Source organism: Engystomops pustulosus, chromosome 4, assembly GCF_040894005.1.
Source record: "Engystomops pustulosus chromosome 4, aEngPut4.maternal, whole genome shotgun sequence".
NCBI classification, from domain to species: domain Eukaryota; kingdom Metazoa; phylum Chordata; class Amphibia; order Anura; family Leptodactylidae; genus Engystomops; species Engystomops pustulosus.
The window spans coordinates 84,170,031-84,458,388 of record NC_092414.1 but is presented as its reverse complement, the minus strand read 5'-3'; the positions used below and the strand labels follow the sequence as shown (position 1 = coordinate 84,458,388).

At 42.1% G+C, this 288,358-nt stretch overlaps 1 protein-coding gene across 1 annotated transcript; it reads left to right on the top strand.

The window, feature by feature from the left end:
* Positions 1-93,852: 93,852 nt before the first annotated feature.
* LOC140128461 (solute carrier family 23 member 1-like) lies at positions 93,853-242,447 on the top strand. Its single transcript, XM_072150168.1, has 12 exons — positions 93,853-93,972; positions 108,179-108,322; positions 120,516-120,673; positions 130,896-131,058; positions 133,445-133,626; positions 139,153-139,270; positions 145,457-145,613; positions 199,988-200,241; positions 206,256-206,420; positions 209,861-209,969; positions 237,186-237,281; positions 241,203-242,447. Exons 1-12 carry the CDS (start codon positions 93,853-93,855, stop codon positions 241,376-241,378), a joined length of 1,842 nt encoding a protein of 613 aa, XP_072006269.1. The 3' UTR covers positions 241,379-242,447.
* Positions 242,448-288,358: the final 45,911 nt, after the last annotated feature.

Here is a 288,358-nt window from a genome sequence, read left to right as displayed (position 1 = left end):
GCCCGCGATCCGCGACGGGGATCGCGGGACCACCCGTGACAGTACCCCCCCCCTTCGGCCTCCCCCTTTTTCTGGGCTGGAGGAATCTCTGCAGGAGGTCCTGGTCCAGGATATTGTCCTCGGGCTCCCAGGATCTCTCCTCCGGCCCGAACCCCTTCCAGTCAACCAAGAAAAACCGCTTACCCCTTATAGTCTTGGCATCAAGGATCTCCTTTACCTCATAAATGTCAGAAGAGTCGGCCACCGGAGCAGGAGGAGACAGCTGTCGGGAAAAGCGGTTCAAGATGACAGGCTTGAGCAGAGAGACATGGAAGGAGTTCGGGATGCGCATGGTGGGAGGAAGGCGCAGCTTATATGAGACTGGATTGATGCGATGCATCACCTCGAAGGACCCAGGAAACGAGGACCGAGCTTGTAGCCAGGAATTTTAAGCCGGACGTATTTGGAGGACAGCCAAACCTTGTCACCAGGAGAGAAGAAGGGGGGAGGCCTGCGTCTCTTATCGGCTTGAATTTTTGTTTGAGTTGAAGCCTGTAACAAGGAAAGGCGGGTCTGCTCCCAGATGGTTTTTAAGTCCTGTACCAACTCCTCAACAGCAGGAACATCAGAAGCCACGGGTAGAGGTAGAGGCGGGCGAGGATAGAGTCCATAGTTGATAAAAAATGGAGCGGAGCCCGCTGATGCAGAGTCCAAGGAGTTATAGGAGAACTCCGCCCAAGGCAACAGTTGGGACCAATCGTCCTGACGGGCAGAAACAAAGTGGCGTAGATAGCATCCCACAGTCTGGTTAACTCTCTCCACCTGCCCGTTCGACTGGGGATGATAAGCGGAAGAGAAGTCCAACTTTACCTGTAGTTGGTTACAGAGAGAACGACAAAATTTTGAGACAAACTGTACTCCACGGTCAGAGACTATGTGTCGTGGAAGTCCATGGAGTCGGAAGATGTGGTGAAAGAACTGGTCGGCAAGACATGGAGCAGCTGGCAAACCTGGCAGAGGAATAAAATGGGCCATCTTAGAGAACCGGTCAATCACCACCCAGATGACGGTATTGCCTGAAGAAGGTAGATCCCTGATGAAATCCATAGCAATATGAGTCCAGCTATACCCACTAATAGCTGGGTATCGGCAACGGCAGAAGAAGACCAGCAGGCTTAAGACGTGAAGGCTTATTCCGGGCACAGGAAGTACAGGCACCCACAAAATCCCGGACATCCCTGGCCAGGTCTGGCCACCAGTAGAATCGGGTAATGAGGGCGATAGAACGCTGCACCCCAGGATGCCCAGCCACACGAGAGCAATGTCCCCAAGACAGAATTCTCCTCCGTAGCGCAGGTCGTACGTATGTCTTGCGAGGAGGTAAGAGACGAAGATCCACTGGCGCGGCCAGTACAAGTCGGTCAGGAGAGATAACATGGCGAGGAACCGGTTCTTCCCCAACGACATCCGAAGCACGAGAAAGGGCGCCTGCCTTGATGTTCTTCTCGGCCGGACGAAAATGAATGAGAAAATCGAACCGGGCGAAGAAGAGTGACCAACGAGCTTGGCGTGGGTTGAGTCGCTGAGCAGTCTGGAGATAGAGGAGATTTTTGTGGTCTGTATAGATGCTGACCGGAAACCGAGCTCCCTCCAGGAGATAACGCCACTCTTCTAGGGCAAGCTTGATCGCCAATAATTCTCGATCTCCTATCCCGTAATTCCTCTCTGCGGAGGAAAAAGACTTGGAGAAGAATCCACAGGTGACTGTGCGGCCTTTGGGACCCTTCTGCGTAAGAACTGCTCCGGCCCCTACTGAGGAGGCATCCACTTCCAGATGAAAAGGCTTTTCAGTGTCGGGACGCACCAGGACTGGAGCCGAGGCAAACAAAGATTTTAAGTTCTTAAAGGCCTCCTCAGCTGCTGGAGGCCAGAGTCGGGGATTGGCACCCTTCTTGGTAAGTGCCACAATTGGAGACACCAGCGAGGAAAAACGTGGGATGAACTGGCGGTAATAATTCGCAAAGCCCAGAAATCGATGTATAGCGCGCAGTCCCACTGGGCGAGGCCACTGAAGAACCGCCGACAGCTTGGCAGGATCCATACGAAGGCCTTTGTCCGAGATGACATAGCCGAGAAATGGAATACTCTGCTGATGGAACAGACACTTCTCAAGCTTGGCATAGAGACGATTGGTCCTTAATCGACTGAGTACTTGCCGTACTTGGACTTGGTGGGTCTCAAGGTCCGGAGAAAACACGAGGATATCGTCCAGATAGACCACCACACAGACATAAAGCAAGTCTCTAAAGATGTCATTCACGAACTTCTGAAAGACGGCTGGTGCATTACAGAGTCCGAACGGCATCACCAGATATTCAAAGTGTCCATCACGGGTATTAAAAGCGGTCTTCCATTCATCCCCTTGGCGGATACGAATGAGGTTGTAAGCCCCACGAAGATCCAATTTGGAGAAGATCTTGGCTCCACGAAGGCGGTCAAACAACTCAGTGACCAATGGCAACGGATAACGGTTCTTAACCGTGATTTTGTTAAGACCGCGGTAGTCTATGCATGGTCGGAGTGACCCGTCCTTTTTGGTCACAAAGAAAAAACCTGCACCAGCCGGAGAGGAAGACTTGCGAATAAATCCCCTCTGCAGATTTTCTTGGATATAGTCCGACATGGCTGTGGTTTCTGGTACAGAAAGCGGATACACACGACCCCGTGGGGGAGAAGTGCCCGGCAACAGATCCACAGGACAATCGTAGGGACGGTGAGGTGGCAACGTCTCAGCTTGCTTCTTTGAGAAGACATCACGAAAGTCCTTATAACATGCCGGAAGACCCTCCAGGGCCTTAAGGGACACAGAAGAAGCCAGAACAGGCACAGGACGAGGCAAATCCACACAACGAGATTGGCAGTCGGGTCCCCACCGAAGGATCTCCCCGTCTTCCAGTAAAGAACGGGTGCGTGGAACTGCAACCAAGGTAGACCCAACAGGATGGAGGACGTGGAACGTGGAAGCACATAAAAGGACAGGTTCTCCTTGTGCAGCACACCGACTTGCACGGACAGTGGCTTGGTGCGGTAGTGGACCGGGTCAGAAAGGATTTGTCCACTGACAGAGGAGATGACCAACGGCCTTTCAAGACGGACCACAGGAAGGTGATACCGGGAGACCAAGGTGGCATCCACGAAGTTCCCTGCGGAGCCTGAGTCCAAGAAGGCAGAGACCTGAATCTTGGTGCCAGTGCCCACGCTGAGAAGCACCGGTATCATCAAACGTGGAGAAGCTTTGCTCACACCTAGGGACGCTTCTCCCAAGAACCCTAGGTGCTGGCGTTTCCCGAAGGTTGGGGACGGATAGGGCAAGACCCCAGGAAGTGTCCAGGACTGGCACAGTAGAAGCAGAGGTTTCCCTGACGCCTTCTGATACGCTCCTGGGAAGAGAGTCTGAGCCTGTCCACCTCCATTGGCTCCTCCACGGGTGGTACATCAGGGGGCTGGAGCGGTCTTTGAAAAGCAGGAGCCAGGCGAGGAAATCGTCGTGGGCGAACTTGCGGTTGCTCTAGGCGTAATTCCTCGGCACGCTCTCTAAATCGCACGTCAATCCGGGTGGCTAAGGTGATAAGACCACCCAGGGTAGACGGCAGATCCCGAGCGGCCAGAGCGTCTTTAATATGAGGGGCAAGTCCCTTCTTGAAGGTTGCGGACAGGGCCGCATCGTTCCAGGAGAGTTCCGTGGCCAAGGTATGGAACTGGACCGCATATTCTCCCACGGATGAGCCCCCCTGGCGGAGATTCAACAGCGCAGTCTCAGCAGAAGAGGCCCGTGCAGGTTCCTCAAAAACGGACCGGAACTCCGCCAGAAATGCAGTGAGATTGTCTGTGACCGGGTCGCCTCTGTCCCAGAGAGGAGTAGCCCAGGCCAGGGCCTTACCGGAGAGAAGGCTGACGATGAAGGCCACCTTGGATCGTTCCGTGAAGAATTGAGACGGCATCAACTCGAAATGCAGGGAGCACTGGGTTATGAAGCCCCTGCAAGACTTGGGATCACCATCATACTTCCCGGGCATAGACAGCCGTATCCTCGGTTCAGCAGCGGGAAGAGAAGCCGGGGTAGCGGGAGCCACTGGGTCGTCCTCAGGAAGCTGTTGTTGCTGCTGGGTGGCCAGCAGCTGCTGCAGCATGGCGGAAACCTGTTCCAGCTGTTGGCGTTGAGCGACAATCTCTCGGGATTGCTGACCCACGATGGCAGCCAGAGTCGGCTGAGTAGGAAGCGGCACCTCAGCGGGATCCATGGCCGGATCTTACTGTCAGGCTTAGAGGTTGTGGATCCTCTGAACCACTGCGGACGATGGCACAAGCCACTACCTGGGACCGGAGTCTAAGTGGCACCCGGTTTTCACCAGAGCCCGCCGCAAAGCGGGTTGGACTTGCTGCGGCGTGGTACCACCAGGTCGTTCCACAGGCGTGACTTGTCCGCAGTGGCAGCCAAGGTCGAGGTACAGAATCGGCAGGCAATCTCGTAGTCGGGGTCAGGCAGGAGGTCAGGACGGGCAGCACAGGTTCGTAGTCAGAGTCGTAGCAACAGGTCAGGGCAGGCGGCAAAGGAGCGTAGTCAGAAACGGAACCGGGGTCACAACAGGAAATCTCAAGAACAGCACAAGGCATCAAATACAGCTTTCTCTAGGGCGCAAGGCACAAAGATCCGGCAAGGGTAACAGGAAGAGGCAGAGTTAAATAGTTTAAAGGGAAAGGACCAGTGCCAATTAATGGCGCGCTGGCCCTTTAAATTTGCAGAACTTGCCGCGCACGCGCCCTAGCTGTCGGGGACGCGCGCACAGCCGAAGGGGACGGAGCAGCCTCAGAGGGAGCCGATGCCGGCGGGGCAGGAGCCGGGACACGTAAGTAGTGCTTGCGGCGCGCTGGCGGGGGACCGACAGCACGGGTGAGCCCGCGATCCGCGACGGGGATCGCGGGATCACCCGTGACATATATTTGGGTTTTCTAGATAATATTACTACATTTTTTTTGCAAATTAAGGAATAAAATATAAGGGGCATACAATGGAATGAGGTAGTGCATTTGTCCACCCGTTTGACACATGGTCGGACTATTGCACACCACACCATCTGAGTTTTCTTTAATAATAATAATTACTTTATTTATATAGTGCATACAGATTACTCAGTGCTACACAGAGCTTGCCAAATCAGTCCCTGTCCCCAATGGAGCTCACAATCTAATCAACCTACAAGTATGTTTTGGATTGTGGGAGGAAACCGGAGGTTCTGGAGGAAGCCCAAACAATCAAAGAGAGAACATACAAACTATTTGCAGATGTTGACTCTGGGACTTGAACCCAGGTCCCCAGCACTGCAAGGCTGTAGTGCTAACCACTAAGTCACGTTCTGCCCATTTCTATCAGAGTAGAGATGGGCGAATCGATTCTAACGAATCGGAATTCGTTCGTCAGTTCTTGTGGTTCAGTATACCCCACATTTCAAGTGCTTTTTTGTTGATAAAGTAGATATCAATAAATCTGTGTCAAATCCACGTAGTTGCTGGACTGTTTTTTTCTCAAAGTCCAGGGTGTCAGTTCTTGTGGTTTTGTATACCCCCCATTTCAAGTGCTTTTTTGTTGATAAAGTAGTTATCAAGAAATCTGTGTCAAATCCACATATAGTTGCTGGAGTGATTTTTCTCTCAAAGTCCAGGGTGTCAGTTCTTGTGCTTCTGGATATACTAGATCAATCATGGCGAACCTTTTAGGGACCGAGTGCCCAAACTGCAACCCAAACCCCCTTAATTTATCGTAAGGTGCCAACCAAAAGTTAAAGCAGTATCTTATTGCTCCCTGTTCTTCAACAACTTTCAATTATATTGGCCTCCTGAGGACAGCAACACAGTAAAACGATGAAAAATTTGCTTCATTTTAGCTTCTTTCCAGTGTCCCTCTGTACACAGAGAATCGTGGGTCCAGCAGGAGGTCCTCCAAAAATAATTCGGCCCTGTCTACTCATCTCTCTCTCTTCCTACAGTTCTAAGTAGAGAAGTAAGTATCAAAATATGTCTGAAAGCAGCATCTTTTAACCCCTAGGCGCACCAGGACGTTATAGTACGTCCCCGGGGCTAGATGCTTAGCGCACGGGGACGTTCTATAACGTCCTGCTTCTGGCGCCGGCTCACGAACGGAGCCGGTACCAGAAGCAGCGGCTGTCAGCTGTCTAGTACAGCTGACAGCCTGCGCTAACACCCGCGATCGGAGCCGGCTCCGATCGCGGGTGTTAACCCCTTACACGCCGCGGTCAAACATGACCGCGGCGTGTAAGGGTGTTTGCGCTGTGGATCGGATCCCCGTGCCGCTTACCGGGGGATCCGATCCACTTCTGGGCAGCTCCGAGGACTGGCATGTGCCCCGGAGCTGCCCGGTCTCCATGGCAGCCAGACCCCTTCCGGGTCTGACTGTAAACTGTCTGAGCATGCGCAAGCTTGCTCAGACAGTTTACACTGCTCTACAATAAAATAGTATTGTAGAGCAGTGTATTGAACTTAAACCAGTGATCAGAGCATCACTGGTTCAAGTTCAAGTATGTATAAGTAAAAATATGCAAAAACACTAAACACTACACATTATAATAAATAAAAAATAAATACATAAAAATATAAGCCCCTAAAATGTCACTTTCCCATAAAAACACTTAATAAAGTATAAAAAACACAAAAAACCCTGCATATTTGGTATTGCCGCGTCCGTAACAATCTGTATAATAAAACAGAATCGTTACTGGACCCGCACGGTACACGCCGTAGAAAAAAAACGCAAAAACGTTTCGAAAAAAGATAATTTTTAATTAATACCCTATAAAAAAATGCTCTAAAAAGTCATTTAAAAAATGTTATGCACTCCAAAATAATCCCACTAAAAAGAACAACTCTTCTCGCAAAAAATAAGCCCCTAACCAGATTTGTCAGCCGAAAAATAAAAAAGTTATGCATATGAAAAGATGGTGATGCTAAAATGAACAAGATATTCTCCAAATTGGTTTTTATTCAGTACAATTGAATAAAATACACAAAACCCCCACATATTTGGTATCCCTGCGTCCGTAACAATCTGTATAATAAAACAGAATCGTTATTAGATCCGCAAAGTGAACCCCGTAAAAAACAAAACAAAAAAAAGCTCCAGAAAAAAGATCATTTCAATTAATACCCTATAAAAATGCTTTAAAAAGGGATTTAAAAAATGTTATGCACTCTAAAATAAGACCACTAAAAAGAACAATCCTTCTCGCAAAAAATAAGCCCTTAAACAGATTTGTGAGGCGAAAAATAAAAAAGTTATGCATATGAAAGACGGTGATGCTAAAATTAACAACATTTTTGCCAAATTACTTTTTATTCAGTAAAAATGGGAAAAAATAAAAAATCTATATAAATGAGGTCTTTTTGTAATCGTGGCGACCCATAGAATAAAAATAATATACTATTTTTATGGTATGGTAAACAGCCAAAAAAAAACCCCCATAAAAATCTTCCTGAAAAGTGATGATTTTCATTTCCTCCACCAACAAAGAGTTAATAAAATCTCACCAATTAGCCTATAGATTCCCCCAAATTACGTACCAGAAAAGTGCATCTCATGTGGCAAAAGAAATAAGCCCCTATAGGTCCACAATAAAAAAAAGAAAAAAAGTATAGCCTGTACAATGTGACATAGCAAATCTGATTTGGATGGCGCCTCCTTCCCTTCTATGCCCGGCCGTGCGCCCATACAGCAGGTTACCAGCACATATGGGGTATCCGTGTACTCGGGAGAGATTGGGTAACAAATTTTGTGGAGCCTTTATTCATTTAATCCATTGTAAATGTTTAATTTTCCACCCAAAATGGGTGTATTGTGAAAAAATATTACAATTTGGAGACTGCACCTCCATTTTGTTTTAACCCCTATAAAACACGTAAAGCGTTAACAAACTTCTTAAAAGTGGTTTTTCATACGTTGAGGTGTGTAGTTTCCACAATGGGGTAATTTACGAGTCTCACTATTATTTAGGCCTCTCAGTGTCAATTAGAAGTTGAGCAGGTCCATCTAAATACAGGTTTTGGTGATTTTACAAAAAATGTGAAAAATGATACCTAAATTCTGAGCCTCAGAGCATTCTAGTAAAATATGTGGAATCTTAAAAAACCATGCCAGCATAAAGCAGACACTTGGGAAATGTAAGTTATGAATTTATTTGGGAGCTATGACTATCTGCATCAAAAGTAGAGAATTTAGAACGTTGAAAATAAAGTATTTTTCCAAATTTTTGCCAAATTTTGTTTTTTTTCATAACTAAACACAAAAGATTTCATCCAAATTTTTAAACTAATTTGAAGTACAATGTGTCACGAGAAAACAATCTCAAAATCCCCTGGATATCTCATTGCGTTCCAAAACTATAACCACTTATAGTGACACAGGTCAGATTTGAAGAATGGGGCCGCGTCCTTAAGGCCAAAAGAGGCTGCGTCCCGTAGGGGTTAAGTTGCTTGGAACTACAGGAAGATTCTTTGAGTCCCGTCTGGTGTGCTGGGGCGATGGCCCGGGTGTCCCCAGAAAGGGCTCTGAGTGCCGCATCTGGCACTCGTGCCATAGGTTTGCCACCGCTGTACTAGATCATCCACTTCCTCCCAAACAACATCTGACAACCCCAGCCAAGAGTCCGTGGGTTTGTCAGATACAACCCTTAGTTGGCATGGACCAGGAGCAGGTCAGTGGCCCTCGCCTGTCCTCAACCAGCCTCTTTCCTGTTAATTTCCCTCAGCCAGAGATCTACTAGGTAGTCTGGACTCAGCACCACTATACAGCAAGGACGAAGTGTTTGAGGACAGTCAGCAGCTGCTTGGCAGAGAAGAGGTGGGGCAGACATCCGCTGCTTCGTGCAGTAGGCAGGAAAGAAGAGATGTGGAGAGTAGCAAGGGTGGTTATTTTGCACTTGGAAGTAGTCAGGCTGTGCATACTGAGACTGTTGAGGAGAATAGCAGTGACAGCGTAACACAAATCGATGATGATGTAGCCGATCGCACTTGGGACCTGGGTGAAGCCAGGGCTTTATCATTATCATCGGGGAGAAGAGTGTGTCAGCTTGTGCGTCAGGCAGCGAAGCAGGCATCAAGTGGCTACTGTGGCCATTAGTCAGCAGGGTGGCCCTACTTCAGCACACGCATCATCACCATCCAATGGCCTGGGAGAAATGTGTCTCAGATGTGCTGGTTCATCCTGCCGCTGCAGCAACAGCAGCAGCACCTAGTGGCACACATGCCACCTCTGCCGAAGGGAGCTGTTTGTCTTTGACATCATCTCCCGGTCCAGATGCTCCTGCTCCTCGCTACACGTAGTGGCAGCAGTCGTTTCATGGGGCGATTACAAAGAGACAACTGTATGCGTTCAGCCATCCTAAGGTGCAGAAGTTGACCGTGCTCCTGTCCAAGTTGTTGGTACTGCAGTCCCTTCCTTTCCAAGTCGTGGACTATGAACCTTTCAGAGAACTAATGGCTTGTGTTGAAACAAGGTGGAGAGTTCCAAGCCAAAATTTCTTTTCCAAAAAGGCAGCACCAGCCCTTCACAAATATGTAGAACACAAGGTGGGACAGTCCTTGAGCTTATCGTTTTCTTCCGAAGTGCATGGCAGCGTGGACGTGTGGAGCTGTAACTACAGTCAGGGCCAGTACATGTCCTTTATGGCCCACTGGGTGAATGTGCTTCTCACCCGGCCACACCAACAACTTGAACAGGAGACGCCTCTTTCTCCTCCACATTCTCAAACTGCTGCTCCTGCGACAATGTCCGCCTCCTCCTCCACCACCACAGCCTCCGCAAGTCTAAGTGCTGCTCCATCATACCACAAAGTTCTACACTTGGTTTACCTGGGTGAACAAAGACACACAGGGGAGGAACTGCTCCGCGTCATGCGAGAAAAAATCAATGTGTGGCCATGAATGATTTTTTGATGATGCAAGCGGACAGGAGTACTCCCTTGTGTAACTTTGATGTCAGCCACTGGCAGCTCATGCATGACACCTGCTGTTTGCTCAGGCCCTTTGAAGAGGCCACGTTATAAGTCAGTTGCCAGGACTACGGGATGAATAACGTCATTCTACTGCTTCATGTCCTGGAACTGATGCTGCAAAATCTGGCTGGTCAGGGCACTGGAGAAGTGGCGACTACATCTCATGGCCACATGAATCCAGTGGGGGCTGAACTGGAGGAGGAGGACATTGGAGCACAAGCAGAGTCTGGTGCAATTAGTGGTTTTTCTACTCAGGTGACAGGAGAGGAGGAGCAGGAGCATCCAGAGGAGGTAGATGACAAGACAGATGACCCAGAAGCACCATGGCAGTATGCAGTAGAGATGGAGGCCGGGTGTCCCTCAAAGTCACTTGCACAAATGGCCCACAGCATGCTGCTTTGCCTAACTAGTGACAGCCGAATAGTCAACATCCGGAATAGGGATGAGTTTTGGCTCTCCACCCTCGTGGGCCCTTGCTACCGGTCCAAAATGTTGCCATTTTTCCAGCTACGAGAGGGAGGAACAACTGGCGTACTATAGATAAATACTGTGCAGACAGTTGTGCACTGCCTATGTGCCCCATTGTCCATCCTCTGTCAGTTCTGACCAGGGGATTCCTGGCAGTCATCGCTCACGTACTACTGCCATGACTGCTGTGGGGTAGGAACAGTAGGAGCAGTACCAGCTCCATCAGCAGCAGCTTAAGTCTGGAGTCCTTAATGAGCAATTTCTTTCACCCGCCTAGTGAGGAGTGTAGCCGCCACCAGCAGCAGCATAACATGGAGCAGACCCTGCACCCCTGGTCTACTGGGCAGCCAAACTTGATGTGTGCCGCAACTTGCAGAGTTTTCAGTAGAGAAGCTGTCCTGCCCGGCCAGTAGTGTGGCCTCAGAGCTTTTGTTCAGTGCGGCGGGGGCCCTCATTACCCCAAGGAGAACCCGCTTGTCCCCCCGTAATGTGGTGAGACTGACCCTTGTCAAGATGAAACAGGCGTGGATTGGCAAGGATTTCAACACACCAATGCCTTATGCATCAGATTAGATCAGCCATGACGCCTCCCCCAAATGTTAAGAAATGAGTCTGGATTCTATCTACCTGCCTCAGCCACTATTCTGATGCTGCCACCTGCCTGATGCCACACATCTGCAGCCAGTTCCTCCATCTGCCTCCCACCATCTTTACCAGAGAATGGAATTGTCACCCACCTCCGCACTCTGTCATTATGCCACTTTCTGACCTCCTCCTGCTGCTGCCGACACCTCCACTCTCTGTCATTGCGCCATTTTGTGACCTCCTCCAGCTGCTGTCGCCACCTCCAAACTCTGTCATTGTGCCACTCTGTGGCCTACCACGTTGCTGCCAGCTAAAGAATTTGTCATGTGCCACTCTCTGACCTCCTGCTGCCGCCACCTCCACACTCTGTCATTGTGCCACACCTTGGCCTACCATGTTGCTGCCACCTCAACACTCTGTAATTGTGCCACTCTGTTGCCAACCATGTTGCTGCCTGCTAAAGAATTTGGCATTGTTCCACTCACTGACCTCCTCCTACTGCTGCTGCTACCACCACCTCCACACTCTGTCATTGTGCTACTCTGTGGCTTACCATATTGCTGCCACCTGCACACTCTGTCATTGTACCACTCTGTGGCCTACCATGTTGCTGCCACCTGCACACTCTGTCATTGTGCTACTCTGTGGCTTACCATATTGCTGCCACCTGCACACTCTGTCATTGTACCACTCTGTGGCCTACCATGTTGCTGCCACCTGCACACTCTGTCATTGTGCTACTCTGTGGCTTACCATATTGCTGCCACCTGCACACTCTGTCATAGTTTCATAGTTTATACGGTTGAAAAAAGACACTTGTCCATCAAGTTCAACCAAGGGAGGGAAGGGATTGGATGAGGAAGGGATTTAGGGGAAACAATTCTATATAACATAACCATCAATGTTATTTATGTGTAAAAAGGCATCTAGACCCTTCTTAAAGCTCTCTGCTGTCCCTGCTGTGACCAGCGCCTGAGGCAGGCTATTCCACAGAGTGACAGTTCTCATAGTAAAAAAGCCCTGTCGCCTCCGGTGATTAAACCTTGTTTTCTCCAGACGGAGACAGTGCCCCCTCGTCTTTTGATTTGATCTAATCTGAAACAACTTACCACCATATTTTTTGTATGGACCATTCATATATTTAAATAAATTAATCATGTCCCCTCGTAGTCGTCTCTTTTCCAGACTAAATAAATCTAGTTGTTTTAATCTTTCCTCATAACTAAGACCCTCCATACCCCTTATCATTTTTGTGGCTCTACGTTGAACCCTCTCCAGCTCCAGGGCATCCTTTTTATGGACCGGTGCCCAGAACTGGACAGCATATTCCAGGTGAGGCCGAACCAGTGCCTTGTACAGGGGTAATATTACATCCCTATCACGAGAGTCCATACCACTTTTGATACACGACAAGATCCTACTAGCTTTAGAGGCAGCTGATTGACATTGCATGCTGTTATTCAATTTATGATCTACTAGTACCCCCAGGTCCTTCTCAACAAGGGACTCTCCCAGATTTACTCCCCCAAGGACATATTTTGCCTTTGGATTATTGGCCCCCAGGTGCATAACCTTACATTTATCCACATTAAACCTCATTTGCCAAGTGGATGACCAAACATTCAGTTTGTCCAAGTCACCCTGCAGCCTATGAACATCCTCCATAGACTGTATTACACTACACAGTTTGGTGTCATCTGCAAAAATAGACACAGTGCTATTAATTCCTACCTCTATATCATTAATAAATATATTAAATAGTAGTGGGCCAAGCACAGAACCCTGGGGTACACCACTCATAACTGGTGACCATTCCGAGTAGGAATCATTGACCACAACTCTCTGGATACGATCCTTCAGCCAGTTTTTAATCCAATTGCAAATGATTTCTGCCAAACCAATAGCCCTAATTTTACCCATCAGGCGTCTATGAGGAACAGTGTCAAATGCCTTTGCAAAGTCCAAGAACACAATATCCACAGCTGCTCCTCCATCCAGGCATCTGCTCACCTCTTCATAGAAGCAGATAAGGTTAGTTTGACAACTTCTATTCTTAGTAAACCCATGCTGGCTATCACTTATTATTCTATTTGATGTCACATACTCCAGTATGTAGTCTTTTACTAACCCTTCCAATACTTTCCCCACAATGGAAGTTAAGCTTACAGGTCTGTAATTGCCTGGCGAAGTTCTAGAGCCCTTTTTATATATTGGCACCACATTTGCCTTGCGCCAGTCACTTGGCACCACACCAGACATTACGGAATCCCTGAAGATTTTAGACAGTGGTACAGCAATAACAGAACTGAGTTCTTTAAGAACTCTGGGGTGTAACCCATCTGGTCCAGGAGCTTTGTACACATTGATTTTATTGAGCTTAGATTGGATAATGTCTACATTTAGCCAGTCTAGTATATTACAGGGTGCATGACCCGCACTGGCACCACCCAAGTCACAAGTTCTCTCTTCTATTGTATAAACGGAGCTAAAAAACCTATTAAGTAACTCCGCCTTCTCTTGGTCTCCAGTCACCGATGCCCCATTTTCAGAATAAAGGGGTCCAACCTGTTCTGACCCATTTTTTTTTGCATTGATATACTTAAAAAATTTCTTGGGATTTGTTTTGCTATCTTTAGCCACCTGTCTTTCATTTTGTATTTTGGCTGATTTGATTTCTTTTTTACAGATTTTGGTAAGTTTTTTGTAAGTATTGAAAGCCTCTGATGACCCATCAGATTTATATTTTTTAAATGCCCTCTTTTTCTCATTAATTGCCCTTTTAACTGTAGCTGTAAGCCACGCGGGATGTGATCTAGCCCGTCTATACTTGTTACCTATTGGAATAAATTTAGAAGTATAAAAACCCAGGATAGATTTGAATTTCTCCCATTTAACATTAGTATCACCATGTGACAGTATCTGATCCCAGTCTATATCCTGTATTGCAGCCCTGAATTTTTGGAAATTAGCCCTCTTAAAATTCAAAGTTTTCGATTTTCCCACCTGTTTCTGCTTTTTAAAGTTTAAGAGGAAAATAATTATATTATGATCGCTGTTCCCAAGGGGTTCCCGGACTCTGACATTTTGGACAATCTCCTCATTGTTAGAAATCACAAGGTCCAACAATGCGTCACCTCTTGTGGGATCTTCTACCAGCTGCACCATAAAATTATCCTGAAGAATGTTCATAAAATGTTTCCCCTTCGTAGATGAAGACGAGCCCTGACCCCAATTTATATTTGGAAAGTTAAAGTCTCCCATTATCACTACGGTCCCCTCCTGTGCAGCCCTCTCCATCTGTTTATATAGGTGACCCTCTATTTCCTCAGAGATGTTAGGGGCTCTATAAATTACACCCAAAATAATTTTTTCAAAGCTCTCTTGGCTTTGAATTTCAACCCACAAAGTTTCAGCCTCCTCACACTCTTCTGAGACCACTGACTCATTCACAATCGCTTTTAAGTCTCTTCTGACATACAGACATACACCACCTCCCCTCCTATTTGCCCTGTCTTTCCGAAAGAGTGTAAAACCTTGAATATTAACACCCCAATCATGCGATGCATCAAGCCATGTCTCTACTACACCAACAACATCTAACTGTTCCTCTAATATCAGAGCCTCAAGCTCGCCCATTTTGCCTGTGATACTTCTGGCATTTGTGAACATACAATTTAATTTTCCACAGTTATTTGTCTGATTTAAAGTAAATTTACTGGTACATATATCCTCACCACCGTTCTGTAACTTGTGGATCTCCTTATCCACCGCCTTGGTCCCACATACACCGCCCACCTCACCACCCACCAACATAACCTGCCCCCTCTCTGACCTGTCTACCCCTTCAGTGTCTTCCTTTTCCTCCTCCCCCGATCCTAGTTTAAATACTCCGCCACCCCTGCTAGGATCCTCTCCCCCATTGTCATTGTACCACTCTGTGGCCTACCATGTTGCTGCCACCTCCACACTCTGTCATTGTGCCATACTGTGGCATACCATGTTGCTGCCACCTACACACTCTAATTGTATCACTCTGTGGCCTACAATGTTGCTGCCTGCTAAAGAATTTGTCATTGTGCCACTCTCTGACCTCCTGCTGCCACCTCCACACTCTGTCATTGTGCTACTCTGTGGCCTACCATGTTGCTGCCAGCTAAAGAATTTGTCATGTGCCACTCTCTGACCTCCTGCTGCCGCCACCTCCACACTCTGTCATTGTGCCACACCTTGGCCTACCATGTTGCTGCCACCTCAACACTCTGTAATTGTGCCACTCTGTTGCCAACCATGTTGCTGCCTGCTAAAGAATTTGGCATTGTTCCACTCACTGACCTCCTCCTACTGCTGCTGCTACCACCACCTCCACACTCTGTCATTGTGCTACTCTGTGGCTTACCATATTGCTGCCACCTGCACACTCTGTCATTGTACCACTCTGTGGCCTACCATGTTGCTGCCACCTCCACACTGTCATTGTGCCATACTGTGGCATACCATGTTGCTGCCACCTACACACTCTGTCATTGTACCACTCTGTGGCCTACAATGTTGCTGCCTGCTAAAGAATTTGTCATTGTGCCACTCTCTGACCTCCTGCTGCCACCTCCACACTCTGTCATTGTGCCACTCTGTGGCCTACCATGTTGCTGCCACCTGCACACTCTGTCATTGTGCTACTCTGTGGCCTACCATGTTGCTGCCACCTGCACACTCTGTCCTTGTACCACTCTGTGGCCTACCATGTTGCTGCCACCTGCACACTCTGTCATTGTGCTACTCTGTGGCCTACCATGTTGCTGCCACCTCCACACTCTGTCATTGTGCCACTCTGTGGCCTGTCTTGTTGCTGCCCCCTGCACACTCTGTCATTGTGCCACTATGTGGCCTACCATGTTGCTGCCTGCTGAGGAATTTGTCATTGTGCCACTCTCTGACCTCCTGCTACTGCCACCACCTCCACACTTTGTCATTGTGCCACACTGTGGCCTACCATGTTGCTGCCGTCTGCACACTCTGTCATTGTGCCACTCTGTGGCCTACCATGTTGCTGCCACCTCCACACTCTGTAATTGTGCCACTCTCTGACCTCCTGCTGCTGCTACTGCCACCACCTCCACACTCTGTCATTGTGCCACACTGTCGCCTACCATGTTGCTGCCATCTGCACACCCTGTCATTGTGCCACACTGTGGCTTACCATGTTGCTGCCATCTGCACACCCTGTCATTGTGCCACACTGTGGCCTACCACGTTGCTGCCTGCTACAGAATATGTCATTGTGCCACTCTCTGACCTCCTGCTGCTGCTGCTGCCACTTGCACACTTCTTCTCTACTTTCTGTCTGCAGTGTATGGGAGACATCTTATTAGCTATTCACTACCCACCAAGACTGAGCATACTAAGCCTGTAGAGGGGAAAACTGCTGGGAAATGCAGAATACAAATTAGAATGGCCAGAAATCGTGTTCTGTTTTGTCATACCCCCTCATCTTCATAGACTGTAAACTCTTGCGAGCAGGGCCCTCAATCCTATTGTCTCATATGACTGTTGTTACTCTGTAATGTCTTATTTTATTTGTATATGTTCCCCGCAATCTGTAAAGCACTACGGAACCTGATAGTGCTATATAAATAAAGATTATTGTTATTCTGTACAAATATAAAATTTGTTGTAAGGTAAGGCACACTTTAAATGCATCCAACCCACTCACATTTTAGCTATTCACGTGTTTTTTTGAGCTATTAGCAACTTTCTGAACATTTAGGAAAACTCAGTTTCAGATAATTCACCGGAAAACCGGAACAATGAAGAATTAAACTCAACATGAATTGATTTTCAACAGTCAGGCTGAATGAACACAGCCTTTATATTTAACAGCTTCCGTTTTAAATAACTATTATTTAAAAAGAAGAGATCTAAAATTATGATGGAGAACACCTGGTATGTTGGTCACGCAGCACAACCTCACAGTATAATCAACATATCAAACAGATGACAACACTGTTCTAGTGCCATGGCGAAACAGCATTTCTTCCGGGGAACTAGACAATATGAACCATTTGGCTCCAGCCCACATGTTGCCAAGTATAAATGACACATCAATATTTGATCAACTATACAGTCTGCTTACTTGTACATGTGCTTAACCTGTTCAAGCTCAGCGTATGATATATCGGACACTGAGCACATTGACTTAACGCTCAGAGTCCGATATATCGGACACAAGCAGTACCCGCATTTAGGACGTCACCCTGTCGTGAGACAGGGTGACACATCGGTGGGAGGTGTCGGCATCGCTAGCTGACACCCCAACGATGACATCACAGGACCAATCTGATTGGTCATGTGACGTCGATTGTCACCATTGACCAATTAATTCAGATTGGCCAATGACAGCAGTCTGTGATGCTGGGGGGCTGATCTAGCTAGCCCAACACTGTCTAACATCGCCATGTTGGTGTTGGAGTTGTTAGAGAGAGTTGTGCTAGTGATCTGTGCCTTTACTGTACCCAAAAATACTCGATTACCCTCCCCCCTATTGTACGTTTTCCCTATCTCTCACAACCACACTTTTCAGTGCGATCAGTTAGGAGTTGAAGGAGTAGTGTGTAGGAGTAGAAGTAGTGTGTAGGAGCAGGAGTAGCATGGAGGAGCAAGAGTAGCGTGGATGAGCAGAAGTAGCGTGGATGAGCAGGAGTAGTGTGGAGGAGGAGAAGTAGCTAGCGTGGAGGAGCAGGCATTGTGTGGAGGAGGAGGCGTTGTATGGAGGAGCAGGCGTTGTGTGGAGGAGCAGGCGTTGTGCAGAGGAGGAGGCGTTGTGCAGAGGAGGAGGCGTTGTGCAGAGGAGGAGGCGTTGTGCAGAGGAGGAGGCGTTGTGCAGAGGAGGAGGCGTTGTGTGGTGTAGTGGAGTAGGTGTAGTGTAGTGTAGTGTAGTGTAGGTTGTATACTATACCCCCTTCATGTCACAGAATCATATACTGACTTGGTGGTATATAGTTATATGGCCTCTGATACGGAGTCAGCTAGTGGGGACAAGTGTCCATTTTATTTGTCTACCTCGTCCTCACAAAGTGACTCTGATGAACCCCCGAGAAGGCGCTTATGTAGTAGTGCAGAAGTGCCCGGGACTTCTGCTGGAGTGCCTGGTACTTCTCCTGAAGTGCCTAGGACTTCTGACCACACATGCCCCTCAGGTCCCTGATTTTACGGCCAGTCCTGGGATACGCAGAGACATGGCAGGGCTTGGACCAGTGCACTTTTTTAAAGGGAACCTGTCACCAGGAGACCCATTTGTAGCACTCCCCTGTCCCCACAGAGCATAGTACATACACTGCCAAAGTGTTTTTGCATAAAAAATAGGTTTTACAGAAAAAAAGATATGTTATATTGTACCTTTCATTAGCATCTGCTGTGTGACTAGGCACTCGTTCACTGGGACTGGCTGGAAACGAGCAGTCCCCCCCCCCCCTTGGGAAACAGCTTCTCCATGTGTCCTTTTCAAATATATGAATAACTCCCCACACTCGGATTTGGCTGTAGAGGAGCAGGGGGCATTGCTAAGCCAAGTGATGGGTGTTTTCATATACTTAAAAAGGACACATGGAGAAGCTGTTTCCCAAGGGTGGGGGGGACACTGCTCCTTTCCAGCCACTCCCAGTGGATGAGTGCCTAGACACACAGCAGATGCTAATGAAAGGTACAATATAACATATCTTTTTTTCTGTAAAACCAATTTTTAATACAAAAACACTTTGCCAAAGTATGTACTATGCTCTGTAAGGACTGGGGGAGTGCTAGAAATGGGCCTCCTGGTGACAGGTTCCCTTTAAGTTCTTTTTTAGTGAGGACCTTATTGGTCTGATGGTGTCCCAGACCTCCATGCTGCACAATATATGGTCCAAAACCCCACTTCCTTTTATGCACAACCCCACAGGTGGACCCCTGTTGCAGCAGAGATAGAGAAGTTTTGGGGCATAGCACTTCTTATTGGACTATTAAAAAAGCCCACATTCAGGGATTATTGGAGCACAGACATACTGTACCACACCCCGATGTTCCCGCTTGGCAATGAGTAGGATGCGCTTTGAAACCATCCACAAGTTTATGAATTTTGCAGACAATGCACAGTGCCCACCCAGAGATGACCCCAGCCCATATTAGATTATCTAAATGCTTGATTTATGGAAGTGTATACTCCAGAGAGGCATTTATCGATAGATGAGTCCTGGTACATTTCAAAGGGAGACTTCAGTTCCGCCAGTACCTGCCCAATAAGAGGTCAAGGTATGGCATGAAGATATATAAGCAGTGTGAGAGTGCATCAGGGTATACTTTTAAGTTCAGGATATATGAAGGGAAGGATTCCAAAATAGTACCCCCAAAATGCCCCCTTCCTGGATTGCTGGAAATGTAGGGTGGGATTTAGTGCACCCACTACTGGAGCAGGGCTACCACCTCCACCTGGATATTTTTTATACCAGTGTTACCCTGTTCAAGTGCCTCACTTGCAGACAAACTGCAGCATGCAGCACTGTTACAAGGAATCAGAGAGTTCTCTCCCTAAGTCTTCCTAAGGGAAAAGCTCAGGAGGCACGAGAGCCAAGCACTAAGCTCCTTGTACTAACAACAATACATGGGCACACCACCACCCCTGCCCCTGTACGAGGTACCAATGCAGAAGCCCCCAAGTCGGACTGTATTTTGGATAAATGTGAGGGGTGGATTTGTTGGACCAGGTGCTTCAGCCGTATAACGCCATGCGGAATTCGAGGGTGTGGTACAAGAAGCTGGCCATGCACATCATACAGATGGCACTGTATAATTCTTACGTGTTACATCGATTTTCCAGCCAGAGGGGAACTTTCCTGGAATTTCAAGAGGTGGTAGTCAAAAAGTAGATTTTTAGAGACAGGAAGGGGGGAGTGCTAGTATGTCTGGAAGAGAGGCCACATCACGCATTGTACCAGGGCAGCACTTACCAGGAGAAGTTCCCCAAACTGCTAGCAAGGTAAAGACACAGAAGAGGTACAGGGTGTGCACCAAAAGGGGCATAAAAAACAAATAATCTACCCGTGTGACATATGCCCAGAGAAACCAGGGTTAGGCATGAAGGATTGTTTCCGGATTTACCACGCGTCCCTGCATATGTAATTGTACCCTGATGCACACAGCTCACACAGCTTATACATCATGCCACATGCTGCACCTTCCCTGCTGAGCTCTGCCGTGTGCCCAGCCTGTAGATTATTGCCACGTATGGGGATTTGCCGTACCTGGGAGAACCCGCATCATGATTTTTGGGGTGTTTGTCTCCCGTGGCAGGACCTGGGCACAAGATGACATAATGGATAATTTGTACTATGCACTATCCATTATGCATCATCCTTGGGGTCCACCTATGGGGTTGACATGTTCACTACACCCCTAGCTTTATTCATGGAGGGGTGGATCAGGATCAGTTAACAGGAGTTTCTACTGTTCTGATCCCTAAGGGCGTCTAAAAATGTTTTATGATGCCAAAAAAAAAATGAAATGTCTGTGCTCCTAATACCATTCCCTCCCGAGCCCTGCCATGTCTCCATTTTGTAGCCTATTTCCACACATGGGGTATTACCATACCTCTAATAATCCGCAGAATGATTTTTGGGCTGTTTATCCGCAGTGGCATGAGTTGGCCTACAATGACACATTTGAGAAAACAATGCAAATTTTACACTGACCCATTTACTTTGTATTACATTTGGGCCAGCATCTCAGGGGTTAAAATGCTCATACAACCCTAGATCAATACTTTTAGGGGTGCCCTTTCCTAAAATGGGGTCACTACTCGGGGGCTTCTATTGGACTGGTACCTCAGGGGCGCCCCAACACTAGTCTAGTGAAAAGGGTGCTCCAAAAGCTAAATTTTGCTTGTCCCTTCTCAGCCCTGCCGTGTCCCCAGCCTGTAGACTACTGCCACACATGGGGTATTGCCATACCCGTAATAACCATGAGAATAATTTTTGGGATGTTTGTACAAAGTGGCATGGGTTGGGCACAATATATTATTCACTAAAATGACATTTTTTAGATAAAAACGCATTTTTAACTCTTCAAAACTGAATTGGTCACCAAAAATTTAGCATTTTTAAAATTTCAAGAAAATCTGAGAAGTTGCTACTTAAACTTGAAACTTTGTCACATCCGTAAAAAAATGGAAATGTAAAACAAATTATGGAAATAAAAAAAGAAGACCAATGGCAGAAGGTTTCTACCAAAAAAAAATTTGTGGTGTGATTTTTTGTGTACAAAGTAGAACATTTGAAACTTTGAAAATCGTCATTTTTTTCATATTTTTCCTAAATTTTTGAATTTTTATCCCCCCCCCCCCCCCAAACAAGGAACGGATCACCAAAATGATACTACTAACATAAACTATAATGTCTCACAGGAAAACAATATCAAAATAACAGGGATATCTTAAAATGTTGAAAAGTTATTACCACCGGAAGAGACACTGGTAAAATTCTTTCAAAAAAGGACTAAGCCTTAACGTACAAACAGGCTGCTTCATTAAAGAGTTATTACAAAAATATTTGAAGTTTCACATTATAGAACTAGTACATTCAATTTTACATCTTGACCTGAAGAGGAATAAATGTTGCAGTATTCAGTGGTCCTGCATGTTGTGTTTGGTACACAGTTACATACTATATTCTATGTGTTTAAATGAATTTTTAGCATTTATTTACCACCCCCAGTAGCACCCTTACAGGGGGAATAATGGAGCTACAGTCAAAGGCCCGGCCCTTCCCTGATAACTAGTAATTGTATCCATTTAAGACACAATTCCAGATAACTTCTAGTGTAAAACAGGGTTCAGGAGCCCACAGCTCCCTTCTCTGCCTTCACCATCTCACATGCGGGAGTAAGCCTATTGCAAATCGCTGCCGAGGGGCCTATAGTTACTATAGTGACTATACTGGCTACTGAGAAACTACATTGGATACTGTGGGTACATTGTTACTATATTGTCTATAATGACTACTGTGGAAGCACTGTTGCTTTACTGTCTACTGTGGGGCTCCAGTGACTATATTGACTAGTGTGGGAGCATTGTTATTTTACTGTCTACTAAATTGGCTACTTTGGTGGTATAATATAGGGTCTATAGGGAACAAAAAGAATAGGATCAAGTTTGTGTAACAGATGATGATGAAGTGAGGAACCTAAAATTTTTCTGTTGCTAAGATAATGACTGGAAGAAACATGGCAGCTATGTAGAAGAAGAAAATGCTAGAGATTGGGGGAGATTTATCTGACGCGTCAGAGTAGAACGGCGCTAGTTTCCTGTTGCAACCAATCAGAGCTCAGGTTTCATTTTCCCAGCTTCCACAGCTTTTTATAAAATGAAAGCTGGACTCTGATTTGGTGCAGTAAAAGGCTACCCATCTCACCCTATTATGCTCTGTTCCTGTATCTACTGTATGTAGTAACCTTGGTTCTATTGCCGTTTCTATGTAGGAATCTTGGTGTAAAGATATTAATACGATTGCTCACCTGTATGTGGAATCGCCAAGGTCTGGAAGCAGGTGGGAGTCCAGTGGCCGACAATACGGCAGAATCTCGCAGCTGAAGCAAGCGTGGGCAAGCAGTCCAGGTTTTGGTACACAGATAAGCAGAGCAGATTGAAGGATAAGGCAGAAGCGTAGTCAATAGCAGTCCAGGTTTGGTACACAGATAAGCAGAGCAGATTGAAGGATAAGGCAGAAGCGTAGTCAATAGCAGTCCAGGTTTGGTACACAGATAAACATAGCAGTTTGCAGGAGGTTCAGGAGAGTTGCTGGACTATGGCTGGAAGCACAATAATCTGGCACAGAGGGAGTGTCAAGGCTTCACTAAATAGGCAGTTCAAGGCTGTGGTCAATTAGGTAATCAAGGCATGGATCAAGGAACAAAACTGTGGAACTGATTCAGAACTGGAGCTGTCCAGAAGGCCAGTAGCTCAGTGGGAAGAGCTACTGCCTGGGATACAAGAGGTTCTGGGTTCGGATCCTGACAGTACTCCCCTTCTTCCAGGATGACCTCTGGGCATCCTAGGGTCTGGTTTGTCAGGGTGTCTTTGATGAAATTCTCTGGCAAGTCTAGGAGCATGAACATTTTCCACTGGTTCCCAAGAATTTTCCTCAGGGCCATATCCCTTCCACTTGATTAGGTACTGAAGCTTATTTCGATGAATTCTCGAGTCCAAGATCTTTTCAACAACATATTCTTCTTCACCCTGCACAGTTACTGGTGGTGGAGGAGGCAAAACGCGACCTGGAAAGGTATTTTCATTATAAACTTTAAAGAGTGAACAATGGAAGACAGGATGGACCTTCATAGATTCAGGTAGTTTTAATCGAAAGGTGACGTCATTAATTTGAGCGGATATTTGAAATGGCCCAATATATTTCTGGCCAAGTTTTGGAGAAGGAACTTGCAGCTTTAAATTTTTTGTAGAGAGCCACACTTTATCCCCCACATGAAAAATAGGGGTAGTTTTTCGATGTTTGTCAGCAGCCTGTTTAAATTGTTTTTGTGCATCATGCAAGTTCTCAACAATCTTTTCTCGAACCTCCTGCAATAGAGTTAGACGTTCGGTTACAGCTGGAAGTGTGGTTGAAATTGGTAAATCTGGAATGAAGACTGGATGAAGCCCTGTATTGGCATAAAAAGGACTTTGTAATGTTGAACTGTGCTCAGAATTGTTGTATGCAAATTCAGCTGTGGGTAAATAATCAGTCCAGTCATCCTGAAGATACGTTATGAAGCAACGAAGGTATTGCTCAAGACTTTGATTGGTTCTTTCCGTTTGTCCATTTGATTGAGGATGAAAGGCAGAGGACAAGTTTACTCCTATGCCTAGAGCAGAGCAAAAACTTTTCCAAAATTTAGAGGTAAATTGCACACCTCGATCAGAAACCACATTGTCAGGGATTCCATGCAATCTGAATATTTCCCGAATCATAAGATCAGCAGTTTGTTCCGCAGTAGGTATTCCCTTAGCTGGTATGAAATGGGCCATCTTTGTAAGACGGTCGACAACAACAAGGATGGTGGTCATTCCCTTGGAAGGAGGTAGATCAACTACAAAATCCATAGAGATTGAACCCCAGGGACGAGAGGGTACAGGAAGTGGTTGCAGCAACCCTAACGGAGAAGAACGGGGAGTTTTATTTTGAGAACAAATTAAACATGATGAAACATACTTCCTGACATCTTTCCTAAAGGTTGGCCACCAAAAGGAACGAGATAGAAGTTCCCGAGTTTTCTTGATGCCTAAATGTCCAGCCAGCTTAGAATCATGAACTAATCTTAAAACAGCAAGTCGTGCACTCTCTGGTATGTATAACTGGTGGTCTTTTCTCCAGAATCCATTTGTGAAGCAGAGGTTAATATTCCTTGGAGGGTGACTTAACACTGCGTCATTTGCATATCCATCCTTAAGTAAATTCAGGAACTCCTTAGAATGTGTAACCCCAACAAAGTTCTTCTCAGGTAAGATGGTGCTTTCACATTTATCTCCTTGTGTGGGCTCTGCGAACATCCTGGATAAAGCATCAGCTTTACCATTTTTTGATCCAGGTCTGTAAGAAATAATGAAGTTAAATCTAGAAAAGAATAAACTCCATCTAGCTTGTCTTGAGGACAGTCTTTTGGACCCACGGATAAACTCCAGATTTCTATGATCAGTAAATACAGTTACAGGATTAGGAGATCCCTCCAATAGATGTCTCCACTCAGAAAATGAACATTTGATTGCTAGGAGTTCTTTATTTCCAATGTCATAATTTCTTTCTGCTGAAGACATTTGACGAGAAAAATAAGCACAGGGGTGAAGCAACATCTTATCTCCAGATCTCTGAGACAGGATGGCTCCTACTGCTGAATCAGACGCATCAACTTCAACAGTAAATGGTAAGTCTGGATTTGGATGAATTAATATTGGTGCCGATATAAAGAGAGTCTTTAATTGTGTGAAAGCATCATCGGCCTTTTGAGTCCAAGAAAAGGGGACTGTTTTCTTTGTGAGTTCAGTAATTGGTGCAATGATCTTGGAAAAATTTCTGATGAATTTTCTGTAAAAGTTAGCAAAACCAATAAATCTCTGAACTTCTTTTTCATTCCTTGGAATTGGCCAATCAACAACAGCCTTGACTTTGCCAGGATCCATACTCAGACCTTCTGGTGAGATGATGTACCCCAGAAATTGAATGGTTGTCTGCTCAAATTCACATTTCTCAAGTTTGATATATAAGCAGTGTTCTCGAAGTCGTTGAAGTACAGCGCGGATATGTTTACGATGTTGCTCCAGATTTTCAGAGAATATTAAGATATCATCCAAGTAAGCAATAACAAATTGATCAAGTAGATCTCTAAAAACATCGTTGATAAAGTGTTGGAAGGTGGCTGGGGCATTGCAAAGTCCAAAGGACATTACAAGATATTCGAAGTGTCCATAACGTGTCCTGAAAGCAGTTTTCCATTCATCTCCTGGACGGATTCGAACAAGGTTATATGCCCCTCTTAGATCGAGCTTGGTAAATATTTTAGCTGCACGAAGCCTTTCAAGTAATTCTGGGATTAAAGGCAGAGGATATCGGTTTTTAACTGTGACATTGTTAAGTTCCCTATAATCAATGCAGGGTCTTAAGGTGGAATCTTTCTTCTCCACAAAGAACAATGGTGCCCCAGCTGGAGACGTGGATGGCCGAATAAATCCTTTTTCCAAATTTTCATCCAGGTATTCCTTTAATGCCTTCAGTTCTGGTTCAGAAAGGGAGTAGATACGACCAAAAGGTATTTTAGCACCAGGTAACAGTTCTATTGGGCAGTCGTATGGACGATGTGGAGGTAGCTTATCTGCATTTTTCTTATCACAAACATCTTGAAATTCTTTATATGATGGGGGTAACAAATCTTTAGCGGAAAGTTCAGATATTGAGGAGTTTTCAGGCAATGAATAATTAGGTTTAGGCAAACAATTTAGTTGACAAAATTCTGAGTGGAACTGTATAGTGTGTGTTTTCCAATCTATGATTGGATTATGAATAGAAAGCCAAGGGATACCCAAAATCACTGGAAACTTTGGAGAAGCAATTAGTGAAAATTGAATACTTTCATGATGATCAGGTTTGAAGAAAACTTGAAGTTGCACAGTCTCATGAGTAACAGGTCCAGACGACAGTGGTGATCCATCAACCGTTTCCATGTCTACAGGTGCTGACTTTGTTAACAGTGAAATATTATTACCTTGAGCAAAGGTTACGTCCATAAAGTTTCCACCAGCCCCAGAGTCTATCAAAGCAGAACAAGAAATCTCTTGAGTTTCCGTACAGATATGAATTGGCACAATAAAATGAGACTGTGGTATTAATATTTTGTCCTCATTCAGTGCTAAAGGAGAAATAGAATTTGTTCCTGAGTCTGATTGATTAGAGATTTCTGACTTGATTTGTTCTTGGATGTCAGTGACAGCAATCGTTCTGTTGAATTTGTTTGGACATTTCAATGCATAATGCCCTGATCCTCCACAATAAAGGCAAAGATTTTCTGAAAATCGTCTCTCCTTTTCCGCCATAGAAAGTGGTTTTCGAATAACATCAATTTGCATTGGTTCAGGTATTGATTCTGTATTTCGCTGGGTAGTTTGACTGAAGGAATAGGCAGGTCTATTCTCCAATGCCCACAATTTTTCCCTTCTTCTGTCAGTAAGTCTCTGATCAATATTGATACACAGCTGAATAAATTTCTCCAATTCTACTGGATTTTCCACTCTGGCAAGTTCATCTTTCACTTGTTCAGCAAGCCCTCGCCGAAACTGACTTTTCTGGGCTGCTGGATTCCATGTAGTATCAGCTACCCAGCGACGAAATTCTGCCGTATACTCAGCAACCGAACGTTTTCCCTGCTTCAAATTATGCAGTTTTGCTTCAGCTGTGAAACATCGATTGGGGTCATCAAAAACTTGACTCATAGCAGTAATAAAGTCATCAAAATTGCTTAAAATATCACTTTCCTTTTCTACATATGGAGAGGCCCATGCAAGAGCTTCATCTGTCAGCAGATTGATAATAAACAGCACTTTTTTCTTCTCAGTAGTAAATGGGGTAGGTTGCATTTCAAAATATATGTTGCACTGATTAAGAAAACCTCGGAAATGACGACGATCACCACCAAACTTTGATGGCAATGGCATACGAGGGTCTCCAGCTGAGTTGCACACCTCCAATACTTGTCGTTTTAATTCAATAATCTCTCTTTGTTGGCTATGTACCACAATTTGTAACTGAGAAAATTTTTCTTGATAGGTGGCACCAAAGTCCTGTAGTTCAGAAACCTGTTGCCTCAAAGTATTGACAGCGGACTCCATATTTTTGGGCCAGATTATTCTGTAAAGATATTAATACGATTGCTCACCTGTATGTGGAATCGCCAAGGTCTGGAAGCAGGTGGGAGTCCAGTGGCCGACAATACGGCAGAATCTCGCAGCTGAAGCAAGCGTGGGCAAGCAGTCCAGGTTTTGGTACACAGATAAGCAGAGCAGATTGAAGGATAAGGCAGAAGCGTAGTCAATAGCAGTCCAGGTTTGGTACACAGATAAGCAGAGCAGATTGAAGGATAAGGCAGAAGCGTAGTCAATAGCAGTCCAGGTTTGGTACACAGATAAACATAGCAGTTTGCAGGAGGTTCAGGAGAGTTGCTGGACTATGGCTGGAAGCACAATAATCTGGCACAGAGGGAGTGTCAAGGCTTCACTAAATAGGCAGTTCAAGGCTGTGGTCAATTAGGTAATCAAGGCATGGATCAAGGAACAAAACTGTGGAACTGATTCAGAACTGGAGCTGTCCAGAAGGCCAGTAGCTCAGTGGGAAGAGCTACTGCCTGGGATACAAGAGGTTCTGGGTTCGGATCCTGACACTTGGTTCTGAAAACATTTCTATCTAGTAATCTCAGTTCTGGCGATTTAAACTTGTTTCTGGCACGGTATCTCTGTAGTCAGCTTGGTTTAGGCTCTATTTCTATGTAGTAATCTTTGTTCTGATAATACAAATTGTAGGAGAAGACACAGCTGGCACCACCTACATAAAAACAGCACTTCTGGAGCAGGCACAATGCAGCAGTCAGGCATACCATCCAAAGACACTCTGGTGATGAACAGCAAGAGTTAAAGGAAACCTACCATTTGATTCGATGCATTGTGAACCAATCATACATTGAGAATTCTGTAGCTACACTGATGCAGAATCATATCTTGTTTAAATCGCTGTGCTGAGTGGTTTTGCTGGAAAAACAATTATAAAATTATGATATTGAAGATCTTGCTATTTTGCCCGGGCTCAGAGCTTTTTCTTTTGCATTAGTTATGCACTGCACCAGAGTATTATGCAATCAATTGCTGCACCATCCTCCAGCTGCTGTGTATGAGTGAGCCAGCCCAGGTTGATTAGTCCTGTCTTGGCTGTTCAGAAAGCTCAGCTCAGGGATTAAACAAGATGTGATCCTGCATCAGTGTAGCTACAGCATTCTCAAGGTAGGTTTGGTTCATAATGCATGAAATCTAATGGTAGATTTTCTTTAAGTCATAGTCCATGAAATAGTGTAAAGATAGAATCGCGTCACTCACCAGTAGATGTGTAAAAACATATCTTTTATTGTAAGTGGTACATCTTGGTTTGGTACTGTATAGTAGCCCTTGCTGATAATTATCATATTAATTAGATAAAATGTAGTTTAGCTTAAAGGAGTATTCCCATTTCGGCAAATTAATGTTATTGTTTGTATAATAAAAAGTTGAACAATTTTCCAATATACTTTCTGCATCAATTCTTCACTGTTTTTCAGATCTCTGCTTGCTGTCATTCTATAGGAAGATTCTTTGTTTACTTCTAGTGTACAGAAATCTGACCCTGGTCACACAGGTGCACAGCTCGTTACCCTTTGTGATACTAACGAGCCGTGCACCTGTGTGACCATGGTCAGATTTCTGTCCACTAGAAGTAAACAAAGAAGCTTCCTATAGAATGACAGCAAGCAGAGATCTAGAAACCCTGAAGAATTGATACAGAAAGTATATTGGAAAATTGTACAACTTTTTATTATACAAACAATAACATAGATTTACCAAAATGGAAATACCCATTTAAGACATATTTTAGGAAAAATAGAGAAATTAACAATTTCCATGTAAAGTTTTTTTTGTTCATATATGTGTTAAATTATATATAGAAATAGAAATGTATTATTATTTTATCGCTTGGATATCTCCATTCAACGTCAGGCTCTGTATTATGCCAAACCTAAGCAGCTGATTGGTGCCTTTACCTATAACTGCAAATACAGAGGCAGAATTTATAATTGAGCAGACTTCTTGCACCATGTATAGGATTTCCTACATCAGAAGGAATGAATTTGCTCCTAACTCTTTTAAAAATCAGCAGCTGAAACAATCCTGCAACATTTGTATGCTAGAAAAACTTTTTAAAAGTTCTAATAGCACTGCCTAAAAAACGTATCTCTGAACACATTAGTGGCGCAAAATCAGATAAAATAGTCTCTAGGAACATTTCTTCTTATCTAAACATTTATTGTCAGTGCATGATGGGGATCTGTCAGAATTACAGGTAAAGGCTATAGAGAGGGTTATACCCCCCAAGAAAGGAGGGGTAGAACACATAGAAGCTTATTTACTAAGGGTCCGCGGACTGCACTTTCGTCTAATTTTCTGGATTTGTGCTGCTGTGACAGGTTTTTAACTGGGGATTGTGTCGCATGCAATCAAATTGTGGCGCCAGTTTTCTGTTTGAAAGGTGATAATAAATGCCCCCCCAATATGTTCTTTCATCAATACATTCAGGTATAGGATACCACCTTCATCAGGTCCAGAACAAACACACTGGGAAATTTACAACAAAGTACATGTACTATACGTATATGCATATGAAAAATTGGTGTAAATAAGACATGGGGAGATGAGCACGAACAGTTCACTAGAAAGTTCTTACAGCAGCAGTATTTAAAATAAACAGACAGAAAAACTCTATATAGACTATATAAAAGACTATATAGAAGTCAATATAATGTAAATTAAACATTATATAGGCAAATACACATACAATTATATAATGCGATTGTGGAATGGGAGGTATCTCATAAATTTATGTAAAGCTGTAATCACCAGTAGTGGAAGAAATAAAATTGTAGTGTATATAGACATATTATTGGGAATACAGGCGGTCCCCTACTTAAGGACACCCGACTTACAGACAACCCATAGTTACAGACGGACCCCTCTGCCCACTGTGACCTCTTGTTTAGCTCTCTGGATGCTTTACTATAGTCCCAGACTGCAATGATCAGCTGTAAGATGTCTGTAATGAAGCTTTATTGATAATCCTTGGTCCCATTACAGCAAAAAATTTTGAAACTCCAATTGTCACTGGGGCAAAAAAAAAAAAAATTGTCTAGAACTTCAAAGATAAAATATACAGTTTCGACTTACATACAAATTCAACTTAAGAACAAACCTCCGGGCCCTATCTTGTACGTAACCCGGGGACTGCCTGTACATTGGTATTCATTGGTATGCTTTGACTTGAAAGATCATTTTTTTGAAATGTATTTTTTCCCTATGGAGCCCGGAGTTCCTCAGGCTCATTTGCATAATTTTAAGCCCTGTTTTGTAAGAACCATGGCATAAGAATCTAAAAGAAGAGCAGATCCTGCCAGAGATGTCAGTGTGTCAGTGTGGTTCCATCCTGGTGGTAGCTGTCCTTAAGGACCATTACTGCCTATGGCCAAAAGGCTTCTGCAAAACCTATCAATTTAATGCTATTCCTCGAGCTCAGGAATCATGGAGAGAAAACAGAACATAAAAATCTACAATCAAAATATAAAATTGGAGAGAAAATAGTTAAAATTTCTGGTGTTAAAGACTCAAAACAAAAAATGTAGAAAAATACCCTTTCAATACAGAATAAAACAGCTTTCTGGAAAATTAGAGATGTATGAAGAAGGAAAAGCTTATAAAGTGCACTCAAACTAATTCCCAAAATTTTATGTGTATGTCACTAACAGCTCTAAAATATTCATATATTAACCCCTTCTCACACCATGATGTATTTGAAAAGGGCTCTGCCAGTGACATCTACTCTATCATATGGCAGACATCGGCTGATAACTGCAGCTCTCTGGAATTATGGTTCATCTCCCTTCTCCACCACCATATCCTACATCATATGTCTTTTACCACTTCCTCCTGGCTGTGTCCTCTTCTGCCCCTCCCCACCAATTCATTCCTTTAATAAAGGAACTATAATTCTTGTGGTGGAAACATGCTTATAGAAACAGCCCTGTAAGAATACTGTGCTTTAGCATAGATCACCCCACCCAGAATATAGCTCCTTAAAATATTTGATATTTGATTACACTATAAAGTAATAACATAATATTCTCAGGAGGTCTGTTTATACAAGACTGCATTGTAATTGATTTGGTAAACATTTCAGTCACCATTAAGCCTTGGTATTCTATACTCTGACTTGAAAGCAAATAATTCTTTTGAAATGTTTTTTTCCCTTGAAATGTGTTACTGATCACTGGTAATTAATGCAGGGTGAAGCAGGCAGCCGAGACATTAACCGGACTGTTGTGACACAAAATGGGAAATCAATGTCTAGGTCTTGGTGACACAGGACAGAAAATGCAAAGTCACTAGAAAATGACTGTGAAATAAATAATAAATATTTTAATTATTGTTACCATTTACAAATGTAAATACAAATAAATGTTTAAATAAGCACCTCTAGAAAAATTGTACACAAATGGTTACAAATTTTTATGTTACATTTTTTTTATGTTTCAGGTTTTTATAATTTTTTTATGTTTTTTTTTTTTACATTTTTCTACTGTGTTTGAGACCCTCCAATAGTGCTTGAACCCAAGGTGATCTAACTGATCCTAACATTTACTGCAATACTGCTGTATTACAGTATATGTTTTTTTTCCTCAATGATCTATGAGCACACTGTTATAGACTGTAATGAATGACATACGAGGGAGTTTCACATAGACTCCTGGGTATCCCAGCAGTGGATTGATGCCCCCTGATGACATCAAGGGCATGGGGTGGGAGGTCAACGATCTGACCCAAGATGGCGGCCCCAACACACTGTCAGCTTTTGAATACCTCTGGTAGCTTTGCTGGGGGCATTTAAAGGGTTACCATTTGATCATGGGTGTTAGCGTTGGGTGTTAGCTACATTATGCTCATACAAAAGTGTAAATTTGGTGAAAGGAATTAAATGAAAAAGGGCAAATTGTGCCCAGTTAACGACTTCCATCTTGTTAGTGAAACAAGGAACTTCAACATGCAAAAGAAAATGCTTCACTACATAAAGATGGCTTACATGGCTGCCATCCCTGAAGGAAGCTTTTTCTAAAGACAATACCTAAGAAAACCTGCAAACAGTTTCCTGAAGACAAACAGGCTAAGGAAAAGGATTACTGGAATGATGTCCTAATGAGACAAAGATAAACTAATATGGTGTACATGGTGTCAAATGTGTACAGCAACAACCAGCTGAGAAGTACAGTCAAGCATGGTGGTGGCTTAGTTTGGGGCTGCATGAGTGCTGCCGGCTCTGGGGAGCTAAAGTTTATTGATGGAATGGTATTATGGATGGTATTGCAAGTCTTGTGGATGGCGCTCATCCACAAGCGCAGACGTGCAATACCGTGCAGCGCTACAGACACATAAATGCTGGACTTCTTTCTTTCTTCCTTCTTACAGCGGTAGGCGTATTTGACAAAGGCGTATTTTAACAGAAATGTTATACTTTGGATTACCGCAATAAAATTTTGTTCATTAACTTCAACTTAAACTTTGTGTGCCTGGATATTCTTTATTCATCTCCAAGATGACCACTGCCTTGCCAAAGAAACTGAAGGTAAATGTGTTGGACTGGCCAGACCTACACCCTATTGCACATATGTACGGCATCCTGAAATGGAGGGTGGAGGAATGCAAGGTGTCTAACATCCACCAGCTGTGTGATATCATCATGGAGGAGTTGAAGAGGATTCAAGTGGCAATCTGTGAAGCACTAGTGAATCCAATTGAAGTAGTGCTGAAAAGGAATGGTGGTCACACAAAATATTGACTCATTGGGCACAATTTGGCTATTACGAAGGGAGTTTTGCTATATTCACTGAGGGATGTTGTCTGCAGTTTAAATATTAATGTCTGTGTATTGAGTTATTTTGATGACACAGCAAATTAAAGTCTTTCATACAAGATATACAAGGACTTTACATTGTATCAAGGTGTCCAACATTGTAACTCTAGTGTTGATCCATGAAAAGATATACACTAATGACATTTTACAAAAATGAGAGGGATGCACTATGTTTTTTGATCCTGTAGTTTTATTTTCTGACAGTGCCCTATCCAGAACTCCACATATGAGGCATGTACAAGACATCATACAATTCCCAGACCTTTTTCTGACACAGTACAGTTCTAAGACTTAAGTCTCTCTCTTTACTTGTTTTTTGATTCATTATTTAGCATATTTAGAAGATTTAATCTAATCTACACCGGTAATACAAATCCTGAAATTCTTCCTAAAAAAAGAAATCAATACAAAAATGTCTGTAAAAATAAATCTGCTTTATCAAATAGAAGAAAATGATGTGTGCATTGGATGTGGATATCAAGTTATTCATAGCAAAAATAATAATTAAGTCATTACTTTTCACATTCACACTAACTTCATGGTGGCTTCTTTCAACGGTGCATCAGATTAAAGTTTTTTATTCATGTGTTTCTGCAAATGAAAAAGAATTGTCTTTCCCTCACAGTCCTTACATAGCTTCAACCCACGCATATCTCTTTTTATCTCTGGTTTATTAATAGTCTTCACAATTTTTGTCACTTTCTAAAGAAACAATATGCTTGTTACTTTAATTTATTGCATACAATAATCGCTATTTCATTTTATTTTTGGTTCAGCTAAATATAACTTGCTGTTACAATGCCTTGTTGCCCTAAACTACCTCTCTGAAAGAAGTCTGGTCAGTCCGTGACACAGGACACTGCGTGGTCCATGGACATGGACCGACTATGTCTAGTGTGTGGGAGCCCTAAGACTGTGTTCACTGTTGTCAATGGCTCTATTCAAAACCTTTATCAATTCTTCAAACATTCAAACTAATGGAAACCACAACAGAAGCTAATGAAGCCCCCCAAGTCATTTTGGGGGCAATATTTTTTATGGACTCCAGGGGTTTGGCCAATACGTGTTACTTGAGTAGAAGTACACTATCCTATTTTTCTATTTCTTGTAATCTTTAAACTTACCTCTTTTGTTGTAGTATAGTGTCTTTTGTAATGTACCCTTAATCATTGGCTGCTAATCTCAAAGGGGATGTATACTTTGTATTAGCCTTCAACTTGTTTTTCCTGATCAAACATACTCCCTTAAGAATCCAAAGGCGATATGCAGGTTTCACTGGATGTGCACTCCATGTTCTAATGATGGAAAAAATTGTTGCTTTAATACTTGTTTTTGATATCTGTTTTAGGATGCCGAAGGGATTTGTTCATCAAAAATACCTAAAACTAAATCAGACATTAAAAATAAACTGATAAACGAGGCTAAGCAATAACTAAGGAAAGAGGAACGCTCTCCATCTTCCTCAGTTAGTCATCATAACCAATGTGATATATAACTGATTATTACACTTCCAGTTTACAAACTACTATAGCCTTAATCAGTATAAAAATCTTGATCCGTCACTGCATTGCCAAAAGCACTTCCTCTGGGGTTTTGCTATATGTGTATAGTTTGTAACAGCAGTAAAACAAGTATTTAGGGGACAGCTCTAAACAGTTATGGTAAATAAATCATTATAGAGTAAATGTGGGGGGAGGGGTGGACTGTAGTGGGCTTACCTTACCTTTAAACCTGTGCTAGGGCAGGCAGGGGGAAAAGACAAAATTCTACTCACCTCAGTCTGGCTTCCTGTTCAGTCTGATTATGGTCACGGTCTAGTGGCGAGGAGACTGTAACTGCAGCAGCCAGTCACTGGCCTCACCGGACAATGATTATGTCACTGCTGCCTTTCACCATTCTTACTCCTATCATCCAAGTCAGACAAAATGGGTTTCGCATATAGATCAGAAGAAAGAAGCGGCACTCAACGATGTGTAGATCCTTTTATTTCATAAAGGTGCAGTACAGAGATAGAGCGGTGTCTGGCGACGGGCTGTTTCACGCCAACTGGCGCATTCACAAGCCGTTGACCAATGGGTTTCGCAACTGAAACAGACAGCAGTGTTAGTAAATTTACTTTTTATTTTAATGCAGCTTTTTTTTTTTCAAAAAGAGCAGGTAACTCACTTCAAAGATAACATACAGCTAAATTGCCAAATCCTAGACAGAAGACATGCATATTCTTCAGATTTTACACATTTTGGGTTTGTTACAAATAGAAATGAAACAAGATGACAGTGTTAATTCTGTTTAGCAAACAATGTCACTCTGAATCGAGCATCTGAAAAGCTGGCAGCTGCAGGCATGCAAATTGTGTTCTGATTGATTTGTCATTTTCTGCGTTCTTTATTGACTACCATGGGCAGAACATATTGGATCAAATGTATTTAGGAAAGTTGCATTGAATTTGGCAGGATAAAGTCAAATAAAAACAGCTGTAAATGAATTGCTGTCTGATTCATCATATGATTGGACACAGACAGATGTTTATACCCTATATTAAAATTAAAATGTAAAGACTTGTTTTATTTGATAGCTCTGTTTTTAGTCTTTGCTCTGCTGTGAGTTACTCCCTCCTGCACATTTGGAGACACATCTGGAAACCATGCGAGTCTCATTGTGACCTATGTATATTTATGCACATAAGTAGGTTTTCTTATTTGTTCCCTTATAACCTGAGGATTGAAATACCTTACCATAGAAACAGGTAAGTTTCTATAGTTTTTTTTTTCAACAGCATTTTTTAATAAAGATGTAATGGTGCCAATAACGGCATATGGGGAATGGTCGTGAGCTGAACCTAATCCGGCAGGTGTCTGCTGTATTTTACTGAAGACACCTACGATTTACTGTAGTCAAACCTGACCATAGCACCTAAACAGCACATGGGCCCCACCATACGGATGCTGATCAGAGCCCCCTGTGATGTCAAAGGTGTATTAAATCATATTGTATGAGCCCCGGGTAGTAAACCCTTTACCCATGCTGCAGTTTCTTTTCAATTGATAAAGGAGTCATATTTGACTCCGAAACCAGTTGTATTTGTCATACCAAATGATTTTTACTACAAATCTCCTGATTGTATGAATACCTGTGAACGCCCTCCCTGGCAATCCTTCCTGCAACTATCTTATTGTTTAAGCAATCAGACGAACTAGGGAACAAACAACATTGGGGTCTGGAAAAATTCAAAAATATTTTTTTAAAAGTTAAAATTCCCCCCCCCAAGAGGTATCTTAACAAGAGGAAGATATATAAATTAACATATAACCAAAACCATAAACAATGAAGGTATCCACATGACTGAAAATGCCCATTTAATTAAAATATGAAAGTAATTACCCCATTAGGTGAATGGTGTAATGGAAAAAAACATCCAAAAAAAATATGGAGGCAATTCATCACATCCTTTCTTCTTTTTTCTGTTGTTCTTCCTTTTGTGACTTTTTCTGTTGCATTGGTGGATGTACAACCTCCCTGCAAAGTTTGCACCTGATTTATAACTGGAAACCACATGATGAAGTCTTTGGGGCTCACATATCTTTAGTGAGGACATTTGTGCGTATCTTTTCTTATTTCAGGATTTAAACTTGATATATCAGGCAGCTGACTTTGCATGGTTTTTGTGACTTTATTAAAAAGTTGCACAAAAGTAGTGCAAACTTTTCTGCAACCCTTTCGTTTTTCCTATGCCTGATTGGGGCTGGATTTTATTTGTGACTTTTTACCAAGATTACAATACCAAAATTGGGACTTTTTCATATAACCATCTCTGGATTTTAAAGATATATCATATGCAACACTGAAAAATTCTGGTACGGCTAAATTGCTTTTGGCAAATATCCAAATGAGGTGAAAAAGTAAAACAAAATAGACAAAAAAAGAGAAAGGCTTAAATTAAATTACACCTTTATATTGTTGCACGGGATAGTAAAAGGTTGCTAAAAATTTGCCCCTTTTTTAATGAGAAGCTGCAAAAAAAATAACAGACTCATATGCCAGATTTAACACCATCCAAAATAAAACAATCAAACCCCCCCACATGTTTCCATAAGATAGATAAATGATAAATGCTTTATATCTTCCCATTGACAAAATTTATTACATTCAAATATAATAAAGAATGTATTTTTAGAATTGGTACATGCTCTCATTTATATTCCTTATTCATTTTCTAGACTGTTTCTGGAAACTTAGGCCCCACATCATAATTATCACCAACAACACTGTTGCTTTTACTCTCAAACAACCTTTTAACGATCTGTGACATTTTTCAGACACATAATATATTTTAACACAGTGTTTTATCTATAGTGACCTGTTAATATATACAGTGAATCCCACTATATAAAAGGTTTATCCTATAAAGCTGTGTTTCACACCCTCCTCTTGGCTCCATGCACACCCTAATCACCTGTCAGCATGAGAACTATAAATGCAGCACCCTGAAATAATCATATTCAATGTCAAGAGATGACTCATCGTCACGATGTATCTTGCTGTACTACACTGACAATGCGGAGGATAGAAGTCCTAGATTTCAAACCAAAGCTAGTAAAAACACATTCATTCTGCTTCCATATTCTGCCATAAGGTTGAATGCATCAAGAATGTGATCATTTATCCAGAGATCAAAACGGTTCTATTATATTTAACATTTTATGTGGTTTATGTTACTATTATCACATACAAAACCTATTTTTCTCTGGATGTTCTTAAGTCATCACACATTAGAGTAAAACCTTTCAGATTACCTCCAAAAAAGGAAAATGTGAAACTAATGCTCCACAATTTCTCTGCAGTTGCAAAACTGTTTCTTATAGTTCAGACTGAAACACCCACACATGGTAAGCATCAAAGACACGAGTTAAAAATAGCGGCGGAAGCATTTATGAAAAGGACAGAAAATTCTTCAGTACCTGCAAATATACATGGAGCACAATGTTGCAGCCTTTCTATTTGTATATGCTTTGCTTTTATACGATACAAGATGATCACATGCTACATAACTAATTAATTATTATTCTGATCAGTTTTACATAATAGTTGCATATGCTGCCCCAGTTTATATGTAGCCCAGAAAATGCCCACAGGATAGATTTAGCCCAGCACATGGCCACAGCATATATGTAAGCCAACACATTCCCCCAGTATATATATAGTCCAACAAATGCCCACATTATATATGTAGTCCAGCCATGCTACCAGTATATATGTAGACCAGCACATGCTCACAGTATATATGTAGTCCAGCAAATGCCCACATTATATATGTAGCCCAGCACATGCTCACAATATATATATGTAGCCCAGCATATGCCCACAGTATAGATGTAGTCCAGCATATGCCACCAGAATACATATATCCCAGCACATGCTCCCAGTATTTAAGTAGTCCAGCACAATGTCCCTAGAATATATGTAGCCCAGCACATGCTCCCAGTATATATGTAGTCCAGCACATACCCTCAGTTTATATGTAAGCCAACACATGCCCCAAGTATATATGTATCCCTGTACATGCCCCCAGTATATATCTATCCCAGCACATGATTCCAGTAAATATGTAGCACAGTACATATTTTACACTATCCCGCATAGATGCCTAATGGGTAAACTAAAGTCTATTGGTTTGGCAGGAATAGTTTTTGATTTAATTGAAAACTGGCTGAAGGATTGTATCCAGAGAGCTGTGGTAGACAATTCCCACTCAGAATGGTCACCAGTTATAAGTGGTGTTTCCCAGGGTTCTGTGCTGGGTCCACTATTAGTTAAGTAGTTTATTAATGATATAGAGGTAGGAATTAACAGCACTGTGTCTATTTTTGCAGATGACACCAAGCTGTGTAGTGTAATACAGTCTATGGAGGATGTCCATAGGCTGCAGAGTAACTTGGACAAACTGTTTGAGCATCCACTTGGAAAATGATATTCAATGAGGATAAATATCCACATGCAGCCAATAATCCACATCTGACCTTGAGGGAGTAAATCTGGGAGAGTCCCTTGTTGAGAAGGACCTGGGGGTACTAGTAGATCATAGATTTAATAATAGCATGCAATGTCAATCAGCTACCTCTAAAACCAGTAGGATCTTGTCATGTATCAAAAGAGTTATGGACTCCCGGAATAGGGACAGGTCCATAAAAAGGATGCCCTGGAACTGGAAAGAATACAAAGAAGAGCCACAAAAATGGGGGTATGGAGGGTCTCAGTTATGAAAAAAATTAGATTTATTTAGTCTCAAAAAGAGACAACTAAGGGGGAACATGTAAAGTGTCCAAAGCACCAGTGTTCAGCACACCCTATTGTTGTTGTATATGATATATATTATAAAAATAAAGTATCCTATTGTTGAAAAATCATGTACCCTTTGATGTCAAATAACATATATTATACAGATAAAACAGTATATTAAAATCCCTAAAAATACAAACATATACTGTTTCAATATGTCTCTGACTGAGACCAGCTTGTATGGATTCACACTAATAACTCATGGATCAATCATTCAAAACATTGACAATTCCCAAAGTGCAGGTATTGGTAACAGTTCACACTTAAAAGTTCATAAAGCATGCATTTTTTCATAAGAGACAGGTATTGCACTTTCAGTTATAAGTCCAAACTATTAGTTCATGAACGGCAGCGTTATAAGAGTTGCGATTTCAGTTATGAATCCACACTCTTAATTCATGAACCACAGTGTTATTCCATGTGATATATATATATTATTTTTTTATGAGGAGTGGATATTACACATGGGCTATGAATAAGTCACAGCAATAATGGTAGCGTTAATTAGTATTGTTCCTTATATTGATGTTTTGTCCCTTCTGATGACAGAAATACAGTTATAAAAATAAAATGTAACAGCATTAGGCTACATGCACACTGCCGTGAGCCCGCCACACCGTAGGACGGCGGGCACACGGCAGCGCGGGGAGAGGAGGAGGAGGTGAGCGCCCCTCTCCATAGCGATATATGGCCACTGCGCCGTAATACGGGAAAATATAGGACATGTCCTATCTTTTCTCGGGCTATGGAGCAGTATGGTGCCGCACATGTGCGGCACAGTACCGCTCCCGTAGGGCTCCGCAAGCCCATAGAAGTGTATGGGGGATGTATATCGGCCGCATATACGTCCCCCATACTGTAGTGTGAATGTAGCCTTACTCACGACCTGTACAGTACTTGATACACAGCTCTTACACTCTCGGCATAAGTGTGTCTCCTTTGGCATTGTGTTATTTTACTTTCGCATGCGTGGAACCAAATTTTATAGTAGTAGTTACGGAGCTCCATTTCTTCCAGTTTTCAGTTCCTTAAGGTGAGAGTCTGAGGCAGGCAGCCCTATTGATTTATGCTGGAGACATAATTAAGTTTCTTCTTAAAGAATATTTTTTTAGTGAGCCGTGGTTAGTACACGTTAAAAAAAAGCAGCTGGAACGGCTGATCACATGTTATCTGCATGGAGACATGATCACTTCAGTCGCTTGACGCGTTTCGGAGGTTCTCCCTCCTTTTTCAATAGCTGACTTCCAATGATTATGTTCGTCTCCTTTATACTTGTTTCCGTTAAGGAAAAAGAACTGAATTAGGTGGAATGGAAACCGTGTGTTGGGCCTGTCTGTCACATCATTTTTAACCCCTTAGCGCTCTGCGCCGTAGCTGTACTGCGCTGAGTCCTGCGAATAGCGCTCAGCGCGAGATGTTTTTATTTACTGATGAATTAATCAGCAAAAAATATCACTACTCGGCTTTTCTAATGCTCTTAATTCCTATAAAATGCAGTACTGGTAAAACTAAGTTTTTTTAGTGTGTAGAATAAAAGCTAATAATGTCACCTTGATAAGATAATTAGGTCCTTGCTTGAATGGTACTATGATACCACAGAACAAATAATAAATATTAAATAATGATACAATTTTTATAAAGTATGTAAACAAGCCTATTGTATGTATGACAAAGAACATTGCTAGTACAGCAATGCCCTCTGGTGGTTAGCATGGCTAATTTCAGATATACTCTTTTCTACTAGATTTCTTCTGTCATGTGATTTTGAGCATGTAAGCGGGCTCAGACTGGTCCAAATTTGAACAAGTGACTCCGAAAAAGGAACCCTGAGGTAGTGTAGCCCCCAGGCTTTACATGAGCAGTGCATGGTTGAGAACCCTCACACTATACAGCATCGCCCCTGTTCTTTTGCAGTCGTATGATTATATAGGTTGGTAAGGTAAATTTTTTCCCACTAAGGGGAGAAGCTATCATATTTATGATTAAGGTCATCGTCCCCCTTGTCATGGCGGATGCATCAAGAGGCATATGACGGGTAAAACTATGGCTTGTCCGACCAGCACGTAGCCTCCAGTTGCAAATGAAAGTCGAGACCTGCAAATGTAAGTATGACAGGAAAGCGCCATGCCCGCCCACTTCACCGGTGGCTGCACCCCTCTACGCTCACACGAGGTGGAGTGGTGTAGTTGTAATTATTCTTGCGCATCAAGAATTTGCAATTATTTCTGTGCTGCTACAACAAAAAACTGGGGTAGAAACACTGGTAAATCCCCACTAAGTGTTTCTAAAATGCCATCTAAATGCAGGATCTAGTCAGCCAGCATCATCAATATTACCCTTCACATAAAAAGCTGCACAAAATATACTTTACCTGGTCAGCACTTTCACTACAGCATATTATACTGTTAAATTAACCACTATAGTAAATGTAAATAGGGTTAGGACCTATTTAGAGGAATGTATTGAGACAGGTCCATATGGAAAACATCATTACAGGGTGGAGCTGTAGTACATGTAGCACAAACGCACAAATAGCTCAAACGCCAGTCAGAATTACCCCAATCATTACCATAGTAAGGCTACATTCACACGAACGTATGGGGGTGCATATACAGGCGACGTATATACAGGCGACTTATATACTGCGTATATACGCCCCCATACACTTCAATAGCCTCACGGCACTGTACGGGGGTGGTACATTAACCTTACGTACCTTCAGCATCGGGACTAATGCATTCTTAGCAGAGATGAACATGCAAAAAAAGTATAAAGAACAGGTTTGATCTCACCAGTCTTCAACAGGAGTTTAAGGGTGTACAGGGTCCAGGTCAGGAGATGTCCTAGTTGCCCCTACAATAACATTATCCCTGACCCCAGGTTTTTACTCCCAGCCCTTACAAGGGCAGTCCCAGTTATGTCCCATTTATGTCCCCCGTGAAACAACTTTTGAGTTGTGATATACTTTATCTCTTATTGCTGTTGCTTATAAAAGATCTATGTCTGTGAATTAGCATGATCCTTCCCTTTTATAATTGTGTCTAATCAGATTGTGTTTATATTGAACCCCCTGTCTTTAGTGTAAAAAACTGCAAGCGTATATTTTGAAATACCAGCCATAAAACCGGAAAATTTTGAGTGCAATAGTGACCTCTGTGATCGGATATTATAGACAGGATTAATAAATAATCTGATATCGCACTCCTGGCTGGACTGTAAGTGTCCAGACCTGAAGTGTAAGGGGTCATGGGACCTGAAGCAACAATCAGAGCATCAGTGAGCCCTTGTGAAATCACTTGTTCCACTAATTGGCTTCAGCACAACCTGTGGCCCTGGACCTTTCTGGCCCCGAGTGTCAAGGAATAGACAATTTCTGCAACATATGACCGAAGTTGGAGCAGGAGGCTCGTTTCACATAAAGTTTTTTGTATGCGCTAAGCATATATGTTGAAAAACCACCCAAGTATATGCTTAGCATTAGACAAATAGTGACAGACAGAGGCATAGTTGTTGCCTCCATCTGGCCAATATAACGCCCATATGCCAAAAAAGCTGGATAGAAAGACGTAGCAAGCCTTCTACCAGTCAGATACTCCTGCAGCAGTTGAAATATTGAAGTGTGCCTGGGACATGGGCAGTTGTATTTTGGTTTTGGGGGCATGTTTGAGTAGGCAGGGATAGTGAGGAGCCCCGAGCCCTGAAGAATAATTAGAGCCTTGGGGCTGGTGTTGCTGGTATTCATGTGGTGGCGCCCATAGACCTGGTTCCTTCTAGGTAGGGAACTTAGAGAGGAATTGTATCGACGCGGCATGAGGGGTTAGCACTAGGCTCCTAATAAGTTGTGGTAAGACATCAAGGGGTTGTGATTTCACAGCCGGGGAACCAGGGGAGATTTAACAGGAGGAGAATGTTAAACAATATTAATCCCGGAAAGTGAGTGTAAATTGAGCAGCTGTTATCAATTCTTTGTAGAGGAGAGAAGGAGTTAAAGCATGTCTTGGTTGAAGTCTTTGTTTAAGAAGTCCCACGGGGGCAAAGCTAAGGGAAACGGTTCACGGAGATTTACTGCGAGAGAACTGATCTTAGAAAGAGAGAAAAAGAATCTTAGAGATCATATCTGTGTCTCTGTAAAACTTTGCATATGCATTATATAGTATATATTTATATATTGATATCCAATTTGGAGCAGAAATAAATACAGAAATTCAGAGTAGCACACAGGTTTTAGCGTTCAATCCAAAACAGTTGGCTCAACAACATGCAGATTGTGCAGCGAATGACAGGCTAAGTCTGACCGAATAACGCAGGAGGGAGGGACTGCAGCCCCATAAAAAGGTAAGAAAATTTATGTTATCTTACCTATAAAGCCTCCTGTGTCTCCGGTCAGGATAGCTGTCTAGTCAGCTCCTCACCTGTACAAGTTTGACAATTGATAAGCTCTATTTGTTGAACCTGGTCATATATAAGTATTGATCTTCTGTGGGGAGCTGTTATCATACTAATAACAGTTATCATACTCCCATACAGGCTGATGTATAAGATGTTTCCCCCAAAAAAGCAAAAAATAAAATATTCACACTGGAATAACTAATTGGTAAGAAAGAATGTTACAAAGATAAGGCAGATTGTAAATTACAGGATCTGTTTGGAGGATCCTACAGACTGACCGCTAATCTAAGATACCTCGAGAGAAAGAGATGGGCTATAAGAGACATTTCAAAGTTGCTGGTGTGTAGAGAATTTTAAGAAAAAAAAAGAGATTTTATGTTTTTTCCTCCCCAAAATGAAGGGGAAAAGATGGCGCCTGGCACCAAGAGTAGAACCCTGTTAGACTCCTCCCCCTTATCGCTTATCAGCAGAGGGTTTGATTTAAGGAGTCAGTAGAGATTTGTTATAATTGTGGTGCCGCCAGATTATACTGTCACCAGTCATGCCTGGTGATTATTACAGAAGCCACGCCCTACTATCCTTTGGTCACACCACAAGACAAAGAAAGGATACATGCCAAGTGACCAAGACAAGACATTCTTTATTCATATATCAAAAAAAAAAAACACCACAACACAAGAAGAGAATAAAAACCATTAAAAAATGTGAACAATCACAGAATAATCTACCACAGGAAAACCAAACATGTGATAGTGTTAGTGATCCTGGGACCACCAGCTCCCCCTGGAGACTAAAGCCTTATTTAACACAAAAAGAGATACAACAATATTATCCTATAAGGGATTACACATTGGGCTAGGGAAAATGCAGTACCATACCTCCCAACATTTGTGAAAGGGAAAGAGGGACAAAATGGCGGCCACTCCCTGGCCACGCCCCAAATTTTAGCCATATTATAATAATAAAAATCATCTCAATAAAAAAAAAAAAAAAATTATCCTCATTGGGATTTGAACCCAGAACCTGCAGTGTCCATGTACAATAATGACACAGCGCCTCAACCAACTGAGCTATAATCTCAGCAATTAACAAGGTGGAGAATTTTGGTAACTAAGAACTATGACTATTGTTACACTGTGACACAGATTTAATGCCTTGGTATATAGGGAGGGATCTTCTCAGAGATTATTGTAATTATTGAGACTATTGTTATTATTATGGAGATGATTATTATTATTATGGAGATTATTATTATTATTATTATTATTATTGAGATGATTATTATTATTTTTACTATTATTAATAATCATCTCCATAATAATAAAAATAATAAAATTTATAATAATAATAATAATAATAATAATAGTCTCAATAATTACAATAATAATCTCTGAGAAGATCCCTCTCTATATATCAGTGCATTAGTCTGTGTCACAGTGTAAATGGCAGATAACATGTCTTAGTTACCAGAAATCCTCAGTTTTGTATCACTGGGCTTATAGCTCAGTTAGTTAAGTTGCTGTCTATGGTGCACAAGGTCCCAGGTTCGAATCTCAGCCTGGGCAAAACTTTATGTAATTTAATTAAATAAATAGCTTGTGTCTGGGGAAGCCCTGGAGACCATATATGGAGAGATCTGATCTGACCTGATGTTGTGGTCCCTGCTCTCTCTGCTAAGCCGACACTTCTCTGAAAAGGATTCCCTGCCCGATGTCTGCTCTGGGGAACCCTAGGAGATGCAGTGACCATATATGGACAGATGCTGATCTGACCTGATGACGTGGTCCCTGCTCTCTCCGCTAAGCCCGACACTTCTCTGAAAAGGATTCCCTCTCCGATGTCTGCTCTGGGGAACCCTAGGAGATGCAGTGACCATATATGGACAGATGCTGATCTGAAGCTGATGACGTGGTCCCTGCTCTCCGCTAAGCCCGACACTTCTCTGAAAAGGATTCCCTCCCGATGTCTGCAGGAGTTCAGACTTTCAAAGTATTTACTATGGGGACACAGCAGCGGGACCTGGGGCGAAAATCCGTGACAATCTTATAGCTGCCCGTGACGCGGGGCAGAGGTAAGAAAAACGGGAAAGTCCCGTCAAAATCGGGACGGTTGGGAGTTATGCAGTACCAATATATAATGTAAGCAGATTGCAAAAAAGTCACAAAAAAAAGGGGGGTATTTTTTGTATAGAGCATGAGTGTATGCAAGAAAAAAGTAAATAAATAGATGGTAGCACACTGCTAACCTAAATCAAGAGATCAGCAAGTATTACCTGTGCGGCAAACATACACACAAGAGGGAGCTGGGGATAACCGCCCCACGCGTATCGCCACCTGCTGTGGCTTCCTCAGGGGTATCTGTATGGTGTTGTGCGTCCATTTATAAAGGAAGATCCCATGTGTTGGTAGAGAGCTAAAGTAGCTCACTTCCAGCATCAAGCACTCAATATGGTGCAACAGAGAAATGTGTCCCCGTGTTCTCAATGTGGTGCAACAGAGAAATGTGTCCCCATGTTCTAAAAAGTAAACAAACCAGAAACTGGTACACTAAATGCATGCACGGGATGACATAAAAACCTACATTGCAAATAAATAGATTACAAAAGTGGTATCTATAAAATTGTGCAGATCATATGTATGAAAAAAGGCACAAAATTGTATAGAGTATACATGAGAAAATATACATGCAAACAAGGGGGGAATGTACATAGAAAGGTTGTACAATGAAAATAGTGTAAGATAAAAATATAAAAATCAGTGTATGTGACACACAATATTCTATAAAAAATAAATAAATGAATATTAAATAGTGAACTAACCTATAGCATGTAATATACTTAAAGGACACCTGTCATCAGGTCTGTGTCACTTGTCCTGTCACTACTACCTGTTGGAGCAGCTCACAAGGATCCCATCCCAGCCTTTATCTAGTTATTTCATACATTATTCATTGTAAAATCATCTATTTTTTATCATGTAAATGAGGCTGGTCACATGGTCAGAGGCAGTGATGTCACTCCTGTTACCCCTCCCCTCTCCTCCCCCTGCTCATGTCTGTGTGTAATGTATAGTAAAGCATTGCTAGTGTGTGTGCTGCATCTGCTGACATGCTGCATCCTCCTAATATACAGGTGAGAGACACAGACATCAGCTACACATGAATCTGACATGTTCTGCTGTAACATGGCTGCATGGAGCTGCTGTATCTCTCCTAAACACACACACATACAAACACAGGCTGCAGGGGGCGTGGCCACCAGCACCAGGAAGCACATCATTATACAGCCTCACATCATTATACAGGCTGTCAGTCATGCACTGGGGGTGTGGCTGTGCCTCCCACTCATGAATAGAGTGGACAGCTTGAATATGCTAATGCTTCATTGGACATTTCACAGGTCATTTGCATACAGCTTTAGGATCTCATTGCTTAGGTTTACAGGCATGTAGAGGGACAATAAAGGGATAGAGGCAAAGCTCTCTAATGGCAGTTTATGAAAATATATTTAGTTTAGGAGGGTTATTTTGCATGACGGGTTCTCTTTAAAATACTATAGAACGTATAATCTATCACTCCACCAATCAACACATACGTACTATCATGGGGCCATGCATCATACATTCAACCAAACAACCACCATATGCAGAATGAATCTGCATATTTGGGATAAACAACATTATGTGTGATTAGATGATGTCAATATAAACTAAGTGAGTGGTTGCATGGACTACGTGCCCATAAAGTGCAAGTGCGTGTGCAACAATTTAAATGCTAAATTGTACTACAGTGAAGAAAAATGGATGGATGAGGGCGAAATAGTCAATGCCAGGTAGGATACCCACCCATGGTATGATGCTCATAGGGATCAACGGAATATAAAAAGTGGACGAGACATTCAAGACAATTCAAGAACATTATTCAAATCGAAGATTAAATATAATATATATGGATACTTATAGTATACACAGTATCAATAAAAAGGTATATTTGAGTTTAGAGTGCGCAATGAGATACAATAGGATAAGGAAGGGAGGGGCCAGCCACGGAGGGCCAGCAGGAGAGGGAGAGAGTCCACAAAAGAACAACTATGGTGGTCGTGAGCAAGTAGAGCCTGGTGGATTCCGTGGTAAACGAAGCAAACTGATGGGATGAATCCATTTCTAGGATGGCTGTTCAGGAATGTTGGTGGGTGTCCAGAAGAATTTTGGAGGAATCTAAAGGAATCTAAGAATGAGAAGGGTAAGTACACAAAAACTTGTTTATGTGGCCATGGTGGATACTATCCTTTGGTGGCAGCCATCTTAGTTTTCCCATGCCAGAGCCCTGCCAGTCATTTAAATATCACATTGAGAATGTGTTTTCTCAATTTGGCAGCCAAAAAGGCTGTTGGGGATAATAAACCCAAACATATGGATACAAATATTCTAAAGGTACAGCATTTAAGCCAACAAGTGTGTGTTGTGGACACTTGCTACAACAAATTTCATTACCCTAAAAGTAAAATACTGAATACATTAAATAATGTCAATTGTTCCATACTTAATATCAATAGATACACTTTCTTTTGAAAATAAACCTGGAAATGTTCTTACAACTGTGGATAAGAGAATTTTAACTGGACTGCAGAATATCTGTTCAGGAACATAACTCCACAGGACTAATATGAAAAAAACAATAAAGCACAATATTTTAGTACTTAATTCTTGCCCATACTGGTCACAAGTCAGTTAAAATAGTTTCTAATGTCACTGGTAACCAATTCTAATGACATATAACTTTAGAAAACGTAATTGTCTTTGTAAAGAGTTTTTCTCTAGTCTTTCTGTTCACTGCCGTTGCAGGGGAAAGGACAATCTGTTAATCTCCTCCCATTGACCTTTGGTCTAAAAACACAATGGGGCTCATTTACTGAGGGTCTCGCCTCTCACTCTCATTGGACTGTTCACCTTTTTTGGGGATTACACAGCTTGCACAGGTATTTAAGAAGTGTCTGCGTTGGAATTTTCAAAAAAGGCCAATAGGCCTCACTGGGACTCATTAGTCATAAAACTTCACTTTTATTGAGATTCTATTTAAAAGTGTAATATTTTTCACACACTTCAGTAAGTTTTATTATGAACAATTCCTAACTGGCATTAAAATTACGCAGATCATCGTAGAGACTTTAATGTGTGGCATTCAATGGGAGGAGGAAGACAATCTTAGGAGAATCTTTGGGATCTCACTGTGTACCCAAAAACAACGCTAGGTGTCGCTATCGTGCTGTTAGCTTGATGGTCCTTTATTGTTTTGTTTGTTAATAGTAGAAGCTACAGTGTTGCAAGTTTCCCTGTTCTATAATAGATACAGTATCAATTTGCTCTCATATATAATCACAGGCACACGCCAATTAGCGATTGGATTGGGCCATCTCGTTTTTCCTCACATACATACAGTGGCCCTCAAGTTACTTTGTACAGACGCCACTGCATTCATAAATTCACTGTATCGTTTGGAACCAGTGAGCGTGTCGCTGGCAGTTAGGGTTCACTACCAGTCAGTCTGCTCCACTATAAGAGTATTAGAGATCCCACACTATTCTCATTTGTACACTCTTTGTTAGATTCTTCCTCACTGACATTCATACATTAGGAATCCACACACATACTTTATCTGCTTATTAAAAAACATTCACACTAACGCCCCCCCGACATGTTTCGCCACTTTAGTGGCGTCCTCAGGGGTGCCGGGGCTAGAGTGCGTTGGAATTTTGGCACATGCGATCCTTTTGTGGCACAGCTGCGCTGGCTTCCATGCAACACAGTTTAGGGGGAGTACCGTCAGACTGTCGGACTGATTCAAACTGAGCATGGGATTTAACTTTAAAACATCAAAAAAGATGGTGAACTCTGGCGGACCTGAGCGGGGAAGCAACACATAAAGGATAATGGGGCATATTTACTTACCGTGTCCATTCGCGATCCAGCGGCGCGTTCTTCTGCGCTGGATTCGGGTCTGGCCGGAATTCATTAAGGTAGTTCCTCCGCCGTCCACCAGGTGGCGCTGCTGCGCTGAAAAGCATCTGAACGTGTTGGAGTTCACCGAGCCGGGCTGAGTGAAGGTAAGTGCAAGCTCCGCGACAGATTTTTTTTTAAAAATGCGGCGGTTTTTCCGAATCCGTCGGGTTTTTGTTCGGCCATGCCCGATTTCCGTCGCGTGCATGCCACAATCCGATCGCATGCGCCAAAATCCCGGGGCAATTCGGGGGAAATCGGCGCAAATCGGAAATATTCGGTTAACACTTCGGGAAAACGCGAATCGGGCCCTTAGTAAATGACCCCCATTGTGAATCCGGGCAGGGCATTATCCTCGGACAATGCACTTTCGGTTAACTCCAGCTGTAAGTTAATTTCTACATAACTCTCACCCTCATCAGCGTCACTGACACTTCCTACTCTTGAATTTCAACAATATACTGTTCTTAAGGTTTATTATCCCCAACCAGCCTTTTTGGTTGCCAACAGAGTAAAGTCATAAGCAATTAGCTGCAAGAAATTAAGAAATCACATTCTCAATGTGATATGTAATGGAAGAATGGCACCTTTTTCTTGCTGCATCTCCTGTTTTTTTCCCCACTTGTCTCTGCAGAACCTGTAACATGTCAGCTGGCAACACAGTCATTGGGGGTCATTTACTAAGGGCCTGATTCGCGTTTTCCCGAGGTGTTACCCGAATATTTCTGATTTGCGCCGATTGTACCTGAATTGCCCCGGGATTGTGGCGCACACGATCGGATTGTGGCGCATCGGCGCCGGCATGCGCGCGTTGGAAATCGGGGGGCGTGGCCGAGCGAAAACCCGACGTATTCGGAAAAACCGCCTCATTTAAAAACCGAAAAAGTGTCGCTTGGGAAGCGCTTACCTTCACTTGGTCCGAGCTGGTGTATTCCGGCGCGTTCAGATGATTTTCAGTGCAGCAGCGCCACCTGGTGGACGGCTGAGGAACTACCCGTCCGGACCCGAATCCTGTGTAGAGAACGCGCCGCTGGATCGCGAATGGGCCGGGTAAGTAAATCTGCCCCATTGTGTCGACTAAGGGTACAGACATCCTGACAGCTTCCTTGGCTTCTCTATCTGCTAAGTCATTCCCTTGTGTTTCTGTTCACCTTGGTGTGTGCCTTACTCTTAACAATAACTACTTCTGTTAGCTCGACTAGCCTCTCCATAAGTATCTTAACCAGGTCTGCACTTTTCACTAGGTGTGCCTGATGATTGTGTGATCAATGCTCTGGCTTTCCATACTGGGCTGTTGTCATGAGCTGTTCTTAAGCAAACCTTAAATCTGTGTACATCCTATCTCTTTTACCATAAGCTAAGTGGCATACTTCTTCCAATACAAGTAGTCCCCGGGTTACGTACAAGATAGATTCTGTAGGTTCGATCTTAAGTTGAATTTGTATGTAAGTTGGATTTTATAATAAAATAATTATATTTTATAATTGTAACCCTGGACAAATGTTTTTTGGTCTCTGTGGATTTTAAAAGTGTTGTCATCAGGTATCTGAAGTTAATTAAAGCTTAACTTCAGACACCTTTGATAACTGTTATAGCTGTTTATTGTAGCCTCGGGCTTAAATACAGTAAATTATCAAAATCCAGAGGTCCGTTTGTAACTAGGGGTCGTCTGTAAGTCGGGTGTTCTTAAGTAGGGGCCGCCTGTACTTAAATTTTTTTCTGTATCTTATGCTAACGTGAGGTGTCAGTGCTTCTGTTTCTCATACCTGGTACCTTGTTGTGTTGTGCAATGACAGCATATAACATCTTAAGTACATTTACCATCATAATAATTCCTGAAACCATCCACAAAGAGTACCAGGTCAGGGTCTTTGACATGAGGAACTTGTCTTCTGGGCAAAATGGGTCACATAATCATTGTCCCCTGTGAGAGTAAAAAATGTAATTAAATATAACAAAACACCAGAATCTTCTCCCCCTGCTCCAAAGGCAGTAAGTCAGCTGGATACATAAACAAGTACATAACCTGATCAGTTATGTACCAGGTCAGGTGCTTTTGAAATAACAGGAAAAGAAAAGGTATCCCAGCTCACCTCCAAGATCACATCGGGGTCGGCACGGCACCCGCCTTGTTTGGACAGGCACAATGCAAATTAGAATTTTGATGGTCCAGCCAACATCGATGAGCTTTCAAACTTTTATTGCGTCATATACATTTATCCACAGTGTTAATCCATAGTTCCTACGCGTTTCGAACGGTCTAGCCGTTCTTAATCATGGAATGTCTATCCATGTCTATGTTTGTCCTTTTATACATTTCCTGGTGGAAACACCTGAAAGGTGGGCGGATTCAAATTAAGGTACCGCACGTCTCCGTATATTATGGGCATCAACAGGAAGATGTAAAGGAGGGCAAAAAATACAAGTATTCGACTGTGACAATATACAATACATATAAACAAATGCAACTGAATACAAAGACATTGATTAAAAACATTTATATTAATTTGGGAGAGAAAACCTCTATCGATGCTTCCGGTTTCCAGGGCAACGCTAGCTCCAGACAAATAAGTCATGTGACGGAGTCACGTGATCCGTGTCACGTGAACTGATGATCGGGAATCAAAGTGCGCTAGGTAAGTATAAGAAGAGAATCTGGGCGTTACTAGTTTTGACAATGGCTAGCACATGGATATTCCCAATAAAAGATGAAAGAATATATTTTGATGGGTGACATAATTATTTGAAAAAACTCGAAGCAATCTTTTTCGGAGCAGCTGCGTTGCCGTGACCACCCGGGAGCTTCAATAGTGACAATGTTGGTATTTAAAGGTAATCTAAAGGAAAAGAGAAAGAAAAAACTCTGGTTATTCTCCCAATTAATAGAGATAAAATAGTCAAGGATGAGATAAAAACAGAGACTATGAAGGGCGGCAATGCAATTGTATATGTAAATTGAAACAAACGTATGTGAATTTATAAATACATGACATATGTGGACCATGGAGAAAACAGAAACCGGATATGCTTACACTATGAGGCCATGATAACAAAAATATATTAGGTATGACAATGAAATCAATAAAAAATTGCGATAATAGTTAAATATACCAGTTCCCCTTCTTTGTTAGGATTTCTATGTAAAATTTAATAGTGATATAGAAAATCCTTTTTAAAGTTCATACCCTTAGGATACCGAGTATCTAAACTCAGTATCCAGAAAGCCTCACGACTTTTTCTCCTCTCCTTGGTTTCTCTACTTTCTCAAAAGCAAAGGTACGTAAACAATCGGTGTTTCTTTGGTATTTATCAATAAAATGTTTAGATGCTCCTGAAAGACCTCTAGTTTCAATTTTATTTATCCCATTTATGTGCTCTAGGAACCTTACTTTAAATTTACGTTTTGTTTGTCCGATATACATTAGGTCACACTCAACGCATACGATGACATAAATAACATTGGAGGTGTTACAATTAATGAAATTTTTGATTGGAAATGTTTTGTCACCAGTACTGTTTTTAAATGTGTCTGTTTTTTGAACAAAATTACAAGTAACACAACGATTGGTTCCACATTTAAAGAAACCTTTTTACGAAAGCCAGGTAGACTTGGATCGTGCTGTGAATAAAGAGGGTGAAAGAAGATTACCTAGGGTAGTTCCTCTACGTGGTATAATTCTAGTTTATGAATAACGTTGACTATTTCCTTAAATTGGGGACTATAGGCCACCACTAGTGTTGGTTTCTTTGGAGTCGTAACTTTAGATTTTAAAGGTCTTTTAGTTAGGAGCTCATCTCGTTCTTTTTTATCTACTATATTTTTAGCACGAGTCATCATCCAATTGGGATAGTTTCTAGAGATGAGCGAGCACTAAAATGCTCGGGTACTCGTTATTCGAGACGAACTTTTCCCGATGCTTCTCCTTTTTTCGAGTGCTCGTCTCGAATAACGAGCCCCATTGAAGTCAATGGGAGACTCGAACATTTTTCAAGGGGACCAAGGCTGTGCACAGTGAAGCCTGGCCAAACACCTGGGAACCTCAGAAAAGGATGGAAACACCAAAGAAATGGACAGGAAACAGCAGGGGCAGCATGCATGGATGCCTCTGAGGCTGTTTAATCGCACCATTATGCCAAAATTATGGGCAACAGCATGGCCATGACAGAGTGACCGAATGAGGCTAGATAGCATCTAAAACATCCAATAATTGACCCTGACACTATAAGGGACGGCATGCAGAGGCAGCGGCAGCACTGGCAGGCTAGAGAGTGTCATGGCGACATACCCTAAATGGACTCAGGTTTCACCAAAGAAGGTGAAATGATTTCGTATGTGAACAAAAGGGTGACGGTATATTTAGTCGATAACACAGCATGGTGGCGACATAGTGACCAAGTTCCATAACGTATCTGGTGAAACACCCGAAAAATTAGCCTGACACAGCTCTTTTGATAAGGGGACGACATGTGGAGGCAGCCATGGAGACGACTTCCATGATTAAGAGCGACAGTATGGGGCATTCATATTGCGCTGCTATAATTGCAACTTCAGGTCTCCAGCATGGCGGCGACAGATGGGCCGAGTTCCACTATGTATCTGGTGAAACACCTGAAAATTCTGCCTGACACAGCTCGTTTGATAAGGGGATGATGTGCTGCATATCCTCTCGTGCTCCAGCGTCTGGGGTATAGAGAGTTGAAATGAGACATTGGTGGACGCTGTGGAGGATCGTGGAGGCAAAATGGACAGGAAACAGCAGGGGCAGCATGCATGGATGCCTCTGAGGCTGCCTAATCTTGGGATGGAGCTGGCGGTCCACTGCCAGGCGAGATTTCGCCTGTCCAAGCCCCTGTCTCTCGGCTCCTCCCCACCCAAAATGGGCCTGGGGGCCAGAAGCGTTTACTTTGAAAAAATTATAATTTTCAAAGCAGGCCGGGTCGTTTGAATATTTCACCTAGGAATAATGGAATAGCATAATGGTTCTATTTTTAATTGTTTTTACGGAAATGGTTCCATGATTAAGAGCGACAGTGTGGGGCATCCATATTGCGCTGCTATGATTGCAACTTCAGGTCTCCAGCATGGCGGCGACAGATGGGCCGAGTTCCACTATGTATCTGGTGAAACACCTGAAAATTCTGCCTGACACAGCTCGTTTGATAAGGGGAGGATGTATGGAGGCAGTGAACTAGTAGTAGATTAAAGGTGCTGCAGTTAAAACTATGTTAGTTGGATCTTGAGATGGAGCTGGCGCTCCGCTGCCAGGCGAGCTTTCGCCAATCCAAGCCCCTGTCTCTAGGCTACTCCCCAAACAGCACTTCCAAGAACCTTTTGTATAAGATCAAGTGTAGTAGCGTTCTTATAAGTTTAGGATATGGCGGGTGAGGGGAATGTAAACAGATGCGCAAGAAGCGCTGAAATAATATTGGTAAATGATAAAAGTTTGCCAGTATATTTTGTGGATTACACAGCAGGGTGGCGACAAAGTTAACAAGTTTGATGTGGAATCCATGAAAACAACCCAAAATTCTGCCTGACACAGCTCGTTTGATAAGGGGACCATGTATGGAGGCAGTGAACTAGTAGTAGCTTAAAGGTACTGCAGTTAAAACTATGTTAGTTGGATCTTGAGATGGAGCTGGCGCTCCGCTGCCAGGCGAGCTTTCACCAATCCAAGCCCCTGTCTCTAGGCTACTCCCCAAAATACAGGCCAAAATTCTGCCTGACACAGCTCGTTTGATAAGGGGACCATGTATGGAGGCAGCTATATGGACGACTTTTGGAGGCAGCTATGGCGATGACGTGTGGAGGTAGCAATGGAGTCAGCCCTACTCTGCCGAGACTGGGGACAGGTGACAGTTTCTTGCTGAGGTGACATAAAACTGGCAAAGGCCTTGTAAAGCGTACCCCTGCCAGTGCTGGAAAAGCTGCCTGCTCGCCTACTCTCCCTCGCTACTTGTCCCGCAGAAGTACGCCCTCTGCTGCTAGCGCTGTCAGAAGGGAAATACTGTTTCAGCTTGTGCACCAGGGCCTGCTGGTATTCATGCATTCTCACACTCCTTTCCTCTCCAGAGAGTGGAAAGATTTTGCTTGTACCGTGGGTCCAGGAGAGTGAATACCCAGTAATCGGAGCTGGAATAAATTCTTTGAACGCGAGGGTCACGGGATAGGCAGCCTAGCATGAAATCTGCCATATGTGCCAGAGTCCCAACGCGCAAGAATTCACTAAGCTCACTGGCCTGACTGCCCATTTCCTCCTCCTCCAACTCCTCCAACTCCTCTTCTTCTGCCCATACACGCTGAACAGTGAAGGACTGAACAATGGTCCCCTCTTCTGTCTTGCCAACATTCTCCTCCTCTTCCTCCTCATCCTCCTCCACCTCCTCCGATATGCGATGAGAAACAGACCTAAGGGTGCTTTGGCTATCAACAAGGGAATCTTCTTCCGAGCTTCCGACTTCATGCTGACCAGAGAGTTTTTCAACAGGCCAAGCAGCGGGATGGTGAGGCTGATGATGGCGGCATCACCACTGATCATCTGTGTTGACTCCTCAAAGTTACTCAGCACCTGACAGATATCAGACATCCACCTCGTGGGCACGTCGCACAACAGTCGGTGAGCGGGCAGTTGGAGGCGGCGCTGCGCTGCCCTGAGAGTGGCAGCATCTGTGTTGGACTTCCTGAAATGCGCACAGATGCGGCGTGAGCAAATCAGACAGATTGAGGTATGTCTTAAGGAAACGCTGAACTATGAGATTTAACACATGGGCCAGGCATGGCACATGTGTCAGTCTGCCGAGTTGCAGAGCCGCCACCAGGTTACGGCCGTTGTCACACACAACCATTCCTGGCTTCAGGTTCAGCGGTGCCAGCCACAGATCAGTCTGCGCCGTGATGCCCTGTAATAGCTCTTGGGCGGTGTGCCTTTTATCGCCTAGGCTCAGCAGTTTGAGCACCGCCTGCTGTCGCTTAGCGACGGCACTGCTGCTGTGCCTAGAGCTACCGACTGATGGCGCCATGCCCACGGATGGTAATTCGGAGGAGGAGGGGGAGGAGGGGTGGGAGGAGGAGGAGGCATAGTAGGCCTTTGAGACCTGGACCGAGGTAGGCCCCGCAATCCTCGGCGTCGGCAGTATATGAGCAGCCCCAGGGTCAGACTCGTTCCCAGCCTCCACCAAGTTAACCCAATGTGCCGTCAGCGATATATAGTGGCCCTGCCCGGCAGCACTCGTCCACGTGTCTGGGGTCAGGTGGACCTTGTCAGAAACGGTGTTGGTCAGGGCACGGATGATGTTCTCTGACACGTGCTTGTGCAGGGCTGGGACGGCACATCGGGAAAAGTAGTGGTGGCTGGGGACCGAATACCGAGGGGCGGCCGCCGCCATGAGGTTTCGAAAGGCCTCGGTCTCTACCAGCCTATAGGGCAGCATCTCCAGGCTAAGCAACTTGGAGATGTGGACGTTGAGGGCTTGGGCGTGTGGGTGGGTTGCGCTATACTTCCTTTTGTGCTCCAGCGTCTGGGGTATGGAGAGCTGAATGCTGGTGGATGCTGTGGAGGCGAAGATGGGATTTTCGCACGGGAGGTTTTTGGGCCGTGGTCCTGGGCAGGGGGCTGACTAGCAGATGACACAGGGGAAGGAGCAGTGGTGTGCCCGGCCGGAGGTGAACGGGCTTGGTGCCATTGAGTGGGGTGTTTAGCATTCATATGCCTGCGCATACTGGTGGTAGTTAAGCTAGTAGTGGTGGAACCCCTGCTGATCCTGGTTTGGCAAATGTTGCACACCACAGTCCGTCGGTCATCCGGTGTTTCTTTAAAGAACCTCGAGACTTCTGAAAATCTAGCCCTCGCCACGGGAGCTTGACTACGGGCAACATTTGGCGCTGATGCACCAGCTCTGGCCCTGCCTCTCCGTCTGGCCCCACCACTGCCTCTTCCAACCTGTTCTGCTATAGGACTCGCCTCCGTCTCAGAAGCACTGTGTTCACCCGGCCTATCAACCCAGCTTGGGTCTGTCACCTCATCATCCTCCGATCTCTCAGTCTGCTCCCCCCTCGGACTTCCTGCCCTGACAACAACTTCACCACTGTCTGACAACCGTGTCTCCTCATCGTCCGACACCTCTTTACACACTTCTTCCACTACGTCAATAATGTCATCATCACCCACAGACTGCGACCGGTGGAAAACCTGGGCATCGGAAAATTGCCCAGTCACCAAGTGGTTGGTGACTGTGGGAAGGGTCCAGAAAACAGTTCCTCAGAGTATGCCGGTTCAAATGCAAAATTTTGCTGGGAGGGGGCAGACTGGGGGGAAGGAGGCTGAGGTGGAGGAGCTGGAGGAGTGCTGATTTCGGTGACATGGGTGGACTGCGTGGAAGACTGACTGGTGGACAAATGGCTAGAAGCATTGTCCGCAATCCACGACATCACCTCTTCGCACTGTACTGGCCTCAACAGTGCTCTACCACGAGTCCCAGTAACTTGAGACATGATGAACCTAGGGAGTGTAGCTCTGCGGCGTTCCCCTGCTCCCTCATCAGCAGGTGGTGTCTCACCCCGCCCAGGACCACGGCCCCTGCAGTAGTTGGCGCCCACGTCCACGCCCTCGTCCTCTACCCCTAGCCCTCGGGTTAAACATTTTCAAAATTAAAGTGTAAACTTCAAATTTTTTTTTTTTTGTGTTTTTTGTGTTTTTTTTTTAACAAAAGGATGCTATCCTATTGCTATGGCTAGTTTCTAACCTACACTGACAGCACACAACTGGATTTTGTGCTGTGCCAGATGACTTTGAGTTATAAGATAAATAAACGTAAAAAATAAATAAATCAGCAGACTGTGCCTAATTCAAATCAAACCCCTAATAAATTGTCCCACTTCGGTGTTTGAGGTGGATATGTGTGTCACTAAGAGCTAAACACAACGGTCACAAGTCTCCCAGCAAATTCCAGCAAGCCCAGCCACAAGCAAACAAAAAAAAGGAAAATATAACGCTATTGTAGGCCTAAGTAAGCCGTTGGGGTTCTCCTATGGCTATTTTCTAGCCTACACTCAAAGCACACTGCTTTGCCAGATAACTTTAAGTTATAAAAAGAAATAAACGTAAAAAAAAATAAATCAGCAGACTCGACGTAATTCAAATCAAACCACTAATAAATTGTCCCACTTCGGTGTTTGAGGTGGATATGTGTGTCACTAAGAGCTAAACACAAGTCTCCCTGCAAATTACTCACAATATGGTACTAGCTGCACTAGTAATGCCAGCAAGCCCAGCCACAAGCAAACCAAAAAAAAAGGACAATATAACGCTATTGTAGGCCTAAATAAGCCGTTGGGGTTCTCCTATGGCTATTTTCTAGCCCACACATTTAAAGCACACTGCTTTGGCAGATTACTGTGAGTTCTAAAAAGAAATAAACGTAAAAAAAAATAAATCAGCAGACTCGGCGTAATTCAAATCAAACGCCTAATAAATTGTCCCACTTCGGTTTTTGAGGTGGATATGTGTGTCACTAAGAGCTAAACACAACGGTCGCAAGTCCCCCTGCAAATTCCTCAGAATATGGTACTAGCTGCACTACTAATGCCAGCAAGCCCAGCCACAAGCAAACCAAAAAAAAAAAAGGAAAATATAACGCTATTGTAGGCCTAAATAAGCCATTGCGGTTCTCCTAGAGCTATTTTCTAGCCCACACTGAAAGCACACTGCTTTGGCAGATTACTGTGAGTCCTAAAAAGAAATAAACGTAAAAAAAAAAAAATCAGCAGACTCTGCCTAATTCAAATCAAACCCCTAATAAAAAGGTGCTGGAACAGAAGATGATCAAGTTGGCTTCTAAGGGCTAGTGTGTGCTAGGAGTGATGGGTTTGTTTGCAGGTCAGGAACCTCCCTGGAGGAATAGCCCTTGTTGTTCTGGTGGTTGAGTGGTGGTAACTGCTGTTTTTCACTATACGTGGCACCACCAGGGGTCTCAGCCAAAATGAGAAGACAAACATCCCTTCCCTGCAATCTCTGGATGTGTGGACTGGTGGAAGACTATGCAGACACTGCTGTGGATACTCTGAAGGCCTCTTGACTGTATATGAGTTGCCTCATTTTATAAAAAGCTCCAAAGTGACCATTTTTAAGCAAGGTAGAAGACTATCATCCTATTGTTTTGACCTCACATGTGATGAAGGTGTTGGAGAAACTGGTTTTTATATGATCATAGTCTCAAATTTTCTTATAAGTCTAAGGTACCGTATATACTCGTGTATAAGCCGAGTTTTTCAGCACAAAAAATGTCAATATAAAAATAAAAAATACTTTAAATATAATAAATAGAGATGAGCGAACATGCTCGTCCGAGCTCGAGAAAATGGCAGCTCCCGCCGTTTTGCTTTTTGGCGGCCAGAAACAGAGCCAATCACAAGCCAGGAGACTCTGCACTCCACCCAGCATGACGTGGTACCCTTACACGTCGATAGCAGTGGTTGGCTGGCCAGATCAGGTGACCCTGGGATAGACTAGCCGCTGCCCGCGCTGCTCGGATCATTCTGTGTCTGGATGCCGCTAGGGAGAGAGCTGCTGCTGGTCAGGGAAAGCGTTAGGGTGTTCTATTAGCTTACTGTTAGGCAGGAGTGATTCTCCAAGAACCCAACAGCCCTTCTTAGGGCTACAATAACGTTATACTTTTTTTTTTTTATTTGCAGCTAGTACCATATTGTGAGGAATTTGCAGGGGGACTTGCTACCGTTGTGTTTAGCTCTTAGTGACACACATATCCACCTCAAACACCAAAGTGGGAAAATTTATTAGGGGTTTGATTTCAATTAGGCACAGTCTGCCATTTACTTTTTATTTTACGTTTATTTTTTTAATAACTCAGTGTCATCTCATCTTGCATAGTAGTGTGCTTTCATACTTGGCTAGAAAATAGCCATAGGAGAATCCAAACGGCTTACTTACGCCTACAGTAGCGTTATATATATTTGATTTCTGGTTGATCTGCTGGTGGCTGTACTTGCTGCAGTGCATCTACTAGCAAATTGTGAGCAATTTGTAGTGAGACTTGCGACCGCTGTGTTTTGCGCTTAGTGACGCACATATCCATTGCAAAGACCAAAGTGGGAAAATTTATTAGGGGTTGGATTTCAATTAGGAACAGTCTGCCATTTCCTTTTTTATTTTACGTTTATTTTGTTTAATAACTCAGCGTCATCTCATCTGGCATAGTAGTGTGCTTTCATACTTGGCTAGAAAATAGCCATAGGAGAATCCAAACGGCTTACTTACGCCTACAGTAGCGTTATATATATTTGATTTCTGGTTGATCTGCTGGTGGCTGTACTTGCTGCAGTGCATCTACTAGCAAATTGTGAGCAATTTGTAGTGAGACTTGCGACCGCTGTGTTTTGCGCTTAGTGACGCACATATCCATTGCAAAGACCGAAGTGGGAAAATTTATTAGGGGTTGGATTTCAATTAGGCACAGTCTGCCATTTCCTTTTTTATTTTACGTTTATTTTGTTTAATAACTCAGCGTCATCTCATCTGGCATAGTAGTGTGCTTTCATACTTGGCTAGAAAATAGCCATAGGAGAATCCAAACGGCTTACTTACGCCTACAGTAGCGTTATATATATTTGATTTCTGGTTGATCTGCTGGTGGCTGTACTTGCTGCAGTGCATCTACTAGCAAATTGTGAGCAATTTGTAGTGAGACTTGCGACCGCTGTGTTTTGCGCTTAGTGACGCACATATCCATTGCAAAGACCGAAGTGGGAAAATGTATTAGGGGTTGGATTTCAATTAGGCACAGTCTGCCATTTCCTTTTTTATTTTACGTTTATTTTGTTTAATAACTCAGCGTCATCTCATCTGGCATAGTAGTGTGCTTTCATACTTGGCTAGAAAATAGCCATAGGAGAATCCAAACGGCTTACTTACGCCTACAGTAGCGTTATATATATTTGATTTCTGGTTGATCTGCTGGTGGCTGTACTTGCTGCAGTGCATCTACTAGCAAATTGTGAGCAATTTGTAGTGAGACTTGCGACCGCTGTGTTTTGCGCTTAGTGACGCACATATCCATTGCAAAGACCGAAGTGGGAAAATTTATTAGGGGTTGGATTTCAATTAGGCACAGTCTGCCATTTCCTTTTTTATTTTACGTTTATTTTGTTTAATAACTCAGCGTCATCTCATCTGGCATAGTAGTGTGCTTTCATACTTGGCTAGAAAATAGCCATAGGAGAATCCAAACGGCTTACTTACGCCTACAGTAGCGTTATATATATTTGATTTCTGGTTGATCTGCTGGTGGCTGTACTTGCTGCAGTGCATCTACTAGCAAATTGTGAGCAATTTGTAGTGAGACTTGCGACCGCTGTGTTTTGCGCTTAGTGACGCACATATCCATTGCAAAGACCGAAGTGGGAAAATGTATTAGGGGTTGGATTTCAATTAGGCACAGTCTGCCATTTCCTTTTTTATTTTACGTTTATTTTGTTTAATAACTCAGCGTCATCTCATCTGGCATAGTAGTGTGCTTTCATACTTGGCTAGAAAATAGCCATAGCAATAGGATAGCATCGTTTGGTTTTAAAAACTAAAAAACACAAAAAAAAACAAAAAAACACAAAAAAAAGTAAAAAAAAAATTAAAGTTATAACTCTCATTTTCAAAATGTTTAACCCGAGGGCTAGGGGTAGAGGACGAGGGTGGGGACGTGGGCGTCCAACTACTGCAGGGGTCAGAGGCCGTGGTCCTGGGCGGGGTGAGACACCACCTGCTTATGAGAGAGCAGGGGAACGCCGCAGAGCTACACTCCCTAGGTTCATGTCTGAAGTTACTGGGACTCGTGGTAGAGCACTGTTGAGGCCAGAACAGTGCGAACAGGTGATGTCGTGGATTGCCGACAATGCTTTGAGCAATTTGTCCACCAGTCAGTCTTCCACGCAGTCCACCCATGTCACCGAAATCGGCACTCCTCCAGCTCCTGCACCTCAGCCTCCTCCCCCCCAGTCTGCCCCCTCCCAGGAAAATTTGCCATTTGAACCGGCATACTCTGAGGAACTGTTTTCTGGACCCTTCCCACACTCACAAACCACTTGTCCGGTTGCTGCTGAGCAATTTTCCGATGCCCAGGTTTTCCACCAGTCGCAGTCTGTGGGTGATGATGACCTTCTTGACGTAGTGGAAGAAGTGTCTAAAGAGGTGTCCGACGATGAGGAGACACGGTTGTCAGACAGTGGGGAAGTTGTTGTCAGGGCAGGAAGTCCGAGGGGGGAGCAGACTGAGGGATCGGAGGATGATGAGGTGACAGACCCAAGCTGGGTTGATAGGCCGGGTGAACACAGTGCTTCTGAGACAGAGGAGAGTCCTCGACCAGAACAGGTTGGAAGAGGCAGTGGTGGGGCCAGACGGAGAGGCAGGGCCAGAGCTGGTGCATCAGCGCCAAATGTGTCAACTAGTGAAGCTCCCGTGGCGAGGGCTCTTGCGGCGAGGGCTAGATTTTCAGAAGTCTGGAGGTTCTTTAAGGAAACACCGGATGACCGACGGACTGTGGTGTGCAACATTTGCCAAACCAGGCTCAGCAGGGGTTCCACCACTACTAGCTTAACTACCACCAGTATGCGCAGGCATATGAATGCTAAACACCCCACTCAGTGGCAACAAGCCCGTTCACCTCCGGCCGTGCACACCACTGCTCCTTCCCCTGTGTCAGCTGATAGTCAGCCCCCTGCCCAGGACCCTGCCACAAAAACCCCATCGTCGCCTCCACGATCCTCCACAGCATCCACCAGCGTTCAGCTCTCCATACCCCAGACGCTGGAGCAGAAACGCAAATATAGTGCAACCCACCCGCACCCCCAAGCCCTTAATGTCCACATCTCCAGATTGCTTAGCCTGGAGATGCTGCCCTATAGGCTAGTAGAGACCGAGGCCTTTCGCAACCTCATGGCGGCGGCCGCCCCCCGGTATTCGGTCCCCAGCCGCCACTACTTTTCCCGATGTGCCGTCTCAGCCCTGCACCAGCACGTGTCAGACAACATCATCCGTGCCCTGACCAACGCCGTTTCTGACAAGGTCCACCTGACCACGGACACGTGGACGAGTGCTGCCGGGCAGGGCCACTATATATCGCTGACGGCACATTGGGTTAACTTGGTGGAGGCTGGGACCGAGTCTGACCCTGCGGCTGGTCATATACTGCCGACGCCGAGGATTGCGGGGCCTACCTCGGTCCAGGTGTTTCAGGCCTACTATGCCTCCTCCTCCTCCCACCCCTCCTCCACCTCCATCTCCTCCGTATTACCATCCGTGGGCATGGCGCCATCAGTCGGTAGCTCTAGGCACAGCAGCAGTGCCGTCGCTAAGCGACAGCAGGCGGTGCTCAAACTGCTGAGCCTAGGCGATAAAAGGCACACCGCCCAAGAGCTATTACAGGGCATCACGGCGCAGACTGATCTGTGGCTGGCACCGCTGAACCTGAAGCCAGTCATGGTTGTGTGTGACAACGGCCGTAACCTGGTGGCGGCTCTGCAACTCGGCAGACTGACACATGTGCCATGCCTGGCCCATGTGTTAAATCTGATAGTTCAGCGTTTCCTCAAGACATACCCCAATCTGTCTGATTTGCTCACGAAGGTGCGCCGCATCTGTGCGCATTTCAGGAAGTCCAGCACAGATGCTGCCACTCTCAGGGCAGCGCAGCGCCGCCTCCAACTGCCCGCTCACCGACTGTTGTGCGACGTGCCCACGAGGTGGAATTCAACACTGACCATGTTATCCAGAGTTTACCAGCAGCGCCGAGCCATTGTAGACTGCCAGATGTCAACTTCCACCAGAACTGGTAGTCAGGTCAGTCAGCTTCCTCAAGTCTACAATGAGGAGTGGACGTGGATGTCTGATATCTGTCAGGTGCTGAGTAACTTTGAGGAGTCAACACAGATGGTCAGTGGCGATGCCGCCATCATCAGCCTCACCATCCCGCTGCTTGGCCTGTTGAAAAACTCTCTGATCAGCATGAAGTCGGAAGCTTTGCGCTCGTCACAAGAGACGGGGGAAGAAGATTCCCTTGTTGATAGCCAAAGCACCCTTAGGTCTGTTTCTCAGCGCATATCGGAGGAGGTGGAGGTGGAGGAGGATGAGGAGGAAGAGGAGGAGAATGTTGGCGAGACACAAGAGGGGACCATTGTTGAGTCCTTCACTGTTCAGCGTGTATGGGCAGAAGAAGAGGAGTTGGAGGAGTTGGAGGAGGAGGAAATGGACAGTCAGGCCAGTGAGGGGAGTGAATTCTTACGCGTTGGTACTCTGGCGCATATGGCAGATTTCATGCTAGGCTGCCTATCCCGTGACCCTCGCGTTCAAAGAATTTATTCCAGCACCGATTACTGGGTGTTCACTCTCCTGGACCCACGGTACAAGCAGAATCTTTCCACTCTCATCCCTGGAGAGGAAAGGAGTGTGAGAATGCATGAATACCAGCAGGCCCTGGTTCAAAAGCTGAAACAGTATTTCCCTTCTGACAGCGCTAGCGGCAGAGTGCGTAGTTCTGCGGGACAAGTAGCGAGGGAGAGTAGGTGAGCAGGCAGCTTGTCCAGCACTGGCAAGGGTACGCTTTACAAGGCTTTTGCCAGCTTTATGTCACCCCAGCAAGACACTGTCACCTGTCCCCAGTCTCGGCAGAGTAGGGCTGATCTTTACAGAAAGATGGTGAGGGAGTACGTAGCTGACCATACCATCGTCCTAAATGATCACACAGCTCCCTACAACTACTGGGTTTCAAAGCTGGACATGTGGCACGAACTGGCGCTGTACGCCTTGGAGGTTCTTGCCTGCCCTGCCGCTAGCGTCTTGTCCGAGCGGGTTCTCAGTGCAGCTGGTGGCATCATCACCGATAAGCGTACACGCCTGTCGACTGACAGCGCTGACAGGCTGACGCTTATTAAGATGAATAAAGCATGGATTTCTCATAATTTCCAATCTCCACCAGGTGAAGGAAGCTCTAGCTATAGTACTTTATGCATTTAATTTTTCTGGAGGGCCACCTACCCGCTCCTCTGGTTTGAAAACTTTTTTGGACTGCCACATACAGGCACTCAATCTATTCCATTTTACTGGAGGGCCACCTACCTGCTCCTCTGGTTTGAAAACTTTTTTGGACTGCCACATACAGGCACTCAATCTATTCCATTTTACTGGAGGGCCACCTACCTGCTCCTCTGGTTTGAAAAGTTTTTTGGACTGCCACATACAGGCACTCAATCTATTCAATTTTTCTGGAGGGCCACCTACCCGCTCCTCTGGTTTGAAAACTTTTTTGGACTGCCACATACAGGCACTCAATCTATTTCATTTTACTGGAGGGCCACCTACCTGCTCCTCTGGTTTGAAAACTTTTTTGGACTGCCACATACAGGCACTCAATCTATTCCATTTTACTGGAGGGCCACCTACCTGCTCCTCTGGTTTGAAAAGTTTTTTGGACTGCCACATACAGGCACTCAATCTATTTAATTTTTCTGGAGGGCCACCTACCCGCTCCTCTGGTTTGAAAACTTTTTTGGACTGCCACATACAGGCACTCAATCTATTCCATTTTACTGGAGGGCCACCTACCTGCTCCTCTGGTTTGAAAACTTTTTTGGACTGCCACATACAGGCACTCAATCTATTTCATTTTTCTGGAGGGCCACCTACCTGCTCCTCTGGTTTGAAAACTTTTTTGGACTGCCACATACAGGCACTATCCAAATTAAATTGTCTCCATAGCAGCCTCCACACGTTGTCTCCATTGCTACCTCCAAACGAGGTGTGTCAGGCAGAAATTTGGGTTGTTTTCATGGATTCCACATCAAAGTTGTTAACTTTGTCGCCACCCTGCTGTGTTATCCACAAAATATACTGGCAAACTTTTATCATTTACCAATATTATTTCAGCGCTTCTTGCGCATCTGTTTACATTCCCCTCACCCGGCATATCCTAAACTTATAAGAACGCTACTACACTTGATCTTATACAAAAGGTTCTTAGAAGTGCTGTTTGGGGAGTAGCCTAGAGACAGGGGCTTGGATTGGCGAAAGCTCACCTGGCAGCGGAGCGCCAGCTCCATGCGCATCATCCGCTTCTTGTGCATCTGTTTACATTCCCCTCACCCGCCATATCCCAAACTTATAAGAACGCTACTACACTTGATCTTATACAAAAGGTTCTTAGAAGTGCTGTTTGGGGAGTAGCCTAGAGACAGGGGCTTGGATTGGCGAAAGCTCGCCTGGCAGCGGAGCGCCAGCTCCATGCCAAGATCCAACTAACATAGTTTTAACTGCAGCACCTTTAATCTACTACTAGTTCACTGCCTCCATACATGGTCCCCTTATCAAACGAGCTGTGTCAGGCAGAATTTTGGGTTGTTTTCATGGCTTCCATGTTAACTTTGTCGCCACCCTGCTGTGTAATCCACAAAATATACTGGCAAACTTTTATCATGTACCGATATTATTTGAGCGCTTCTTGCTCACCTCCTTTGGTTCTTCTCTGCCACCCATTGGTTTGAAGCCTGAGTCCATTTAGAGTATGTCGCCATGCCACTCTCTAGCCTGCCGCTGCTGCCGCTGCCTCTGCATGCCGTCCCCTATAGTGTCAGGGTCAATTATTGGATGTTTTACATGCTATCTAGCTTCATTCTGTCACTCTGTCATGGCCATGCTGTTGCCCATAGTTTTGGCATAATGGTGCGATTAAGCAGCCTCAGAGGCATCCATGCATGCTGCCCCTGCTGTTTCCTGTCCATTTCCGTGGTGTTTCCATCCTTTTCTGAGGTTCCCAGGTGTTTGGCCAAGCTTCCCTGTGCAGAGCCTTGGTCCTCTTGAAAAATGCTCGAGTCTCCCATTGACTTCAATGGGGCTCGTTATTCGAGACGAGCACTCGAGCATCGGGAAAAGTTCGTCTCGAATAACGAGTACCCGAGCATTTTAGTGCTCGCTCATCTCTAATAATAAACTTATGTACTCACCCTCCGGTGGCCCCGATGTGCCGCGCTGCTCCCCCGATGTCCGCGCGGCTCCTCTTCTTGCTTCCGTGCCGTTTTCTTTCTTCTGCAGGGTGCCGCCATTGATTTTCTCCCAGGCAGAGACTAGCATGGTGTCAGCAGCGGCGCGTCATACTAGGCGCCTGCTGGGGAAGATCAATGGCGGCGCCCAGCAGAAAAAAGAAGATGGCGTGGAAGCTTGAAGACGAGCCGCGCGGACATCGGGGGAGCAGCGCTGCACATCGGGGCCACCGGAGGGTGAGTATATACGTTTATTTTTTTTTTATGCTGGGCAGTGCTGTATACTACTGGGGGCAAGCTGTATACTACATGGGGCAGGCTGTATACTACTGAGGGCAGGCTGTATACTACTGGGGGCAATCTGTATACTACTGGGGGGAAGCTGTATACTACTGGGGGGAAGCTGTATACTACTGGGGCCAGGCTGTATTCTTCTGGAGGCAGGCTGTATGCTACTGGAGGCAGGCTGTATTCTACTGGAGGCAGGCTGTATTCTACTAGAGGCAGGCTGTATACTACTGGAGGCAGGCTGTATTCTACTGGAGGCAGGCTGTATGCTACTGGAGGCAGGCTGTATTCTACTGGAGGCAGGCTGTATTCTACTAGAGGCAGGCTGTATTCTACTGGAGGCAGGCTGTATTCTACTGGAGGCAGGCTGTATTCTACATGGGGCAGGCTGTATACTACATGGGGCAGGCTGTATACTACATGGGGCAGGCTGTATACTACATGGGGGCAGGCTGTATACTACTGTGGGCAGGCTGTATACTACTGGGGGCAAGCTGTATACTTCTGGGCGCAGGCTGTATACTACTGGGGGCAGACTGTATACTACTGGGGGCAGGCTCTACAGCAATGTAAGCTAAGCGTTGCAATTAAAATATTAACTAAGAATGTCCTTTATTGCCTTTAGTAACCAATTAGAGCTCATTTCTTATATTAATGACCTGTATCAAAATAGAGTCTGAGCTGTGATTGGTTGTCTGATACATGTACCTATGACACATCCACTTTGGGAACACTTTGGCTTTTAGCGGCAGGCACGATCACCTACACGCGACACAACTATTAGGCACACAGTGAACTTCCGGAAGTCATCAGTTTCACTATAGCCGCTTCACGTGGGACACCTCATTTAATGGACGCAATACAGCACTACAGCACCCCTGAGGTAGCCAGTCGGGTGGCGATACGTGTGGGGTTTTTTGCCCCAGCTTCCCCTCACCTCTCCTTTGTCCGGACTTCTACTACCACAGGTAGATACCTTTCTGACCCATCATTGAGTTTGATTTTACATATAGCATCATTGGGGGTCATTTACTAAGGGCCCAATTCGCGTTTTCCCGATGTGTTACCCGAATGTTTCCGATTTGCGCTGATTTCCCCTGAATTGCCCCGAGATTTTGGCGCATGCGATTGGATTGTGGCGCATCGGCGCTGGCATGCATGCAACGGAAATCTGGGGGCGTGGCCGAACGAAAACCCTACGGATTCGGAAAAACGGATGCATTTAAAACAAAAAATGGCACTTAGCTTCACTAGGAATAGGCCGGTGAACTTGAGCGCGTTCCGATGCTTTTCAGCGCAGCAGCGCCACCTGGTGGACGTCGGAGGAACTGCCTTAATAAATCCCGGCCGGACCCAAATCCAGCGCAGAGAACGCGCCGCTGGATCGCGAATGGACCGGGTAAGTAAATCTGCCCCATTGTTTCCTGTTTGGGTCATTTTGCCTTGGTTGTACCTGATTTAATCAGTATTCTAATTTTTACTTTCAGCATTTTTTTATATTCATGTGGGTAGGAGAGTTTGTATATAGTAGGGGGAGCTGGCGTTTGTCAGGTTGCCCAGCATTACTATATGCTAGGTCTTCCTGTTTAGTTATATTTGTGTGTTTTTCACACTTTTAAATGTTTTTATATGTTTGTTTGTGTTGGGGTGTACTATGGTACAAATAAAATTGCTTTAAATCTTACTTTTGGGTCATATAGCATACGTCTTTTTCTTTTTTGGGTTTATATGTGATTGGTTGCTCTAGACAACCTGTTAAAAATCCAAACTAACTGCCAAGGCCTACAGACAATGACTCCTGTAGTTTGGTGGCTAGGTTACTAAGCATATTTTGGAAAGTGCGGGAAAAACATATAAGGCCAGATCAATTAGGCTACATGCACACAAATGTACGTTCGCTGCAATGGAGGAGAGGAGGGTCAACCTCTTCCCTCTCCATAGCGATGCATGGCACAAGGAGCTTTAACACTGTAAAAGATAATACATGTCCTATCTTTTCCCACAATGGAAAATGTCCAGGTGTCAAAATTGACACTTTTTGCGCTATGTGTCATTATTCTTTCCAAACATGAAAATATGACAAAGCTCAGAAATAATAGAAGTAATTAGGCGACATTTAAGGCATAATATTGTGATTTACACGAAATTGGTGGCCATAGGCTTGGAATTTAAACTTAAAGATAAACCCCCAAGTGACCCAAATTTAGAAACTACACCCTGAAAGGACTTTATCAAGGGGCATTTTGACCCCAGAGATGCCCAAAGTAAAAGAAAATGAAATGGTTTTTATGTAAGGAACATCCAAAATGTACAAAAAAAGAACAACTTAATGTGACCCTAATCTTATGTCTATAAATAAGACAGGGCTCACTAGTGAAGGACACATTTTATGCATAGCTTTGTCCTTTATGCTGCATTGGTGGTCATCTCCATAGGCTCTGAGATTAAATACAAAATGTAACCCATCAAATATCACCCCATTTAATAACTAAACTCATTAAGGATACTTCTTAATAGGTACAGCTTATGGTCCAAAGTAAAAATTCAATTTTTTCCAGGAATATGTCATTTCAGTGTTGTGCCCCACAAACTGTTATGTGTGGTGTGTGTGTCTCTGTTGATATAACTAGGGCATAACATTTTGGGCACTAAAATAAAAATAGTGTATATTTCTTTTCTTTGTCAGCTGCACATTTGGGGTCAAAATTCACACAACACCCCTTGATAATTTCCTTTAAGAATGACGTTTCCAAAATGAGGTCAGATCTAAGGTATTCCACTCTTTGGGCACATCCGTGGTTCGGCAAAAGGGGCATGGTGTCCAATAACCAGAAGTCAAATAAAGCTCCTTCTCCTCTGTGCCCTGCTGTGTTACCAAAAACTAGTTTAAGCCCACACATACGATATAAAGTGGGTTATCCCAAGTAACATAATGTTGGTAGACACAGCTGGTCAGACACACAACATGGCACAGAAGGAAAAAACTATTTTCACTCTTGTAAGACAGATTTGTTTTTAGACAATATAACACCTTTGTGGATCCTTTGAGATTCCTGTAAAGTTTGAACGCTTTAAAGTGACCCCATTATAGAAATCCTATACCACTTTGCCACCAAGCCCCAGGGTCAGGTGGTGTTCCAGGGGGGGTCAGTGTTTGTGCCTTTTTTATTTGTTGTGTTTTATCTGGGGTGTACTGTGATGTTGTCTTGGCCAGCGTATATATTCCTTTTTCAAGTGATTATTTATGTTAATGTTGATGATTATGGCTTACGGCCAAGGAAAACCCAAGTCATTGGGCCACATTTATCAAAAACTGTACAAATTGCACTAGGTGCTGTTTGCCTGTGGAGTGTGCAGGGTCCAACAGATTCATGAATCTTATTTATGATACTAAATTTATGACCTATAGTTACCAAGTAGCCATTAAAATTAAACTTTTATTTTATGAACCTAAAATTGTATTTATGATACACTCATGATAATGTTAAAATAATCTAAAAGCTCTCCCTATTGTGTATTTTATAGAGATATTAATGTTATGCCAGAGATAATATATCACCAGACCAATGATTGGGAGAGTTGACTGAGTATTGTTTTTGGTTGTTATTTATAATAAAGTATCAAGGTGTATCATTCACATGTTGTGTTGTGGTATTTGTAATTTGACCGCAATTGATTTTGTTAACAAATAACAATAGGTGGCACTGTAATCCCACCCAAGCAGTGACCACAATTCAATATCTGTTAAGTAATCTCACATTCTGACCTACATAGGTCATATTTGTGTCATAAACTCTTTCAACAACTTATTCTCTATATACACTGAAGTAGTGTTTTCTTATTACAATGATCCCAACTGCAGTTTAGGATTATATAGCAAGGAACTACTGTATTAAAAACTTAATTAGGATAGCTTGTTCCTCGCTATATAATCCTAAACTGCAGTTGGGATCAGTGTCATATGAAAGCATTAATTCAGTGAGTATAATTTACACTCATTTTCACAAATAAGTTTGTGAAAAGAGTGTATGATACAAATAGGTGTATATACAAATAGATTGTTTATGACCTATGTAGGTCAGAATGTGAGATTACTTAATCAAATGTTCTCATTAGCCAGTAGAGATGAGCGAGTATACTCGTCCGAGCTTGATGCTCGTTCGAGTATTAAGGTACTCGAAACGGCTCGTTGCTCGGACGAGTATTTCCCCTGCTCGAGATCGAGCATTTAATTAAAAAAACACAGTGAAGAACAATGAAGAATGGAATAAAAACAGTGAACACAGTGAACACAGGATCATTTAAGTGAAAAAGACAGTGAAGAACACAGTGAAGAATAGATTACAGATGTTCGGCACATCTGCTTACTTGTCGGAAGATACACGCAGAACTGCAGCAGGGAGACATCAAGCAGCAGGGAGACATCAAGCAGCACGGGGAGACATCGGGCAGCACGGGGGAGACATCGGGCAGCGGGGAGACATCAGGCAGCACGGGGGAGACATCGAGCAGCACGGGGAGACATCGGGCAGCACGGGGGAGACATCGGGCAGCACGGGGGAGACATCGGGCAGCACGGGGGAGACATCGGGCAGCGGGGAGACATCAGGCAGCACGGGGGAGACATCGGGCAGCGGGGAGACATCGGGCAGCACGGGGGAGACATCGGCCAGCACGGGGGAGACATCGGGCAGCACGGGGGAGACATCGGGCAGCACGGGGGAGACATCGGGCAGCGGGGAGACATCAGGCAGCACGGGGGAGACATCGGGCAGCGGGGAGACATCGGGCAGCACGGGGGAGACATCGGCCAGCACGGGGGAGACATCGGGCAGCACGGGGGAGACATCGGGCAGCACGGGGGAGACATCGGGCAGCACGGGGGAGACATCGGGCAGCGCGGGGAGACATCGGGCAGCGCGGGGAGACATCGGGCAGCCCGGGGGAGACATCGGGCAGCACGGGGGAGACATCGGGCAGCACGGGGGAGACATCGGGCAGCACGGAGAGACATCGGGCAGCACGGGGAGACATCGGGCAGCACGGGGGAGACATCGGGGGAGACATCGGGCAGCACGGGGAGACATCGGGCAGCACGGGGGAGACATCGGGCAGCACGGGGAGACATTGGGTAGCACGGGGAGACTTCAGTGGAAGAAGAAGAGCTGATCCCGGGACAGCGTATCACCCCGACAAGTAAGCAGATGTGCCGAACATCTGTAATCTTTTCTTCACTGTGTTTTTCACTGCGTTTTTCACTTAAATGATCCTGTGTTCACTGTTTTTATTCTATTCTTCACTGTTCTTCACATCTGATAACTTGTCGGGAGATAATATACGCGCGGAACAGTGAAGAATAGATTGCAGATGTTTGCATACATCTGCTAACTTATCAGAAGACTTCAATGGGGCTCGTTATTCGAGACGAGCACTCGAGCATCTGGAAAAGTTTGTCTCGAATAACGAGCACCCGAGCATTTTAGTGCTCGTTCATCTCTATTAGCCAGATATTGGCTTACGGTCTCTACCTGGGTGGGTTTATGGTGCCACCTAGTGTTCTTTATTGACAAAATCAATTGCGGTGAACTTACAAATACCACAAGTGAATTATACATTTTCATACATTATTATTAGTGTATAAAAAATAAATTTTTAGATTCCTAAAATAAAAGTTACATTTTAATGGTTACTCATACATTTGGTGATATAAATAAGCACCCTTCTTTTTCCCTGTTGTTTGCAGAGACCGTTACCGAGTTCTAGTTCCAAATAGGCATCAATATCCTTCCTTTTACATTCCAATTTCATGAATCTGGCTCTCACTGCACTTCTCCAACAAAGTACACCAACTTTTTTTTTGGGACACCTTTAATATAGGGTGGGCGACAAAATTCTGAAATACACTGCATGAATGTGGTGCATAGTCTGACTGTGCACCGGAATGTCCCTTTATTTGCAGAATTTTGAGTTGCGTCAGGTATAGTGCAGCTGCGCCACGTTTCTAAATAAATGTGTAAGGTGTTTGCACTGAAAAGAACGTGCAAAGTCAGACAAAAGTATGTAGAGTAAGTGCAATCCTTTTTCATGAATGACTGCATCAATGCAGTCATTCACAACTTTGGCCCTGCAAAGTTGTTATGGAAGCCCAGGTTGTGTGATAGCAGCCTTCAGATATTCTGCATTGTTGGGTCTGGTGTCTTTTTTCTTCCTCTTGAAAATACCTCATGGGGTGGGTAAGTTTAGATGAGTTTGCTGACCAATCAATCACCCCCAAATATTTGAATGGCCTTTTCCTAACAAAACTGTGGTTATCCCAGTTGCTTGTGTACCTTTTTCTACCACACTTTTTCCTTCCACTCAATTCTTAATTAATATTAATTCATATTAATTTATATGCTTTGATAAAATGAATGCCTTGTGGACGTTTGTCAAGTCAGCAGTTTTCTCTATGATTGTGTCAACTACTGAACCAGATTGAGAGACCTTTTAAAATACATAGGAAGTAGAGATGAGCGAGCACTAAAATGCTCGGGTACTCGTTATTCGAGACGAACTTTTCCCGATGCTCGAGTGCTCGTCTCGAATAACGAGCCCCATTGAAGTCAATGGGAGACTCGAGCATTTTTCAAGGGGACCAAGGCTCTGCACAGGGAAGCTTGGCCAAACACCTGGGAACCTCAGAAAAGGATGGAAACACCACGGAAATAAACAGGAAACAGCAGGGGCAGCATGCATGGATGCCTCTGAGGCTGCTTAAACGCACCATTATGCCAAAATTATGGGCAACAGCATGGCCATGACAGAGTGACCGAATGAGGCTAGATAGCATCTAAAACATCCAATAATTGACCCTGACACTATAGGGGACTATGCAGAGGCAGCGGCAGCAGCGGCAGGCTAGAGAGTGGCATGGCGACATACCCTAAATGGACTCAGGCTTCAAACCAATGGGTGGCAGAGAGGAACCAAAGGAGGTGAGCAAGAAGCGCTGAAATTATTTCCTCTGTGAACAAAAGGTTGACGGTATATTTAGTCGATAACACAGCATGGTGGCGACATAGTGACCAAGTTCCATAACGTATCTGGTGAAACACCCGAAAAATGAGCCTGACACAGCTCGTTTGATAAGGGGACGACATTTGGAGGCAGCCATGGAGAGGACTTCCATGATTAAGAGCGACAGTATGGGGCATCCATATTGTGCTTCTATGATTGCAACTGCAGGTCTCCAGCATGGCGGCGACAGACGCGCCGAGTTCCACTATGTATCTGGTGAAACACCTGAAAATTCTGCCTGACACAGCTCGTTTGATAAGGGGACCATGTATGGAGGCAGTGAACTAGTAGTAGATTAAAGGTGCTGCAGTTAAAACTATGTTAGTTGGATCTTGGGATGGAGCTGGTGCTCCGCTGCCAGGCGAGCTTTCGCCAATCCAAGCCCCTGTCTCTAGGCTACTCCCCAAACAGCACTTCTAAGAACCTTTTGTATAAGATCAAGTTTAGTAGCGTTCTTATAAGTTTGGGATATGGCGGGTGAGGGGAATGTAAAAAGATGCGCAAGAAGCGCTGAAATAATATCGGTAAATGATAAAAGTTTGCCAGTATATTTTGTGTATTACACAGCAGGGTGGCGACAAAGTTAACAAGTTTGATGTGGAATGCCCTGTAATAGCTCTTGGGCGGTGTGCCTTTTATCGCCTAGGCTCAGCAGTTTGAGCACCGCCTGATGTCGCTTAGCGACGGCACTGCTGCTGTGCCTAGAGCTACCGACTGATGGCGCCATGCCCACGGATGGTAATTCGGAGGAGGTGGAGGAGGGGTGGGAGGAGGAGGAGGTATAGTAGGCCTTTGAGCCCTGGACCGAGGTAGGCCCCGCAATCCTCGGCGTCGGCAGTATATGACCAGCCCCAGGGTCAGACTCGGTCCCAGCCTCCACCAAGTTAAGTGTAGTAGCGTTCTTATAAGTTTGGGATATGGCGGGTGAGGGGAATGTAAACAGATGCGCAAGAAGCGCTGAAATAATATCAGTAAATGGTAAAAGTTTGGCAGTATATTTTGTGGATTACACAGCAGTGTAATCAACAGATGCGCAAGAAGCGCTGAAATAATATCGGTTAATCATAAAAGTTTGCCAGTATATTTTGTGGATAACACAGCAGGGTGGCGACAAAGTTAACAACTTTGATGTGGAATCCATGAAAACAACCCAAATTTCTGCCTGACACACCTCGTTTGATAAGGGGACGATGTATGGAGGCAGCTATATTGACGACTTTTGGAGGTAGCAATGGAGACAACGTGTGGAGGCTGCTATGGAGACAATTTAATTTGGATAGTGCCTGTATGTGGCAGTCCAAAAAAGTTTTCAAGCCAGAGGAGCAGGTAGGTGGCCCTCCAGAAAAATTAAATAGATTGAGTGCCTGTATGTGGCAGTCCAAAAAAGTTTTCAAACCAGAGGAGCAGGTAGGTGGCCCTCCAGAAAAATTGAATAGATTGAGTGCCTGTATGTGGCAGTCCCAAAAATTGTTTAAAACAGAGGACCGGGTAGGTGGCCCTCCAGAAAAATTAAATGCATAGAGTACTATAGCTAGAGCCAGTGGGCCCTGTCAAAAAATAGCCAGTTTCCTCTGCTTTAGTGTACAAAGAGGAGGAGAAGGAGGAAAATGAGGAGGAGGAGTGCATAAATTATTCAGGTTGAGCTTCCTTCACCTGGTGGAGATTGGAAATTATGAGAAATCCAGGCTTTATTCATCTTAATAAGCGTCAGCCTGTCAGCGCTGTCAGTCGACAGGCGTGTACGCTTATCGGTGATGATGCCACCAGCTGCACTGAAAACCCGCTCGGACAAGACGCTAGCGGCAGGGCAGGCAAGAACCTCCAAGGCGTACAGCGCCAGTTCATGCCACATGTCCAGCTTTGAAACCCAGTAGTTGTAGGGAGCTGTGTGATCATTTAGGACGATGGTATGGTCAGCTACGTACTCCCTCACCATCTTTCTGTAAAGATCAGCCCTACTCTGCCGAGACTGGGGACAGGTGACAGTTTCTTGCTGGGGTGACATAAAGCTGGCAAAAGCCTTGTAAAGCGTACCCTTGCCAGTGCTGGACAAGCTGCCTGCTCGCCTACTCTCCCTCGCTACTTGTCCCGCAGAACTACGCACTCTGCCGCTAGCGCTGTCAGAAGGGAAATACTGTTTCAGCTTGTGCACCAGGGCCTGCTGGTATTCATGCATTCTCACACTCCTTTCCTCTCCAGGGATGAGAGTGGAAAGATTTTGCTTGTACCGTGGGTCCAGGAGAGTGAATACCCAGTAATCGGTGCTGGAATAAATTCTTTGAACGCGAGGGTCACGGGATAGGCAGCCTAGCATAAAATCTGCCAAATGCGCCAGAGTACCAACGCGCAAGAATTCACTCCCCTCACTGGCCTGACTGTCCATTTCCTCCTCCTCCAACTCCTCCAACTCCTCTTCTTCTGCCCATACACGCTGAACAGTGAAGGACTGAACAATGGTCCCCTCTTGTGTCTCGCCAACATTCTCCTCCTCTTCCTCCTCATCCTCCTCCACCTCCTCCGATATGCGCTGAGAAACAGACCTGAGGGTGCTTTGGCTATCAACAAGGGAATCTTCTTCCCCCGTCTCTTGTGACAAGCGCAAAGCTTCTGACTTCATGCTGACCAGAGAGTTTTTCAACAGGCCAAGCAGCGGGATGGTGAGGCTGATGATGGCGGCATCGCCACTGACCATCTGTGTTGACTCCTCAAAGTTACTCAGCACCTGACAGATATCAGACATCCACGTCCACTCCTCATTGTAGACTTGAGGAAGCTGACTGACCTGACTACCAGTTCTACCAGTCGGTGAGCGGGCAGTTGGAGGCGGCGCTGCGCTGCCCTGAGAGTGGCAGCATCTGTGCTGGACTTCCTGAAATGCGCACAGATGCGGCGCACCTTCGTGAGCAAATCAGACAGATTGGGGTATGACTTATGGAACAGCTGAACTATGAGATTTAACACATGGGCCAGGCATGGCACATGTGTCAGTCTGCCGAGTTGCAGAGCCGCCACCAGGTTACGGCCTTTGTCACACACAACCATGCCTGGCTTCAGGTTCAGCGGTGCCAGCCACAGATCAGTTTGCGCCTTGATGCCCTGTAATAGTTCTTTGGCGGTGTGCCTTTTATCGCCTAGGCTCAGCAGTTTGAGCACCGCCTGCTGTCGCTTAGCGACGGCACTGCTGCTGTGCCTAGAGCTAGCGACTGATGGCGCCATGCCCACGGATGGTAGTTCGGAGGAGGAGGTGGAGGAGGGGTGGGAGGAGGAGGAGGAATAGTAGGCCTGAAAGACCTGGACCGAGGTAGGCCCCGCAATCCTCGGCGTCGGCAGTATATGACCAGCCGCAGGGTCACACTCGGTCCCAGCCTCCACCAAGTTAACCCAATGTGCCGTCAGCGATATATAGTGGCCCTGCACGGCAGCACTCGTCCACGTGTCCGTGGTCAGGTGGACCTTGTCAGAAACGGCGTTGGTCAGGGCACGGATGATGTTGTCTGACACGTGCTGGTGCAGGGCTGGGACGGCACATCGGGAAAAGTAGTGGCGGCTGGGGACCGAATACCGAGGGGCGGCCGTCGCCATGAGGTTGCGAAAGGCCTCGGTCTCTACCAGCCTATAGGGCAGCATCTCCAGCCTAAGCAATCTGGAGATGTGGACATTGAGGGCTTGGGGGTGCGGGTGGGTTGCACTATTTTTCCTTTTTCGCTCCAGCGTCTGGGGTATGGAGAGCTGAACGCTGGTGGATGCTGTGGAGGATCGTGGAGGCGACGATGGGGTTTTTGGGCCAGGGTCCTGGGCAGGGGGCTGACTATCAGCTGACACAGGGGAAGGAGCAGTGGTGTGCACGGCCGGAGGTGAACGGGCTTGGTGCCACTGAGTGGGGTGTTTAGCATTCATATGCCTGCGCATACTGGTTGGTAGTTAAGCTAGTAGTGGTGGAACCCCTGCTGATCCTGGTTTGGCAAAGGTTGCACACCACAGTTCGTCGGTCATCTGGTGTTTCCTTAAAGAACCTCCAGACTTTTGAAAATCTAGCCCTCGCCGCGGGAGCCCTCGCCACGGGAGCTTCACTACGTGACACATTTGGCGGTGATGCACCAGCTCTGGCCCTGCCTCTCCGTCTGGCCCCACCACTGCCTCTTCCAACCTGCTCTGGTCGAGGACTCTCCTCCGTCTCAGAAGCACTGTGTTCACCCGGCCTCTCAACCCAGCTTGGGTCTGTCACCTCATCATCCTCCGATCCCTCAGTCTGCTCCCCCCTCGGACTTCCTGCCCTGACAACAACTTCACCACTGTCTGACAACCGTGTCTCCTCATCGTCGGACACCTCTTTACACACTTCTTCCACTACATCAAGAAGGTCATCATCACCCACAGACTGCGACTGGTGGAAAACCTGGGCATCGGAAAATTGCTCAGCAGCAACCGGACAAGTGGTTTGTGACTGTGGGAAGGGTCCAGAAAACAGTTCCTCAGAGTATGCCGGTTCAAATGCCAAATTTTGCTGGGAGGGGGCAGACTGGGGGGGAGGAGGCTGAGGTGCAGGAGCTGAAGGGGTGCCGATTTCGGTGACATGGGTGGACTGCGTGGAAGACTGACTGGTGGACAAATTGCTTGAAGCATTGTCGGCAATCCACAACATCACCTGTTCGCACTGTTCTGGCCTCAACAGTGCTCTACCACGAGTCCCAGTAACTTCAGACATGAACCTAGGGAGTGTAGCTGTGCGGCGTTCCCCTGCTCCCGCATCAGCAGGTGGTGTCTCACCCCGCCCAGGACCACGGCCTCTGACCCCTGCAGTAGTTGGACGCCCACGTCCCCACCCTCGTCCTCTACCCCTAGCCCTCGGGTTAAACATTTTGAAAATGAAAGTTATAACTTTAATTTTTGTTTTACTTTTTTTTTGTGTTTTTTTTTTTTTTTTGTGTTTTTCAGTTTTTAAAACCAAACGATGCTATCCTATTGCTATGGCTATTTTCTAGCCAAGTATGAAAGCACACTGTTATGCCAGATGAGATGACGCTGAGTTATCAAAAAATAAACGTAAAATAAAAAGAAACTGGCAGACTGTGCCTAATTGAAATCAAACCCCTAATAAATTGTTCCACTTCGGTCTTTGCGATGGATATGTGCGTCACTAAGCTCTAAACACAACGGTCCCAAGTCTCACTGCAAATTCCTCACAATATGGTAGTAGATGCACAACAGCAAGGCCAGCCACCAGCAGATCAACCAGAAATAAAATATATAACGCTATTGTAGGCCTAAGTAAGCCGTTTGGATTCTCCTATGGCTATTTTCTAGCCAACTATGAAAGCACACTGCTATGCCAGATGAGATGACGCTGAGTTATGAAAAAATAAACCTAAAATAAAAAGTAAATGGCAGACTGTGCCTAATTTCAATCAAACCCCTAATAAATTGTCCCACTTTGGTGTTTGAGATGGATATGTGTGTCACTAAGAGCTAAACATAACGGTCCCAAGTCTCACTGCAAATTCCTCACAATCTGGTAGTAGATGCACTATAGCAAGGCCAGCCACCAGCAAATCAACCAAAAATCAACTATATAACGCTATTGTAGGCCTAAGTAAGCCGTTTGGATTCTCCTATGGCTATTTTCTAGCCAAGTATGAAAGCACACTGCTATGCCAGATGAGATGACGCTGAGTTATCAAAAAATAAACGTAAAATAAAAAGAAACTGGCAGACTGTGCCTAATTGAAATCAAACCCCTAATAAATTGTCCCACTTTGGTGTTTGAGGTGGATATGTGTGTCACTAAGAGCTAAACACAACGGTAGCAAGTCCCCCTGCAAATTCCTCACAATATGGTACTAGCTGCAAATAAAAAAAAAATGTATAACGTTATTGTAGCCCTAAGAAGGGCTGTTGGGTTCTTGTTGAATCACTCCTGCCTAACAGTAAGCTAATAGAACACCCTAACGCTTTCCCTGACCAGCAGCAGCTCTCTCCCTAGCGGCATCCAGACACAGAATGATCCGAGCAGCGCAGGCAGGGGCCAGTCTATTCCAGGGTCACCTGATCTGGCCAGCCAACCACTGCTATCGACGTGTAAGGGTACCACGTCATGCTGGGTGGAGTGCAGAGTCTCCTGGCTTGTGATTGGCTCTGTTTCTGGCCGCCAAAAAGCAAAACGGCGGGAGATGCCATTTTCTCGAGCGGGCGAAGTATTCATCCGAGCAACGAGCAGTTTCGAGTACGCTAATGCTCGAACGAGCATCAAGCTCGGACGAGTATGTTCGCTCATCTTTAATAGGAAGCCTTTGCAGGTGTTTTCGGTTAATTATTCAAATTTTTTGAAATTATAACTTTTGGATTTTCCTTGGCTATAAGCAACAATTATCAACAGTAACATAAATAAACACTTGGAAAAAAACATTCTGTTTGTAATTACTCTATGTTATAAATGAGTTTCACTTTTCGAATTGAAGCATTGAAAAAAAATATATTTTTGTGGATATTCTAATTTATAGAGGAGCACTTGTAATTAAGGTGACAGTGATGTGCATTATGTACACCATATTACTGATGCAGCCAATCACCCCCATAGCATTCATAAGATCAGGAATTGATTGCACAGAGACTTACCTTATATAGACATGTCATCAATGTCCCTTAACTCCTTCCCGACATTTGACGTACTATTACTGCATGGCGGGAGGTGCGTTCCCGCAAAATGCAGTAATAGTACGTCATGCTTCTGGCGCTGGCTCCAGAACGGAGCCCGCGCCAGAAGCTGCGGGTGTCGGCTATATATTATAGCCTACACCCGCCTCTAACACCCGCGATCGGAGATTTCTCCGATCGCGGGTGTTAACCCCTGACACGCCGCGGTCGCGCTGACCGCGGCGTGCTAGGGGCATTTGAGAAGAATCAGACCCCCCCCGCGGCGCTTACCGGGGGGGGGTCCGCTGCTCCGATCGCAGCCCCGGGACTGCCGGTGCCTGGGGCTGCGCGATCCTCTTCTGTGAGCCGTGTCCGTGCCTTCTGGCAGGACCCAGCTGTAACACACTGAGCATGCGCAGCATGCTCAGTGTGTTACATTACACAGTGTAATACATCTGTACATCTGTACAAGCTAACCTGTAAAAGTTAATAAAAAATGTTAAAAACACTACATAAAATCATTTTTTAATAAAAAGAATTAATTAAATAAAGTTAAAGTCCCCTAAACACAAATATTCCCTATACACATGCAATAAAGTGACAAAAAACACAAAATCGCCAAAAAACCCCACATATTTGGTATCTCCACGTACGTAACAATCCGTACAATAACTCAGAAACATTATTGGACCCACTCGGTGAACGCCGTAAAAACAAAACCCGTAAAACACGCCAAAAATGTACATTTTTCATAAAATCTCTACACAAAAATGTTCTAAAAAGTGATCAAAAAAAGTTATGTGCGCCAAAATGGTACCACTGAAAAGAACAACTCAACTCGTAAAAAATAAGCCCAAAACTAGCTATGTCAACCAAAAAAATATTAACCCCTTAACACTGAAGCCACTTTTCACCTTCCTGACACGGCCCATTCTTTCAAATCTGCCCTGTGTCACTATAAATGGTTATAACTTCGGAACGCTTTAACATATACAAGTGATTTTAAAATTGTTTTCTCGTGACGCTTTGTACTTCATGTTAGTTGAAAAATTTTGGTGTTTTGTTTTGCATTTATTTATGAGAAAATCAGATGTTTGGTGAAAATTTGGAAAAATTCTTGATTTTCAAACTTCAAAATGTTCTACTTTTTCCATACATAGTAATATCCGCAAAAAATGTAATAACTAACATTCACTAAATGTCTAATTTATGTGGACATGGTTTTTTAGGCATCCTCTTATTTTTGTAGGATGTTATGGGCCTTTGAACGTTAGGTGCGATTTTTCACATTTTCATAAAAAACGCAAAATCCTGCTATTGAGGGACCTGCTCAGGTTTTAAATCACTTTGAGAGGCCTAAATAAAAGTAAAACCCCATAAATTACCCCATTATAGAAACTACACCCCTCAACGTACGTAAAACAACTTTTATGAAGTTTATTAACCCTTTAATTATTTTACAGGGGTTAAAACAAAATCGGATACAATTTTGAAAGTAAATTTTTTTGGCTAAATTAATGTGTTTTTAAAAAAATTTACAAATTCTCAGTGGATAAAATACCAAAACGCTCCACAAAATTTGATACCCAATCCCTCCCGCGTATAACAATACCCCATATGTGGTGGTAACCTGCTGTATGGGCACACGCCAGGGCATCGAAGGGAAGCTGCGCCATTCAGAGCAGATTATGCATTGTCACATTTTATTGGCTATACAATCTTTATTTTTTTGGCAATTTGGACATATAAGGGCTTATTTTTTGCGACATGAGATGCACTTTACAAATAATTCATTTTCGTGGGTCATTAGCTTATTGATGAGATTTTATTAACTCTTGAATGTATGGGTGAAAAGAAAATTGTCAATTTTGGTTTACTTTTTTTTTGGAATTTTTTGGGGGTCGTACACCGTTCACTAGAAATACTATATTATCTTTATTCTCTAGGTCACTACGATTACGGTGATACCTCATTTATACAGTTTTTCATTTATTTTTACAATTTTACTGGATAAAAACTAATATAGAGGAAATCTCATTTGTTTTTGCATCGCCATCTTTTCGGAGACGTAACTTTAATAGTTTTTGGTTGACAGAGCTAGTTTTGGGCTTATTTTTTACGAGTTGAGTTGTTCTTTTCAGTGGTACCATTTTGGCGCACATAACTTATTTTGATCACATTTTAGAACATTTTTGTGTAGAGATTTTATGAAAAATTTACATTTTTGGCGTGTTTTATGGGTTTTGTTTTTACGGCGTTCACCGAGCGGGTCCAATAATGTTTTTGAGTTATTGTACAGATTGTTATGGACGCGGCGATACCAAATATGTGGGGTTTTTTGGCGATTTTGTGTTTTTTGTCACTTTATTGCATGTGTATAGGGAATATTTGTGTTTAGGGGACTTTAACTTTATTTAATTATTCTTTTTATTAAAAAATGATTTTATGTAGTGTTTTTAACATTTATTTATTAACTTTTACAGGTTAGCTTGAACAAGTGATCCACTGATCACTTGTTCAAGCTCTTCTTCACATTACACAGTGTAATACAGATGTATTACACTGTGTAATGTAACACACTGAGCATGCTGCGCATGCTCAGTGTGTTACAGCCGGGTCCTGCCAGAAGGCACGGACCCGGCTCACAGAAGAGGATCGCGCAGCCCTGGGCACCGGCAGTCCCGGGGCTGCGATCGGAGCAGCGGACCCCCCCCCCCCGTAAGCGCCGCGGGGGGGGGGGTCCGATTCTACTCAAATGCCCCTAGCATGCCGCGGTCAGCGCGACCGCGGCGTGTCAGGGGTTAACACCCGCGATCGGAGAAATCTCCGATCGCGGGTGTTAGAGGCGGGTGTCGGCTATAATATATAGCCGACACCCGCAGCTTCTGGCGCGGGCTCCGTTCTGGAGTTGGCGCCAGAAGCATGACGTACTATTACCGCATTTTGCGGGAACGCACCTCCCGCCATGCAGTAATAGTACGTCAAATGTCGGGAAGGGGTTAAAGTTACATCTCCGAAAAGATGGCGATGCAAAAACAAATGAGATTTCCTCTATATTAGTTTTTATCCAGTAAAATTGTAAAAATAAATGAAAAACTGTATAAATGAGGTATCACCATAATCGTAATCACCTATAGAATAAAGATAATATAGTATGTTTAGTGAACGGTGTACGACCCCCAAAAAATACGAAAAAAATGTAAACCAAAATTGACAATTTTCTTTTCACCCATACATTCAAGAGTTAATAAAACCTCATCAATTAGCTAATGACCCAAGAAAATGAATTATTTGTAAAGTGCATCTCATGTCGCAAAAAATAAGCCCTTATATGTCCAAATTGCCAAAAAAATTAAGATTGTATAGCCAATAAAAAGTGACAATGCATAATCTGTTCTGAATGGCGCAGCTCCCTTCGATGCCCTAGCGTGTGCCCATACAGCAGGTTACAACCACATATGGGGTATTGTTATACACGGGAGGGATTGGGTATCAAATTTTGTGGAGCGTTTTGGTATTTTATCCACTGAGAATTTGTACATTTTTTGAAAAACACATTAATTTAGGCAAAAAAGTTTACTTTCAAAATTGTATCCGATTTTGTTTTAACCCCTGTAAAACAATTAAAGGGTTAACAAACTGCTATATCTACATGACACACTTAACAGAAAATAGATGATGGAACAGATGTTCAGGGTATAAGATTTGCCTTAGTTTACATTATAGCTACAGCTGAGGGCCAACATTTAAAAATATCTCTTAGGCTACATTCACACGGACGTATAAAAACGGCCGTATACGAACCGTTTTTTTACGGGTTACATACGGCCACATTCATTTCAATGGACAATACGTCCAACCATTTATATTGCCGTTTTTGACACTGGAGTGTACGGACCGTATACTGGCCGTATAAAAATATAGAGCATGTCCTATTTTCTCCCGTATTTCAGTTCTGTATGCCCTAAAAGTCTATGGGCATGTATAAAATACGGGTTAAATACGTGCTGCATACGGATGAAAAACGTCACGTATTTATACAGAAATACAGCCTGTAGATACAGGACTGGAGAAATACATGTCCGTGTGAATGCAGCCTTACTCAGGGTACACTCATTAGGGGAGATATATCAAAGTATTAGACCAGTGCAGAGCTGTTAAATTTCTGGTTGTTTAGGAATGACACTTCATACTTTGTGCCATCGGTTGATTGGTCATTTACTGTGCTAAATTGTGGTGCACAGGCTTTTTATTGGGATCCCACAACCCTTTGTTGTACTAGCTGTAGAAGTATCCAAACATGTTGCAAGACATAGTAAATAGAGATGAGCGAGCACTAAAATGCTCGGGTGCTCGTTATTTGAGACAAACTTTTCCCGATGCTCGAGTGCTCATCTCGAATAACGAACCCCATTGAAGTCAATGGGAGACTCGAGCATTTTTCAAGGGGACTAAGGCTCTGCACAGGGAAGCTTGGCCAAACACCTTGAAACCTCAGAAAATGATGGAAACACCACGAAAATGGACAGGAAACATAGGGGCAGCATGCATGGATGCCTCTGAGGCTGCTTAATCGCACCATTATGCCCAAATTATGGGCAACAGCATGGCCATGACAGAGTGACCGAATGAGGCTAGATAGCATCTAAAACATCCAATAATTGACCCTGACACTATAGAAGACAGCATGCATTGGCAGCAGTGGCAGGCTAGAGAGTGGCATGGCGACATACCCCAAATGGACTCAGGCTTCAAACTAATTAAAAAAATTCCTTTTGGCGAGGATAACGTGTAGCACTGTATGTATCAGTATTTTGCCTGGTTAAAGCGGCAGAGAGGAACCAATGGAGGTGAGCAAGAAGCTCAACTGACCAGAGAGTTTTTCAACAGGCCAAGCAGCGGGATGGTGAGGCTGATGATGGCGGCATCGCCACTGACCATCTGTGTTGACTCCTCAAAGTTACTCAGCACCTGACAGATATCAGACATCCACGTCCACTCCTCATTGTAGACTTGAGGAATCTGACTGACCTGACTACCAGTTCTGGTGGAAGTTGACATCTGGCAGTCTACAATCGCTCTGCACTGCTGGTAAACTCTGGATAACATGGTTAATGTTGAATTCCACCTCGTGGGCACGTCGCACAACAGTCGGTGAGCGGGCAGTTGGAGGCGGCGCTGCGCTGCCCTGAGAGTGGCAGCATCTGTGCTGGACTTCCTGAAATACGCACAGATGCGGCGCACCTTCGTGAGCAAATCCGACAGATTGGGGTATGTCTTATGGAACAGCTGAACTATGAGATTTAACATATGGGCCAGGCATGGCACATGTGTCAGTCTGCCGAGTTGCAGAGCCGCCACCAGGTTACGGCCATTGTCACAAACGACCATGCCTGGCTTCAGGTTCAGCGGTGCCAACCACAGATCAGTCTGCGGCATGATGCCCTGTAATAGCTCTTGGGCGGTGTGCCTTTTATCGCCTAGGCTCAGCAGTTTGAGCACCGCCTGCTGTCGCTTAGTGACGGCACTGTTACTGTGCCTAGAGCTACCGACTAATGGCACCATGCCCACGGATGGTAATTCGGAGGAGGAGGTGGAGGAGGGGTGGGAGGAGAAGGAGTCATAGTAGGCTTGAGAGACCTGGACCGAGGTAGGCCCCGCAATCCTCGGCGTCGGCAGCGTGTCCGTGGTCAGGTGGACCTTGTCAGAAACGGCGTTGGTCAGGGCACGGATGATGTTGTCTGACACGTGCTGGTGCAGGGCTGGGACGGCACATCGGGAAAAGTAGTGGCGGCTGGGGACCGAATACCGAGGGGCGGCCGCCGCCATGAGGTTGCGAAAGGCCTCGGTCTCTACCAGCCTATAGGGCAGCATCTCCAGGCTAAGCAGTTTGGAGATGTGGACGTTGAGGGCTTGGGCGTGTGGGTGGGTTGCACTGTACTTCCTCTTGTGCTCCAGCGTCTGGGGTATGGAGAGCTGAACGCTGCGCATGGAGACATTGGTGGATGCTGTGGAGGATCGTGGAGGCGAAGGTGTGGTTTTTGCATGGGAGGTGTTTGGGCCGGGGTCCTGGGCAGGGGGCTGACTAGCAGAGGCAGCAGGTGACACAGGGGAAGGAGCAGTGGTGTGCCCGGCCGGAGGTGAACGGCCTTGGTTCCATTGAGTGGGGTGTTTAGCATTCATATGCCTGCGCATACTGGTGGTGGTTAAGCTGGTAGTGGTGGAAGCCCTACTGATCCTGGTGGGGCACAGGTTGCACACCACAGTCTGTCGGTCATCCAGTGTTTCTTTAAAGAACCTCCAGACTTCCGAAAATCTAGCCCTCGCCACGGGAGCTTCACTACGTGAAACATTTGGCGCTGATGCACCAGCTCTGGCCCTGCCTCTCCGTCTGGCCCCACCACTGCCTCTTCCAACCTGTTCTCGTCGAGGACTCGCCTCCGTCTCAGAAGCACTGTGTTCACCCGGCCTATCAACCCAGCTTGGGTCTGTCACCTCATCATCCTCCGATCCCTCAGTCTGCTCCCCCCTCGGACTTCCTGCCCTAACAACAACTTCACCACTGTCTGACAACCGTGTCTCCTCATCGTCCGGCACCTCTTTACATACTTCTTCCACTACGTCAAGAAGGTCATCATCACCCACAGACTGCGACCGGTGGAAAACCTGGGCATCGGAAAATTGCTCAGCAGCAACCGGACAAGTGGTTTGTGACTGTGGGAAGGTTCCAGAAAGCAGTTCCTCAGAGTATGCCGGTTCAAATGCCAAATTTTGCTGGGAGGGGGCAGACTGTGGGGAAGGAGGCTGAGGTGGAGGAGCTGGAGGAGTGCTGATTTTGGTGAAATGGGTGGACTGCGTGGAAGACTGAATGGTGGACAAATGGCTAGAAGCATTGTCCGCAATCCACGACATCACCTGTTTGCATTGTTCTGGCCTCAACAGTGCTCTACCACGAATCCCAGTAACTTGAGACATGAACCTAGGGAGTGTAGCTCTGCGGCGTCCCCCTACTCCCTCATCAGCAGGTGGTGTCTCACCCTGCCCAGGACCACAGCCTCTGACATCTGCAGTAGTTGGACGCCCACGCCCTCGTCCTCTACCCCTAGTCCTCGGGTTCAACATTTTTAAAATTAAAGTGTAAACTGTAAATGGTTTTTGTTTTTTTGGTGGTTTTTTATGTTTTTTTGTGTTATTGTTTTTTTAACAAAACGATGCTATCCTATTGCTTTGGCTAGTTTCTAGCCTACACTGACAGCACACAACTAGATTTTGTGCTGTGCCTGATGACTTTGAGTTATAAAAAAAAATAAAAGTAAAATAAAAAAGAAAAAGCAGACTGTGCCTAATTCAATCAAACAAATTGTCTAGTTTCTAACCTACACTGACAGCACACAACTGGATTTTAAGTCACTTTAAGTTTTGAAAGAAAAAAAAATCATCAAACTGTGCCTAATTCAATCAAACCCCTAATAAATTGTCCCACTTAGGTATTTGAGATGGATATGTGTGTCACAATATGGTACTAGCTGCACTACTAGTGCCAGCAAGGCCAGCCACAAGCAAATAAAATAAAATAAAATATATAACGCTATTGCAGCCCTAAGATGGCCTGTTGGATTCTTGTATGGCTAGTTTCTAACCTACACTGACAGCACACAACCTGTGATGACTTGTAGTTTTGAAAAAAAATTAAAGTAAAAAAAAAAATCGTCAGACTGTGCCTAATTCAATCAAACTCCTAATAAATTGTCCCACTTAGGTGTTTGAGATGGATATGTGTGTCACTAAGAGCTAAATATAACATTCGCAAGTCTCCCTGCAAATTCGTCACAATATGGTACTAGCTGCACTACTAGTGCCAGCAAGGCCAGCCACAAACAAACAAAACAAAAAATATATAACGCTATTCTAGCCCTAACAAGGGCTGTTGGGTTCTTGTAGACTCACTCCTGCCTAACAGTAAGCTAATTTAACACCCTAACGCTATCCCTGCAGCAGCAGCAGCTCTCTCCCTAACGGCATCCAGACAGAGAATGATGCGAGCAGCGCGGGCAGGGGCTAGTCTATTCCAGGGTCACCTGATCAGGCCAGCCAACCACTGCTATTGACGTGTAAGGGTACCACGTCATGCTGCGTGGAGTGCAGACTCTCCTGGCTTGTAATTGGCTCTGTTTCTGGCTGCCAAAAACCAAAACGGCGGGAGATGCCATTTTCTCGAGCTGGCAAAGTATTCGTCCGAGCAACGAGCAGTTACGAGTACGCATGAAGCTTGGACGAGTGTGTTCGCTCATCTCTAATAGTAAACTGTTTTTGCAGTGAATTGTGTCAGAATTATGACCCAAGTAGATTGATAAATCTTCTCCTTTTATGTCTCCTGTTGTGGTGCTGGAGAGAATTTGAAGACTTGGTTAACAAACAACTCCTAGATGATATGATTCCTTATAATCAATGTATCAAGAAGTACTGCAAACAAAAAGTGATTGTCCAATCCAGACAACCCCTTTACTTCTACAGTTTTGTGTACATAAGCACAACTTACTGGGCGACAAAATGAATTTATTTGAAGAGGAAGAACAACTGTGGTAAACTGTGGCCTAAAACACCAATAAGAGAGGGTATTTCTGACAATGATAAGGACTCTTCCCTTACATGAACTCTGCTTATTACCATTTTGGTTGGCCACTTATTTCCTGGATGCATTTTTTTCTAACTTAATAAATTTCTTATTCCTGAAAGTTAAAAAACCCTCTATGTTTATTGCACAGTCTAAGTGAGCCATTAGTACACATATATTAATTAGTATGTTACTTTACATTAATACATTAGCCAGTAGTGCTGAAGTGTAGAACGGTTTAATGAAGAATCTCAGGTAACCTGAAAATGTTGGAAATACATTGCACTTCATGGTAGGTAGATAGATAGATATCACAGTAGCCCTGTTAAAAAAATAAAAAAAAACCTCATACAATTACACCAACAGGAAAATGTAAAATGTATGGGCCATGATGTGTTAATGATATTGCCTTGGAAAAAGTAATTGCGTATAGGCACTGGTATGGAAGGAAGCAAAAAAATAAATACATAATACTTTCGTCATGAATCACACACCATGCAATGCTGTATTGTGGAGAAGAAGGAACTTTCTGAACCATATATCACTACAATGCTCCTGTCCCCTGTACTGTGATCTCTGTGCTTTAACAACTAGGCCAGCAGCAATGTTCTGCCTGTGGAAATGGATCGGTGTGCTGTCAGATTCCACAGACTGTGTAACAGACAGGACCCTTGCATCATACAGAAATATAATGCAAATACACCCTGTCTGTTGGCTGAACTGCATTCCAGGCACTGTGACAACTGTTACACTGTCAGCGCTGCAGTTTGGACGGCGCCAGGGAGTACTTGTATCATATTTCTCTATGATGCAAGGACTCCTGTCCACTGTGTGCAATCCATAGGATCTGGCCAGCATGCGGCTCCGCTTCCACGGGCAGAACACATAGATACGAAGACCAGTGATAGGCTGCTGCTTTCAGCAGCAGCTGCTGCAGCCTATGTTTGTAGAACAGAAGAGCAGGAAAGAACATACATATCTGGGTAGTGCCAGATGAACTTTTTACATGTTTAGTTTTTCCTATACTGGCAGATGCAACTTCTGGCTTTTTTTGGAGACTTTTTGTTGCAAATTTATCAAATACATATGGACACAAGCTGTGTGTGTGGGGGGGGGAGTATATGGAGGAGTGGACACTGCTATAAATTTTGGATTTGAGGCTGTGACCTGCATTTTTAAGAACTATAGTCACATCCCAGGGAGATGACGAACATCTAACATGGTCAAACATGGTGTTAACACATGTGTTTTCAAAAGCATCACAACAGCTGAGCAGAAGAGATGTGCCTATTTACATTGCTGCCAACATTGCATTTACAAAATGCATGTGTCAAAAAATGTTAACATTAATGTTCGCAGTGTTAACAAACACATGTGTTAACACAGTGTTGATGTATCTGCTAACATTGCGTTAAAGCATCTGTTTTGTAAACACCATGTTGAAAGCAATGTAATTAGGAAAATCTGCTCTTCTCATCTGTTGTGATGCGTTTGAAAATGTATATGTTAACGCCAAGTGTGACCTCACCCTTAGAAGAAACCAATAAATTTCAACAAAATGTGAATGTAAAAATTTATAAATACATTTTTTAAAAAGCGGCCCAACCTTTCAATGCTCAACAGGTTTATATGAAAATTTTAAACATTTAAGCGTGTGAAATAATTCCAATTTACCATGTTAAAACAGGGTCCACGAAAGAAAATCCTTCCTTTGCACCCGCCCTGGACCAGGTGCAGATTTGCACCTACAAAGTTGCAAAAGTAAACAAAACAATTTATACATAAGTGAAAAGTTGCATGGAACATCTGGAAAATAAAGATACATAAAGCACTGCACAAGGTGCAGACCAAGGCGTACTTGGAAAATGACAGCAAATGCCAAAGTGAAAAGTCACAAAAACGACAAAAGAAAGACAAAAACCAGCAGAAAAAATATACATGTCCCCCATTGACTCCTAAATCATTATTGCTTAATTTTTAAAGAAACCTATAGGATACTTGAGTCTTGCATGGGCACTAAAACTCATTCCTGAGTGTAGAACCTCAGGAAAAACTGGTTTGGGTTGTAAAACTAATCCTTTGACATTTTTAGTAGTAATTTCTGAAAATGTCTATTTTTAAATGAAAAAATACTTCTTAAGAGGTGGGGAAGAAATGTCAGGCAGTTATAAGGTACATGCTGAACTTATCATTACAAACCTGTTCAGTTAGTAACTCAGCCAATAACTATTGGCTAAATGTTCTACGAATAGAGGGGCATAAAGAGTGACAGGATAAAGCATAAACATTTTCTACAGCTGTGAAGGAGAAGAAGAACGGTGTATAGATAATATTATTCTCTGTAAGTTTTTGCTGTACCTGTTTATTTATGTCTTGTTTATGTTTTAGGTCAGTGTGTTTAATCCTAGCCTTGTTTTATTTTTATATATTTATTATCTTGGAAGCAAACGATTATTTGAGGTTAATTTGCGAAAGACATAGCATACTAAAATGTTTGCATTGTTACTCAAATAGTGTTTACTCGACCTGTTAAAAATGTAAAAATCTGTTCAGGTCTCAACTATTAAATGTTTGAATTCCGCTGACAAAGTTGCAAGCAAGTGTGCCAGGGTCAGGGAGTGATGATCCTCCCCAAAATGGCTGCATCCTGCATCGCCAGAAGGTAGTATTGGTATACATGGTCACTTGGATTTTAATGGTGCTAATATTAAGGGCAGGGGAAGAGGGGGGGGGGGGCTCCCCTCAACACTAATCGTAAAGTTTTTTACGGAAGCTAATTGAAACTTTTTATGAGTAAATATCTGTATATGTTCTATGTTCTATGAACATACAGCTATTTCAGGTGTAGTCAAATAAAGGGATTTTTTCATAAATCCAAATAACAATGCACCACTTACTAGGGACTCTCTCAAACCAAAGCTTAAGAATACAAAAAGGACACATCAGGCAACTAGATTTTGACTAGGTTCTTCAAAGTACAGTACAACAGAAGCAGTATAATTATTAATTCTAGCTGGACAGGGTCTAGGACATCAACTGAGATAAACATTAGCTTGAACAGTAACCCCATTCAGCAAAAACAATTATGTTAAGTAAAAAAAACACTTTGTAAATAATTAAGAATGTGACGCCACATCCAAGATAACTAAACATTTAAATATGAATGCCAGATTTTACAGATGAATATTGCTTGTGGAATATTGTCCTCAACAGCTCCAAGATGATTTCTGATACTGAGAATGCATTAAATAGTATGGAAATGAAAGAGCACAATCTGAATAAGGTAAGTCATTGTAAGTCAAGGAAAGTTGGACAATATTCGATAGATAGGTAAGCACATACTTTAAATGAATGCTTCGATAAAAACACACTTATGGATGTATCATGTCTTACCATATTAACATGTGCTTTATGTTTAACTATAAAAGTGTAGAAATGTAGAAATCCAGGTGCAAGAGTAAACTTGCATCACTAAAGCTCTTTTTCTTAATCAGTGTTTAAAATCACAACAGCTGTACAGGGAGAGCAATAGATGATAAGTTTTTTCAGTCCTTTACTTCTTGACTTGTTGATTAGATCATGCACTTGAGTGAAGACTATTTCTGTTGTAGTTTGACACGTGATTAAAACCAACTAAACAATAATGTAAAGGAATTCCATAGATAACATATAAATAATTAAATATTGTATAATGTTAAACCCTTTAGGGTGCAACTAAACAAAAGCATCTGCCAACGTGGCTGTGATTCAGCCAGCTGCATCACTTAAGTAATTGTGACCATAATTCATAATAAAATTATTGTTTATTAACAGTTTCATGTATTTTTAACATAAAACTATTACTAAATAATCATTGTGTTATAAATTATGGTCACAATTACTTAACTGATGCTGCCAGCTGCATTGCAGTCACATTTCAGCCGCATCACAACCACATCCTAGCCGCTCCATTTAGTTGCACCCTTAGGGATGTTAGCTTCTAATGTCAAAATCCACTGTGTCTTTTAAGTCTTTGAAAGACTTGCAATGTTTTCTAGAAAAAATTTTTTTACGTCATTCATCATCGTTACAAGAGATGATTTTGTCTGCTTTCTTTACGAGTAATTTAAAACAATTTTTTTAAATAAAAACTGTGGTTGGTATAAGAAGATTGGATTTAATTTTTTATTTTTTACTAAAGGTTTTATTTTTATTGAACATGTTTGTGATTATTTGCTTGCTTGAATTATAAACTGCAATATTTCTAGATTGCAGTGTATTATACACTCATAGGCAGACTATTAGACTCCTTACCTTTTGTGCCTCTTTGGTGCATCTTAAAAAAATCTTACAGATATGACATCATGTGATATGGTGCACCAAGTTAGTTTTAGTACAATTAGATTTTTAGAGGGTAATGAGGTATTATTTATATTGTATTAACTAAAAGGGGTAAGAACTGATTTGGCAAGCTCTACGTAATCTGTGTGCGCTGTATAAATAAAGGAATGTCCATAAACTAGCAACCCGATGGTAAGCCAGGGTGTATTAGTACTGTACCCTATTCATTATAGTAAACTTGAAAGTGATCCCACAGAGGCCTACAAGAATCAATTAATTGATATGACCAAGAAGTTTTCAACTGAGATGCAACACAAGGTCAACCTTATCATCCCAGAGGATGCCAGGCCAGGCTATTTCTATATGCTCCCCAAGATTCACAAAGATGGGGATCCAGGAAGGCCTATTATTTCTGGCATTGGCACCTTGACGGAAAGTATCTCAGGTTGGGTGGAAAATCTCCTTAAACCCCTGGTCAGAGGTACTCCTAGCTACATCCTGGACACTACTGACATTTTAATTACTGGATGTGGAATCTCTATGCACTAACATAAAGATGCAATAGCAGCATGTCAGGCACACATGGAGAAGAACAACTTCCCAACAGAACTGATCATAGAACTCGTACAATTTATGCTCACCCACAACTATTTCACATTTAGAGAAGATCTGTACCTACAGTGTATGGGAACATCAATAGGTTCAAGGTATGCACCACAGTATGCCAATCTTTTTGTGGCTGAACTGGAAGGTGCTTACTTATCCTCATGCACCACATAACCCATGATCTACCTCCGTTATATTGATGATATTCTGATCATCTGAACTGCAGGTGAGGAGGACCTGCTTCAATTCCATGAGGGCTACTACAACTTTCACCCCACCATCAATCTGAAACTAAGCTATTCAGATAAGGAGATACACTTTCTGGATACCACAATATAGATTAAAGACAGCCGCATAAACACAAAGATATTCCATAAACCAACAGACAGAATGGCCTACCTGAGAAATAACAGCTTCCACCCCAAACATACCAGACAGTCTTTCATATATAGCCAGGCCACAAACTACAATTGCATCTGTTCAGACAAGACAGACCTGGAAAAACACCTCCTGGAGCTCAGGTCTGAAGTTCTCCAGTTGGGCTACAGACCAAAATGACTGATAACCAAATAGGAAAAGCAGCAGCCATCAACAGAGACCATTTACTCGCATATAAGGAGACCCAAGAGGAGGCCAGGGTACCCCCAGTAGTCACATACAGCTTACAGTCACTTGCATTCTGCATAAAGATACAACACTAAAAGAAATATTTCCAGTCCCTCCTCTCCTGTCCTTCCGGCAACCACCAAACCTGAAAAAACTGGTTGTCTGCATCGCCCTGAGACCCCCATCAGAAAATGATACCTCACCCTGTCTGTAAAGCAGGTGTAAAACATACCAGCACATTAACACCGGTGACCAGGGACCTGTACCTCAATCACAGCAGGTACATAAGATCAAGGGGACATTTTCCTGCAGGTCTTCTAATGTGGTCTACCTTATTATGTGTCAACAGTGTCCAACCACAGGCCTTTATGTTGGGGAAACAGGCCAGAGACTCCATCAGTGCATGAACTCGCACCGATCTGATATTAAAAATGAAAGGAAAGATCTCCCAGTGGCTGCACATTTCTCCAGAGAGGACCACACTGTGGAAGATTTGCAGATTGCTATTTTAATGGGACATTTTTAGACACAGAGGGAAAGGAAAGAATGGGAGTATAAATTAATGAGGAGATTCAACACCTTGCAAAGTGGTCTTAACATTCATGTCAGCTTCATGACCTCCTACCTCTGACCTGGAGGACACAAGCAGAAAAGAGCCAGGGCTCTTGTGTCTAGCCTCACAGGTTTTTAGCGTTTCTATTGCCATCCTGTCGTAAATAAGATATTCCTGTATTTATCATTCTTTTGTTTTAAAGTTTATTTTATTATTTATACTTTTATGATTACTGCCTAGTGGGTATAAAATACAGTGAATTTTCTATTTCATGCATAACATCATGTCTGATGAAGGGAACAAGTATTCTCAAAAGCTCACCATCAAATATACTCAGTTAGCCTCAAAAGGGTATCACTATTCTTCTGCTCTCCATGGCTAACATGGTACAAATCTACACTACTAGCTACTGTGTATAAACTCAGAGATAGGATACAACTAATATTTCTGTCCTTGTCACACTACAGTTTCATACTAATGTAAAATTATTATAGACATGTTCATAGGTAGATTGCAGCTTCATAGTTTGTGACACTGAAGCAATATTTGTTGGCCACAGTCTTTAGAATAAGTAAAGAATTGAAATTTACCCAAATACTTTGTTCATCTGTAAGAGAGCTGTTTATTTCATTTCAGCAATGAATAAGCTTTTTTGGACAGGTTCAAATTTTATTTCAAAATTTCTCATTTTTATAGCCAAAAATCCAAGCACTCTTTTTATCACTTGTTAAAAAAAATCTAAAACAGAGAGAAAATTAACAAAACAATCTGTGGATCAAATAGCAGCACATCTGCTCATGTCTGTGTTTGCTGCCATTTGTGGTGTCAGGAGACATTATGTTACCTAGTGACATTTAGCAATGCTTACAAAATATGCTTTAATTGCATTATGTATAGTTTGCTTCAGATGTCCTGAAAATACATTACTGCAATATTTGCCTTTTATAAAAAAATAATCTGAATAAGAAACGTTTTATTCCAGAGCTTCTGAATGTCAAGTTGTAAGGTTAATATTAAACCTATAATTGTTTATGGGCAACCCAGATCAGTTTTGAGTGATGCAGGAGACCAACAAACTTCCTCGAGACAAATACATTGTCACGCACTGGGGTCCAGGAAGAGTCTCTGAGGCAAAGGTCTGTGGACTCCCTGGACCACCGCAGGGGATAACGATGCTAGCTGCAACCCAGGAGCGGAGTCTAAGTGGACTCCTGGTCTTTGCCAGAGCCCGCCGCAAAGCGGGATGGTCTTGCTGCAGTGGGGAGCCACCAGGTCGCTCCACGGGTGCAACTAGGGTAGGCAGGACCATGGTTAGGCAGGACCACGGGTAGGCAGGCCAACAGGTAAGCAGGACCACGGGAAAGCAGGACCACAGGATGGCAGAACCTCGGAATGGCAGGACCTCGGAATGGCAGGACCACGGGATGGCAGGACCTCGGGATGGCAGGACCTCGGGATGGCAAGACCTTGGAAGGATGGCTGACAGGACCTCAGAAGGATGGCTGTCAGGACCTCGGAAGGACGGCTGGCAGGATCTCGGAAGGGCGGCTCGCAGGACCTCGGAAGACCACTGGGATACAGGACCGCCATAGGATAACCAGACCGCCACAGGATAACCGGACTGCCACAGGATAACAGGACCACCACAGTATAACAGGACCGCCACAGGATAACAGGACCACCACAGGATAACAGGACTGCCACACGGAAACACGGGAACACCACAGGACCATCACACAGGAACACCACAGGAACGCGGGAACACCACAGGAACACGGGAACACCACAGGAACACAGAGGCGTCTGGAAATGCTCAGGAAATTCAGAGGCGTCTGGAAATGCTCAGGAATCATGGAGGTGTCTGGAAACGCTCAGGAATCACGGAGGCATCTGGAAACTCTCAGGAGGCTTTCTCTTCAGCAGAATGACCTGAAGATCAGGCTGGGGATGCAGGGAGTCGCCAGGCTATATAGCAGAGCCGGGAATGCCAGCGCAATAAGGAGGACGCTGGCCCTTTAAATTCTTGGAGAGTCGGGCGCGCACGCCCTAGTGAGCGGGGATGCACGCAAGCTCATCCGACAGCAGGAGCGCCGCCGGCCTGGAGCCCGGAGCCAGGGACCGGAGCCAGGAACTGGAGCCAGGAACCGGGAGATGTAAGTATCGACCTGGGGGAGCGGGGACAGCAGCAGCACACAGCGGAGCATGGGTGCAGACTGCTCAGTTCTTGGCCCCCACCTTTTTGCTCCTGTACAACCCCTCCCTCTTTCACTGATGTCAGCTCACCAGACTGTGAGCTCTGTGAAGAAGCAGGAGGGAGGAGCTGTACAAGACCACAAAAATGGGGGTTGAGAACTGAGGATTGAGCAGCACAGACGAGTCACATGTTTTTTCAAATGTATCTGTGATCATCAATAAAAAAATGTTCAAACTCTACCCACCTCTTGTCTGAGTCACATCCTCACATTTGATCTGATCCCAAACCACTGCCATATAATATTTTTTTTAACATCTGGTACGTCGATACCTCCAAACTTTGCAGGCCTGCTCATGACATTCAAGTGAAGCCATCATTTTAAAAATTGAAATAATGCTGATCCAGGTAAATTAGGACTTGGGGAATTGTAAAGGTTAGGAAATCCAAGGTAAGAGCAGGATATAGTTATATCAAAACTGGGGTTAGATTTTAATTGCTAAGGTAGGTAATTTATATATTTCTCCAGCAATAAGGAAATTTGGATTCTATATTTGTAGGATGTTGGGATTCTAATTGGGAGTAGCAAAAGGGTCCCTGTAACTTGGATTTTGGTTAATGATCCTAGGGGGTCAGACAGAGACAATATGACATAGTTAGTGAATAGTTCAATTTGATAAACTTTACCTCTTACCTTTATTATTTTGATGTCTTTTTATGTTGGATTTTTATGGGTATTTTTTATAGTAGTTATAAGAAAACCAATCTAGACCTGGGAACGGAAGCGATGCCTTTCAATATTTATTGTTGGGTGTGGGGAGAGTAGAAGTTATTATTGATGGTATGAGGGTTTGGGGAGTTGTACATGTGTTAAAAATGTTGTTAATATCTTCTGGTGAGCTAAATAGTTTTTTGAGTTGGTCAACTTTTGTTCTTGGATCTAATAAAAATGCAATTTTGGACTTTGGCTGCACTTGTTTGATCCTCCTAACTAGGGTGGCTCCTACTTTATTGTTATGACTGTTGGCATTATCCTGAAATCTTTTAAATTGTGACTCCTGATAGGATTTCTCTATGCTTAGTCCTACAGGAGTTTATTTCTGCAGTTGCTGAAAGGGAAGTATTAACCTTATTTTGCATTTGTAAATGTTCTATCTTGTAGGTTACCTCTTTTGGCTCTGGAACAGGCCTGTATCAATCAACCTCTCAGAAATGCTTTTTGTGGGTTCCTTAAAATCAAGTGCTCATTAACTGAGAGGGCTCTTTGCTTAGTTTATTTTTTTATAGTCAGGATAGGCAAGAATAAATTAATTTAGGTGATATGGGGGTGGGATATGGCCAAGTTGTCGATGTTAAACAATCCTATGAATAAATACCTGGATAAATTTAGAGAAATAGTGGATCAGACCAGAAGTGATGGTTTCATTACTGCAGCTGAGCAAAAATTTTACTCCCAGAGTTTCCAAAGATAGCATTCTTCTATAGTGTATGTAGGGTCCACTAAAGACTAACTCAGTTTTAGTAATGGATGGGGTTAATAATATCCACTACATTAGTGCTATCCACTACATAGCTAAGGTATAACAACCTTTTGTGCTAACCCTCCCATCGTTAGAGTTCAATGGCAGTTTTGAACACACCTGGTGGCTTGGAATTAGAGGAATGTCACCTACTATCTGGACACAAGGGCACATACTACCACCAGCATAGAGGTACATCTATGTGGAGCCCCTGTGCGCCCACATACGCTAATCTGCACCTTGTCTAGTGGGAGGATAGGGTTGTCTTAGGAGAGTAGATGATACCCAGCATGTGCAGTTATAGCTGAGTTACATTGATGACACACTAATCACTTTGATTAGGCATTAGATTCACATCAACAATACAGACAAAAACACTTTCCTGGATCTGAGAATAACAAAAACGGAAAAGGACAGACTTCGGTATATAGAAAAGATACTGCAGCAAATAATCTCCTCCACTGGTCAATTTGCCACCAGGACCCATTAAAATGGGGGATATCGGAAGGTGAGTATCTCAGGATGAGAAGAAACTGAAGTAGTCTTAACCCTTTCAGGACCTGGCCCTTTTTTGTTTTTTCATTTTCATTTTTTACTCCCCATGATCAAAAATCCATAACTTTTTTATTTTTCCATGTACAGAGCTGTGTGACGGCTTATTTTCTGCGTAACAAATTGCACTTCATAGAGATGGTATTGAATATTCCATGCCGTGTACTAGGAAGCGGGAAAAAAATTCCAAATGCAGTGAAATTGGTAAAAAAACGCATTTGTGCCGCCTTCTTGTGGGCTTGGATCTTACGGATTTCACTGTGCGCCCCAAATGACATGTCTACTTTATTCTTTGGGTCGGTACGATTACGGGGATACCAAATTTGTATAGGTTTTATAATGTTTTCATACATTTAAAAAAATTAAAACCTCCTGTACAAAAAATTTTTTGGGGATTTTGCCATCTTCTGGCACTAATAACTTTTTTATACTTTGGTGTACTGAGCTGTGGGTGGTGTCGTTTTTTGCGGATTTTGATGACGTTTACAATGTTATCAATTTTAGGACTGTACGACCTTGTGATCACTTTTTATAGAATTTTTTAATTTTTTTAAATGACAAAAAAAGTGCCATTTTCGAATTTGGGCGCGATTTTCCGTTACGGGATTAAACGCGGTGAAAAACTGTTATCATATTTTGATAGATCGGGCATTTTCGGACGCGGCGATACCTAATGTGTTTATGATTTTTACTGTTTATTTATATTTATATCAGTTCTAGGGAAAGGGGGGTGATTTGAGTTTTTAGGGTTTTTTATTATAATTTTTTTTTTTTTAACTTTTTTTTATTTTTATTTTTAGTACTTTTCAGACTCCTTAGGGTACTTTAACCCTAGGGGGTCTGCACGATCCTATCATATACTGCCATACTACAGTATGGCAGTATATGGGGATTTTACTCCTCATACATTACAATGTGCTGATAGCACATTGTAATGCATGGGTTAACCAGAAGTAGCCTCGGGTCTTCGCGAGACCCGAGGTTACCATGGCGATGGATCGCCGCTCCCCGATGACGTCACGGGGAGCGGCGATCCTCGAAAAGATGGCGGCGCCCACGCGCCGCCATGCTTTTGAAGCCGCCGGCAGCATTGCCGGCGGCGATCGAGGTGAAAACACCCGCGATCGGTGCTAGCACCGATCGCGGGTGTTACCGGTAAGCCTTTGCTGCAATATGCAGCAAAGACTTACCGGCTATGGAGAGGGCTCAGCGCGTGAGCCCTCTCCATGCACCCGCGGCCGACCCGTGACGTGCTATTACGTCACGGGTCGTGAAAGGGTTAAAGATTTCCAGAGTAAATCTAAGGAACTCACAGACCGCTTCAATAAAATATGTTTCATGTGTAACATCTTAATCAATGAATACCAGCGGACCATTAAGACAGAAAGAAAACATTTCTTTCTCCAAAAATTTAAGGTCAAGATATTCTGAAAGATTAGCTAATATTTGGAATTGGAGATCAATGTATTCTGACAGATTTGCCCCCTTGAGGTCTTAACTGGCATAGCCTATCACTCTCTCTTTTTGTTCTTGGACCTGGGACAAGATAGCTAAAAAACCCTTATTTACTGGCATCAGTTTTTAGACAAAAAGGCTGGTTATAGTCAGGATAACCCAAGATTGGTGGTTGTATCAGTTGAAATGATATTTCTTGTTCTTCAGCCCAGTCCATGGGAATCTTTCTTTTGATTTCCTATTTGGGATATCTTTTAAGAAAATCTTATAAGTGCCCAGCTTTTTGAGCAAAATCAGGTTTCAACCTCCTACAATATCCAGGAAATCCAAAGAAACTTATGACCTTCATGATTGTAGTTGGAGTGGGCCAATACTTACCACTGAAATCTTTTCAGTGTCTTGTCTGATTCCTTCTGCACTAATGATATGCCCTAAGTAGTTAACTTATGTTTTCAACAGGTTTTTACTTTAAGCAGTGTCCCTTGCAGAACATATGTTACATAGATGTTATTAGTTTCTATATTTATGCACATTAAACAACCAAGTGAATGCCCAAACTTGTATCCAAACAAGCTTGCAGCTTACATCCTACATAGACTGCACTATACTGCAAAGATTGGTGTCATCTGCAAAAATAGACCCAGTATTATTAATCCTGTTTTCTAAATAATTAAAAAATAAGTTAAATAATAGTGGGTATGGCACTGAACCTTGCGGTGCACCACTTGTAACCACGTGAATGGTATAGCAGTTTCTAAGTTAGAATTAGAATGCTCTATGCTATTTGTTAAGTGCAATCACTTGAAGTCTACACATTGGGGCACATTTACTTACTCATCCCGTCGCGATCCCTGCTATGTGTTGTCTGACGAGGATTTGGGTATGCCGCGATTCACTAAGGTACTGCATCCAATTTCCTGCATGTGTCGCTTCCACGCTTGATCTTGCAACACAATTACGTTTTTAAATTCCACGGTTTGTCCGTATCAGTTGGGTTGTCCCACGGCATGCCCCCCGATTTGTGTTGCATGCAAGCTGGTGCCGATGCACCACAATCCGATCACGTGCGGCAAAAACCCGGGCAATTTGGCGCAAAAAGGAAATATTCGGGAAACCTGACAAAATCGCGGTCCGCGGACCCTTAGTAAATGGGCCCCATTCTGTTTATATCAGTAGTGGGTAGAGTAAGGGGAAATCTTTTTGACTGCAGCCCTTTGCTTCTGCAATGTTGAGAGAAAGATTAAAAGAGAAATTGGTTCTAGATAAACAACTGACAATTTACATAACCTTTAATTTATAAATAATATTGTATTAAATACCCATTTAACATAAGGAATTTGAGATGAGCTATTATATTACAGGCAGGTTACCAAACTGTGTACAGAGAAATCTGTTTCCAGCTCCATACCTATGTAAAAATCAATTGATGGATGCAAGGTCCGAGGTTCCTTAAGATAATCTTTTAATTGTGAGTCCACAAAAACCTTCTAAGTTGACTAGAACTGGCATGGACCCATGAAACAGCTTGTTTTCAAGCTGGCTTTTGAAGATCAATGAGGGAATTTATCCAATCCTGTATACTAGAATTCTGAGACCAAAACATTACTTTTTTAAAAAAAAAATTACCCTTATCATAAATCTGATAAAAGAAATTTAGAGAATGTGTAAAGGATTTCTAAAAGTTTTTACCTACTTAAAAGAGATATAATGATGGGTAACAATATACTAATGATGGCTTATGTGTCACACAGACACTTCATATTACAGGTATGAGATCACTAAGTTTAGAAAACACTATGCAAATCTGCTTTACATAAAAATTTAGAAGCACAGTAAAATGTCCTCTCGGAATGCGACTCATGATGTGTTGTTTTTCCTTTGCTTGATGTTCCAGTTTGAAGTGTGTTTTTTGTTGCTGACTGTATTGAGACTAGTTGCTCCGCACCCAGTTCCTCTGCAGCTCTGGTCCAGCAACAGTTAACTTGCTGTGATGAACAGACCTCTGCTCCAGTCATCAGGGGTAGAGGCACTTTGGCCACCCATATAGATTTTAATCACAGAAAGTTACCACTGGTAATATTTCTAGCTTCCTTTCCTGTTTTTTATTGACTTGCTATACTACGGATATTTCTTGTTTACTGATCTTGGCTTTCGTATTTTTGACTATCCCTTTTGCCAAATTCAAGATCATCATTGTGACCCAGACCTGTGATCTTACTTTGATTTGTTTGCTTGTTTGTTAGTCTTGTTTTGTGTCCTCACTTTGGCATAGGGAAGGACTGTCTTCTAGTTGTCCCATATCACCTAGTATACACAGAGGCAAGCAGACAGGTGACAGTTGGTGGCTGAGTTAAGGGGTCACTGTCCAGAGTCCACATTACAAAAAAATATATAATGTATATAGCACCACTTTTTTTTTTTTGAGGAGCACTCATTCCATACAAACCAGTGCTTGTTTGTGTTATTTACAATCTATACACAAATCAGCCCAAGGCACCATTTTTTGTATTTTTTTCTGTTTTTCTTTTCTTTTTAGAATACCTTATATACTCGAGTATAAGCCTAGTTTTTCAGCACAAAATTTGTGCTCAAAAACCCTAACTCGGCTTAAACTCAAGTCAGCTAAAAACATAAAGACAAAACTCACCTTTCTGACATCACCCATAGGTCCTCTTCTGTCTGAGACAGTCTGAAAAGAGTACCTATGGGGGACGTCGGAAAGATGAGTACAGTGTTATTTTTTTTCCTACTACAGGGGCTGGGCAGGCTGTATGCTACAGGGGTTGGGCAGGCTGTATGCTACAGGGGCTGGCAGACTATATACTGGGAGGCTGTAACCAATGCATTTCCCACCCTCGGCTTATACTCGAGTCAATAGGTTTTCCCAGTTTTTTGTGTTGAAATTAGGGGTCTCGGCTTATACTCGGGTCGGCTTATACTCGAGTATATACGGTAAGTTAAAACTATCAAAATCTCATTGGCGCTTCTTCCCTTCCCCGCCCGCCATGTGCCCAGACAGCAGGTTACTTCCACATGTGGGGAAACTGTGCAATATATTCGGAGAGGCATTTTCTGCTTTATACATTCAGTTTATGTGGGTAAATTTTAAGGTTAAATGAAATAATTAATGATAAATATTAGTGATGATAAAATCTTCATTTAGTTTGAAGCTCTATAAAATACTTAAAGGGTTAACAAGCTTCCTATGTGCAGTTTTGAATAGTTTGAAGGGTGATATGTGGGGACTTCTAAACTTCTAAAACCGCTATAGATTTAAAATGCTTCCCTAAAATAATTGATTCAAATTTTTTTAAAAAAATTTGTGAGAATGCTTTTCGATTTGTGATCTTTCTAGCATTGTAATAAAACAAAAGAACACTTATGAAATTATGCCACCACAAAACTAAGATGTGGTTAGTTAGTAACTAATTCGGATAGCAAGACTATCAGTTTGAAAAACAGAACATTTTGAATTTTGAAAATAGCATATTTTTTGTAAATGTTTACCAAATTTCCTTTTTTTCATAAATAAATGCTAAATATTTCAACCAAAATTACCCACTAACTTGCAGTACACAATGTCGTGAAAACACAAACTCAAAAACATTTAGGTAAGTTAAAGTGTTCTAAAGTTATTACCTGATAAAGTGACACATGCTGGTTTTGAAATATAGACCTGAGTCATCAAGGCACAAATGAGCTTTGTCACTAAGGGATTAATGGGACCCTGTCACAACATTTTCACAAATACAGCTAGTGACAGGTTCCCATAGAGTCCTATTCATTAGCTGACAACCTTCTTTTAGGTAAAATGGGTTCCCTCACATCCCCCTAAATCAACTTTATGTTATATTCCCTGGCATAAGACAGAGGGAGCATGTCCTGCTCAATCAGACACTTCCATCTATGCCTCCCCATATCCCATACCTCTTCTAAGTATTCAGCACTTCATGTCATGTGACCAAGGAGATGTCATCTAAAGTCCTGTAACATCTACCTCATGTATGTATCATATCATGTGAAATCACAGCATGCCTCCATGGAGGATAGGGAAGTGCAGAAGTCCATGGAGGCATGGGGAGGTGTAGAAGTCCTTGGAGGCATACTGTGATTTCATGTGATCAGATACATACATGAGATAGGCGTTGCAGATTTAAGAGGCTCTAGATGACATCACCCTGTACCCAATAATGTAACAGAGCTCTCTCTCAATGTTCCATACAGCAGCATGTTCTAGCTGAGACCTGTCAATCAGGAACAAGGAGGCAGGACAATGCAGTAACCAGTGAATATGCAGGGCCTCATTGGACTTGCTTAGTGTCATTAGTCTACAAGTTTACAAACTGATTTCTCAACATTGCAGCCATGAAAATGAACCATTTAGGGATAGGGGCAATGCGTTTTAATCATAGCTTTAAATGAAATATTTATTTTGAGTGGGTTAATTTCAATGGCCGTTCTCTTTAAGCATTTTGATAGCATTCTATGATAGCAGTCATGGGATGCAAGGTCCTTACAAGGTACAACTATAGCAACATGATTAAATGGTCCTAAGAGGAAGGAATTATGATTGCTGCTTTAGTTCTAAGTATATTGTTATTATCCTTGCTAGAATTGTTCTTATCCCATGTTATAAAAAATGTACATAATTTTTTTTTCAGTTCACTAACTATCTATGTAAATTATTATTATTGGTGTTGTTATAATTATATATTGTTGTCTTTGAATTAACACCAGTTTTCTTTCAACTAGGGTATGCCTTATTTAATAGTTCATTATTTATCTTTTATTTTTACAAACTTCAAATTTGTGTATATTTAGAATTGTTATGAAACATTCAAACCTGAATCTTGTAGTTAAAATCCAGTTTATATTGAATATAAAATTGGAATGTGTAATTCAGTAACAAGCAGTAAGTTACAACAGCAATAGATGGCAGCACCTGACCATTATAGTCTCACATTGAACAGATACCTTAAATTCTTCACCATAATTTAGTTACAACAAAAAGAAATTACATTTTACTATCTGACTTTTTTCCCTTTCATCTCAAGGGACACAGTGTAAAATAAGCAAATATTTTATTTTATTTGTAACCTGTAAAAATACAAGTGTTTTTCATTTTTATTTAGCTTACTATGTAGAGTTTTTGGGCTTTCCTTCATAATGCATATATTGGATCATAAAATGCATTAATATAATTTTTTTTAGTTAAATGGTGAATATATTATACTTTTCTGTGCATAGTTTTGATTCAGTTACTTAAGCTCACCATTAATATTCTATTCTTTGCACTTAAAGTACACAAATGTTTTACAGGCAGTTAATAGTTTTCCAAGATTACTTTGCTCTGGTCATAATTGTTGATTTTACCTGCATTCAAATACTCAATTTTAAAGAATTAAATTAAAAGTTATGTGTATGTATATGTAAACCACATGAAGTAAACAAGAGAGAAGGAAAATAGATAGCTGTACTTTCTAAATCATACAATTGTCTTAGGCTAAACTCAGACTCATATTATGCAGAATTTTCTTTTGGAAAACTTTCCTATGCTTTTGAACGTTCTGATATTCAATACAAATGCCAGATCATTTACATAGTGATGTGTACTATATGTCGCAAATGGATTTAATGTCAAAAAGTGGTAAATAGTCAATCAATGTCTCTTATTTGTTCTCTGTAGAACTTATGTGACAATAACATTGAAAGAAGAAATCGGAATATAACGGATCCCATTTATACAGAAAATAAGAGGCCAGCTACAGATTTAATTTATTCAATTGATGATAAACCGCCCTGGTATTTGTGTATTCTATTGGCATTGCAGGTTGGTACATTATCTTCTATCAATTAAACAATAAAAAAGTTGCTAAATGAACAGTATTATTGTATGGTTTCTGTAAGCTTCTTCTTATTGTTTTTGCCTTTAGACATCATGTACCATATATACTCGAGTATAAGCCGACCCAAGTATAAGACAAAAACCTGGTAAAACCTATATTTTTTTTTACTCGAGTACAAGCAGAGTTTGGGTTTTCAGCACATTTTTTTGTGCTGAAAAACTAGGCTTATACTCTAGTATATATGGTAATAGAACCCAAGTATCTAATTAATAAGATAACAGCCCTGTAGGAAAAAATTCCCTGCCTATATTTCTTTACTTTACAATGTCATGCGGTAGGTTCCTGCTTGTTCACCACAAAAAGAGTATTTTAAAGGGTAAGATTGGCACTATTCAACTTAATATTAAATAATGTTAATTAATGCCACTACTTAAAGCATAGCTAACATTTTAACAAACCTTACAGCAGTCAGCAGTCCAGTGTGGGTAACACTGCTTTTGGTCATAATGCAACTTGTAATCTTGATTTTCCAAAAGTGTTTTCCTCTGTGTCTGTTACTTTGCAGTGGTCTCAAAGGTAGAGGTTGGATACCTTGCTGCTGTGGCTTACTGCTACCCCCTTCTTCTCCATGTAATATGACCTTAATTAGCTAAAATTTATCTTGCTTGCAAGATGGAAATCAGAACTAGTGATGAAAGAATCCACATTATTGCATCCAAACCCGAACGTAAAAATCTGTTCAGGTCCGGGGTCAAAGTCGCTGGCATTTAAATTAATGCAATGCTGCGCCTCATCATTTTAGCCGGATCAGTGGTCCCCATAACATCATCACACATACATTGCATCAATCTAAATTCCAGTGGTGACTCTGCCAACGGCCTTTAACCCCTTAACACTGAGTCCCTTTTTGGTTTTGCCGTTTTTATTTTTCACTCCCCACCTTCAAAATGTTATAACTTTTTTATTTTTCCATGTAAAGAGCTGTGTGAGGGCTTGTTTTCTGCATAACAAATTGCACTTCATTATGACAGTATTGAATATTCCATGCCATGTACTGGGAAGCGGGAAAAAAATCCAAATGCAGTGAAAAAATTGGTGAAAAAATACATATACGTTTTCTTGTGGGCTTGGATTTTACAGCTTTCACAGTTCGCCCCTTGTCTACTTTATTCTTTGGTTCGGTAGGATCAAGGGGATACCAAATTTGTATAGATTTTCACACATTTGCAAGAATTAAAAGCTCCTGTAGAATTTTATTTTTATTTTGTCATCTTCTGGCGCTAATAATTTTTCCATACTTCGGTTTACAGAGCTGATGTTTGATGACGTTTTCAATGCTTCTATTTTTAGGACTGTACAGCCTTTTGATCACTTTTTTCTAAATGGCAAAAAAGTGCCATTTTTGACTTTGGGTGCTATTTTATTAAACACAGTAAAAAACTTTATATTTTAATAGATCGGTTATTTTTGGACACGGTGATACCTACTGTAATGTGTTTATGATTTTTACTGTTTATTTATATTTATATGACTTCTAAAGAAAGGGGGGGGTGATTAGAATTTTTAGTTGTTTTTCATATAATGTTTTTTTTTAACATTGTTATTTATTTTTTTACTATTTTTCAAACCCCCTAGGGGATTTTAACCCTAGGTTTTCTGATTGATCCTACCATATACTGCCATACTACTACGAATCACACATTGTAATGAATGGGTTAAAAAAAGACAGCTGGAAGACCCCTGATGACATCACTTAGAACAACGATTTTCAGCAAGATGGTGGCGCCGCCATGTTTTTGGAGACGCTGGCGGTGATGTATGGGTTAACACCCACGATAGGTGCTAGCAATATGCAGCAAAGACTTACTGGCTATGTAGAGGACTTGTGAGCCCTCTCCATTCGCCCGCAGCCGATGCACGAGGTAGTACTGCGTCAAAAGTAACAAGGGTCAGAATACAGAAATAGCACATTTGAGGAGGTGGAACAAAAAGTATCAAGAGACCAGAGAGTGAACTGAGGAGAAGGTATATGTTGAGTTCGTGAATATCGCCCCGACTGCAGATTCGGCCATCCATCATTCAAACCACACCTGGCACTCAGCTTCAAGATGCGTAATATGAGTACTCTGCTTATAGCAGAGCAAAAGACCTGTGAAAAAAACAGTGAATTAAACTTTGTTTTTCCACAAATAACAATTATCCACTATATCAGTATGAGGAATAAGTACACACCAAAAAACAGACAGGAGTCCATGATCTACTTTTACAAATATATAATATTTGTAATCAATAATTTATTAAGCTAATAAAACAACCAATTACAATTACATACTGTAATATGTTACAAATATATTCACCTAAAGATAACAGTGTTTTAGACTTAGTGAATAGTATTATTCACTTGAGTGTTTTTATGGACGTGTGCTGTTTGTGTTCTCTATAGACACACATGTAACACATGCTCCTACTGACTTCTGGATTTGTCTCATCCATTTTTCAGTGATGTGTTAATTTTAAGAAATTTACTGTAAGTAATTTTTTATTTTATGTCTGAAAAAATCTTGGGCAGCACACAGATGCTTGATATCTGTAATTTCCATGCAACTGTTTGAGGGAATTTACTATCTTGGAACTGTATAAAGTCAGTAGACTGCTTTGACCTAAAAAAAGTGTCAAATTTATAACTTGATTATTTGCCCCATCACTTTGCCACACTCAAAAGGAACAAAGTCCCAACATTTCTGCACAAGTGGCTTTAAAATTACAGTATATACTTGAGTATAAGCTGACACAAGTATAAGCCGAGGAACCTAATATTAAAACAAAAAAAACTGGGAAAACCTATTGGCTTGAGTATAAGCCTAGTGGTGAAATGCATTGGTTACAGCCTACACCCAGTATATAGCCAGCAGCCTTTATATAGCCATCAGCCCCCAGTATAGAGACAGTCCCTGCCCACTAATATATAGCCAGCAGCCCATGCCCCTTAGTATATAGCCAGCAGCCCCCTTCCCCCTGGTATAAAGCTCTTGTCTGCCCCCTTGTATATAGCCAGCAGCCCCCAACTGTATAGCCAGTGCCTGCCCCCTTAGTATATAGCCAGTGCCTGTCCCCTTGTATATAGCAGCCCCCTGTGCCCAGCCTATTAAAATAAAAACTATGTACTCACCTTTCCAATGTCCTTCGCAGGTCCTCTTCTGTCTTCTGAAGCACCGGCTCTGGGTACCCGCGCACTGCCGTTGTATATAAATGACATCAGCTGAATGCTAATATCATAGTGTGTGCCGATGGTGGTGCACACACTATGATGTCAGCAAGTGGCTGTCACCATGGTGTGTGTGATGCAGTGTGCGGGTAGCCGAAGATGGAGCCTGAGCCATAGAAGACAGAAGAGGACCTTCGGGGGTTGTTGGGAAGGCGAGTACAGATTTTTTTCCATAGACTTGAGTATGAGCCGATGAGGGGTTTTCAGCAGATTTTTCTGCAGTAAATTCTTTTTTAATGACATCTTGAAGCCATAATTCTGGAGTGAGGGCATGATTAATGTCCCTTATTAACGTTAATTAACTCATTCGTCCAATTAAAAATAGACCAAAATAAAATATGCCTTTGCGGTTATTCACCAACATCTAAACACATTAAATTCTGTGCACTCACGTCCTGTCTGCAGTGAATACAAACTGCATAGTAAAAAACAACAGAGACCTTACTTTGAATGTGGCTGGTGACCAGTCCTGTAGATCCTTCCACCTCCTTTTCATCCTCAAAATATGTAGCAAATAGTTTTAATAGTTTTAATTCTTTCTGCTCCCTACTTGGCTTTAGCATTCTATAAGCACTATTTTTACCAGAGCAGTTTATAGTCCCTGCTCAGCACATCTGTCCTTACCTGGCTGAAAGTGTAAGTACTGTTCTTTAAAGTGTAACAATCACTTGAGATCATTTTTAATATTGTGCAGGGGCAGTTGTATTGAACAATTTTCTTATATACTTTGTTAACAGTAACTAAGTTCTGCTCAGGGATCAATTAGGCAAAAAACAAGAAATGAACAAAATGTTATTATTGTCAAGATTAGGGATAGCAAAAAAGTGGGGCAATACTCAAACCCCTTCCTTTATGGAATGGATTGAATCAAAAAGTTAAAGCTTGGGAAAGGATTAGTCACCTGAGAAGGGGGACTCTCCACAAAGGGAATAAGATCTGGTTGGTAGGAGGGAATAGGTTTCAGGTATTATGAGTAGAGATGAGCGAACATACTCGTTGCTCGGACGAGTATTTCGCCAGCTCGAGAAAATGGCATCTCCCGCCGTTTTGCTTTTTGGCGGCCAGAAACAGAGCCAATCACAAGCCAGGAGACTCTGCACTCCACCCAGCATGACGTGGTACCCTTACACGTCAATAGCAGTGGTTGGCTGGCCAGATCAGGTGACCCTGGAATAGACTAGCCCCTGCCCGCGCTGCTCGGATCATTCTCTGTCTGGATGCCGCTAGGGAGAGAGCTGCTGCTGGTCAGGGAAAGCGTTAGGCTGTTCTATTAGAATAGTGTTAGGCAGGAGTGATTCTACAAGAACCCAACAGTCCTTCTTAGGGCTACAATAACGTTTTATTTTACTTTTTTTTGTTTGCTTGTGGCTGGGCTTGCTGGCATTAGTAGTGCAGCTAGTACCATATTGTGAGGAATTTGCAGGGAGACTTGCTACCGTTGTGTTTAGCTCTTAGTGACACGCATATCCACCTCAAACACCGAAGTGGGACAATTTATTAGGGGTTTGATTAGAATTAGGCAGAGTCTGCTGATTTATTTTTTTTTTACCTTTATTTCTTTTCATAGCTCAAAGTCATATTGCAAAGCAGTGTGCTTTCACTGTAGGCTAGAAAATAGCCATAGGAGAACCCCAACGGCTTCCTTAGGCCTACAATAGCGTTATATTTTCCTTTCTTTTGTTTGCTTGTGGCTGGGCTTGCTGGCATTAGTAGTGCAGCTAGTACCATATTGTGAGGAATTTGGTGGGAGACTTGCGACCGTTGTGTTTAGCTCTTAGTGACACGCATATCCACCTCAAACACCGAAGTGGGACAATTTATTAGGGGTTTGATTAGAATTAGGCAGAGTCTGCTGATTTATTTTTTTTTACCTTTATTTCTTTCTATAGCTCAAATTATCAGGCACAGCACAAAATCCAGTTGTGTGCTGTCAGTGTAGGTTAGAAACTAGCCATAGCAATAGGATAGCATCGTTTTGTTTAAAAAAAAAACACAAAAATTTTTTTTTTGAAGTTTACACTTTAATTTGGAAAATGTTTAACCCGAGGGCTAGGGTTAGAGGACGAGGGCGTGGACGTGGGCGTCCAACTACTGCAGGGGTCAGAGGCCGTGGTCCTGGGCGGGGTGAGACACCACCTGCTGATGAGGGAGCAGGGGAACGCCGCAGAGCTACACTCCCTAGGTTCATCATGTCTCAAGTTACTGGGACTCGTGGTAGAGCACTGTTGAGGCCAGAACAGTGCGAAGAGGTGATGTCGTGGATTGCGGACAATGCTTCTAGTCATTTGTCCACGAGTCAGTCTTCCACGCAGTCCACCCATGTCACCGAAATCAGCACTCCTCCAGCTCCTCCACCTCAGCCTCCTTCCCCCCAGTCTGCCCCCTCCCAGCAAAATTTGGCATTTGAACCGGCATACTCTGAGGAACTGTTTTCTGGACCCTTCCCACAGTCACAAACCACTTGTCCGGTTGCTGCTGAGCAATTTTCCGATGCCCAGGTTTTCCACCGGTCGCAGTCTGTGGGTGATGATGACATTATTGACGTAGTGGAAGAAGTGTGTAAAGAGGTGTCAGACGATGAGGAGACACGGTTGTCAGACAGTGGTGAAGTTGTTGTCAGGGCAGGAAGTCCGAGGGGGGAGCAGACTGAGGGATCGGAGGATGATGAGGTGACAGACCCAAGCTGGGTTGATAGGCCGGGTGAACACAGTGCTTCTGAGACGGAGGCGAGTCCTATAGCAGAACAGGTTGGAAGAGGCAGTGGTGGGGCCAGACGGAGAGGCAGGGCCAGAGCTGGTGCATCAGCGCCAAATGTTGCCCGTATTCAAGCTCCCTTGGCGAGGGCTAGATTTTCAGAAGTCTGGAGGTTCTTTAAAGAAACACCGGATGACCGACGGACAGTGGTGTGCAAACTTTGCCAAACCAGGATCAGCAGGGGTTCCACCACTACTAGCTTAACTACCACCAGTATGCGCAGGCATCTGAATGCTAAACACCCCACTCAATGGCACCAAGCCCGTTCACCTCCGGCTGGGCATACCACTGCTCCTTCCCCTGTGTCATCTGCTAGTCAGCCCCCTGCCCAGGACCATGGCCCAAACACCTCCCGTGCGAAAACCCCATCTTCGCCTCCACGATCCTCCACAGCATCCACCAGCGTTCAGCTCTCCATACCCCAGACGCTGGAGCGCAAAAGGAAGTAAAGCACAACCCACCCACACGCCCAAGCCCTCAACGTCCACAACTCCAAGTTGCTTAGCCTGGAGATGCTGCCCTATAGGCTGGTACAGACCGAGGCCTTTCGAAACCTCATGGCGGCGGCCGCCCCTCGGTATTCGGTCCCCAGCCGCCACTACTTTTCCCGATGTGCCGTCCCAGCCCTGCACAAGCACGTGTCAGAGAACATCATCCGTGCCCTGACCAACGCCGTTTCTGACAAGGTCCACCTGACCACGGACAAGTGGACGAGTGCTGCCGGGCAGGGCCACTATATATCGCTGACGGCACATTGGGTTAACTTGGTGGAGGCTGGGACCGAGTCTGACCCTGGGGCTGCTCATATACTGCCGACGCCGAGGATTGCGGGGCCTACCTCGGTCCAGGTCTCAAAGGCCTACTATGCCTCGTCCTCCTCCCACCCCTCCTCCACCACCTCCTCCGAATTACCATCCGTGGGCATGGCGCCATCAGTCGGTGGCTCTAGGCACAGCAGCAGTACCGTCGCTAAGCGACAGCAGGCGGTGCTCAAACTGCTGAGCCTAGGCGATAAAAGGCACACCGCCCAAGAGCTATTACAGGGCATCACGGCGCAGACTGATCTGTGGCTGGCACCGCTGAACCTGAAGCCAGGCATGGTTGTGTGTGACAACGGCCGTAACCTGGTGGCGGCTCTGCCACTCGGCAGACTGACACATGTGCCATGCCTGGCCCATGTGTTAAATCTCATAGTTCAGTGTTTCCTCAAGACATACCCCAATCTGTCTGATTTGCTCACGAAGGTGCGCCGCATCTGTGCGCATTTCAGGAAGTCCAGCACAAATGCTGCCACTCTCAGGGCAGCGCAGCGCCGCCTCCAACTGCCCGCTCACCGACTGTTGTGCGACGTGCCCACGAGGTGGAATTCAACATTAACCATGTTATCCAGAGTTTACCAGAAGCGCAGAGCGATTGTAGACTGCTAGATGACAACTTCCACCAGAACTGGTAGTCAGGTCAGTCAGCTTCCTCAAGTCTACAATGAGGAGTGGACGTGGATGTCTGATATCTGTCAGGTGCTGAGTAACTTTGAGGAGTCAACACAGATGGTCAGTGGCGATGCCGCCATCATCAGCCTCACCATCCTGCTGCTTGGCCGGTTGAAAAACTCTCTGGTCAGCATGAAGTCGGAAGCTTTGCGCTCGTCACAAGAGACGGGGGAAGAAGATTACCTTGTTGATAGCCAAAGCACCCTTAGGTCTGTTTGTCAGTTCATATCGGAGGAGGTGGAGGAGGATGAGGAGGAAGAGGAGGAGAATGTTGGCGAGACAGAATAGGGGACCATTGTTCAGTCCTTCACTGTTCAGCGTGTATGGGCAGAAGAAGAGGAGTTGGAGGAGTTGGAGGTGGAGGAAATGGGCAGTCAGGCCAGTGACGGGAGTGAATTCTTGCGCGTTGGGACTCTGGCGCATATGGCAGATTTCATGCTAGGCTGCCTATCCCGTGACCCTCGCATTCAAAGAATTTATTCCAGCACCGATTACTGGGTATTCACTCTCCTGGACCCACGGTACAAGCAAAATCTTTCCACTCTCATCCCTGGAGAGGAAAGGAGTGTGAGAATGCATGAATACCAGCAGGCCCTGGTGCACAAGCTGAAACAGTATTTCCATTCTGACAGCGCTAGCGGCAGAGGGCGTACTTCTGCGGGACAAGTAGCGAGGGAGAGTAGGCGAGCAGGCAGCTATTTCAGCACAGGCTGGGGTATGCTTTACAAGGCCTTTGCCAGTTTTATGTCACCCCAGCAAGACACTGTCACCTGTCCCCAGTCTCAACAGAGTAGGGCTGATCTTTACAGAAAGATGGTGAGGGAGCACGTAGCTGACCATACCATCAACCTAAATGATCACACAGCTCCCTACAACTACTGGGTTTCAAAGCTGGACATGTGGCACGAACTGGCGCTGTACGCCTTGGAGGTTCTTGCCTGCCCTGCCGCTAGCGTGTTGTCCGAGCGGGTTTTCAGTGCAGCTGGTGGCATCATCACCGATAAGCGTACACGCCTGTCGACTGACAGCGCTGACAGGCTGACGCTTATCAAGATGAATAAAGCCTGGATTTCTCCGGATTTTCATTCTCCACCAGGTGAAAGAAGCTCAACCTGAATAATGTATGCACTCCTCCTCCTCATTGTCCTCCTTCTCCTCCTCTTTGTACACTAAAGCATAGGAAACTGGCTATTTTTTGGCTCTGGCTCTAGCTATAGTACTCTATGTATTTAATTTTTCTGGAGGGCCACCTACCCGGTCCTCTGTTTTATGCAATTTTTGGGAGTGCCACATACAGGCACTCAATCTATTTAATTTTTCTGGAGGACCACCTACCTGCTCCTCTGGTTTGAAAACTTTTTTGGACTGCCACATACAGGCACTCAATTTATTTAATTTTTCTGGAGGACCACCTACCTGCTCCTCTGGTTTGAAAACTTTTTTGGACTGCCACATACAGGCACTCAATTTATTTAATTTTTCTGGAGGACCACCTACCTGCTCCTCTGGTTTGAAAACTTTTTTGGACTGCCACATACAGGCACTCAATTTATTTAATTTTTCTGGAGGACCACCTACCTGCTCCTCTGGTTTGAAAACTTTTTTGGACTGCCACATACAGGCACTCAATTTATTTAATTTTTCTGGAGGACCACCTACCTTCTCCTCTGGTTTGAAAACGTTTTTGGACTGCCACATACAGTAACTATCCAAATTATATTGTCTCCATAGCAGCCTCCACATGTCGTCTTTTTAGCTGGCTCCACACGTTGTCTCCATTGCTACCTCCACATGTCATCGCCATCGCTGCCTCCAAAAGTCGTCCATATAGCTGCCTCCATACATGGTCTCCTTATCAAACGAACTGTGTCAGGCAGAATTTTGGGTTGTTTTCATGGCTTCCACATCAAACTTGTTAACTTTGTCGCCGCCCTGCTGTGTAATCCACCAAATATACTGGCAAACTTTTATCATTTACCGATATTATTTCAGCGCTTCTTGCGCATCTGTTTACATTCCCCTCCCCCTGCATATCCTAAACTTATAAGAACGCTACTACACTTGATCTTATACAAAAGGTTCTCAGAAGTGCTGTTTGGGGAGTAGCCTAGAGACAGGGGCTTGGATTGGTGAAAGCTTGCCTGGCAGCGGAGCGCCAGCTCCATCTCAAGATCCAACTAACATAGTTTTAACTGCAGCACCTTTAATCTACTACTAGTTCACTGCCTCCATACATGGTCCCCTTATCAAACGAGCTGTGTCAGGCAGAATTTTGGGTTGTTTTCATGGCTTCCACATCAAACTTGTTAACTTTGTCGCCACCCTGCTGTGTAATCCACAAAATATACTGGCAAACTTTTATCATTTACCGATATTATTTCAGCGCTTCTTGCGCATCTGTTTACATTCCCCTCCCCCTGCATATCCTAAACTTATAAGAACGCTACTACACTTGATCTTATACAAAAGGTTCTTAGAAGTGCTGTTTGGGGAGTAGCCTAGAGACAGGGGCTTGGATTGGCGAAAGCTCACCTGGCAGCGGAGCGCCAGCTCCATCTCAAGATCCAACTAATATAGTTTTAACTGCAGCACCTTTAATCTACTACTAGTTCACTGCCTCCATACATCGTCCCCTTATCAAACGAGCTGTGTCAGGCAGAATATCAGGTGTTTCACCAGATACATAGTGGAACTCGGCCCATCTGTCGCCGCCATGCTGGAGACCTGAAGTTGCAATCATAGCAGCGCAATATGGATGCCCCATACTGTCGCTCTTAATCATGGAACCATTTCCGGAAAAACAATTAAAAATAGAACCACTATGCTATTCCATTATTCCAAGGTGAAATAGTCAAACGACCCGGCCTGCTTTGAAATTTATAATTTTTTCAAAGTAAACGCTTCTGGCCCCCAGGCCCATTTTGGGTGGGGAGGAGCCGAGAGACAGGGGCTTGGACAGGCGAAATCTCGCCTGGCAGTGGACCGCCAGCTCCATTCCAAGATTAGGCAGCCTCAGAGGCATCCATGCATGCTGCCCCTGCTCTTTCCTGTCCATTTTGCCTCCACGATCCTCCACAGCGTCCACCAATGTCTCATTTCAACTCTCTATACCCCAGACGCTGGAGCACGAGAGGATATGCAGCACATCATCCCCTTATCAAACGAGCTGTGTCAGGCAGAATTTTCAGGTGTTTCACCAGATACATAGTGGAACTCGGCCCATCTGTCGCCGCCATGCTGGAGACCTGAAGTTGCAATCATAGCAGCGCAATATGAATGCCCAATACTGTCGCTCTTAATCATGGAAGTCGTCTCCATGGCTGCCTCCACATGTCGTCCCCTTATCAAAAGAGCTGTGTCAGGCTCATTTTTCGGGTGTTTCACCAGATATGTTATGGAACTTGGTCACTATGTCGCCACCATGCTGTGTTATCGACTAAATATACCGTCAACCTTTTGTTCACATAGGAAATCATTTCACCTCCTTTGGTGAAACCTGAGTCCATTTAGGGTATGTCGCCATGACACTCTCTAGCCTGCCACTGCTGCCGCTTCCTCTGCATTCCGTCCCTTATAGTGTCAGGGTCAATATTTGGATGTTTTAGATGCTACCTAGCCTCATTCGGTCACTCTGTCATGGCCATGCTGTTGCCCATAATTTTGGCATAATGGTGCGATTAAGCAGCCTCAGAGGCATCCATGCATGCTGCCCCTGCTGTTTCCTGTCCATTTCCGTGGTGTTTCCATCCTTTTCTGAGGTTCCCAGGTGTTTGGCCAAGCTTCCCTGTGCAGACCCTTGGTCCCCTTGAATAATGCTTGAGTCTCCCATTGACTTAAATGGGGCTCGTTATTCGAGACGAGCACTCGAGCATCGGGAAAAGTTTGTCTCGCATAACGAGTACCCGAGCATTTTAGTGCTCGCTCATCTCTAATTATGAGGAGTTGGAAAAATCAGTTTTTTTTTCCTTTCATTTTCCTTTCTCGCGGCTAGAGGGGGGGTGGGGGGGTTGTGTGATGGGATTGTGGCAGAATGGAAATATGTCAGTGTGTATATTTTATTTTAAAAATTGTATTTCCCAATTGTGAGTTATTTGATATTTACTGATGTTTGTTATATTGTCATAAGAAAAATAAAAAAATGTAATTAAAAAAAAAAGTTCTGCTTGGTTTGTAAAAAAAAATCAAGCTACTCCCTCCCATAGAGATGTTTTTTTCCAGACTGTATAGTGTGTGTCTATGGAGACTGCATGAGCTTATTTCCAATTTCACTGTGTGTGTTTTATTAGGTCTGGCAGTGAGGATTACCCCTTTATTTTCAGCTTGATGTTTGAATATAGTGCTCATAGCACACTACAGCCAGGGAGATAACAGGAAGGGTTAACTCATCACTCATCACTGTGTAAGAAATATAGGAGAAAGATCCCGTAGACATATTAGGCATAGCAATTAGACGTAACATGGTAACTAAGAGCCACTTAGTCTCTTTATAATTTCATTCAGAATTTCTGAATGAAGTATATTACGAAAATGTTCATAACACTCCCCCGTAAACAACATCAACAATTATCTGAAATGACGGCTACGCTTTAAGGAAATGGTGCTTTAAGGATCATTTATCGTCTTGTGGTTTCTTTTCAAACTTGTGATTAATTTTCTCAATTTTTACAGCACTACATTTTAGCTTTTGGAGGAATTATCGCCATTCCATTGATACTAGCAGAGCCACTATGCGTGAAGAACGACAATACAGTGAAGAGCCAACTGATGTGCACCATATTCTTTGTTTCAGGAATATGTACTTTGCTACAAACAACAATAGGAACAAGGTAGTCAGAAACAGCACTATTTTTGTTTAAAGAATATATCTTGGAACTGACTAAGCCTGAAGAACATGTGTATTTTCCTGTATTTTGAATTTGAGAATCCCCAAAATGTCTTCCTTCTTGATCAATTACATAACTTCTAAAAAAATATATACCGTATTTTCCGGACTATAAGGCGCACATAAAAGCCTAGGATTTCCTTAGAAATCCAAAGTGCGCCTTATAGTCCGGTGCGCCCTATGTATGGCGCAGGGCAGCGGACCCTACTTACATAGGTCCCCGCTACCGGAGACCGGAGACAGCAGATCTCCAGCGGGAACTGCAGACCACGAGGGACGAACAACTTCTGCCGCGTGGTCTGCAGTTCCCGCAGGAGATCTGCTGTCTCCGGTAGCGGGGACCCATGTAAGTATGGTCCGCTGCCATCCTCCCCCCTGAAAGGACCCCCTTCCCCGCTCACCTCTCCGGTCGCTCCGTCTCCGCTCTGCCACGCTCTGCCACGCCCCCGGAACTCCGACACGCCCCCGGCCACCCTGCGCCTTATAGTCCGATGCGCCTTATATATGGAATAATTCCATATATAAGGCACATCGGACTGATGCGCCTTATATTCCGGTGCGCCTAATGGCCCGGAAAATACGGTATATTGCTTATATATAAATATATAATATATAAATATATATATATATATATATATATATATATATAGATAGATAGATAGATAGATAGATAGATAGATATATTGCTTAAGAATACAATATATATATATATATATATATATATATATATATATTTTTTTTTTTTTTTTTTTTTTGCACTTAAGAACACTAGGGTGAAGGGCTCATTTCCCCCACTAGACAACTAGTGGGGGAAACCTAAGGAAAATGGTGATGGCTATGGAGTGGTTAATGTGGGTGGTGTGACCTGTAGAGAAATACAGTGGGTGGTGGTCTTGTTTTGGGGTGACTAGCTCTTTACTCATGGCAGTTATTTGGAAATCCCTGCGGTCTCTAAAAGAGATGATCTAACAGCCTCCCTTGGTAAAGTAGACGCCTCTAACCCTACTCTCTCTACTTCATCCCTCAGGTACCCATTCATTTAGATAAAAATTGATTCAAAAATATGTTGATCGTGGGTACCCGAGGGATGAAGTAGAGAGAGTAGGGTTAGAGGTGTCTACTTTACAAAGGGAGGCTGTTAGATCATCTAAATTTAAAAAATCGAGAGACCAGGTTTCCTATGTCTCGCAATATGATAGACATGCTTATCTTATTAAAAAAACAATTATGAAATATTGGACCATACTGTCCCATGATCCTAAGTATGGAGCATTGTTTAAAGACCATCCAAAATGTATTTATATAAAAGGTCGCTCAATTGCGAATGAACTGATTAGATCGGATATAGCAGAAAAGAAAAAGTCTCGTCAAACCTTCTTAGCTGCAAAAAGAGAAGGCACTTTTGCATGCCTATCTTGCCAGAGTTGCACTGGAATCATTAAAGGGGATTCCTTTAATCATCCAAGAAAAGGGACTAAAATTCAGATCAAAGGGTTTTTTACTTGTAATGGTCAATCGGTTATTTATATGCCAAAATGCCCTTGCGGGTTGGCATATTTGGGGCAAACAACGAGAGCTATAAAAATTAGACTAAATGAACATAAATCAGTTATTAGGCAATATCTCACTAAAACTGAAGAGGAACTTAAGAACGGAAGCAAGAGGGTTAAACATGAGACAGGCGTTGCTAGACACTTTCGGGAGTATAAACATAATGAAAGTGATCTTCGTTGGTTAATACTGGAGAATGTCACACAAGAGAATGAAGTGAATTAAAAAAGAGGTTACTCCAACGTGAGGTTTATTGGATTACTAGATTAGACACCTTGCATCCTGGAGGGCTCAATGAGCAGTGTATTTTAATGTGTTTTTGTAATTTTTGTATTTTTGTATGTTTCTTATGCTTGTTACATTACTGTATTGATTAGGGTAAGGTATATTAACTTTTTGATAAGTTTTGTATAAAACAAAGACAGGGTATGGTAGTAAAAGTATTTAAAGCCTTACCTGGCTTTGGATAATACGTTTGATCTGAGTATTGCTTAAGAATCGTGATGGCTATAATGGGGTTTGAGAGCCCGTGCAACTAAACCAATGTACACACTAGGCTGGAAAATGAAGCTTGTTTATTGTATTTGTTTGGACTATTCCCCTGTAAGGAAACAGTGGCACGGCAGAGACAGATGGTGCCAAGGGATACGGGGAGTGCTGAAGGATGTAATTTTAGGTTTAATTATTTTTCACAACCCTACCAAGCCCACCAGTAAAGTTTTTATTAATATCAGACAACTAAGACTGGCTAGACTGGCTAAGACTTCTAGACTAACTTACATCTGTTGAATTAGTTTACACCAGCAAAGTGGGTCTAAACTTAGGGTACCTTTCCCACTGATCCATGGCCCCTTTTGATTCATCAAAATGGTCCCAAAGTTTCTGAAAGACTTATTTGCAAGTATAAATTTTGCCAAAAATCTGACATATTTTGGCTACTAAATATGTATAGCTCACTGCAGAGGTCAGATATTTCTTTCTCTCCTGAAACTAAAAGTTCAGCTCTCTTTATCTTTTTTATACTGGTGATTTCCCAACATTATTTTATTTCTCACAGTAAAAAAAAAAATATTTAAATAAATAACATGCAAAGGTTAAGAAGGTCAATATAGAAATAGTTTTGCCAGAATTTCATTGTCAATCACTATTATGATACCAGGAACAGGAAAAATATAAAGCTGTGTAAATGGCAAAATAATTAGAAAACTGTATAAATGGTAAAGTGATTAAAAATGTGTTTTCTATAGTTGTTAAAAGGCCTCTCCTATGGCAAACCATGAAGTGATATTATTGTGTGAGCCCATAAGGAGGCCAGTGTCATGGTGGCTGCACTCATTCCAGTTACTGACGGATGTGCAGAATTTTATGAATGCTTGTAAAAAAGTAAAAATCTAGTAAAAAGAAGAGAACAAATGCAGAGACACAGAGGAATATACGGTAAACTATTTGGAAAAATCTTAGTAAAACAAATGCATTCACCCTTAGCACAGGAATACTTCCATTTCGGTGGATGGTTTTACTGTGGCTAGACACCTAGGTTCTTTAAAAGTTCCCAAGTCAGCCATCTGAATGATTACGTTTATGGTTGTTTGTAAAATTCTTCTGGTCAAATAAACAATACTAAAAATGTATAACTACCTTAAAGCTTGTTGATTTCATTCAGGAATGTTGTCATTTTGTCTATAGGTTGTCTTTATGTTTTTTTATAGCTAAGTCCCTTCCTACTAGCAATTTTCTTTTAGAAATGTATAGTGCATCTGATATCAGTATAATTTTTACAAATTTTACTACTAAGTAATGGAGAAATATTTAAATGGGTTGGCTACTATTTTACATAAGTTGCCCATGTGCCTTTTCTGCCTTAATAATAATCACTGAATGTTCATCAATTAATAAACTAATATCTACAGGGATTGCCTGTAGATATAATTGAGAATGCAAGCTTCAGATATAGACCCAAATCCCCACTATACTTTTAGCTGTCTCTGGTTCTATAGCAAACAAACCCATATAGTGACAACATATTTCTAGGCAATATAGAGCCCCAAAAAGGAAACATCTAAAATTATCCCTTCCCTCTATTCTCCCAGCCTAATTCATCTGTTTTCAGTTCATTTGAACATGACTTTAGAATTGAGTTTTAAGATGCTAAAAATTTATATATACAGGCGGTCCCCTACTTAAGGACACCCGACTTACAGACGACCCCTAGTTAAAGACAGACCCCTCTGCCCCCTGTGACCACTGGTGAAGCTCTCTGGAGGCTTTACTATAGTCCCAGACTGAAATAATCAGCTGTAAGGTGTCTGTAATGAAGATGTATTGATAATCCTTGGCCCAATTACAGCAAAAAATTTTGAAACTCCAATTGTCATTGGGGCAAAAAAATTTTTTGTCTGGATCTACCATTATAAAATATACAGTTTCAACTTACATACAAATTCAACTTAAGAACAGACCTACAGTACCTATTTTGTATGTAACCCGGGGACTGACTGTATATATAATTTTATAGTAACCCAACAACCCAGAGGAAGTCAGTTTTACTGGCGAAACATGTTGTGGGCTAATATCCAAGGAGCTACATACTGGTCAACTATCATATATGTGCCCTGTACTGCGGAGAGGACTAGATACACCAATTGATTTTTATGCCAATTATTACACATTTGGAGATATGTAGTTGGTGGGAGCATAGCTTAAGTGATAATGGAGGTTTTTGAATGTTTACAGTACAAAGACTACAACAAGTACAGTCTGAAATGTACAGCATAGCATACAGACTGTGATACAAATAGTGACAATCAAGGGAACACTAATTTACATGAAATCTAGCATAATTACTATTTAATTGTGGATACAGTGCTGTTAACTATATTTAACAATAATAAAATTGATCCCTGAGATCATAACATCCTAGTGGCACTAGGACTTACTGACTAGCTATGATTTTGATAAACTAGGGATCTGTGTCTTCTAACATAACTTTTACTGATAGACTTGGCACTCTAAAATGTATACACAAAATTGATTATTCTTTTAATCTCATAAAGATAAGGAAATCCAAAAATTATAATGTTTTTGTCCACACTGGACCATCAACAGATACTATAAAGAAATAAACAAAAATACTGAGTACGATGTCCAAGTGCAAAAAATTAATAAAAACAACAACATAATTAAGCAGATATGACCCATGTGCGCTGGAATATTCTCAACCTACAAAAGACAATGGGGCACATTTATTTACCCAGCCACGTTGCGATCCCCGATCCGGAATGTTAGACGATCATGAATTGTGCAGCGATTCACTACGAGCATGCGCCGGATATCCTGCATGTGTCGCTTCTCCCCTCAGGTCAGCCAGAGTTCACCTTCTTCTTCCCAGTGCATGTTAGTGCTTGGATTGCGACACAATTTAAATGTTAAATCCCATGCTCAGTCCGAATCAGTTGGATCGTCTGATGCCCCCCCCCCCCCCCCCGATTTGTGTTGCATGAAAGCCGGTGCTGATGCCCCAAAATCCGATCATGTGCACAAAAAAACCCTGCTTAGTGCAGCGCAAAACGGAAATCGTCAGAATATCTGACAAAAGTGCGGTCCACATACCCTTAGTAAATAGGCCCCAATGTGTATGTAAATCAGTAAAAATTCTATAGTTGATGCATGTATGTATGTCAGCTTATGGTGAACATATAGGGGCTACACAATATCCTAATAAGGAGAGTATGAGAATATGTGGGAATATGAAAGGCCAAAAGATGGGTCTATGGTAGATCAAATTCTGAAAGTGTAATCATAGTGGTGGAGCATTGTATAGAAACTGAATGCGTAGACTGGATCCTGGTGGTAGCGGTAATTCATATAGTGAGCTACAGGCACAAAACAATATGGAAAGACCAAACAAAATAATGCATAGAGTGCAGTGAAAGGACATACTTACTGAATTGCTAAGGTGTGTGGAGTGAACTGAGGTAAAATACTGCTGGAAGGATGCAGAGCAGGAGTATTAGTGGTGTGAACTGCCATTCTGGGTGATAGCTGATGCATGTGGTGTGTGTGTTGGCTTTCATAGTGTGCTGGCCCGGAACCAGAAGTGACTTTCTGGAAGTGCGCATTGAAGTACGGAGGCCTGGAAGGGTCAGATAGAGGCAGTAGCCAGTGGGAGAGGCAGTGTGTGGATAGCAGATGATAAATAACATAGTAAAACTATGTATGAAGTAGTGTACAGGTTTGGGAGTAAAGGGGGAAGAAGTGTTGCAATGTAAATGAATCATCTACTGTGTTTTTACATCCAGTCTCACTCTCTGCAATGGTATATATCTCTGATTGCTGAATCATTTTTCACCCATCTACTGTGTCTTTAAATCCAGTCTCACTCTCTGCAATGGTATATATCTGTTAATTGCCCTAGTATAGCACTTTCTATCCTGTGACATTCCAACCATCATCATGGGAGACTTCAACATCCCTGTTAACACTCCAATTTCCCCACCTGCCTCTCAGCTCTTAGCACTAACTACTTCTCTAGGTCTTTCACAACTCTGGGTTTCCCCCACTCATAGTGAGGGAAACATCCTCGATTTGGTCTTATCCCGACCATCTTCAATATCTGATTTTACCAATTCCTCCTTTCCACTTTCAGACCATAATCTCCTTTCTTTTACTTTCAATAATCCTTTACATTCTCATAATCCTTCCACCCATAATTCATACCGGAACCCACGTGCAATAGATACTCATCAACTCACAGAAGACTTACAGTCTGCACTATCCCCCATCTCCTCTTTCACCTGCCAAACCTGGCTACTAACCACTATAATCACACTGTCAGAAGCGCGCTAGATGAGATGGCACCACTCACTACCCGAAATTTTCAACACACATGCAGGCAACCTTGTCATACTGAACAAACTCGTTTCTTTCGGCGGTGCTTCAGGATGGCTGAACGTCTGTGGAGAAAATTGCGCACATCTACAGACATTCTACACCTCAAATTTATGCTAAAAACTTATAACTCTGCCCTTCACCTTGCTAAACAGGTCTATTTTACTAATCTCATATGCTCTCTCTCTAACAACCCCAAAAGGCTCTTTGATACCCCTCACTCCTTACTAACACCAAAGGTGCAGCCACCTGTCACAGACCTTGGGGCTGAAAATCTGGCCACCTACTTTAAGGATAAAATTTATTGTATCCGCCAGGAAATAATTGCTCAATCCACTCACCCCTCCAATCCCCTTCCCTCCCATAACTTATCTTGTTCACTCTCTTCCTTTGAGCCAGTCACAGAGGAAGAAGTATCTAGGCTCCTTTCCTCTGCTCGCCCCACTACCTGCATCAGTGACCCCATCCCATCACATCTGGTACAGTCTCTCTCCCCAGCAGTCACTTCTCACCTAACTAAAATTTTCAATCTCTCTCTCTCTTCTGGTGTCGTCCCCTCTTCTTTCAAGCATGCTGTTGTTACCTCTTTACTTAAGAAACCTTCACTGGACCCATCCAATGCTACTAAGTACAGACCAGCTTCTAACCTCCCTTTCATCTCCAAACTCCTGGAACGCTTGGTCTATTCTCGACTAACCCGCTATCTCTCAGCTAACTCCCTCCTTGACCTGCTACAATCTGGTTTCCTCTCTATGCACTCCACTGAAACTGCTCTTTCTAAAGTCTTCAATGATCTCCTCACTGCAAAATCCAAAGGTGACTATTCTCTCCTCATTCTCCTGGATCTACCGGCAGTGTTCGATACTGTGGACCACCAGCTTCTCCTTAGGATGCTTCACTCCATTGGCCTAAAGAACACCACACTCTCTTGGTTTTCTTCGTATCTCTCTGACCGCACTTTCAGTGTCTCCTTTTCTGGATCTTTCTCTTCTCATCTTCCTCTCAGTGTCGGGGTTCCTCAGGGCTCAGTCCTAGGTCCTCTTCTCTTCTCTCTCTATACTGCCCCCATTGGACAAACCATCAGCAGATTTGGTTTCCAGTATCATCTTTATGCTGATGACACCCAGCTATATACTTCTGCACGTAACATCACCCCTGCCTTAATCCAGAACACTAGTGAATGTCTCTCTGCTGTCTCTAACATCATTTCTCTTCTTGAAACTAAATCTTTCTAAGACTAAACTTCTTGTCTTTCCAACATCTACTAACCAAACCAACCCTGACCTCTCCATCTCGGTTTGTGGGATCACTATAGCACCGAGGCAGCAGGCCCGCTGTCTTGGGGTTGTGCTGGACTCTGACCTCTCTTTTTCACCATATATTCAATCTCTTGCTCGCTTTTGCCGTATGCATCTCAGAAACATCTCCAGAATCTGTCCGTTTCTGATATTTGAAACTTCTAAAATGCTAATTGTTGCACTTATTCACTCTCGACTAAACTACTGTAACTCCCTACTAATCAGCCTTCCACTCACTAAACTCTCTCCTCTTCAATCTATTCTAAATGCAGCAGACAGGCTCGTCTTTCAGGCCAAACGCTACACGGATGCCTCCAGTTTGTGCCAATCACTGCACTGGTTGCTTGTCTCCTTCCGTATTCACTTTAAAATAATAACCCTAATCCACAAAGCTCTGAATAATGCTGCACCTCCCTATCTCTCTTCTCTCATCTCAGTCTATCGCCCTTCCCGTGCTCTTCGATTTGCCAGTAACATTAGATTAATATCTTCCTTAATTCGAACCTCACATGCACGTATCCAGGACTTCTCCCGAGTTGCTCCAATTCTTTGGAATGCCCTTACCCGGACTCTCAGACTAAAACCCACCCTCCAAAGCTTCAAACGTGTTCTTAAAACCCATCTCTTTAGGCAAGCCTATCACACTCGCTAACTGCATGAAACGTCAACTCTCCCTTTACTAATCCATCCTATGTCCTATCTCCCATCTGTTATGTGGCAAACAGCAGATATATACCAAGCTCCAGGCTTCTCTGCATTCTTTTTCACCTAGGACCCTGTAAATAAGATGGCGGCTGATGGCTGGTTCAAGCAGCAACATCGTTGTTTAGTAAATTATTTATTAAATTATTTTATATTGTTCCCTTATAAAGAATGGCTGGACCATTATACAAGCTCTTGTGTCACCCCCTCATCCTTATAGTCTGCAAGCTCTCGTGAGCAGGGCCCTCACTCCTATTGTTCCATATAACTGTATGTACAGTTGTATATGTCCCCTATTATCTGTAAAGCGCTACAGAATTTGATGGTGCTATATAAATAAAGATTATTATTATTATTATTATTATTATTATTATTATTATTATTATTGAATGTGAGTAGAAGGTATAAAAATGCAAAATTCAATATGTATGTCATATGTATAAAGAGAATGTATATAAAGATGTAGGAGGAATGGAATAAAAGCCTATAGATTCTAAGGAGGTAAAAAAGAAATGAAGAAAAACAGAAATCCAAGTCAAAGCATGTATTATACTTCAGCAACCCAGACAAAGTATTATGCAGTGTGTGTGAGCTCATCCTGGAATGCAAGGGTGTGGGCTAGAGGCAGAGAGCAGCTCAGTGCAGCATCAGCCAGAAGAACAAGATATCCGCTGACCCTAGTCAGAAAATACAGAGTCGGGTCCAGGGGCAACTGAAATTGTGGACACCAGGACTGATAGAGACAGGTTGGAGTTATATCTGTGGAATGTTGTATTTTTGTTAATAACATTGAATTCGAGAATGTGTTATTTTATTATCCTAAGAAACTTTTCTATGTGGGAATACCCCTTTAAGCCCATTCGGAGAAATAGAATCCAGAAAATGCATGCAAAATACTTCACCTTTTCACCTTAGGTTTTTTATCCTGTCACCTCCACGCCATGGGGTACCTCAATTGTGCCACTGTTTGTCTGGTTTGGTAGAAGTGGGGAGGCAATGGTAGGAGCAATTTTTTCCAACGTATGTTGGACTTGTGCTTTGATTTTCTGTCACGGGTGTATTGAATGGTTTCTTTATTTATATAGCACCATCAAATTCCATAACGCTTTACAAATCATAGGGGACATATACAAATATAATATTACATTACAGAGTACAAGAAGTCATATGGAACAATAGGAGTGAGGGCCCTGCTGACAAGAGCTTACAGTCTATGAGGATGAAGGGAGTGAAACAAGAGGTAAAAGAACTAGAATAATGGTCCAGCCATTCATTATAAGAAAATAGAATGAAATAATTTAATAAATAAAAAGTCTGCTGCTTGAACCATTCATCATCCACCATCTAATATACAAAGTCCAAGGTGAAAGTGACTGCAGAGAAGCCTGGAACTTGGTATATATCTGGTGTTTGCCGGATAAGCAACAGGAGGAGGACAAACCAGTACACAACCTGAGGATTTAAAAGCTGCATGTATTTCTGTAGAAACAGCTGGTTTTTTTCAACTAATTTGACTTTAATATAACATATGCAAATATCCCTATATAGCAGTGATAAGGAAAATAGAAAGGCCACTGAAAGATCATGTTCAGCTGGAATTTCTTTTTACATACTAATGATTCCAGTTTTTGGCCTTGTACATTATAGTAAAGTAGAATATGGCTTTCAAATCAAATGCGTTATAAAGAAATATTTATTTATGTAATTATTTTTTTCATTGATTCTTAGATTACCAATTCTGCAAGGTGGGACATTCAGTTTAATAACACCCACACTAGCAATACTATATTTGCCTCAGTGGAAATGCCCAGTTTCTGAAGTGTTCATATTCAATGGAACCGGGAACTTTTCTATTGATAATACAGAATCCTGGCAGTCTCGGATAAGAGAGGTAATGTTATCTCTTTTCTTTAAAAAACTATATTTCTCAGGAAAGCTCTAACAAGTACCCAGATATCAGCTAAGGTACGTATTACTGGGTTTTCCATTGTGGTGTTTTTGAGTAATTATTTACATATATAGAGAAGATACAACATAAATACAAAGTGCACATCCAAAGTAAATAAATGCAATACAATAGACAACATCGCCCCCCACACCGGGTAGTCTGTACTATGCAGAAGAAAAGTGAGAAGAGCACTGAGAAGTAGAAATATTGTCCATATCTAACTAGGATACGTGTTTATATTCAGAGGACATACAAACTAAAGTAATAAATATGTCAACTTTTGGTTTCTAATTCGTTGCAACGGCCGAAGATAATTCATTTCCCTTCCATGCAAAGTATACTGTTGAGAACTTGTCATTTACCCATTTAATTAAAAATGTATATTTGTTATTTTGTTTTGTTATTATAACAAGTGAATGTGAATTCATGGTATATAGTTCTGTACTAGAACTGCAGACAAAATGATTTACGTTAACATGTTATGAAAAAAATTGACTATTTGATCATTTTAGTATCTCAAGAAAGATGATATATTATCAATATTATTATTCTGATTATCATTATTTACTATGCAAAATTAATTGAAACATACTGTGAAACTTCAAAAAGGAATGAACAGTTTAAAAACAAAAGTAAACATACATGGGTAAATGCAGTTAGACGGCAGAACTTCCTGCTGCTAGCAAGACCCTGTCTAAGAATTAAAGGAACATACTTTTCCTGTTATAACAAAGGCTGTGACCTTGAAATCACTCTTTAGTAGATTATTTTTAGTTTTGTTAATCTTTAGTTTGTTTTTCTTTCTCTTTCTCTAAGTTATCTTAAATGCTGAAGATAAGTAAATTGGAGGCTGTTCTCTCTTAGATGCAAAACAGGGTTAATGTTTGGCAAAGTGTTGATATGTTTTCATTGCTGGTGTGACAAACTAATGAATATGGTGTGTTGTTCATTTCTCTTTTCTATTATTAAGGGCCGGAAAGTGAGTCAGTTTTTTCTCTTATGTTTTGTCCTGGATTTTAATACACACCACCCTTTTCCTGCATTCATCTGAAATGCATCATGAAAGCTTCGTCTAGTTGCATTTCTGTTTTTTCCCTCTCCCTCCCTCTGGTCTCTTCCCCAGTCAGGTCACACAATCTTCTGGAGGTCTTAGATCTTTGGCATTTCTATAATATCAAAGCTGTCTCTAAAATGTTGTTTGGGTGAGCTTTGGAGCAATGGACCAGCAATTCTTTACTAGTCGAGCATAGCATGGGACACAGTTTCTCATCTGATAAGAGAAAGCAACAAATCAGCAAAAGAGGAGGCAAAGCCTTTAAGACAGACATGTTTTTCTCCCCTTTGACCTTCTAGTAGACATAAAGACCATTCTGTCTTTACTCCTGCATTCCATATAAAGTGATAGTTTTATGATTTCCAGATCTGCCTGTTTGACTGGCAAATATTACTGATTATTAAGCATAATAATCTCATTGGAGATAGAACCACAAAAGGCAGAAGAGAATGTAACTAGGAAAATGTAGACTGATTGACATCCATTAAAATCATTATTTCTATTATATGTGAATTCTAACCAGAAAGTCTGTCTTTCTTGACCTGTCCATGAACATTTGCATGAAAAAACCTGCTGGCATACTTCCACACTAAGTTTTAATGGAACAATGACTGCTTTCACTGTAGGGTTTATTGCTATAGTTCACTGCCAGTGTCAGAGAGGGATCAGGTTAAATTTTCAAAAAGCTTTATCAGAAACTTTTCTTTAAAATAGTAAACATTTTAAAGGGATTCTCTTTACCCCCATTGAGCTAACAGCCTATCCCCCAGGTAGGGTATGAAATATCTTTTTTTCTAGAATTCTCAAGTTTATCTGAAATCTTCCCCATTTACCTAAAGAAAATTGCTTTCAAAGTCATGTTTTCAAAGTCATGCCAGAGATAAGTCACTTTTAGAGACTGGAGGGGAAGATTTACTTTAGATGACCTTATGGTTCTGTAATCTTAAATGGATCATGTACAATTTGTCATAGATTTGTTGACCTCTTGAAAATTCGGTGCAAGGATAGCTCTGTAAAATAACAGATGAGTCATAAAAGATGCTAGGTACATGGAGGAATTGTATGATGTCGCTCCCTTCTATGGATGCCCTATTGGTACAAAACTGACCCATAATATAGTCAAATACATTGGAGCTTATAGAATGTGTGTAGTACCGTCAATTATATATTTGTTTAAACTAGTAAGTAAACTATTCCTTTTCCATCTGCATCAACTGATAAAGTCAAGTAACAATAAAAACACAACATTTAATTAATTTCAATTTTGTTTTCCAGATTCAAGGTGCAATCATTGTTTCCTCCAGTTTTCAACTGTTTTTGGGCTTTTCTGGACTGATTGGACTTCTACTGAGATTTATTGGGCCTTTGTCTATCACACCAACCATTACACTTATAGGACTATCTTTATTTCAAGAGGCAGGAAAGAAATGTGGCACACATTGGGGGATAGCCCTACTGTAAGTACAACAAATGATAACAATTAATCCCTATCTGAATCACCTTTTCTCATGGCATCAATACTAAATAAGGCTGGGCTCAAAATGAAATGAATTCCTTCTTTTGTTAATTTATGATATGGAGGAGAACATTTGATTGCTACTACCAATGCTACTACCAATACCTATTTTTTATGAAATTGTGCATGTTGAGTAGATTGCAGGATACAGAATTTAGTAAGTGAGAGATCAATATGTTGGGAATTACAATAGTCAAGGTGACAGCAATTGAGAGCAACAATTAAGATTTTTATAGCTTCCACATTAAGAAAAAAGCAACATTCTAGAGATGTTTTGATTGTGTAGGAGGCATTAGGGTACAAATGATTGTTTGTAGGGCTTTTGAGTCAAACATTCCCTTTGGGCTAAATTCCATCTTGAGACAATGCAGAAAGTCAAATTGTAATGATTAATGGAATGTTTGTTGGAAGTTTAAGTACACTTCAACTCCTATGCACATTAGAGAAAAAAAGATGGGACCAGCCAAATATGTTATGAGTAGACTCCCGGTCAGTGGTGGGTGTGAACTGTTTACAACTGGTGACTTTGGGGGGGTTTGGTGGGTGAGTGAGGCTTTGCCAGCCATATTTAATGAGTTAACGCCCACGATTGGCGCCATCACTCTCTGAAGACATTAACGTCAGGTGGACCCAAACCAGCAAAGTTTGGTACAAGCCGAACTTTGTGGTTCGGGTCTTCTCAACACTAGCTGTGTGTATTGGTTGTCAGACATGCTGAATATTACACTTTACACTCTTTCTATTGACAGCATATGCTGGTTTGACCAATCCAAAAGGACATTTTTGGGGTAGTCAGAAGGAGTATATGTGCATGAAAAGTAACATCTTCTTTGCAGTGGTAGCCCCATTTTAGAATATTACAATAAGATGGATTTCCACTGTCCCCAAAAGTGGTGTTAATTTATGGATAAGACCACAGCATTTCACGCAGTAGTTTTCTCCTGCTATGCTAACCCGCTGTGTAAAACCTTGGAAGTAGAAGAATAAGTGAACTAATTCCTAAGAAACATGATCATATCCAGCTTAAGTTTCTCAAACATTACAGAGACACGTTTAAGTAGCAGACGCTATTAAAAAAAGCTAGAAGCTCTGGGATTACGATGGATGATCCATCAGCCCTTCGCGGGAATCTTCAGGAGGGAACAGTGTTGTGATGAAATCATGAGCAGACACAATCCTAAGTAGGAGTTGAAGAGGCTACATTGAGACACATTACTCATTTATATAGCAAGTTCTATCGGGAAGACCTTAGCAAATATATTTAACCCACACATACATATATGAAAAGGAGTTATTCTTGCTTTGCTCTTGAATTTGTTATTGTAATGCAGACATTTGTGAATTATTGTAAAATTGATGCTCCAAATGTTAAAAACCATTTTTAAACCCCATAAGGACGCTAGCTTTTTGTATTCATTTTTCACTCTCCACCTTCAAAAATCTATAACTTTTTTTTAGCGTCACAAATTTTACTTCTCAGTGTGTTATTTAATATTCTGTGCCGTGTCCTGGGAAGTTGGAAGAAAAATCTAAATGTGGTAAAATTGGAAAAAAAAAACGCATTTAAGTCACTTTCTTGTAGGATCAGTTTTTACGACTATCACTGTGTGCTCCAAATTATACATCTACTTTATCCTCTGGTATCATAACAGGGATACCAAATTTATATAGGTTTTATTTTGTTGTAATGCTTTTTAAAAAAATAAAAGAATGTGTTTGAAAGAAATTTGTTTCGCCATCTTCTGACACTAATAACTTTTTCATACTACAGTGTACGGAGTTGTGAGGTGTAATTTTTTGCCAGATGAGCTTTCGTTTTCATTACTACTATTTTGAGGACTGTGCGGCCTTTTGATCACTTTTATTACATTTTTTATGTGACGTAAAATGGTGTAAAAGTAGTATTTCAAACATTTGAACACTACTTTCCGTTATAGGGTTCATGGCCAGGAATAACAGTTTTTAAATTTTAACAGATCAGGCATTTTGAGATGCAGCGATACCCAACATGTTTGTAATTTTTATTGTTTATTATGTTTTAAATTAGTTCTAAGGAAAAGAGGTGATTTAAATTTTTAGTTTATTTAAATTTTATTTTTTACTATTTCTCCCTAGATGGTCTGATCATTACTACCATGTACTACAATACTACTGTAAGGCAGTATATGGCATTTTTACACAGTATTCATTACAATGAACCACTGGCTCATTGTAACGAAACAGCAGATGTCATGTCTGACTGAGACCCGAGGCTTTCTTGGCAACCGTTCACCATTGTCGTAATGGGGATTGGTGATCATAACAAGCAAGGCGGCACCCAAAGGTTGATACTTGCATCGATTATGGACACTAGCGGTGGGTGTTTGCTGTAATATGCAGCAAACCCCACTACTCTATAGAGAAGGTTAACCATGTGAGCCCTCTTCATACAGCCTCAGCCCCTCTGCAGCGTATATGTATGGCGCAGAGTGTGAATGGGTTAAATGCCAGAAATGAAAAGAGCAGGTAAACTTTGTCTTTTTTCTGCCTTTCTACATGCACCTCTTCATTGTACCCAAAGAATCCTTCCCTCCTTTCTCACACAAAAGGTAGAAACATAAGAAGTTGGTAAAGTTTCTTTTGACTCAAAGTGAACCTGTTATCAGATTTTACCCGACTAAACTAATAACACCCTGATATGAAATATCCGTTCTAGAATTCTCCCCAATAAAATCTTCTACTTCTACCTAAAAAAATCCCTCAAAAGTCATTTGCGAATGAAATTACAACTTTTTTTGCCAAAGAAGAATCAGACTCAGAGGCTTCAGGGGGAGCATCAGTTTTTACAGCAGCTATAACCATGGTTTTGTGAGCCACATACTTAGAGATATCAGAACCATGCTGCTATAGAGCCTCATTTATGGATATCTTAAGTGATAATCACCAAGACCAAGTCATGTATGACAGTGTTAATCCACATATACATAAACTGGACTACTGATTTCTGCAAAGCATGTTGAAAGTTTAGGTATGCTTTAACATCAGGGAAACATAACCATTAATTCCTTAGTACAAAAACCATGGACTTTTACACATTCCTATTTTTCTATACACTAAGACAAGGTGAAGCTTAATGCATGGGATAAAAAGCAGACACGGAATGTTTATTTTACAAGGCAATAGCTACTAGAATTTTTGCATGGTAAAAATATTGTGATGGTCTATAATTTATCAAAAATATTTCAATCTGTGACTAAGCAATTCTCTGGAATTTTAAACCTCAAGCTCAACCTTTGGTGTATTTATATACTTGGCTACTACAATTTAATCTGTACTGGATTTCCAGAAGTGTTGTAACATTTTTATTTAAATTCTTTCATAAATCTGACAATATTGTACCCTAATTTTTAGCAGGTGAGATTTCTTTGCTGAAACAAGTTCTTACACACAACTGTGCATCTGCCCTGTCTGCCTGCCTTGTCTGCCTGTCAATCTCTGTGCAGGGCATTTTAACCCCTTACTGCCATAATCAAGCATGTCCGCTGCAGCTAAGGAAAGAGATAGATGGAACATGGTTCCCCACAATATGAACAATAGGCTATGGCAAGACCTGGGAAAGACCTTCATTACTGCCATGTATGAAGGCCTATTAGGCCCAATCCAAGACTGAGTCAAATATGCAAAATGTAGTGTAAAATTGACAGATGCATTACACACAAAAGGACTACAATGTGTTTTTAGGGGATAAAGTTATCCCAAGTGTAGGTCCCCGTGTGGGACAGTTAAAAAGTTAAAATAAAGGGTTTTTTTTTTAAAATAAATAATACAAATAAAAACCACCACTAAAATTGCCTTTTTCACCATAAGTAAATATTTAGGGTTATAGAATAAATTTTAAAAACCCACAAAATGGGTATTATCAAAACCATGGAGACCTTGGCTAAGCCAATGTTATGTTGTTATATCAATACTGTGAAAGGCATTAAAAATATTTCCAAATTGCAATTTTATTGCTTCAGTCCTATCAAAACAGTGAGATAAAAAGTGATCAAAGTAGTACCAATATAACCATTATCGTATCCCACATTAAACAAACCTTTTTAAAATGTACTTTTCATTGAGGTATAAAAAAGTTACAGCGTTTAGAATATGGCAGCACATAATCAAATGCCTTTTCCTTAGAAAAGTGTTTTTTTTAAATATTTTTAGTAAAATATAAAGAAAACATTTACATGTTTGTTATCCCTTATCCCTAATTGTAATAACGTACAGAATATCATGTTTTTATATACTGCACAAACATCTTGATGCAAAATCAAGTGACGGAAAAGCCATTTATCTGCTCTACCAGAAAAAGCTAATACATTTTTACCATTAGGCTATTTTTACCTTAAAAATGATCTTTTTGGAAAAAAATAATCCATGTTTGCCAATGTAAAAAAAATAAAACAGTTATGTCTGTTGGAAGTTGAGCTTGGAAAAAATGAAGAAAAAAAAATGCTGTGTCCTGTGGGCCATTTTCAGTGTTAATGGACAAAGTCAAGTTATATCGCTTTTAATATTAGTCCTGAATAAATGTAACTATAAGGACCTCTTAAAGCGATAAACCAAAGAAACAGGTCTTTAGAAGTAAGCCAGCTCACCCTTTCCTCTCGGAGCACACATTCCAGGTAATGGCAGGTGCAGGAAAGATTGTCCGAAGTCCACGGACCAAAATTAGCAAACTAAAAGAGTTGAAAATTCAGCACACTATAGCCACGCTGGGGTTGTAAGTGTGCTTCTTTCTTTATTCAGTAAAAAACATGCTGCTACGTATCTGCTATGTGTACAACCCCAGCAGGTGCTGAGTTTTCCACTCTTTTCGTTTGCTCTAAGGACCTCTTAATCAAAAATTGCTATCTCCTATTTGTAACTGAGAAAAGTTTGATTAGTTAAATTTTGGTGGATGCATTAGGTCTCCCATTATGCTCTCAAAGTCTAGTACAGTGGTGGCGAACCTATGGCACGGGTGCCAGAGGTAGCACTCAGAGCCCTCTCTAAGGGCACCCGCGCCATTACCCCACTGCAGAGTTCGTCAGACAGGACTCAAGGCAACCCAGGACCATAGAAGGAAACTACAACAACAACCAAAGCTTTTTCTCCTTCTTTCTTCTGTATTGGTGTCCTCAGGTACATATACAATTTAAACATGGGACAGAGCAGGGAGTAATACGTTACTGTTTAAATTGTCGCATCGGCACTTTGCTAAAAAATATGTGGGTTTTGGATGTAGTTTGGGCACCCTGCATCTAAAAGGTTTGCCATCACTGGTCTAGTAAATCACAAACATTTCTTTTCTTTCTCTCTTTCTTTTTGCCACTCATTATTAAGCATTTCTGATAATGTTTTGAATGGTAATCCTATTGTGTTTTAATATATCAACATTTAAATAAAGACAAGATAACATATCAAACATTTTATAGTTTATTTCTAAATTCTTGTTTTCCAGAACTGTTGCTCTTATTACAATTTTCTCCCAATATTTGAGACATATACAGGTGCCAGTGATATTATATGGCAAAGGAAAATGGAAAATTGGCAAGTATCCTGTTTTCAACCTATTTCCAGTAAGTTGCATGCAAATACTTATTTAGAATAGGATTCTTAAAATACACATCATTATTTATAACCTCCCCCCTACCAACCCCCCTCCAGTAATACAATCCATCTATATAGCCACCCCCAGTAATACATTTAAACATTCACCGCCTCCTACCCAAGTAATCATGGCCGGCACCAGCATACTTGGGCAAGTTGCGGAGCCCAAAACTGCTGGGGGGCCCACATAAGGCTGTATATAAGGAATCCATGGGTGTGAGGGGGCTGTATCTAATAAATCCATATGGGGCCGAGGGGGACTGTCTATAAAATAACAATGAGGGGACTGATTGTGATGTTAAACTAGGGAATATCTAAGGGGAATCAGAGACCGTTTTAGTTTCTGAATTTTTAATTCCACCACGTGAGTTCACTGCAAAGGGACCCACTGAGACTCTGTCTCCCAGGGCCTACTGAAACTTGGAATGAATACCAATAAGTGTACCCACTTCTCTGGTAACCGATCCCTATGTACTTCAAGCAATGAATACCAACAAAAAACATATGAGATCACACATCATACTCCAAGTACCAAAAATAAATTCAAAATATACACCTTTATTAATTCATATAGACAATCAAAAATTGGACATTAAAAGCATACACATTAAAACCACAAAAACAAACAGCATGGTGGTGGTCAGTCTATTAGCCATAGTAAAAAATATATACCACGTCATAATAGTTTACAACATCAATCCATAAGTATAAAAATAAGGGCTATACCGGGCACAGAAAATATAAACTCAATATCAAATCAGACACAATGTCAAAGTAGTATACCTGTGCCTCAGACCAGATTAGCCCCAGACCACCACCACAGCACCCCAACCCCTACTGAAACTTGGAGCCAGCCCTGCCAGTAATACATCTATATACAGCCACCTGCCCAAGTAAGACAATACATCTTTATACAGCTGCCTCCCCCAGTAATACATCCATACACAGCCTCCTCGCCCATAATACAGCTATTTACAGGTTCTTTATCTCCATAATACATCTATATACAACTGTCTCCCCCTTAATGCATCGATATACATCCAACTCCCCAAGTAATACATCTATATACAGCTGATTTCCCTCCTTAATCCATGTATACACAACTTCCTCACCTGTAATACATCTATATACAGCACCTCCCCCCAATATATCTATATACAGACGCTTTCTGTACAGTAATACATCTACAGTATATACAGCCTCCTCCCCCAGTAATACATGTATATACAGCTGCCTTCCTCCAGTAATACATCTATATATAGCAGCCTCCCCTGTAATACATCTATATACAAACCCACCCCCTGACCAGTTACACATATTTATATACATACACCATGCCCAGTAACACACATGTATATAGCACCATCAAATTTGCAGCAGTGTTATACTGTTAGCGTTATCGGAAACCTCTGATAACACTAACTAATACGGCTGCGATGTACAGTACTAATGCCGGACCGCTCTCAAAGCAGTCCGGCGTATTCCTGAGGGAGCAGGTTGGGGGCGGTGACTGCCGTATGATGCTCCAATGGAGCGAGCGGGGTGGTCCGGGGAAGAGGCAGCACCTCAGACCGCCCCTCATGAATACGCCGGTCTCCTTTAGAACGGTCCGTCGTTATTACTGTACACCGGAGCGGTGTTAGTTACCGTTATCAGAGGTTTCCGATAATGCTAACAGTATAACACTGCTGCATTTGTTTTAGGGTGATAGGTCCTCTTTAAGGTTTCTATGTGTTTGTTGCATGTCTGTTGCATGTGGTAGAAATACTAAGATTTACTTTGTGAAGAATGACTTGCATCTAAAGCCATCTGGTTTACAGTTTAAAAGTATTCTCTTTAATTCTTAGAAATCTACTAAAGTCGAGGGAATCAGTGAATGCAGATATTTGCTCCCTTTCAGTTAAAGAGATATGTAACTCTGTTTTCAAAAAAGTTGTTTAGACAGATTTTTATTTGTTATACATAATGGATAAGGCATTCAAAGGGATTCATGGCTCACTACAACATTTAAGGAATATGCAAATACGTTTCCACAAAATGGGATAAGGAAAGGAATGCCTCTTTTGCTACCTTAAAAGCAGCCCCCTTAACATTAAGAATGACAGAAGCCTATGACATGATGTATTATTAAAGTTAAACCTGTACATCTATTCCAGAAGGAATAGATTCCCAACTGTAGACAGCACTATCCTAGTGGAACATCAATGACTATAAGGCCCCTTCCACACTTGCATTGCAGATCACGTCAGAGTTTGCTCAGGGTGCGATCAGGGTTTGGTCAGTGAAAAACGCAATTTTTGCATCAGAGTTCAATCAGTTTTCAGTCAGAGTTTGTTCAGTGTCTCAGTTTTTCACGCGCGTTTTTAATGCAATTTCAATGTGCTTTTCACACGCAGATAATGCACGTGAAATGGACTCAGGGCTGAGCTCTATCTTTTCTATGGCAATTGATGCGTGAAAAACGCATTGCACTTGCATTGCACTTGCTCAGAGTGCAATGCATTTTTGATACATCTCCATAGACTTCTATTGTGCGTTTTTCACGCGCATGACTTGCAAAAGTAGAGCATGTTGAGATTTAAACGTGCGTTAAAAAAACGCACGTGTGTGCGTGAAGAAAAATGCAATTGTGAAGAAGCCCATTGATTACAATTGGTCAGAGTGCAATGCAAGTTCTGCGCGTCAAAAGCCTGCACAGAAAACACGCATGAAAAACGCAAGTGTGGAAGGGGCCTAGGTCTCCACATGCCTACAAGCTGGTCTTAATTGGCAAAGGCTCCATAAGGAGAACTTTTACTTCCTGAAAATGCAGTGAGTTAGCAAAAGTTGCCAAAACGGAGCAGAACTGAAAATCGTCAGTTGGGATTATCATGCAACATTTTAACAGCAGAAAACGTATATAATTGCACTGTAACAAAGATGTTTTTGTAGTATAGAACATAGAGGGGGATTTATCATGCCTTGTCTAGTGTACAAAGTATGAAATTATCACAATGTCTCATTGCAATTAAATGATTCCCAATTGTAAAACAACCCCTTCATAACAATGCCCGTGTCAGGGTACTGTCGCAGTTCGCTTAAGGACGAACTGTCAGAGTCTCTATGGTAAGAGTCTGAGGACCCTCTGGACAACTGCGGGAGATGATGATGATGATGATGATACTTGCCGACACCCACGACCTGAGTCTAATTGGCATCTGGTCTTCACCAGAGCAGGCCGCAAAGCGGGATGGTCTTGCTGCAGCAGGGTGCCACCAGGTTGTTCCACGGGTGCGACTAGGCCCGCGGTGGCAGCCAAGGTAAGAGGGAGCAGGAGGAGATGCAGGCCAAAGTCCGAGCCTGGGGGTGACAGCAGGAGTATGGCCTGAAAGCAGGAGCTGGCACACGACACAGGCAGACAGGAACGGACTTGCCCACGGAGGAGAGCTGGTGGCTTGGAGGCGCTTGGGAATGCTGGGAAAACAGGAGCCACCAGAAGCATCTGAAACACTAGAGACACACAGGACATAGGAGCGTCTGGGAACGCTAGTGACGCCATAGGACACAGGAGCGCCTGGATATGCTGGAGACACAGGACACAGGAGCATCTGGAAACGCTGGCACGCAGGAGTGTCTGGGAATGCTGGAGACTATCTCACGCTTCGTCTGGAAAAGCTTAGGGAAGCTTGGTATGGAAACCATGGAAGTTCCTTAGGGCATAGAAGATAGGGCTTTCACTTACAGGAAACAATGCTGTGGATCTGGCAGGAAGGGAGGTGCCAGATTATAAGGGCTGAGCCGGATAAGCCAGCGCTGGCCCTTTAAGGCTAGGAGAGCTGGCACTTGCGCGCCCTGGTGAGCGGGCACACGGGCGGCCTAGTCGGGAAGCAGGAGAGGTGAGTCCGGGCCAGGGGGTTGCCACGCCACAGGGAAAGGAACGGATGTACCCGCGATCCGTACCAAGGAGTCCTGCACAACAAAAAAAACCTCTATTGGTCCTTCGACACATAAATATCGACAAATAAATAATGTAGCAAGAAGTGTCATAACGACCATGAATCGTTAACAATCTTTATTAATACATACACAGAGCAAGAGACCAAAAAAATAGATAAAAACACTTAAAAAGTGTACTGATATACACTGCAAAGACTCAGTGAGGTGAAAACAATACAATCACCATCACAAACCCCTCTGGCTGTAACAAATTCAAGCAGTGTTTATGTAAACAATTTTTGTAAACAATAATGTAAAAAGATGAGATACATCACAAATCAATAGGATAGATAGGTATATACAAAAACCCTCTCTATACAACTTGTCAGATGAAAAGGTTCGCAAGGTGTGTCAGTCAATAAACAGACCAAGGAATGTGCGAGGGGTAATGAACATCTAACTCAGCCAGGAGGTGTGAGAATTCACCCCACGCGTTACGTCACACGAGGTGACTTCATCAGGGGAAAAGTTTTTTGGTCTCTTGTTCTGTGTATGTATTCTAATAAAGATTGTTAACAATTCATGGTCGCTATCACACTTCTTCTTGTTTTTGCTTCAATAAAGGAATAATACCCACAGAGATTCTCTGTAAAAGCGACTCAGCAAGGGTAGTGTATTATACTGTAAGATATTGAGAAACACACCAGACGTCACACCACAGGGATTATTTTCATTATAATATCAAAGCACAGGAATAATGCAAACATTTTTAAAAATTTAACAATGAAAATATTAAAACATTGATGCGGCACTGAATAGATAGTAAATGCACACAGTATTAAAATTTTCTAGAGATAAGTTCAATTTTGAATATCAACCTCTTCCTTTGAGTTTATATGGGTCCACTTGAGTGATCTGCATTAGCTGTTATGCCCGCTATTATGGTAGTTAAGACCACGGCCCTACTATGATAAGACAATGCTCCTGTATTTTCAGAATATACAAAATAATTTAACCACATTTCCATGAATAACTTTACATGATGCAGAAATATGTAATTTCTACAATCAAGTACTAGTAGTGTTTGATTACTTCTAAGGATTCTGGGAAATCTAATTCGGATGCCAGAAATCATTAATCCGTGGATTAAAATTAAACTATAATTGTACCAAGGTTCTGCTCTATGATATTTTATATCATTCTAAGCTTAACTGGGGCTGGTGAAATTTAGTCACACAAAACGGTAATGCAAAACAGATATGCTGTCACAATTTTAAAGGTCCTATTTGCAAACAGTAATGGTAACTTCTGCTGTATAACATTTCCAGCTTCATATGGTAATAATTCCTTTAATGATTCCATATTATTTCAGTACAGATTTTCAAAAACTAATAAAAAAGGTTTCAGAAAGAGTAAAGAAAGAAACCAATATGTAACAGAATATGAAGAGATATTGTTAAACAGGGAATAATGTTTATTAGTAGGTTAATAACTAATTCCCTATAACTGGAGATTTTTAAACCAGCGCTAGTTGGGTTTTTTATTTAAAGGGGTTTTCCACAGGATAGGGTCTAACTTTCTGATCGGTGGGGGTCGCACTGATGAGACCCCCCACAGATCACGAAAATGGGGGATCCGATGGGGCCCAAGGTAGCTCTGTCGGACCCCTCTTCGCTCCACGAGATTGGAGCACACGAGTGGAACACACAACCGCCCATGTCCGTTCTGCTCTCATTCATCTCTGTGGAGCTGACAAAGATTGAGTCATTTGAAACTTTTTCCTTATCTTTCTGTTTTTTCTGTTTTTACAGCTTTCAGTGTACACTCCAAATGACTCCTCCCTTTTATTCCTTGGGTTAGTATAATCACGGGGATGCCAAATTTATATGGGTTTTATTAAGTTTTTCCTATGCCTGGTCAGGACTGAAATTTATTTGTGGCTTTTTATCCACAATTTGTGCCAAAATTGTGACTTTTGCATATGTGCACATCTGCTTTTTAATATATATGTCAGATGCAACACTGCAAAATTATTGCGCGGCTAACTTTGCTCTGTTCAAATTTAGATGCAAATATATCAAATGCGCCAAAAATAGTCACAAAATAAGAGAAAAAAAGAGAAAATTCTAAGATAAATGATCCCAGAGAGTTCATAAGATAGATTCTTGAGGCTTCCTAATTATAAAATATACATTTTCTGTAAGGACTGTATTAAACTTTATTTTTAACCTTTTTTTCAGGTATTATTGGGAATGTGTTTATCTTGGCTGATCTGTTTCATTTTAACACACTTTAATGTGTTTCCAAGTAGCCCAGCAGGGTATGGATTTGCTGCTCGGACTGATTTTAACAGCGATGCAATTGACAATTCCCCCTGGTTTCACGTCCCATACCCAGGTATGTTGGAATTCATTGTTTTTATCCCAAAATGTGTTTAAAAGGAGAAATTAGAAATATTAGACTATAATATGAAAGGAATGTAGTGAGAAATGGTGTTCTATCAAAGAAAAATGTTGCACTTTGCTTAATTTTTTTGGCCCAGATATATCATTGTGTCTGCAACAGTTTTTTGTCTTATTCATTAAGTGTTATCGCCACTTTTGTGTCGTGGTTGCACTTTCTCTGAAATTTGATGCACCTAAAGGACTGTGGTAGTGCTGAGTCAGAGTTTGCAACACATTTATTACTGAGCTGCACCACAATCAAAGCTCAGAGCTCATATTAATGACCTGTGCAAAATATCAACCAATCACGGCTCAGCTTCTAACTGCCACAGCAGCAGCAGCAGACAATGGCTCCTGTATACAGTGATTAATAAATTTATTTTGCGGGGTTAGAAATTTTGAATCGAAACCTAATCGGTGATTTTTTCCTGAGTTACAGGGCGCGGCTGTACAAAATTTGGTGATTGTAAACACAACGGTTCAGATTCTTTTAGTAGACATACTCATACACTCAACTTTATATATTAGATTTGATTGTTTCAACTTGATAACATCCAAGTTGCACTCGGATAGCATGGATGGTGCCCAACACTCATCACCCTCTGGAAATATGTTTGAACTTAGAAATATAATTCCAGGGAGGATTACCTTCCACTCCTATTAAACTATTGCCATGTTTCCTGAAGACGTGAAGTCTTTTAATCACACAGAGCAAGTCAGATTTCTTGCTCTAGGCTAACATGTGGTTGTCTTTGGTTAGGGACTGAATATTTTTTGAAATTCCTTTTCATGTCAGGTATTGATCTATAGATATATAGATAGATAAATGGAAGCATAAAGAGGATTTTTGTTATATACTTATTACCTAATTATTCACCTCAATCAATCACAGCAATGATTTCACAGTTCACAGTTTTACATATTATAGAGAAAGAGATGCTTAGCAGATTGGTGTATATTTTTGTAGAAAAAATGTCAGTATTAACTATAATTTATTAAAAGAAATCTACCACTCCATAAAAGTAAAAAAAACATAATACACATACTCACCTTTCCTCCTCTTCATCTTGACCCTGGCACTTGTCCTCTTTAATCCTGACATGACGGGATTACCAGAAAGAGAGATTTATAAAAGCAGGCTGGAGCATGGGGACATGCTGGAGCATGGGGATGTGATCAGTTGATAACTCAGGGAAAAGAAAACTTGCCTACAGTGAGCTTTGAAGCAAGGTTGTCTTTGCTGCAAAAAAATGGTGGACCTTTTTGGTTTTGTCTGGATTTTGAACTTGTGTGATTTGTGTGTTATTTCAGGCAGCTGAATCTTTTGATTGTTTGCATAAACTCTTCTGCCACTCCTTTTAAACTTTTTCCTACACTTGCTCAAGAATAGAATTTATTTGTGCCAAAGTTTCGATTTATTACTGAGATCTGCCCCAAAATTGTGACTTTTTTATATGTTTATAGCGGCAGTTAAAATTTAAAGTGTGTAAACTTCGCTTGGTGACAGAAAAAGATGCAAAGTTTGGTGCAAATCTGCAAATATAAGATAAAATACCTTATGATAACTGACTCATACTACCTTAAGAAAAAACACAATGTACAATATGTTTTATTTCTCTATAACATGCTGTTAACAGATGTGAAACTTTTGGTCAAATGTATCTTTTATTTTGTTTGTTTTTTTTTCTTCTACTTTTGCAACGTTTTTGGCATATGTTCAGATGTGTACCTTTTGTTGGGATTAAGACAACCTCCCTTTAAAATTCACAATCTGCAGTGTTGCCTTAGGTAACAGAGCCAATCACAAGCCAGGAGACTCTGCACTCCACCCAGCATGACGTGGTACCCTTACACGTCGATAGCAGTGGTTGGCTGGCCAGATCAGGTGACCCTGGGATAGACTAGCCGCTGCCCGCGCTGCTCGGATCATTCTGTGTCTGGATGCCGCTAGGGAGAGAGCTGCTGCTGGTCAGGGAAAGCGTTAGGGTGTTCTATTAGCTTACTGTTAGGCAGGAGTGATTCTCAAAGAACCCAACAGCCCTTCTTAGGGCTACAATAACGTTCTACTTTTTTTATTTTAATTTGCATCTAGTACCATTTTGTGAGGAATTAGCAGGGGGACTTGCTACCGTTGTGTTTAGCTCTTAGTGGCACACATATCCATAGCAAAGACCGAAGTGGGAAAATTTAGTAGGGGTTGGATTTCAATTAGGCACTAACTCAGTGTCATCTCATCTGGCATAGTAGTGTGCTTTGATACTTGGCTAGAAAATAGCCATAGGAGAATACAAAGAGCTTACTTACGCCTACAGTAGCGTTCTATATATTTGATTTCTGGTTGATCTGCTGGTGGCTGTACTTTCTGCAGTGCATGTACTAGCCAATTCTGAGCAATTTGTAGTGAGACTTGCGACCGCTGTGTTCTGCGCTTAGTGACGCACATATCCATAGCAAAGACCGAAGTGGGAAAATTTTGTAGGGGTTGGATTTCAATTAGGCACTAACTCAGTGTCATCTCATCTGGCATAGTAGTGTGCTTTGATACTTGGCTAGAAAATAGCCATAGGAGAATACAAAGAGCTTACTTACGCCTACAGTAGCGTTCTATATATTTGATTTCTGGTTGATCTGCTGGTGGCTGTACTTTCTGCAGTGCATGTACTAGCCAATTCTGAGCAATTTGTAGTGAGACTTGCGACCGCTGTGTTCTGCGCTTAGTGACGCACATATCCATAGCAAAGACCGAAGTGGGAAAATTTAGTAGGGGTTGGATTTCAATTAGGCACTAACTCAGTGTCATCTCATCTGGCATAGTAGTGTGCTTTGATACTTGGCTAGAAAATAGCCATAGGAGAATACAAAGAGCTTACTTACGCCTACAGTAGCGTTCTATATATTTGATTTCTGGTTGATCTGCTGGTGGCTGTACTTTCTGCAGTGCATGTACTAGCCAATTCTGAGCAATTTGTAGTGAGACTTGCGACCGCTGTGTTCTGCGCTTAGTGACGCACATATCCATAGCAAAGACCGAAGTGGGAAAATTTTGTAGGGGTTGGATTTCAATTAGGCACTAACTCAGTGTCATCTCATCTGGCATAGTAGTGTGCTTTGATACTTGGCTAGAAAATAGCCATAGGAGAATACAAAGAGCTTACTTACGCCTACAGTAGCGTTCTATATATTTGATTTCTGGTTGATCTGCTGGTGGCTGTACTTTCTGCAGTGCATGTACTAGCCAATTCTGAGCAATTTGTAGTGAGACTTGCGACCGCTGTGTTCTGCGCTTAGTGACGCACATATCCATAGCAAAGACCGAAGTGGGAAAATTTAGTAGGGGTTGGATTTCAATTAGGCACTAACTCAGTGTCATCTCATCTGGCATAGTAGTGTGCTTTGATACTTGGCTAGAAAATAGCCATAGCAATAGGATAGCATTGTTTGGTTTTAAAAACTCAAAAAAAAACAAAAAACACAAAAAAAAACAAAAAACACAAAAAAAAACAAAAAAAAGTTAAAAAAAAAATAAAGTTATAACTCTCATTTTAAAAATGTTTAACCCGAGGGCTAGGGGTAGAGGACGAGGGCGGGGACGTGGGCGTCCAACTACTGCAGGGGTCAGAGGCCGTGGTCCTGGGCGGGGTGAGACACCACCTGCTGATGAGGGAGCAGGGGAACGCCGCAGAGCTACACTCCCTAGGTTCATGTCTGAAGTTACTGGGACTCGTGGTAGAGCACTGTTGAGGCCAGAACAGTGCGAACAGGTGATGTCGTGGATTGCTGACAATGCTTCGAGCAATTTGTCCACCACCAGTCAGTCTTCCACGCAGTCCTCCCATGTCACCGAAATCGCCACTCCTCCAGCTCCTGCACCTCAGCCTCCTCCCCCCCAGTCTGCCCCCTCCCAGGAAAATTTGGCATTTGAACCGGCATACTCTGAGGAACTGTTTTCTGGACCCTTCCCACAGTCACAAACCACTTGTCCGGTTGCTGCTGAGCAATTTTCCGATGCCCAGGTTTTCCACCAGTCACAGTCTGTGGGTGATGATGACCTTCTTGACGTAGTGGAAGTGTGTAAAGAGGTGTCCGACGATGAGGAGACACGGTTGTCAGACAGTGGGGAAGTTGTTGTCAGGGCAGGAAGTCCGAGGGGGGAGCAGACTGAGGGATCGGAGGATGATGAGGTGACAGACCCAAGCTGGGTTGAGAGGCCGGGTGAACACAGTGCTTCTGAGACGGAGGAGAGTCCTCGACCAGAACAGGTTGGAAGAGGCAGTGGTGGGGCCAGACGGAGAGGCAGGGCCAGAGCTGGGGCATCAGCGCCAAATGTGTCAACTAGTGAAGCTCCCGTGGCGAGGGCTCTTGCGGCGAGGGCTAGATCTTCAGAAGTCTGGAGGTTCTTTAAGGAAACACCGGATGACCGACGGACTGTGGTGTGCAACATTTGCCAAACCAGGCTCAGCAGGGGTTCCACCACTACTAGCTTAACTACCACCAGTATGCGCAGGCATATGAATGCTAAACACCCCACTCAGTGGCAACAAGCCCGTTCACCTCCGGCCGTGCACACCACTGCTCCTTCCCCTGTGTCAGCTGCTAGTCAGCCCCCTGCCCAGGACCCTGCCACAAAAACCCCATCGTCGCCTCCACGATCCTCCACAGCATCCACCAGCGTTCAGCTCTCCATACCCCAGACGCTGGAGCGGAAACGCAAATATAGTGCAACCCACCCGCACGCCCAAGCCCTTAATGTGCACATTTCCAGATTGCTTAGCCTGGAGATGCTGCCCTATAGGCTAGTAGAGACCGAGGCCTTTCGCAACCTCATGGCGGCGGCCGCCCCTCGGTATTCGGTCCCCAGCCGCCACTACTTTTCCCGATGTGCCGTCCCAGCCCTGCACCAGCACGTGTCAGACAACATCATCCGTGCCCTGACCAACGCCGTTTCTGACAAGGTCCACCTGACCACGGACACGTGGACGAGTGCTGCCGGGCAGGGCCACTATATATCGCTGACGGCACATTGGGTTAACTTGGTGGAGGCTGGGACCGAGTCTGACCCTGGGGCTGCTCATATACTGCCGACGCCGAGGATTGCGGGGCCTACCTCGGTCCAGGTGTTTCAGGCCTACTATGCCTCCTCCTCCTCCCACCCCTCCTCCACCTCCTCCTCCGAACTACCCTCCGTGGGCACGGCGCCATCAGTCGGTAGCTCTAGGCACAGCAGCAGTGCCGTCGCTAAGCGACAGCAGGCGGTGCTCAAACTGCTGAGCCTAGGCGACAAAAGGCACACCGCCCAAGAGCTATTACAGGGCATCACGGCGCAGACTGATCTGTGGCTGGCACCGCTGAACCTCAAGCCGGGAATGGTTGTGTGTGACAACGGCCGTAACCTGGTGGCGGCTCTGCAACTCGGCAGACTGACACATGTGCCATGCCTGGCCCATGTGTTAAATCTGATAGTTCAGCGTTTCCTCAAGACATACCCCAATCTGTCTGATTTGCTCACGAAGGTGCGCCGCATCTGTGCGCATTTTAGGAAGTCCAGCCCAGATGCTGCCACTCTCAGGGCAGCGCAGCGCCGCCTCCAACTGCCCGCTCACCGACTGTTGTGCGACGTGCCCACGAGGTGGAATTCAACACTGACCATGTTATCCAGAGTTTACCAGCAGCGCAGAGCGATTGTAGACTGCCAGATGTCAACTTCCACCAGAACTGGTAGTCAGGTCAGTCAGCTTCCTCAAGTCTACAATGAGGAGTGGACGTGGATGTCTGATATCTGTCAGGTGCTGAGTAACTTTGAGGAGTCAACACAGATGGTCAGTGGCGATGCCGCCATCATCAGCCTCACCATCCCGCTGCTTGGCCTGTTGAAAAACTCTCTGGTCAGCATGAAGTCGGAAGCTTTGCGCTCGTCACAAGAGACAGGGGAAGAATATTCCCTTGTTGATAGCCAAAGCACCCTCAGGTCTGTTTCTCAGCGCATATCGGAGGAGGTGGAGGTGGAGGAGGATGAAGAGGAAGAGGAGGAGAATGTTGGCGAGACAGAAGAGGGGACCATTGTTGAGTCCTTCACTGTTCAGCGTGTATGGGCAGAAGAAGAGGAGTTGGAGGAGTTGGAGGAGGAGGAAATGGACAGTCAGGCCAGTGAGGGGAGTGAATTCTTACGCGTTGGTACTCTGGCGCATATGGCAGATTTCATGCTAGGCTGCCTATCCCGTGACCCTCGCGTTCAAAGAATTTATTCCAGCACCGATTACTGGGTGTTCACTCTCCTGGACCCACGGTACAAGCAAAATCTTTCCACTCTCATCCCTGGAGAGGAAAGGAGTGTGAGAATGCATGAATACCAGCAGGCCCTGGTGCACAAGCTGAAACAGTATTTCCCTTCTGACAGCGCTAGCGGCAGAGTGCGTAGTTCTGCGGGACAAGTAGCGAGGGAGAGTAGGCGAGCAGGCAGCTTGTCCAGCACTGGCAAGGGTACGCTTTACAAGGCTTTTGCCAGCTTTATGTCACCCCAGCAAGACACTGTCACCTGTCCCCAGTCTCGGCAGAGTAGGGCTGATCTTTACAGAAAGATGGTGAGGGAGTACGTAGCTGACCATACCATCGTCCTAAATGATCACACAGCTCCCTACAACTACTGGGTTTCAAAGCTGGACATGTGGCACGAACTGGCGCTGTACGCCTTGGAGGTTCTTGCCTGCCCTGCCGCTAGCGTCTTGTCCGAGCGGGTTTTCAGTGCAGCTGGTGGCATCATCACCGATAAGCGTACACGCCTGTCGACTGACAGCGCTGACAGGCTGACGCTTATTAAAATGAATAAAGGCTGGATTTCTCAGAATTTCCAATCTCCACCAGGTGAAGGAAGCTCAACCTGAATAATTGATCCACTCCTCCTCCTCCTCATTTTCCTCCTTCTCCTCCTCTTTGTACAGTAAAGCAGAGGAAAATGGCTATTTTTTGACAGGGCCCACTGGCTCTTGCTATAGTACTTCATGCATTTAATTTTTCTGGAGGGCCACCTACCCGGTCCTCTGTTTGAAACAATTTTTGTGAGTGCCACATACAGGCACTCAATCTATTCCATTTTACTGCAGGGCCACCTACCTGCTCCTCTGGTTTGAAACATTTTTTGGACTGCCACATACAGGCACTCAATCTATTCCATTTTACTGGAGGGCCACCTACCTGCTCCTCTGGTTTGAAAAATTTTTGGGACTGCCACATACAGGCACTCAATCTATTCCATTTTACTGCAGGGCCACCTACCTGCTCCTCTGGTTTGAAACATTTTTGGGACTGCCACATACAGGCACTCAATCTATTCCATTTTACTGGAGGGCCACCTACCTGCTCCTCTGGTTTGAAAAATTTTTGGGACTGCCACATACAGGCACTCAATCTATTCCATTTTTCTGGAGGGCCACCTACCCGGTCCTCTGTTTTAAAAAATGTTTGGGACTGCCACATACAGGCACTCAATCTATTCCATTTTACTGGAGGGCCACCTACCTGCTCCTCTGGTTTGAAAAATTTTTGGGACTGCCACATACAGGCACTCAATCTATTCCATTTTACTGGAGGGCCACCTACCTGCTCCTCTGGTTTGAAAAATGTTTGGGACTGCCACATACAGGCACTATCCAAATTAAATTGTCTCCATAGCAGCCTCCACACGTTGTCTCCATTGCTACCTCCAAAAGTCGTCCATATAGCTGCCTCCATACATCGTCCCTTTATCAAACGAGGTGTGTCAGGCAGAAATTTGGGTTGTTTTCATGGATTCCACATCAAAGTTGTTAACTTTGTCGCCACCCTGCTGTGTTATCCACAAAATATACTGGCAAACTTTTACCATTTAGGGATATTATTTCAGCGCTTCTTGCGCATCTGTTTACATTCCCCTCACCCGGCATATCCTAAACTTATAAGAACGCTACTACACTTGATCTTATACAAAAGGTTCTTAGAAGTGCTGTTTGGGGAGTAGCCTAGAGACAGGGGCTTGGATTGGCGAAAGCTCGCCTGGCAGCGGAGCGCCAGCTCCATGCGCATCATGCGCTTCTTGCGCATCTGTTTACATTCCCCTCACCCGCCATATCCCAAACTTATAAGAACGCTACTACACTTAACTTGGTGCAGGCTGGGACCGAGTCTGACCCTGGGGCTGGTCATATACTGCCGACGCAGAGAATTGCGGGGCCTACCTCGGTCCAGGTCTCAAAGGCCTACTATACCTCCTCCCACCCCTCCTCCACCTCCTCCTCCTCCGAATTACCATCCGTGGGCATGGCGCCATCAGTCGGTAGCTCTAGGCACAGCAGCAGTGCCGTCGCTAAGCGACAGCAGGCGGTGCTGAAACTGCTGAGCCTAGGCGATAAAAGGCACACCGCCCAAGAGCTATTACAGGGCATTCCACATCAAAGTTGTTAACTTTGTCGCCACCCTGCTGTGTAATCCACAAAATATACTTGCAAACTTTTACCATTTAGGGATATTATTTCAGCGCTTCTTGCGCATCTGTTTACATTCCCCTCACCCGCCATATCCTAAACTTATAAGAACGCTACTACACTTGATCTTATACAAAAGGTTCTTAGAAGTGCTGTTTGGGGAGTAGCCTAGAGACAGGGGCTTGGATTGGCGAAAGCTCGCCTGGCTGCAGAGCGCCAGCTCCATCCCAAGATCCAACTAACATAGTTGCAGCACCTTTAATCTACTACTAGTTCACTGCCTCCATAATAATAATAATAATAATCTTTATTTATATAGCGTCATCATATTCTGTAGCGCTTTACAAATCATAGGAAACAAATACAAATGTAATGTAACAGAGCACAACATTTGTATGGAACAACAGGAGTGAGGTCCCTGCTCGCCAGAGCTTACGGTTTATGAAGATGATGGGGTAACACGAGGTAAAAGAATATTTAATGGTCAAGCCATTCTTCTTAGGGAATAGAAAAAAATATAATAAATGGAATTGCTGTCGCTTGAACCACTCAGCCGTCATCTTATATACCAGGTCCAGGGTGAATGGGACTGCAGAGAAGTCTGGTGCCTGTTGGTTGCTGGATAACAGATGGGAGGACGACACAGGACGGGTTAGTAGAAGAGTTAAAACTTCATGCAGTTAATGAGTGTTATAAGCTTGCCTAAAGAAATGGGTTTTAAGAGCACGTTTGAAACTTTGGAGGTTAGGTATTAGTCTGATAGTCCGGGGCAGAGCATTCCATAGAATTGGTGCAGCTCTAGAGAAGTCTTGGAGACGCGAGTGGGAGGTCCGCACTAGGGTAGAGGTTAATCTAAGATCACTGGCGGATCTAAGAGCACGGGTTGGGCGATAGACTGAGATAAGAGAGGAGAGGTAGGGGGGTGCAGCATTATACAGAGCTTTATGGATGAGGGTTATTATTATTTTAAACTGTATTCGAAAGGAGACTGGCAGCCAGTGCAGCGACTGGCATGAACTGTAAGCATACATGGTCCCCTTATCAAACGAGCTGTGTCAGGCAGAATTTTGGGTTGTTTTCATGGCTTCCATGTTAACTTTGTCGCCACCCTGCTGTGTAATCCACAAAATATACTGGCAAACTTTTATCATGTACCGATATTATTTGAGCGCTTCTTGCTCACCTCCTTTGGTTCCTCTCTGACACCCATTGGTTTGAAGCCTGAGTCCAATTAGGGTATGTCGCCATGCCACTCTCTAGCCTGCTGCCGCTGCCTCTGCATGCCGTCCCCTATAGTGTCAGGGTCAATTATTGGATGTTTTAGATGCTATCTAGCTTCATTCTGTCACTCTGTCATGGCCATGCTGTTGCCCATAATTTTGGCATAATGGTGCGATTAGGCAGCCTCAGAGGCATCCATGCATGCTGCCCCTGCTGTTTCCTGTCCATTTCCGTGGTGTTTCCATCCTTTTCTGAGGTTCCCAGGTGTTTGGCCAAGCTTCCCTGTGCAGAGCCTTGGTCCCCTTGAAAAATGCTCGAGTCTCCCATTGACTTCAATGGGGTTCGTTATTCGAGACGAGCACTCGAGCATCGGGAAAAGTTTGTCTCGAATAACGAGTACCCGAGCATTTTAGTGTTCGCTCATCTCTAGTCGTAAACTAAGATTACGCCAGCAGTATCAAGATCCCAAATCCACTAAGATAAATATGACTAGCAAAAATGCAGAAAAAAAAACAGGAGGACAAAACTAAACCCAAGTTACATCTGCCCCTGTGTTTTGGGTAATTAGGTTAGCCTTTCCTGCCATATAAGATTAGTGCCAAGATTCTTTAATATACTCAGAATAACAAAATATAACATTCTCTAATTCAATGTTATTAACAAAAATACAACATTTCACAGATATAATTCCATTCTGTCTCTATCAGTTCTGGTGTACACAATTTTGGTTGCCCCTGGACCCAATCCTGGATCTTCTGACTTTAGGTTTGGGAGACATATTGTTCTTCTGTCTGATCCTGTGCTGAGCTCCATTCTGCTCTCTGCCTTTAGCCCCCACTCTTGCATTCCAGGATGAGTTCACACAAACACACTGAAAGCCTGAATACAACAGCAGCATTGTTAGGAGAATAAAGCTACAAACTACAGGCAGATAAGATCTTCATCCAGGGAGAGGGAGGGAGGTACATAGCAGATCTGACTGTATGTAATGGCTGTAATGGTAGAGGGAAGAATGTCATGTGTAATATGTATCTCATTGATCTCATCATATCTCATCTCTGATCTGTCTCATCTCTCTTTTCAAGTGTCAGATACTAGTAGAATGTTCAAAAGCTTAATGAAAGTGTATTTAAACTTGCACCCTGATAATCTAACCACAGAACACAAAACTAGAGGAATCATGAAGTGTCTGGTAAGAGATTCCCCGTCCACAATTTTACATTGACTATCACTGAGGTATTTGAGCTAAAAACACCAATAAAACTGTAAAGAGTAAAATTGTAAAGTAAGGGGTTATAAATTATCTTAATTGTGTAAACATCACTATCGGGATTAAAATTTTAGCATTTTCTTTCATGAGCAAATCCCTTTAAAAAACTAGTATAAAAACATCAAACAATGCTGTGTAAATGCATACTGAAAATATTCACACTATTCCTATTTTGGCAGCATAGTAGCGTTTAATACTAATCAAGGGGAATTTTTTTTGTTGGTGTGCAAATACACTATTTACATTCTATTTTAGGGAGAAATTCCTCATTTTTTCTAATCTAAATGTATTATTATTATTATTATTATTTCGTTAGGAGAAAGATAACAGACATTGGCAGAAGCTAAAAGAAACATTGTTGTAGGACAGTAGCATGCCTAGTGCACATATTTAGTGTCCTTTTCCCTGAGCAGCTGCTTTTAAAATAAAACAGACTGACTTTTTAAGATTTGCTTTTGGGAAAGCAGCATTCCAACCACTCATTATACATCTTTAATCCTTTCCTTGTATGGTCCTGGCTAATAGAGATCAGAGGGGTTTTCACTTAGGTGAGTTCAGTGATGTTCGTAACATGTGCAATGATACAGGAACCAAATGAAAGAGGTAGCTTTTCTAAAATACAGATCACTAAAGGGAAAATATTGTTGAATCTTTCATCTCTAATTTCATCACTGAATCTTATTACATTGGTTATTTATTGATTTATTTAATCAATGTGTTTTGTATGAAATATATTTTCTCATTGAGTACACCAGGATTAACAAACATGCTCATCTATTTAGTTGTGCAATGCAAAAACTTATAGCATGTTTTTTTTACTTCATAAAAGTAAGACCCTAAAACATACTCACAGAAGGAATAAGCAAGATTACATGTAACAAAACAAAATCAAATCAGTTATGCAGGGAAACAATTATTTCAATTCACTAACATGCTGTTTCATTTGTGCATAAAGGGGGTGTCCTGCAACTGAATTTGCAGTCTCAAGTACATTGATACTTCGTCCATATTTCTGGTTGGGAACTAGTAATTATTTTTTTACGTACAGTTATGTTTTTGTTCTTCTGTATTTTGCTTGGTTTGCAAACTTTAGAGTACAGGACATGCTTGCATTTTAAAAACACGCCACAATAAATTGGCATGCATAGGTATTCCAATGCAAAATAATTAAAAAATATCCATACCAAACTTTGTAGGTCTAATGAGTGCTCCGACCCGGTTCTACCTCCCCCCATTGCCATTCAGTGGTGGCGTTTACTCAGTTAAATCGCTGTTGCTGCATTCACTAGCACGTTGGCAGCACATGCCGCTGCCATTTTGGGGAGGATCGTTGCTCCCCAATGATGTAATTGGGAGAAAATAACTTCCCAAAATGACCAGCACTGATTGGGGGGTTACTCATGGGGGCTTAGGTTTCATAGCCGAACCTGGACCCAAACAGATTTTTAAAATTCGGGGTTTGGCCTGAACTAGAACAAACCCAAATTTTAACGTGTCCACTCATCACTAATTGTGACAATTTTTAACTTTGCATCTTGATTTGTAAAACTATAGAATTGAAATAGTTTTTGCTTTCTTTTATACAGGACTGTGAATAAAAAAACTTAAAATTTTTTACTTTGTTGTCTTTAGTAAATTTTGAATGGAAGTACTCTTTGTACCTTACTACTTTCCTTGGAGCAGTTTAAAAAACCATTCCAAGACACAGTTTATACTGATAAAATAATGGAACTGTCAAAACTAGCTTGCCATTCTTAAATGTTCTGAAAATTATTTTGATACTTTTATATATGAGCCTTGATGAGTAAATTTTTAACAAATGAGCTTTATTGAGTATAAATTAATTTTCACAATTTATTCTCATTTATTCTCTAAAATGTAAAATATTTAAATTTACAACAAATCTCAAACTTAGCAACTCATTTTTACCTTTAACCACTGAACAGTAAAAAAACAACTCATATAACTTCACTGAGCAAATTCTAATTTTTTTTTCTCATAAAAAGACTATTAGGTAAGGGTGTGAAGTCACTTGAAGCTGAGGAAATCCTTAAACAGAACAATTCCAGGAAAATCCGGTATACGGGTGATGAGTTATGTCAGAGCTTTGTGATGAAAAATACATTTTACTATTTAGGTAGGATTTATTTATAGATGGTCTAAAAATGTAAAGTATTCTTTGTACGTGACCTGATTTTTGTATAAAAATATCTGTATACCTGCTGCCATTGTCTTAAACAAAAGTAGACTTGCAGAAACAGCCTATTCAAATAGAAGAGCTACAATATCAAAAAAAAGTTCCATATCAATAAAAGAGGACAGTATTACAATGTGAGTTCTCCTAAGTTCTCCTAAGTACCACATCCAGTATATTCTTCAGAGGGCTGGTTGATTGATTTGGTCAGTAATCTCCCTCAGCAAGTAATGTGTGTGCACCTAGTCCTATTAGAGTGCTAGAGTGTTGCATCAATCACTTTCTCAAGTGGTGTACAGTCACTGCACATATTCTTCCTTGAACCATATACAGGTGCTTGGCATATCCGCCTTCTGACTCTTGATGATTTCTTCATACTGTCACGGGTGCTCACGCGACCCATATCACGGGTCGCTGGCTCACTCTTGCCCCTTGCTGCCATACTTCCGCCACTTACCTGTCCTTGCTCCGCCTCCAGCATCCCAGCCCACGTGTACCCGCCTCCTAAGGTGCACCGGCGCTCGAAGATTTAAAGGGCCAGATTGGATAGGTGCTCCTGGAAATTGCATAAAAGCCGGCCTCTTATGCTTATGCTTATGCCATTTACAAAGCTTGTATCCTTACCTTGTGCCTGAGTTTGGATTTTCCGTTATGACCCCGGTTCTGTACTTGACTTTGATCCTGTTCTGCCTGCCCTGACCACCTGCTTTGTTCCTGACATTGATCCTGTACTGCCTGTCTCCACCTTCAGTCTTTGTACCTTGCCTTGGCTGCTACCAAGGGTGGGGACTACAATCCAGTTGTTTCCTGTGGTTTAGTGCAAGGCTGGCAAGTAGGCAGGGATGGGCATAGTATTGCCAGGTATCATACCAATTTTTAAAAATGTCCTAAATGGTTTACAACCTGTCAAGGTGTAAAGTTTCCCTGGTAGACACTCAATGTCATCATTATCAATAAAGCTTCATTACAAACACTTTACAGCTGATCATTGCAGTCTGGAACTATTGTAAAGCATCCAGAAAGCTTCCCCACAGGTCACAGTGGGATAGGGGGGGCTTGTCTTTAACTAGGGGTCGGCTGTAAGTCAGATGTCCTTAAGTAGGTGACCGCCTGTACTTGGTCTGTGAAAACCCTGATTTGGTCTCAAGAATCTACAGAGATCCTGCAAACCCTGGTCGTGAAATACTGGTATAACAATTGTCTTTGAACTTAATGCTAATATTTCTTATGTCTCAGACTGATGGCCAAATCCAAGTGATTTTTTTTAAAGTCAAATCTTTTACTTTTCATTAGCACCACAAATATTTTACACAACAGCAACAAAATGAATTAAAAGGAAGAGACAGAACAAATAATTTGTCATTGAAACTTAAGACTTGCTGTGGTGAAATATGAACAGTTTAAGGCATAGGAATATAATAAATTACTCTGCACAAGACATATTTTACAAGTGATAAAAATCATGTACCATAAAGTAGAAGATTAACAGTAACACTATGTCACAAGGTCAGCTAAGTCAATGTATGCAGGGCCATGCGTGAAACACAAGATGCAGTATATTCAATTTCATTGGCAAGAAATTACTACTCCGACTAACATCTAATTTATGAAGTGTAAGATATTAATGGGTTTTGTTATAAATCACATGTGCTAAATTATGCAGTTTTGCACCAGAATCACAAGTAAAGTTTGTAGAGGGACACAGACAATTAAATGTAACAATTTGATGAACTGTAAAACTGATAATTCCACAGTTTACTGTAGAAACATACATACTCTCTGGCATACCTATATACATTTACATCCCTTTTCAGAGGGCAACATCAAGCTCCACCCTGGCACGGCCAAGAGCTTCAACTATTCTGGCAATTTTCAGAAACAATGCCTTCCCCATAGGCTGTTTCATGGGACATTTCCACAGGAAAATTGACAGCAGGGAGGCATTATTATGGCTTTGTTTTTCATAGAGACATAAAAGGCTATTATAAGGTATATAGAACCTTTAATATGCCAGATACAAAAATATTTAAATAAATGTCCTAAATGTGCCCCCTTACATGTGCAAAGATGTTTTTTCTCCAGGATTTAAAAAAAATGGCCTAACAGTTGGAAATTAAATTAAAAACAACACCAATATTAATCTCCTGTAGAGAAAGACTAGGATGTACATAAAAAGTAACAGCATGCAATGTCAACAAACTGTTCCTATGGTCAGCAGTATTCTGTTGTGTGTTAAAAGGTATATGGACTCCCAGAACAGGGATGTGATGCTTTCATTTAACAGAACATTGTTGCAGCAATACAGTTAAGTTCAGTTCAAAGAAGGATGTCCAGGAGTTAGAAAAAGTACAATGGAGAGTCACATAACTGATAAGGGAATCTTAGTTTGAAGAATGTATAACAGACTTATATTATCAGGTCTAAAGAGACATCTAAAGGGGATGTTAATACCCAAAGGCATGTCACATAGAAGGCTGTTATGTAGTAATGAGATAATAGATCAGTCCCTACGTTTTAAGAAAATAAGGTTCATTTAGCAAAAGAGACAAGGGGGGATATTTATCAGGACCTCTGCGCACTGAAATAATAGCAAATGCTAGCTTATTGCTAGCTTTTGCTATTATTCGCCCCGATCTGCAACCTTCACGGCGAGAGGAGGGCGCGGCCGGATGGGAGTGGGCCGGCGCAGGGCGTTACTGGCACCGCGCCTGCGCACTTGCTGCTGCCGGCGACTTTTCATACGTCAAAAGTCGCAGGCTGCGTTTTTTTCTCCGCCAGGCCCTGCCTGGCGTAGGATAAACGCTGCGCTGCAATCAGCCCCGATACATCAAGAGGCAGAAGCCTCTTGATGTATCCGCCTGCAAATTTGTGAATATCCCCCAAAGGTTTCTTTACCAGAAGAACCGTGGGGGGAATTTATCATTGGGGTTTTTTTTCTGTTTGGCCTTGTTTGTGGTAGAAATGCTGTTGTGCGACTTTCCATTGCGCCAAACTGACATAGGACAGTGCAAAGTCACTTTAAAATAGACCCTTCTCGCACCAAATTTATTATTTGCTTAGACTAGTTTTCACTAAATTCATAATTTAATTTTGAAAAAACCTCCAATAGTATGAGACAAACCCCCCATTGAATTGAATATAACAGCATATATGAACTGACTTGATGAATCCGAATTCACATAAATGGAATTGAACATACACAACAAAGTCAAAGACAAACTGTAATGATAAATTGGCAACTGATATATGTGATATATGCCTTTCACAGCAAAATAAAATTGATGCTTTTGTTACTGCATGCTATAGAAGAACTTGATAGACCTGTGTCTTTTCTCAGCCAATGGCCAGATCTTTACTTTGAATGTACCACTAAATACCTTTTTAAAGTACTAAAAACAGAAAACATCACTTTTTCTAATCTGGTCTTATTTTTTCATTATTTATGTATTGTTTATGGTTTGTCCATTATTTTGGGAGCTGCTAAAGCCGCCTGAGCTCTGTTAACTACAATTATTAATAGCTTCACCAGCAATAGACTGGAACACTACACAATGGGGCTCATTTACTTACCCGGTCCATTCACGATCCCGCGGCGCGTTCTCCGACGTTGATTCAGAGCTTGCCCGGATTCACTAAGGTCGTGCGCCCGATATCCACTAGGTGTCGCTGCTGCGCTGAAGTCCACCGGAGTTCACCTTCTTCGTCCCGGTGTATGTGAGTGCTATTCTTGCGACACAATTTTTTTAAAATTCTGCGTTTTTTCCGAATCCGTCGGAATCCGTCAGAAATATTCAGGAAAACCCTATGAAAATAGACGATTCGGACCCTTAGTAAATGAGCCCCATTGAAGTTTATACAAGATCTCTCTAGACATAGCTTAAATAACATTGCTGAGTTCAGTAATTTAGTAATAACATTAAGGTATGGCACATTATGATTGTAATAATTCGAGCAATGACTTCCCAGAGTTCCTTTGGTTGATCGCCTTTATTCTGCCAATAACTTTTTTAGTTTAGTTATGGAGCACATCCGGTTTAAATATGACTACTTGACTGTGAATCCTGGTTATTAGACAAATCCTAAACTTTTTTTTACTAATTCCCAGAAATGACTTTAAATGACTCAGCAATATACAGTAGATTTCAAATGGTCAAAACCACCTGAGATGTATGGTATGTGCTTATACAGGCTAAACTGTGTTCATCAGAGAAAGAAGAGGTGCAAAACTAAAAAGTCTGAACTATATTTTGGTAATAATTTAAAAATATTCCCATATTTTACTATTTGTAGTCCTTCCATCTCTCCAAGTTCCTATTCTAATTTATAAATGATAATTACAAGGCAGAGATGAATAGACCTGTCTTCTGGGTGCAGTGACTGCAGGGGGAATTAGCAGGGCATGAAATAAAAAAGAATTAGTGTAGGGACTGCTTATACTGGCAGTGTAGCACCTGGCTGAAAGGAAGTTTTATTCGTATGCAAAGTGTCTGTTCCCTCCAAAAGTAAAAGTAGAACAAAGAAGGAAGAAAATAAACAAAGGAAAATTAAAATAAAATAATAATATAATGGACATAACCCATAGTTATGAGCACCTGCTTGTGAATTTTGGGACAGAATCCCTACCGGAACTTCCCTATATCATATAACAACCCCAATTTGAAGTGAAAATGTCCAAGATCTGAGACGAACCGGCATCGGGAAGCACGGGTTGCCGGCTGTAACATATAGCCGACACCCCAGTGTAACACACATGGTCAGAGTGGGCTCCGATTGCGGGTGTTTTACCCGTTAAATGCCGCGGTCATGCCTTTGGGGGGACTCTCCCCCACGATAGGCCCCCCCGAACCATATTCGGGGGGCGCCGATCATTGCTATGGCATCTCTGGGGTCCGATCGGGATGCCTGCAGGCACTGCCAGTAAGATGGCGTCTGTAACGTCATCTTACAGGCAGAGTGTGAGCCTATGCATGTGCATAGGCTGACACTGCTAATACCTTGCAATACATCAGTATTGCAGAGTATTATCTGAACAACCAATCAGATGATTGCTTATTCATGTCCCATGGTGGAAGTAGTAAAAAAAGTAAAAAAAAATGTTTTTCAATAAAAAATATAGTAATAAATCACTAAAAATGGCCATAAACCCCATAACATATAAAGAAACATATAACGCAAAAAAAAAGGTCTAAATCATAACACAAATCCCACAAATATAGTATCACCATGTTTGTAACAATTCGTAGAATAAAACGTAATAATAATTGAACCCGCACGATGAACACTGTTAAAAAAAACTGTTAAAAACCTGCCAAAAATTATTACAGTATTTTTGCCTATTCAATCCAACAAAAAATGCAATATAAAGTGTTTAATAAAACATATGTACTTCAGAATGACACTGTTGCAAAGTACAACATCTCCCGCAAAAAACAAGCCATCAACCAGCTCCGAAGACAAAAAAGTAAAAATGTTATGCCACTTGGAAAACGGCAATGCAAAAATGATAGATTTTTCCCACATTAGGGTTTTATTTGGCAAATTTAGTAAAACGTAATGCTCATGTATGGTATCCCCGTTATCGTATCGACCCATAGAATAAATATAACATATAACATGATTATTAGTCTATACGGTGAACACCAAAAAAAAAAAAGGAAAAAATCCAGTACAGAATTAATTATTTTCTACTCCTACCCTCAAAAAAAAGTTCTAAATTTTCAACAATAGGGGATACCAACCCTAAAATGGTAACACTGTAAAAAGCATCTCATCCCACAAAATATGGCATCACATGGCCCCAATAACGAAAAAGCGAAAATTTTATAGCCTACAAAAGGAGCAAATGAGGAAACTTGAATCCTGGCAGCTGCAGGGCGCTCCTTCCCTTCTTTGCCCCGCTGTGCACCCATAAAACAAGTATCGGCCACATGTTGGGGGTAGCTGCACTCGGGAGATACTGCAGAACAAATTGTATGGTGGATTTTATCTTTTTATCTTTTGGAAATGTGTAAATTTTAGGGCTAAATGAACTGTGTTAATCTGATCACATCTCTAAGATGACTGTAATCCTTGAAGCCATTGATTTATACATATTCACTCAGTACAGGATGGTTACCTGCAATAAGGGCACTGGAAGCAGTGCCGTTCCTAATTTCTAAACAAATAATTTTGCAGCTCAATATTTCCTTAAAGTTAAGCCAACCAGCAATTTCATCTATGCCATCTCACGTCTTTACAGTGACCATGTATGCTGTCCCAACAAAGAGGGACTGCGCATTATGGAAACACGTCCTGTGACCCTTTCTAGCAGGGTATATAAATACAAATATAAATGATGGCCATCATTCTGACCATCATTCTGACCATCATCATTTTGACCATCATTTACTCCTCTGTGAATAAAGATTAATTAAGACTATGGAGCCCCGATAAACTCTGCGAGCATGCATTCTGTTACATCATGGGGAGGAACCTGATAACTTAGTGAAGACACTAAGTGACGGACATCTAGATGGAAAATACCATATACTTTATATGCTGTCCGAGACGTAAATATCCCATTTTCAAACACCACCCTTATGTGTAATGAATGCCAGTACTTGGAACGGCAATACGTACCTTATTTTGGTCCAGGAAATTCCCCTTCATAAGTATGAATAGGAGACAGGACGTGATGGCAGAAAGGAACCACCCCCATACATCCTGATTGGTCAAAAATCTGACGGAGAGGAACCACGCCCCCCTGAAAATGAGAACTAGCTGATTGGTTAGAAAAGGAGGCTCGCCAGCGGTGACGAGCAAGGGAGCAGCATATAAGCAGGACCGCAACAGCACGCCGCGGCCATAATAATGCCGGCGTGCACCAGCACAGACTTATGTGACATATACCCCTAGTAGGAATGCCGCAATAAATGACCCCTGATGAGTTTAGGCGGACGAAACGCGTTGGGTCTTAGGGTGTATACGCTTTAGCAGTAGTAGGTGCAATAATTCAGCCTGATTCTGGTATTCAGTGAGGAGAGTTCATAGGAGACTTTAAGTGAACTCCCGCCAGCAGATGAGTTTAGCTAGAGCTGGTAGATGTGTCTCTGCAACGAGCTAACACAGGCGGTACTGTTGCTAGTAGACACATATACAGCTCCCTATCCGCTAACCCTATAGTGTCAGTAACTGATTGCCAACAACACTGGCGATCTGACTGTCACTGACTTGGCAGCTTTACAACATATAAGCTGCCAGTCCTCTTCTACAACGTCAGTCATCTGCCACAATTTTAGGCAAAAATCAGGCCTTTATTGGGATAGGTGTAGGCACAGGTACAATTATCTGTCCCATTGACACAGCCACAGCGACAGGTTCCACTGTAGAACAGGAACGGCAGTGCAATAGAGTCCATCTAGTACGCCATCCCATTAGTTAAATGTCAGTAACAGACTGCCAACAACCGTGGGCGACCTGACTGTCACTGACTTGGCAGCTTTATAGCATATAAGCCGCCAGTCTTCTGCCACAACTTCCAGGCAGAAATTAGGCCTTTATTGGGATAGGTGCAGGCACAGATACAACTATCTGTTCCAGAGACATTAGCACAGTGACAGGCTCCATTGAAGAGCCGAAAAGACAGTGCAATATTGTCCATCCAGTACGCCGTCCCATCAGTCAACATCACGCACACTACAAGTGTCAGCAATAGACTGCCAATAACGTTGGAGATCTGACTGTTACTGGTGTGGCAGCTTTACAGCATATAAGCTGCCAGTCTTCTGCCATAATTTGAGACAGAAATCAGGCACTGTTTGGGATCAGTGTAGGCACAGGTATAACTATCTGTTCCAATGACACAGGCACAGTGATAGGTTCCATTGAAGAGCAGGAACGATAATGCAATAGTGTCTATCTAATACACCATCCCAACATCTTGAATCACGCACACTACATGCTGCCCCACAGTATTGAGGTGGCGGAACAAACTCTACAAGCCACACAAATACAATGTTTTTATTGTAATCTCAGGACATACTAACTTTGGGGATGTTTTCCAATTAGAACCAGAGAGGGGGGTCTATACCGCATGGATTGCGTGCATGAAACTATGTAAGCACCCACCCCGTATGTCCAGATAGAGATTCACACATTTCATGTCTGTTTGTCTGTATTTTTGGAGTCCTTTTTTACTGGTATTTAATAAAAGTTATTTTTTAGCCTTTACAATCAATATCTCCACATTCAGTGAATCAGATACCCTAGTGGAGGTACTTTATATAATCACACCGCACGTAATCTCAGTGATATAATACGTCTTAATTCTACAATTTAACCTAGGAATGGCAGGGTTCCTTGCTGTCAATGTGAATAATGAAAGATGGCTGGATGAAGCCAAGGAGGTGTTTTCGGAAGGCACAGTGACATTTCAAACAGAATCGCCCTCTATAAAAACAGTGTTCAATGAACTGACCACACTTTATAAGGAACATACGCGCTCCTGGTGGGAGCTACACAGTTTGGAAACGTACATAGCCAACAGAATTGTCCCTAGAGGATTGAGGATATCCCTACTCCCAGCAACCAGAGTTAGAACTGCCAACATCAAGGAAAGATGGGAAAGAGAGGCAACAGAAAGCTCTCTTAGACTAATGCAAATTCTAGCGGAGGAAGAGAAAATTCAGCTAGATAAATTATTGTTACAGCTTAATGCCACAATTGAGAAAGTGAGAGCCTTTACATCAGATCCAAGCTTTGAAAAAAGAGAAAAGATCTTAGAAGCCACCATAACCAAATATACAACCAACATCAAAGAACGTAAACACGCTCAATATATTAGGGATACCCAAGACTTCAGAGATAAAAAGATTTATGAAGTTCTACAACAACATAAAAAAACTACAAAAACAATTGAGACAGATATTACATCCTCTGAGGCAGAAGCCTCAGACATTGAAAGTAGTGTGACACTAAACGGGAGAGGTCATAACAGACAAAGAGGAGGAAGAAACAGAGGAAGAGGCAGGGGTAGAGGCCAGAGAGGGCATTTTTTAGACCAACCCCTGGGCCCACCCCCGTACCCCCTCAGAGGCAGACAACCTCTGAGCCAGGAAGATCCGACGACCTCCAAATAATTAATTTAGCCTCCCGCCCTCTTACAGAACAGGAGATGAATGTACTTGCTAGAGGCCTCTCTTTTGTCCCTGATGTGCAAACAAACATCTTTGAATGGACTAAAGATATAAACCTTTTTGCAAGGAAACTCAAGTGGCGTAAATATTTTCAGATCAAAAACCGGAAAAACTGCATTGAACATGGCCTAGAGGAGAGCGATATTGAGGGGTTTTTAAATCTTGAATCTCTGTCTATGGAAGCAAACAGAGAAGAGGGCAAGGGTCCCTTCACAGAACTCAGACTTAAAAGCACGAAAGCCCCCCCGATAGGTGACTATACGGAAATTGACCTTTTTGTGGATCTCGTCACCAACAACTTAAAGGAACTTGACCCCAATAATTATCCGTATAGGAACTTTAGTAAACAGGACACAGAAGCCCTCAATTCCCTGCGAAGTGATACCACCCTTGTCATTAAACCATCAGACAAGGGTGGGAACATTGTCTGTATGGATAGGGACATGTACGTCAGTATGTGCCAATGCATTCTCGGAGATACCCTCTGTTACCAAAAACTTGAGGCGAATCCAATAAAAGAATTTAAGGAGGAGCTCAAAACAATTTTGGATTCAGCTCTGACACGAGAACTTATCTCCGAAACCGAGTACAATTTCATGCTACCTAAACACCCACAAACTGCGGTGTTTTATGCTATCCCGAAAGTGCACAAGGGGTATCCACCTCTGAAAGGCAGACCTATAGTCTCCGGCATGAATAATCTGACACAAAATGCAAGTTGTTATTTGGACAACTTACTAAGACCTTTCGTACTGTCCCTTCCTTCGTATGTTAGGGACACCATGGAAGTCCTTAAAAAATTGGAGGGACTCCAGGTGGACCCTAATCATTTTTTGGCGAGCCTAGACGTGGAAGCCCTTTATTCATCAATCCCGCACGATAAGGGTATTGAAGCAGTGCGTTTTTTCCTACAAACCAGAGGAGTGCAGTATTACCAACATAACGAATTCTTACTGGATCTCCTCATCTATGTTCTCAGCCATAATTTCTTCCTCTTCGGGGGCGCCCTCTTCCACCAATCCCGAGGTACAGCCATGGGAACACTCTGCGCCCCAACATACGCGAATCTGTACCTCGGGTGGTGGGAGGATAGGGTGGTCTTCGGAGAGGAGATGGCAAGATGGGCACAACATATCCCACTATGGCTGAGATACATAGATGATGTGCTGTTGGTCTGGACATCCACTCCAGAGGAATTTGGGGCGTTTGTGACTCATCTGAATCACAACAATCTAGGTCTACGGTTCACCTCCGAAATACAGACTCAGAAGATTGCATTTCTAGATTTAGAAATCAGCAAGACATCAACTGGACAAATCACCACGACAGTCTATAGAAAAGCTACAGCTACCAACAACCTACTCTGTTGGGATAGTTGCCACCCTTATCCCCTGAAAAAGGGTATTCCTAAGGGGCAATTCCTCCGCATGAGGAGGAATTGCAGTGGCTTTAAGGAATTCCAAAAGAAATCCCAAGATCTGAATGAACGCTTTAGGCGGCGAGGATTTCCAGCAGGGATTCTTAAACAATCATACCAACAGGCCTGCATGGTGGACAGATCATCTCTACTTACCCCTTAACAAAGAGATGAGGGATCTGAGAACAACACACGGATTATTGGCACCTTCGATGGCAACAACAAGGAGATTAGAAGTATCATCAACAAACATTGGGACATTCTCCTCCATGACAGAGAAGTGGCCCAAATGATCCCTAAGTCCCCGGCGATTAGCTATAGAAGAGGTCGAAACCTCAGGGACCTTTTAGTCCATAGCTATCTGCCACCACCTAAACCTAAAGAGACCTGGCTACAGAGGAAACCCAAAGGCACTTTTCGCTGCGGACATTGTTCCGCATGCAAATGGGTAATACCTAGCAAGCATGTGACAAGTTCATCCACGTCAGAAATCTTTGAGATTCGGGATTTCATCAATTGCTCCACTATGGGAGTAGTATATATAGCGACGTGTACTTGTCCCATAGATTACGTTGGTAAGACCTATAGGCAATTTAAAAAGAGGATCCAAGAACATATGCTTAGCATTAAAGACAACAAAGACACCCCATTAGCTAGGCATATGTGGACCCACCATCATGGCAAGCCAGAAATCTCCTTTAGGGGTATAGAGGAAGTACGGCCACCCATGAGAGGAGGAGACTGGGACAAAATGATCCTTAGAAAGGAAGCCCAATGGACCTTCAGAATTAACTCAGTCAAACCCTATGGAATGAATTACTTCATTTCATATGCAAGCTTCATTGAATAATGCATAATCCCCAGACTATAACATCATGGGAGCATCTGGAATGCATAATCCCCAGACTATAACATCATGGGAGCATCTGGAATGTGGGCATTACCTCCACATTATAATATTTGTGTAGTAACTGATTTATCCAAAATAAACCCTCTATGCACTTCAACTTTCTAACATCCCACTGTGTTAATCTGAACACATCTCTAAGATGACTGTAATCCTTGAAGCCATTGATTTATACATATTCACTCAGTACAGGATGGTTACCTGCAATAAGGGCACTGGAAGCAGTGCCGTTCCTAATTTCTAAACAAATAATTTTGTAGCTCAATATTTCCTTAAAGTTAAGCCAACCAGCAATTTCATCTATGCCATCTCACGTCTTTACAGTGACCATGTATGCTGTCCCAACAAAGAGGGACTGCGCATTATGGAAACACGTCCTGTGACCCTTTCTAGCAGGGTATATATATACAAATATAAATGATGGCCCAACGGTCATTCTGACCATCATTTACTCCTCTGTGAATAAAGATTAATTAAGACTATGGAGCCCCGATAAACTCTGCGAGCATGCATTCTGTTACATCATGGGGAGGAACCTGATAACTTAGTGAAGGCACTAAGTGACGGACATCTAGATGGAAAATACCATATACTTTATATGCTGTCCGAGACGTAAATATCCCATTTTCAAACACCACCCTTATGTGTAATGAATGCCAGTACTTGGAACGGCAATACGTACCTTATTTTGGTCCAGGAAATTCCCCTTCATAAGTATGAATAGGAGACAGGACGTGATGGCAGAAAGGAACCACCCCCATACATCCTGATTGGTAAAAAATCTGACGGAGAGGAACCACGCCCCCCTGAAAATGAGAACTAGCTGATTGGTTAGAAAAGGAGGCTCGCCAGCGGTGACGAGCAAGGGAGCAGCATATAAGCAGGACCGCAACAGCACGCCGCGGCCATAATAATGCCGGCGTGCACCAGCACAGACTTATGTGACATATACCCCTAGTAGGAATGCCGCAATAAATGACCCCTGATGAGTTTAGGCGGACGAAACGCGTTGGGTCTTAGGGTGTATACGCTTTAGCAGTAGTAGGTGCAATGATTCAGCCTGATTCTGGTATTCAGTGAGGAGAGTTCATAGGAGACTTTAAGTGAACTCCCGCCAGCAGATCAGTTTAGCTAGAGCTGGTAGATGTGTCTCTGCAACGAGCTAACACAGGCGGTACTGTTGCTAGTAGACACATATACAGCTCCCTATCCGCTAACCCTATAGTGTCAGTAACTGATTGCCAACAACACTGGCGATCTGACTGTCACTGACTTGGCAGCTTTACAACATATAAGCTGCCAGTCCTCTTCTACAACGTCAGTCATCTGCCACAATTTTAGGCAAAAATCAGGCCTTTATTGGGATAGGTGTAGGCACAGGTACAATTATCTGTCCCATTGACACAGCCACAGCGACAGGTTCCACTGTAGAACAGAAACGGCAGTGCAATAGAGTCCATCTAGTACGCCATCCCATTAGTTAAATGTCAGTAACAGACTGCCAACAACCGTGGGCGACCTGACTGTCACTGACTTGGCAGCTTTATAGCATATAAGCCGCCAGTCTTCTGCCACAACTTCCAGGCAGAAATTAGGCCTTTATTGGGATAGGTGCAGGCACAGATACAACTATCTGTTCCAGAGACATTAGCACAGTGACAGGCTCCATTGAAGAGCCGAAAAGACAGTGCAATATTGTCCATCCAGTACGCCGTCCCATCAGTCAACATCACGCACACTACAAGTGTCAGCAATAGACTGCCAATAACGTTGGCGATCTGACTGTTACTGGTGTGGCAGCTTTACAGCATATAAGCTGCCAGTCTTCTGCCATAATTTGAGACAGAAATCAGGCACTGTTTGGGATCAGTGTAGGCACAGGTATAACTATCTGTTCCAATGACACAGGCACAGTGATAGGTTCCTTTGAAGAGCAGGAACGATAATGCAATAGTGTCTATCTAATACGCCATCCCAACATCTTGAATCACGCACACTACATGCTGCCCCACAGTATTGAGGTGGCGGAACAAACTCTACAAGCCACACAAATACAATGTTTTTATTGTAATCTCAGGACATACTAACTTTGGGGATGTTTTCCAATTAGAACCAGAGAGGGGGGTCTATACCGCATGGATTGCGTGCATGAAACTATGTAAGCACCCACCCCGTATGTCCAGATAGAGATTCACACATTTCATGTCTGTTTGTCTGTATTTTTGGAGTCCTTTTTTACTGATATTTAATAAAAGTTATTTTTTAGCCTTTACAATCAATATCTCCACATTCAGTGAATCTGAATTAAATGAACGTATAATCGGCACAATTTGACTATTCTAAATTTCACCTGCATTTTGATTTCATTACTATGAAGATCTCAAGGGGTTAACAATCTCCCTAAAAGCTTTTTCTGATAGCTTGAGGGGTGCATGTTTGAAAATAAGTTGATACATAGGGGTTTTTGATGCTAAATATGTAAAATTTCATTCAAAACGGTATTTATCCCCAAAATAGTCAATTCGAAAATACGGAAAATCGCTATTCAATTTGTAAGCCGTTTGACATCAAAATAAAATTATCCAGACATTTCAAAAATTATGAAAATTTAAAGTAGACATATGGGAAATTTTATTCAGCAACTTATTTAGGTGGTAAATCTATCTGCCTGAAAACGTAATGATTTCAAATTTCGCCAATGGCAAATTTTTAAAAAAAATCATAATTTTTTTCTTTTTTTTGTAAATAAACACAAAACTTATCAGCCATCATTTACCACTAAAATGAAATACAACATGTGGGGAAAAACAATCTCAGAATCGTTTTGATAAGTGCTCAAAAGATATAACCATATAAAGCGACGCAAATCAGAATCCAAAAAATCGGGCTGAGCCTTAAGCTTTAAACTGGCTCCGTCCTTAAGGAGTTGAGTAATAATTAATTGGGTTATCTGTATCTTGGGTTTTTAATTGAGGGATTTATAAGACTACCTATTTTCCCTCTTATTATAAGTTAATAAGTAAACTTCAGGTGGTGGCAGCAAAAAGTTGGGTACTATGAGAGTAGAATTTACTGTAAAGTGTAACACTAAAATAGATGGCACCTTCAATATGTTAGAATTGTTTACATTCACTCACTTTTTGTAATTAAGATACACATAGATCTATGTGTAAGTCTAGGGCAAATTCTTTTTCTGTTAAATAGGTTCCCTATGTAAATACATATAATGCCCTTGGCCCGCGCCTAAATAAACAGCTGGAACATGTAAGGGAGTCTAGCAATTTCCTCTTTCTGAGTTGCACCACCACAGGGTTAATAAAGGTGCAGACTGTCTCTCTAGGGAACAGACATGTTGGGTACTTCAAAACCCCAGACACTTTGAAACATATAGATTTTGAAACACCCTAATGTCTACAGTTGTTGCCAGATGCTCTCCTTATATGATAAAATGGATTAGAAAGGATAGGGTTTTCTTGTCCAATGCTTTTATCTCTTGGATAATTGGTCACAGAGGTTTCTAGTTGTCCTTCATGTAGCTCTAGAAATGATGTCCAGGTGGAGCTCAACTAGCTGAAACCAATAACTGCTATATAATTATTCTCATTAATAGTTTACTTGTGTCGGTAGCTGTTAATATTTTAAGATATTTGCTAGACATTTGCTCACTTCTGGTCATAAGCGGTCCTAAGGATTAGCGTTCCGTATGAAAAATATATAAGGAATTTAAATAGGGAAATTTAATGTTACTTAAACATGCAATTCAATCTGCAGGCAGCAGGTCTTAGAATAAGAGGAGCTGAGTAAATTGATTTAATGTTTTGAAATATTGATATATACTCCTCTGCAAACTCCAAAATAATAGACCTGCATGCAAAACTTTTTCATCTGGCAAAACGATGCACATCATGGTGGAAATCCAACAGACCCTTTTTCAGTTCTTACTAGTTATGATAATAATGAACTTTTTCATACTGTCCACTGTTTTAATTGACACTGTTTTCATTTCTAAAAACTGTATGACCTTGTGATGAGCTTTTTTATTTTTATTGGTTAGGAAAAAAGATCTAAAAAGTGCATTTGGATGTTTTCTCTGCTAGAGCTTTTACCGTATGATAAGGCAAATTTTTAAAAAGTCTTACTTTTAAAACCAATGGACATCCAACATTTTAAATATTTTGTTTATTTTTTGTTCAGCCCTTAAACCATGTATGACACTTGTCTTTAATTGGTTACTTTAACAAATCACAAATTTATTGGATCTTTTCTCAATGGAAATCAAATCCTACTCTGTAAAGCTTTCATGCTGCCTACAGATTGAACTTTATTATAAAGTGTGTCCATTTGTACAAAAACAAAGATTTACAAGTAATGTCTAAGGTGAAACTGTTCTAGTTGCCCATGGAGACCAATTAGAGCGCAGCTTTAATTTTCTAAACAGCTGTGGGAAAAAGAAAGCTGAGCTCTCAGACACTTCTGGTAAATCTCCTCCAATATATTTATTTATAAATAAAATTTACGGTTATTTTCTCACTCTACAAGCATGTGTCAGTGTAACAGTTTTATGGTTAATTATGGGTTTCCTTGGATAGATCATGAGCATGACCTCCTCGACCAGTAACAAATTTTCACTCCCAACAATTTGGATGACATCATAAATGCAAGTTGGTATAGGGTGTCTTAGTCAAAGCCATGATGCTTCAGGAAATGGTGACGTAACATGAAAGAAGGGCCGTGGAGCACAGAGGGGGGTTAAGATGTGACCAACAGGATTTTTAAGAACCTAATAGTGTTAAAAACATGAATTAGTATTTGATTATAATTATAACTGTTAGAGATTGAAGTAAGCGTGAGTATGCATGCATAACCAGTGACAGCACCTTGTGTAACAAGTGCAAATTCTACATACATTGCATATCATTAGCATTGCGGATACATTAATGTATAAAAAAGGGCAGTGCAATCTGTAGGTAAAGACAACTGGAACATAGGTCATACATTAAAATAATACAATGGGAACATGTATCATTATTTCTGCTAGTCAAATTGTCTTGTTTTTGCGACTTTTCACTGTGACTTTCTGTTGTTTTTCAAGTACGCCTTGGTCTGTACCTTGTGCAATGCCTTATGTATCATTGTTTTCCAGATGTTCCGTGCGACTTTTAACTTATGTATCACTTTTATTTGCTTATGTTTGCGACTTTTCAGGTGCAAATCTGCACCTGGTCCGGGGCAGGTTCAAAGGAAGGATATTTTTCATGGAACATTTTAACATGTAATTTTGAATTATTTCAGATGCTTTAAATGTTCAAAATTTTGCACACTAACCTGTTTTTTTTAAAATTCGTAAATGTTTACATTTTTTTTTAAATTTATTGGTTACCTCGAAGGGTGATGTCACACATAATTTTTTAATTATACTTTAAGTACATTTTGAAACCTTTAACCCCTTCCCGACATTTGACGTAATAGTACTGCATCGCGGGAGGTGAGTTCCCGCAAAATGCAGTACTATTACGTCAAGCTTCTGGCGCCGGCTCCTGAACGGAGCCGGCGCCAGAAGCTGCGGGTGTCGGCTATATATTATAGCTGACACCCGCCTCTAACACCCGCGATCGGAGATTTCTCTGATCGCGGGTGTTAACCCCTAACATGCCGCGGTCGCGCTGACCGCGGCGTGTTAGAGGCATTTAAAGCTAATTTAAGGTGAATCGGACCCCCCCGCGGCGCTTACCGGGGGGGTCCGCTGCTCCGATCGCAGCCCCAGGACTGCCGGTGCCCGGGGCTGCGAGATCTTGATCCGGAAGCCGGGTCCGTACCTTCTGGCACATCTGTATTGCACTGTGTAACCTGTAAAAAAGCTTGAACAAGTGATCAGAAGATCACTTGTTCAAGCTAAGATGTCAGTAACTGTAAAAAAAAGGAAAAATAAATAAATAAAGGTTTTTTACAATAAAAATAAATAATAAAAGAAAGTGAAAGTCCCCCCAAACACCACATTTCCCTGTACACAAGTAATAAAGTATAAAAAACACTAAATCACAAAAAAAACCCACTTATTTGGTATCGCTGCGTCCGTAACAATCTGTACAATAAATCCTAATCCTAATTGGACCCGCTCGGTGAACATGGTAAAAAAAAAAAAAAAAAAACTTGCCAAAAATTAAAACTTTTTATCAAATTGCTTTGCAAAAAATGTTCTAAAAAGTGATCTGAAAAAGTTGCAAGCACCAAAATGATACCAATAAAAAGAACAACTTGTCACGCAAAATATAAGCTTACAACCAGCTCCGTAAACCAAAAAATACTATAGTTATGTCGCTATAAAAATGGCAATACTAAAACAAATGCATTTTTTTCTATTCTAGTTTTCCTTCAATAAAATTGGACAAATAAAAATAAAACTATATAAATGAGGTATCACCGTAATCGTAGTGATCCGTAGAATAAAGATAATATATTATTGTTATGCTACAGTGAACACCCCCCCAAAAAAATGCTAAAAATACAAAACAAGAATTGATGACGTAAAAAGTTAATAAAATTGCTTCAATAAGCTAAAAACCCACTAAAATTAAGGTTTTTTTTTACAGTGCATTTCGTCTCGCAAAAAATAAGCCCTTATTTGTCTAAATTGCTTAAAAAATAAAGAAAGATTGTATAGCCTATTCCCAACGCGCATTGTTATAGAACGGTGCAGCGGGTAGTGACTTTCCAACACCGGTCAGACACAGTGATCGGGGTAAGACGGCGGCTGTTCCTAACAGCCATCCATCCTGCCCCATGGACCAGAAGGGTTACGTCCCCCCCCCCACCCCCAGTTTATTATCGCTGCTATTGGCTCATCAATTCAGAAGAGCCAATAGCAGCGAATTTACTTATGACGTCAGTAATACCGGTCACCATGTCTGTAGACACGGTGATCGGGGCAGGGTGGCGGCTGTTCCTGACAGCCACCAATTGTGCCTTGCGGTCCAGAGGGGTTTTGTTGCCCCCCTCTGTCCATGTTTGCCGCTATTGGCTGGTCGATTTGGTTCAGCCAAAAGCAACAATATTCGTCACAATGGGCATCGCTAGGGTGAAGAGCAACACTTGGCGATAATTACCCTACTAAAACGAAGATATGGTACAAAAGCGCTGGCCGTGCACATTGTTCAGATGATGCTGTACAACTCTTACGAGCTGTTCCAATGTGCAGGTCCTGCCGTATCATTTCTCCGTTTTCAAGAGGAAGATATTAGGAAACTAATATTGGGACAAGAAGGGCGGAGCCCCAGTACCTCTGGTTTAGATGTTCCTGTGTTTTGCCAGGACAGCATTTTCCCGGTGAATTCTGCTGCTTCTAAAGGTAGGACTCAATAAAGAGTCTGTTCCAAAAGAGGAGTTAGGATGGACACTACATACTACTAAGAGACCTGCGACACCTCCAGAGTGACAAAAGTTTAGTTGGTCCCCTGGTATATTCTACCTCCTTATACACTAGACATTCACAATTCACGCCCAACCTGTTGTGAATCAATTTCGGTAAAATGAATAATTGTAACAACTGTTATGTCCCGTTGCTCCCTATACCCCTCCATTATTTCATAAGGGGCGCCACATAACGGGCACTGAATTTCCAGAAATAATTGCAATTTCCATCTTGGACTCCATTGCACATCATATTTGGAAACCACCTATATGTTCAAATGCTCATTTCACCACGTGTATTACACTACACCACATATTACACCTTGCTATATTCCCCAAGGGGTGTACATTTAACAATTAGGGTCACTTTTCGGGTTTTCCTCTGTTTTGTTACCACTACGGCTCTCCAAATGTATCCTGACACATGTGAAGGATTTCTTGCAAATTTGGCCTCTAAAAGACAAACATCCCTCTTTTCCTCTACTGTGCGCCCATAAAGTATTTTATATGCACATGTGGGGTACTTCTACACTCGGGAGAAATAGTTTTACACCTTTTTTGGGGTTATTTAATATATTATCCCTTGTGGCTTACATAAATTAGGGGTAAAGTGACATTTATAGGAAAATTTTCACCTTTTTAATGATTAGGGCCTAATTGGATCATTCACCTGTAGGGGCAAATACATATATTACACATTGTGAAATTCTCTAAGGGGTGTGCATTCAAAGATTAGGGTCACTTTTTGGATTCTTCTCTGTTTTATACCACTAGGGTTCTCCAAATACATGTCAAACATTTCTGTCAAATTTGGCTTCTAAAAGGCAAACATTCCCCTTTCCTTTTACTGTGCGCCCATACAACATTTTATATACACATGTGGTGTACTTCTACACTCGAGAGAAATAGGTTTACACATTTTGGGGGGTTATTACATTTTTTTTATCCCTTGTGGCTATATAAAATTAGGAGTAAAATGACCTTTATAGGAAAATGTTTACCTTTTTCCTATTTAAGTCCTAATTAAATCAAACACCTTTATGGACAAATACACATATTACACCTTGATAAATTCTCTAAGGGGTGTGCTTTCCAAAATGGTGACACTTGTTGGGGTTCCGCTCTGTTTTGGTACCACTACGGCTCTCTAAATGCATCCTGACACATGTAAAGGATGTCTGTCAAATTTGGCTTCTAAAAGGCCAACGCCCCTCTTTCCCTTCTGAGCTTCACTGCGTACCCATACAACATTTTATTTGCATGTGTGGGGCAATTTTATACTCGGGAGAAATGCTAGTACACATTTTTTGGAGTTGTTTCATCTTTAATGCCTTATGGGATACAAAAATTAGCCGTAAAAGTGACTTTTTTGGGAAAATGTTCATCTTTTTCCTTTTAGGGACCTAATTGAAGCAAACACCTGTAGGGGAAAATACACATATTACACCTTGCTGAATTCTCCAAAGGGTGCACTTTGCAAAATGGTGACACTTGTTGGGGTTCCCCTCTGTTTTGGTACCACTAGGGCTTTCCAAATGCATCCTGACACATGTAAAGGATGATTGTCAAATCTGGCTTCTAAAAGACCAAAGCCCCTCTTTCCCTTCTGAGCCCTACTGTGTACCCATACAACACTTTATATGCAAAAGTGGTGCAGTTCTGTGCTTAGGAGAAATAGTTTTACACATTTATGGGGTTGTTTCATCTTTTATCCCTTGTGGCTTACACAAATTTGACTTTTTTGAGAAAATTTTCACCTTTTTTCCCTTTTGGGGCCTAATTGAATCAAACACCTGTTGGGGAAAATACACAAATTACACGTTGCTAAACTCTCCAAGGGGTGTACTTTCCAAAATGGTGTCTCATGTTGGGGCTTTCCTCTGTTTTGGTACCATTATGGCTCTCCAAATGCATCCTGACACATGAAAACTTTTTCAGCCATATTTGCCCTGCAAAAACGAAACAACGCTCTTTCCATTCCAAGTGCCCCCCTGTGCCCGTACAGCAGGGTACAGTGACAAAATGGGTATTGGCATGCTCAGGAGGAATTGCCCTAAACATTGTAAAATGCATTTTCCTTTTTAACCCATTGTGAAGGTGCAAATTTTAGTGTTCAATGAATCTATAGTAAGATAAAATTACATTTCTCTAATTTCACTTTCATTTATCTTTCACCCTCATGAAACGCTCATAGGGTTAACAAAATTCCCAAAGGTTGTTTTGAATATTTTGAGGGGTGTAGTTTCTAAAATGGTGTCATTTGTGGGGGGTTTCTGTCATGTGGGCCTTATAAAGTCACTTCTAACTAAATTGACCCTCCAAAAGTAGGTTTTGATGATTTTCGTGAAAATCTGAAAAATTGCACCTAAAGTTATAAGCCTCCTAACATCCTAAATAAAGGAAAAGATGTTTGAAAAATGATGCCAAGTTAAAGCAGACATATGGAAAATGTTAGTTATCAAGTTATTTTAGTGATATGACCAACTTTCCAAAAAGTAGAAAATTTTGAATTTGGAAAACATTGTTTTTTTCAAAATTTTTGCCAAATTTCCATTTATTTCATAAATAAATACTAAATATATTGATTAAATTTCTCAACCAGCATGAAGTACAATGTGTCACGAAAAAACAATCTCAAAATCAACTGGATATGTTAAAGCGTTCCAAAGTCATAACCACTTAAATAGACACATGTCAGATTTTAAAAAATGGGCCGTGTCAGGAAGGTGAAAAGTGGCTTCAGCGTTAAGGGGTTAAGAACAGCTGAGGGGAGGTGATTTGACGAATTACATTACTGTTAACATTTGCATTTACAAAACGCAATATAAATGTGATGTTAACGCATGTGTGAACATTGCGTTTACTGTGCGTTTTGTAAATGCATATGTTAACTTTAATGTAATTAGGCAAATCACCTCTCCTAAGCTGTTGTAATGTGTTTCAAAATGCAATCAAAATGCAACGTGAGACCGCACCCTTAACACCACGTGTGACCGCAGCCTCATATGTCGTTATCTCCCTGGGGTGTGACTACAGTGCAGGACACAGCCTCAAATCCCAAATTAACAGCAGTGTCCACTCCTGCATATAACCCCCTCACATGGCTTGTGTCCACTCCTGCATATAACCCCCTCACATGGTTTGTGTCCACTCCTGCATATAACCCTCTCACATGGCTTGTGTCTACTTCTGCATATAACCCCTTCACATGGCTTGTGTCCACTCCTGCATATAACCCCTCACATGGCTTGTGTCCACTCCTGCATATAACCCCCTCACATGGCTTGTGTCCTCTCCTGTATATAACCCTCTCACATGGCTTGTGTCCACTCCTGTATATAACCCCCTCACATGGCTTATGTCCACTCCTGCATATAACCCCTCACATGGCTTGTGTCCACTCCTGCATATAACCCCCTCACATGGCTTGTGTCCTCTCCTGTATATAACACCCTCACATGGCTTATGTCCTCTCCTGTATATAATCCCCTCACATGGCTTGTGTCCACTCCTGTATATAACCCCCTCACATGGCTATATACTCCTGTATACAACCCTCTCACATGGCTTGTGTCCACTCCTGTATATAACCCCCTCACATGGCTTGTGTCCACTCCTGTATATAACCCCCTCACATGGCTTGTGTCCACTCCTGTATATAACTCCCTCACATGGCTTGTGTCCACTCCTGTATATAACCCCCTCACATGGCTTGTATCTTCTCCTGCATATAACCCCTCACATGGCTTGCGTTCACTCCTGCATATAACCCCCTCTCATGGCTTGTGTCCTCTACTGTATATAACACCCTCACATGGCTTATGTCCTCTCCTGTATATAATCCCCTCACATGGCTTGTGTCCACTCCTGCATATAACCCCCTCACGTGGCTTGTGTCCTCTCCTGTATATAACCCCCTCACATGGCTATATACTCCTGTATATAACCCTCTCACATGGCTTGTGTCCACTCCTGTATATAACCCCCTCACATGGCTTGTGTCCACTCCTGTATATAACCCCCTCACATGGCTTGTGTCCACTCCTTTATATAACCCCCTCACATGGCTTGTATCCTCTCCTGTATATAACCCCTCACATGGCTTGTGTCCTCTCCTGTATATAACCCCCTCACATGGCTATATACTCCTGTATATAACCCTCTCACATGGCTTGTGTCCACTCCTGTATATAACCCCTCACATGGCTTGTGTCCACTCCTGTATATAACCCCCTCACATGGCTTGTGTCCACTCCTGTATATAACCCCTCACATGGCTTGTGTCCACTCCTGCATATAAACCCCTCACATGGCTTGTGTCCACTCCTGTATATAACCCCCTCACATGGCTTGTGCCCACTCCTGCATATAGCCTCCTCACATGGCTTGTGTCCACTCCTGCATATAACCCCCTGACATGGCTTGTGTCCTCTCCTGTATATAACACCCTCACATGGCTTGTGTCCACTCCTGCATATAACCCCCTCACATGGCTTGTGTCCACTCCTGCATATAACCCCCTCACATGGCTTGTGTCCACTCCTGTATATAACCCTCTCACATGGCTTGTGTCCACTCCTGTATATAACCCCCTCACATGGCTTGTGTCCACTCCTGTATATAACCCCCTCACATGGCTTGTGTCCACTCCTTTATATAACCCCCTCACATGGCTTGTATCCTCATCTGTATATAACCCCTCACATGGCTTGTGTCCACTCCTGCATATAATCCCCTCACGTGGCTTGTGTCCTCTCCTGTATATAACCCCCTCACATGGCTTGTGTCCACTCCTGTATATAACCCCTCACATGGCTTGTGTCCACTCCTGCATATAAACCCCTCACATGGCTTGTGTCCACTCCTGTATATAACCCCCTCATATGGCTTGTGCCCACTCCTGCATATAGCCTCCTCACATGGCTTGTGTCCACTCCTGCATATAACCCCCTGACATGGCTTGTGTCCTCTCCTGTATATAACACCCTCACATGGCTTGTGTCCACTCCTGCATATAACCCCCTCACATGGCTTGTGTCCACTCCTGCATATAACCCCCTCACATGGCTTGTGTCCACTCCTGTATATAACCCTCTCACATGGCTTGTGTCCACTCCTGTATATAACCCCCTCACATGGCTTGTGTCCACTCCTGTATATAACCCCCTCACATGGCTTGTGTCCACTCCTTTATATAACCCCCTTACATGGCTTGTATCCTCATCTGTATATAACCCCTCACATGGCTTGTGTCCACTCCTGCATATAATCCCCTCACGTGGCTTGTGTCCTCTCCTGTATATAACCCCCTCACATGGCTATATACTCCTGTATATAACCCTCTCACATGGCTTGTGTCCACTCCTGTATATAACCCCTCACATGGCTTGTGTCCACTCCTGTATATAACCCCCTCACATGGCTTGTGTCCACTCCTGTATATAACCCCTCACATGGCTTGTGTCCACTCCTGCATATAACCCCCTCACATGGCTTGTGTCCACTCCTGTATATAACCCCCTCACATGGCTTGTGCCCACTCCTGCATATAACCCCCTCACATGGCTTGTGTCCACTCCTGCATATAACCCCCTGACATGGCTTGTGTCCTCTCCTGTATATAACACCCTCACATGGCTTGTGTCCACTCCTGTATATAACCCCTCACATGGCTTGTGTCCACTCCTGCATATAACCCCCTCACATGGCTTGTGTCCACTCCTGTATATAACCCTCTCACATGGCTTGTGTCCACTCCTGTATATAACCCCCTCACATGGCTTGTGTCCACTCCTGTATATAACCCCCTCACATGGCTTGTGTCCACTCCTGTATATAACCCCCTCACATGGCTTGTGTCCACTCCTTTATATAACCCCCTTACATGGCTTGTATCCTCATCTGTATATAACCCCTCACATGGCTTGTGTCCACTCCTGCATATAATCCCCTCACGTGGCTTGTGTCCTCTCCTGTATATAACCCCCTCACATGGCTATATACTCCTGTATATAACCCTCTCACATGGCTTGTGTCCACTCCTGTATATAACCCCTCACATGGCTTGTGTCCACTCCTGTATATAACCCCCTCACATGGCTTGTGTCCACTCCTGTATATAACCCCTCACATGGCTTGTGTCCACTCCTGCATATAACCCCCTCACATGGCTTGTGTCCACTCCTGTATATAACCCCCTCACATGGCTTGTGCCCACTCCTGCATATAACCCCCTCACATGGCTTGTGTCCACTCCTGCATATAACCCCCTGACATGGCTTGTGTCCTCTCCTGTATATAACACCCTCACATGGCTTGTGTCCACTCCTGTATATAACCCCTCACATGGCTTGTGTCCACTCCTGCATATAACCCCCTCACATGGCTTGTGTCCACTCCTGTATATAACCCTCTCACATGGCTTGTGTCCACTCCTGTATATAACCCCCTCACATGGCTTGTGTCCACTCCTGTATATAACCCCTCACATGGCTTGTGTCCACTCCTGCATCTAACCCCCTCACATGGCTTGTGTCCACTTCTGCATATAACCCCTTCACATTGCTTGTATCCTCTCCTGTATATAACCCCTCACATGGCTTGTGTTCACTCCTGCATATAACCCCCTCACATGGCTTGTGTCCTCTCCTGTATATAGCCCTCTCACATGGCTTGTGTCCTCTCCTGTATATAACCCCTCACATGGCTTGTATCCTCTCCTGTATATAACCCCTCACATGGCTTGTGTCCACTCCTGCATATAACCCCCTCACATGGCTTGTGTCCTCTCCTGTATATAACCCCTCACATGGCTTGTGTCCACTCCTGTATATAACCCCCTCACATGGCTTGTGTCCACTCCTGTATATAACCCCTCACATGGCTTGTGTCCTCTCATGTATATAGCCCTCTCACATGGCTTGTGTCCTCTCCTGTATATAACCCCTCACATGGCTTGTATCCTCTCCTGTATATAACCCCTCACATGGCTTGTGTCCACTCCTGCATATAACCCCCTCACGTGGCTTTTGTCCTCTCCTGTATATAGCCCTCTCACATGGCTTGTGTCCACTCCTGCATATAACCCCCTCACATGGCTTGTGTACACTTCTGTATATAACCCCTCACATGGCTTGTATCCTCTCCTGTATATAATCCCCTCACATGGCTTGTGTCCACTCCTGCATATAACCCCCTCACGTGGCTTTTGTCCACTCCTGCATATAACCCCCTCACATGGCTTGTGTCCACTCCTGCATTTAACCCCCTCACATGGCTTGTGTCCACTCCTGTATATAACCCCTCACATTGCTTGTATCCTCTCCTGTATATAACCCCCTCACATGGCTTGTGTCCTCTCCTGTATATAACCCCCTCACATGGCTTGTGTCCACTCCTGTATATAACCCCCTTATGTGGCTTGTGTCCACTTCTGCATATAACCCCCTCACATGGCTTGTGTCCACTCCTGTATATAACCCCCTCACATGGCTTGTATCCTCTCCTGTATATAACACCCTCACATGGCTTGTGTCCTCTCCTGTATATAACACCCTCACATGGCTTGTGTCCTCTCCTGTATATAACACCCTCACATGGCTTGTGTCCTCTCCTGTATATAACCCCCTCACGTGGCTTTTGTCCACTCCTGCATATAACCCCCTCACATGGCTTGTGTCCACTCCTGCATATAACCCCCTCACATGGCTTGTGTCCACTCCTGTATATAACCCCTCACATTGCTTGTATCCTCTCCTGTATATAACCCCCTCACATGGCTTGTGTCCTCTCCTGTATATAACCCCCTCACATGGCTTGTGTCCACTCCTGTATATAACCCCCTTATGTGGCTTGTGTCCACTTCTGCATATAACCCCCTCACATGGCTTGTGTCCACTCCTGTATATAACCCCCTCACATGGCTTGTATCCTCTCCTGTATATAACACCCTCACATGGCTTGTGTCCTCTCCTGTATATAATCCCCTCACATGGCTTGTGTCCACTCCTGTATATAACCCCCTTATGTGGCTTGTGTCCACTTCTGCATATAACCCCCTCACATGGCTTGTGTCCATGTGGATTGGAGACATTTGCAACAAAAAGTCTGAAAAAGAAGCCAAAATTTGCGCCTGCCAGGACAGGAAAAACTGAACATGTATCACAAGTAAAAAGACAGGATCATACATAAAGCGCAAAAAAGAGCTGCCAAAAGTCTCAAAAATTCACCAAAGAAAAAAAACTATGTAACATGTCCCCCAAGGTATACTATAGGCAGTTCAGGTCTCTTTCTAATTCTTGCTAATCACATATCTTATGACCCTTTCACTTGAATAGTTTGCTTGTATCAGGACAAATTACATCAAAAGTCATGGAATTATCAAGGCCTTACATAATAGCATGAATGGCACGTCCAGTAACTTCTTATAAAGTCCCCATTCTTCATAACTTTAAAGCAGCTAAGTGACTAAATTGCATTTATAACAAGTTTCTTCCTTTTTCTTGGAAAGGGGTAAGTAAGCAATTTTTTCTGCTTGTAAAATGTAGTCTTAAATAAGTAAAACAACCTCTTTTCATTTGGAGCAAAGAAATGATTAATTATCAGTAGTGACCATGGTTTATCTATTTTATTTAACATAACTTGTACATAACTGACCGAAAGTTCTTCAACATTAGCAAAAAGTTCTTGTCACCAGATTTTCACTGTTCTATGTATTGAAAGGTTAGCAATAACAAATAGCTACCCTTATTTTCTCTAACAAAAATCTGTACTTTAGATCCACATGAAAACGACTTTGTAATTATAACTGGCAGAATGCCAGAATGAGCAGCGAGCCAGAAGGGGTGTATCTTTTTTGGCCCTGGATCTTTTTCCCTCCTTGTCATCACTCCTAGTTATTCCTCCCCTCCTCTGACATCACCCTCCGGCCGATGAATTCTTGGCAGAGGACGAAACACACTCAATAGTGGCACATGTCATGCGCAGTGAGCTGCGGAGTGTGTTTGCGTTCCCTGCTGAGAATTCTGCGACAAGGAGGATGACGTCAGAGAATGGAAGGAGTAACTGGGAGTGATCATGGGGAGGGGAGATTTGGACTTGGATGAAAAGGAAATGCCCTCTCTGACTTGCTGCTCATTCTATCAGGATACCATGTGTAGAGATGAGCGAGCACTAAAATGCTCGAGTGCTCGTTACTCGAGTCAAACTTTTTCCAATGCTCGAGTGCACGTTTCGAATAACGAACCCCATTGAAGTCAATAGGAGACTCGAGCATTTTTCAAGGGGACCAAGGGGACCAATAAAATGTGTCATTTTATTGAGAAATAAGGGAGTTAGTCCTGTTTCTTCATTTTTTTAATTCAATGGAATATTCGTGGAACTTCAAAAGGAGAATGTCCTTCACATTGCAGATGTAACGCTATCAAACGGTAACGCTATCAAACACTGCGGAGGGGTATAGTGTAATCATCGGACAGCTTGCAAAGCTGTCCGATGTATTCATGAGGGGGCGGTCCGAGGCGCTGCCTCTACCCCGGACCTCCCCGCTCGTTCCATAGGCCGGCATTTACTGCCGCGCGGTAGGCGGCAGTCACCGCCCCTAGTCACGCCCCAACCCCGCCCCCTCATGAATACGTCGGACAGCTTTCCGAGCTGTCCGACAATTACACTATACCCTGACGCAGGGTTAGATAGCGTTACCGGAGGTTTCCGGTAACGCTATCACTCTAACACTGCGGAATTTGTTCAAGCACTAGGAGCTGCTTACTTTAGAAAGCAGCTCCTAGTGCCGATAAATGGGGTGACAGGTCCTCTTTAATGATCCTTAAATGATCCTGTGTTCACTGTGTTCACTGTGTTCTTCACTGTTCTTCACTCTGTTTCCTCGAGTAGGCGAAATACTCGTCCGAGCAACGAGCCGTTTCGAGTACGCTAATTCTCGAATGAGCATCAAGCTCGGACGAGTATGCTCGCTCATCTCTAACCGTGTGTGATTAAAAAGTTTTTCAAAGTTTTCATGTTTTTATGGGGAAGGACTGATTTTTTTTAGCCAAAAAAGGATTGCCCTTTGTTATAAGAGTGCTATGGGAACCTGTCAATACATAGAACAGTGAAAATCTTGTGACAGGTTCCCTGTAATTTACTATCTGTAAGTTATTTTAACATATTCCTTGAACTAATGTAATGTCTCCCTCCAGAAACTGTTAACCAGAGCGGAGGCCTTTTTAGATCAAGATTAAGGCTTTTTTCCAACTGCATTGGATTCCTGCTGCTGGATCTTATACTTTCGTGCTGCTATTGGAACACTATGCAAGAGTTTTAGGGGTAGCAGCATGACTCTAGGGGACTAGAGGGTGCTGGCATTGTGTTGAGCTCTATGGCTGTCACCAGCTTTAGCATTACCAAACTCCAGTAAGGTATGCAATATCCTTTCTAGCACTTTTTCTTTTATGCTAAAACTCGCCTGTTTACTTATTAAAAATCATCTGAAAAATTATGTGAAAATGAGCAGAAAATAGTCACTTTTTCCTGGGATGAGTTCCTTTAAACATGCCGTATCTCACGCTCTATGGTTCTGGTGTAAATGTTAATGAGAACCACATCTTTTAAAATGCATCAGGTTTCTGGTTCTATTTGCTAGAGAACCCTAAATACTGACAGTTATAGGTTTATTCCTCACTAGGTTTTTAACTGCCTATATCTCACTATGTCACCAGAACATAGTCTAGCTACTATAAAACCCATTTGCAATGATGCAGCCTCTCCTGCCACTAAAAGTAATCTCATTCCTTTCAGCTCTTTTGCATATTATTTTGGAGGTAATTTTAAGCATAGCTGAGAGGGAATGCTTAAGAAAGGTGTAAGAAATGTCGCCACTTGTTCAAATAAAAATTACCTACGTTTGATCAAGAATTTTGGAGTGCTGCCCGCTTTTTCCTATTTTGTACATCCACATAAGGACCTGGCCAGAACCTTTGGGGGCACTGCACCCCTTCTTCTGAGGAGCTTTAACTGTGCAGACTTGAATTTTATGTATGATGGATAGCAGAAGAGACCAGGGGCACAAGCAGGAACATACAAGGATCTTATTTGCATACACATAAAAATGTATTTTTCACTGAGACAAAAGAACTGTGCCCAACAAAATGCTAGTTGTGGGATTATCAGGGAGGTGGTAGAAGTGCCACCAAAAATGTGGTTCTTTCTCTTGAGAACTAAACCAAACCATGCAATATGTCATATGTTATATAATAGTACAATGCCCATAATGCTCATAGTTTTGAAAAAAAGTGGAAAAGATAGAGGTTTCAGCCTCAATTTTAATGTTATAATGTTTTTTTTTTACTTCCTGAACTGCAATTTCCAATTTTTACAGTTGATTTTCACCATACCCTAATGTGTACATAAATGTGAGAACGGAGAGGGGGGAAGTCATCAGCTGTCTGGACTGTAAAGCCAACTTCAAAGAGTTTGGTGGATAATGTCTTATCAATACCTTCTAGTGTGTCAAGCATGACAGATATTTCACAAGGGTTCAAACCATGGAATTCAGAAGATGTATTGTACCTTGATAGATACTGCTTTTGTAATTTGTTGCAAAAAAACTATCTAGAGAACACTTCAGGGACAGATATTGCTTGTAAAAAGCAGTAAAATATTTGTTTTTATTTATGTATAGTTAATGCCGAGACAAGAGAGCTAGGCTGTCATTGCAATGTACATTTTCCTTCCACAATAATCCACAATCAACACCTTAGAGGCACTAACCAGCTTAACAATCATGGTTATCCTTATTAGTTTACTACTACCCATTTCCATTTTTCATGCTCTACACGACAAGTTCAATCCAAAGTTAGAATATTTATTAAATCACGATTCCCATAAATAAAACGCTATTACAGATTTTTGTAAAAGAAAATGCCAAATTCCCTTAAAAGTAAAATCTCTTGACTTCTATAAAAGTTAATATTTCAAAATATTTCAAAAAGATCACATGGTAGAGCAATATTAGAAACTAAAAATAGCTCTAAAAATATCCTAGTCCCAGAGGCAAAAGAGAGCAAAATTGTGTAAATTAACTTCCAAATTCTTGACTGTGAATGTGCAGAGTTGATAATAAATAGGCCCCAAATGAGCAGGAACTGATAAAATAATATAGCAGTTTAACATGCATCATTAATATTGTATTGTTATTTACTAATTTTTACAAATGCAAATTTTTCATTTCATTTTGCAAATGAAAATAAAATCTAAAATCACAGCAGCACTAACACCGTAACATCACAGAAATACCCGTCTGCCTAAACCAAAATAAAAAGACTAGAGTATGCAACTTTGTGTAATAAGCCTGTATAGCTTTAAATAAAAACAGACAGACTATCTTCCACTTCCCCCAGGCTTCTCTATAGGGAGGAAATGAAAGCCTGTAATACAAGACAGGTACCACTACGATCATCTTTCCTTGAAGCCAAACGGAACAGATTATTCCAGCAAATGCCACACATACTATTCCTATGAGAATGTCCCAATTATTCATAATCCAGCACACAGGAAACTTTTTGGGTTATGCAAAAGAATTGAAAGTATTGCAGTATATTTCAAGAGTATATTTTTATCTATAGTACCTATCTAGAACAGTGTGCCACCGTGCTGAGTGACTGGCCTCAAAGTCTCACATAAACTCCCGGCTGTAATGGATTATTGCACTCCGATTACATCAAACAATCTGGCTCAAGATGGCGGCTGTGCCAGGGGAATTAGCAGTGGGTATTTTTATTTCCTGATGAATGCAGTCAATTTGTTCTTTAAAGTTGCCAGATTTTCAGTCCAAAGGACCGTGGATAGGTGGCTGCACTTTTGTTAGTGAAGAGTTAAGATTATCAAAGAGTCTTTTAGAATTATTAGAGAGAGGATATTTGAATGATGAAATAGACCTCTAGGTGAGGTGAAGGGCAAAATTATTAGTTCTTTGCATTAAATTGAAGTAAAGAAAGTGTGGGATGTGTGATTTTCTCCACAGATGTTTGGCACTCCTGGAGCACATCCGAAGGAAATGGGATTGCGGGATGTGCCAAGGTTGTGGACATCTGTGTCGAAAGATTTAGGCTAAGGGTGGTGCCCTCTCATTCAGGGCTCTTTTGAGAGCATAATTATAATGGTTAGTAGCCATGTTAGGAGAGGAGAGAGAGGAAACAGTGATTTGGTAAAGGGTAAAAAATGATTTACAGTAAAGAGAGAAGTCTAGGTCTACTTAATTTTAGGTGATAAATTGAAACATGAAGGCCATGCAGTGCCTCACTTCATAGTTTATACGGTTGAAAAAAAGACACATGTCCACCAAGATCAACCAAGGGAAAGGATTGAATGAGGTAGGGATTTAGGGGAAACAATTCTATATAACACAACCGTCAATGTTATTTATGTGTAAAAAGGCATCTAGACCCTTCTTTAAGCTCTCTGCTATCCCTACTGTGACCAGCGCCTGAGGCAGGCTATTCCACAGATTGACAGTTTTCATTGTAAAAAAGCCCTGTCGCCTCTGGTGAATAGACCTTCTTTTCTCCAGATGGAGACAGAACCCCTTGTCTTTTGATTTGATTTAATATGGAACAACTTTCCACAATATGTTTTGTATGGACCATTCATATAGTAATATAAATTATTACTGTCCTCTCTTAGTCCTCTCTTCTCAAGACTAAATAAGTATGAATAGTTGTTTTAATCTTCTTATAACTGAGTCCCTCCATAATTTTTGTGTATAGGGTGGAACTTAAAGAATTGTTTTAATGTGTCTATGCCAGGTGCCATAAAGCCTTTTAACAAAAACACTCATTTCCTAATAGGTTTTAGGTTGAGATGAGATACTTATGTATATACCTTAAATTATGACACCAAGCATTAATTCAAGGTCTTCTTGGAACTTTATATATCACCCCCCTTAATGTTTCTTCATGTAGCATGCACTGATAAAAGCACAGAATATCTCTGTAGCACATTTTGTAGCTCTGTACTTAAAGGATATACTTCTCATATTGCAGGAGGCAAAGTTGTATGTAGGAACTCAGATTTGCATACAACTACTGGCTAGTACATATGAATATGGTTAAAACTAGCTTTTGAGATATTTGAGGAGAATGAGCTACAATTCTCAAATTTTAAACACTTTCTCTTTAAAGAAGGCTTTATTGTCATTAAGAATATCAAAATATATGTCCACATTAATGAAATGGAAACTTTTAAAAAATTGGAAGACTTAAGTCCTTTGAGCTTGTATGAATGTACAGGCTTTTAAAGGTCAGTCATATAAAGCCAGCCACATATGAGACACACATGCTTTATTGCTGCACTGTGATGAGTTAAGTGCAGATGCATGACATACATGGTAATGATTGCTGCCATATGGTGCTCATATGTGTCTAACTTATGTATGGAACCCGTATTCCAATTCAGTCCCAGTATCATCCAGTTTTATTCACATATATCTTGGTTTTATTGAAATGACTACTTAATCTGAAATACAAGTTGACCTTCATGAAAGGTCTCCCACTAGCAATCAAATATATACCAGTGATACTTAGGCTCTTCCTTTAAGATGGAAAGTTATTGGGGAATTTTTACTAGACAGCACATTGAGAAATCCACAGTGATTATCACATGACAGCATGAGTAACCGTTCTTGATGACAACGGGAAAAAACTTGTTCATATCTTCATTCAAAAAATCTATTTAGATTAAGTTAAATGCCGCCAGCAACTTTGCAGGCACCATTTAAATAGTTAACACCCTTGATGGTGCCAGCTGCAGGTTACATTTAAAAGTGAGTAGCTACTTTTAAATTTAGTTGGCGGACCTGAACCTCCAAAAGTTGGCACAGACCCGATCAAAGGGTCAGAGTCCCCTCAACGCTAGTTAGAATGCAATTTTTAATTTCCTAAATCAGCTTATAATGCAGTTTTAAGCCATAGTTTCAACAAAAGGAAGTAAGTGTCTGAAGGAAAGCCTGATACCCTAATACTTCTATTCTCTACATGAAAATGGCAAATCATTTCTTAAAAAGATGCTTGTGATTAAGTTGGTCCAACTCATTTGGAATTTGAGACGCCTTTTTATGGCACCTCACAGTTTAAAAATTTGGCGGATACCATTCACTTGGTGAATAGGTATATTGCATGGAAAATGTAATGATCTACATACAGAATAGATGATAGCTTTCTATTTGGGGAGGGTCCTAGTGTGCAGTCCAAATATAAACAAATGGTTCCCCCAATAATTTGGGGTAAATGGGTCTTATTACCCATGGAATGTCAGGGATTGTCCTGAACTTAATTATCACCTATAGTGTATACAATGGGGGTCATTTACTAAGGGCCCGATTCGCGTTTTCCCGACGTGTTACCCGAATATTTCCGATTTGCGACGATTTCCCCTGAATTGCCCCGGGATTTTGGCGCACGCGATCGGATTGTGGCGCATCGGCGCTGGCATGCACGCAATGGAAATCTTTTCTACTTTATATGTTTCCCTATATTTTTACAATTCATTTAACTAGAGAAACAAATGAAAGAAAATCATACAGAAGCTTCATAAATGCCCATTGTCTATCTTTGATTGTTCATCCAAAATATTCCATTCATTGGAACCAAATGTAATTAAGATGAATATATTAACCACTTTCCTTTCAGGGGGTCACAGCAATCATTCTTTCATGTATTTCAAAGTAATTGACTCATAATTGTGTAAAGGCACATACATTTCATAACCCAAGCCATGTGGATGCTGTTAAGGGATCACAAGAAAGGAAGGACATTGACGAGTTTTTTTTTTTCAGATTCACATTTCAAAAGAGACTGAAAATACTTTGTCCCGTAATGGAAATGTAGTTATAAACTTTTGCATACCCTTTTATGTCATGTGTGAAAGGTTGATTAAAGTCTGAGTCATATCTCAAGTTATCTGTTACGAAAGCTTTTAAGTTATTAAAACCTCAATTCAAGTGTTTATTAGTTAATTTGATTTCTTTAAAAGTTGGTTAGTGACCACTATGGAGGAGTACATACTACATTACAGGGGCCCACATTCAGATTTCTCAAGTAAATCAAAGGCAAACCTTTTTCATTATGCAAAGGCACAGCATGTGTAAAACCCTGCAGCTCATTACCAGCATTGCGAAAATATAAGCCTGATGATAAGTAGGATTTCCACAACCCCTGGCCATTGACTGTCAAGTATATTCCTATTACTGTGCATGCAAAGGGATGTATCAGAGGCTGGAGGGCTGGAGGGAGTAAGGTAACCAAATATCATTAGATGCTTCTGTGGTACTACTAACTGTGCACTGCACTAACAGGCCGATTTTTAAGCTAGTTCCCTACTCTACAATTGTTAGTATTTGCAGTATATGATCATTTATGTTGCCCCACAGAGAGCCGTTCTGGTTCATTATCATAATTTTAAAAGTTGAGTTTAGAATCGAAGAGGCCATGGATAACAAATATAAGAAAAATATACAAAAGCCACAGTGCCCGAATTTATGAGTAAATGCCCTTGTTTGTCACTATTTATTTTTGATGGATGATCCTGGGCCCCCATGGCCCAGGATCTCTGCATTAAAAGAATAGAAACCCCCACAAAGCACCAGCATTTTCATGTGGCTTTAGACAACAGAATGGTGTAAAAATTGAACAATTGGAGAGTATCCTCCACCGATGCGTACTTAAAAAATTTGCCCGCATGGTGGTAGATCAATCTCACCAATTATACTATCAACTACAAGGGAAGCAAAGTGGTTTCAGTGGCAGAAATTAGATGCAGGACAGATAGATGTAAAAAAATAATTCATGCCACGTATTATTTCATTTGTCCAATTTTAAATAGGGCAGTCTAAGGCCCCTTCCACACTAGCGAGTGTGATGCGATGAACTCGCATCACACTCACAACGCAAGCTGCCGGGAACGCACGGCCCGAACGCTGCACCGCGGGAGTGAACTCAGCATGTCAGTTCACTCCCGCGGTGCAGCGTTCGGGCCGTGCGTTCCCGGCAGCTTGCGTTGCGAGTGTGATGCGAGTTCATCGCATCACACTCGCTAGTGTGGAAGGGGCCTAACTTAGGTATACTTAATTAGTGGGCAAGACCTCGCCAACATGAGGCCATTGTATGTCTCAATATGCGATTTTAGGGCTGATATGGAAATAGGGTACGGTATAGGATAAGGGTGGTTGGTGTTTTTTAATGTTTTTTTCTTAATATTTTTTAATATTTTTTTATTGTACTGTATTTCATGTATTGTCTGTACTGTTAAACCAGTTGTGACATCTTCTTTTCCCCTTTTGCGGGGACAATAAATTATTATTATTATTATTATTAGATAACACCTTTTGGTCCAAGTCAGAATATGCAAATATTATACAATAAATCTTTAAATTGAATATTTGCAAAAATCTTTGAGAAATTAGTATATTTTGATCCAATTATGGAAACCTAATGATCATTTGTCTGCAACCTTTTCATGTGGAGCTGTAATTTGTAAAATGCAAAGCTATCATTGGTAGGTTATTGGGTTCATATACAATGGGGCCTGCTTGTAAGCTCACTAAAAACCATGCCACGATCAAGGGGTAACCATGTCACCATGTAAGAATAAGATCTTTTGATTGTTAGTGCCATGTGGTAGTCATTGTTGCTGCATTGGTGCACCTAAGAATCATTTAGGCTCAGCTCTACAGCAGTAAGTTGTGAAGTGCACAGCTAACAGGAAAGGAACTTATTTAACAAAGGTTTACAAAGGCTTAAAGTAGCAATTGGGTTTATATAGTTACACAGATCAAAACATTTTATCAGCACTTTTCGGAACAAAAAGATTTGGAATTGTCAGCAGATTAGATTATGGAACACATTGACAAAGTCTACTAGAATCTTAGTCACTGTCATAGTGGATGACTTAAAATTCCCTATTGTAAAACTCAGATTAGCAGAAAGAAAACATGACGTATAGTCATCTTAACATCATTTTGCATTGTGTTTCGTATATGAAGTGTAGACAATATTTTGGTCTTGACTCTCTGGCGTGAATATTGTGCAAAGAATACTTAAAAAATAATAAACTTAAATACTCACCCTCCGGTGGCCCCGATGTGCAGCGCTGCTCCCCCGATGTCCGTGCGGCTCCTCTTCTTGCTTCCGCGCCCGTCTTCTTTCTTCTGCTGCGCGTCATACTATGCGCCTGCTGGCCGGGGAGATCGATGGCAGCGCCCAGCAGAAGAAAGAAGATGGGCGCGGAAGCAAGAAGAGGAGCTGCACGGACATCAGGGGAGCAGCGATGCACATTGGGGCCATCGGAGGGTTAGTATGTAAGTTTATTTTTTTTTTTTATGCGGGGCAGGCTGTATACTACTGGGGGAAGGCTGTATACTACTGGGGGCAAGCTGTATACTACTGGGGGCAGGCTAGGGTGGCTGTATACTACTGGGGACAAGCTGTATACTACTGGGGGCAAGCTGTATACTACTGGGGGCAGGCTGTATACTACTGGGGGCAGGCTGGGTTGGCTGTATACTACTGGGGGAAAGCTGGGCTAGCTGTATACTACTGGGGGCAAACTGGGCTGGCTGTATACTTCAGGGGGCAAGCTGGGCAGGCTGTATGCTACAGGGGGCAGGCTGTATACTACTGGGGGCAGGCTGGGATGGCTGTATACTACTGGGGGCAAGCTGGGCTGGCTGTATACTACTGGGGGCAAGCTGGGCAGGCTGTATACTACTGGGGGCAGGCTGTATACTGCAGCGGGCTGGCTGGCTATATACTGGGGGTGTCTGTGACCAATGCATTTCCCACCCTCGGCTCATACTCGAGTCAATAGGTTTTCCCAGTTTTTGGTGGTAAAATTAGGGGTCTCGGCTTATACTCGGGTCGGCTTATATTCGAGTATATACGGTATGTCTCCTTTCTGTAATTATGTATTAAGTATGACTCCAAGCATCATAGATATCTATGTGAGTCCAGGTCTATGCACATGCATAATATTTTAGCTTAAAAAACCTTTATTTGCACTCATGTTCAGCAGTTATTACCACTTAGTTTGTATTGTTACTTGAAGTAGAACTTTAAAAATGACTGGATTGTAGCCCGACTTGGAGCAGTCTGGCACACTGGTGTTTGATATTTCACAGCCTCTCCTACCTGAGATAAGTCACTGCTGTAGCAGGTTTCTGTTAGAATAACATAACAATTACTGAGGGGCTCTGTAGCAGTACATTAAAGAAATCTCCCACACTTGTGAACCAGAGTCTCTGAATCCAGTTTTTTCACAATCATGTCGCTGCTAACAACACACATACATGCATGAGGACACAGCTTTCCAGGGCTGTACCTAACATTGTCTGCAGCTGTTTGTGGTCTAAACTACTGATAGATGCCCTGTAACCTTAAAGGGCTTATCCGGGTCTTAAAAATTACTTAGGGCCGGACTGGGCGGGCTATTTAAAAATAATAAACATGTACTTACCTCTTCTGGCGCTGCCAATGTCCCGCGCCGGGGTCCGTCTGCCCTGCGCGCCGGTTTCATTACAAGGGTGCGCAGGGAGCTTCTGGCCGGCCGGAAGCTCCCATCCGGCACCATCTCCCAGTGCTTACAATGCTGAGAGATAGGGACGGATAGGAGGAGCCGGCCACAGCGCGGACCGGAAGCTCCCTGTGCGCGGCTTCTGTGCCCCTGTAAACAAACAGGGGCGCGGATCAAAGGGACCGTGGCACGGGACATCGGCGGCGCCGGACGAGGTAAGTACATGTTCATTATTTTTAAATAGCCCACCCCAGCATGGACATAAGAAATTTTTAAAACCCGAATAACCCCTTTAAGAATTAACAGAAACTAGATACATTCCAATGGTAAAAATGGGTGAATGTTAATGAAATCCAAGTAAATGTTTTATTAATTATACAACCCAATAACTGCAAAATGCCACCTGCTGTTCAAGAAATTATCTACTGGAAAGACACTAAAAGAGAGTATGACATCTTTTTTGTGGTTTCTTCAAATCCACAGCTGGAAATTCAATAGTACAATAAAACCCTACCACAATTGCTGCTAAAGGATTCAAAGTAAAAAATGGTTTTGTAGATTTACTCACACATAATGCTACACAAATATATCCGTAACAGGGTTTTAACAGTTAATTGAACACTTGAGGTGTAAATAAATCATAATCTACAATAAGAATTTGTAATTTAAAAAACAATGGTTATCATTCCCAGTCCCAAAAGAGATAATATCCATCAGAGTGGTTAATTCCTGGAACCTGGAAAGAATCGGATCATAAAGGGTCAGTTGAGTTTACCTGGTCGCTTGTACCTGATGGTAATATATAAAATGCAACTTCAGAAAATTTTGTGCAAACTCAAGTTACCTCAAACCTACATACAAAACTGATCCTCATGTTTTAATTAGAGATGAGCAAATCAAATTTGACAAAGCTGAATTGTCAAATAAATTGAATAAATTGATCTGTCAAAAGGCTAACATGAGTTTGCACATATGATAACGTTCAGGCAATCAGAAGCTACCCACCTCTGATTTGTTACAGGCTGCGACAACCCCTACAAACGTGTGATTCTTTGTGATCTCCCCCATTTGCTTAGTGACTCTGTAAATGGTTGTGTCAGCACTAAGTGTTAAGATAATGCAGACACAAAGATACTATTCTGCATGCTAATTAGGCTTTCACGGTAATAAAACACTTATGGGCAGAAATATCAAAAGTAGCAGAATTCCATTTTGATTTTGCACTATATCCTTTCGAAAGAGTAAATTGTTATTAGCCAGATCTTGGAGATCCACTTTCCCTCCCTTCATTTATGAATTCTATGCTACTATGAATCCCCACAGTCTACAGGAAAAAAAACATTTGCACTAAGACAAAGCATGCAATTTCATCAAATCTGGGACACATTGATTGGAATATCAGCAAATACGGCCTTAATCCACATCATTAAACCATTAGTTCTGGATTAATCCATTCTATCTACTTCATTGAATACTGGTACTTTTACCGCTCTGATCCTATTTTCTTCCAGGTAAATAGAACATTCCCCTTACCCCTTGTTCTTTTTACTCTTTGTTTTAGTGTTAATAATGTCCTCCTCCAAAATGGTTTGCTTAAAGTTTGGTAATTATTATAAAAATGAGTTTTGACTAGTTTCACATGATGACTAAATATGTATTTATGTCTATGACTCAATGAATAACAGTTAAACAGACGATTGAGTGCAGAGATAAAAGTTTGGAGCTTTTAGGGGAAGCACAGGACCAGTTTCTTGGTGGGTATTATTTGTGACAGTTTTGCAGAAGAATGGGCAATCCATAATTGAAGGGGAAAAAGGGGAGGTAACACACTCTGCCCATTGTTGCTGGTTCTTTGCATACTTTAAATGTGCAGCACAGTGGTGTCACACTGTTCTTCATCTGACAAGCCTAAGTAAAGGCAGTCATGCATGCCTCAACAAGAGATCAAATCCCAGCTGACTTCTCCCCATATTTTATCTGGTTGTAAACATGCCCACCTTGGCCTGCTCTACCTTTACATCGGCCCGTATGCAACGTGTCCAAACAGTGAAATCTTACCACAGACATGTTGGACAGGTTATATGAGCAAGAATAGGCTGTGAATGATTTCTTGTAAATGCAGGTGGACAGGTCTTCTCCCCTGGGTAACTTTGATGTCAACCATTGGCAGCTGATGCTTGACACTGGTTGTGTGTTGTGTCCTTATGAGAAGGCCAATTTACTTTTGATTGTCCATGACTAGAGGATTAATGATATAATTCTGCTCTCACACATGGGACTCCAGAAGGTACATGTAAAGCAAGGCAGGATCATTCACAGGATCAAAGGGAAAAATCCAGCACTTCAATCTGGAGGTTCCTTGATAATCCACTTTATTGTTTTTCATTATAAAAAGAGGAAACATTCCTTTACAGTGATCAACATGTTTCGGCCGGGGGCCTTAGTCTTGATCAAGAAAAGGTAGAATGTTTTAGTCCATGGCAACATAAGCTCTCTTTTGAGCAACACTCTAATCACTCCTTTGGGTTCAAAACTTTGCACTGAAGCATTTACCAGGAACAATTAGAATTCTCTGTGTAGATTGTTTGTCTACATAAAATCAAAAGATAAAGTTATGCCACAACCCACATAAGGTATTAATTGAAATACCTGTTCACAAGATTTTCAGAAATGTCCGCATGAAAATTGCAGTCATTTAAATTTTTGTATCTCCTTTAATGTCTTCCAGGCCAGTGGGGTTGGCCCACAGTAAGCCTCTCCTCTGTGTTGGGGATGCTGTCAGGAATACTTGCTTCTATTATTGAATCTGTTGGAGATTATTATACATGTGCCAAATTATCAGGAGCACCAAATCCCCCCGTACATGCTTTAAATCGTGGAATAGGAATGGAAGGCATAGGAAGTTTATTAGCTGGTATTTGGGGAACAGGAAATGGAACCACTTCATATAGCCAAAATATTGCAGCATTGGGGATCACAAAGGTAAGTGTACCATTTCTTTCAAGATTGTTGAGTGACCGTGTACCTCATAAAACAAAGATAAGTTATTCATTATACATAGGTCTCAATTCTGACTAAATTTTTTCAGTCAGTAGCAAGTGTGGGAGATTTGGCCCAGTAGAGACCGTGGTAGCGGGGTGCTGTGATGCAGTTCAAGACAGTGACACCAAGGTACAGTCCAAAACAGGTCTAGCCTGCGTTTATTGCAGTAGGAACAAAATAAAACAGCCTTCACATTCAGGCATCAAAACAAATAATATCCTACCCGTCAGGGTGCTAACTATACAGTGATTCTCTAACTCACCACTAACAAAAACACTTTGCTGCTCCAGGCACAGAGGTCAGGGCTGTGTGCTCTCCAGCCTCCTTTCAGAGAGACAACACTTCCAGCTCTGCTGAGCGGTTTTAAAAAAAAGACTGATTGGGCTGCTCCCATCACCTGTGTCCAAGGTGCTGGACACCCAACCTCAGCACTAAGGCCTTGCATAATAGCAAAACCTAGGGGAAACATACCGCCCATCCACAGTTAACCCCTTCAGTGTCTCACATACCCTCCCCCTCTGTTTGACCCTGTGGGGGCGAACACTTTTGGCCATCAGACAGTGGGTACGAGACAGGGCATCGGCATTCCCATGCAGCTTTCCTGCTCGATGTTCCACCGTGAATTTGAAATTCTGCAACATTAGGAACCACCTTGTGACCCTGGCGTTCCTCTCTTTGGCCTGACTCATCCAGGTGAGGGGAGAGTGATCGGTCACTAGTGTAAACTGTCGCCCTACTAAGTAATACCTCAGGGATTCCAGAGCCCATTTTATCGCCAAGCACTCCCTCTCAACTATACTATAGTTCTTCTCAGGGGGTGTGAGCTTGCGGCTCAGGAATGTCACGGGATGTTCCTCACCCTCCACTACTTGGGACAGGACAGCCCCTAAGCCCACGTCAGAAGCTTCAGTCTGCACAATAAAGGTCTTAGTGAAGTTAGGGGTGATCAGTACCGGTCCCTCGCACAAAACCGTCTTAAGTCGCTGAAACGCCCCCTCAGCCTCTTCACTCCACTTTACCATCACCGCCCTGCTACCCTTTGTCAGGTCAGTCAGGGGTGCCGCTATGGTAGCAAAATCGGGGATAAATCGGCGATAATAGCCCACTATGCCTAGGAAAGCCCTCACTTGCTTCTTGCTCATAGGTCGTGGCCACTGCTGGATCGCATCTACTTTATTTACTTGGGGTTTGATGACACCTCGCCCAATACGGTACCCCAGGTAACGGGCCTCTTCCAGACCCAGTGCACATTTTTGGGGGTTCGCTGTCAACCCTGCTGCCCTCAGGGAGTCTACCACTGCTTGCACCTTGGCCAGGTGACTCTCCCAATCGTTACTATAAACTATGATGTCATCCAGATAGGCCGAGGCATATCTCCGGTGAGGTTTTAGCACAAGATCCATTAACCTCTGGAATGTGGCAGGAGCCCCATGTAGCCCAAAGGGGAGTACCACGTACTGAAAAAGCCCATCAGGGGTAACAAAAGCGGTCTTCTCTTTGGCCCTGTCAGTAAGGGGTACCTGCCAATACCCTTTCGTCAGGTCAAGGGTGGAGAAGAACCTAGCCTGTCCAAGTCGTTCTATCAACTCGTCAACCCTGGGCATGGGATAAGAATCAAACTTGGACACCTCGTTCAACTTCCTAAAATCATTGCAGAACCGTAGTGAACCATCAGGTTTGGGAATCAACACAATAGGACTCGACCAGTCACTTTTAGACTCCTCGATAACCCCCAGGTCTAACATCTGCCTGACTTCTTCGGATATGGCTTTCCGGCGCGCTTCAGGGACCCGGTAGGGTTTTTGGTGTACCCGGATGTGGGGTTCGGTTACGATGTCATGCATCGGGCATCGGGTACACCTACCTCCGGTGTCACCTTCTTGGGGACAGACGCTTTTTCTACTCCCACGGCTATCAGGGACTCTCTTTCCCTCCATGGCTTTAGGAGGTTCATGTGGTATATCTGTTCGGGTTTCCTCCTCCCCGGCTGAGATACCTTGTAGGTTACCTCCCCCACTTTCTCCATGACCTCATATGGTCCTTGCCATTTTGCCAAGAACTTGCTCTCAACGGTGGGCACCAGAACTAGCACTCTGTCGCCAGGGTTAAAGGTCCTGAGTCTGGCTGACCTATTATAGACCCTAGACTGGGCCTCTTGTGCCATTGTCATGTGCTCCTTTACAAGGGGCATTACCGCCGCTATGCGGTCCTGCATAAGGGAGACGTGTTCTATCACACTAAGGTGGGGGGTCCTCTCCTGTTCCCAGGTCTCCTTGGCTACATCCAAAAGCCCACGTGGGGAACGGCCATATAACAGCTGAAAGGGTGAGAAACCCGTGGAGGACTGGGGAACTTCACGTATGGCAAACATCAAATAGGGCAACAAACAATCCCAGTCCTTCCCATCTTTGCTGACAACCCTCTTTAGCATCCCCTTCAAGGTCTTGTTAAACCTCTCGACCAGGCCATCTGTCTGAGGATGATACACAGAGGTGCGGAGCTGTTTAACCTGCAGTAACTTACACATCTCCTTCATTACCCTAGACATGAATGGGGTACCCTGGTCAGTCAAGATTTCCTTGGGGAGGCCTGTGCGTGAGAATACCTGGAACAGCTCCCTAGCAATATTTTTGGAGGAGGTGTTCCTTAATGGAATCGCCTCGGGATACCGCGTAGCGTAGTCCAGGATAACCAGGATGTACTGGTGCCCCCTTGTGGATTTAACTATGGGGCCAACCAGATCCATTGCAATCCGTTCAAATGGCACCTCTATGATTGGTAGCGGGACCAAAGGACTCCTGAAGTGGGACACCGGGGCAGTAAGTTGACACTCAGGGCAGGAGCTACAATACCGGTTTACCTCCTCCCACACCCCGGGCCAGAAAAATCTCTGCAGGATCCTCTCTCGGGTCTTCTCAGCACCTAAGTGCCCTCCCAGCACATGTTTGTGTGCCAAATCTAGCACCAGCCTACGGTGAGATTGGGGTACTACAAGTTGCTCAACCTCCTCACCCCGTATCTGGTCGACCCTGTACAACAGTTCCCCAACAATCACCATTCGGGGGTACATTTTGTATTTGGAGTACCCCATTTATCACCTTAACATTCTCCCGTGCTTTAAACAAGGTAGGGTCCTGTAGCTGTGCAGCCCCAAAATTTTCACGGGAAATCTCAAGGTCCGGCATGTCGGCCACCTCCTCGTGGCCCTCGACCTCACCAGCTAGGACCTCTAGGGGAGAGAATTCATCACATGGGGTCACCCCTACTGCTGGTGTGGGTACATTGGCCTCAAAGGGTTCAGGGGCCAAGGCCGGACACACGTGATGTCCATTATCTGCAACAGCACCTGAGGTGGGTCTTCGTCTCCAGAGGTCCCAAAACACCGGTAAGTCTCTGCCGATAATAGCCTCATGAAACAGGGTCCCCACCACCCCCACTTCATGGGTGATAGTACCACAAGGTGTATGTAGGTTGATGACGGCAGTGGGATATTCGCGAGTGTCCCCATGTATACATAACACTCCCACTTTACGCCCACTGTACAGTCCAGGATCAACCAAAGTTCCCCGCACCAGGGTGACCAGACTCCCTGAGTCTAGCAAGGCTTCCACCGTGTGACCACCGATTGTGACCATACACACTTGGGGTTCTGCATCCGTGACCGACTCGGCTGCCAGAACCGGCCGGGCAAACAGGGACATTCGCCGGGTCTGGTTGCAGTCCATTGGCTCCACTGACAGGGGACAGTTGGCAGCAATATGGCCCATTTCATGGCATCGCCAGCACTGGATACGGCTATGACCTCTGTCACGAGCCTCGTTGGGTTTCTGTGTATCCGAGCCCCCCAATGAACCCCCTCCCAACCTGACCTGTCTCCCCTTTTCTGCAGTAGCAGTCTTACCAGATGGTTTGGTGACCTTGTCACTGGCACTGCTTCGTGTGGGAGAAGGAAGTAGAAGATCCTCCGTAGCCCGATATCTCTCTACTAGGGACACAAGTTCCTCAGCATTTGTGGGACCGGCCTGTCCAACCCATCGCTGGAGCCGAGAGGGCAGAGAACGGATGAACTTGTCAAGAACCACTCTCTCCACCATCTGTGCTGGGGTGCAGTCCTCTGGTTGTAGCCACTTCCGGACAAGATGGATCAGGTCATGCATTTGGGAGTGTGGGGGTAGTTTTTCTGAGTATGCCCACTGGTGGACCCGGCTGGAACGAACTTGAATGGTGACCCCAAGACGAGCCAGAATCTCCGCCTTTAGCTGGGGGTACTCACGGGCCTCTGTTTCACTCAGGTCGTAGTAAGCCTTCTGCGACTCGCCTGTCAGGAACGGTGCCAGGACATCTGCCCACTGCTCAGCTGGTAACTCCTCTCGCTCAGCTACTCGCTCGAACACGGTGAGATACGCCTCCACGTCGTCGGTCGCCGTCATTTTTTGTAAAGCCTTTTGTACTGCAGCCCGTGCGGAACGCTGGACAACCGGGTACCCTTGCAAACCAGTATGGGACCCCTCAGTAGTTGTTGCTTGCGGTGCTGCCATAATGCCCGAAAACTTTTCCATCATCAGCTGGAACATGGCTCGGGACCTCTCCTCCTGCTGCTGGAACATGGCTTGCTGCTGGCGGGACCTCTCCTCCTGCTGCTGGAACATGGCTTGCTGCTGACGGGACCTCTCCTCCTGCTGCTGGAGCATGGCTTGCTGCAGCTGTCGATTAGCCTGGGACTCTTCCTGCTGCTGCTGGAGCATGGCTTGCTGCTGCTGCCGATTAGCCTGGGACTCTTCTTGCAGGTATTTAATAAAGTCCTCCATCTTGGCTTTATCCTGCAATTTGCCTGCTGCTTTCACCCAGGCCATGCAATGTTGCAGGATGTAGCGAGCCTTTCAGGTGTGTGTCTTTTGAACTGCCCGCAATCCGAAGCACCATATGTGGGAGATTTGGCCCAGTAGAGACCGTGGTAGCGGGGTGCTGTGATGCAGTTCAAGACAGTGACACCAAGGTACAGTCCAAAACAGGTCTAGCCTGCGTTTATTGCAGTAGGAACAAAATAAAACAGCCTTCACATTCAGGCATCAAAACAAATAATATCCTACCCGTCAGGGTGCTAACTATACAGTGATTCTCTAACTAACCACTAACAAAAACACTTTGCTGCTCCAGGCACAGAGGTCAGGGCTGTGTGCTCTCCAGCCTCCTTTCAGAGAGACAACACTTCCAGCTCTGCTGAGCGGTTTTAAAAAAAAGACTGATTGGGCTGCTCCCATCACCTGTGTCCAAGGTGCTGGACACCCAACCTCAGCACTAAGGCCTTGCATAATAGCAAAACCTAGGGGAAACATACCGCCCATCCACAGTTAACCCCTTCAGTGTCTCACACAAGCAGTACATTTTTTAAGAAAACTTCTTTTCATACAGGCGGTTAAGAGATTGTAACTAAATGAGCGTTTCTACTTATGTTTCCTAATGTAAACTTATCCTCTATAGTCAGGCTAATTATTTATTGGCGTCCAATGTATAGGCTTGCATCATATCATCAGTAAGGTGTCCCGTAACTGTCCCTCAGAATAAAGTGGTGCCACATTCACATGGAGTTTGGGAGGTAACCATGCTGAAAGCCCCGCTCTCGAGGATCCCTGGGCAAAAACCTGATCAAAAAGTTTTTCTTCTATAACACCTAACAATTATCATCAATTTCCCTGCAGCACCATTACAGAAGTCATTAAAGGGATTGTCTAACAAAATAATCTGTGTCAACTTCCTTTGTGTCTTCCAACATTAAAAGAAACATTAGGAAACACCACTGAGCAAATTGCTGGCTGGAGTGGTTACCTGCCTCTGTCAGTTATTTATTAACCTCCTCTTCTGGTTGCTGTGGTGCAATAAAAGCCTGTTTATGGGTGTTTAAGTATCTTAAAATGCACAGCAAAGCTTAAATCTTTTTGTTTTTATCCTTTTAGGTTGGAAGTCGCTTAGTATTACAGACAGCAGGTATTCTTTTGATTGTATTAGGTCTGTTTGGAAAATTTGGAGCTATCTTCATAACCATTCCAGAGCCAGTTATTGGAGGGATGCTCATGGTGATGTTTGGTATGATTGCAGCAGTGGGCATTTCAAATCTCCAGGTAATTTACTAGTATAATATTTGAACATATTTGTTTAATTTTGAAGTAAAATATCACATGAACTAATTGACATAGCCCAGCTTATATATATGCTATGGGTGCTGTCTTCATGAACAAGGTGTCTTCCCAAGACCTAAGCAGGCACTATGGCAATATCCATATTCAGAGACAACCTTTACCACTTAAGATATATGGTCAGTTGTGAACACAACTTGAGAGGTGACTTTCACCTTCTTACTTCTTACTCAGTGCTGCTCCCCTACATGGAGAATTGTATGACAGCTGAGTACTTCTAAAGACTCCAAGGCTTGCTGATTGCTTATTAATATTGAAACCTGCATTGGAGTCTATAGTATAAGTTAGATAATGATCACATTTTACCTGTAAAAGTGTAAAAAAACACAAAAAGAAATAAACACAATGGTCCTCCGAGCAGTTTGCCTCAGTAATGTGCAGTTTGTGCTAGATTATCCAATAGTGGTATACAATTTTAGATAATCTGGTCTGTTTCAGGATGTGCACACAGTTGAACCATTTTTTTTCTTTTTGGTGCACTTTGCTTCATGCTGTTGCAACACAATTGTGACAAAGCGCAGTCATAAATGCCTGAATCAATTATCAAAGAAGGGGGTTAAATGAGAAAGAAGTGTCCCACATTCCACATCCAATATAATACTGAACAAAGCTACACAACAGCAGATGTGTATAGGAAATAATATAGTTTTTATTATAATTCATCCATTAAAACGACTTAAAAATACTCTGTGAATATACACAGGGTATGAGCGATCAAAACCCAGCACCCGTATAGGACTGAGGTAGAAATAAAATAATATTCATATTAAGAATATAGCAAAATACATTGCAGTGTGTCTATGATGCAAGACCCAAAAACAATAACAAATGTATACTGACTAAGTCATAATTCGAAAGCTGAGTGTATGCATGTGTGTGTGCGTGTGTATGTATGTATGCCCACTAAAGGAATTTACAATCATTAAATTTTGCACAGTTGTTGCCTGTGACTCAGGGAACATCATAGACTAGGTTTTGAACTGAAATTTTCACCCCGGGCTTTCCAAAATCCACTTATTACTCACCATATACAAGAGCCATTGTCTGCTGCTGCTAAGCTCTGAGCTGTGATTGGTTACTATAAGCAATGAGTATAAGATGCTTATTTATGAGGTAAGATGGATAGAGACAATGAGACAGACAGGTTGTGACAGGGACTGACTGACAGACAGGTTGTGACAGGGACTGACTGACAGACAGGTTGTGATAGGGACTGACTGACAGACAGGCTGTGACAGGGGCTGACTGACAGGCTGTGATAGGGAATGACTGACTGACATTGACTGACAGACAGGCTGTGACAGGGACTGACAGACAGGCTGTAACAAGGACTGACTGATAGGCTGACATTGACTGACAGACAGGCTGTGACAGCGACTGAGACAGGCTATGCCAGGGACTGACAGACAGGCTGTAACAGGGACTGACTGACTGACAGACAGGCTGACAGGGACTTAGAGACAGACTGTGACAGGGACTGTGACAGGCTGTGAAAGGGACTGACAGTCATTGACAGATAAAATATTTTTATTTCTATTTTGTTATAGCTAAGAGATGGATTTTTACCCGTATCTTGGGCAATGCCTGGATCTACAGCTAGTATTATATTACATAACAGGTAATCACCTGCATATAGGGAGTCATTTATCTCTTATTTTTCTCCAATTATTTCTGCCTTCTTTTGGTGCTTTTTTTGGCGCATTTAAATATTTGCACTATTTTTGCACCTTTTTGCGCACGCCCACAGAAGTCCGACGGACATTTGTTTGGGTGCCTTCTGCCTCATATATCTTCTATTCCAAACTTTCTTAATGTCTTTTCAAATTATCTAAAATTTGCACCTTTTTTGCGCAAAAATCTCCAGAGCAAACCATACTGTAGGAAAGAAGTGACTTGAGGCATTTGTGCCACATTTGTTTCGCAAAGATAGTTCTGAAAAAAGAAAACATTTGACACAAGATAAAATTGAGATTGGTAAATTACCAAAGAAGCAGACAGAAAAACGACAAACGGCAAAAACTAACCAAAACAAACAAAGATAAGATAGATGACCCCCATAGACTCACAAATGGTACAGAAGCAAACAATCAATGGATGCACAGACAAAAAAGAATTAAATTACCACGTAGCATATGCCCTCCGGAGGGGGAAATAGAACCTCATGCATATCGCCCACCAAGCAGGATCCAACAGGGTTTCACAGGGTATTTTTAAGTTGTAATGGATGAATTATAATAAAAACTATATTTTTTCTTTTACACATCCACTGTGTAGTTTTGTGGAGTAATAAATGTCACTAAGCACTACCATGCTGTTTTAGGTGCACAGTTTTCCAAAGTGTTGGACAAAGTGCAAGCTTAACAATAAGGTTGCGTAAAACACTTAGTAAATACATGTGCAAGCTCAAAACACCCTTTTTGGTGCAAGCTTAGGCAAAAAATTGGCACACATACAAGAATATATCTGGGCCATTAGGTATTGATGCAAGTGAAAATACCAATACAAATAAAATAATTATCCCTTACAGGGATAGGCAGCAAGTGGATGGGATTTGTTTAAAGGGTTATTCCGAGAATATGAACATCTGATACAAAAACCCATAATGCTAAAAAGAAATGAATATAATAAAACTCGATGTCATTAGTCACTAAAGAGAGCTTAAATAGTTTGATTTTAAAATTCACAAAATGTTATGGGCTGTTACAACCAAGATGGCCACCACTGGAAACTACAACTTCCGTAATCCTATAATTCTCAGTAACCCCTCCTACCTCTTATGCTTTGCTCCCAGTGATGATGTAACAGACTGTCCTGCTCTGTTACTTTAGTAATGATGTGTGTAATTACTGCACATTACCTCACTAAGATGTGCCTCACCACAACACTGGCCATACTGGATGCCCTACAACAAACTGACTACAGCCATACTAGTGGTGATCACATGACATCCCCATGCAGGTGCAGGACATGTGATGTGGTCATGTGACCATTGGCCATCTTCTGTCCTGTGTCTGCTCCGTGCTGAAGAATCAATGGACTGAATAAAGGACCAGTAGTCTTTTCATTCTCCATTACAGTTTACGTGGAGCAAAATTTTAAATAACAACTAATTACATATTAGCTTATATTTAAGGACCCATTTGTATATGAATTCTGCTTATTCCTGGAATACTTCTTTACGTTATTTTTTTTTATTCATTTGTGGAAATCAATTAAAAAATTTTAGAATTAACAAAAAAAATCCATCCACTATACTGCTGGTGTAAATTCCTGTAAGATGGCTTTGATGGTGGCTGACTCTTTCTGATCTTAAACATTTCTGTCGTGTATGTAAATCAAAAGGTACATTTTTTTCTTCTTTTTAGTATGTAGATTTAAACTCCTCAAGAAACCATTTTGTTTTTGGATTTTCAATGTTCAGTGGTCTTGTCATCCCAACATGGCTGGATAACAACCCTGGTGCTATAAGTACAGGTACGTAGAATTTCCTTACAATTTAGTTCTTTCATTTCCTGCAGTTACACTAAGCTTTTATTCAGACTTTTCACATTTACAACTATGGTGCAGAAGTAATCCAAAGAATTAGTGCATGACAATCTGCAGGAGTTTTTAACCCATTAAAAATTTGGCCCTTTTCAGTTTTGTGTTTTAGTTTTTTGATCACCCAAATTCAGCCAACCATCATTTTTTTATTTTTCCATGTACAGAGCTGTGTGATGGCTTGTTTTCTGTATAACAAATTGTACTTTTCATTGGCGGTATGTAATATTAAATTTATAGAAATAAAATTCCAAATGTGGGGAAATTGGAAGAAAAAACACATTTTTCTTGTGGGCTCTGTATTTACACCTTTTACTTTTTGTTCCAAATGACATCTCCCCTTTATTCCTTGAGTTGGTATGATCACAGGAATACCAAATTTATATAGCTTTTATTGTGTTTTAATTGATTTTTAGAAAAGAAAACCTTTTGTACGTAAGTTCTCACTCTAATAACTTTTTATACTTTTTTTGCAGGACATGATGACATTTACATTGATACTATTTGTGGGACTGTACAACCCTTAAACACTTTTTATTTAAATGTTTTTGAGTTTTGAGCAAAATGACAAAAACATGGCAATTCGGACATTTGGGGGATATTTTCTGTTAAGGGGTTCACCACAGGAAATAACCGTTTTATATATTGATAGATCGGGACTTTTGGGACTCAGTGATATCTAACAAGTTTAGGATTTTTACTGATGAAAGGTACCCTTGTGTACTTTAACCCTAGGTTGTCTGATTGATACTACTAGATACTGTCATTCTACAGTAAGGCAATATATTGGGATTTTGCATATGACCTGTTACAATGTGCCACAGATCTTCTTAAATGACAAGTTCTCTAGCCTTAGAAAGACCCAAGGCTGTTATAACGATGGATCGTTGCTCTCCAATGACGTCACGGGGCACAATGATCACAGACAAATGGCAACCATGCGCCACCAAGCATTACAGGCCGGTCAGGGGGAGTGAGTTAGAGACATGCAGGGAGAGTGAGTGAGAGAGAGACAAAGACAGGGAGGAAGAGTGACTGAGAGGCAAAGAGACAGGCAGGTAGAGTAAGTGAGAGACAGGTAGGAAAATTGAGTGAGAAACAGAGAGAAGGGCAGGGAGAGTGAGTGAGAGACAGGTAGGAAGAGTAAGTAAGAGACAGGCAGAGAGAGTGAGTGAGTGAGTGAGTGACAAAGAGACGGACAGGGAGAGTGAGAGACATAGAGACAGGCAGGGAGAGTAAGTAAGAGACACACAGGAAGAGAGTAACAGACTGGCAGAGGGAGAGTGAGTGAGAGACAGGCAGAGGGAGAGTGAGTGAGTGAGTGAGTGAGTGAGAGACAGACAGGGAGAATGAGAGACAGAACAACAGGCAGGGAGTGTGAGTGAGAGGCAGGCAGGGAGAAATAGATATTATTTTTTTTTTGTTAACTGATTCTATTTTGTTATAATTAAGAGTAGTTATTTACTATGCTGGGCAAAAACTGGATCAACAGCTAGTGATAAATAAGCTCCAAAAAACACAGAGATGGTCAGAGACAGTCCTTCAGTGACTGTCTATGACCATCTCTTTCAGTGACTGTCTCTGACCGTCTCTTTCAGAGACTGTCTCTGACTGTCTCTTTTTAGTGACTGTCTCTGACTGTCTCTTTTAGTGACTGTCTCTGACTGTCTCTATCAGTCTCTGTCTCTGATCTTCTCAGTCTCTGACACATTGGGGCAGATTTATCAAGTGTCTGAAAGTCAGAATATTTCCAATTGCCCATGGCAACCAATCACAGCTCCCCTTTAAAATATTCATGAGCACTGGTGAAATGAAAGCTGAGCTGTGATTGGTTGCCATGGGCAACTGGAAATATTCTGACTTTCAGACTGCTTGATAAATCTGCCCCATTCTCTTTCAGTGACTGTCTCTGAACATTTTTTTCAGTGATTATCTCTGACCATCTCCTTTAGTGACTGTCTGTGACCATCTCCTTCAGTGACGGTCTCTGACCATCACTTTCATTGACTGTCTCTGTATCTGAATGTGACTGTCTCTGACCGTCACTTTGTCTGTAGGGAGATTTATGAAAAGTGTCTGAGAGCAGCACTGCTCTAGTTGCCGATGGCAACCAAGTAGAGTTCGAATTTCATTTTCGCACAGCTGTTAATACAATTAAAGATGATCTCTTTACATTTCTGATGAAACTCCCCCAATCACTGTATTCCTATCCATGTTACTTTGTCTGTAGGGAGATTTATGAAAAGTGTCTGAGAGCAGCACTGCTCTAGTTGCCGATGGCAACCAAGTAGAGTTCGAATTTCATTTTCGCACAGCTGTTAATACAATTAAAGATGGTCTCTTCACATTTCTGATGAAACTCCCCCAATCACTGTATTCCTATCCATATTAGATATACTTTTATATTCCTTGCCTATAGTAACCAATCAGAGCTCATAGCTCATATTAATGACCTATTAATGGCTCAGCATCTAACTGCTATAGCAGGACCAGACAATGGCTTAATAAGTGTATTTTGCAAAAAACATGGGGTGAGAATTTCAGCTATAAACATAATCTATGACCTGAGTCACAGAGTGTGGCTGTGCAAAAATTTGGTGATTGTAAACACAAAGGTGCAGATTCCTTTAGCGGACATACGTACATATATACATACACACATACACTCAGCTTTATATATTAGATATGTTTACATGTTCATTTACTAAATAGCGTAGCAATTATTGCAAACAGTGGTGGCCAAAAGTATTGGCATCCCTGCAATTCTGTCAGATAATACTCGTTTTCTTCCAGAAAATGATTGCAATCACAAATTATTTGGTATTAATATCTTCATTTATTTTGCTTGCAATGAAAAAACACCAAAGAGAATGAAAATCAATCATTGATAATTTTACACAAAACTCTAAAAGTGGGCCGGACATAAGTATTGGCACCCTCAGCCTAATACTTGGTAGCACAACCTTTAGATAAAATAACTGCGAACAACCACTTCCGGTAACCATCAATGAGTTTCTTATTATGTTTTGCTAGAATTTTATACCATTCTTCCTTGGCAAACTGCTCCAGGTCCCTGAGATTTTAAGGTGCCTTCTCCAAACTGCCATTGTGAGATCTCTCCACAGGTGTTCTATGGGATTTGAGTCTGGACTCATTGTTGGCCTCTAGAAGTGTCCAGTGCTTTCTCTCAAACCATTTTCTAGTGCTTTTTGAATTGTGTTTTGGGTCATTGTCCTGACCGGGTTCTTTTCTTTGAAGGCCACTTTTTCATGTTGATGCTGTAGGGGTTCAACTCAAATGGTAGCTTTTAGAGAAGCGCCAGGCAGCAGTCTTTCAGGTGAACAAAACAGGTGTTTTTATTTAAGACATAAAAATAACAGGCAAAAGGGGCTTGCTCCAGCAGGCAAAACAAAACACATAGTCCATATGATAAATCTCAGTCCATGTTATCAAGCACAGTTCACAACAGGCACAGTACTGTATTTCACCCTCCTGGGTTAGGTGCACCTTTCCAGTCCTCAGACTTCCCCACACAGCAAGGCTCAGCTCTGGCTCTGCTATCCACTGTGTTCCACTCAGCTACACACAGGTAGGGAACCACCCTCACTACTCCTGACACAGGTGGCCACCACTGTAGATGTCTTTGTAGTGGTTTCTTTCTAACACAAAATTGTTCCTCAGAACAAAATGTTCCCATTTATGAAAATGAATGTTCTAACTCATTTGCAAACAGTGTCCTACATATTGCACATTTTATGTCTCTTATCTGTCAGTGCGTAGGTGGATGGTTTTGGCCCACATGTTTAATTTGCAATTACGTACTGGCCTTTCGCCACTACACCTTAGTTACTGCAGAACTGCCATTCATCAACATTTTTTACTAGAAAGATTCAAAAAACTATTCACTTTATGTATTTCCTGGTAGCTAAATATTTTTGCAGTTTTATAAAATAAAACAACAAAAGTACATCTTGCCTATGCTAGACTATTAGCAGATTGTTGTAGTTTTATGAATGAACACAATTCTTCTTGATGTTTGAACAATATATGACAGACAATCAAGATAAACAAAAGAAAACGTAGTTCAACATTTATCTCCTTTCCGTAAACTCCCCCTTTTCAGTCTTCTATTGGAGACTTTTGGCATTGCTTTGTCCACATAGGCATGCTTGAAGTCTGGAGCAATCCAATTACAGAACTGCTTACATGATATGCTGATGCCAGAAGCCTGTAATATTTGGTAGCTATGTGCTGGTTTGTTCTCCTGAAGAAAGTCAGATTTGCTTCAATCAGACATGTGTCACCTGTCCTGTGGATGAGGTGAAATGTCAATGATAAAAAAACACCTTTAGGACTGGGGACAGATTACCTGTGGGTTAGGCACAGTTCCTTCAGGGTACGGTACCAACAGAGCGCATGGGATTTATACAAAATTCTCCTTGACCACCAGCCCAAATAAATTAACGGGCTAGTGGTGTACGGAGCTGTGGGTGGTGTCCTTTTTTGCAACATTTGATAATATTTTCAATGATATCATTTTTAGAACTGTATGACCTTTTGATCACTTTTTATAGATTTTTTTATATTTTTCAAAATGGCAAAAAAGTTTTCGAATTTGGGTGCTATTTTCCGTTACCGGGTTAAAACGCATTGAAAAACCATTAATATATTTTGATAGATCGGGCATTTTCGGACGCGTTGATACCTAATGTGTTTATGATTTTTACTGTTTTTTTTATATATATGTCAGTTCTAGGGAAAGGGGGGGATTTGAATTTTTAGGTTTTTTTTATTATAATTTTTGTTTAAACTTTTTTTTTATTTTTACTATTTTTCAGGCTCCCTTGGGTACTTTAACCCAAGGTTGTCTGATCGATCCTATCATATACTGCCATAATACAGTATATGGGGATTTTCCTCCTCATTCATTACAATGTGCTGCGGGTTAAAACAAATCGCCGCTCCCCGATGACGTCATGGGGAGCGATGATCCCAGGCAAGATGGCGGCGCCCATGCGCCGCTACCTTTTTGAGGCTGCCGGCAGCTTTGCCGGCAGCCATCGCTGTGATAACACCCGCGATCGGTGCTAGCACCGATAGCGGGTGTTACCGGTAAGTCTTTGCTGCAATATGCAGCAAAGACTTACCGGCTATGGAGAGGGCACAGCCCATGAGCCCTCTCCATGCAGCGGGACCCGACCGCCGCCGTGTATACACAGCGGGTGGTCGTGAACCAGTTAATATTCGTGGAAAATAGCCTATCATGTTGAAAACTTTATTCTAGTAATATGTAAATTAACTGCAGAGGCTACTGGGGGGAAGGGGTACTAGCCTTGTCGGGTATTGGAAGCTAAGACTAGTACTTGCCCCAGAAGCCTCTGCAGTTAATTTACATATTACTGAAATTATGTTTTTTAACAATTTAGGTTCCAGGATTACTAAATTACAGATTAGGGCAGAGGCAGGCAGGAGGAATCTACCATCAGATCTACATCTGACAGTAGAATCCTCATGGTAGATTTTCTTTAAGGTCTTCAGCCCAGCACATCGGGTGCCAGACTTGAGGTATTTTCCTGAGGTCCCATGAAGCCACACTCAATACTATTTCAAAGTGAAGCATCCTATGACTTTAGGAATCAACTTCTTGGTTTGGCCGTCCACACTCAAACAACACCTAAAACAAACACTCTGCTCCATAATGAGTAACAAGAATACTCTGCTCTCAGCAGACTAAAAGCCTATGTGTGAACTAGTAATGAAAAGTACCATAGAGCTGTAAAAGCAGCAGATCTGAAACTTGCAACAAATTTTGGTTTGCACGTTGGGTAATCTATCTTTAAAAGGTTTGCTATCACTGCCAAAGGTTTTCCCACCTATAACTTATTCACAGTGCAGACTCCACAATTTTAAATAATTTAATTAATTCATTGTGTAATATGTATAAAACAGAGCAGCAAGAACAATCCACATAATAAGGAAATACTCCAAATTGGACCAGTATTAAACCAAAGGCCTACATATCATTAGATCATCTCTTCAGGCCGCAACTGACACACATTTCTTGTTTAGGTAGCGGAAATTTGTTCGCCAAATTTTTAAAATGTTTGCTCTGGAAAAAACCCCTCACAATACATATACTGTGGCAGATTTACTTACCTGGTCCTGTCGCAATCCAGCGGCGCGTTCTCTGTGGAGGATTCGGGTCTTCAGGTGATTCACTAAGGTAGGGCGCCCAATGTCCACCAGGTGTCGCTGCTGCGCTGAAGTCTAACGGAGTGCACTGGAGTTCACGATCCGTTGCTGGGTGCAGGTAAGCGCGTGTCAAGTGACACCTTATTTTTTTTAAATACGGTGGTTTTTCCAAATCCGTCGGGTTTTGTGACGACCATGCCCCCCGATTTCCGTCGTGTGCATGCCAGCGCCGATGAGCCACAATGCATTATGTGCGACCAAAACCCTGGGTAACCCGACAAAAAAACGCGAATCGGGCCCTTAGTAAATGACCCCATTGCTTCAAGATACAAGGCTGGATAATTTACAAACTTCAGTATCACATTAAAAAAATTTTTTGGAATTTTGGAATTTTACCTTTTTTCAGAGCCAATGACTAACAAACCATTCAAGCATGAGGGTAGTGGCAGAGAACTAATAGAGGGGTAATTTTGACACCTGTAAAACCAACTTGATTTTTATCTTATTATTATCTTTATTTTATTTTTTTTTTACAAAAATATTATGCTTTTCTCCAGAAAGAGCACAGAAAAATGTCAATGAGCAATTTAGCCTGGCCACAATGTTAACATTCTAAAAGAAACAGATGGAGTAACATTCTCTGTTGTCAGGGAGAAGGGATAACTGTACAATTTCAAGCATTGGATTGGAGCAATACTTTCACTTGGACTGCATCCCAAACACAAAATTCAGTTTGCCTGGACCGGTATTACCTAGACTTGCAAGTAGTCCTTGAATAATTACCTACATGGCATAAATGTTCCTTTCACTAATATTTATGAAATACTGTTTATGAATAGATAAATTCTTTGCTTTGGCTCTGCCCCAATTCACTACCAATCCATTTAGCAGCTATGAAACCACTTTCCTTTGTATTTTACTTTTTTGTTCTGTAAATATATTGAATCAAACAAGGTAAGCTTGCCAACCACTGTTATTGAATTGTCGGGGGAACACCTTGTGAAAATAGACATTTAACAGGACAGCTTCCTTCTTATTTTACTAATGTGAATAAGACTAGTTTATTTAGTCATCAAGTTTTATTTTAGCTTTTCTGTTGATATAATTGGAACTCAAGAAACAGAGATGTGAATACTGTGTATATAGGAAGCACAGAGTGTCAGTAATTAGCCCTATTTCATGAAGCACTTGTATCCTGGTATGAAACATCTGCATGTTTGTATGTTCTTCTTTTATTTTCATAACTTTCTCTGGGAACTTTTGTTTCATCCTATTTCTATGCTTCAAAAACTTTTTGGTAGGCTGACTAGGTCTTAGAAATCTTAGAAACCTACGTGCTCTGGCTTCACAGTCTGTTATTTTCGCTCCCCCTCCCCCCAGCTCCCTCAGCACTTCCACCTCCTTCTGCCTCATGTAATCTCGTACACAGTGGGAGTGTTAAGTCACCCTGCAAATTTTAAAAACCTGTGAACCTGCAGAATAGAGGAAATCTGGTAATTCCCCCAGAGCCCTTCGGGCTCATTAACACAATTTTAAAAATTGATTTTAGAAGGAAGGATGCCATGGATAACAAATATAAGAAGATTACCACAGTCATCCTATGTTTGTCTATTAGTGAGTGACCCTGGTTTATCATGCTTGATTCTGATGGTATCTCCGAACCTATCGGAAGACACGCGCGCACATCTGCAAAGTGAAGAATAGAATTAAAACATTAAAAACAGTGAACACAGGACCATTTAAGTGCAGAACACATTGAAAGAACGCTATTCTTCACATTCCAGATGTTCTGAACATCTCCTAACTTAGCGGGAGACACGCGCGAACACCTGCAAAGTGAAGAATAGTGTTAGTTCAAAGTGATACAAATTAGTTGATCCGCCGCCTCTACGTTAGTTCAAAGTGTTCTTACAAGTAAAACATATGGAAACATGTTTAATATTTTTTTTTACAATAAAAATACTTTTATTCAATTTTATTCTCGAGCCGGCGAGATACTTGTCCGAGTAACGAGCCGGTCCGAGTATGCTAATACTCGATCGAGCAGTATACTCGGACGAGTATACTCGCTCATCTCTACACAACAACAATTAGTAAAGGTTTGTGTCTAAGATTGTACACATGGCAGATATTATAGGTATAATGCTGCTATATTTGGGCAATGATGGGTAGCATTATGAAGGGATTTTTTGTTATTATTTATAAAATATGGATGTGACTATACTTTTTACTATACTTTATAGCAGATAGGAATGATGCTCAGCAGTACATGGATGAATTGCACCATATTCACGCACTTTGCCTTTGTATCTGTATTTTGTATATGGTAAACTACATTGGACAGTGGAAAGTACCTAGTTACCATTTTTAATTGAGCTGCCATTCAGCAAACATAAGGAGCCAAGATGCCTGTGACAGTAGAAATGTGTTCTGCTAAACCTCATCTATATTCCATTTCATATTAAAATCTAGCAAATCTTTTTCTAATTTGTCCATTCGAATGAAAAACAATAACTTAGATTATTGTGTACAACAATTATCTTTCATTATAATTCTACATTTACTGTCCAAATAGTCAACATTTTTACATGCAGTTTTATAGTCGGAGTCATGTAATGTCTATTTATTAAATATATTGGTATGACTCCATATTTTAAGCATTATTTGCAGATGGTCACTCCCTGCCAGTAAAAAATTGGAGCATCTATAAAGCATAACATATTCATTGGGGCAGATTTACTTACCCGGTCCATTCGCGATCCAGCGGCGCGTTCTCTGCGGTGGATTCGGGTCCGGCCGGGATTCACTAAGGTAGTTCCTCCGACCTCCACCAAGTGGCGCTGCTGCGCTGAAGTTCCCCGAGGCCCAATGGAATGCCCTGAAGTTCACCGGCCTATTTCTGGTGAAGGTAAGTGCAAGTTCTGCAACACTTTTTTTTCTTAAATGCGCCGGTTTTTCCGAATCCATCGAGTTTTTCGTTCGGCCACGCCCCCGATTTCCGTCGCGTGCATGCCGGCGCCGATGCACTACAATCCGATCGCGTGCGCCAAAATCCCAGGGCAATACAGGGAAAATCGGTGCAAATCGGGCCCTTAGTAAATGACCCCCATTCTCTTTTACTGCTGGGTAAGACTCTTTTTGCTCTCAATGTAAACCATGTATTACACTCATTAGGGTAATACCAAAACCTTAACATTACACAATCTATAATGAAAATTGTCATAGCCTATCTTTTATATTCTCTACAACTGCTATTTGCTATTTGGATACTCAAAATTGTAATAAGACGACTGCCAGTTCCGGCGCTGACAAGTGAAGAAGCAGAGCCGAGCGCTCCCTGCTTCCCTGGCCACAGAAAGAGCATAGAACCCGACCGGAGTAACCCCCAACAACTGGCAAAAGCGGCCCAGACATCCTCCACTAGAAGGGGGACTTAGATGGAACAATATTTCCTGAGAAGCGGGAGAACAGAACAGCCGGGAAAGGAGAGCCCCGAGGAGCTGGACTACAGTAGGCTGGCAATAGAAGTAGCCTGACACCTAGCACCCGAACTTACCTTATCCTTTGCAGCAACAATATAAACCACGCTGCAAGAACTACAGGGGGAGTGCACCAGCACGGAATAAGATTAGAGGCAGTGGAGGAGAGAGTGTCCTCAGTGGAGGATGAGGCGGAGGTGGTGAACAACAAGGTGCAGGCTCTAGAACGGCAGATGGCCAGACTCAGAAAAAATGGAGGATTTAGAGAACAGATCGTGGAGGAACAACCTCCATATAGTTGGACTTCCTGAATCAGTGCTAGCAGGAGACTTACAATATATATATGTGAGACAGAATTGCCAAAAGCTCTTGGAATTAGACCTCAAAGGAGAGTGGAGAGAGCGCATAGAATGGGCCCTTACAGGCCAGCAGGAGAAACCTCACAATTTGGGCAAAATAGACCGAGACAAGTTATTGTATGTTATTTAGATTATAATGATAAGGAGGACATTCTGAGAAGATTCCGCAATCGGAAGGAACCATTAAAGATGCAAGGCAGCAAAGTTTTGATCTTTGGAGACTTCTCAGTAGGAGTATAAAAAAAAACGTGAAGCCTTTAGCGAGGTGTGCACGAAATTAGTAAAGAACAACAATTGCTTCCAACTATTGTATCCAGCAACATTGCGGGTCAGAGACCCAGGAGGAGATTACCGGACCTTTCAAGATCCTGCAGAAGCAGAGTGCTTCGTGGTAGAATCACTAGCAGTGGAAGACAACGAAAGCAGCAGCAATAGAGTGTCACCTACACAAAGGAGACATAGACCATGGGACTGGAGAGAGTCACCATCACGCAACACGGAATGGCCACGGAGTGTACCGAAGACTCAGCGGCGATCAAGAGTTCCAGGCCACAGTAGTGGGGAAGAATCTCTGACAAAAGCAGCAAGGACTCTACAGTCTACGCAAGTACCTGTACCCGATGGGGTTCTGATTGTGTTTAAGGGGAAGAGGAACCGACATAGGACATAAGGCCTGATGGGGAAGGAAAAGGGAGAGGTCGAAAAGTTTCTATTGTCAGAAAAAATTATGTCTTGTAACCATAAGTGGGGACACTGGAGAGAAAAGGGCAGCCAATGAAGGGGCGGTGATTGGAAATGGGGGGGGGGGATTGTTTAATGTTAATGTTGTTAAAGTCTCTGAAGGTGGCACAGTACATAAATGGAAGGGGAAAACCGGAAGGAAAGGGATACCAGGACGATGTCAGTGCAAGAAAGCACTACAATTTAGCAGTTTTGTATATAAACTATGAAAATAGTTTCATGGAATGTAAAGGGGCTGCGCTCCCCACAAAAGCGCAATATGATTCTTCGTCATTTAAAGAAACTAGGCGCAGACATTGCCCTGCTACAAGAAAAGGATCTTAGGAAGGAAGACTTTGTTAGAATGCGTAAAAAGGGGGTAGGTAAAGCGATAGGTTCACCAGCTAAAGATGGAAAAGCGGGAGTGCTCACTCTAATTAGTAAACATCTACAGTGTCAACTAATATCAGAATATGCAGACGAGGAAGGGAGAATATCCCAAGTAACAATATCTCAGGGGGGGAATTAGTCTATATAATGTATATGGCCCCAACACAGATCAAAGGTCCTTCCTAAACATTTTACAAACTAGAATGCTAGGGGATACTGGGAACGATAAAATAGTTGCCGGAGATTTCAACTTAGAAGCATCTGATGCAGAAGACAGACAACCACTAGGATACACAATGGGGGGGGGGGGAAAGGGCCCAGCCAGCCCACTATTATATCAGAATTTCTGGCAGAGTTGAGACTAACAGATAGCTAGCGCCTGTGTTATCGTCAAGGGAGAGACTAAATGCACTATTCCCATCCTCAAATTTGGCGACAAGTCAGGTCGCCTTTTGGCAAACTTAGCAAAAGGGAGAAGGCCAACTAGTCATATTTTCGCAGTTAAAGATCCAACGGGGAGGATAACAAAGCAAAAGGAATTAACGATTTACTAGGGAATCATTACAGGAAATTATATAGCGATGTCCCATACAACCCCGTAGAGGGAAAGGAATTTCTAGAGAGGGTCTCATTACCATCGTTAACCAGGGAACAAAATGAAACATTAAATGCACCTATTACGGTGGAGGATATCCAGCAGGTAATAAAGACACCGCCAAACTGGAAATCGCCAGGACTGGATGGTTACCCAGGCCATGACAGTGCAAGTAGTCCCACACATGGTAACCCTATATAATAAAGTACTAAGTGGGGAACCTTTATATAGAGAATGTAGCTCACATAAAACTGCTACCAAAAGAAGACAAGGACCCTACTGACCCGAGATCGTACAGGCCAATTTAATTGATAAACGTTTACCTAAAGATCTTATCTAAACTGTTTGCGAATAGACTAGTGACAATATTGCCTTCCCTAGTAAAGGGTAACCAAGTGGGATTTGTGAAAAGAAGAGCCGCAGTGACGAATATCAGAAGAGTGTTGTTAGCATTGGGAGTTATGGAAGTAGTGGAACAAGGAGAGGAAGTACCTGCTCTGGTCACCCTAGACGCTGAGAACGCATTTGACAATGTTTGTTGGGGGTGGCTAGAGCAGGTACTAACAAAGATGGGGTTCACAAGGATATCCCGAACATACATAAAAGCACTGTACACAAACCCTACCGGTAAAATAAGCACAGTGGGACATAAATCAACTCCCTTCCCACTGCAAAAGGGCATGAGACAGGGATGCCCGCTGCCTCCTTTGCTTTTCGACCTAGCGTTGGAGCCCCTGTCTCGGGTCATAGAATCGGGAACACACTTTCAGGGCATATCGATAGGGAACAAAACACTAAACTCAGCATTATTTGCGGACGATGTGATATTATTCATGAAGAATATTTAAGAAACAACTTATAGAGGAGTATGGGAGATTCTCTGGTTTTAGACTTATTCTTATCAAATGCGAAATTCTTCCACTAACAGATGTTGGAAGGGAAAGACTGGAGGGAAATCAGATGGGGGGAATACCGATAGTAAGGTCTAATATAAAATATTTAGGGATAAGAATAGGACATACACACGAATCAATCTATAGGTCAAATTACCCCCCACTAATAAGAAAGGTTACTCAGGAATTGGATAAATGGCATAATCTTCCTCTCTCCCTACTGGGTAGGAATAATCTCTTAAAAATGATGAGCATGTCCAAGTTGCTCTATCCACTGCAAACGATCCCAATACTGTTGAAACATACAGATACGAAACAGCTGGAGAAGGCCTTCTTCACCTTCCTATGGAAGGGGAAGAGACCCTACATACATAGGGACAAACTAGGGGCAGCCAGGGAAATGGGAGGGATTAACACACCAAGGATTAGAATATACAATCTAGCATGTCTGGTGAGGAACATTTTTGACTGGGTAAAAGGGACAAGTACATACTCAGACTATGAACTGGAGTCAGCATTCACGTACCCATATTCTCTAGCGGCCCTCCTACACGCTCCTTTAAACACAATACCACTGCCCTTTAAAAAGCAATCATATGCAGAGACACTTTAGCAGCGTGGAAATGCTTAAGGAGAAAATTTGGAGTCTCATTCCAGATCTCCAAACATTTACCGCTATGGACCTCGCCAGCATTTGAACAGGGTAGGACAAATAAGCTTTATAATGAATAAGCTAAGAGATGTAAGTAAGGAAATAACTAACAATGTTTTTTAAAACATGATATTGGTGGGATCATGGGGTTCCAACATATCCCTAATATACAAAAGGCTGAGAGATGAATGGACTAAAAGAGTAGCAGAGCGGGCATTTGACGCATGGGCAGAAGTAATAGAGGAGGAAGAAATAAGGAAAAAGATCCAAGAAGGCTTAATGACATTACGAACAGCAGTTCTTAATGAGGTATGGCGAGATACACATTATCGAATAATTCGTAGAGCTATTTACGGGTTCAATTTACCACCCTCTCCATTGCAAAGAACCGGGTGCAGATCTATGGCACGGTCTATGGACATGCCCGAAAACAGTAGCTCTATGGGAGCATATTAAATGATTATGCACCTCATTGTGGGGGTGGGAAATACCGTTACACCCATTGGTATATATATTTTATTTTAGGGTGGAAACAATGGGAGATAACCCCCTCTATCTACCTAAACTGTTTCACGTGATTTGCCTGGTCACTAAAAGCTGTATATTGCAACATTGGTTACAGGCAACATTGCCATCAACCACTCTGATTATTGACCAGCTGACTAAACTTTTACATATAGAAAGAATGGAGACGGAACGAAATAAGAGCAAATTGGCAAAATTTGTAAATGGCATATGTTTATTACAAATTGTATGCCTTAGGAGGAAAGGCTCCAGATAATGCAACCATTCACATTGACATAATGGTACTTGACTGAAAGTTTGAGGGGCACACTAGGTTCGTTATGAGTATAGAGGAACAGGAATCCAGTTGATATCACGAGTCTTCTCCCATTAGCAGGGACCACAGATAAGTCTCAAGAGGACCTTCCACCCTTTCATGTGTACTGTGACACGGAGAAAAGCAAAAACTTAAATCAAAATGATTTAAAACGGCTTATCACCTTCAGAGACAAAGCGTTGTTTTTATTGTTCGGGGGGGGGGAGTCGCAAATGAGCACAAGCACCATGAAAAGTCTTGAAAATGAAAGAAAAAGGCAAGCAAAAAGATTAGTACTTGTGCCCCAGAGAGTAGCAAAATTTTAGCTGTGGCCAAAGTACCTTTCAGTATCTCCCATGACCCATCATTTCAAGGCTATTAATTATCCAAGTCTGTTGCTATGGTATGACAAAAGTCCCTAGATATATGTCACTTTCCCCCACCCTCCAAAAAGAAAATAATAATCTCCTTTGTAGTTTGGTAGTCAAGTTCTATGAAAATATTGTAGCCCATGCAGCATCTTCCCTCACTTGACTTTATTGACCTACACTACTTTTGAAATTGAAAAGTAAATAATCTACTAAGGGTGAAAGATGAACATTTATGTAAAGCTGTAGAACTCGATGACCTCTGCAGTTACACCGCCGATAATAATTGGGTTATTAAAGAACACAGTGGGGGTCATTTACTAAGGGCCCGATTCACGTTTTCCCGACGTGTTACCCGAATATTTCCAATATGCGCTGATTTCCTCTGAATTGCCCCGGGATTTTTCCACACGCGATCGGATTGTGGCGCTCGGCGCTGGCATGCACGCGACAGAAATCGGGGGGCGTGGCCGGACGAAAACCCGACGGATTCAGAAAAACCGCCGCATTAAAAAAAAAAAATCTGTCGCGGAGCTTGCACTTACCTTCACTCAGCCCGGCTCGGTGAACTCCAGTGCGTTCCGATGCTTTTCAGCGCAGCAGCGCCACCTGTTGGACGGCGGAGGAACTACCTTAATGAATCCCGGCCGGACCCGAATCCAGCGCAGAGAACGCGCCGCTGGATTGCGAATGGACCGGGTAAGTAAATCTGCCCCAGTATCTCATGGTCAATGTAACAGTACACTTCCAACCATTTGGTAGAATCAGCTTCAGTGTCCATGTAATGCCAGTGGTCCAGTGATCTTTGTATCACCCACTAGATTTTCCACTTTCTTATGGAAAGAGTATTTTATTCCCTCTAACAAGCCAATGAGTTTTAAAGATGTTAAAGAAACTTATGGATGTGAACTTTTCCTTTAATAATTAAAGGGGTTTTCAGGGAACAGATCTTTATATATAGTTCGGGGCTTTATAGATAACAAGAGAGCTTATACTTACTTTTCTCCCAGCTTCTGTGAAGCCATTACACCGTCAATCAACACAACCTCTATTGGTATACAGAGGTCACCCCATCCACAGTCGCACGCCTACTATAGCATGTGTTTCTGCCTGTAGTTGACACAAGGCTGAGTTTGGGACAGCAATGCCAGCCTCTGAACAAGAGAGCCGAGTATAATATCTTTATTATTTTTAAAGCCCGTCCAGCCATATAAAATAAAAAATTGTATACCAGGATAACCCCTTTAACATGCCCCATTTTTATTTGAAACAAGAAGATTCAGAGACACAATGGGCACCAGGAATAGTTATTGGAATTATTGGCAATGTAAAATTTCCACAGCAATGTGTACATTGAAAATGAACTATTTTTAGGACACTGCTTTCTTTTTTTGCTAATTACTCTATATTAAACATTTATCTTAGGATACTGTTTGCAATGCCATAGATCTCCATTATAGTGTCAGCCTATCTGCCAGTAACTTATTCACAAATCCAAAAACAAAAATTTGGATGCTGTGGCCTTCTCTCCTCTTTTTGTCTTGGATGCTGTGGCCTTCTCTCCTCTTTTTGTCTTGGATGCTGTGGCCTTCTCTCCTCTTTTTGTCTTGGATGCTGTGGCCTTCTCTCCTCTTTTTGTCTTGGACTATGGATCCATGCACACTAGGACCCTGGGCTGCGCGCATCAAACAAACAGCTTGTGGTAAATAGATTGGTTGCTGTCTTTTTTCTTTTTCTTTTTTTTTTTTTATTCACAAATCCCTCATTCCCATCTTCCTTTATTAATTTGTGGTGGAACATTGTTTCCTCGTTAAACTTCTTGGAAAGCAGAGTTTCCTTCATGACTAGTAACCATTGTGTGAAAATCCGGGACCGTAATTTTGTTATTTACTTATATCATATCATATTTTTACTTTTATCTCCCCACCTCCTGGATGTTAATTAGCTTTTAGGTTAAGTTAATGAGGATTTGGTGCAAAACTGTTGCAGAACATGCATTTCTTACATAATGATTTTGTTGCATATTTGCCATAGAGTTCAACTCTGCTATGAATTTTAGGATTGGAAACCCTGTTCCAGAATCATTTTAGGTTACCTACTGTGGAATCTCTGGTGGCTAAACTACATAAAATGTCTACTACAGACACAGCATAGCAATTGTGTTGTATATGTGTCCCCAACCATTAAGGTTAAGTTGTGCTGCCATCTATCACAATCTCCAATTTAGAAATCTTGGGAGTGCATTTGTTTTCTGTTATACTTGATATTCCCCTCCCAAAGTGAAAGAATTTTACACCTCTCATTTTTTAACTATACAGAAACAACCGTTCAGTTTAGTGGTCTTGAAAATAACAAAATGTGATCCAACTCATGACTTTATAATTGGAAAGACTTTTCAGTTCAAGTTTGGAGTCAAATATGACATCTGGTTGTTGTATTTAAACACCTCCACATTTACTACAAACAGAACTGTGAATGAACTGGCCATATATACTATACAGAGGATAATCTCCTCCCTGGCATCTTCATTGATCATTTGGTACATCTATTTAAAAGACATCTCATCCGTCACATCACCTGTGACATGTAATGTCTGTAGTTGCTTTCATGTTATAATTTTCTTGTTGGAAACTTCCTTGTGCATCTGTTTTGCTGGGCTTTTCTATAATGGCTCTTCAGTTATCTAATGTCTCACAAAAATTCCTAAGAAATTGCTTTACAACAAACATAAACACATGCATACAAATCACTCAGTGTGTATTGTCCACATGTTTAATTATTTATAATTTTATAAACCTTTTCCACATTGACAGTCGATGTGACCCTATAGTGTGAATGTCAACCTCGAGAACCATTCACAGTAGAAACAGATGATGGCAATGAAAGCAATTGTTAAATCTTTTCAAGGTAGATTGGTTGATACCTTATTTTTATCTTTCTCTTCATTGATTAAGGAAATAAAAGGTTCAACATTTACCTAGCTTTGGTTCCTTTAACCAAGTCATCTCCCATACATTGTTTAAGTTTGAAGGTCATTTATTTTCTCCATATGTACTAACTAATTCTGTCTAAGAATTGAGCTGTAGTAACTTAGTTGATTTAGGATACTTTTAACTTTAAAGTAGGTCTTGCTCCATATAGGTATTGCTCCACCTGTTGCTTGATCTTCATTGCAGCAACATTTTACCACAATTCTTCCAAATATTGTCACATGCCAAACTCCACCCATTATCCTCCACTGTAGTCCAAAACACTTTTCTATATTGAGCAAAGTTCTGATATAGCATTCTGAATCTCCCCCACATCACTTGACATTCAAGCATAAATATGCTCACAGGAAAAATGTTATTCCTAACATTTAATATTATCCCTGGCAACCAATATTTGTCTGTTTTACCCAAGCCTTATCTGCTATTGCTACTTCACTTAGAAATTTTTGCTGCTGAGTGATTATCACACATCTACAGGGGCTGCGTGTAAACCTAAGGGGAGAGATGGATGTTAAATGAAAAAATGTCTTTGTTCCTTGGGCTTATGCAACGTCATACCTTTGTAGACAATTTATAAATATTTAGCTTATTATGATTAAGAGAAATTGAGGAGTCATTTGTGTAGTAGCAATTATTGACTGAACCAAATATCTCAATACAGAATCTATAATTCATAAGGAAACTATTTTTATTTCTTCTGTTTTTGACTGTTTTACCAACATCATATCAACTAAATAAGAGAAAAAAAAATAAATACAGGGGAAATTAAAACTGTAACTTCTCACACAAAACATAATATATGTGTCAGAACCCACCAAGGCATGCAGCAGTAACCCACACCCAAGCCTTGATTGACAACTGCCTTCCAGAGTCTTTTGCCCTGGAAAGCTGGGTGCTGCCATTTAGAGCTCAGTTGCATTTCATTTGTGCCTTGAGTGATGGACAGCCAATCCAGTATGCTGCTGCTGATGGTGACGTCCAGAAACTCCTTGATATATCTACCCAGTGCCATTACATCTGCTGGTTTTACTACTACCCTAACACTTTTGTTAATTTGACCATACTTTTGCTATTCAATTCTGTGTACTGCCACCATTTTGGATTTGATTCGGTTTTGTCTGACTTTGTTTGTCTGTCTGTTATCTGTTGTTTGTCCTTCTGTGTCTGATCATCTTTCCTGTGCACTCTGTGTCAGTCTGGGAATTGTCAACCAGAAGTCCCTAACCAATAGGTTTTATGAGGCTTGTTAGATAGATTACAAAGGTTTTGGATGAGTTTAGGGCCTGCACCCCCTTTCTCTATTGTGACAATATGGCTGGAGATGCTCTAAACAGGTAAAAAAAAATATTGGGTTTTTAATATGCATCAAAGTTCAAAGCACCAACAGTAGAGAACAGATTATTTGTGGTAGATAATGATCATATATATATATATTTTTTTTTTTGCAATAATTCTTTTTGTGAATTCACAGTATTAGTTGTATAATACTATAGCTACATTAATATTAATCTGAACACCTGGAACAAAGTGCCTGAGGTACTTTCAATGTGACCATTTTAAAACCAATGCACACTTGACATAGGAATTAAATATAGGATAGTCAGAGGATAAACATCATGTGTAAATCTGTTTGAAATGTAATTATATATGGAATGTTCTCAAGAGCTTCTAGATTGTAAATCTGCACACCCACTCTTAAATAAAGAGTCAGAAGTTTTAGCAACTATATCTTCGGTTTTTGGATACTTCATGTTTAGACATCATATTATACCATCACGGTTATTATAAAACTAGTAGGGTTGTACCATTGGATATTATCAGAGGAATTATAGGTTATAGAAATCCCATCTAGAAACAAAATGCATAATAAGAATTTTTTGGGGTATTAAAATTAAGTGTTAGGAACATGTAATTTATCTAAGATTCAGTAAATTTTCAAAAATGTTTAAAAGTGTATTGTCAAATAAACAAGTTTGCATAATATCTTATTGAATCAAAGGGGGATATTTATCATACGCTGGCGCTCGTGCCCCGCCGCTACAAATTTGCAGCCCGATACATGAAGAGGCTTCTGCCTCTTGATGTATCGGGCTGCCAGTTGCAGGGCCTGGCGTAGAAAAAAACGCAACCGGCGACTTTTCACGTATGAAAAGTCGCCGGCAGCAGCGAGTGCGCAGGCGCGGGGACAGTAACGCCCCGCGCCGGCCCACTCCAGTCCAGCCGCGCCCCCCGCTCGGCCGGCCGCGCCCCCCCTTCACGCCCCTTCACGCCCCACTGGCGTGAAGGTGGCAGATTGTGAAAAATAATCGCAAAAGCTAGCAATAAGCTAGCATTTGCGATTATTTCAGGGCCTCTGCGCCACTGGAGGTCCTGATAAATTTATCAGAGGTCCTGATAAATATCCCCCAAAATGCCTATTTCTCAGTGTATTAGTCTACCTTGTTTCCTATTCCCCCGTATTGTCCACTTAACTGAAATTTACTCTGAAATCTCTGCTGAATCCACATTGGGGTTTCAAGATGAACTGTAAGCTCACAGAAAATATTACATTACCTGTAAATCCTTCAGCAGAATTCAATGGAGAGGGGAAGGGATTACTTTTTAAGACATCACATAGTTTTAATAGCCATAATTCTTTTATTACAAATATAAACCGTAATAGTAAAGAAAAAGTAAGAAATTCTTCAGGTAAACAAATATATGATAGCTTATTCTGATTCAACAGGTTCCTTAGCTCAAAGTTAGATGCAAGTCAATATTTGTAGAGGATCACTTACTTGTTGTTTATTTACCTTATACCTTGCTGCTTGACTCCTTATCAGGAAATTAATGTTTTAGATTAATCTCAAGTGGAGCAATAATTGTAAAATAGATATTACTAAACTATAAAGTTATGGTATCTAAATAATCAACAGAAGTAAGTCTCATTAAAATCACACTGTTCTTAAGGAAGGTAGGCTACAGTACAATAAAAATCCTATAATTTATTTAAAATTTTTATTAAAAGTTCTGTTAAGTTGAGCACCAAATGTATCCACTGTAAGACAGTTTGGGTAGAAATAGAGGTATATTTAATGAAAATCCATGATAAAAGATAAGATGTGAACAGAAACTTAGAGCTGCAATGAGGTGTTAACATCCTTAATGAGGTGTTTGGTTTCCTTAACTAGATATTATGCCATCTGTAATGTAAAGAGTATTATCCTGGAAAAGGATTGCCTCTCTATTTGTATTGTATTTTCTTTTTCTTTATGTTTGCTCTTTGGCGCATAAATGGAACATTGACCAGTTGTCTCCTAATGCTTAGGGTAGGTTAGGAAATTAGGCAGGAACAGTCTTTGTCTGTCTATTTCCTGACCCTGCATAAAAATAGATTTCTATTTAACACTGTTTTATAAAATATTTCATCAGTAACACAGAGAGTTGGAGGTTTACTCATGACATGGCTAATTTATGAATTTATAATTCGGTGAATAATAGAGTTCCACAGTTAATGATTTCCTTTAATTCTCTATTTTTCAAACCAAAGTGAATTTAGGTTATTGTAAGTCACTGAGTATTAGTCATTAATTGCATCTGTATGTGCACCACTTGCCTTTAAATATTGTCATTATGCTAATTGGTTACTACTACTCCAAAGGAAAATAAAATATTTTGTAGACATTGCTCTGCTCTTATTGTCTGAACTTTTCTCTTTTGCGATAAAGAAATGAAGTGCAAAGTGCCTGTTAAATTATAAAACCCTAATCTTAATTTGACCCTGACCATAAAGACTTGTTTATTACCGTTACTACTTCTGCTACTGATGAGTTCAATTGAAAAAAATGTCCTTTAACAATCACTTGATGTTTTTCATGAATAGTCTGTACTATCTGTCATTTTTTCTACTGTGGTAGTCTTTTCCAAGTACTTCCATACGTCCCTTTTCCTTGTTAACCTCTACTGCTATGTCTTTCATCTTTAGTGAGTATACTTGTAAAGGTCTTTCTATCTGCCATCTGTGATCACTTTGAAATTCCTAAGGTACATTTTTTTAAATTCTTAGACCACTCAGATGTTTTACGAAAATTGGTATCATATTCATTCATGAATATCATTTTATATATCAATATTGCTTTATCATAAGTGACCCCTGTTAACAGATAACCCCCTTGCTGAGGCTTTTTAGTCTTAGTATATGTGTAGAAGGTAATATAAGCATTTATAAAGGAATAGTATGCCACATCTACATTTGAAAAGCATTTGTGTGCAATATTTAAGTAGGTAATAAGGCAGCAATGTAGACATTCAAGATTACCCTAAAATGATAGAATATGGTTGAAATCAGAAATAGACCAATATGCCATATTGTGCTGCGCAACCAGCTAAGTTTCAATATGCATATGACCCCATGGAGACAAAAAACTGCAGGTAAATTTATATGTAACTATTTTATAGCTATAAAGTCATCTTCATCCCATAGACTCATATCCTCTTTGTCCTTATAGACCAGTGATGGCGAACCTTTTAGAGACCGAGTGCCCAAACTACAACCAAGACCCACTTATTTATCGCAAAGTGCCAACACAGAAATTTAATTTGTGATTTATACTCCCTGCTCTGTCACAGTTTTCATTCATATCAGTACCCTGAGGACACCAATAAAGCAGAAAATAGAAGAAATTTGTATGATCATTGTAGTTTCCTTCCAGGGTCCCATAAACAGGAAGAATTCTCAGGGCCGGAGTAGGAGCTACATAATGATAATCCAGATCTGCCCCCCCCCCCCCATCCACTCCTCTAGTAGTCCCAGTTAGCGCTGTCACATTAAAATAGCTCTGTGCACATCAAGTCCTGGGCTGTCTGGGACTGCAGGAAGATACCTGGAGTCATCTCTGGTCATGGCCTGGGTGCCCACAGAAAGGGCTCCGAGTGCCACCTCTGGCACCCGTGCCATAGGTTCGGCACCATAGACTGTAAGCTCTTGTGAGCAGGGTCCTTACTCCTATTGTTTCATATGACTATGTCATAACTCTATAACTTTTATTTTGCTATAACTTTTTATCTTATTTATTTATTTATTTATCTCCTCCCCAAATCTGTATGTCACTATGGAATATGATGGCACCATATAAATAAAGATTTTTATTCCTAACAATTCAGGTTAGTTCTGCAAAATCTGTCCAACACTAGCAATTAGCAATTAGAGCATGTTTTGATAGGTTAAAATATCAACATGTGAGCCAAGCAACATATTTCACTGGAGTGCCAACTTCATCAGGGAATATTGGACTATGGTTGTAATGAGTCAGCTATGTACATTTTGGCAGATCCATACAGCTACTGCAGATAATCCCTTCTATTCTCACAATGAGTTACATAATTTACTTCAGGGAAACCGTAAGGTTATATCCAGGAGTATAAAAGTCATCTTTGTTAAAGAGGGTAGGATAAAGAGTAGTGCTTAGTCATTATTGATTCACAATTCACACAAACATTATTTTAAAATGTGATATAGATTAATTCAATAGCCAGGACAAGACAAATTAATTTTTATGAGTTCACACACAAGTATGGGTTTCCACTAATCGGCGTATGAGTCAACTGTTCAAGTCGAAAAAAGTCCTATTCTTGCCTATGTTCAGCTCAGACTATCTTAAAAGCATAAAAGGCCAAAAAAAGGACAAATTATATCAATAAGTTCTGTCACAAAAGATGAGAAAAAATAATCAACTCAAATACAATCCAAAAATAATGAGGCCTTAGCTGGAAATGTTGAATAAAATTAGCTTCTGAGATTGCTGATTTTTTGTAGCTTCAAAGGGGTTCATTGATTTAAAGTGGATTTCGGGCTGAGCCCTCTCCATAGCCGGTAAGTCTTTGCTGCATATTACAGCAAAGTCTTACCGGTAACACCCGCGATCGGTGCTAGCACCGATCGCAGGTGTTTTTGCAGCGATGGCTGCCGGCAAAGCTGCCGGCAGCCTCAAAAAGATAGTGGCACATGGTCCGTCTCCATGGTAGCCTTGGGTCTTCCGAAGACCCGAGGCTATTTCGTTTTAACCCCTTCATTACAATGTGCTGATACCACATTGTAATGAATGAGGAGGATAATCCCCATATACTGCCATACTGTAGTATGGCAGTATATGATAGGATCGATCAGACAACCTAGGGTTAAAGTACCCTAGGGAGTTGGAAAAATAGTATAAATAAAAATAAAAAAAAGTTAAAAAAAAATTATAATAAAAAAACCTAAAATTTCAAATCACCCCCCTTTCCCTAGAACTGACATAAATATAAATAAACATTAAAAATCATAAACACATCAGGTATCGACACGTCCAAAAATGCCCTATCTATCAAAATATGATAACGGTTTTTCAATGTGTTTAACCCCGTAAATAGCGCCCAAAGTCGAAAATGGCACTTTTTTGCCATTTTGAAAAATGTAAAAAAATCTATAAAAAGTGATCAAAAGGGTGTACAGTCCTAAAAATGATATCATTGAAAATATTATCAAATTTTGCAAAAAGTTACACCACCCACAGCTCCGTACACCAAAGTATAAAAAAGTTATTAGCGCCGGAAGTTGGCAAAATCAAAAAAATTACTTTTGTACAGGAGGTTTTAATTTTTGTAAATGTATGAAAACATTATAAAACCTATACAAATTTGGTATCCCCCTTAATCGTACCGACCCAAAGAATAAAGTAGACATGTCATTGGGGGCGCTCTGTGAAAGACGTAATATCCAAGTCCACAAGAAAATGGCGCAAATGCGTGTTTTCACCATTTTTATTGCATTTGGAATTTTTTTCCCGCTTCCGAGTACATGGCATGGAATATTTAATACCATCACTATGAATTGCAATTTGTTACGCAGAAAACAAGCCGTCACACTAAAATAAAAATAAATAAAAAAGTTATAGATTTTTGAAGGTGGGGAGTGAAAAATGGACATGAAAAAACAGGAAAGGGCCCGGTCCTTAACCGGTTAATGACTACCTCTCATTCAGATCCAACATCTGGCATCCCTGTCAATTATCTGCAGTTTTATTACTCTTTACTAAGCACAGCACAATACATGCATTATATTAAACATTGTAGATTTGTCCAAAAGGACACTTATTAGTATCAGCCTGTACTGTAGGAGGTATTACCTTTTTTTTTTATTCCAAAGGTGGTGCTGTAACTTACTTACATATTATCAACATAATGGGGCAGATTTATCAAGCAGTCTGAAAGTCAAAATATTTCCAATTGCCCATGGCAACCAATCACAGCTCCCCTTTAAAATATTCATGAGCACTGGTGAAATGAAAGCTGAGCTGTGATTGGTTGCCATGGGCAACTGGAAATATTCTGACTTTCAGACTGCTTGATAAATCTGCCCCAATGAGTAGAGAAGAAAAGTTGGCACTTTCTTTAAAATCGTCTTTACTTCATTGTGTAAAAGATTTGCCATCAGTACAGAGAAGAGGATATAAAGAAGGAGCACGTTCTAGGGATGACTCATTTTGCACTAGTCCCAGCGCTTCATCTTGCCTAGGACTAGCGAGCTAGAACCAGCGTGAAACAAGTCATCCCTAGAAAGTGCTCCTGCTTTATACCCTCTCCCCTGTACTGACCACATCTCTTTCATACAATGAAATAAAGAAAAGACAATTTTAAAGAAATTGATGAGTACTTTTCTTCTCTACTCATGATGTTCACATTGTGCAGCAGCTGTGCTTGGGATAAAAGCTCAGCCCTGTTCACTTGAATGAGGCAACATGAAAAGATGTGATGTCATTGGCCTGTGAGTGTAAGAAATGCTTCAAAACAGATGATCATTTATTGTACAAGCAATTGGAAACTCATAGGTAATCAAAACCAAAATAACTGCAGCAACAATCAATTATTTGTTTTAAAGGAAATCTACTGATTTCCGTTTTCATGCTGACACTTTAAAAATTTTTTTCTTCTTCTTGGAACCGGTAGAATATTATAGCAAAATACTTTATAAAAATGTTCAAATGAAGATATGGTACTCTTGGGCGTAAGAACTATCATGCTTGTGCTCCAGCTATAGATAATTATGCACATCTTTATGCACATTATGCCCTCCTCCCTCCCCTGGCCGAGATTCGCGTTGAGAATCACGCATTCAGCCAGCTATCGTCTCGTGATCCTCAATGCACTGTACAGCTGTGCTATAGACCATGCCGAGAGCCGTTGGAGGGAGGAGGGCATAATGTGCGTAAGAGGTGTGCATAGTTATTAATAGCCAGAACACAGAGAAGCCAGACCCTCATTTGAATATTTTTATAAATCATTTCTCTGTTTTATTCTACAGGTTCCAAGAAAAAGAAAATAAATTTATGTATCGGCATGAAACAGATATCAATAATTGTGCTTAGCTCCAAACTGAGTTTCAGGACTTTTAGATTTCCTTTAAAACAAATAATTCACTGTTGCTGTAGTCAAGTAAACCCACATCTAAGGTAAGGCTCAGAGCTGCAGCTCTACATTTAATGCACAAATACATTTAATGTTATTAATTAGCATTTTCCTGTGTTCACTTTTTTCTCTAAAAGTTGACCATTATGCTGTTTTTTTTGTTCTGTTTATTTTCTGTTTTCATTGTACATAACTTGACTATAAGATTGCTTTTAGTTGTATTCAGTTGTATTTGAAGCTTCATTCACTGCCAAAAGTTCTAAGCCTCATTTCAGGAGAGGTCTGTTTATTACGGCTGTGATTAGGAAACTAAAATTCATCCATGATGGCATGTGTATAGGGGCCTAATTATTAGTAATGGTAACAGCATGTAGGAGGGTATAAATGTAAAAGACTAAGACAAAGTTAAGAAAGGGAAATAAGTTAAAATAAATATAATTATTGATAATATAAATATTAAATGTAAAATATATAACATGACACATCAATGTATGAAGTGTAAGAGATCCCAAAGTCTGCTTCCTTTGAATGAGCAGATTCCTTTTGAATGAGCAGATTTTTTTATACAGTTGTTTGTCCATTAGTTAGTAAAGTAAAAAAATGGTTATATAGCACAGGCTTCTGCTTCTTAAATAAAAGATTTAATAAGGTTGGGATCATCTAATTTTCTATAACTTCCTTATTACCCGGATACATCAGAATAATGAATTATAATACTTGAAGTATCACAATCAGCTTAGGAACTAATGTATAGAAACAGATAAGTGACTTAAAAGGATACTCTCATTTCAGCAAATGTTATTGTTTGTATTATGAAAGGTTATACCATTTTCCAGTATATTTTGTGTATTCATTCCTCATGGTTTTCTAGATTTCTGCTTGCTGTCCTACAATAGAAAGCTTCTATGTTTACTACCAATGGACAGAAATTTGACCATAGCCACACAGGTGCGCGGCTCGTTATCACACACAGCTCTGATTACTCTATGTGATACTAACGAGATGTGCACCATGGTCAGATTTCTAGCGGCTGGAAGTAAACATAAAAGCTTTCTATAAAAGGACAGCAAGCAGAGATCTAGAAAACTATGAGAAATTGATACAGAAAGTATGTTGGAAAATGGTGTAACTTTTCATAATACAAACAATAACATTAATTTGCCGTAACGGAAACACCCCTTTAAGCAATTAATATGTAAACATTTGTTTGTACACATTTATTCATTGGTGGAACTTTCTGAAATAGAATAAACAATGTGTTCTTTTTTAAGGAGTAAAGGAACTTGACCAAACCATAACTGTGCTTCTCACAACTAAAATGTTTGTTGGAGGATTCCTTGGATGTCTTCTTGATAACACCATTCCAGGTAAACTATACACATACATTCATTGCTTCCTGTTGCAACACTGTGTCCTTAATGTTAGGATACACATGTAAAACATATGTGCATCAGAGGTGAAACCTTCCCAAGAATATCATGTTGGGAAGTGGTTGCACATGTATATATATCTTAGATGCTCAGATGGCATGGAAAGGTACATGGGTTCAAAAAGAAAATTCAAAATTCAATATATGTTTAGAAAAATATTTAGGAATGGGTAATATTTGTTTAATTGAAACATCAGATCTTGCTCTTAGCCAAGGTTTATCAGGTTCAAAACATTCATCTTACTGTCCCTTGCTGTAAAAAGCTCCTTTAGCTTTTTTCAGATCTGTCTTATTCTGTGGGATTAAGAAGAGTTAGTCTGACAACTCTACTAAAAATCTACTCCATTCATTCTCTAGTGTTTTAAAATCCATATTTGTACATGAACCTCAGATTGACTCTTGATCATAAATGATTTGGTCTATAAGTGTCCTGTTATCACTAGTGGGTGGAGACAATAGGCAAGACAAGTATTTATCCCTACGTTCAATTCAATGGGAGCTTTCAAAAAATTGCAGAGCTCATTTAATAATAATAATAAATAATAAACTCTAAAACTCTCATTCACTGAAGACTACCATTCTCAAGATCTCTATGGGGCCAGTTTTCATGATCAGTGGAGTCCTAGCAGTTAGACCTTTACTGCATACCTTCTTATCCCCTATCCTATAAATTGGGGTAACTTTGGACAAACCCTTTATGCCACCGCTGCTATGCTAGCATCTTTTGTTATTAACCATTTTTTTAAATCTGTGTTCCCCTTAGAGCAGTGGTGGCGAACCTATGGCACGGGTGCCAGAGGTGGCACTTGGTACACTCTCTGTGGGCATTCAGGCCATCACCCCAGTACAGAGTTTCCAGACAGGATGTAAAACCTCCTCCTGCAGTCCCAGGCAGCCCAGGATGTGCTATCAGTGTTATTTTAAAGCTACACATCCTTAGCTGTCTGGGTCTACAGGAGGAGCAAGGAAGTGCAGGCAAGGCTGTGTTAGTATTGGAGCTCCTTCTCTGGGCCCCACAATCCTGTTCAGGGGACCCTGGAAGGAAGCTACAATGATAATCTGAATTTCTCCTCTTCCTTTCAACTGTATTGGTGTCCTCAGAACGCCAATACAATTAAAAGCCGTGACAAACAGGTAGCAACAATGTTACTGCTTAAATTGCCAAGTTGGCTCTTTGCATTTAAATAAGTGGGTTTTGGTTGTAGTTAGGGCACTCAATCTCTAAAATGTTCGCCATCACTGCCTTAGAGGGAGTGTGTTGATTTTGTAAAACTTACTCTGTGTGCCAGAAGGATTCAATGGTTTAAAACTCATTCAGCTGAACTGAACACTCAGTTCAGTTTAGTTGACTTAAGTTCAGGACAGGAAATTTACCCTCCCCCCCCCATTTGGACCAAGTTTTATGTAGTGAGCTGAACTGCATGAAATAGCCCTAGGGTTATTTTTGTGGACATAAGGGTACAATTCTATTCCAGGGTAACGTTTCTGAAAGCAATCACCCTCAATCCTATGAGGTTATATAATAATACAAGTACAAAGCAATTCCACTTTTGTACACAATATAATAACTCACTTTGCAGTGGCCTCTACCATGGTGAAATATTATGCCCCTATGTTTAACCCTCATCAGTAGACCATGTATGCAATGTGTGGAAATATCACATATATCTCTAAAATGTTCTTATAAAAAATAGTTGATCTTTGTAATCCACTCCAGTTCATATAGGCTGTGGTACTAAGAGGATATGGGAAAATAAGCATATGGCATAATTCATTTAACTGCTTTTTCTCTGCCTCCCATGAAAATGGCATTTTAGTCAGATGAAATTTAGCATTATTAATCATCTGGAATCATTTCCTGAATATTGCAAAATATACAAGGTTTTTCTGCTGATTTGTTGTCCCAAAGAGCAGACTCATACTACATTTTATTTTACTTTGCAAAATCAGCTTTCAAAAAAATCATACATAGCACATACCTGTGTTGATGAGACAGAATAGTATGTAAAAGGTACTTAGACTATAGAAAGTGGATGTAATCTACCAAAAAGGGTCTCATAACAAACTAAAATATTGTAGCAACACTTCTATAAGATAAATACCTTAGTCGACTGGGGCTACCTGTTCTCTCGTGGTATGGTGTTGTCTGGTGGATTCCGGATCAGGGACATAACTACAATGGTAGCAGCCATAGTAGTAGTGTCAGGAGGCTCCAGAAGGGGTGTAACTAGGAGAGGCCGGGCCCCAGATTTCTGAAAGGGGCCCCCCTTCTGCTTAAAAACAATTTACGAATTTGTACAGACAAATTTATACAATCACAAACATTTACGCACTCATATACACACATTTATATTATATACACACTCGTAGGAGCACATTTACTAAGCTCCATGTGCCAGTTTTCTTTGCACATTCTTTCTAGTGCAAACTGCTTGCACAGGTATTTAAGAAGGGTCCACGACACATATGTGTCACACATGACCCTTTTGTGTCGCGGCTGCACTATTCTTCATGCAACACAAATTTCTGCACTGAAGAGGGCTAAGTCAGACAGTGTGCCGGTCAGGCATACAAAGTTCAACAGAATTGTGTCACATGCCCTATATTGAAGGTGCACCACAAAAAAATTGGCACACTCTGTCGGACCTGTGCAGAGGGCGCAAGATTCATGAAGAATGGGTGCTGAATCTGGGGCCCTCTACATACTACATAGGCAAACGGCATACAGTACAGCCTGCACTTTTCTTAGTAAATGTGCCACATAAAGTTCTAAACTCATACACTCACTTTTATATACTTGTATACACTTATACGCGCAAAGTTATGTACTTACATATACATTTATACACTAATACGTCCAGTATATATAAGCTCATACAGTATGTACACACATACAGTAATTACACATCCATATATTTATACAGATATATAGTATATACACATCTAATTTGCACACATACTATATAGTACATACACATTATATACATACATATAGTATGGACAGTTCAGTAGTGTGTGTCGACAGCTTTGAGTGTGGCCGTCTGTGTCATCAGGCAGTTGGGGTTGAGGCTAAAAGGCTGGGCAAGGGGGGCAGCTGTGCCGCCATGCGCGAGGGGGGTGGGAATGTGTTGGCACACAGATATTTCAGCGGACGGACAGGAGTTTGGCGTCTGTGTGGGGGTTGATAGAGAGCGTGGCCGGCACAGGTGTGGCGGCTCTATGTTCAGCATTTTAGCCTCCATCTCTACAACTATAAAGCATGCATTACTACGGAAATGATAATGTGTGGTATTATGAAGCATGAGAAAAGCAAAGCAGTGAAGCGAGATTAGAAAAAACTCCTCCTTTCAATCATTGCTACTGAAGACCATGGGCTGGGGCGTTACTGTCCCCGCGCCGGCGCACTCGCTGCTGCCAGCGTCTTTTCATATGTGAAATGTCGCTGGCTGCGTTTTTCCTACGCCAGGCCCTGCTGCGCCTCTTGATGTATCCCCCTGCGAACATGCAGCGGCAGTGCCAGCGTATGATAAATATCCCCCATTATCTGGGTAATTTGGAATTTTTTAATAGATCAATAGCCTATATGTCCATGGTTCCAGTAATATCTTTGTCCAACATACAGTATATGGTACTTTATTTTATTTAAACTGAAAAACCTCAGTGAAGCACAACAGTTAGAAATAAATCCCTGAATGACAGACCTTCCTGTGCAGTCAGTAGAAAATCTCCTTGCTAAAGCACACAATCTCAAGATATTGCTCTCTAACTTTCTTACATGTTTTGGCTAGCAACCAGCATAGTGCAATAAATCATTTGTTCAGCAAAGAAATGAAGATCTTGTTTTCTTATTTCCGCTTAGGTTCAGATGAAGAAAGGGGAACTTCTGCTTGGCATAAACAAATGCATGCAGGGAAAACTAATGGCAGAGTAGGACAATCTTGTTATGATCTGCCTTTTGTCACAAAATACCTAAGAAGGCTTTCATGGACTCGATACATTCCATTCTTGCCAACATTTCAGAGGGATAAGAATTAGCTACCCTCCTCCAACGGTCTGTTTCATAAGCTACATCCATAGGCCGCATGCTCCGGATTTCATCTGTGCTGCACCTACACTACATGCCGCTGTCCTTTGCAGTCATAATACAAGAGCTTGGGGGCTGTTGTTTTTATGAAGAAAATACCAATTGTTTGTGTTTTATGTTTTTTCCCTGTAATGTATTGTACAATAATTGCTTTATTGACCACTGAGAATTTGATTTATATATCACAATCAAAATGAATATGAGAAAATAATGCTGCTGTAGGGGATCGTGTTCATGTGTAAAGTTGGATTCACTTTAGTAATGGTATCTGTGAACTTTACACTAAAATAAATTGTGTAGAAAAATAACAAACTTCAATAATAGACTCTTTGGGGACATTTCTCATAGGATTTTCTTGACTCGCATTGGGGTTTTTCTTGAATATTTAGTCCTAAAACAATTGCACAGTTTTTTTTGCGACTCTCAAAAATAGTGGCTTAAACATAGAACCATGGGTGGTGCAACACCATGTAAAGCCAGTATTATGACTTGTGATTTAACAAAATAGTCACTCCAGTCCCTCCTGGCATATGTGCTGTGATTTTTTAATCATTTAGAGATTTTTTTAAGCCCCAGACACTGCTGACAGATTTATTAAAAGGTCCAAGCAACTTTAATAAATCTGATGGGCAGCGGAGCTCCAAAAGCAGTCATAGAAATGTCCCATTGTGCCTGCCTCATCATAAATCTCCCCCTTTTCCTTTATGAATACTCTATCCACAGAATCAGACAAATCACATATAGAGCTGGTCTACATGCCTGATCAGTGCTCCATTTACTTCTATGCAAGATAACTGTTCGGGAAGTCCCATAGGAGTGAATGAAGTCAAGAATGCTCTCTCCATTCATATAGAGCACTCAGGGGCACTTGTGAGCCCCTTATTCTTACAATCTCCTGGGGCCCCATTTGTCTGACCCACAAATGACTAGATACTTCTCACTGATCCTGTGGAAAGGGGAATCCGAATGGGAGGGATAACATACCAAATAATAATAATAATACCTATATAAATACCAATACCAAAGCATTTTATTGATCTTAGGCCTCATTGAGAAGGCCGTCTGTGGGGGATGTATATGTGGCCACAAATTTGCGGCTGCATGTACATCCCCATAGATGGAAATGGTGGCATGGCGGCGGTACGGTGCCACACATGTGTGGCACCAATCCGCGCTTTACACAGGGAAAAGATAGAGCATGCTCTATTTTTCCCTGACTCTGCGGCTCTGCGTCGCTGTTTTCTATGGAGGGAGGAGGAGTCATCCCTCTCCAGTGCACGGCGGTATGCCCGCCCAGTGGGCATACCGCCGTGTGAATGTACCCTAAGTTGCCCAAAATTAAAACTGTTTGTTAGGCATTACTTAAATTAGTTACCATGTTGCAACTATGCCATACAGTATGTCTTTGCTCATGCTGGCAAATTCTGGAATATGTTTCCGCAGCATTAAAAGTAAGCTTAGGTTTCTATAATACGGTCATAATTGGGGGATGATGTGGCTGCTATGGACAAATATCATCAACTCCCAATTCTGAATTGCATTAGACACTAAATCATTTTCCTGCTTAGTACTGGAATGAGTGTTTCTAGTGGACCCTTGTCTGGTGCATAAAAGATATATTTTTCTGCCAAATTAATAGATATTTCTTACATTAAGATGTGCTCCAACTTGGTGTGTTAAGTTACCTGTTAGATAGAGAGAGACAAATGTATAGGTTTATGTTAACAATCCAAATGTGGCCAACACTTTTCTGGTTATATGTATTGTGATGAATTTATAAAATTAATAAACATCTACTTGAACATGCAATGCTTTGCTGTTTCTCTTCCTGCTTTAATGGTTTTCCATTATTTTTCTCTTTATTATTTTTAAATATTTTAATCTTATTTACATCAACTAATGCACTGAGAATGAAACACTCAATCAGGAAATGAGTAAGAATACAAAGATGAGAGGAAAGAATATGGAGATGAAGAAAGCGCAAACTCAAGTGGAGTAAAAGCTGTAACGATACATAAAGCCCAATCACTAGGTTACTCACCATTGAATTAAGTGCAGTATACAGGGCAGGCTTGTCAGCTTAGCCTCCACGATCAGCTACCTACCTCCTGTAGTCATATATCAGACAAACATTTTGAAGATATACAGGACACAGACAGATGTATCCAAAAAAATGACTGGTGTAGTAGGATAGAAATTAGATTTTTTTTTGTAGGACAAAACTAATTTGACCCAGAATTAATGTTGAGCGGATCCGAACCCGAAAAGTAAGAAGTTTGAGTTTAGGAATTGATCAGCTAGTCAATAAGTCGGTCTGACATTTAACATGTAAGGCTCTTAAAATAATATCAGAATAATGGATTATATTTCAGCCTATCTAGTCTGCACAACGTACATTATGTTTTGTCATTTGTCTGTGAACAAGATGCATTTAGTTCTATGCATTTGCCTGCTCCATAATGAATATGCATTTAACTACAAGTTTTTTTGATGACCCATATTCATCATATGTGGATGGAATCATTATTGGTGAGTAGACAAAGATATCAGTTATAAAATATTCATTATAATCTAGAGGCTTGCTTTTAGAGATTTGCCGTTTACACAATATTACAGAGATAAATCTGGATGATGTCTGAGCAGACCTACAAGTAGCTTCCATTTGGAGACCTTCTACTGCAGAGGTGGTTGAACCTTATCTACCAGAAAAATATACAGCTACTGTATATTAACTATATTTTTGCATTTTCATTTTTCACTCCCCAACTTCAAAAAATTTTCTTTAAAGAGCGGTGGTGTCATTTTTTCCAATTTTTGATGATATTTTCAATGCTACCATCTTGAGGACAGCATGGCTTTTCGATCACTTTTTATAGAACATTTTAATATTTAGCATAATGTCAAAAAAGTGGCATTTTCCACTCTGGGCGTTATTTTGCGTTAAGGGGGTTAAACACCGGGAATAGCCATCATTATATTTTGATAAGACAATTTGTGTTGCAAGGATGCCTAAATTGTTTATAATTCTTACTGTTATGATGGTTATTGGTTATAGTGATTAGAATTTTTTCTTTTTTTAACTTTTGTTTTTACTATTTTTCCAACCCCCTTTGGTACCCTCTGGAATGTCTAATTGATCCTACTGTATTCTGCCATACTTCAGTGCAAATCGTACATTGTAATAGATGGATTAACATAGGACAGCCTAAGGTCTTTGTATGACCAGAGACTGTCAAAGTTACAGATCGCTGCTCCCCGACATCATGGGGAGCAGCAATCTAAGCCAACATGGCGGCTTTTATGAGCTGCTAGCTTCTTAACGCCGTCCCCAGCTTTGCCAATGGCGATCGATGGGTTATTGCCCGTGATCGATGCCAGCACCGATCGCAGGTGTTACAGGTGGTATTTGCTGCAATATTCTATGGAGAAGTTGCAGCCTGTGAGCCCTCTCTAAACACCCACAGCTGACGTTTGACATAGTAATACATCATACATTGTTAAGGAGAGGTATTTCAGGAATAAGCATAATTGATACTTTTATGGGTCATTAAGATATGAGCTAATATGTAATTAATTGTTAGTTACAATTTTACTCCCTTAAAAAAATTCTATAGACATACACTATAATGAAGAATTAAAATACTACTGGCACTTTAATTAGTCGTGTGACTTTGTTCTTGTATAGGTTTGGCTGTCATAAATTGCTTGCAGTGGGTTTGATGCCACCAGAGGGGGCAGGGCCCGACATTAGGGGGCTTAACCATCATCAAAGAGCAGAGAAGCCACAGATTTTAGTGCATACAGGTCTGTTCAAGAAAGGAGTTCAACAAGGGACTCCCCCAGATATACTCCCCCAAGGACATATGTTGCATGTGGATTATTAGCCCTCAGGTGAATAATCTTACATTTATCCACATTGAACCTCATTTGCCAAGTGGATGACCAAACACTCAGTTTGTCCAAGTCATCCTGCAGCCTATGAACATCCTCCATAGAGGATTACACTTGGTGCCATCTGCAAAAATAGACACAGTGCTTTTAATTCCTACCTCTGTATCATTAATAAATAAATTAAAAAGTAGTGGGCCTGGGGTGCACCACCTATAATTGTCTATGAGGGACAGTGACAAATTCCTTAGCAAAATCCAAGAACACAATATCCACAGCGGCTCCTCTGTCCAGGCATCTGCTGACCTCTTCATTTTAAGAATGTAGGGGTCCGACCCTTTTTTCACATTTATATACTTAAAAAATTTATTAGGATTTGTGTTGCTATATTTGGCCACCTGTCTTTCATTTTGGCTGATTTTATTTCCTTCTTAGAGATTTTGGTAAGTGTTTTGTAATTATTGAAAGACTCAGGTGACATCAGATTTATATTTTTTGAATGCCTTCTTTTTATCATTACTTGCCCTTTTAACTGTAGCTGTAAGCCACACGGGGTGTAATCTAGCCCTGATCCCAGTCTATATCCTGTAGTGCAGCCTTAAATTTTTGGGGACTTAGCCTTCTTAAAATACAATGTTTTTTTTTTCACTTTCCCACATGTTTTTGCCCTTTACAGTTTAAGAGGAAAATAATTATGTTATGATCGCTGTTCCCAAGGGTTTCCAGGACAGTGACATTTTGGAAAATTTCCGCATTGTTAGAAATCACAAGATCCAACAATGCATCACCTCTCGTGGGATCTTCTATTAACTGTACCATAAAATTATCCCACAGAAAGTTGATAAAATTCCCCCCTTCACAGATGAAGAAGAGCCCTGACCCCAATTGATATTTGGAAAGTTAAAGACTCCCATGGTCACTATTGTTCCCTCCTGTGTAGCCCGCTACATCTGTTTATATAGATGACCCTCTATTTCCTGAGAGATATTGGGGGGTCTATAAAGTACACTAAACATAATTTTCTCAAAACTCTCCTGGCTTAGAATTTCAACCCACATAGTTTCAACCTACTCATACTCTACAATGACCACTGTCCCCTCTACAATCAATTTTAAGTCTCTTCTGACATAATTTGGCATGCTTTGTGCAACACTGCATAATCTGTTTGTGCTGTATAAATAAAGAATTATTATTATTATTATTATACAGACATATACCACCCCCCTCCTATTTACCCTGTCTTTCGAAAGAGTGTAAAACCTTGAATATTAACACCCAAATCATGTGATAAATCTAGCCATGTCTCCACTACACCAACTACATCCAACTGTTCCCTTTAATACCAGAACCTCAAGCTCACCCATTTTGCTTGCGATACTTCTGGCATTTGTAAACATACTTTCATTTTCCATTGATTAAGAGTAATTTTACTGGCACATATATCCTCACTATTGTTTTGTAACTTGTGGATCCACTTCCTATCCACTGCTTTATTCCCCCATTCACCACCCACTTCAACCCCCACCAACATAACCTGCCCCATCTCTGACCTGTCTACCCCTTTAGCTTCTTATGATAATAATTCTTTATTTATATAGCGCCTACAAATTACACAGCGCTGCACAAAGCAGGGACCAATTGGTCCCTGTCCCCATGGGGCTCACAATCTAAACAACCTACCAGTATGTTTTGGAGTGTGGGAGGAAACTGGAGGATCCTCCTCCCCCAATCCTAGTTTAAATACTTTTCCGCCTGCAAGGATCTTCCATAGCACAGCAGCCCCCCCCCCCTCCATTTAGTTCAAGTTATCTGCGGAAAACAGCTTGTACCCCAATGAAAAGTCAGCCCAGAGCTCCAGGAACCCAAATCCCTCTGCTCTACACCAAGATCTGTGCCATGCATATTCCGGATAATACTACCTTGGATGTCTTTCCCTTAAGCTTTGAACCTAATTCTTTCAAATTATTCTTCAGGCTTATCCACCTACCATGTATTCTGTAATTGGTGCCAACATGGGCAGCTCGGTCATTCCCCGCCACTCTCAGTAATTTATCCACTATTTCCACCACATACTGAACCCTGGTACCAGGGAGAAGGCAAACCATTTGGTTGAGGCGGTCTTGGTCTGGAAATTATTCTATCCATCTTCTTAATTAGTGAGACTCCTTTATGTGGTGAAATGTCATTGTAACGGGTCACACAGACAACAGAACTAAAAGTCTCTATGGGAAGAGTCCGGAGGGAGGAGTCTGTGGACCAGTGGACCCTCTGGACCACCGCAGGAGATGGTATGAGGCCTGCGGTGGCAGCCAAGGTACAGGGAAGTGCAGGAAACAGTCCAAGCCTGGGATGACAGCAGCAACACAGAGGAACACTGGTAACGCTGGCACGGACTGCAGACACCGCTGGACTGGAACCCTGGAAGGCACAGCAGGAAGCGTATGGGAACGCTGGAGACAGGAGACACGGAGGCGTCTGGAAACGCTGGAAGACAGGACACACCAGGAGCGTATGGGAACGCTGGAGACACACAGAAACACAGGAAAGCGTCTGGAAACGCTAATGGGCTTTCTCTTCCACAGGAACGGCTTAGAGAATCCTGGCATGGAAACCATAGGAGATCCTAGGAGAAGATCCGGCAGGGAGAGAAGGGAGGTGCCGGATTCTAAGGGCGAGCCGGATTAGCAGGAGCCAATCAGGAGGACGCTGGCCCTTTAAGGCTTGAGAAGTCCGCGCGCGCCCTCTAGTGGTGAGAGTGTGCGACTGCAGGCAAGGAGGCGTGCGGCCTACACGCCGGGAGCCGGAGCACAGACAGGAGCCAGGAGAGGTAAGTGAGGGCAGGGAGACGGGGGCTGGCAGGCAGCGGAGCACGGGTGTACCCGCGATCCGCGAAATGGATCGCGGGAGCACCCGTGACAGTCATATCAGTGAAGCTGAGGTAATGTACCGTGAAGACAGTTGCACATACAGCTATAGTAGATGAGATAAACATGTAGTTTATTAGTTGCCACTACTGTGCTAAAGGTGCAGGACAGTATGTGTGATCATCACCTCAGAGTTTACTGGGAACAGAGCGTGAGTGGAATGAGCTGTAGTATCCTGTGTTGACCATCTTGGAGATAACTCCACCTAATTTAGAAAGCCCATTACTAGTTAAGCTCCATTTTGTGATTAATGGCACTGAGTTTTTTATTCATTTATTTATTTATTACATTATGGGTTTTTGTAATAGATGTAGGATTTAACCTATTTTGGCACTGGAGAACAGCTGTTTCTGTTTTTGTATATCCCCATTCCATTAGCTAAATATTTACTATTTTTTTCATCAGAGAGACTTGCATTTATGTGGGAATATTTTTTTATTTCACTGTTTTAGGATATATATAACTGTTTCACATTTTTAATAAACTACTTAGATAAAGTACTGGTAAACAATGTGTGTGAAAGTTCTCTTACAAGTAATTTCTTTGATGCCTTTAGTATCTCAATGCAGTTTTGTAAAAAATATTATCTTATAAAATATATAAGAGGGCAATTATCTTTTAAAACTTTGTTGAACAGGACATATCTTTCTCATGGTGTTCTGCCATGATAATTTTGAAGAATACTTTAAGTAGTTTATTACCTTCTATTTATTTAACCAATTTATTTGCAGTTCCTTTGTTTAAGCATACAAATATAATTTGGTTAACAGATGGTGTATGTGTTTTACTGAAACACCTCTGGCCAATGAAATTACCATGGTCTTTATGGATGAATTACTCAACATGTGTCATTGTTATTAAGGTTGAGGCACTTAGGTTAGGAATTTATAGTTAATTTCTTGAGCAAATGGTTGTTTGAGGTATTATCTCATTCCTTTGTCAGAATGAATTATTAATAAAACAATTTTAACATAGATAAATCAACTGTTTACCAATGTATCTGTAGCTGAGTTTTCCAAACTGTCAGCTGCCTACTTGCCTCTGCATATTCCAGGTGATATGGGACTTATAGAAGACAAGCCTTCTCTAGGTCACTGTACAGACATAAAACAATACAAACAAATACAGGTCAAATTGGAAAAACAGAAATACAGTATAATAGAGCAGCAAACTGAGTAACTAACAGGGTAGAAAGCAGGTCAAGCAAAGCTAAAACGAACAATGGACTAATTGAGAACCAAACACTTATAAGAACCTACTCCAGGTGATTGGAGCAGAAGTCTGTCAAAACATTAGCTATTGCTGGACAGAGCAGACTGCAGGATGATATGGGTGTGATGCAAACGACTCCAAATGAGCCAACATCTTCACACAGGCAAATGACAGGTGAAACGCAAAGCATCCTCAACCATATATCAAAGACAGAGGATGATGCCAGCATGAATGCTACAGTACCATTAATACTGTTTACAGTTAGCAATATATTAATGTATAAATAATTGAATTCACTGGACAAGACAATACAAACACAGGAGAGTAGTCACTAGAGCTGGGTTACAACAAAGAGGGCAAATGCAATACAAAATCACAAAGCAGAAGGATAGTGTGAAAACAGGAAGAAGGACAAAGGACCAGAATACTAAATACAAAAATACAGAATGCAAGCAGCTAACTACAAACAAGGTATATATCAATCGCTGAACAGCGTGTTAGGAGTGTTCAAAGAGCATCAACAGATACTACTTTTTACTATTTTTCTTTTTTTCATGTGCACATGATTTTTTAACAATATGGATTAAAAAATTTTTCCTGGAGTCTTGCGCTTGAAACAATTGCCTCATATCCATCTGTCTCACTAGGAATGGCCCAAACATTATTCAGTGCCTGCAATAACTATATCTACAGCAAAATCTACAGTTATAATGTGTGTGACATTGTTAGCCATTGCTATTATTGCTAAAAGGCAAAACAATGTTGCTACCTACAAAACACATGTCTTCAAACATGCAGATTGTCCAATGCACTTGCAACGCATTTCAAAACAGCATCAACATATCATCAGAACAGAGCCTCTGGGAACTTGAATGTATCCACTAAACCTAAGTGGATGCATTCAGATTCCATGAGGCTCAGTTCTAATAATCTTAACCCATTAACACCAGAGAAATAAAACTTAAACTACTAAACCTAAGCCATTAACTCTAGCCACTAACGCTAGATCCTAACCCTTTAACCCTAAACAGTATTAACCTTAGACCACCAATCCTAAACCCACTAACCAATTACCAAAATCTATTAAATTCACTGTCCTAGCCAATAAGATAGTGTAAATAGTGTATATAATATATACAGCGCCCACCATAATTAATCATAAGATCACTATTTATATGAGTCTAAATGAAGCCATCAAATTCCACAAATCGTAGGGGGCATATACAAATATAATATTATATTACAAACAGAGTACAAACAGTCATATGGAACAATAGGAGTGAGGTAAGACATTTTTTTAGTTTATAAAAGCACTTACCATTCCTATGTTCTCACAGCATCCTTGGCCTCATTCTCCTCCTCTGCCTACTAACCGACTGGTGGCTTCTTCCAGAGAAACAGGAAGTGCAATGATGATGATGACCACCTGTGTGTATATATAGATGCTGCCGAGGAGTTCAGAGTACCGTTGATGGATGGTGCTCTGGCAATCAAATGTACATGTGTCTTAAAAAACTATTGATCAAAGTATAGTTTGGAGCAGGTAAGTGCGGATGCACAAGGTACCCACTCAGACCTGCATCGGAATGTGGGGAGGTGAATCAGGTGCAGCAAACACCAATTTTTAAAAAATGTGAATAAAGATGTGTTGTCTCTCTTCTAGTCTCACTTCTTAGGCTACATTCACACGACCGTATGGGGACGTATCCACAGCCACAAGCTTGCAGCTGTATATATGTCCCCCATAGATGGCAATGGTCGCAAGGAGCAATAAGGTGCTGCACACGTGTGGCACCGTACCTGTCCATACACGGGAAAAAGATAGGACAAGTCCTATCTTTCCCCATAGCACTGCCCGTACCCAATGCATTGCTATGGAGAGGGGAGAGCTCACCCTTCTTGCTCTCCTTGGCGCCGGATGTATGCCCGCCCAGCCATAGCCGTGCGGGCATATGTCAGTGTACATGCAGCCTAAATGGGATATATTTTGTTTACTTTTGTATTAAATCAGAGGTGTAAAGTAATATAGAAAGGGTTGTTTGGTGCTGTTTTTTTTTCTTGTTTTAATTTTAAGGCATCCATTTAAATGAATAGAAAGTTTAACTTCATATTCCATGTCAGACCAGCTACTTGGATTTTTGTTTTTCAAAAATAGCTCTCAGGTCCATTCCATTTCAGTTTCTTTTTCTCTGTGTTAGTTAAGTTCTTGGACACATGCTCTCTCAGGGTAGGCATTTTTGTGGATTTAGAAAATGTAAAAAAAAAAAAACATGTGTCTTACATTCCATGCTTTGTGACATTTAAAGGGCTTCTTCTTTACAAGTGCCAGAAGTTGTACTTTCCCATGTGTCTAGTCACTCACTATAATAAACCCTGTGCTATGGCATTCCCAACAAAACATTAGTCCTTAAAGAAACAAAAATATTGTCAGCATAAGTATTTATTGACACTTTCTATTAATAATGAACACATTTCTTTGTAAATAAGAGGTGTTCTACATTGTGAACACAGCTGCTTTTCTCTGTCTCCCAAACATATGCAGATGTCCATCTTCAGCTGAAGAGTATTAAGAGTATCTGCAATCCTAAAACAGGCAAGGTAAGACAATGGGGCAGATTTACTTACCCGGTCCTGTCGCGAACCAGCGGTGCGTTCTCTGTGGAGGATTCGGGTCTTCCGGGGATTCACTAAGGTAGTGCGCCCGATGTCCACCAGGTGTCGCTGCTGCGCTGAATTCCGTTGGAGTTCACTGAAGTTCACCAAGCTACACTGGGTGCAGGTAAGTGTGTGTCAAGCGACACTTTTTAAAAAAATATACGGCGATTTTTCCGAATCCGTCTGGTTTTCTTATGGCCACGCCCCCGATTTCCATCGCGTGCGTCAAAATCCTGGGGCAATTCAAGGAAAATCGCTGCAAATCGGAAATATTCGGGTAACGCAATGGAAAAAACGCGAATCGGGCCCTTAGTAAATGACCCCCAATGAGATCAAGGATGGGGGATAGATGAGTGTATCTCTCTTTAATGGAAAGAGAAAATACATATATCTTAATTTTAATGGTAATATGAGTGAACATGGAATAAAAGTAGTAATAAAGATACTTCGTTTAACGTTTTTTTTTATTATTGCCTTCCATGTAATTACATTTTTTCCCCATGAACATGGTCGTGCAGGTTTTTTTGCATTATGACTTGTATAGAGTATTTCAACTGAGCCTCTTAAGACTCAATAAAATTTATTTATCGTGTTTTGTTTTCTGCAATCACTATTTAGTTAAAGTAGCCTTTTAGATTTCATCTATCAGTATTTTGGCTATAGCTAATATGTATGAAAAAATGTATTGCAGAAGAAAAATTTAAATCATACGACAAAATCAGTTGATCTTGTGTTACCATATTTAGAGAGCCATGTTGTCTTTTTTCTGTTAACAGGGTTATGAGAGGGCTTTCATTTATTCATAAGGGGTTTGTCATGGTTGTCTGACCTTCTGACAAACCTATTGTTGCCAAAGTCAGGCATTTCTACAGAATATTGTAGAAATATATGATACCTGTGGATCCCACATTTGGGAAATCACCTGTCTTTGCTGTTCCTATTCACATTGTCACTCTCCATTTAGATCTATGGGAGTATCAAAAATATCTAAGTCTTTATATTCAGGTCAATGGGAGCATAGCCAAGGCTCCTTAGTCAGCTAAGATCCCTATTCCTGAGATAGGTGTGGGTCCCTGATCATAAATACCTTACTATGGAATACCTTACTAAGGAATACTAGGGAAATGTACTCAGTCCTCCGAGAAATGGCAATTACATCCCACTGGTGGCTTTGGCTGCTGCATGTAAGGCATAACACCCTTGCACTGATATTGCTGAAGTCTATATTCATGTCAAGGAACCAAACCTGCAATATTCTTCACAGTCCTGAATATTGAGGTTGGGGTCCACTTATCACTTGTCATAATACCTTATCTGTATCCACTTTGTAATATAAAATTATGTTAGAATGTCTTAATAGGCTAAAGGAGGAAGTGCTGAAACATTTTTCTTATATTTTTTAAAAAACCTTTTTCATTTATAAGTTTTAATAAATGTACTTTAATTAATGCAATTCATGTAAATGCCCTATAACCATCAAAAAAATTGTCTTTTTAGAATTGCACAGGGATCTGTAGTGTGCATAAAACCTGCATGAGCTTCCATTTTTTCTCTGTTCTTGAAACCAAGTGTAAATCTAATTTTATATACAATGGGTTGGAGAATTTTATTGGAGACTGCATAGGTTTTTTCCCCAGTGTAGTCAGATACATATTTAACATATTTTAGTGTTTACAACACTGTAGTATAAAAGACATTGATTTGTGATTATGACTCAATTCCAGCAAGAAATTACTTGCAGAAGCAAAGGTGAGAAGAAAACTGTACAAATTAACATAATGAATGTATTTCTTGGGGCTCTGCTCTGCTAAATAGGAATGTTTTCGAGACATTTGTTTATAGAAAAAATTTCCACCTGACCATCATGATGCCAGAGGGTTCAGTTTTAAAGGGTTTTTCTACAGAACTTCAGATATTACAGCACACATGTATTAATCAAGTACAGACACAATAAATAGCCACATAAAGTAAGAAGAAAACACAAACTGGGAAACACAAAGAAAAAGGTGAAATAGAACAATTACAAGGAAATACAATGCCATTTATTTCCAGAGTGAATATGTCAGTTTGTATCAAATAAATCTTTTGATAAATAACAACTCAACTTTCACAGCTTCCACTAAAAGATCAAAAGACTTTTAATTGACAGCCACCAGAAATATATACTGTGTTCATTTCATGCAAGATGTCACAATTGTCTTGGCTTAAGACATGCTGTTAGTAGTTTGTGGACAAACAATTCGAGAATATGAGATATTAAAGAACACATAGAAGTCCAAATAGTAAGTAACTAGCTGGGACAAGTTCACAAGATATGGAAAGATGGCATCCCAAAGAGGCTTTCTGAAGAAATACCCCCCCCCACCCTGATCAAAAAGTTCTTACGACATATAAAACTGCTCATGCAGAGAGTTGTCTCACACACTAGAAATGTAGTTAGTGAAGTCACAGGCAGAAGTAGTATTTAATAACTTGCAGATGATGTATCCACTTCCTGAGGTCCAAGTCATCACGATGGCCGCATAATTTGGTGTCCAGATGTATAAACTACACCCCTGAAAATTCCACAGTCACTTTTAGAATAGTGTCCCATGGCTGACTACTACATCTCACATCCTGTTTGTGAATAATACATACCACTCACCACACTATTGGACATGATGTGCTTTCTGCATATATAAAAAATACAATGTATAACATATTATAATTAGAGATGAGCGAACATACTCGTCCGAGCTTGATGCTCGTTCGAGCATTAGCGTACTCGAAACTGCTCGTTGCTCGGACGAATACTTCGCCCGCTCGAAAAAAGCTCCCGCCGTTTTGCTTTTTGGCGGCCAGAAACAAAGCCAATCACAAGCCAGGAGACTCTGCACTCCACCCAGCATGACGTGGTACCCTTACACGTCGATAGCAGTGGTTGGCTGGCCAGATTAGGTGACCCTGGGATAGACTAGCCGCTGCCCGCGCTGCTCGGATCATTCTGTGTCTGGATGCCGCTAGGGAGAGAGCTGCTGCTGGTCAGGGACAGCGTTAGGGTACTAGTAGATTACTGTTAGGCAGGAGTGATTCAACAAGAACCCAACAGCCCTTCTTAGGGCTACAATAACGTTATACTTTTTTTTTTTTGTTTGCTTGTGGCTGGGCTTGCTGGCACTAGTAGTGCAGCTAGTACCATATTGTGAGGAATTTGCAGGGGGACTTGCTACCGTTGTGTTTAGCTCTTAGTGACACACATATCCACCTCAAACACCGAAGTGGGAAAATTTATTAGGGGTTGGATTTCAATTAGGCACAGTCTGCCATTTCCTTTTTATTTTACGTTTATTTTTTCATAACTCAGCGTCATCTCATCAGTGTGCTTTCATACTTGGCTAGAAAATAGCCAAAGGAGAATCCAAACGGCTTACTTACGCCTACAATAGCGTTATATATATTTTATTTCTGGTTGATCTGCTGGTGGCTGTCCTTGCTGCAGTGCATATACTAGCCAATTGTGAGGAATTTGGAGTGAGACTTGCGACCGCTGTGTTTAGCGCTTAGTGACGCACATATCCATCGCAAAGACCGAAGTGGGAAAATTTATTAGGGGTTGGATTTCAATTAGGCACAGTCTGCCAGTTCCTTTTTATTTTACGTTTATTTTTTCATAACTCAGCGTCATCTCATCAGTGTGCTTTCATACTTGGCTAGAAAATAGCCAAAGGAGAATCCAAACGGCTTACTTACGCCTACAATAGCGTTATATATATTTTATTTCTGGTTGATCTGCTGGTGGCTGTCCTTGCTGCAGTGCATATACTAGCCAATTGTGAGGAATTTGGAGTGAGACTTGCGACCGCTGTGTTTAGCGCTTAGTGACGCACATATCCATCGCAAAGACCGAAGTGGGAAAATTTATTAGGGGTTGGATTTCAATTAGGCACAGTCTGCCAGTTCCTTTTTATTTTACGTTTATTTTTTCATAACTCAGCGTCATCTCATCAGTGTGCTTTCATACTTGGCTAGAAAATAGCCAAAGGAGAATCCAAACGGCTTACTTACGCCTACAATAGCGTTATATATATTTTATTTCTGGTTGATCTGCTGGTGGCTGTCCTTGCTGCAGTGCATATACTAGCCAATTGTGAGGAATTTGGAGTGAGACTTGCGACCGCTGTGTTTAGCGCTTAGTGACGCACATATCCATCGCAAAGACCGAAGTGGGAAAATTTATTAGGGGTTGGATTTCAATTAGGCACAGTCTGCCAGTTCCTTTTTATTTTAAGTTTATTTTTTCATAACTCAGCGTCATCTCATCAGTGTGCTTTCATACTTGGCTAGAAAATAGCCAAAGGAGAATCCAAACGGCTTACTTACGCCTACAATAGCGTTATATATATTTTATTTCTGGTTGATCTGCTGGTGGCTGTCCTTGCTGCAGTGCATATACTAGCCAATTGTGAGAAATTTGGAGTGAGACTTGCGACCGCTGTGTTTAGCGCTTAGTGACGCACATATCCATCGCAAAGACCGAAGTGGGAAAATTTATTAGGGGTTGGATTTCAATTAGGCACAGTCTGCCAGTTCCTTTTTATTTTACGTTTATTTTTTCATAACTCAGCGTCATCTCATCAGTGTGCTTTCATACTTGGCTAGAAAATAGCCAAAGGAGAATCCAAACGGCTTACTTACGCCTACAATAGCGTTATATATATTTTATTTCTGGTTGATCTGCTGGTGGCTGTCCTTGCTGCAGTGCATATACTAGCCAATTGTGAGGAATTTGGAGTGAGACTTGCGACCGCTGTGTTTAGCGCTTAGTGACGCACATATCCATCGCAAAGACCGAAGTGGGAAAATTTATTAGGGGTTGGATTTCAATTAGGCACAGTCTGCCAGTTCCTTTTTATTTTACGTTTATTTTTTCATAACTCAGCGTCATCTCATCAGTGTGCTTTCATACTTGGCTAGAAAATAGCCAAAGGAGAATCCAAACGGCTTACTTACGCCTACAATAGCGTTATATATATTTTATTTCTGGTTGATCTGCTGGTGGCTGTCCTTGCTGCAGTGCATATACTAGCCAATTGTGAGGAATTTGGAGTGAGACTTGCGACCGCTGTGTTTAGCGCTTAGTGACGCACATATCCATCGCAAAGACCGAAGTGGGAAAATTTATTAGGGGTTGGATTTCAATTAGGCACAGTCTGCCAGTTCCTTTTTATTTTACGTTTATTTTTTCATAACTCAGCGTCATCTCATCAGTGTGCTTTCATACTTGGCTAGAAAATAGCCAAAGGAGAATCCAAACGGCTTACTTACGCCTACAATAGCGTTATATATATTTTATTTCTGGTTGATCTGCTGGTGGCTGTCCTTGCTGCAGTGCATATACTAGCCAATTGTGAGGAATTTGGAGTGAGACTTGCGACCGCTGTGTTTAGCGCTTAGTGACGCACATATCCATCGCAAAGACCGAAGTGGGAAAATTTATTAGGGGTTGGATTTCAATTAGGCACAGTCTGCCAGTTCCTTTTTATTTTAAGTTTATTTTTTCATAACTCAGCGTCATCTCATCAGTGTGCTTTCATACTTGGCTAGAAAATAGCCAAAGGAGAATCCAAACGGCTTACTTACGCCTACAATAGCGTTATATATATTTTATTTCTGGTTGATCTGCTGGTGGCTGTCCTTGCTGCAGTGCATATACTAGCCAATTGTGAGAAATTTGGAGTGAGACTTGCGACCGCTGTGTTTAGCGCTTAGTGACGCACATATCCATCGCAAAGACCGAAGTGGGAAAATTTATTAGGGGTTGGATTTCAATTAGGCACAGTCTGCCAGTTCCTTTTTATTTTACGTTTATTTTTTCATAACTCAGCGTCATCTCATCAGTGTGCTTTCATACTTGGCTAGAAAATAGCCAAAGGAGAATCCAAACGGCTTACTTACGCCTACAATAGCGTTATATATATTTTATTTCTGGTTGATCTGCTGGTGGCTGTCCTTGCTGCAGTGCATATACTAGCCAATTGTGAGGAATTTGGAGTGAGACTTGCGACCGCTGTGTTTAGCGCTTAGTGACGCACATATCCATCGCAAAGACCGAAGTGGGAAAATTTATTAGGGGTTGGATTTCAATTAGGCACAGTCTGCCAGTTCCTTTTTATTTTACGTTTATTTTTTCATAACTCAGCGTCATCTCATCAGTGCGCTTTCATACTTGGCTAGAAAATAGCCAAAGGAGAATCCAAACGGCTTACTTACGCCTACAATAGCGTTATATATATTTTATTTCTGGTTGATCTGCTGGTGGCTGTCCTTGCTGCAGTGCATATACTAGCCAATTGTGAGGAATTTGGAGTGAGACTTGCGACCGCTGTGTTTAGCGCTTAGTGACGCACATATCCATCGCAAAGACCGAAGTGGGAAAATTTATTAGGGGTTGGATTTCAATTAGGCACAGTCTGCCATTTTCTTTTTATTTTACGTTTATTTTTTCATAACTCAGCGTCATCTCATCAGTGCGCTTTCATACTTGGCTAGAAAATAGCCATAGCAATAGGATAGCATTGTTTGGTTTTAAAAACTAAAAAACACAAAAAAAAACTAAAAAACACAAAAAAAAGTTAAAAAAAAAATTAAAGTTATATAACTTTCATTTTCAAAATGTTTAACCCGAGGGCTAGGGGTAGAGGACGAGGACGAGGGCGGGGACGTGGGCGTCCATCTACTGCAGGGGTCAGAGGCCGTGGTCCTGGGTGGGGTGAGACACCACCTGCTGATGAGGGAGCAGGGGAACGCCGCAGAGCTACACTCCCTAGGTTCATCATGTCTGAAGTTACTGGGACTCGTGGTAGAGCACTGTTGAGGCCAGAACAGTGCGAACAGGTGATGTTGTGGATTGCCGACAATGCTTCGAGCAATTTGTCCACCAGTCAGTCTTCCACGCAGTCCACCCATGTCACCGAAATCGGCACTCCTCCAGCTCCTGCACCTCAGCCTCCTCCCCCCCAGTCTGCCCCCTCCCAGGAAAATTTGGCATATGAACCGGCATACTCTGAGGAACTGTTTTCTGGACCCTTCCCACAGTCACAAACCACTTGTCCGGTTGCTGCTGAGCAATTTTCCGATGCCTAGGTTTTCCACCAGTCGCAGTCTGTGGGTGATGATGACCTTCTTGACGTAGTGGAAGAAGTGTGTAAAGAGGTGTCCGACGATGAGGAGACACGGTTGTCAGACAGTGGTGAAGTTGTTGTCAGGGCAGGAAGTCCGAGGGGGAGCAGACTGAGGGATCGGAGGATGATGAGGTGACAGACCCAAGCTGGGTTGAGAGGCCGGGTGAACATAGTGCTTCTGAGACGGAGGAGAGTCCTATAGCAGAACAGGTTGGAAGAGGCAGTGGTGGGGCCAGACAGAGAGGCAGGGCCAGAGCAGGTGCATCAGCGCCAAATGTGTCACGTAGTGAAGCTCCCGTGGCGAGGGCTCCCGCGGCGAGGGCTAGATTTTCAGAAGTCTGGAGGTTCTTTAAGGAAACACTGGATGACCGACGGACTGTGGTGTGCAACCTTTGCCAAACCAGGATCAGCAGGGGTTCCACCACTACTAGCTTTACTACCACCAGTATGCGCAGGCATATGAATGCTAAACACCCGAATCAGTGGCACCAAGCCCGTTCACCTCCGGCCGTGCACACCACTGTTCCTTCCCCTGTGTCAGCTGATAGTCAGCCCCCTGCCCAAGACCCTGGCACAAAAACCCCATCGTCGCCTCCACGATCCTCCACAGCATCCACCAGCGTTAAGCTCTCCATACCCCAGACGCTGGAGAGGAAAAGAAAATATAGTGCAACCCACCCGCACGCCCAAGCCCTTAATGTCCACATCTCCAGATTGCTTAGCCTGGAGATGCTGCCCTATAGGCTAGTAGAGACCGAGGCCTTTCGCAACCTCATGGCGGCGGCCGCCCCTCGGTATTCGGTCCCCAGCCGCCACTACTTTTCCCGATGTGCCGTCCCAGCCCTGCACCAGCACGTGTCAGACAACATCATCCGTGCCCTGACCAACGCCGTTTCTGACAAGGTCCACCTGACCACGGACACGTGGATGAGTGCTGCCGGGCAGGGCCACTATATATCGCTGACGGCACATTGGGTTAACTTGGTGGAGGCTGGGACCGAGTCTGACCCTGGGGCTGGTCATATACTGCCGACGCCGAGGATTGCGGGGCCTACCTCGGTCCAGGTCTCAAAGGCCTACTATGCCTCCTCCTCCTCCCACCCCTCCTCCACCTCCTCCTCCGAACTACCATCCGTGGGCATGGCGCCATCAGTCGGTAGCTCTAGGCACAGCAGCAGTGCCGTCGCTAAGCGACAGCAGGCGGTGCTCAAACTGCTGAGCCTAGGCGATAAAAGGCACACCGCCCAAGAACTATTACAGGGCATCACGGCGCAGACTGATCTGTGGCTGGCACCGCTGAACCTGAAGCCAGGCATGGTTGTGTGTGACAACGGCCGTAACCTGGTGGCGGCTCTGCAACTCGGCAGACTGACACATGTGCCATGCCTGGCCCATGTGTTAAATCTGATAGTTCAGCGTTTCCTCAAGACATACCCCAATCTGTCAGATTTGCTCACGAAGGTGCGCCGCATCTGTGCGCATTTCAGGAAGTCCAGCACAGATGCTGCCACTCTCAGGGCAGCGCAGCGCCGCCTCCAACTGCCCGCTCACCGACTGTTGTGCGACGTGCCCACGAGGTGCAATTCAACATTAACCATGTTATCCAGAGTTTACCAGCAGCGTAGAGCGATTGTAGACTGCCAGATGTCAACTTCCACCAGAACTGGTAGTCAGGTCAGTCAGCTTCCTCAAGTCTACAATGAGGAGTGGACGTGGATGTCTGATATCTGTCAGGTGCTGAGTAACTTTGAGGAGTCAACACAGATGGTCAGTGGCGATGCCGCCATCATCAGCCTCACCATCCCGCTGCTTGGCCTGTTGAAAAACTCTCTGATCAGCATGAAGTCGGAAGCTTTGCGCTCGTCACAAGAGACGGGGGAAGAAGATTCCCTTGTTGATAGCCAAAGCACCCTCAGGTCTGTTTCTCAGCGCATATCGGAGGAGGTGGAGGAGGATGAGGAGGAAGAGGAGGAGAATGTTGGCGAGACACAAGAGGGGAGCATTGCTCAGACCTTCACTGTTCAGCATGTATGGGCAGAAGAAGAGGAGTTGGAGGAGTTGGAGGAGGAGGAAATGGGCAGTCAGGCCAGTGAGGGGAGTGAATTCTTGCGCGTTGGGACTCTGGCGCATATGGCAGATTTCATGCTAGGCTGCCTATCCCGTGACCCTCGCGTTCAAAGAATTTATTCCAGCTCCGATTACTGGGTATTCACTCTCCTGGACCCACGGTACAAGCAAAATCTTTCCACTCTCATCCCTGGAGAGGAAAGGAGTGTGAGAATGCACAAATACCAGCAGGCCCTGGTGCACAAGCTGAAACAGTATTTCCCTTCTGACAGCGCTAGCGGCAGAGTGCGTAGTTCTGCGGGACAAGTAGCGAGGGAGAGTAGGCGAGCAGGCAGCTTGTCCAGCACTGGCAAGGGTACGCTTTACAAGGCTTTTGCCAGCTTTATGTCACCCCAGCAAGACACTGTCACCTGTCCCCAGTCTCGGCAGAGTAGGGCTGATCTTTACAGAAAGATGGTGAGGGAGTACATAGCTGACCATACCATCGTCCTAAATGATCACACAGCTCCCTACAACTACTGGGTTTCAAAGCTGGACATGTGGCACGAACTGGCGCTGTACGCCTTGGAGGTTCTTGCCTGCCCTGCCGCTAGCGTCTTGTCCGAGCGGGTTTTCAGTGCAGCTGGTGGCATCATCACCGATAAGCGTACACGCCTGTCGACTGACAGCGCTGACAGGCTGACGCTTATTAAGATGAATAAAGCCTGGATTTCTCATCATTTCCAATCTCCACCAGGTGAAGGAAGCTCAACCTGAATAATTTATGCACTCCTCCTCCTCATTTTCCTCCTTCTCCTCCTCTTTGTACACTAAAGCAGAGGAAACTGGCTATTTTTTGACAGGGCCCACTGGCTCTAGCTATAGTACTTTATGCATTTAATTTTTCTGGAGGGCCACCTACCCGGTCCTCTGTTTTAAACAATTTTTGGGAGTGCCACATACAGGCACTCAATCTATTCAATTTTTCTGGAGGGCCACCTACCTGCTCCTCTGGTTTGAAAACTTTTTTGGACTGCCACATACAGGCACTCAATCTATTTCATTTTTCTGGAGGGCCACCTACCTGCTCCTCTGGTTTGAAAACTTTTTTGGACTGCCACATACAGGCACTCAATCTATTCCATTTTTCTGGAGGGCCACCTACCTGCTCCTCTGGTTTGAAAACTTTTTTGGACTGCCACATACAGGCACTATCCAAATTAAATTGTCTCCACACGTTGTTTCCATTGCTACCTCCAAAAGTCGTCCATATAGCTGCCTCCATACATCATCCCCTTATCAAACGAGGTGTGTCAGGCAGAAATTTGGGTTGTTTTCATGGATTCCACATCAAAGTTGTTAACTTTGTCGCCACCCTGCTGTGTTATCCACAAAATATACTGGCAAACTTTTATGATTAACCGATATTATTTCAGCGCTTCTTGCGCATCTGTTTACATTCCCCTCACCCGCCATATCCCAAACTTATAAGAACGCTACTACACTTGATCTTATACAAAAGGTTCTTAGAAGTGCTGTTTGGGGAGTAGCCTAGAGACAGGGGCTTGGATTGGCGAAAGCTCGCCTGGCAGCGGAGCGCCAGCTCCATGCCAAGATCCAACTAACATAGTTTTAACTGCAGCACCTTTAATCTACTACTAGTTCACTGCCTCCATACATGTTCCCCTTATCAAACGAGCTGTGTCAGGCAGAATTTTGGGTTGTTTTCATGGCTTCCATGTTAACTTTGTCGCCACCCTGCTGTGTTATCCACAAAATATACTGGCAAACTTTTACCATTTAGGGATATTATTTCAGCGCTTCTTGCGCATCTGTTTACATTCCCCTCATCCGCCATATCCCAAACTTATAAGAACGCTACTACACTTAACTTGGTGCAGGCTGGGACCGAGTCTGACCCTGGGGCTGGTCATATACTGCCGACGCCGAGGATTGCGGGGCCTACCTCGGTCCAGGTCTCAAAGGCCTACTATACCTCCTCCTCCTCCCACCCCTCCTCCACCTCCTCCTCCTCCGAATTACCATCCGTGGCCATGGCGCCATCAGTCGGTAGCTCTAGGCACAGCAGCAGAGCCGTCAGTAAGCGACAGCAGGCGGTGCTCAAACTGCTGAGCCTAGGCGATAAAAGGCACACCGCCCAAGAGCTATTACAGGGCATTCCACATCAAACTTGTTAACTTTGTCGCCACCCTGCTGTGTAATCCCCAAAATATACTGGCAAACTTTTATCATTTACCGATATTATTTCAGCGCTTCTTGCGCATCTGTTTACATTCCCCTCACCCGCCATATCCCAAACTTATAAGAACGCTACTACACTTGATCTTATACAAAAGGTTCTTAGAAGTGCTGTTTGGGGAGTAGCCTAGAGACAGGGGCTTGGATTGGCGAAAGCTCGCCTGGCAGCGGAGCGCCAGCTCCATGCCAAGATCCAACTAACATAGTTTTAACTGCAGCACCTTTAATCTACTACTAGTTCACTGCCTCCATACATGGTCCCCTTATCAAACGAGCTGTGTCAGGCAGAATTTTGGGTTGTTTTCATGGCTTCCATGTTAACTTTGTCGCCACCCTGCTGTGTAATCCACAAAATATACTGGCAAACTTTTATCATGTGCCGATATTATTTGAGCGCTTCTTGCTCACCTCCTTTGGTTCCTCTCTGCCACCCATTGGTTTGAAGCCTGAGTCCATTTAGGGTATGTCGCCATGACATTCTCTAGCCTGCTGCCGCTGCCTCTGCATGCCGTCCCCTATAGTGTCAGGGTCAATTATTGGATGTTTTAGATGCTATCTTGCTTCATTCTGTCACTCTGTCATGGCCATGCTGTTGCCCATAATTTTGGCATAATGGTGCGATTAAGCAGCCTCAGAGGCATCCATGCATGCTGCCCCTGCTGTTTCCTGTCCATTTCCGTGGTGTTTCCATCCTTTTCTGAGGTTCCCAGGTGTTTGGCCAAGCTTCCCTGTGCAGAGCCTTGGTTCCCTTGAAAAATGCTCGAGTCTCCCATTGACTTCAATGGGGCTCGTTATTCGAGACGAGCACTCGAGCATCGGGAAAAGTTCGTCTCGAATAACGAGTACCCGAGCATTTTAGTGCTCGCTCATCTCTAATTATAATATTAACTAAAATGTTTAGGGTCAGTTCAATGAGGGAGACAGTATGGGCACCGATGCCAAGTGACTTGTGCTGCCTCTACAATAAGCAGTAATACTGACAGTACATTGCTTTTTGCTGTTAGTCCTGGCCTGTTGCTTCCATTTTCCTCATGTATACGACTGTATTTTTTTTCCTTATCTGTATATTTGTCCGTAATTTTGTTCAACAAGCACTTGACCTCGTCGCTTCCGGAGCGGCACACAGCACACAGGCGCATAATCCTCAACTATGGCATGAAAATGCTACACTTGCACACTGCTGAACTAAACGCGCATGGCATTTCAAATACGATGATAACCCAGTGTAAATTTGGAAGAGGGTATGGAGAGAAAGGGAAGAGGGTGGGGGGATCACTGGCCCATAGCTTTATTGAAATACAGACACACAAGGGGGGAAATTAGGAAGGGGAACCTGCCAAGAGTCCACTTCCTTGTTTAATAATAATAATAATAATTCTGTATTTTATATAGCGCACACAGATTACGCAGCGCTGCACAAAGCATGTCAAATTGGTCCCTGTCCCCATGGGGCTCACAATCTAAGCAACCTACCAGTATGTTTTGTAGTGTGGGAGGAAACCAGAGGACCCGGAGGAAACCCACGCAAACATGGAGAGAACATAAAAACTCTTTGCAGATGCTGACCTGGGTGGGACTCAAACCCAGGACACCAGCGCTGCAAGGCAGAAGTGCTATCCACTCAGCCACTGTTGTTTGCTCGATTTGCATAATATATGTTAAACCCACAATCCCCTGAAAAATCCCCAAAACAGTTGCAAACAAGTCCGGGAAATAGCCTTACCTGCTATAACCCGTTCCTTGCAGACAATACAATGGGGGTCATTTACTAAGGGCCGAATCGCGTTTTGCCGACGGGTTATCAGAAAATTTCTGATTTGCACGATTTTTCCTGAATTGCCCCGGGATTTTGGCGCACGCAATTGTATTGTGGCGCATCGCCGCTGCTATGCATGCGATGAAAATCGGGGCGTGGCCGTACGTAAACCTGTTGTTTGACACTCGCTTACCTGCACCCACGATAGGACGGTGAACTCCAGTGCATTCCGATGAACTTCAGCGCAGCAGCGACACCAGGTGGATGTCGGAGGAACTACCTTAGTGAATCCCGGCTGGACCCGAATACTCCGCAGAGAACGCGCCACTGGAACGCGAATGGACCGGGTAAGTAAATCTGTCCCATAGACTCCTGCTTGGGCAGGGAATCGTCGTCACCACCAGGGGCGTTGCTAGGTGGAAAGATTCGGGGCACAGGCCCCGGATCTTTTATCCTGTGCCCCGGATGTCTGTGAGCAGTGACACAGCAGCCGGAGCAGAGAGAAGCCCTCATCACAGAGGCCCCGCCCCCTGCTCTGCCGGAGACTCCTGCTTCAGGCTAATAGTAGGGGCAGTGAGGGGAAACAGGTTCTGTCATTCCCACAGCACAGGAACCTTCTCCTCCAGCCTCTTATATCCTCTTCTACAGGCTGTCACATCTCCTTCCCCCAGCAGCTCCTTACACAAGCCCTGACTATGTGTGTACAGGCTCCTGTGTCGATCCGGAGGGAGAGGGAGGAGGCTGCAGCCATTACCTCAGCCCTGCCTGCTGCACCACACAGCAGAGGAGTTACCACAGTAAGTGGCTTATAAGAGGATTCTCATAATGTAGTCCATGTATATACTGTAGTGTATGTATATATATTTATGAGTGAACTTGTATCTAGGGTGTATAAGGCCTTGTGTACACAATGTGTAATGTTACTGTGAGTTTCATTCTTTTTTCAATCCCCATGCTAAGTCACAGCCCCATGACAGCCTCAGGTATTTATTAAATGTGAGAATTTGTCATTCATGCAGATCTGTTACAATGTACCAATGAAACTTGTAACAAATCATGTTCAAAATGCCATTTACTGCTGTACTGTAGTATAGCAGTATATGATAAGATCAGCAAGACCAACTAGGGGTAAAGTAGTAAAAAATCATTTTTTATTAAATAAATAAGTCCCCTTTCCCAAGAACGGATATAATGATAAAGTAAAAAATAGAAATTTAAATAAAAAGTGATGAAAAGGTTGTACAGTCCCACAAACAGTATCAATGTATATGTCATCACCTCCTGCAAAAAATTACACCTGATGCAGTTCCGTATGCCAAAGAAGGAAAATGTTATTAGTGTCAGAATATGTCAAATTGAAGAAATCTTTTTTTGTACACAAGGTTTTCTAAAGTTTATTAAAACCTAACGAAACATATATAATTTGGAATCCCCATAATTTCACCAACCCAAAGCAAAAAGGGAGGTATCTTGAGGTAAAAGCCCTCAAGAAAATGGTGCAAAAGCATTTTTTTGTCCATGTTCACTGCATTTGGAATGTTTCTCCCGCTTCCCAGTACACGGCATGGAAAATTCAGAGATCCAGAGATGAGTAATGTAACGGTGCACAGTGCTATCAGCTAGTTGCTTCACTACAGACCCTACAACACTCCACAATGGGGCTGAAAACTCTGCAGGGGAAGGTAAAGTCAATACATCCAGGAGGTGCCTTAACCCCTTAATGACCGCCCTATCGGCTTTTACGGCGGTCATTAAGGGTACTTCTTCTGACGCGTACGCCTTTCTACGGCGGCGTGTCAGAAGAAGATTTCGGGACACCGGGTCTCGCTGGTGTCGGTGTCGGGCTGTGATCTTACAGCCCAGACCCGGCACTAACACCCGGGATCGGAAAAACTCCAATCCCGGGTGTTTAACCCCTTACACGCGTGCAAGTGTGTCCCCCGTGGATCGGACCCCCCCCCCCAGTGTGCTTACCGGGGGATCCGATCCCTCCTGCCGCAGCCCCGGGTTCCGACGAGTGACCCGGGGCTTCCAGCTCCTCTACCCGCCGGGTTCTGCCTTCCTTGCGCAGTATGCTCAGTTACTAACACTATACACTGCAATACAAGTGTATTGCAGTGTAAAGGCTTGAATAAGCGATCGGATGATCGCTTATTCAAGCCAAGAAGTAGAAAGTGTAAAAAAGTAAAAAAAAAAAGATGAAATAATTTTATAATATAATTAAATAACTAAATAAATAAATAAAATAAAAGTCCCATAATCTCCCCAGTTACACATAAAATGCAAATAGTAAATAAAACACAAAAACACGTACATATTTGGTATCACAGCGTCCGTATCAATCTGTACAATAAATCTAAATCAATATTGAACCCGCTCGGTGAACGACGTAAAAAAAAACTTGAAAAACTTCCCGTAATATACAATTTTTCATCAAACAGCATCACAAAAAATGTTCTAAAAAGTGATCAAAAAAAGTTATGTTCCCTAATATGATACGACTGAAAAGAACAACTCTTTTCGCAAAAATAAGCCCTCAACGAGGTCTGACAACAGAAAAATACAGAAGTTATGGCCCTAAAAAGTTGTCAATAGTAAAAACAATGCGATATTCTCCAATATTGGTTTTGCTCAGGAAAATTGAGCAAAGATAAGAAAAACTATATAAATGGGGTATAATAACCACAATCGTAGTGAACCAGAGAATAAAGATAAAATATTATTTTTATGTTACGGTGAGCGGGGGAAAAAAAATGCTAACAATCCAAAATAAAAATTGATGATTTTGTTTGTGTCCCCCTTGAAATAGTTAATAAAATCTCATTTATAAGCTATAGACCCCCAAAATGAATTATCTATACATTGTATATCATCCCGTAAAAAAAATAAGCCCTCATATGTTCGCATTACCAAAAAAAATAAAATAAAATGTATACGTTGTACAATGTGACAATACAAATCTGCTGTGAATAGCGCCTCCATTCATTCTACACTCGGCCGTGCGCCCGTACAGAAGTTTACCACCACATATGTGGTATCAGTACACTTGGGAGGAATTGGGCATCAAACTTTGCAGTGCGTTTCATCATTTAATTTATTCTGAAACTGTCAGTTTGGCCTAAATGAATGTATTTTCCAAAAAAATTCCATAGTTTCTAAATCGCAGGTCCATATTGTTTTAACCCATGTGAAACACTTAAAGGGTTAATGGACTTAATAGAAGTTGTTTTACATACGTTGAGGGGTGAAGTTTCTATAGTGGGGTCATTTATGGGGTTTTACTATTATTTAGGCCTTTCAAAGTCACTTGGAAGATGAGTTTTCCCTCAAAATGTGAGTTTTAGCAATTTTCATGAAAATGAGAAAAATCGCACCTAAAGTTCTGCGCCTCATAACATCCTAGAAAAGTGAGAAGATGCATAAAATATCATCTCAACATAAAGCAGACATTCCGTAAATGTTAATTATCAAACCGGGTAGTTTTACTTCCTGTCTGGAAAGCAGAACATTTCAAACTTGGAAAATGAAGAATTTTTACAAACTTTTGCCAAATTTTCACTTTTTTTTTCACGAATCGCAAAACTTATCACTTAAATTTTATAACTAACATGAAGTACAATGTGTCACGAGAAAACATTCTCAAAATCACCCGGATATGTTAAAGCGTTCCGAAGTTATAACCAATTATCGTGAGACAGGGCAGATTTGAAAAATCGAGTCTGGTCATTGAGCTGAAAACTAGTGTCGGTGATAAGGGGTTAAAGTGGGTCGAATTTCTGCATTCTGTCATGCTGGGGATGAGGTGGAACCCAACCTATCATGTATTAATGACATATCCTGTGCATACGTTATAAATACTAGAGAATACCCTTTTAAGTTTTGGGGCCACAATGACTGGATATAAGAGACGGGGAGTTCTTTCTATAGCTGCATATGATAAGAATTGTTATTTTATGCAGCAAAAGCACGTGTGGCGTATTCTGTAAGAATGGATGCTACATTTGAAACATGCAACTTTGGGCCCGTGCCCCGGATCTTTTATGACCCTAGCAACGCCCCTGGTCACCACCGTCCTCTAAACAAGCAAAGAGGGGAGGGTTCCCACCATAGAGCTTCTTCTCTTCTTTGTCTCACTGTCTTCCTGCTATTGCATAATCCTGCAGGTTGCTGGGGACCCGTCTGTAGCAATGCAAGGTAGTCCTTTGCCAAATGGGAGTCTCCTAGGATACCAGATGGCGTCCTTAAAACAATTTATAAGGAGAACAGACCATAATGTGTGGTACATCATGGAGCTCCTGGGTACAGAGTCCTCAAAATGCTGTTCCATGGTCTCACCCCCACAGCTCCATGAGGTCCAGAGCCACAAGTCCCAGGTTGAGTCCATTGAAGATGGAGTGTGCCAATTAAGGCCACCTTATAGGTGTTTGGATACTTAACGCCATAGATGCTTCATTAGGGAATTCTGGGAGGTATGCAAATATATTTTCCAAGGTGTTAAATGGAATAGATATACTGGTTTGGCTTAATTCCCCATCATGTTATAAGACTTCTTGTAGGTCATACTTGGTGTTAAGGGGGACTGCCTTTCATAACAGCAAAATTACAGTTACAGGTGGGTGTTTGCTACAGGAAGCACCTTATTGAATCTTGCTTTAATAAGGTGCCCCCTCATCACACATTGTATAATACCATCCCCACACATTTTCAAGGGTTAAAAAGTCGCCTTATACACCGGTATATAAGCTACACGTTGATGTATTTTGAAAATTGCCTGTGATGGAAAGCAGGCATCATAACTGATACAATCTTTTTCATGAGTGAAAGAGAAATCTCATTCTGTGGATTACTTTGTGGGAAGCGTGGCATCATTTCTTAGCCATCTTTGAACCATTTCAGGGGAAGACTCGGTTCTGTGTGCTTGGAGAATTGTTGAGGTGTAAGTTGATTCCCTAGTATCTTTTATGTAGCCGCATGTACTTTTTGAGGAGAGCCTTTCTCATACTCCTTATTATTGTTACACATTAGTTGGGATATTGTGTTAATACGGACAATACTTACTGAGAATTGATGCATATTCCTGGTTGTCTTTAGTCTGTCAACCTTTCCTTGTTTCCTTTGTTTTTCTTCCTTGGTTCAAAATTGGTATTTTGCAGACGACTGAGTTTGCTTTTCTTGATTCATATTTGAGGGAGTCATTGGGACTTCTTTTACATTTGTAGGGCAACTTACTTTTCAGTTTTGTAATTTCAGTTTCATAATTAAAGGGGTATTCCCACAAAGACAAGATTCTTAAATATACTCAGGATAACAAAATAACACATTCTCTAATTCACTGTTATTAAAAACACAGCATTTCAAAGATATAATTCCAACTTATCTCTATCAGTTCCAGTGTTTACAATTTGGTTGCCCCTGGATCCAACCATAAATCTTCTGACTATGGTCAGATTCTTCTGATAAATAACTTTTCTTCTCTGCACACTGCAGTGCTCTCTGTCTCCTGCTCATACCCCTGCATTACAAGACCAGCTCAGACACAGACACTTCCTGCCAGCAAGCAATTTGCAGAGACTTACTCTACAAGCTACAGAAAAATAAGGTCTTTATCTGGGAGGGATGCATATAGCTGAGTGGACTCTGTGTGTGTTAAAGGTCAGTTAGCAGAGAGTGCCATTGTGTTTTATATCCATCTCATGGATCTCATCATCTCTCATCTCTCTTTTTCTATGTGTAAGATACTAGTAGAATCTTCATAAGCTAAATAAAAGTACCCTGATACTTTAAGCACACAGCATCTCATAGTATAGAGGAAATATAAAGTGTTTGCTTAGAGAGTCCCCACCAACACTATGAAATTTTACACTGACCAACCTAGGGAGTGATAGGAGCTAAAATTAAAAAAATCTGTAAAATTGTATAGTAAATGGGTTATAAATGACCTTTATTGTGTAAATATCACTGAGGCATCAAAATCTGTGAACTTCCTCAAACCCTTTTAACCAGTCTAGACGAGCTCAGTGTGGAGGTAGTAGTACTTTCAAGGGTGCTCTGAGTTTTCTCTTAGTGTATTGCTTGAATGCATTATCAATGCAATATTTAGGAAAGTGTGATAAGAAAAATGTGTTTGTTCATTATTATTATACAATGGTGCACTTTTTGAAATCACAGGGCTAAAAAGTTTTTAGAGTCATTTTCATTTATTTTACCATCTAAAGGAGGTAGAAAAATTAAAAGCATTCTGGAAGATAAAAAAAAATAACTAAAAATTATATATAAATATAATCTTCTTTCCTTAAAATGTGGCTGTCAACCTAAATTAAATATAGTTTACACAAATGACTGAATAGTGTATCTGGAGAATCCAAGCATCCTTCCTTCTCACAGTACAGCAGCGCTGAATAGTAATCATGATTACAGTACTTTCCTGTTGTTCCTGGCATAAAAGCAGGGAGGGCGCTAGTTGCGCTCAGTTGTAATACTTAATGTAGTAAGAAACCGTTATGGTCAAACCATGGTCTTTAATGTGTCAAATCAAGATAACCGTTAGTAAAAACGCTGGTACATAAATGTGGAACCTGAAAATGTAATGTGAAATGTACATATAAACTGTCATCACATTTTGACCAAATAAAGCTTTTTAAAAAAAAAAAAAAAAAGCAGGGAGAGGTGTGCGTGTGCGTGTGTGTTCCATGCCCGGCAATGTGGTTGCAGGCATGTGCAGACTTACAGCCATTGAAGAACCACTAGGGGACTGTGGGAAATATGCAAATAAGTTTTCCTAGACAGGACAAGGAAAATCACACCTTCTTTGCTACCTTGTAAGGCAGCTCCCTTACCATCCAGCATGACTTTCAGAAAGCCTATTCACATGATGTGTCATTAAAGCCAAACTAGTGTAACTCTTTCAGAAGGAACAGATCCACAACTGTAGACAGCACTGTTTTGACATGGTTGCTTCTCTGCAGTACAGTGTAGGGAACTGGTTTAACTGAGCGAGAGGCTTTTGACTAGGGTCAGGGAGCAAGACAGGAAGACTTATTTGCATATTTCCTGTAAATCCCAAGTATGCATAGTACACCCATGTGCACTTGTTTTTTAAATTGCTTAGTTCAGCGCTCAATAAGATCCTATAAACCTAGAACTGCCTGTTTCCATTTTGTAATTGATTTTGATAACGGGGTAAATAATTAATATTTAGTAACAAATAAATCTAGATGTCTTTATTCACTAAATTTGTCTTATATCTAATTGATGTTCAACACCCAACCCTTATCCTGGGTCTATCTGTAGTTCAGTATATGCATGGGAATGGTAATGCAGTACATTTAAATTCTTTCTGTATTAAAATTGCAGGTTTTTTTTCAAAGAAGGTAGTTACGACTTTAGCGTTACAGAAGAATATAAGATTATTTATGATAAATATATCACAGCCGAGTCACTTTCTTAACAAGGAAAGGATGTTGATATCTACAGTGTGATTAATAAAAAATTATTGCATAGCCTGTAAGCATAGCCATGTCATACTTTGGATATCAATAATACATGCTGCCTCTCAGTTTTGTCTCCTGACTGAACAAGCTATAGCCTACAGTCATGTCAGTGTGAAATTATACACACATTTTTGGCAAAGAACAAAGTCTTAGACTCAAGCTTTGAGCTGATTCTAACACAGTTTCAGTGTTAATTCCTTCTTCATGTCATTCAACTATTCATATTTAATTCTAACTGTCATACTCCAAGTGCAAAAATGATAAATTAAAATTTAAAATTAATGTACCTTGCTTTTCAAGCAAGAGATGAAGCCAAAATTTCAAAGCAGTGCGCAATGTCAATGCAACAGTTGGTTGCTTTTATAGGATTGCAAAGCGAACAGCACATGGCCCACAGAACATGTGTCAGATGCAAAATGGACACTTGGCCACAATGATTCATGCACTGCTGAGAGGTGTGATGAATTGAGCAAATGTAGAAAGCACATTTATATGTCCTGTGTGCTTGCTTAGTGTTTTCTGGGTTATGTTAACCTAGGAAACCATTCTGGAGATGTTAGAAAGCCAGATCCAGATGTTTCTTTCATGGCTCAGTGTGTTGAAGATCAATAAAGTTATATGCAAATGAGATGTCACGGGTGGCAGAAACTTTACCACTGAAGTCAATGAAGGAATCTTTTAATAATGGCATTTTGAAAGCTTGTCTTAATTTCCCTTGCCCCACTGCCACTCTGCAGACCAGATATATTAAGAGGCTCTGGCCTCCTAATATATCCAAATGTGTGCTCTGAAGTGGCGGAGATTTTAGCTATAGACTGTTTTCCAGCAGAAACCGAGGGCAGGAAAACAAAAACAGGGCCACAAAATACTGTAGTGTGAACTTGGCCTTTTCTTCTAGTATAAAATGGAAAACATATAGGGGCAGATTTATCAAGCTGTCTGAAAGTCAGAAGATTCCTAGTTGCCCATGGCAACCAATCACAGCACCCCTTTAAAATATTCATGAGCGCGGGTTAAAATAAAAGCTGAGCTGTAATTAGTTGCCATGGGAAACTTGGAATATTCTGGGGAATAATCTTCCCCATAGTGTAGTTTTGTCAAAGTCAAGATTTAACAAAAATATCACTTACATTGAGACAGAGTGGAATGTACAAAGATTAAATTATTGAGTTATTAATTAAATTAGTGAGTTATTGATAGGACAATATAAACCTATGTGCAAGCAAATAACAATTTCTTGTCTGTTCCTGTCATACATCCTTTACAGCTTTCGCTTGGCTTTTTCTCTGATAGACCTAGTTTGGCCATGTATGACATCATTATGACATATATAAAATACTAGACTTTAAAGAACATGAAGAGTATGGAGATGAGTAAACCCCAATTCCCTGCGGCAGTGATGGCGAACCTTTTAGAGACTGAGTGCCCAAACTACAACCAAAACCCACTTATTTAAATGCAAAGAGCCAACTTGGCAATTTAAGCAGTAACATTGTCACGGCTTTTAATTGCATTGACATCCTGAGAACACCAATACAGTTGAAAGAAAGGGGAGAAATTCAGATTATCATTGTAGCTTCCTTCCAGGGTCCCCTGAACAGGATTGTGGGGCCCAGAGAAGGAGCTCCAATAATAACCGAGCCATGTCTGCACTTCCCTGCTCCTCCTGTAGACCCAGGCAGCTAAGGATGTGTAGCTTTAAAATAGCACTGATCACTGGGACTGCAGGAGGAGATTTTGAGTCCTGTCTGGAAACTTTGTACTGGGGTGAGTGCCCACAGAGAGTGTTCCAAGTGCCAATGTTAAGGTAAACCTAGCTGATAAATCAAATCCTGTCATTTCTACTTGTTCTATTTTCCTAAAAGCATTGTAACAGAGACTTCATTTTAAGATGGCGCCGGCCTCGTGATCATAATGAAAACAATCAAAGAATGTCAACATGACGTCAGTAAGCAACAGCAGGGAAGTTCTCCAATCAAGAGACTACATGAGCTGGGAATTCTCCGCCCCCTTCTCCTTCTTTCCTAATTTCTATATAGTTTTGTGAAACCAAATAAAGTTCTAGCAGTGCAGATTTGCCATGGCCATGATCGCATGAGTGAGATTTAAATCAGCAATTTGTCTGAATTAATTTCTTATGACGTGCACACATGCTTATTGATTAGAAACATGCAGCCAATGCACAATAAAAGAGGATGTCTTAAATCCTACCCTAGCACCACCTCTGGCACCCGTGCCATAGGTTCGCCACCACTGCCCTACGGGAATCCAGATAAACAAACTAATAGCTGAGCTCCATATGCGTTGTTATGACCATACTTTCTAGGACTCTTTTAAAGAAGAGCACTAAGAGAACTTTGGCATGCTGACAATGTGGATAGATAGATTTTGGCAGGCGTAGGGAATAGAAAGGTAGGCAGCTGAATTTTATCTGGTGTCTGGCAGCGCTTTACTCACCTCTTCCTATTTAGACTATGCTTGAGCTATGAATTGTGTTTTTCCAGCCTTAGTATTTCTGGAAAATTTTACTTTACATCCTTTAGATAATACATATCCTTTAAATAATATGTTTTTGCCAGAGGGAAGCCATATGACAATGCACAGAGCAGGCATGAGATTTGGAATAAAATACAATTTAATCATTAAAAACTTCACAGTGACTGCTTGTTCACGTAAAATCTACCTGTCATCTCTTACATAATCAAATTGATTCAACATGTCTACAGAAAGGTATTCCTTTGTAAACCAGATGGATGCCAGTTGCCCAAGAATATGTTCTCATCACACTATGAGGACACTTTCCATGTGCTTCGTAAACTGCTGGTGGATACACAGAATGTAGCCATAGTCCCCATTTACCCATAAGGCTGGTTTTCTTTTTGTAGACGGTCAGTGGATACCACAGAATAGCCATACAGGGGCATATATCTTTAAAGGAATTCTACCATCAAAATAACGCGTGGATAAACCAGGGACACTTACTGATAGATCCAGAAACCGTGAGTATGGTAATCTTCTTATATTTGTTATCCATGGCCTTCTATCTAAAATCAACTTTTAAAACCATTCTAATGAGCCTGATATGCTACTTGGGCAATTCCTAGAGCGTCTCCATGCTGCAGATTCCCAGACTGTTACAGTGTGCAAGGAACACTTCCTCCTCCCATTGCGTGCTGAAACTTCCTCTGTTGCAATGAGATTACATGAAGCAGAGGGAAGAAAAAGTGCTGAGGGAGCAGGGGAAGGTAAATATAGCCTGTGAGATGAGAGGAAAAGAGGAAACACAACAATGTTAAATGTAAAGCTTATTAACACGTAATATAAAACACATATATTTATTAATAAGACAAATTAAACGGTCTGGAACTAGGGGCATGAAGATCAGCTGCAACTGATCTTTATAAGCATCAGATGTTCCCTGCACAGTACTGTACTGTCCCTAGTTATCCTATCAAATATTAAAAATATAAACTGTACGATATCATTAGTTATCCGAAAATATTGCTGAAACGTAAGGAGCCCTCCTATGTTCTATGGGCTACTCCTGAAGTATTTGTTGAGAAGTGGATACAATACTGAGATTATTTTGTGCTTTTATTTGATTATTTTTCCTGAAGTCGGCACAAACATTGGACCAAAAATGATACTAAACTGCATGCCGAAAGTTGTTTGTATGCCACTTGTCTTTTTTGATTTGCATTACACATACCTGGTCAATTGTCCATCACAATACATGCAAGTGAAAAGTACAAATGAGAAGTAACAATGAATAATATTGTAATCTTAACATTGGGGATGTAGTTAACATGTCCTGTTGTGCCTTAAACCATTCATTTTATTTTGTCTGAGGTGATGATAGCATTTTAACCATTTTGGAATACTGAGAAAGATAACTGAAACCACAAAACTAGCAAGATTTGATTAACTGAGTGAATACTGTCTTTCAGGGGTCAACTGTTTCATTTTCTAGACCTGTCATGACTGGATTATAATGTGAAGCAGATGCCTACAAAGAACAGTTATGTAACAGCAAATGTAAAACACATAACTAAGATAAAAGGACAAACCATAGTTGCACTGTGTTCTAAACCATTAGAAAATCACATTAAATTTGTTTAAATCAATTTTTTAAGTTAAAGATTTTTGTAAGCATTTCTTTTTAGACTTCTCTATCAATTAACTATCTACTTGTAGTTTTTATGCTGGACACTGCTGAGAAAAGGGTAGGGGGGGGGGGCAGCCCATAACACAATCTACTCAACTACATGGAACCCCAGAGATAAGAGGGGCTCACACAGTGGTGAAATGAAGCAGTTTTTTCTGGACCAATTGTTTTGAAAAGTGTTTGAGAACCTTCATTCCCATGTGTTTTAAATTGTATTGGCATCCTCAGAATGTCAATACAGTTATTATCAAAACACGTAGAGCCATCTATTGTTTTATGTTCTGCTTATTATAAAAGGGATTCCCACACGTAGCACCCAATATTTAACATGGTTTGAGATCTCAGAAGTGCTACATTCACTGGTGAGAAAACATAATCTGCTCATCGCTAACTCAGTTCTAGTGGTTTACTCACTCTCCATGATCAAATCTGAGAGTTGTCCTGTGAATGTGCTAATTAGAGGGAACCTCTCATCACACGGGGCATTTTTCATTGATGGTTTAACTTTTCACCTTCCAAAAGTCCATTTTATGCTCATTACAAATCTGATTCTGTATAGTTTTAAACCATTTAATTCATTATAAAACTAGACTTAATTTTACCTTTCTCCCTGCCGGAATCCTGTGCTGAGTTCCGGCTTGATGAGCTCTCTTCCTCACTGAGAATGGAGAGGAGCAAGGAGCAAAGATGAAGGGAGGAGGGATGCTGGAGAGCATTTGAAAATTCCCAGGACTTATCACAGGATTCTTATAGGGAGCCAGGTAAGATAAAGTAATGGATTATAAATAATTTAAAAAAAATTTAGGCTACACAAAAGCAGATTTGTAATGAGCTTTTGCAACCTGTCAACAGGTTCCATTTAAGTGGGTTGGTTAGCATCCCCCCTCACCATTCAATGCAGCCTAGAGCTTCCCCTTACCCACTGATTGCTGCTCTCTTCTCCTCCTTGGAGCCTGCTCTTCGGAGGCATGGCATCACCATTATTATTGCTCAAACCTACATTTTTGATGTACTGTATATACTCGAGTATAAGCCGACCCAAGTATAAGCCGAGACCCCTAATTTTGACACAAAAAACTGGAAAAACCTATTGACTTGAGTATAAGCCGAGGGTGGGAAATGCATAGGTCACCCCCAGCATATAGCCTGCCAGTCCCCTGTAGTATATAGCCAGTCAGCCCCTGTAGTATATAGCCTGCCAGCCCCCTCAAGTATATTGCCTGCCTGTCCCATAGAGTATATAGCCTAACTGCCTGCTCCATCGAGTATATAGCCTGCCAGCCCCTCCCGGTCTGTCGCAGGCACCATGACGTCAGCCGCAAGCTGACATCATAGTATGTGCTGATGCGGCTGACGTCACGAAAAAAGTGACGGACCAGGACCCAATGTCAGAGCCGTGATGGATGCCGGGGAGCATCAGAAGATGAGTTCACTTTTTGTTTTTTTCCTTGACTCGAATATAAGCCGAGTTAGGGTTTTTCAGCACATTTTTTTGCACTGAAAAACTAGGCTTATACTTGAGTATATATGGTAATTTGTGATAGAAGCCCCAGACACAGTCAGGAACTTACAGTACAACAAAGTCTAAAAATAGTAAATATATGCAGCCTGTCCAATCTCCATAGATAGATGCCCTTGAATCCGAGTATGTCCCACCCAGTGATGCCATACAATATTTTTAGTTGTATCACCTCCCAACACTATTTTCCCTGTCCCAGTCCAGGATATGTAAATATTAGTCTCCTACACACGCACCACTCCACCAATATAATAGATGCAGATCTGTTGCCGAAATATCCCTGTAGCCAGGAGGGGATTATACAAGCCAACATACCACTGTTCATCTTCCCTACCATATTTGAATCCATCTCACAACTTAGCCAACACTTGAAACAAAAATGTGCCCAATCCACTTGCTTTGCATTCCCTCCTACCTCACCTCCCCTGAATATGAATCCAGGGCTGGATTAAAGGAGGGGCTCCCGTGGCTCCCACCACTTTCACTTTTAAAAGGGCCCCACCAGTTTCCGACAGTCAGCGACTCAGCTGAGTCACTGACTGTCTATGCGTGCGATGCATCGCACATAGGGGTCAAGGATGTCAGCTGTGTCAGTAAGACACAGCTGCCATTGCTGGGGAGATCGCCGATGCACTGTTTCGGCGGCAGCAGGTTGTGATGGGACGGATATATTCTACAGGGGACTGGCAGCTGTATACTAAGGGGGACTGGCAGCTGTATACTAAAGGGAGCTGGTGGCTGTATACTACGGGGGCTGGTGGCTGTATACTACTGGGGTCTGGTGGCTGTATACTACAGGGGGCTGGTGGCTGTATACTACAGGAGTCTGGTGGCTGTATACTGCAGGGGGCTGGCGGGCTATAATCTACATGTGGCTGGCAGCTGTTCTCTCCGTGTTTGCGTGGGTTTCCTCCAGGTTCTCCGGTTTCCTCCCACACCATGGGGTTTAGATTGTGAACCCCATGGGGACAGGGACCAATTTGGCAAGCTTTGTGCAGTGCTGCGTAATCTGTAGGCGCTATATAAATAAAGAATTATTATTATTATTATTACAGGGGGCTGGCAGCTATATTCTACAGAGGGCTGGCAGCTATATTCTACAGGGGGCTGACAGGCTATATTCTACAGGGGGCTGGCAGGCTATATACCACAGGGGGCTGGCAGGCTACACACCACAGGGGGCTGGCAGCTATATTCTACAGGGGGCTGGCAGGCTATATTCCACAGGGGGCTGGCAGGCTACATACCACAGGGGGCTGGCAGGCTATATTCTATAGGGGGCTGGAAGGCTATATGCTACAGGGGGCTGGCTGGCTATATACTACAGAGGCTGGCTGCCTATATACTTCCAAAAACATTGTTGGAAGGGCCCCCACCAGTTGCCACCCTCAATCCGGCCCTGTATGTTTCCTGGGCCCTGTATTGCCTAGTCCCATCCATAAAAATCCAACCCTATCCATTCTGCCCCCTTGGCAAACCTTCTTTGATATCCCAAAGCATTTGCCCCATCCTCCTGTTCCCCCATGTGGGACACTCCTTGACGCATCTAGCTTATGCCCTAAAGAGTAACTGTAAAGGTCTTATATTTTTCACAAATCAATAGCTCTTGAAATGTAAAACAATTTTGCCTATTATCTTTATTTACTATATGCAGTAGTTTCCTTGCTATAGCCCTCACATTACCTCATTGCTGTAATGGCTGCCTCCTCTCCATGTGCTGATAAGCCTTATGAATCCGTATGTTGTTTACACTTTGTTTCTGGTCGGTTTCCTGGGAGGGGAAGAGCTGCTGCTCCATGCTCACAGGGGAAGAGGTCATGTGTCAGTGACTGTAGCAGAGCTGAAAGAGTGCAGAACAGTGAATGCTGCAGAGCTGGATGTGTATATCGATGTCTCCTGCAAAAAAATAGTGAGGTACATGATCTCCCTGTTCCCTATCAGTCCCTTCATTCCAGTCTGTGATTCTACAGAAGTTCCTCTGTCTGTCTCTGCTCTTCTCACTGCTCACATCCCCCACCTTATCTTCGGCAGCATCAGCTCTGTGTAGATAAACTATTAACCCTTTCTGCTCACACAGCAAAGCCTACAGAATTTATGTAACTGCCTTATTTATTATTTCTACCACTTATTACATGTTCCCTGATCCTTCATGTGATGGAAGCTGCCAGACTGGTCACCATATACATCCTGTATGTGTACTGTGCATGTTCCCTGCTCCTTCATATGATGAAAGCTGTCAGGCTGTCACCATATACATCCTGTATGTGCACTGTGCAGTGTTCAGTGGATTTACTTCTGGGATACTAAATGGATTTAACGCTACATTACTTTGAGAGAGAACACAAGGCATCATGGGATGTGGGCAAGCTAACTGGCCTCAGCCTGAGGACAAAGACTGACAGATATTATTCTCCACCCACTTCACCTCTGGTGAGAAATATTTTTGTCAAACACTTTCAGAACAGAAAATGCCATAACTTTGGAAAGAAAAGAAGGAGCAGCATACAGTAGACATATTTCAGTTTGTTTTCAAAGCGGGAATCACATATAATAATTTGGTAAAATCACTATAGCTTTACAGTTACGTTTTAACCCCTTCCTAACATTTCATGTAATAGTTCTGCATGACTGCCGTACTATTACATAGTATGCAGTACTATTTCATCCAGGCGCATGGTGGCTCAGTTGTTAGCACTACAGCCTGGGTTGCAGCACTGGGATCCTGGGTTCAAGCCCATCCAGGCCAACATCTGCAAAGAGTTTGTATGTTCTCTCCATGTTTGCGTGGGCGTCCTCTGGCTTCATCTCACACTCCAAAACATATTGGTAGGTTGGTTAGATTGTGAGCCACATGGGGACAGGGACTGAATTGGCAAGCTCTCTGTAGCACTGCTTAATCTTAATTGTTATTATTAAGCATTGTCAGAAGTTGCGGGTGTCACAGCTGACACCTGTCTCTAACACCCGCGATCTGAGATTCCGCCAATGATGGTCTTTAACCCCTTACATGCCTTACAAGTCATGCAAGGGCCTTCTAAACTTGATTAGACCTCCCCTTACCAGTGGGGTCCATTGCTCTGGTGGCAGCCGGGGGGCTTTGCCAGTACACCACAAGCCAACTGTACCCAACTGTAAGACACACAGCAGGTGCAGCTTACTCAGTTTGTTACATAACACAGTTTAATTCATCTGTATTACACAGTGTAGATGAATAAGAACTTGAACAAGCAATCAGAGCATTGCTTGTTCAAGCCAACTAGTAAAAAATAAAAATGTTTAAAACCGTTAATAAAGTTTTTTGTAATAAAAATAATTACTTAAAAGTAAAACTCCCCTACATTCTCTATACACATCTAATAGAGTACAAAAAAAACCTACATATTTGGTATCACCACTTTCATAACAATCTGTAAAATAAATCATTATTGGACCCGCTCTGTAAATGCTGTAAAAACAAAAGCTGAAAGACTAGGCAAAAATCTACTTTTTTCATAAAATTTCTTCACAAAAATGTTCCAAAAAGTGATAAAAAAGTTATGGTACCACTGAAAAGGACTCAACATGAAGCAGCATGTTGGTTCAATGGTTAGCACAACAGACTCGCAGCACTGGGGTTCTGGGTTCAAGTCCCATCCAGGTCGATATCTGCAAAGAGTTTGTATGTTCTCTTGCAATGGTTTCCTCCCACCCCCCTAAACATTCTGGTAGGTTGATTAGATTGTGAGCCCCATGGGGACAGGGACTGAATTGGCCAGCACTCTGTATCTGTGTATGCAATATATATAAAGAAATTATTATTAATTAAAAAATAAGCTCTGTCGATTTTTCATCAGTAAAATTGCAAAGTATGGAAATATGTTTTCCAAGGTGTTAAATGGAAAACAATGCCTCCCTTTGCTACCTCGAAAGGCAGCCCCCTTAACACCAAATATGACCTACAAGAATTCTAATAACATGATGTGGGATTAAGCCAAACCAGCCCAAAAGAAAGAGACTCCCAACTGTAGACAGCACTTTTTTTAACCTGGTTGGGTCTCCTCACTACAGCATACGGAACCGGTTGGGCTGTGTGAGAGGCTATTGACTAGGGTGGGAAGGTAAGAGTTCTCCTTATGGAGAGTTAGCCAATTAAGGCCGCCTTATAGATGTGTGGAGACTTAAAGTCATAGATGCTCCACTAGGGAATTCTGGGAAGTATGCAAATATGTTTTCCAAGGTGTTAAATGGAAAACAATGCAATTCCCTAGTGAAGCATCTATGGCTTTAAAGGGGTATTCTCGTCTGGGCATTCACATTCTGTTTCATTAATCTGCCATATATAAACATTTCTTCAATTAGATATTATTAAAAAAAAATTACCTGTGTGAAGATAATTTCTCATAAATGTAGTCATATGGTCCCCTAGAAACAAGATTGTGTCCCTGGATACGACCACCACTGCTGGAGGGATTGCACAAAGAAACAAAAGGTTTTTGTATAAGAAATGTCTGGGAGTTACTGCAGGTCCCACAGCAGTCCTGTGCTAATGATTGCTGAATCCATGTGGTCAGAATGGGGTCAAAAGCGCATGTCAGGCCACAGCTGCCAAAATGTGAGGTGGTCGTATCCGAGGAAGCTATCTCGTTGCTAAGGGAAAACATGGCTACATTTATGAGAAATTATCTTCACTCAGGAAATTTTTTTTTAATAACATCCAATTGAAGAAATGCTTATCTATGGCAAATGAATTAAATTAAATGTAAATGTCCAGATGGGAATACCCCTTTAAGTCTCCACACGCCTATAAGGTGACAAACACTCCATAAGGAGAACTCTTACCTTCCGACTCTAAAATTGTGATCTATAGAATATACATAACATATTATTTTTATGGTACAGTGTACAGCCCAAAAAAAAAAAAAAAAAGGAAAACAGAATTTATGATGTTCTTTTCCTACATGCATTAAATAGTTAATTAAATCTCATCAATAAGCTAATGACCCACTAAAATGAAGTATTTGTAAAGTGCATCTAATCTTCCAGAAAATAAGCCCTTATGTGTCCAAATTTCCAAAAAATAAAGATTGCATAGCCATTAAAAAGTGACAATTCAAATCTGCTATGAATGACGCAGCTTACAGTCATTGCTATGCCTTGTGCCATACAGCAGTTTACCACCACATATGGGGTATTGGCATACTCAGGAGAAATATATAAGGTCAATAAGAACTTACCGTATATACTCGTGTATAAGCCGAGTTTTTCAGCACAAAAAATGTGCTGAAAAACGTCCCTTCGGCTTATACACCAGTCAATACATAACATGCATACTTTAAAAATATTTTAAAAATAATAAACGTATATACTCACCCTCCGATGGCCCCGACGTGCTCCCCTGAGCTACGCGCAGGTCCTCTTCAGGCTTCCGCGCCCGTCTTCTTTCTTCTGCTGGCCGCCGCCATTGTTTTTCTCCCAAGCGGCGCCTAGTATGATGTCAGCAGCGGCGCGTCATACTAGGCACCGCCTGGGAGAAAAACGATGGCGGCGCCCTGCAGAAGAAAGAAGACGGATGCGGAAGCCTGAAGAGGACCCGTGCGGACATCGGGGGAGCAGCGCTACGCATTGGGGCCACTGGAGGGTGAGTATATAAGTTTTTTTTTTTAATGCTGGGCTCGCTGTATATTACTGGGGGCAGGCTGTATATAACTGGGGGTAAGCTGTATACTACTGGGGCAAGCTGTATACTACTGGGGCAGGCTGTATATTACTGGGGGCAGGCTGTATATAACTGGGGGCAAGCTGTATACTACTGGGGGCAAGCTGTATACTACTGGGGGCAAGCTGTATACTACTGGGGGCAAGCTGTATACTACTGGGGCAAGCTGTATACTACTGGGGGCAGGCTGTATACTACTGGGGGCAAGCTGCATACTACTGGGGCAAGCTGTATACTACTGGGGGCAAGCTGTATACTACTGGGGGCAGGCTGTATACTACTGGGGCAAGCTGTAAACTACTGGGGGCAAGCTGTAAACTACTGGGGGCAGGCTGTATACTACTGGGGGCAGGCTGTATACTACTGGGGCAGGCTGTATACTACTGGGGCAGGCTGTATACTACTGGGGGCAAGCTGTAAACTACTGGGGGCAAGCTGTAAACTACTGGAGGCAGGCTGTATACTACTGGGGGAAGGCTGGCTATATACTGGGGGGGGGGGGTCTGTGACCAATGCATTTCCCACCCTCGGCTTATACTCAAGTCAATAGGTTTTCCCAGTTTTTGATGGTAAAATTAGGGGTCTCGGCTTATCCTCGGGTCGGCTTATACTCGAGTATATACGGGTATGTTCTAACTAGCATTTTTAACTAGCATTTAGCTGAACAAACCTGTCCCAAAATATTGACATGTGTCATGTCTTTTTTCTATGTTAATATTCAAAATACATGGGCAACCATTACTCACAGTGATTTTTTTTTTTATGGTATTAATATTTTTTACAAAGGCTTGCTCAAAGAGTGCTTAAATACAGATGCCGAATCGGGTTGGAGGAGAATGAAAGAATTATTTTTCCATCTTCAAATAATTCAGGAGCAGCAAGACATTGTTTTTGAATAAGTTATGAAATTCTTGCATTATTATATTCTTTAATCTACAAAAGATGTAAAAAAGTAAATTAATAACAGATAAAGGCTATAAAGATGGACATACATGCATTCTGCGGTGACTAACTGTAGCCATCTACTAAAATATTTAGACAATTGAAATCTACATCCAAATTATAGAAGCACATACTCTAATTAGTTAAAGGAGTTTTCCACATTTTAAAACAAACAGTTAGTTCATGACTGTAAGATGAATGTTCATTCCCGTTTCATTCAACGGTTTCACAAATGGCAATCATTGGCGCTAACTGTGACACTTATGAATTCTCTGTTACCCTTTTGATAAACGTTTGGCGGGTTAGTTTAATCAACCAGCAATGTATAAAACATTGTGTAGTGTGACCGGAGCTCTATATAGTCTACTAGTCCCTAAATTTCCTTCCAGATTCCTATTGTATGTTTTCAATAAAATCACTTGAACTGTTGAAAGGCACCATACAGACATACATTTTTGGACACGGTGATACCTAATGTGTTTATGATTTTTACTGTTTATTTATAATTTTATGACTTCTAGGGAAAGGGGAGGGGTGATTAGAATTTTTATGTTTTTCTATTATAATTTTTTAAAAACCTTTATTTTTATTTTTACTGTGTTTCCCCGAAAGTAAGACAGTGGGGCAGATTTACTTACCCGGTCCATTCGCGATGCAGCGGCGCGTTCTCTGCGCTGGATTCGGGTGCAGCCGGGATTTATTAAGGTAGTTCCTCTGCCGTCCACCAGGTGGCGCTGCTGCGCTGAAAAGCATCGGAACGCGCTGGAGTTCACCGGCTCGGGCTGAGTGAAGGTAAGTGCAAGCTCCGCGACACATTTTTTGTTTTAAATGCAGCGTTTTTTCAGAATCCATCGGGTTTTCGTTCAGCCACGCCCCCCGATTTCCAATGCGTGCATGCCAGCGCCAATGCGCCACAATCCGATCGCGTGCGCCAAAATCCCGGGGGAAATTAGCGCAAATCGGAAATATTCGGGTAACACGTCGGGATAACGCGAAACGGGCCCTTAGTAAATGACCCCCAGTGTCATACATTCTTTTTACCCCCAAAAGTCCCACTATGTCTTACTTTCGGGGTGCGTCTTACATTAGCCGACCCTCCTAAAACATCCACTACATCTTACTATCGGGGGTATCTTACTATGGGGTAAACATGGTACTATTTTTAAGACCCCCTAGGTACTGATCTATCCTACCATATACTGCCATACTACAGTATGGCAGTATATGGGGATTTTCCTTCTCATTCATTACAACGTGCAATTAGCACAGTATAAGACATGGGTTGAAACGAGACAGCCTCGGGTCTTGGGAAGACCTGAGGATGTCATAGCAACTGATCGCCACTCCCCGATGAAGTCACGTGAGCGACAATCTTCATCAAGATGGTGGCGCTCATGCTAGCACTGATTGCGGATGTTACCGGTAAGTCTTTGCTGCAATATGCGTGACCGTTAACAGTTCAAATTGATGAGCATTTTCAGTGTACATAACTGATTGATGAAACCTCCATGTAATTGCACACTTAAGATCTGTTTTATCATGATTCAAATTTTACATATTATGGAATGCCTTAAAGGGCTATTTCCATCTCAGCATTCCTATGTAATTTGATTCAACTGCCATATTTAAACATTTCTTCAGCTGGATATTATTTTAAAAAAAATTCTCTGCATGAAAATTTTGCATAAATGTGGGCAAGTTGTCCCTTAGAAATAAGAAGGTAGTCGTCCGTTGATATGACCGCCCCCCACTCTTCCAGCAGTGGTCACATACGCTATTGAACCTTGTCTGACCACCCAGATACAGTGAACACCACCAAAGGGTGGCTGTGGGACCTGCAGCAACTCCCAGAAAATTCATATGCAAAAACTATTTGTTTCTTTGTGCATTAACTGCAGCAGTGGTGGTCGCATCCAAGGACAACAATCTCATTTCTTAAGGATGACATGACTATATTTATGGGAAATTATCTTCACACGGGTAATTTTTTTAAAATAACATCCCAATGGAGAAATGTATGTATAAGGCAGATGAATTGAATTAAATGTGATTGCCCAGATGAGAAGATCCCTTTAACATATAATTAAATATCAAACGATGTAAGAACTACAGTTATTTATCTTTTATTGCACCATACCCATTGTCCCATAACTTGCTTTGAATTCTGCCTAATCTTTTGGCCGCCACCCTCCTCCCTGCCCTTGTGTCTTTTGTTTTGCAAATTTGCAACTGCACCTCATGCTTGGTGGTCAAAGTATATGCTTGTCTCAGCACCCGAACAGTCCTTCCACCAAAGTCCTCCATCCTCTCACAATCACATGTAGAATCTGAATAGGGACAGACCCACACTAGCAGGAAGGCCCAGTCACACACACTACATAAAAAGACGGTTATGGTAGGAGAATCACCCTAGGCAGGATCACAAAACTATGCTATGCTATGTGGTCTTTGGGGATTTCCCGCCTAAACTGGAACAAAGAACTAACACAAAGAAATGGCATATCTCGTGGACTAAACCCATAGATATGAACTCCCATTAACAGCGGAAAGGGGGATTGTTCTATCATCCTTGAGTACATAGGAATCCATAAAACCGCGCTAAATCACCTAACACCCTTATTCCTGGACATAAACTCTATCGAGAGTAATGGAGTTTAATAAAAACTTCTGCAAAAAGGTAACTTACTGACGGGAGGAGCAGGAGGCGGTGAGAGCAAAAACCATCTGTGTTTAAATCAGCAACCCAAGAAAATCCCTTGGTGAGTCTTTTTGAGACTCCTGGAGGGCTGTCAAAATATTCTTAGAATGGATTTCACAGTGGCAAGTAGCAACTTTTCACTAGGAAGACTATTCATTTCAATCTCTTTTTCTCTTTTTATTTTTTTAACTGTTTATGTTTGTTCTTGTGACCATATTTTATCTGACAACTGTATGTTTTATGTTTGCACTGCAGATCTGTGTGTTAAATCTTTAAAATGTAGAAATGCTCTGTCTGTGGCCTTGAAGACCTTAAGTTTGCAAGGAGATAGTGTTACCAATATCAGTTTTGAGTAATTTTATAGCTAATTAGGTGACAGGTAGCTATTTGCCTTCTTATTAAACATACATAAGAAAAGTTTAGGTGGTGGCAGTGAAAATTGGAGTGTGTGGCAGGGCTAATAGAGTAAAATTTAGAGTAAAGACATCATCTTGCATAGGTTGGTGAAGCTTTATGTACTAA

What these genes read in the sequence shown, in the direction of transcription:
- LOC140128461 (XM_072150168.1), top strand. Translation starts at nt 93,853, where the DNA reads ATGCCAGATTTTACAGATGAATATTGCTTGTGGAATATTGTCCTCAAC. An exon ending in GGCAGTCTCGGATAAGAGAG is followed by an intron (nt 131,059 to 133,444) that starts GTAATGTTATCT and finishes TTTGTTTTCCAG; the next exon opens with ATTCAAGGTGCAATCATTGT. An exon ending in GTTTCACGTCCCATACCCAG is followed by an intron (nt 145,614 to 199,987) that starts GTATGTTGGAAT and finishes AATGTCTTCCAG; the next exon opens with GCCAGTGGGGTTGGCCCACA.